Source organism: Calonectris borealis, chromosome 13, assembly GCF_964195595.1.
Source record: "Calonectris borealis chromosome 13, bCalBor7.hap1.2, whole genome shotgun sequence".
Classification (NCBI taxonomy): domain Eukaryota; kingdom Metazoa; phylum Chordata; class Aves; order Procellariiformes; family Procellariidae; genus Calonectris; species Calonectris borealis.
The window spans coordinates 22649591-22933266 of NC_134324.1; the positions used below are offsets into that span (position 1 = coordinate 22649591).

Consider the following 283676-nt stretch of genomic DNA (forward strand, 5'->3'; position numbering starts at 1 on the left):
TTCTGACCTCTGCTAATGCCGTGACGCCCGCAGTTGCAGTTGGGGCCCGATGTCGTGAAGTCCTGCAAGCACTGCATTAAAAATCCATTCCTGTCTTGGAGAGTTACTGTAAGAGACAGCGAGTTCATGAACCAAAGGTGGGGGTTAACAGAGAGAGACATAAATAATTTGCATTACTTAGTAGTGCCCCCATCTTCACCTGTCCACTACAAATGAGTGAAAAAGCAAGAGATTGATTGCCAGGCAAATGGGACAGATGCCATAAGATGCATAGCAAAGGGATCTTGTGTTCTGCTTGGAGAATCCAGGGCTACTCAGATGTGTCCTCTACAGGACACAAAGCTTTGACTGCAAGGCTATTTTCGAAAATAAATATACATATTTTCTTTTTAAGACAGATCTGCAGAGATCATGTTAATGTACCTGCTGGCAGGAGTATAAGCATTGACAGGAGAAAGTCTGCATCTCTGTTTTGTACGGCTTTCTTCACCCTGGTATTAGAGCCAAGAGAAGCCAAGTTCTGGTCCCGGATCATTTCCTAACATTTCTCAATGCTGCTGTGGGAAGTGGGACTGCAGATGCAGGTCTCTGTTCATACTTGTTTCTGGTATTGAATAAAAGCTACTGTGACTTCTTGGTGAACTTTATGAACCCAGCAGGATCTGAACATCATCTTGGACGGGTAAGCCGCGCCAAAGTTGCACCAGACTTCCAGGAAGTTCAGCTTGCCATCTCTCTGGTGTGACAAAGCTGTGTCAAGAAGAAAAAAAATGCAAGTTTGGGCCAGCCTTATTCCTCCTGAAATAGTATTTGCAGTAGGGCTTTTCTCAAATTTATGGAGGACATATGGAATATTTTTCTGATTTCTTAACAGCCTGGCAGTGCAGGGCTAATGCTCAGCGAGGCACACTTTTTCCGTAGCAGTGATAGGCATGAGCGCTCAGCTGGTTTTCTATGCAGTTATGAAACTGGATCACTTTCTGATTATGGCACTCTAGGGGACCTGGGGAATGGGAAGACTTTTTTCTTAAGAATAGGCTTGGAAGGCTTTTAAGTAGAGGAGCTGTTTGTTTCATTGACGGTTGCTAAGAGCTCGGGACAGAGCGTAGCTCTGCTCCTGGAGTGCCCGAGCGCATCGTTTCACTTGGATTGACAGTTTGCAAACGAAGCTGATCTGTGCCGTTGGGCGGCTGCCGAGTACACCGTGATATAGGTGAGACTGGAAAGGTTTTGTATCCAAATCAATAAATGCAACGCAGCCTGGGCCTGTTCTTGGCTGTCTTTCCTCCAGCTCTGGTAGGAAGCAGTCGTCCGTCTGACAGCCCCCTCTGCAGCTTACAGACCGCTGCAGCATGTTGTCGTCAGAGCAAACGGTGCCAGTTACCCAAATAGATGACTGCACACTAAGAGTCACTGTTTGATCCTATGGCTCCTATTCCTCAGCTGCTGACCAGTCCGACGTCTGCCTCGGAGCTACTGCAGGTGATCCTACAGCTCCGCTCCCGAGTCAAACTTTGTATTCCAAGGGGAAATTCTGCTATTGCCACAGTGGCTATTTTCAGTGAGCAGGTTTTTCCTCCCTGGAGCACGGGCAGGGAGCATGCATGGCTGCTGCTCTTTCTAGAGTAACGATACTGTCAGCCTGTTTCCTTTTTGCAAGCAGCACAAAAGGGTTTTCCGTAGTACTGTGAGAGCCTTGGAGCTGTGCTCAGTGGCAAGCCCAGCTACCTCGCTGGTGTTTGTCATCCCTTGGGATCCCAGACCCCCAAACACCTCCAACATAGTTCTCTCTTTAGCGCTCTGCATTACTGCCACATGCTGTTGAGGAAACCAGCACGTCCCCAGGTTGTCAAAGTGTGCTGAGAACACAGATACACATTTTTGTCTTACTTGTAGGACGCCTCTCCTCCCAGCTATCCCAGGTGCTGTGCAGGTCAATGCACAGGTATTGCTTATGCTTGCCTGGAAATTCCCATTGAAAAACAGTGCTACTTTGGGAATCTCAGTACAGGACCAGCTGTTTGGGGATCCCAAACTGCATCACAGTTGAGGTATTGCCCTCATTTTTCTATCAAGACACAGAGATGTTAAGCGGTTTGTTAGAAGTCATACAGCTGCTCTGTAGAGCTCTCAGCATGGGGGGCTCCTGGTCTTACTCTTCCAGTGAGAGGCTTAGATCTGCAGTGAGGTATTTCTGATAAGGCCCTCTGACAAATTGCTGAGAACAAGATCCAGTCAATAATATCAGTTTTAATAGTTTCCCAGGCTGCATTATTTTTTTCCTTAAGTTATCACTTTTTAAGAAGGTACTTGTTTTACGTGCACACACACCCACACAAACCCTGAGACAGTTGATGTTGTACTTGTGGTTGCCTTGTAGGAAAGACTCAACATATTCCATATTCAAGACAGATTAAATCTTTTTTAATTTTTCTTCAAAATTTTGCAGTGAGGGTTAAACTAATATTTCTCACCTCAACTTTAAAGCAAACAACCAAACCTCTCAGAGTCCATATCCCAGTGTGTACAGCTCAGCCTAACTGCAGCAATGGCAGAGCAGTTGCAAGAGTGAGGGGGCCCTTGCTTTTTCCACCAAGCCCACAAGAAATGACAGATCAAATACTTCCTCCTCCAGGTTTGCAAGGACCGAGACCTATATATGGCTATACCCTTGTGTGGAGCCTTTCCTGTATTTCACCCTGTCCGTCATAAACCACCACCCTAGGTGTTTGTACGTAAAAACCTCCCTCTGCTCTTCAGGAGAACAGCCTCACAAACCAAAACCAAGTTGCATTTCCATACTGTCCTGCAGTGCACCCTCACTGGGCACTTTCCAGGGTTGGCCATTACAATTAATAATAATTAAAAGCGGTGCGGAGCAGCAAGGGAATAAATGCTTATCTCAGTTAGCTTCAAAGCTGTTGCAGATTGCACGCTCCGAATCACAGAAGGGAGCTGATGCCACGGGTGAGGAGCAATGGTTAAAAAAAGCCCTGGCTGCTTCCCAGGGAGCTGAAGTACTAATTAGGGCCATGGACAGTCAGCTAATTCAGACCTTAATGAGCCCTAAGGGACTGCGAGATAACAACAGCTCAGATGGGTACACCACTGTGCAGCCTTGAAGCAGTGCTGTTTTATTAATAAGAGCCTTGACAATGGATGTAGCATCGTACATGCGACCGGGAGGAAACTGTGGAAAAGGAGCCTGTGAAATCTGGATGGTGGAGGCAGGTCCAGCCTTCTCTAATGGCAGATTTCGCCCGTTAAAAAGGCCAGATGCACATCAGCAAGATTTGAGGTCTCTGTAGTGAAAGCCCAGAGAGCTGCGAAATTGGGTCGTTAGTCCCTGGGTTTCAAAGAGAAATTAAACCTGTTCAAAGGCGAGGCCAAAGTCTTCCGCTTGTTTTGAGGACTTTGGAGTGGATCTTAGATTTCTTCTCTAGATGGTTATTTTTGGTTTTCTTTTGAAAAAAAGCCACGGTGCCTTTCCTATCCTTCATTTTCTTGGAAAGCACCTTTTGTACGGGCATAGCAAGGGTCTGTGTGTGTGCACAAGCAGGCCTGTGATCTGCCCTTGTCTCCTTCTCACCCGTGTGGAAACAAGGCTAACATCTAACACGGGACGCTTCCATGCCTCTAGGATATAAACCAGATGTAAGGCAAAAAAGAAAACCAAAAAAACCTCACAGCTCTCCTTGCAACCTGCTCCCAGAGGGTCCGGCGTACCTTTTTATCGTCTTCAGTTAGCTTTATCTGTGGACCCTCTGTGGTCATGGCTGTGGCCCTGTCCAGCAGAGCCTTCCTCTCGCGGATATTTGCTCTTTTGAAGCATAATTAAATTATTTTGAACATAAACAATGAAATTTCCTTTTGGGGGCTATCCTGGCAAACATGGGGCCACCCGTGCGCTCCAGCCAGCCTGCTCAGCCAAAGCAAATGTTCCCGCTTGCTCCCCGCTGGCTGCCAGGGCTGTGGGGCCCCAATCCCTGCCAGGGGTGTTTGCTCCCGAGCAGGGGCAGCCAGCATCGCTGCTGTCCTGCTCCCGCTCTGCCTGCCGGTGTGCAAAAGCAGTCCTACCCCAGTCTGCCTTCCGGGCAGTGAGGGGCAGGATCTGGCCTTTAATCACAGGTTTCCATGAGGGCTTGTGCCTGCCTGGCTGTAGCACCAATTATCTCTGCATTTAGCCTACCGAGAAGTGAGGGGTAATTGACACAATTTTGCTTCAGAGCTCATTTTTAATGAATTAAATTTAAATTTAATTAACTATTTCTCACATTTTTATACTTTTTGTCTCCTTAGTAAGCTAAAATGCTAATTGTGGAGCAGATGAGCATAATGTTAAGCTAGTTTTCACAGAGGGTAATGGAGAGGAGGAAATCTCTGCACACGCGATGGGTCCTCCCCACCAAAGGAGCATTGAATCATAGAATCATAGAATCACAGAATCATAGAATGGTTTGGGTTGGAAGGGACCTTTCAAGGCCATCCAGTCCAACCCCCCTGCCATGGGCAGAGACATCTTCAACCAGAGCAGGTTGCTCAGAGCCCCGTCCAACCTGACCTGGAATGTTTCCAGGGATGGGGCATCTACCACCTCTCTGGGCAACCTGCGCCAGTGTCTCACCACCCTCAGTGTAAAAAATTTCTTCCTTATATCTAGTCTAAATTTACCCTCTTTTAGTCACTTGTCCTGTCACAACAGGCCCTGCTAAAAATTCTGTCCCCATCTTTCTTATAAGCCCCTTTAAGTATTGAAAGGCTGCAATAAGGTCTCCCCGGAGCCTTCTGTCCTTCAGGCTGAACAACCCCAGCTCTCTCAGCCTTTCTTCATAGCAGAGACGTTCCATCCCCCTGATCATTTTGGTGGCCTCCTCTGGACCCGCACCAACAGGTCCATGTCTGTCCTGTGCTGAGGACCCAGAGCTGGAGGCAGGACTGCGGGGGGGTCTCACCGGAGCAGAGCAGAGGGGCAGAATCCCCTCCCTCGACCTGCTGGCCACGCTGCTGGTGATGCAGCCCAGGATATGGTCTTCCCTCCCCATTGGTCCTATTTTTATATACATGTATTACATTATATGCATGTGGGAATCTTCCTGAGGTTGTTGCAATTCTTTCTGTTAAAAAAAAAAGGCTTTTTTTGCAGACTGCTTCAAACCTGGTCTTTCTGGGAGCCTGGGAGCCCCTTCCCTGATGTGTAACTGTCGCGCTCTGGTCACTGCGGTGCTGAGTGCATCCCATTCATCACTAATCCTTTCAAAATACTGTATACAATTTTCTTTTTATTTCTATTACAGGTATCAGAGTAGGCCTGCGAATATCAAGAGAGAGCAAGAAGTTAGGTGTTCGCTCATCTGGAAAGGTCAGTCTGGCCAGTGGTAAGAAAGGTTAATTTGGTTTCCCTGCTAAAAGAAAGGATGGTGCCTTGCTCCTTACCCTTGTTTACACAGCTCAGGAACAGCTCCCTGCTTTGTAAGTCAGGATCACACCCTTCCTCTCATTGCCGAAGAGCGTTTCCTGAGAAAGTACAACCTGTCTCCTCCATCTGCTGCTGCGATCAAAATAGCTGGGGGGAGCTCTCCTCCCCCTTCCCCGTGCGGGAAACGTTACTCAAAAAACCAAGCTGCGTGCAGCACCTGCTAAGGGCCCCCGCGCACAGGGCTCGGCGCTTCCCAAAGAGGGTCAGGCAGTGCTGCCAGTGGGGATAATTATCTGCTGGGGCATGCAGTTGTAAAGAGCTACCCACGTTATGTTAGATGCTGCGTGGAGGTACCCAGGCAGCTTCAAAAGCTGATGCACACCGGGTGCAGGAGTCCGAAGCACTCAGCACGGTCCTGCTGTGACCGCAGGTGGTCAGCAGGTTCCCCCATCTGTACGACAGCCTTCCTATCTTTTGCAGCCTGACTGTATGATATCTTTATTTTATTATATCTATATTTTGCTATTTATGTCTGTCTTTGTAGCTATGTCCTGTCTTTTGCATCATGTCAGTATTAACAGCTTGCACCCCTTAAATATCCCAGCCAGGCAAATGCATTGTTTGCTACTCTGCTTCTGTCCTCTTCCTGTGCTGCAAAGGGCAATGTGTCCCTCCAACCCCCATCTCACCTCTAGCGTTTACCGCAGGGGCAGTTTCTTTCCGATGCTCTGGCTTTTCGTACTACTGCAAGTAGAAATGGCTGCAGCATGGACAGGAAGAAAGTGCTTATTTTTGGCCTACTGAACTTAGTACCACAAAATAATGGGATATGTTGCAAATTGTGACCTTTTGATCATTATTTCTGGCATGAAATCCTGAAGTTCTTTTTGATAATATTCTTGATATATGAACCTTTGAAATTTCATTTTGCAATCTAAGATCCTAAGAAGAACATAGTACATAGTACAAGGTTGGTAAGAGTTGGGGGACCTGCAAGACAAATGCAGGTGTTTTCCTTGTCACGTAGTGAGTCTGTGTCATTTGCAGAGCTTTTGCTTCAGGAATTATTTTTAGCCCAGATATGTGCTTGCTCACTAACCTGTTTGCTACAATAACGTAAGGGTATTTGGTTTTCTTCTTGTTATTTTGAGTGAAACCTGCTATGTCATGCAGATTTTTCAATCAAAATTCCCCAGTGACAGTTCTTCTGAGTAGGAAGAAGGAATCTTTAGGAAGTAGCTATTGGAAGTCTCTTCTCCCCCGTTCCCAGCTTCCACACCATTTAAAGAACTGTAATAGAAACTAGAAGAGTCTTAACCAGAGATGAAAAAATTAACCACCACGGAACACCACTCTCACCCGCCTTTTCCCCTCCCACAGCCACCCACACATCTTTCTGCTATACCTCCTACCTCTCCCACATCAGCTCCTGGCTCCTCTGAGTTTGCTACTCGGAAAAAATGGGGACCTAAGGGTAATGCCTGGTGGGAGAAGGAAATTCATACACTTTTATGCCTGCGTATACTCTGATCCTTGACTCTGGGCTGGGCAAAGATATTGTGTGACTGCTGTAAGAGCATTATGTGCTTATCCTGGAGGTCTCTGCAGCCGCTTGGCCATTGACTCTTGGAAGTATCAATGCCATAGAGAGAATGATACTTCTATCTGTATGATAGATACGATGCAGGTGTCCACTGAAATGAAAATAATATTATCTGGATTCTCTGCATCTTACTTCCAGCTGAAATACAACATTTGTGGGTGCTCCACTGGATGAGTTTGATCAGCGTACCTAGGTGGAAACAACTCTCTTCTAAGCATTGAAATAGTTTTTATTTATTTATTTAAAGTCATAAATATGAGAAGACAAAAAAAACCCCTCACAAGCCCCAAACCCTCATGTCTGTAAGAATCATGAAGCAATAACCTTCTGTTTAAGTCTGGTTTCCTGGCACCACTGCTCACTAGCAGTGAATACATGGAGGGCGGCTGTGGAGTCAAATGGAAAGTGAAGGGAAGTACGATTCACCAGATATTTTGCAGCCTTGTCATTAGAAAACTGAGTAGGTGGAAGAGCTGGGTTTGGATTAGGAATTCATCATCCCTCCCTGTGCTTAGCTCCCTTCTCCCTTTTCACCTCTGACTTGCTCAACGTAGAATTCATTAATACGATGATGATATATTAGGCGAGTGCTGGACAGATATTTTGCCTCTCCTCCCAGTCAATCCTCCTTCCTTTCCTCCTGCTCCTCAGCTGCTTTCTTCGGCAGCATCCTTGTTCCTACGTTTTGGGCAATAACAGGGCCCAGAAGGGCTTTGGTGTATTGGTTCCCATCCAGAACCCCCTTTCCCTGGGTTTTGCCAAGTGTCTCATACATGTGGTGATAAGCCCTACTTTGTATTTTCCCTCCTCACCACTGTTTGATGGCCATTTCCTGGGACAACAGCATAAGAAAAATAATTAGCAAAGCTCACAGCAATAACAAACCATGAAAACCTTTGCCCTCCAATTCAACTGTTTGGCATTATCAAGGAGAAGAAACGTGAAATGGTATCACTCTTTAATTCATTAATGTGTTAATTGATTTCACAAATTTTTTTTGCAGCCACTTAAAGCAGTATCTCCTCTCTGCTTTTTATGAACTGCAAGTACAAAGCATAAGTACGGAAGACAAGGCTGCCACTTGCACAAACAAATGAAAATACTGATATAGCATAAGTTGCCTGAAAGCAAAAATCAAATTCTTTCCTGTTCTGCTGAATTTGGTATGCATCAAAAAAGGAAACTTTCTGCATTTCCAGTACTCTGTGAAGAAGAAAAGGGCAATCTTTTTTCCCCATTAATAACAAGCACCTAAGGGGCAATCAGAACAGAATAAGAGGGAGCAGTCCAACTCGGTGAATTGATTTTTTTGTCAAAAAGACCCTCATCAATCTATTGTCATAGATGAATGCTAGTGAGAGAATTGGGACTTAGAAATGAAATGGAGTTGTTGTCATACAAAGCGTGTCTCCTTTCAAAAACACTTCCAATGGTATTTGTTTTTTGTATTGATTTCAAGAAGCTCTGGCTACAATACAGGTCCTCTTTTGGCATGAGTGCTTCTCTTGAGAATATTTTCCAGGTGTTTTTTTGAACACAGATGTAGAGTTGAGAAATCAAATCAGCAGTGCAGCAGTCAAAAGGAATGGCTTCAAAGGTTAACCCATTGTAATGGTTTGGCATTACTTTCTCAGTATGTTTGCCTGGACATCTTAAGCTAAAGATGCTATTGCTCTCGGGAGAGAAGAACCCTTCTTCCCCCGCTTCCTCTCTAAAAGTCTAGCGCACATCCAGAAGATAAGAATGACGCTCCTAAAGAGAGAAAAAAAAAAGTGCAGATTGCTCAATTTGAAAGAAAATACATTTTTTCTCCCATTTTACTTTAAGTGGAGATGGGCTTTAATAAAAAAGGCTTGCTGGGTGGGAAGGGATGCGTCCTCCCTTACTTCTGATGGAAACAAGGCTGGATGAGCAGGCACAGCACTGACAGGCCACGGGGGTTTCTCTCATTGAAATGAAATCTAAATTTCCTTTTCATGGGTGTTCTCCCCACCACATCCCCCCAGGTTTTCTTTGCTGGACAGCTGTCAACTAGCTGGCCAGTTTGGGTCATCTCCATGTAAAGCTTTGGTTTTGAAAAGCAGTTTGAGGCTGAAATGGGGCTGCATTCAGGGCGTTAAGGGTCTTTCTAACTGAGCACAATGGAAATGGCAACCGTGAACCCTGACCAAGGTTGTTTCTTACCGTTGCTTTTCAACATGTGTTTCTCTGAGCAGTGTCAGAGAAGAACCTGCATTGATGAAGATGGAAGGACTACGAAGTACTGACACTCGTGATTATTGCTACTGTGAAGCTTCCAACTATTTGGGGTTGAGGAAGAGGTCAGGCATCTGAAAATGCATTATCTTAACATTTGGCAAGATGAAAATCTGGAGGAGAAAGTATTAAAAATTTGCTTTTCATTAACACAAGCTAATTAAATCATTTAGCTAGCACTTTCAGTACTGAGAGCATGCAGCCACATACTATTTTGAGGTTTCACTTGTTTTTCTGCCAAGTTCTAGTCTCCAGACCAGCTTTATTTTTGAGTGGGAACTAAGGACTTTTGGACAATGTCAAGCATCATCCACTGGATCTGCTAATTTGTGGCTAGATTGTGCAACTCTTACCCAGCCAATGTGACTAATTTTCGATGTGCCTCGCAGGGCGAGTGTGGGGCGGCTTTGCTTAAGTACAGGCTAGAGGAACAGCCCCGAGCACAAGGATTAATTGTGTGAGAATTTAGTGCAATCATGAGTAAGGCTCAAATGATGTAGCCCTTTCTTTCAGTTCTGTGTTGTTAATGTGAACTTTGCTGTAGTCAAGGGTTTCCTGAGAATATTATTTATAATACACTCAGCTCCTAAAAACCTTTTATTTCTCAGTGGCAGAACCTCGCCCCTTCTGTGGTTTCAGCATACAGTCTGGGAAAAGGGACTTTCTCCTGGTTTGTTGTGGGTTCATCTCTTTGCCGTTATCCTTCTCACATCTTTGTTGGATGTAGACTTTCTTTTCCTTTAATAAACTTATTTTTAGCTCAATATGGCACACTTGAGATACCAGCCGTCCCAGGCAGCCATGCTGCTGCCTAAGCAACTGTATTCTTTCTGGAGCATTTCATGTAGGGTGGGGTAAGTAGTAAAGCTGCCCTGAAATACATGTGGTGCTTGGACTGGAGTTTTATTCCCCAAGAAAGGCTGAAATCCTGCAAGTCAACAGTAAAACCCTGGCTGACTCTAGTGAAGTGAGGGTGAAGGGGGAGTAGCCGGTATATAACCTCGATAAAACTGGGAATATGTGGGTACATCGCATCCAGAAAGAACAAAACCCTGACCCAGCTTCTCGCTCTGCAGAAGCCCAATGCACTCGCTCCCTGCTCGTCCCCCACTTTTTCGCTCCGAGTGAAGGCTGGGCTGCCCGGAGGCGAGAGGGGATCCGGCCCTCTGCATCCCCAGAGTGGCACAGGGCTTGCAGAGGCTTGCGCCTGGGGGGACTGGGCCAGCAGGACTGAAGAGAGCCTGGCGAGAGGTAAGAGGGAAATCTGCAACGAAATCTGAGAGGAGAAGATTCCTGCAGAAGAGTCAAAAAATTGAAAGCAGAGTTTATAATATGGACAAAAGTGCCGAGATTAGATCCTGATGTTTGCCTGATTAATTCAGAGGAAAATTCCCCATAGACTTCGGTAGGCGTTGAAGGGGGCCCTTCCTCTGCTGCTGATTTGGTTCAGTTCACCTTCAGTGGGGCTTCCTCTTCGGGTGAGAGTAAAGCTCCAGCACCGTTCCCGAGGGCAGCGCGAGCGCCCACGCAGTTATGGCCAGCAAGGCGTGCTGTTTAATACATGGTATTTCTCTCGGACCGTAGGACCCTAGAGCTGGCTATGCAATATTGCTAACGGAAGAAATGTGGGGGGAAACCATTGCTGCAGCCCAGGGAACGAGGAGAGATGGGCCAGGGCCATGGATTTGATCTTAAAGGTCTTTTCCAGCCTAAATGATTCTATGAGTCCGTGATTTGTGTCTGGCTGGTTCTCAGCAGCTCGTAAGAGGAGGTTTGCTCAGTCTCATCCCTTCCATTAAAACGGTTATTCTAAGGGAGTTCCTGCTTGCTATCTAGTTTGAGATACATTTTTTTCCCTCACTGCTGTCATTTTGTTGTCATAGCTCCTAACTGATTGCGCAGTGCTGGTCACTCCTAGCAGAGCTCGGGTTTTATTCCTGTGATCAGGAGCTTACAGACGTCTTTTGCGAAATGCCACGTGCATCAGCAGCTCGGTACCACCGGGTACCGCCACGTCCATCGCTCCTGGAGATGGTGCCTTTTCCCACCATCAGCAAGAGCAGTTTTAACCTCTATCCCTTGCTCACTGCTAATTTAATTTACAGCGCTCGTAACACATCTATGCCTGCCCGGGACTGCTTAATGGAAACTCGGCTACAATGAGAGGCAGAGGAAGAGTGAGAGAAAATGCTTAGGAGGAAAAGTGGGGGAGATAACAGCCTCTCTACCACATAGCAAGAGACAGTTTTTAAGGAGGGAGCTTTGCAGATGGATGGAAACCTGCCCCAGGTCTGGAAGGACGTGCACAGACAAATGCTTGAGAACTGGATGCGGGGAGGCACCATGGTCCAGTTGGAAACGGAGAACGACAATGATTAATGCAGGATACGAGATGATAGCTAGCAGGGACTGGGCTGGAGAGGAATTTGCAAGTGAAAGCCAAGAGCCCTGCAAACCAAAGGGCCCCTTATCTCACTGCTTTCTCCAGCGAGAGAAGGCGAAATGAGGAGGCTGTGGAGCGGGGCTGGCACTGCCTGGCCAGGGCGATCCCGGGCTCTGCACCTGCACTGGCTGCTGGCACGAAAATCAAAAAAATGGAAAGCACAAAGAGAAATTATTAAATGCAATGAGAAATTATTAAAACCAACAAAAGTTGAGAAAGGGCTGCTGTGCTTCTGCCTTGGCCATTGCTCCCAAGACATTTCAGAGGTGTCCTGTCCAGCTGGGATCCAGGCTCCATCAGACTAATTTTGAATTTAAAATAGCTCTAATTATGCCACTTACTGCCCTCTCAATTGCATTTGAATCAAACCACGGGACCCAAACAACTAAAGTTAGGGGTGTCCTTAACCCAGGCTTCAGGTGCAACCTTAACAGCTTGTACTCTAGCACCTGGGCAGCGGGGTACGGTGAGGAGAGGCATGGGGGAAATAAGAGGGGAAATAAGGAGGTGCAGCGTGCCCCTGTGCCGGGCGGTGTCCGGGCACCCCTCCTGTCTTGGTGCGCTGGCTTTTCTCCTTACTAAAATGAAGGGGGGGCTGTGCGTGAGCACAGCACCCAGGCACAGTGCTTTCCCAATCTGTGCTGGGCTTCTAGGCACCATTACACGAATAACAAGAAATAATGTCACTGGAAGAAATGTTGCTGTTCAAATGACTCGCTCATGGCTTTGTTTCAGCCACTCTAAATTGCAGAACTAATGGCCGATCACTAACATTACAGCAACGTCCTCGTCACAAATGCACACACTGAGCTTTATCTCTGTAATGTCATCAGACGGGCGGATAATGAGAAAGAAGAATTTTTGCCCGTAAATTGCAGCACATGTTAAAAATCACAAGTAGAAAGCAGAGGAGCTTGTGAATCACCTCACTGATCAAGGATTTACAACTCTCAGCGCTGGTCAGAGCAGGGAAACAGAAGGCGATGACAGAAGTCTATGTTTTCTGAACAAGCGGTACTAGCAAGATGTGTCCGGGAAGCGAGAAGGCAATGCATTAAACACAAAAGGAAATAAAAAAAGCAAAGAGGAAAGGAAAGAAAGGAAGAAGAGGAAGGAGAACAAGAGAGAGAAAGGGGGAAAAGAAAGGAAGAAAAAGAAAGACACAAAATAAGAAGGGAAGCAAAACATCAATTTGTAAGCCTAAAGCTACCCAGAAGGATGGGGCAGGACCCCGCCGAGCTGCTGCCAGGCCAGCCCCGGCTGAAGGCTCCGCAGGGAGGCTGGTGCCGGGGCCGGCAGTGGCTGCAGCCAGGGCTCGGCGCGGTTCGGACGGACGCGTGGCAGGTTTCCAGCCCCGCGCTGCCTTACGGCCTGCTGCGGGAAACGGGATGCGACGCGGGGCTTGGCTGGGACTATTTAGCCACACCGCACAGGGGAGCGGGTGGACGGGCTGTGGAACAAGGAAGTAAAAGAGGAAAGCAGGTGGAGAACGCGGCTTCTGGCATCTCCCCAGGGCCAGCAGGCAGCGAGCTGGCCGGCCAAGGGACGGGCTGGCCGTGGGGCCACCAAGGATGGGCTGGGGACACACGGTGCTGGGCATGGGCTGCTCTTTGGGGCCAGCTGCCTGTCAGTCTCTCCAGGACCTTCTGGCTAGAAACGCTTTTTGCTTCTTGAGTGTTACAAATGTCCGGCGCGGCCGTTCGGGCTGGCCCTGAGGCACATCCAGCGAGGGTGAGGGGCAGGTGTTAGGCACAAAGAGGCTTTCGCCTGCGCTGCGCAGGGTCCCCAGGCGTCTGCAATCTCTGCACCAGGTTTTCTTTGACCGGTATCGGCTTTGTTCATTTTGTGAGCCCTCGACCTTTCCGTTCCTTTCAAACACTGCTGAAATTTCGTACACTGGCATGCTTGAGATGGTGTCCCCTAATCCACCACTCTCTTCCCTCCACCTTAGTCGTCAGTCTAACCATTCACTAGCTTTAGCACTGAACTCTGTCCTTGGGAGCCAGATAATAATAACACTTCTTCAAGAGCAGCTTTAAGTTGATACAAGCCGTAAGTCAAGAGGAACAATTTAAAAAAAAAAAAAATCAATATATTTTACTTAGACAAGTGTTACGATGTCATTAATACTGCCTTCATTTGCTAAGTCTTTTTACAGTCCACTTAGCCTGCAATCGGCCTGCTGTTTGCTCTGAGCGCTCTGCTAGACCGGAGAGGGACAGCAACTGCAATCGGCTTTGCTAGCTGGTTTTTTTATGCTTAGTTTCACTTGAAGGGTCTCCGCCGCAATGTTTGGATAGAAACACTGCAGAGACATGGTTATTTATTTAAACCATCTGTTTCCATTGGCACAAAGATTGCCCATCACAATATTTCTGTTGGTCTTCAAACTCTTTGCACACCTGGCAGTGGCCGTACGTGTTAGCAGATCCAAGTGAACAGATCCTGCTGTTACCAACGGCTCATGCTGGTTTGGTGCAGGTATAAATAATGCCTATCACTGAAGGCAATGCCCTTTTTCTGCTGCCCTCTCCAAATTTCTCATCCTCCAGCCTGGGAATAGCACAGGAATTATAATGGGGTGGTGGAATTCAAACTGGCATTTCTACAGCAGTTTATATCAGCCTTTCTCTTCCAGCAAAAGCTTTTTGTTTGTGTTTGGAGCAGGATCAGTATGGCCTTTAACCCTCTACATGATTGGGTGTTACTAACATGCCTTTTCATGAAAAGCCAAAAGAATTACAGAGTCAGGGCAAAAACCAGCGCTGAGCAGGCTCCACATCGCTCTCCCCCAGGGTTGTCATCTCTGGCTTTTTGGGGACCTGTAAAACATCCCCATTAGCTCCTGGCCCTGCTTCTGGTCTCTAACTCAAAATGGGGAGCGTGAAGGAACACTTGAACAGTGAACGTGGGCTTTGGTGGGTGCTGCCTCTCGGGTATGCGCTCAGATTTCTTTTTCACCCCCCCAGGAGACAACATGAACACAGTCCCTGCTACCTCAAATTCCGCAGTCCGGTTTCCCATGTGTTGGTAGATCAGCGGGGTCAGCATGCCCAAGGTGCGAGAAGTGGATGGGAAAACCCAGCCGCCCGTTTCCCTTTGCCAGGTAAGTGTTGTTACCACAACTCCAGCATAAAACCACATTGTACCCGCACACAACAAACAACTTGCTTCTCCCTGTCCAGAGATGTCATTAATGGAGCCCCTGGGTAGCACTAAATTATGTGCGAGGCTGAAACCACTCATCTGTAATCAGGCAACAGAATCAAACTTGTTTAATGGTACATCCAGACAGTAAAAATAGGGCCAGTGTAACTGCGCTAGCAACACCGATAACAACAGCGTGACACATCCTTGGGCGATTTGGTGCGCGCTCGCCTCCCAGCCGGCCGGCAGCACGCACAGCCGGCGCTGCCCGCAGCGGGCAGGCCACGCGCCGTTAGTCAGCCCCTTCTCTGCGGCACACAAAAATTTCTTGGTTTTCTCCATCCGTTTCCTTTTGCCCCGGCGATCCTGCCCGCACCAGACAAGCAGGCTGCGAGCACCGCAGCCGGAATCCAGGCTGGGGCAGGTGCTGCAGGGGGTACGTACCTTGCATGTCAGAGCCCCTTAGCATCACCTTTGCAGTCACCTTTCCAAACAGCAGATGCCTTCGGGCGGCGATTCAGCAGGAGCAAAGGCGGTGGCTTTGTGGGGAGCCTGCGCACTCGCAGTCCTTAGAGAACGGGCACAAACCGTCCTGGGAGCAGAACCAGAGACCACGTCACCCGTCTCGGTTCTCACCACAGCTACGAGTATTTATTGTATTTGCTCCTATTTTCTTTTCCTGGTCCAAAGACTCTGGATTTCCTTTGTATAGCGTGAAACCACCGCAGCAGCAGGGCTGGCCAGGGACTCCTCTCTTGCTGCCCTGTATCTGTGGGGGAGTGAAACTTTGAGGAAATCAGTGCGTTGGTCACATATTCCCTCAAAAACCAGCCTGTGGGATAAGGGCTCGGTTAAGGCAGGTGGCAACGTGGTTACAGCTCCCCTTGAAGGACGAGAGGAAAACCCTCCCTGTTGCTGACCCGCCTTGTGCGTACACACAGCACCCACCCACCTAACGGGCACCAGTGCTTTTGCCTGTTGGAACAGGGCTCTTGGTGGCTGCCACAGGCTTTTGTGTCACTTGGGTGTCCCCTGGGAGTGCGAGGGCCTCCGCAGCCGGCCACGGACACCAACACGACAGAGCTTGGCTCCAGCCAAACCAAAAAATAGATTGTGACATACAAATGATGTGGTTTAGGTCAGATAAGGCAGCAAGCAACAGAATTTTTTACAATTGCACTATTAGTGCCGTTTGCCTGTCTCGTCCGTTGCTGGATGTGGGCCTGCGAGGCTCTGTAAAAACTGCACACTTTCACGTCAGCTGAGAATTGGATGGGGAGCAGAGCGTGCCGTAAGGCTGCTGGATTTTGGCACAGCAAAAGCACTGGTCTGGCTGCTGGGGAGTTAAAATACAGCAAATTCTTTGCATTTATCCAGCTTCCAAACAGAAAACAAAGAACTAGTGTGACAGCACAAATACGCGAAAAGCAATTCCACTTTAAGATTTGCTAAAATACCTTTGACTCAAAAAAACCCGCAGCCTGGGCTGCGCAGGAGTGACTGATGGTAGAACAGCTATCGGATGTGCAGGTCAGCACAGGTCAGCATCGAACTGATATTAAAACGACCTGGGCAATACGGCTCAACGAAGCTCTGCTCAGACCGTTCATCTAGACAGGCCAGCTCTGGCCCGGGCGGAAGGAATAGCCCGTGACAAAGGACTGGCTGAGAGAACGACAGCAGGGACTTCCACTTCTGTAAATGACTTATTTGTGCAGACCTGCCGCTCTTCACGCTCCTGCAGTGTTTTGCGGTGAATGTGACATAGTATCAACCCAGCCTATATAAAACCTGCCTTAAAAATCGCTGTCTTTGGGCGGAAGAGGTACTTCCTCTTCAGTGGCTGAGCTAACCTATTTCCAAGCACTTCCAGTCTGGATCAGTCCGGTCCCTAAACCCTTGGCTCAAGTACTGCTTTCAGTTACGCCTGTAGTAAGCCTGTGGTAGGTCACTGGGGTTGTTCCGATTTATAGTTCAGAAAACTGTCAGGAATGGGATTTTTTTTTTTTAACCTCAGTTACACAGTTCTAGAGAAAAAATCCCACCGATTCAAAGGCGACTCCGGACGGCTGTTGTACAGGTAAGAGGAGCCCTGGCCCTGCTGGCATGGATGACGGCTGTTACTGGTTTGGCATCACCACCCAGGGCCGCCAGCTTTCTGATCTCCTGTGAACCTGCAAAGGCGTGAATGCAGACATGCACACCCGCCGAGTATTTGCTTCATAAATAAAAGCTTCACGGCTTTTCTAAAAGTGAGCGAAAAAGGAGAAGCAGATATATTAATATATCCTCTTAATGCTTCTCCAGATGAAAAAAGGAGAATAAAACTTCTCTTAGGAAGTTAACTTCCACTGACTTCCAGGACCAGCCAGATGCCACTGAGTCTCTTGCAGCCTGAGTTCTCAAGAGGTTCTTTATAAGCCAATTTAGTACCACGGTTTATTGTGAAAAACCTAGATCCCAACAAAAACGTGTGTCTCTTCGCGCCAGCTGTACAATGGGGATAAAAGCCAGACAGGCGCTAGCTGCGTATGCTATGGCTCTCTGCCATTATAGCAAGAAAGCGCCTATGTACGAAGAGCTGTGTGTGTACAGCCCGTGTCTCTGCTCAGGATGCGGTTGCCAGCCCCTCTCCCCAGCTGCGAGCCGCAGAGGGGTAGCCAGCGGTGACACACGCTCGACAAGACGCCGCAGAGCAGAGCGCTTCTAGAAGCACCGGTGCTTTCTTTATGAGGCAAGTGTTTCTGCAAGGGTTTAACTTTTTTATGTATTCTCCTAAATGAACAATTAAAAACCCCACAGTGTTCCTGTCTTGGACATTTTTTGTTCCTGCTGTAACCTGTACTGAAAGAAGAGGACAGTGCTCCGTGTCCCTCAGACAACGCGCATGCCACCAGACTGGCTTGGCTGGTGTGAAGACCGCGGAGGTGCTGGAAGGAGGTTTGGGAACGGGCCTGGGGGAATTGGAACGGGGAAACGTTTTTGAGCCATTGCTGCTGCACGGCCCAGCCGGTGGAAAGGGCTGAGCACAGAGACCTGCCAAACCTGCAAGAGGTAACAAATTACTGTGGCTCTGAAATGAGAAGGTGCACATCTTCACCAGCATGCATTTTGCCTTGAGAGAACTGGAAAAAAAAAGGAAGTGAACATTAAAAGCATTTAAGAAATACCGTGTAACTCTTTTCCATAGCAAAAGTAAGAGATTCAGACAAATAAGCACAGCTTTACAATTTGTACCTGCAGTTTTGGGGAGATTATATTTGCAGTTAAACAGCTAGTGTCCTTCCTTAGCAGCGAAGGATTGCGAAACCCTCGGTGGACAGTGCTTAGAAACGCTCTTGAAAATGCCAGTTATTCCCGCTGCATCCCCAGCAACATGCAATTCCAGTTTGTTCTTTAATAACCCAGCACAGCTGGTGCATTGATGCTTTGGAGGACACTGACCCACTGCTGTACTTTCTGCAAAACCTGGTGCTGCTTCTTAGCTACAGAATAACAAGAAAATTTATTTTTTGGGGTAGATTGGGATCTGTAATCCCAGCACCGTCAGTCAGATTGAAAATCTGACTCCTTAAAAAGCAAAAGCTCGGCTGTAGTACCATGGATATGTACATATGGACAAACAGAGATGGCGTCGACGTACAGAGTTGTTCATACAACGTTCCTGTCATGTCACAAACGTATCAGACTAAAACCTTTACTTATTCTGTTACAGCTCCCAAGTGGAGCCGGGGCCTGACTCTGCCCGTGGAGGCTGCCAGCTCTACCCCGCGTTCCCAGGTATTTTGCACAACACCGTGCCCTCAGCCACGCAGCTCGGCAACTGCGCTGGCAGGGGAAGTACCATGACAGACCGTCAAAACAAGCAGCATCAATGCAGGTGTTCATTTTAAGGTCATCGGTCATTCTGGGGACTGAAGTCTGTGCTTTGACACGTGTGTAATAAAAGCTTTGGTGCAAAATGGTGGCCTTAGGCACGTGTTTCAGTGAATTTCTGAATCAAGGTCTCAGAGACCAGCTGGCCACGTCTGTCCCGGTGTGCCCCCACTGCTGCCTCGGAGGCTCGGTTTGGGCTGTCACCCAGAAATACGGCCTAACGACCCCAGCACCCCGCAAGACAAATGAATTTTAAACTGGGTTTCTTTGGTTTTGTTTTTTGTTTTATGCAACTGAAGTTCATAGTAGCTGGCTGAATGCTGGGTGGCTGGAGAAAGCTAAAACCAAACAAATAGTGTCACTAAATGAAAATCATACGTCAACTATCAGCTACGGGCTGCGGCGGCGTTCCCGGCCGTGGCGTGCTCTTCCCTCTGGCCACCGCCAGGAAAGCAAGCTGGGGCGGGAGCGTGTTGCAGGGGCGTGGAGGGCGTCTATTGCTTCTGAGTAAGCTTTGGGGGTGCTCCTGCTGCCAGCACACAGGCTGGGTGATTGGGTTTCTTCCCCATCCCCTCCGTCAGGGCTTTTTTTGGTACATTACACAGCTTGGGCAGTGCGTACAGCTCGTGCCCTCCCTGACGCCCCCTCCTTCCCCACAGCTCACATTTGCGAACTGGGAGGGGAGTGCAAAATTCTGGCAAACAGCATTTTTGGCCTGCAAAGATGGCGGTGCAGGTAGGAGAGGTGTTCTTCACGGGGAGGTTTTATATGTAACCGCATTTGGGGTCTGCTCTCCCCAGCAGCATCCTTCGGAATGGGCGCTGTGCCAGCCCTCCCGAGTGACCTCAGTTATGCGCTACAAGAGAAACAGGATCATTCGGACAGGTGAACCCCAGCACGGCACCAACGTCCTCTTCATTGCAAGCAATAATGTAAGCGAGAGAAAAAAAGCTTGGCTCGGGGTATTGCTGAAGCAGCAGGCAAATGTGAAGCTGTGATGTCTGAGCGCTGGGTGAGCCTGCTCCTCAACCTGCTCGACCTCTGGCCCCGCAGAAGCCTTCGTGCTCGCAGCTTTGCCTCTATCCTGTCTCTCTCCCTTTCTCCCGGAGCAGAGCTGCTTGGTTTTTTGCATTTTTTTATTCCCTTGTCTGACTGGTTTCCCAATACGTGTGTGCTGAAGACGCGGTCAGTCCGTGTGCCAGCAAACCGGCCATCGCTCCCCCAGACAGGCACCCGCAGGACGGACGGGAAAGAGCAGAAAGTCAGCGTCCTTGCTGAAAACGTAGCTCTCTGGCCGCAATTATTTACAGGAACTTGGTACGTGTACCTGTGTGTTTCTCCACGTGACGATAGGCATCGCTCCCACCCGCTACCGGCTCTGGATGCCATGGTGCGATAACCCCAGTTTTCTTGGTTGTAACTGCATTTTTGGGCTATCTAGAAATAGATGACTCAACTGTCTTACCTGCGAAATGCCACTGGGCTTCTGGAGAGAGCACTTTGCCTTTCAGGGGTAAAGCACGGGGTTCCTTCTCCCCGCGGGCACTTGCTCCCTCCCCGCCAAGGCAACGCCAGGGCAGGGCCCTGCTCACCCCCTCGGGCTCAGCAGCGCCTGGCCAGGCTCCCTCCCTCGAAACCCACCCCTGCTCTACGGCCACATGCTCCAAAAGGCTGCTTCTGTTGCTCACAACGTATTTGTGATTAGATGTCTGTTTGGAGAATTCGGCTGTCTTCAGGTCTGGGTTGGAGCTGAGCAAAGTCCAGTAACAGAAAGCATTTTAAAACCATGTTTCGCAGAAGACTTGATCCGAGCTCCGCTTAGAGCAAGCCCTGCCAGCACTTGCAAGGCGGTATTTTGTCAGCTTTGAACCTCCAGCTACTCATTAATCATTTCACTCAGGTCAGATGGAGGACACAAAGCAAGGGGAGGTGGGATATTTCCAGAACAAACCTATTTTTTGGTCACACATGAATGTCTTAGCGTCTGCGTTGCTGACAAGCTGGAGCCCCACCCCAGCGATCTGTGCTCAGCCTTTGGGAAGAGGGTGAGACCGCTCTGAGGAAAATGATTTAAAATGCCTTCAGATGCCTTTTCACTTCTTTTTATTTAATTCCATAAATATTTTCATAAGGCTCAGTGTCTTTACAACACTTTTTTAAACACTTTTTTTGTTTTATACACACAACTTTGACACTTGTTTGACAGGGTCAAACAGTCCAATATAAACAAAATAATAAAACTGGCAAGTGCGGATCAGCTGGGTTACCAAAATCCTTTTTTTTTTTTCTTTTTTTTTTTTTTTTGCTCTTACTGTTAAAACCCCAAAAGCACTAAAATATCAGTATTTGGCTTCAAACTAGAATTTTAAAAACCTTTTTTTTTTTTTACATTCTCTGCTACAAGTCCCTGTCGTCATAGTGCCTTTAAACTCCTACAGACTCTTCTTTTCTTCTTAAGGAAAAATAAGCTTGGTGATGCCATGCAGAACTTACAATAGCTACTAAATATACATGTTCCCTGAAATGTAGCTGCAATGAAAAGATGACAGAGCATAAAGAGAACAAAACCAGAAACCCAAAGCACCACAGTGTACTATCAATAACATTGCAATGGACAGCCAGCGACCATCCAGAAACTGAAACAAATTTCAAATATATTTCTCTATGTATTATTTTCTATTTACAACTGTTAGATGCACCTAGGTTGGTTCTTGTTTGATCTTTTTGGAGAGGGTGGGGAGGCGAAAGTCTTGAATTTAGATCCTCTGTTCTAGTGTCTAGGTCAAGGGGTAATGCATGTCATTTACCTAGGGAAGAGGGTATTTTTATTTTTTATATATATATATAGATTCAGCCAGAGAAATACCGTAAACATGTAAGTTTGTTACAACTCTCTTGTTTCTGCATATGGAATGGTAAGTGGGTTCCTCCTGTCTGGCATTGAAATGGAAGTCTGTATCAGATGCCCAGCCAAAATCACCCCGATCCGATTGCGTCTGCGCTGCTTCCAGCACTTTTGGCCACGAGGCAGCCCAGCCCCGCTCCCTATTGGGAAAGCCACAGTGGGCAGGAAAAGTGGGACCCAGTGCTGGTTCTTCTCTGCGATAACGCTCCATCTCTTGCAGCACCTTGGCAATTTATGGAGGGGAAGAGCTTTCTTGAATGCCATGCCTGAGAGCCAAGCCCCTCTTCCCTCTGGAACAAACGCCTGCATCTGCTTTGCCTGCCGCCTGGCTTCGGCAAGCACTAGCAACGCTAGTTTGTTTTGGCTTTCCATTTAAGAAAGAAGCTGCGAGTCCAACAAGTGGCCTTGTCAGATCAAGCGAGTCTTGATTTATGATGCAAATAATGGTGTGGCGGTGGTGTTTCTTTTTTCCTAGTGCTGAATATTTAGGAAGCATCTTCTCATAAAAATTATGGATGTCTCATTCTCACTCTCTGAGGCACAAAACAGTAAATGAACAGGCTTAACTAATGTGCTTGTTACTTTTTTCCCCTAAGCAATTAAAAAGGCAAAGGAATAAGTGAAATTTTCATCATGTTGACAACAGTTTGTAATCTCTCTCTCTTTCTCTCTCTCTCTGCATCTCTCCAGCCATTCAGAAACAGTAAAACATTTCCGTTAACTTCTGAGAACCCATCTCATTCACTTCTTTAAATACCCATTCTGTTAAAGAAACAAAATAATATTTGCTACATATTCAATATTAAAATCTGACCATAAAAATGCAAAGATACAAAAGAGCATAAAAATAAGTTCTGATATAAAATCGGGTTGCCTCCTATTTGGGATTCCCGGTGTTTCGCTGCTGCCTGTCACAGAGGGGCCACTCTTCCTCTCCAAAACACTAATCTGGCTTTGCTGTTTATTGATAGTTTCTAGATGACTAAAAAGTGCTGAGATTATTTTTGTACTTAAATAAAAAATATAGCCACTGCCTTGAAATATGCCCTGAAATAAAACAGGCTCCATGGAAATACTGAAATCACATTCTCTGCTCTTCCCATTCGCTTGTATTTCTTGGGGGCGAAAAAAAATGTATCTCCACGCTAGTTGGCCTGGGGTGCTTATGTGGTGTATCAGATTCAAAAGAAAATGATAAATACCGTGATCAATCACTTCATCCCACATTTTCAAAGGAGCTTGCAGAATAGCTCTGCAAAGTGTTTAGGCTGATCTTCTAAATCTGGTTAAACAGTCTCATTTGCCCTAGGAAAAAAAAAACATCCTAGTGCACACTGATTTGTTTTACAAGCTTAAACATAAGCTTTTGCGCTTGCAAACAAAAGTCCTTAAGGCTGAAATTGTAGGAAGCGTCTTTGAAAACAGAGCTGTGAATCTCCAGAGGGAGAAAAAGAGAGAGAAAGAGACCTGGAGAGTTTAGCTAATCGCTCCAGAGCCCCCGACACTGATACACCTCTGCTGAACCACCGATGCCATTTAGCTTAAACTGATCACTGGTTTAGATCGGGCCACGTAACCATGGTCATAGGGCTAAACTTCTCAGGTCACATCCCTGTCTTTCCTGAAAGGCAGTTCTCGACTCCTCTGCAGCCTGGGCGCATTGAGTATCAGGTAAATACTTCCAATTAGGCAATGAGCCTCCCGCTAACGGGTCCCTACCGGCAGCTCACGCCTTGCCTGGGAGGGCAGTGCCCAAGTGAAGCCGGGGATCTTATACGCAACAGAGTAGAGCGGGCAGTGGGTGCAGTCATGGCCTCGCTTTTGGGATCACTGCTCCTGCAAATGGCAATTAGTGGTTCATTAACGCAGGACTCTGCAGGCCGGAGTGTGGCCAACGGGATGGGACCTTGGTTCCCGAAGAAAGAAAACTGGCCATTCGTTGGAGCCTAATAGCCAGTTTTCCTCTAGCTGGAATGGAGGGCGTGAAGCCATCGGGTTTTAAGCTTTTATCTTTGCATGGAAAACAAAGATAGGAGTGGGCTTTTCAGAGTCGCGTCTCAGCTTAAAAAGAAAATAAATCAGATAACCCCACAGAAATAAAACTAAATGCAAAAGAAATAAAAGCCCGTGATACTCTTTTCTCAGTCTTACTCCGAGTGTGAACAAATCACACTGAATTGAGAAAAAGACAGTGCTTAAAAAAATGCAGAAAATTAACTGAGGAAAACCCATCTCTCACTTCCTAAATAGCTGCTACCCCTTCTGCTTGTTTTCGCCTGCCCACAACAAAACAGTTAAAGCCAGAGAAATACTGCGCAGCAGAGCATGGTGCACAAGGGAGCACATCCAGACAGGCACGAGTCAGACCAGAGAATGCAGGACGGGGACGGGAAAGGGTCGATGCTCTTCATTGAAATGGTAATTCCGGGGACAGCCAAGGAAGGGACGGAGAGGGAGGGAGAGGGAGCAGAGATCTCCCGGCACTCCAAAAAACAAACAACCCCCCCCATAAATAAGATCAAATAAAATATACACCAATGTAGTCCATGAGGAACTTCGATGACGACTTCACACAAGCGAGAAAGCATTCTGGGATGCCAATGACGACTTGAATGAAAATGAAGAAGAAAAGAAAAATAAAAAAGATGTCCGACCAATGGAACAAAATAAAATAGGTCACATGGTTAGAAATCATTGGTGCTTCCTAGTATCTAGTAGCAGATTGCTTCCCAAAAACAACAAAAAAAGTTTTTGGTCCTTCTATATATATACATATATGTATATATATTATTATTTTTAAAATGTGTGTGTATATATATATATATGTATATATATTTAGTTGCAACAGTGCTTCTCCGAAAAAAGGTCCATCTATAAATATAATTTTATTTATTTTTATTTTTAAATTTTAGTTCTTTTAAGTTAAAATTCTCCATCTCTCTAGGTATTATTTTTTGAATGGTGTTAACCTGCTGAAGTTTTGCCAGAATGGTGCCTGGCTGCGTCTGGGTTCGGTGAACTCGAAGACCTGGGACTGGGATATGCCATCTGTCACCATGTATTGTCCCTGATTTAATGGATCCTGGGGTGGTGGGTAGGCTGGAGGAACCGACTTGGAGTAGCTCACACCTGCATCGATGATTGGGGGGAAAAAGAAACAGATCAGTCAAAGTGCAATTGGGTCAATAGTCTTTCTTCGTCATGCTATCGCTTCTTATCGCTTAATAACCAGGGTCCCAAACAACAGGGAGATGTGCTAGAGACGGCAAATCTACGGAGGAACGCAGCAGCTGCCCGAACTCTCAGCTCAGAGGCCACCTACACTAGACCGCGAGTTGAAGATCTGGAAGAGATCCATTACTTTTGCATTGGCAGATTTTGCCTGCCCTCATGGAAAAGTCCTGTGTGACCTAACGAGGCACAAACACGGCCAGGCCGTGTATCGGTCGCAGTATCAGCCTGGTCAGACGGAGGCAGACAACCGCATCATTCGACCCTCTCGCAGACTTAACACTTGCTGTTTCCAAGCGCGTTTTCACCCTCCCGCCCAGCTACGCTTGGAAAGCGGTTTTGCCCCCACGTGCCCCGGTGACCAGCCCCGAGCAGCGCGACCCCGAGGACCACTCGGCACCGTCCTGCGCCAGGAGGGACAGAGCCGCGCTGGAGGAAGCGCTGCGCTGCAGGGGCCCGTGCCGCTTCACCGCTATTCTGCCTATACAAAGGGAACTCATTATTTTCTTCAGGAAGGTTTGTAGGACTTTTCCATAGGGTTCGTTTTAAATTTACCAGTCTGGTTTCAGCCAAAACCGGCTGCACGCAACGCAGAAAAAGCTGATTCTGCTCAATCCAAACTGGTAGCAATGGATGGACTGGCAAGGCTACACTTGCAGGTTCTAGATGCGTAATTCCCACATACGTGAGTCAGCTCCTGTGCAGGGACGGGGTGAGGGGATGCTGCCCTTACAGCTTTCCCATGGAAAGGGGCAGCTTCAGCAAGCTGGGACCTATGCAACCTCTGGTAAAGGATGGTGTAGAAAGGGCGGCTCTGGGTGAATGGAAGTGGAGCAGAAGGGAGGCAGGTCACCACCAAAGTGTAGACCACAGGGGACAGCAGTACAGCTACTTCTGTATTTCCTTCCCCGCAACACCGCTGATGAGGGATAATCCCTCCTTCAGCCTCAGGGCAGCGTGACCGGCTGGAAACCACAACTCCAGAGAAGGGCAGGAAGGAGAGAGGAGCAGGGCTCTGAAGCAGGTTGCTGTAAGCTCTGGCCATCTCTGGATCCCCTCTGCTGCACGCAGAACTGCTCTTCCTTCTGCGGGGAGGGCAGCCCCGGCCGCATGACGGGTGGCAGGCTTCGCAAGGGCCATCTCGAGGCCATTGCCTCCCCTGGTTTTAACTGCAGGAGCGAGGCGACTCTACCCAAGTAGATCAGTGTCCTCATCTGGAAAGCGGGATGGCATCACCCACCTACCTCACACGAGGGTTGTGAAGCTAAATTAATTAATGTTTGTAAAACACTTTGAGATCCTCGGCTGGGAAGGTGCTAGAGAAGGCAAAATACGGTGATTAGCACCCAGGTACCACAGCAACGTGTGTAAAAGAAATGCGACTCTTTGCATTCAGTTAGCGGTTCCTACCCACACACAAACACATGCTTTGCGGGACCAGCGCCGGCCAGCCCGGGCACAGGAAGGCTGCACACAGTCGGGTACTTACAGACAAAGGAAAAACCTCACAAAGTGCACTCATGGAGCTCATCAGACAACTTTTATACGTTGCCAGATTGTAATTCAGGACCTCTTCGAGATACAAAGCTAACGCTTTAGTATGGCTTCAGGAAAGAGAATTAATTTGCTTCTCCTTGCTATAGAATTTACCAGTCAAGGGTTGTTAAAATCCTCAAAAGGTTCAGACCAAATGGAGGTACCACCTTGACTATGTCTGACTGATTTCTCCTTCTTTACAGCAAATACCATCAAATCATGCAGCTCTCTGTCCACTGTAGGGAGTAACCACGATCCTTCCTTACGGTGGACAAAAACCGCTCCATGATTCATACTTATCAGCCTTTAACAAATTCATCACAGTTAGTATTTCAAACTTACTTGAAAAGAACAACCTGGACATGTTCTGCATTTGTATTGCATGCTGGAATCGAGTTACTCATCAACAAGTTTTCCACCCTGTCTTTCCCAAGCCCTGTCTTTCCCTGTCTCTCCCACAGAAAGCCTGCAGAGCGGAGTGCAGCCCCGAAGCCCTCGCTGTCCTGGCCCAAACCTGGACAGGGTCAGTTCTAGGATACCTGAGACAACTTCTACACCATCCTTGTTGGCAAGCATGGCCCCACCCATCAATTTGAATTTACCACACTATGTGACTTAAGCCAATGACGTCCCATAAGGGTAGAGCATGGGCTGGAGCTCATCTCTGCCCTACCTCTTCCATCCCTTCTACCACTGTCCTGCTCCGAGTTGCCTTGCTGGAAGGCAGCTGCAGAGTCTGCTCTGGAGGGCAAACTCTAGCCCACACAAGACTGGATCCTCCTGGAAGCCACCAGCCTTTAGTGCCTTGGCCACTTTTCCCAGCAGAGGCTGGTGAGGAATTTTAGGATCTGTGGGAAGGTTAGGATGTGGTACAGGTCCTTTACATGTCTAGAGTTTGGAAATATATCTTCTTCTGTCTGGTAAGTGGTTTGGATCTTCGACTGACCCAAAGGACCAGGAATTACTTCAAAGGCAAACAGTCCTTGTGCCACCAAGATTACTAACTAATGTTCTACAACACAAAAGACTGTGAATCTAAAGCTGCTACTAAGGGACATACAGCAACTGTTTCTAGCTTTGGAAGACCTTAAAACCCCATTGCTTTAATGACATGGCCCAATGTCTTTTGCATCCTGTGGCTGCAGAGCTGCAGTCAGCCTTGTGATGTATCCGGTCTGCCTTGCTGAGCTGGGCTGGGCTCTTCATTGTCTCTAAACCAATTTGTGGAGGGTGAACTAATGTATTTTAATCATGATACAGAAATGCTAAGAAATCTCCTGGATCAGCAAAACGTTATGCGCTTGGGAGGCTGAAGAAGTATAGAAAGGACAGTCTGGCTGACGTCCACTGACGTTGATGGAGTTACACTGAAAGAATGTAATCCATAGTCTGTCTTCTCCAAAAGAGAAAAAGGCAGACTCCCCTGGCCAGATCACTAGCAAACCCCATTCAGTTCTTTCCCAAAATAGCCTTTTTGGTTCAACTCCTGAAAAATGTCTATCCTTGCTTGAAACATACCCATGCACACACTGCCACTCCCTTCAGTAAAGCAGCTCAGACCCATATTCTCAAAGTTGGTCATGTGGCTCTGCTCGAGGATCTAGGCTATGGCATTAACATCTAAGCTGGATGAACGGCAAAAGACCCTGGCTGGTTCTACCTGAGCAAGCAGCCAAAGGTTTGCATATTTATCACATTTATCAAATGGCCTCCATGGCCTGAATGATCAAGACTGCGGATCTCAATGGCATGCATAATTACCGTGTGTTTGTGGACATGCAAATAAAAACATTTGTGCTCTGGCAAGTCAGGCTGATAATTCCATAAGAATACATTTTCTTGTGAAACTGTGATACAGCCCTTTGCAATAGCCTGAGGTACCCCAAGAATGGCCTTTTTTTTTTTTTTTTTGGACATACCCACGTTCTTGACAAGGTGGAACACAGGAATTGGGCAGGGAAGGAGGGAGATTCACCTAATCTGCACATCTTCAAATCCCGAGAAAGGGCAATTCTGGGAAAAAGTATGACAGGTTGGTATTTTTCTGTTCTGCTCTGAAGTGGTTTGCTCCCTCATCAGAACTCGGGGCCGTTGTGCAAAATTGTCTCTTGAGGGATTTTTTTATATGCAAAGCCATAACTCCACTGCAATTCAACAGAAAGAAATAAGCAAAGCTCTTTTCCAATGCAATTTTGGGCTGCTTGGCGAAGAGAATTCAAAGCGCAAAGGGAAAGAATTGATAGATAGGTAATGATTTTTAGACACAGCTGCTGCGCTGCCTTTCCAAGGCGTAAGAAAGCAGCTATACACCGATGCCCAGACTTGGAGCTCCTTCTGCTGGTTCATGCATAATTCTGCACTGTAGCAGAATATAAAGGCTGCAGCTGCATAGCAAGATCGTTCAGCAGGGTGGGGGTTGTGGAAATCTGTTCAGAATGAGAAAAAGAAAACTCCAGGGTTTATAATTTGGCTAGACAAAAAAAAGAGATGCTGTGCTCAGTTGAAATCATGTCTTTTTTTAGTACTGGGCAACGTCACTTGGAATCTTTTGGATTTCTCACTCAGAAGAAAACAATTAACAAGATTTAAAACTGCCTCTTTTTTCCCTTCTAGTTCTTTTTTTCCCTTCTATCTGAGGTTACAACAGGGCTTCAGTAGCACTTGAAGATTTAGGAGCATGCTGTTAACTCACAGGCAATCCACATGGACACGTGCAGACAGACCCAGTTATAATATAGCAGGACAGCTACATTAACACTGCACCTTTCCAGACCGAATACAAAACATAGACGAATACACTCAGAGTTGCCTGTATATAACCATGGAAACTTGCCTCACAAGCTGTTTATTCCATCCTCAACCTTTAAGATTTTAGCTTATACTTTTATCAGGAGCTATTTCACAGAAGAAAAGTCTACCTAGCTGTCTAGCTGTCATGCTGTTCATTAGCCAGATTTGAGTGGGAGACAATAAAATACCAACACCTGCTTTCTCTGCTGGCCGAGTGGAGGCTGCTGGTAGGAAAGGCAGCAGTGCTGCGCTGAGGAACCTTTCATCTCCCCCTGATCTCCACAGCAGCTGAGCAGACTTGCATCTTTCAGGAGCCATGCTCAGAAATCCCATGAATTCGGTTTCCTCCTGAATATTGTAACCCATACACAACAGGGGGTAGCCAGGAACATACCTCAAGAACACTAATTGTTGTACGGTTAATTACTCCTGCAACAGCAACAAGTTTAAGTTAAAGAAATGAGCAGCAACGGCTGAATGGGTACAGCCCTTTGCCCTTCTTCAGCACATTTCAACAGAGGATCTCAAAGCACTTGACCACTATTCACTTGGCTGCTGGTACGTTCAGAGCTAGCAAACTACGCTGTGTCTGATATTAGTTCTGCTCCCTGATTGCAGACCCGTTCTTACAGCAAGAGGTGTGGATGGCAGCTGTGAACAGGAAACGTCTGCCTCCGAAGGCAGTCCTGAGCCGCCGCGGACTTCGTTGGCTTACACTTCCCGGCTAAACTACCCGCCTCAAATTTTGTCATACTCGCCCAACGCAAGAGGAATTTAAGTGGTGCATTAGCCACGGCTCTTCACACTGCCGGGGATTTTACTCAACAGCCTGGCAGAGGTAGATACTACCAGGGATGGTACCAGGGAGGAGAACATGCCTCAGCTCCCTTTTCTAGCCACTAGCCTAACTTCTCTGTTTTGGAGGAAGAGGGAGGGAAAAGGGCTAACTGCAGCTTGAGAAATGCAACCAAGGAAAACAGTCATCTTGTGTCCTGGCCACTCCACAGCCAACCACCGTCTCTGCAAATACTGAGGTAACTTGACCTTCCTGAGTCTATTTAACAAGTCTGTTACTGCAACTGATGTTGTTAGACTAGACGTTAAGATCATGATTCCTCATGTGATAAGCAAAAGCTAAGTGAGGCAAGATGGAATAAATGATCCTAGAGCTTTATCAGTCAAAGCCAGGTGAAAACTAATTTATCCCATCTTGTATTTATATAGCCTCCCTCTCCTCCAGCATTCTGTACACCGATGGCAAAGATCACGCTGTCCGTTTCATTGATAGGAAGAGATCAGTTCATCCATCCAGCCCTGAAATGCAGCCTCTTCTGGGTAGCAACACTGCCCCTTACCTAAAACACCTCACCAAACCGAAAGCGCGGGAGTATCTGGGCTGACAAACTTACTTTAGTCGGAATCTCAACGTGACATTGATGGCAACATCGTGGCTCTTCAAACGAAGGCCAATGGAAAACCCAAGAGGCCCGTTTCACATCTCACCAAACAACTCCCCTGGAGAATTTGCTCAGAAGCACGTGCCCGTTGCCGAGTCACCGGTACCATCCTCAGAGATCTCCCAGCCAAGAACTTGTTCACGATTTGCCTTAGCTTGTGTATCTGACCGGATCTGAGATGATACTGCTGACTCCAGCTGGGTTACTGCTGCCTTGAGTGAGAAGCCACCTATCTATACTATCATCAACGAGACTAGTGCTTGCGGACCCAAAGCACGACGTGCTTGGGCGAGCCGCAGATGGGCACTGCGTAACGCCTGCGTTCTGCAGGTTTTGGGTAGGGTCTGTGTTTTACAAGCAATGGGGTAAGCTCTGTGATTTCTCTGAATCTGTGGGGAAATACCACCGAGAACATGATTAGCTCCATTCTTTCACCTACGCTGTGGGAAGCTCTGTGAAAAAAGGGAAGTGACCCTGATTATCTGAAAATGCAAATGTCCCTCTGTTTCAAAGGGGTTAGTCCATGTGTTGCTCAGGCTCTTCCAACCCTCCCGAGGCTATGCCTACGTGTGTGAATAGCATGGGGAAACACGTCAGGGCCTTGTCAATCTTGTTAGCAACGAAGATGCAATAAAATAGGCTTAAACACTCAGGAGAACCACAGGAGGGACCTTCGGACTCTGTTACCCGGTAAGACCTGTCCTCGCCAGCTGGGTGAAGCCAGCACAAGTATGCTAACCTGCACTCATCTGCTTTGGGCTGCAGACTTGCTGGGGCAGAGCTTGAAGTGCAGAAGTGTGAGAAGTCAGAGAAAAGCTGTTGGGTGTTTGGGTCAGGGTTTTTATGACATAGTTCGTCATGAGCTCAAGTGATCAGAAAGGAAGAAATTAGCAGGAAAATTCAGTGACTCAGGGGGTGTTTTACTGCAGGCCAAAGCAGTTCATGCTGGCTGATGATTTAACCCCTGCTGGGTTTGCATAGCTGAGATTTACGGACAGCATCCTTCTGAGCTCAGGGCTAGGGGTGACGGTGATTGACTATATGTTTCCCTCCTTCTGCAAGTCCCAGACCACCAGGTAAAGACTTGTCTGGGCTGCGGGCATCTGCTTTGGTGAAGCTGTGGCACAGTGCAGAGGAGAGTACACAGGGCGGACAGAAGGGCATGAAGGAGCTGGCTCATAGCGTGGGTCTGAAGAGCTCTTCTGGGGTGGGAAACCCTCCCACCTAGCACTAAGGTCACTTCTTTAAATTTGAGAAGACATTACATTTTCCAAAATGGAAACATTAGCGGGAAATGGTGCTTTAAGAATGGGGTCTTCTTCCCGGGCACTGGAACCTCTAATCCCCCTGACGCCCCTGGCTGACAGCTTCTAGGAACATGAGCAAAAATCCCTTACGTGTACACGCTGTCCTGCGTGGGGACAGATTTGGACAAAGCTGGGGATCGGAAAAGTAACTGAATGTTTCTGAAAGCTGCAAACGCTAATCATTGGAGGGGAGATTAAAAGTGGCCAGCAGAATAGAAGACCTTGATGGATAGAGGCACTAAAGGAGCCTTCTGTTTTCAGACACTTAGAAATGGAAAAAGTACCCTGGATAATCCTGTGTCTATGTTAAGGATGGACTGGAGATCCAGAAAGGATCCATTTTCAATGGAATTTTAGACTTGTTTCCACTGCTTTGGTCAATAACGAGCACAATTTTGGAAGTGCAACTCGATGCTATCTTAATGTTGCAGTGTCAGTGCAGGCAGTAAAGGTCCTCAGTGGTACCTGGACTTATCTGCAGAAAAGTTGCACGCTTGACTGGCTGTACCTTAAAAAGGGTTGTGGGGTTTTTTGTTGTTTTTGTAAGTCAAGACAAATAAATTGCTCTGTTACTTTACTATTTCTAGGAGACACCACACTGAATTCTATTCCCAGTTACCACACTGACATTGAAAGAGGCTAAAGGGCAGTAACCGAGAGGCAAAATCTTGAACAATCAATGCAAAAAAAAACCCCCCAAACCAGCAAACAGACCTTTTCTCTATCTGTTGGTAAGGTGCAGAGCCAACACTACCCATTTCGTTTATGTCTAATGGACTTAAAGAAGGCAAAAAATTGGTTTAATGCTGTCTTAAGGCACCTGGTCTAATATCATTACATTTTGCCCAACCAGTAAGTAGCGCAAATCCTAGTATATTGCTGAAATCTGAGCTTGCGCATCATCAAATCGGTTTGGAAGGAAGCCTGGCACTGCACGCGTGCGCGTTTCTGCGCAGACGTGAGTGTTGGGGGGGATTGCTTCCAGAGGGGGCTCATTTGGGGATCCCTCATTTTGGGATCTAAAACTTCTCAAAACACTGAGAGTTGTGTTCTCTCTTAATCACCTGGATAAAGTTTCCATTAGTTTAAAAAGCAGAGTTTTAAGGTTTCTTCTCCTGCTATCAGCTGATCTTCCAGCGTCTCTCCCTCGCCTGCTGCAGCGAGCGATAGTTTAAACGCTTCCTTTCCAAACGCAGGCCAGCCAGCTCCAGAGTAATACTTCTGGGAGGTGTGGTACAACAGTGCGTGAAATAAGCGGCAGTTTATGCTATTTGAAAAATGTTTTTCTGCTTCATCTCTAACAAAGTTGATTGCATTTTCCATGTCACCTCCTTCACGGCTTTTCTCTCTTCCTTAAGTATTCGGTGACAGGGAAATTAGCCATGGTTTCCCATTTAAGAGGTGGAGGGAACAACTGAGATAATCTAGGAGCGAGTAATGGGCATCCACTGACACGGAGTGGGGCTCTCGACATGTCAGGTCGAGCTGTTAAGCCCTGCTGTCACCACTGAGACCTGTCCTGCAAAGGCCGTAAATTTAAATCAATAAATAGTTCAGTTGAATGCAGTGGAAGTATTCCTACTCCTAAAGGGCTTCACTGCTTTCCAGGTATAACTGATGCTCCAAAACCAACTTAAAGCCCTTTCCCATGCTACTGTCGTGCTGTGGGAGGCACAGGCACACCCATCTGCCTGTTCCCAGCCCCAAGAGCTGCAGCTCAGCCTCAGCAACACAGCCCCAAGTGCCTGCCAAGGTCTTTGGCAAAAAAATTGTTGGCAATATATGAAAAACGCATATGGCAAGACTCAAAAAATCAGTCACTAAAAGCCAACTTTCAGGAATTTCCTCCTACCTCCCTCTTCTGAGCAATGCCACCAGCTCCCTGCCCCGGCAACCTCGTGCCTCTCTGTGGGTCGCGGGCACAAGACAAACCAGAGAGTAAGAAAACCAAGAGTCTTCAGCAAAATGTTCAATGCCAGTACTTAATTTAATTATTCTGAGACTGGGCTATGATTACCACAATGTGGGACAAAAGAAACAGAGCTACTAATTTAATGACCCTATTTGTTGTTTCTCAGATTTCATGTCTTAAGTAAAACAACCAGGCTTCACTTAACTTGATGCTTGGGGTCTGACTGAATTTCTGTCTGACTTGAGGACTTCATCTCATAAAAAGAACTGCCAGCGTTATAGCATAAGCTCGTTCTTCATAAAAGAAATGCTGACTGGTGTTTTAGGAGCTAATTAATTTTATAGTCAGAGAAGTCTAAGATAATAGCCCCTCCTTTTTCATCTCAGAGAGAAAGAGAGAGACAGAGAAAGAGAGAAAACAGGAGAGCAATTGCTGTGTAAGAAGTATGGTTAGGCATATTATATTTGTCAGGATGCAAGTCCAGTGATTTAAGTGGGAATACTGGTAGGCACGCTCAGGCACCTTTGAACCGTGTCACTTAATGACTGAACAGTACAATTATTAATTAATTAATACCTTAATTAATTAATAATACCATTAATTGAACAGAAAATAACAATTAAAACTGGTTTGGTCGTGGCCATCATGCAAGTCAGTTCCTCTAATTTTCCAGTGGCCGAGATCTCCGTGGTTGCTCCTGTGCTGAGGGACAAGCATGCAAGTGGTGAGGGGCCAACCGGCAAAGCCCAGCTCGCGACAGCGTCCGCGACTGCCTGAACTGCATGTGCGTTGTGTGAGATACGCGTTCCCTGGGCCCCTTTTCGGGTGGGTGCATACTTTGAGCTTAGAAAATCTGGCCAGGAGAGTTTTTAGAGAACATCTCAGAAGACAACATAGGAAGTTAGTCGAGAGGAGAAGACTAATGACAATGGAGAGACAGAGCAAACCAAGGAGTTTACAGCTGGCCCAGCGAACCACTACTGGACCAGCAAAGCCAGTAGACAACAAACAGGTGAGGCAGAAAGCGAAGAGCTCCTTCAACTTTTGCAAAAAACAACCCAATGCCTGTAGGGAGCGGGGACAAATCTGCCTGGAACTGACTATAGCCAAGAAGTGATGAGTTCTCTCAAAACCCATTTATAGGCCTAGTTGTGCCACGGTACTTTGGTAACGAATCGATACGTCTACGACTTTGTGAAGCTTTGGAAAACTTGAAAAATGACCTCTCTGACTTTCCCTCCATATTTACTATTACAAAACCTGTAGCTGCAAGAGTTATGGCGAGAGATGATTAACACTGGCTGTTTCGCCAGTTGAGACTCTCTTTAATATCTAGCATGGCATTTATTAGTTGGCTATTGCCTGCCTGGGTGGGGAAATGAATCTGACATTAGAGAGATAGAATGTCTTTACTAAGATACTTTATTTCCTACAGCTGATGCTACTGTGCTGTCCTTAAAAAGTTACAGGTAGCCCCAGGAAACATGAGTGTCCCATTCCCAAAAGCAGGAAAGGGATAGATCCCTCACCATCTCCAGTATTTCAGCCATCTTTCTTTGCTAATGGGAGACTTTGGGAATTAGCAGAAGCCCTACGCAGCTCCGCACTCACTGCCATTTCAGCCTGAGATAAACAACTGAGATAGATTTCTGCCCCCAGGGACAGCTTCTGGACATCAGACTGGAGACATGAGATCAAATTCATCTCTGGTGAAATTCCACTGCCTTCAACCACATTAGACCAGAGATTAATTTGGCCCACAGATACATTAAGAAAGGATACAAAGCACAAACGGTATTTTATAAAAAAAGAGAGAGGGGAGGGGGAAATTCAAGGGGGATGCTGGATCCTAACCCAGCAGGATTCAGCCCAGCCCGCTCCACCCTCACATCACCAGGCACAGGGCATGTTGCCGGTTACCTTTTTGCTTACTGACTTTCTTTACTGTCATTGCCGCTTGCCGCTTTTGATTTTCAGAAATTTCAAAGCCTGAAAAAGGGAACACGGCAAACACAATTCAGAAGATTGCTTACAAAACCTCTTTTTCTTTTGGGGAGGGGGGACTGTTCTGCACTGTTTGGCAAACACAGAACGCCCTAGGTGGCAAAGCGTCACCCAGTGAGCTGTGTGTATGGGCTGGTATTTTACTGAAAAGCAAATCTTCCTTGAAAGGGCAGGCCTCTCTATAATCTCACTTGTGCAGAGGCTGTATGAAACGTGAGATTAGACCCATTATTATTTATACAGCATCATAAATATGCCCAGCGCTTTACAGCTGAGCAACGCAAACGGAGCCTGAACTGACGTTGGTTACAGTCAATTTATGGGCTGATGCTGAGGGGAGGGCATGGCTGGCAAGTCATTGACTTCGCCGGCCTCCTACCCTGCGCAAGACATGCTTGACCAGAGCAGAAATGATGCAGCCAGGGGACTCTGAAGTCAGATGGCCAAAGACCTCCTTCTCCCACAATACCCACGGAGGTCCAGGCTTGAAGCTATGGGCAGAATTTGTTTATGGAGGGCCAAAAATAACAGTAACTGAATTGGAAAGAGACCTATTTATGAGACCTATGAAAGCAACCAAGGACAGCTGAACAAGGTTGAACTGCAATTCTTCTACCAAAAAAAATGCGGGCTTCTCCAACAGGTGGGGCTAAATTAAGCATTACCAACAATCTCCTTTCAGATTCATTTCATATTCCTCACCTATCTTTTCATCTTCTTTTACCATCTTCCTTTCTTCTCTGAAAGCTCTAAGCCATCGTAACTTCTCCTCCAGTTTCTTGGCAAAGAATAAGTGCATTTCCTCAGTCTCCTTGTTATGAAGTTTGAAGGCATTCTTCATGCTGACATTGAAGTCGTCATCTCTCCCGTCTTCTATATCCACCACTTCATATTTATCCATGTCTATGCGACCTTTGTAATACAGAATATCTCTTCGTATCAGATCCTACAGAGAGAAAAGGAGAGATGGGTTGATCGTAAGATACTTACAGAGCCTGAACTCAGCAGGGAATTCGTGGGAGGGCTGAAGAAAAGACAGAAGTAATGGTGAAACCTGGTCAGATTCTTCAAGCCTCATCTGCTGCGAATACATTTGTTGCTGGCTAAACAAATAGGGTAGATCATAGGCATAAAAGAACAAAATACAAATCCTCATGCTGCAAAATTTTGCTTGTAGTCATGAAGAAATGCCTTTGAGTAGGTAAGATACTTCCATTGTTTTCCATTCTGGGAAGTTCTGTTCCATAGGACGAGAAACTGGAGAATACAGGCCACTGGCCTGATGGGATTCCTATGCTGCAAACGTGGCTGTGTAGAAGCATAAATCTTGAGAAATCCGCTGGGGCATGTTTGGCAGCGCAGACTGGGTAGTGCAGATCTCGGCTTTCCAAACACATTCTCAGAGTCAGGGGAGATGGGTCTCTGCCCCTTCTTCTTGGAACCCATTTCCCATTCATACTCAACTTCTCGGCGAGAAAATCACCCCGACTCTCAGTTCAAAGAGAGAACCTATCTCTGTCCCATTACGCCCTGGTTTTAACCTCTTGATCCAGCTTAAATTTTTGCTTTTTCCCTCCTTGATGTTTATAACCTTTACAACCAAACCTGTTCATCCTCATCTCCTTTCTAAGTTGATTATTCCCGCCCCTTGTGTTTCGGCAACAGCTCATTTCTCTACATCGGGAAGGGAAAAGCAAAATAGTCTTCATCATTAATTTTTCAGAAGTCATATGAGAACGCCCACAGCTCCGTGGCTGTTTGACATGCCCAGCGCAACCTCCGCTCCGTGCCGGCAGCAGCCTGTGCAGCGGTGCTGTGTCGGCTGCCATGGTCCCCCGCGCCAAACCACGGAGGCGCGCGGTCACGGCAGCTGGGGGACAGCGGTAGGTGGAGGTGGCGCTAAAAAATAGTGTTTTGAGATCTATTGTGTCAACTGCTCAACCACAGATGTGAAATTGTGGATGCTGATAAACTCTAGTAAAAAACTAGATAACTTCCTGTTTTCCTCCGTACGCTCTTCACGCTTCTTTTGGCTTTGCCCGTCAAATTTTGTACTGCCTTTACTAGAACTATTCCTGATCTATACTGGTGTAAGAGGAGCATTGGCCCCACATCTCTATGTCTTTATAGGAACAGATAACAAAAAGAGATCATCAGAAAACAGACTGTTAATTACATAGTCATGACCACATAAGGTGATTCAAATTACAAGGCATACATATTTAAAAAGCCAAATTTAGCAACACACAATCAAGATTTCCTTCCTCTACCCACTCTCAAAAGCCAATATTTAGGTGTATTAAATTAATATAACTTAAATACTTTTTGATTTTTGAGAGATAAAGATAAATGCTATGTCAAAGGATTCATTTAAGAGGAAAAATAAAATCGATATACAGCATTTATTTACTCAAATAAGATTTAGTAGCAAGGTTTTTTAAAGATAAGCAGTAGGTATTATTTTAAACAAATCATCAATCTTGGAAAATAAATTGTACATCATAATTTTTTTAGCAAACTTGCTCATGGAGCTGCCAGACAGTATTAACTATCATGAGACAGGGCACTGTCCAGAAGCTCGTAGTCTTCAAAACCTGGCTCCTTCCTCTGGAATGCTCTAGGGGGAAAAAAAATCCATTAACTAATGTCTTGTACAAATATCTTCCTCTAGTACGTAGGCTTTGAGTAGTGATGCTGTCCAAAACGTAAGAAAAGGATATTTCAGGCTGAATATGCAATAGAAAGTCTTTCCTGTTTTGTCCTAACTTGGAAAATTGCTTTTTTCCTCTCCCTCTGCGCCCAGTGAAGTGCTGAGAAAAGGCTGTAAGCATCACTCTAAACTTGTTCAATTAAATCAATACTCTGCACTGTGTTTAAATTTGAGTCTTGGACTAGTTCTTAGAAATAGCATTTATCTTCACCACATTCTCAAAAAAACTTGATAACAAATCTCATAGGAAAAAAGATGTGCTCCTTAAATTAGCTGTACCAGCAACTATTCTTCTTCCCAGACGGGGAGAACCAACTCGCTGCTGATGAAAACTTCCAAAACACAACACTGAACAGACTGTCCTTGTGACTGAGATGGGTGAAGTGGGATCAAACGTACTTTTCTATGCAATATTCATGATTATGTAGACTTGTTCATAAAAGAATAATCACAATCCTCCTTCTCACCTGGCTCTGAAAATACAAGGCTCTGTGCATTAGCTTTTTTCTTACACATACTAAATACATTTTTTCCTCTCTTATCTCTCCAATTTTGATTTAGAAAACATTACAAGCTATTTTTAATAGCTAATGCTAAGTGGATGTTTTAACAGCTTTGTGCTGTCATTATGCTTCCAGAGGACAATACATCGGGTCTGGACACGTCTGACTGAACCGCTCCATGCGCGTCCCCTCCAAGGCTGCAGCAGGAACAACCGCTGCCCCCCGCGAGGCTCCCTCATGCGTTTTAGAGGCTCCCGTGTTTTGCAGGTGTTGCTGAGCATTGGATGTGAAGATAACGGTGTTGCCCAGGAGTTACTGAAGGAGCAATGAGGAGATAATGGAATCATACAAGTGCTTTTGGAAATAAAACGGCCCCAAAGAATATTACTGTTGGTGAGAACGCAACAGCGGGAAAGAACAAGCTCAGCTATCAAGACTTGTTTGCAGAAAACACACGAAGAAGAAACATCGTGGTTTTGTCCTTGAGCGTTAAGCAAGCACATGGGCGAACGAGGGAAAGACAATAAGCGCAAAGCTCCTGCCTGCCACTTTTACTTTCATTTTGAGAAGAAACATCAATAACGAATCTAGAAGAAATGAATCATCTTTTCTCCCATCGCCCTCCCCAGAGCTCTCAGCCTCCAGCTTGGCAGGAACCTTCTGGTGGAGAAACAGCCCCTGGAGCGGGGGAGGCCCAGAGGAGAGAAAGGTGCTGGCATGGAGGAAGATGAAGCCAGTCAAAGAGGTACAGAAGAGGTAAAGGGCTGAGAGCAAGTCCACGCCTGACGTTACCCGAGGGCAGGTCGCTGCCCTGTGCCAACAGCGCGTTTCCTTCGTACTTCCACAGAAGAAGGACCATTCCCCACTCATTGACTATAAACTCCAGCACTGATGCCCCAAGTTTTTAAGAGACCTTTTATTTTTCAGAGAGTGGTAGAGCTCATAAACGTCTCTGTGAATAGCACGTGTCTGACATGGAAGACACTTCGTACACACCTGGTCTCGAGGAAGTTCAGTCCATATAGCAGATTAATAACTGTAACTGGAAAATGTCATTTCTAATAGGTTAGGCATTTCCTACTACCACATCTCCTTTCTTCCCCTCTTCTTGCCAACGCTCAATAAACGGATATTATTTCCTAATTGACTAGATTTTAACACCCGTAGTATGGGGAACAATAATTATTTGATCTGTGGATATTTTATCTCATATGTTCCTACAGCTCTTGAGAATAACATGTATTACTTAACTCCTTAGCAAAGCCTGGGCAAATGCACTTGGTTTACACTGTAATTGATTTCAATAAAATCTAGGAATTCATCTGGGCTACGTGAGAGACGTACAGCAAATAAGGCCAAACCTGTTTTAAGGAGCTTTTTATGCACGTGCACGAGAGAATAAAAATTCAGGGAACATGCAGGCAATGAAAGCAATGCTGCTTTGTGTGATTTCTGCCAGATGCAGACAGAAAGCCTGTAGCAGCGTTGAGAAATGAACCTTGTTGCTCTCTACACCATCTTTATCAAGCACAGGACCCTCTTTCCTTTCTTCGGGCACGTAAGCTGAATCAAACAAGCACACGCAAGATAAAGGAGAGCAGATGTGTGGCTAAGGGTGAAAATGGATTGTTTAAACAGACTGGTGTAAGTACTACATGTCAGAAGGACAAAGCAAATATGTATACGCAAAACGGAGATCTATCAGCTATATAGGTAGCCACACTGTTGAAAGGAGCTCAGGCCTGGGGGGGGCAGAAACGGCAGCTGGAACAGGCTGCTGCTATCACTCCTGATTATCCCAGGGATAACGTATGAGAGAATTAGGAAGAAATTATTAAGCTATAGAATTTACCTTTGTTTATATGCTGGCTATATTAGTATAGTATTATGTATTATCCTGTCCACAGTTAAGCCAGGATGACGACTGGCTGGTTTACACTGTCCAGTTTTGAATGTCATACAAAATTATTCTTTGTAGTTAAATCAGATAAGTGCAAGAAAATATAAAAAGACAAAAAAAAAGACTCTCAAAACCTGATCAGTGGCAAAAGGCCAAAGAAATGAAGTTGTTTAATCTAGAAAGGACATAAATAACAGGGAATGTGCTATTGGTATTCCAATATGTGAAAGCTGCTTCTCTTCTAAGGAGGCTGGTGATCAATTATTCTCCATTTTGATCATGGCTTGGCTTAATTTACCATTAGATACTTGGGAAAAAGATCTTTCTAGCTGTAAGAGTAGTTAAACACTAGAACAGACAAAATAGGGAAGTCTTGGGACAGCATTCCTTGGAGATTTTCAAAAATAAGGTTAGGCAAACATCCATCAGAGATGATCTGAGTATTCTTAATCCTGCGAAGGGAATAGCTAATCTCCTGGGGTCCCTCCCCGCTCTGCATTTGATGATGTCTAAGAGAAAGGTGACAGATGGAGAAGAAAACAGGATGAGAGCAGGTAGGATTAGTTCGGACTTCAGGGGCGGTATGGGAGAAGCCCCAAGGCACAGACCAGGACAGCGAGCACGAGGAGCAGCGACATAAACCTGCAGTCTCTGCAGACAGCATCCAGCCTGCCTTGCACGGCTCTTAAGGAACCGATGCATCTAGGTCATTTGCACTTATTTGTCTAAATATGATCTTTTTTTACCCTACAGCTTCTATGATTTCCTTTTCTTTCCCTAGCTGACGTTAATTAAGCTCTGCTGAATAATGCTCTGCAGTCTGTTCACGTAACATGTACTGAGGATTCACAAGGAAAAGATAATGCCAAAAAAAGTAGTATTTGATGGGAGCACAAAACAAAGTTTTGACGCATTACGTAAACCTACCACAATTCTGCTCTCTGCGTTTGCTTTGCCGGGGGTTTACAGCTGAAGTGCTTGTGCCTGAGGTAGCGGCTGCGCGCAGGGGACGTGCCTGTCTGTCTGACCCGCTTGGGCCATTTTCTCCTGCTCTCACCCCGACTTAAATCTCCCCGTGTCACCGTCTCCTCTCTGAAGGGGGAAGGTGACTTTCTCTAGAGGCACTTGAAAGAAAAAAAATCTCATTTGTGACCATCATAAGAAAACGAAGGCTGAACTTTTATTGGAAAACCTGAAGATCTGAAGTTGGGATGTGGCTTCCACAATGAATTATGCACCTACCCCCAAATCACTGCAGTGGATATAGCTATCTATAGAAAGGATTGCACCTGTAAATCAGACTGTTCAATAACTTATGATTAAGTTGACTTCTACTTGTCTTTAGTACTGCTTTCTCCTCCTGCTCTCTAGCTTTAATCAATCCCTTTTTTTCTGCCATAGCTATGTGTGCCAGGCACTGCCTTTGCCAGCTGTGGTTGTGCAAGACCCTGTGAGAGTCAAACCCTGGCGTGATGCTGCAGAGGAGATATAATATTAATCACAAGGAGGGCAATGTCCCCGTGCAGTCGATTGCTAGTGCAAAAAGGCAGCAGAATTAAAAGCTATTCAGTGACTTGAGCAGCACAGAGCACATAAGGAGGGAATTGTCCCCTCCGTCAGAGGGCACAGGTAAGCACTTGCGAGGACCTGGCCTGGTGTGTGTCCCAGGGGATTTGCTCCCGTTAGCTTTGCGGGCAGTCATCTTCATGCATTTCAGAAACTCCTCCAATTTATTTCTTAGTGGGTGACGTGCAAGGATGGATGGGGAGGTCTTAAGCAAGGGTTATGATTTTAGGATGGCACATTTTTTTCAAGTTCTACGGTTCACTCTATGCTAGGTCACACTCTACTTCTCATGCGTAAAACAAACCATCTGTAAAACACAAGCGGAGAAGGAGCCATTTCCAGCCATGAGTCATCAGATCCCCCTTACGAGCTGACAGTGTAAAAGATGCCAACCACAGAATAATCTGTTACAAGTTTCTCATTGCACACGTAGGTTATTGGTCCTCCTGGTTACCAAAATCCTGCATGTTCCAATGGGAAAGTAGTTTCAAAATGACTTGGGGAGGAATTATGCACTCTGAGTACACGGATGCAGTCAGGTCGTCTGAGCGCCGCTCCCGAGGCTGGCAGGGGCTGGCTGCGCGCCTTCGGGTGAAATGCAATTCCTCCCTCAGTCCTTCCCCATCCCTGTAATGGGATAGCGATACTTGCTTACTTTACAGGGCAACTGGGAGCTGTAAATAAGTAATCAGTGAAGGACACATTGAAAGCCTTTGACGGTGGATCTTTAACAGCTCAGAGCCTTGTAAGAAAAGCTGAGCGCTACGCACGCTTCGGGATTCGGAGCCGGCAGACCGCAGGGAGGCAGAGGGGAGGCTCTGCGGGCGGCGGACGCAGCACGGCGCAGATCCCTCCGTCCCTCCCGCAAGGCAAAGGGCGGCCTGAGTAACATGCAACAGGGTGGCTCCTCCGCTGGGGATCGTCACTCCGTCCCCACCACAGCTTTACAGAAGATCATCCCAGGAGAGGTTTTCTGAGATATTTCCCCCTTGCGCTGCGCATGGGTGACAGCGCAATGTGGCATGAGGGGTTTCTCCCCTCGCTCCGCCCTGCCCGAGATCACGGCTGGCAGCAAGGAGTGCCGCCGGTGAAGCAACAGCCCTCGCGAGCAGCCCTGGGGCTGGAGGGCCGAGAGCATTACGCTCTGCACACACAGATAAAGCAAAGCCAGGGCTTGCCCCAAACGACTAATAATCGAAACGTAACACAGACAAAGCAGCAAGGTAGCAGCATGCTCAATCTAAAAAGCAGCAATCCCTGCAGACTATTTTTGCCCAGAAGGTGATGTGTTCTTCAGGTATCAAAGGAGAACGGGGATCCAAGGATGAGGCTGGAGAGGGACCCGCCTACCGGCACGCTCTACAACTTGGTGAATAGTTGATGTTGAAACAGTTGATGAATACCGAATAGTTGATGCTGAAATTGGGAAAAGACTAAACCAGGGTCCATAATAACTGCACCCAAACACCAACCCACGATTTGGAAAAGGCTGAGTTGCCTTTTGCACTAAGGTGTGGGTCCCAGACCCCTCTCTGATGATTCCTCATTGACCTGGGCAGTGACTGCAGAGCAGAATGGAAGAAGCAGAGGGAGCGAGCAAAGTTTTTCAATTTACTCCTGAAATTTGTCCTGATTTTCCTGCCTGCCTGCTCTCTATCTTCACTCTGCCCAGCCTGCCAAGAGCAATGAGAGCATGGCACGCTGCCACTTCGCCATGTCTTTGGGTATCTTTAGTCATAAGGGCTTTCAACGTTCTTTGGCTTTTTAAAAAAAGATTCAGAGCCTACGTTTTCAAAATCTAATTTACCTTAAAGCAACCCTTTGAAGAAAGCAGCCCAGCCTGCTTTTCATGAACACCAAGGACACAGTTTTCCGTAGCGTTTGTTCATTTAACTTAACCCTACTGCGGGCTGATTTTTAAGGCAGGACAGTTACGCACCGTTCCCATCGGCCTCCCTGGAGCCTGGCTGCACTGCAAACCTGGGCCTCTTCTGTCCAGATGAGACCCTGAAATCAATGAACCCTTTGGAATGTTTTTGTCCTAAATATTCTCGGTATCAGAAAATAAATCTAAGCCCTGCGAAGTGGCTGGATGCCAGTGGCTGTGAGCTTTGCTATCACCCTATCGGACACAGCAGTGTGGGCTGAGCCAGCCTTTCGGAGCAGGGAACTGGGGTCTGCGCAGCGCAACCTGAAAATGCGATGAGGGATGGGTCGTATTAGAAACAGGGGGATGTAACACCACCTCCCCGACACAACCTCGGCCACTCGCTTCCTACCGCAAACTTCCTAGGATGGGCCAAATTGTTTGTTAAAAGTTTCCCCAGGGGCTGCCACGGGAAGCGGGGAGCCGAAACCTCTGCGGTATCAGTTTACATAATTCCTCCTTGCACAAGGACAGCTGTGCTGGGGAGGTCGGCAGATTCCTGCCAAATTATTCAGCAGTGTCTGTCTCCTGAGTTTGGAAGGAGACGTTTGATTCATCCTTGCCAGCTCCATGAAGCTGCAGTGTGGGATCCGAGTGGGGGAGGACTGGAGCTGAAAGCATTTATGTAGAAATGCTATTTTCGTTCAATGTATTTAGTGGAACATCAGTGGCATGTTGATGCCTTGTTCCACCTCAAGCCCAGTCACATTGGCTGCGAAGCAGTGAGGCGAGGGCGAGTGCATTTCCAAAGAACTAATAACAGGAAGAGACGGGAAACCCTTCTGCAGACACGTCACTCGGCTTTTCTGGTCTCTCCACTTTGTTCCCAGAGGCTTAAAATTGTGCTGCTGAAAGGCCACAGCAGGAGGAGGGTTAGATTTTCAGCTTTTGAGGTTTTGCTTGTGGGCCAAATTTACACCCACTGCAATTACAGGAACGATAAATTAGACACACGAATGTATTGTATAGCATCTTGCATATCTGTATGGCTATATGAGTAGGCTAAACCTGTTCCCTATCCAGAAAAGAAAACACAGACTGCGAAGGACTCTAAATTCAGCCCTTTCTGAATTTTACCATTGAATTAGCAACTAACAACCTAAAGCCTTCTCCCACCCTCCTCCAGCTGGCTCCTCTGGCTGACCCTGCGTTTTTCCCCCTACACCTCCTGCGTCCCGGCTCTTCCCTCTCTGCTGTTGCCCAGCGAGCGGCCGCGGCCTCCCCAGCCAGCAGAACGGCAGCAGGTCGCTGGCGCCGGTCAGTGCAGCCCGTTAGCACGAGTCCTGCTGCAGAACTGCGCTCGGGGCACAAAACTGGCACGTGCACGTCCCTGCTAAAGGGTCACCGAGAAAACGCATTCAGGGCTATTTTGACTATTAAAAGGAACGTTTTCTTTTCGTGAATATGCTATATCTGAAAGCTAAAGTACTTTTTCACAACTGTTTTTAATATATATCCTGTCAATTGCAGGAATTCATCCTTCGTGTTCAGCTGCTGGCCAAGGAGACCTACAGGAGGATCAAACTTCCCTGCCATGCTCTACGGCCCGGACCCACAGAAACCTCGTCGGCAGACAGCACCGACCGATCAGCTGGGCCTGAACGCGGGGCTACGTCTGTGGGGCTGTGGAAACATTGTTCTCCAAAAACTTTATTTTATACTTTGCTTTGGGGCTGTGACCAAGCCCGTGGGTTTTCTTTGGTCGTCTTCATGCTCATCTTCTGTTGCCTCAATACCTCACAAGCACCTGGCCCGTCAGTGCAGCACACCACCCAGCCTCTGCCGAGCTGCTGTTTGAAAACAGTGGAACGCAGCCTGACCCATTTGCCCACCCTGCTGCAGGCTGGACCCAGGCCTGACCCAAAACGTGGCACTTCATGAGATCTGTGTTACTGGGAGGGAAAGAGAAGGGGTGGGAGGTGCTGCAGAAGTCAAACCAGTGTTCCTCATGGGTCAAAAAACCACTTGAAGTAATAAGAATTGTCCCAGTGCTGCTCTGTGTTTGCAAACAAGATTTTCGGCTAGCCCTGTGAGACCTATTTAGCCTGTAATAAAAGCAGGGCCGTTGTTTTGGTGCAAAGATTACCTCAATGTTTTTAACAAAAGCACTATGGGAACTAGACCTTCTTACACTAAAAGGGCTCAGAAATGTCTCTTTTATCTTCCCGTTTGGAAACTTGAACTGCAATGGAGTTTGACAGGATTATTTCATTTACTCTCTCTCCTACAGCACAGCTATTTCTGGCTGACTGTCTGGCTATCGCTATTAAACTGGTCTCATTTTGCTTCTCATCCAACCTGCTTTGCTCTGAGAGCTCAAGGGAAGACAGCAACAGCAATAAACCACAAGCTGGAGTTTGCATTGCCTCTTGATTACAAGAGACACATAAAAAGTGCAAATAAAAACTACATGTGTTTCATGCGGTCACTGATCTTTCTGCGCTGTCAGAAAACACTAAACATGGAGCCCCATCGAGGACTGTTTGACTATTGGTGAAAGAAAAGCATAATGTGGTGCAGAAACTCTGTTAACCCTTCATACTGTCATTTCCAGCCTAATGCCACAGCGCTCTCAAGCCTGCTGGGGAAATCCAAACTATTACCCAGAACAAAAAAAAAAATGATCCTCATCTATTACATGATAAGCACCTCGAGCATCCCCCAACATAACAAGCTATGATCATAATTAATGCTGTGTGTCAGAGTCCTGGATGTTAAGTACTATGATTTGCAAATCTAAAGCATCTCTGTGTCAAACTCTCTCAAATTCAGGGTGATAAGAAAAGTAGACCCTGTGCCTTTAAGGCAACATCTTTTAATGCTACCATCATCAAGGATTGACTTCATTTCTCAGTAATTATGGTTAGCATACTGGAATATGTATTATTCTTTCCTGATTATAGACATATAGTAAGTCAAACTGAGGCCAGTGCTTGCTTCCCTTCTTCCTTTCCAAGAGGCATTTTTGCATTAGGGTAACCAACCAACAGTCTCTCCTGAAGAAAGCACCACTTTGTCCTCACACACACTGCAATGTCCCAACCTCTGGTTCAGGAAACACAGGCAGAAAATTCATTAGGAGAGTTTGACATTAATCCAATAGCTGAAAGTTACCCAGCTTTGCAAAGAAAATCTAAATCATGAGCTCTCCCAGTGGCTCTTTATCAGGAACTGTAGACATCCAAACGAACTCAATGCTCCCTTTTCAGACAGGTTCTGGAAACGTTCTGCGGTACCTACCTACACCCACTGGTATTTCAGTATTCAGTTTATTGAACACTGACATGGTTGACATGGCCATTTCATCTGATGAAGCTTCTCACTTCCTAGCACCAGAAAATAATTCAGTGGTGATATTAGGAAGTGACCAGTGCTGTCTCTGATAGCAAAATCTAAGCCAAAGAGATTTATTTGTAAAGCTCGGAAACCAATCTTATTTGTGAAAATTTTCCCACACAAGTTGCTTTGCAAGATGTTTGCCAGAAAGGAAAGCTGGCTGCCACAGTGTCAGCTTCTCCACCTGCTGCTACTGCTCTTATTCATGCAGCCCTCGTAAATCTGAGTGCAAGTTTCCTGCTTAGAAGAAAGACTTAAATATACCCATACTGGTGGAGATAACATCTGTCAAGCACATTTGAATGCAGCCCTTTATAATTACTCATTTTCACAAACTAGGTGTCTGTCTGAAGTCCCGTCAGTTCTCCAAGACATGGTGGTCATGGAAATGCATTTGGGATGGCTGTCTGAGGCAGTGGAACTCATACGGGCAACCAGGGAAGGGCTGAGCTTTGCCACTGGATCCGACCAGTGCCATCACTCCTCTCCTGCCAGCTGAACTATATTAATGACTAGTTCATTACAGTCATATTAATATAGTCATATAGTTCAATGTTAATCAATATTAATGACTATACTAATACCTGGTTCTTTGCATGCAAACAAACCATCAATCAGGTAATCACCCAGCTGCCCACATGCCCAAAAGACAGGCCCTTGGCTTGGCTCACATTGCAAAAGCCCTTGGAAAAATCCTAGGAGATGCAGCCAGTGGGAAGACAAGAAGGACGTTCACGTTCAAGGAGCTGCTCCCACCGGCAGCTCTCAGTCCATCCCACCCATCTGCTGAGCAGCAGATCACCTTTATGAGACGAGTGGGCAATAGGATACAAGGAGGTGATTCCAACCTGCAGAGATCTGTGGACACCCACGATTTCAAAAGGCCAGGCAGATGCTGAAACCTTGCTTGAAATGTTTGGGAACAACAACTAATAAATACAGTGAATGTTGTTCGGTGAGCTCCTGTCTGTCAGATGGCTGGCCTGGCATTACTGATGACCTTCTGCAGGCGTATCAGGCAGGGGAACAAGTAGGTGACAATCTCAAGAAGAATCACCCTGAGAGTTATCCTCCCTCACAGAAGTGTCTTGGCCAGATGTTCAACAAAAAAGGGCTCCATAACCTTGAAACATTTTCAGACATCAACAGAAAGGGATGGCAAAGCTTCTGGAAAGCAGGTCATATTCAGAGCAGACAGGGGTTGATTTGGAAGTATGTTAACTGCTGCTGAAAGCAGATAGATGGATACTAGAAATGCCACCATAGCCCATAGACCTTATTCCTTAGGCACAGGCAACACTGGACGGATCAGTAAGAAAAAGCAGCTTGGTAATTCTTGGTAGCATGTGATAGGAGTCCTGCTGAAACTTGCCTAGGCCATCTGCCCGTACACCTGATGGAACAAATGGGATCCAACATATGAAAAAAAAAAAGGTTTCCTGAGATTGTGGATTGTGCCTTGTTTTTAGAGCCACACAGAGGACACAGCAGTTGAACTGGAGCAGTCCTCATTGTTTACCAGCTGATAGCAAAACTGCTATGAAGAAACCCAAACTTACATGGGGGTGGGGGACATACTACTTTCCACACAGCGCTCACCTTAAATAATGGGTACAAAATGAGTTGTCGCCTTGGGTATAGACAGAATTTTTTAATACCCTGCCTGGGTTCCGCAGCAATACAGCCTGCCCAAAGGATCAGCAGTCTGCAATAGGGACAAACACAAGGGTTGCGGGCACGTATGTAGCAGCGTGCTCTCCTGGGACTGCTATATCCAGCACATCGGTTGGCTGGAAGCAGAATGCTGCTGGAATTTTTGCAGCAAAAGAAAAACTGGCTTTCAGCAGCATTTTTCCAGATATTGCAGGAATTCACAGACCATCTTCCTGGCCCTAACATGCATCTACTGGTATCAGCGAATGCCACTAACACCTCGCCTTAGCCTACTTGGGTGAAGCTGATTCCAGCCAGTTTTGCCACACAGAAATTACTTCATCTTCCACTGCACGAACCTGCAGCGAGCAGGAATCTGACAGTCTTCGCAATGTGAGCCCACCGTGTAACAAGTTTTGCAGACAATGGAGTTCAAAGGGAATGACAGAGAATACCAACATCCAAAACTGTCACAGAGCTTACGATATCGAACTGTATCTGCTCCATCAGAAACTCATGTATCTGTATCTGTCAAACCACAGAATCCATATGCATTATCAGGGGATTCAAGAGCACAGAGCTGTTGCAGCTGCAAACATCTACGAGTGTTTGCATCTACATCTGAGACAACAGATAACAAAGGTGAGGATGATGTGCAGATAACTGAAATGAAGATCTGGAGGAGTGGGAGATCTTGCTTGAAATATATGCTTGTCTTCTAGAGCCTCTCAGGATATCTAGCATGCTTTCATCAAAGTAAAGTATCTGTGATATATTTAAATAAGGAATTGGTTTTAGTTTCTTATTTCTATTAAAAATCTCTTTTGACCAATAAAGATGTAAAATTCAACCATTATAATTCAAAAATAAATGTATTCTCAAATAGACCGTGTCAAGATTAAGGATGTATCATACCTACTGATTTATTGTATCTGAAGAAAACCCACATATGCAGAAGATTTTCTGAAGAGGAAGATTCACTGAGATGTGCCATCGTAAAAGGTACCAAAGCTGAAAATTTTGATCAGGCTCACTAATTAAACAAACCTCATGTCAAACATAGGTCAGGTTGTCCATGAATTTTCTCATTGCCTGTGTCTGGAATAAAAGGGGTGCTTTGGAAAGCTCTAAAGGACTTAATTCTCCCTTTACACACGGCAGAGGAGCTGGCAGCCCTGGACCAGCCTGAACTCCAAGACCTTCTGGAAATCTCAAACTTTCCCTTCTGGACTCAGACAACTCCAATTCCCTGAGGGTTGGATCAAGTGGGACATGAAAGCATACTGCAAGCTCAAGCCACTCTCAAGCACCTTAATTCCCGTGACTGGCACCAGGCTGTGCTGCAGATGACCCCAGACCATCGCGCTCTGCCCACTGCTGGCCCTGCGGAGCTGGGGCACCAGCACCCCCGCAGACCTGCTGTCTCCTCCCTGCTCTTGGGGATGTGTGGGTCATATTTCCTCTCCCTCAGAGAATAATTTTAAAGCATAGGGTAAAGAACACTGGCCCCAGCTTCCTGCACCTTGATATAAATGGTGCTTCACTAAGAAAGCCCCAGGATATAGCGCTCTGGCTCGACAGCAGAGGTTGTCCTGCTAGATGGTTGCCTGTTGGGATCTGTAACAGCAAAGCCTCACACAAGGGTCAGGACAACACAGGCTATAAATCATTCAGATTTATTTTACATAGGATGCATGATCCCAAAATGTGAGCTAACACTCCTCTGAATTCCATAGTCGGAAAATCTTTCTTAAAAATGTTCAAGGAAAACATTACCAAGGTGGGAGAGCTTAGCTGTAACCCTGTGTCCCCTCCTACCCCAACACTTGAAGAATAACAACTGCAGTTTGATGCTGGAAAAAGAGATGCAGACGGAGAACCTACAACAAGGAATGAACCCTGTGCCCATGATACCAGGCTCACCAGATGAGTTACCACCCTCTGCCCTGTCACCTTAAAGCTCAGTGGGGACACTGTCCCACAAGACCTCGGCTAGCGGCAGAAGAGCCTGCCAGACCCTGACATGGAGCCAATCTCTCTGCAGGAAGACCAAGACCACAGTGCTGTCTCCAAAACAGCTGAAATCTGCAGGGCGCTTTCCCATGAAGGCACCTCTTGTGCAGCGTTGCCACACAGACACCACAAAATGCCTTTTGAATACATGAGGGAAGAGGACAGTGTCACACTAACACTGTTTGCATGCTGATACAACCTTGCTGTGAACTGCAGAATGCTCTCTGCTCATACTGATGACCATGGAAATCCCAGCTCTGATTTCCCCAGGAACTAAGGGAACGCTCGATACCTCTCTGGATCAGACCCAACGCAAGCCAAACTGGATGCTACCTTATGAATCGGAAATTCAGGGTCACAATCAAAGTGTAGGAGGTCAAGATTAAAAATTAAACCCGGCTACGTACTTCCAGACTCATTTTAACAGTTCTCTGAACATCTGACTTTGTTATTGTTGCTCTGTGATTATTTTTTTTACAGAGCTGGGAAAGGAGTAAAAGGCGCAGCAACGAGGAGGGGAAAAATAAGCACAAACGTTCCAGAAGGCAAAATTTCAGTCAACCATGACTCAGGAGAAGAAAGTGCCACCCACTGAACTGCACAGGCCGCAGCTCCACGTACGCGGCAGCGGGCAGTGATGCCGCGGTGAGTCAGGAGCCACCCACGCCGCCACCCACGCCGCCACCTGCGGCGGCAGGGCACTCCTCGGAGGGCTGCCACGCGGCGCGGGTCTCGCTCAACCTTTCCTTAGCATATGAGATGTGACAGGAACACAGCCCTGGTGTGTTTGGCCGGAGACGTCTGCAGCTCGCCCTCGCTCCCACTTGAAGCCGGTCCGGGGACTCCCTCCGCACAGTTATCTGTACAGCTGCAGTGAAAATGTCAATGAATCCCCGTCTGTCAGAAGACTTACGAGCTCTGTCACTTCACTTCCAACAGCTGTGATGGTAATGAGCTGGGATCACCTTAGCGGGACTACAGCAATACAGCTGTGATGCTGCTGCTTAACACAGTTGCTCCAAAACACAGTTCACCTGCTGCTATTAATACAACACATTAGCATCAGTATTCTTCACTACCTTTCTCTACCTTCATGATGGGTTTCAGGGCAGAGATATGCCCTATAAAATCCAGCACAGCAGCTACATGAGGATGAGGCTTAAAATGCATTTCACCAAGTGACAGCACATATACCCTGCTACAGACCAGGCTGCTGCCTGATGTTTCTTTGAGAGGCAGCGATCATCATTTTAATGCAGTAATTGAGTTGTCTGCCCAAGTGCCAGGCTTCGTAGTTCATATAGAAATTCTAGGGCTATTTAATCCCAGATCATATGCTGCAGCCAAAACCCAAAAGAAGTAGTGAGGTAACGAGCCAACCAAGGGGCACATGAGAAAAAGGCGTGAAGTGAACAAGTGGAGGCTGGATTTGCTATGAGCACAAAAATCCCTCTATCACAGTATACTCACCATCCTGTAATTCAGTATTTCTAGCATGTGGATCGCCCTTCCTCAGTGCTATCCATATCCTCTTCTGCACGTGTAGCAAACAGCCACCTTGCCCTAAAAACCACTTTGGACTGGAAAGCCTGTCTGCAGCATGTCCTTAGCCGTGCTGCTTTCTCCCTGGATGTCCTTACCTTCTTGCAGAGAACCATCTGGTGATCAAAGAGAAAGAAAACACGCTGCTGGTTCCGTCCATAAGGCTGGTAAATCCAGGACATCTCTCCTGTGTAGATCAACTCTGAGCTGCGGTCCAAGATATCGTCTCCCTAGAGGGCACAGAGAACGAGGCCGAGTGAACCGCCGCTCCCAGCCAGGGCAGTGGATACGCTTCTCTTTGCAGGATGGGGAGAAGCAATAATTAAATAAGATTTTGGCCCTTCTGCAGCTCTCAAAGCCACCCCATCTGACTTCAGACCAGAAACTGGAGATAGGGGATAATTCCGAAGGAAGGGAAAGAAATGAAGTAAGTGTGGACACTCCAAGCACGGTCATTACGGTTCACGTGGCAATGAGGAAAGAGCTGCTCCAGGCACTGTCCCCGTTGCCCCCTCTCCAGGTAACCCCAGACCCTGGATCTCGCTGCAGGTGCCGGTGGCATCCTGAGAGCGAAGCCCCTTCCTCCTGCCCACGACAGAGCCACTTTGTATTCAGGGTAACAAACGCCCTGGCACCCCCTCCCTTTAGAACAGCATCCCAAAGCACATCCCCTCCTGAAATCTCAGGCCAGCTACCAAAGTCATGTACACCAGGATATCAATCCCCCACCCGTGAGGCTGCCAAAACTCACCCCTCCAGATTGTTGCCTCTCTTCCCACTCATTCAGGCAATTACAGTCCCTTCTCCCATAGCTCGTTAGAGCTCCCCATCTCCAAAAAACTGTCAGGACCACCCCGGCTCCTCTGGCAGCCTCCGGCCCCCTGGCTGGCAAGGCCTCCCCGGCCGGCTGCCAGAATGCCCTCACCCTTTCTCTGCCTCCGGCTAACGCTTGTTTTCCTCTCCAATTTTTTTTAAGGATTCCTGAGCAGATGGTCTTGAAAAAACAGCACTCTCTCTCCCACTCTCCGAGAGAACAAATGCAGTCACCCTCCACTAATTGGGATGAGCTGGACTTTTTAAAAAGTTAATTAAAATGTATTTATTAAAAATGGGTGAATTCACCACCGCCTGCCCTGTGGGCATCTCGGTGCATCTCTCACTCTGCAACACCACAGAAGGAATCAGGACGACTTCAGCTAAAAGGTAGGGAGCAGGATTCAGGAGCAAGTGAGAGAAAAGCTTTTTTTTTTTTTTTTCTTTTTGGCTCTAAAACTAGTGCAGGTCTGGCTTTGATGCCAAACTAGAACCAATTTCTGGGACAAGACCATCACAAAATCTCAGCAAACAGCTTGCAAAGGTTCAGCCAGCTATGGGGGGCATCTAGATAGACACGCTTTTCTGGTACTGCTTACACTCATAGGTGCCAAAGCAACGAAGAGTCATCCCCACTCCTAATTTCTTGGTGAGGATTTCAGACTGTTGTTCAGGTAAATGTGTAATTAACCTCTCAGCATTGATTGGAAGCGACTGCCTGAGTCCCTGGGCCCTGTGACAACAGCAACTTCATTAAGTCACTGCATCATCATGCTGCAGCACAGACTTTCAAATCGCCTTAGCGAGGTATTTATCCACCTCTCTATCTCACTTCTCTGGCTGTGGTATCTGAAGGCCTAATTAGGGATAACTTCCCGGGACCACAGAGGGTCATTCCCCGAAGGGATGGGCCGTGCATCATGCCATGTCTCAAGAGTGTGGTGTCAGGGTCTGATTTCAGCCACGGTTCCTCCCGGCCAGAAACCTGCTGCGACAGCTCAGGTATACGCAAGCCCTTGGACAAGAAGCCTCTGAAGAAAACACACCGGCTCCAGAAACTGTGGGCTCTCCTGGCTAAACATCAGCTTATACGAAGAAGATTCACACAAGCCTATGGATGGGAGCTTTTATGAGAGGGGGCGAGTCTAGAAGAGGCTGGCTGCTAAAAATAGAAAGCCAGTTTTGTCTTTTACTCCTGTGGTAGCATCTCAAGCCTGAGGACACACAGAGGACTCTGTAAACACTTCTACTTGATTAGCTGAATCCAAACTGTGTAGTCCCTGCAAGCAATATAAACCAAAAAAATTTAGATCTGAAATGATAGGATTTGTATTGCATTTTTTATGTTGGGGAAACAATTCATACACACAGTCTATAGGCTAGAAATAGATGATTTCCAGTGCTGGGTTAGCAGATTTGGAAATACATATTGCCAACAGGTTTGGACTAGCACACAACAGCCAGCCTTCAGCCCCCAAGAGCAGCATCTCCATGGCCCTCCTCAAGCCCTCGGCTGCTACAGCAATACACCAGTGCGGTTGTGCTGCCAGACCTCCTAGAGCAGATGCAATGAACCTCGAAAGGCATTTTTTTTCCGACACAGTTATACCACCTCTCTGAACAGCATGAGCCGTCTTCTGCTGGTGGAGCGTCCCTGCTGGGGAGGCTCATGGGGTCAGTTGCAGGCGGGCAAGAAGGGAAGCATTTGCTTTTCTGCTCCACTGCTAGCATGGCTACCCCAGCATGCCTCGATACTTGGTCCTGGCTTGAGGCAGGCTTTCCACAATGCCTCTCCCAGTCCTTTTCTAAAGCCAGTCCTAGGCCTGGATCCCTCCAATCCTATACAAAACTAGGAAAAAATCCTCTTTTCCTTTTCCATTTTTTCCCAAGCAACTCCTTGAGAGGGTCATCCAAAACCTTCTGTAAATTAAGAGAAATACTGCTAAAAAAGGAAGAATCTGAACTTTTAGTTATTCTGAACTGGCAGATGTCCTACTGAGTTCAGCAAAGCACAGCAGCAAAATGGCCGAGAGAAGACTAGATGACCTCCTGAGGTCTCTTCCGACCCGAGTTATCCTATAAGCCTATAATAAAAAACCCCAGCCCTCCCGAGCCTGCATCAAGGGTTTGCACTGTGCATCCTGCTACATACAAAGGGCAGGAAGAAGAAAGCCGACTTCTCTTTTCTTCACGCAGTCACCGGCAGAGTCCAACTACTCAGTGTGCAGTAATGGGAGCAGAAGGTCACCCAAACCTAGGTAGGACGTGTGCTTTATGCTCCCTCGAGCTTGCCAGCACTAGAATGACATATAAAGCCCTGGGGCTAATCCCGACTGTTGCAGCAGAGGGTCAGCTCTCCTGCTGCTGCTACAGAAAGAAGTCAATCATCAGCTCCCCAGCTATGCTGTAGGTGACCACCACTTTCTATAGCGAGGAACTGGGAGGAACCAAAGGGTTTTTACTAGTGTCATGAAAGAAATGCTGTTGGGAGCACCCACGTTACAAGGAAGGGCAAAGCACTGCGAGCTGTAGCACGTTACACCTCCCAGGCTGCCCCGCTCCTTCTGCCCATGAGCAATCCCTGAGCGGACGCTGTCCCAGGCTCAGAAACGCTCATCAGCCCATCGGACCCGCTCCCTGCGCCCGAGCCCACCTCCCGACACGGCTCTTTGCTGTCACTGCTGGGCACAAAATCCCCTTTACTAGTTAACATTCAGCGAGCAGGGCTGTCTTCTGCCTGACACTGCTGTTCTTTAATTAGAGATTGACAGGCTGATTAGCACTCTGGGCTACAGAAAGATCAGAAAAAGGAAAGAGAGAGAAATGTTGTCCTTTTCATCAGGCTCATTTTTTGATACCTTCTGTGCTGGGGGGGGGAAAAAGAAGAAGAAGAAAAAAAAGAAGGATCTGTTTCAGTCCCTGATGCAATTTTTTTCCCCGGAGGATTTCTCGTCAGGCTGTCCTCACTTTGAAAACAGTACGTTGGTTGCATGCATCTTTTTTTTCATGTCATTCTTGGATTCAATAACGTAATATTAGGCTGAGGCCAACTATTACATATTACATAATTAAGGGCACCAAGTCTCCATTTAAAGGACCCGTAAATAACAAGAATGGGAAGAAATTTAAAAGGACAGTGTTCATTATATTTCTCAATTATATATATTTTTCCCTTCATGTAAATTTAATACTCTTAAAACCTGCCAAAGTGGCAACCCATGGGAATCTTTGGTAGAAATATCTAGATATCTACAGAAACCAAAGTAATCTGTTTAAATAGCAAGTTAAAACTAATCCAGGCTGATGAGCAAGGCTCTCTCCCATGCCAAACATCCCGCCACTGGCTCAGGGACCTCCACAGATCCCCTCCCAGGGAATGGGTGCCACATCACCTCCCTCCTCTGCGAAAAACCTGGGCTGAAAGGGAGGAAGGCATTGCTGGCAGCTGCCATGAGGGCCGGAGAGGGAGCCTGAAATGCTGCAGGGATCGCTGCTTCATTTTGTTTTGACGTGGTTCAAGAGCTGTATGAAAAGGCATAAAATAGAGCAATCCTGAGGTGTGCCAAAGCGCAGATCTGTCTTCCATCCCCGCATCACCTGTACCGGGCACTCAGCAAGGGTGCAGTTGCGCTCGAGGCTGCGGTGGGCAGCGCAGTCATGCCCAAGCAAATGGCAAATCCTGCCCAGGAGCGGCGCCGCAGCGAGCTGGGCACTGCAGCACGCTCGCCTGCATGCCTCCCTGGGCTCGCAGGAGCCATAAGGAGGGCAGGAGAGCGGTGAGCATGCTCCTCCGATGGCTGTCCAGCAGACATAGAGCAGGGACGTACCGCTCCTTCACTCCCGCTGCCTCATTTGTGTGCCTGTAAATACAGCACTGCCCAAACTGGGGCTTGCAAGGACTTAGAAATGATGATGGGCTTTGTGGAAATAATCTCTTTATAGTAGTTGTGTGTGTATATATCTAGGTATTACCCACTAACCTTTGAGATCTGTAACTCTCTCAGAGGACAGGAGCACAAGAAGGGACTGAGCACGTAAAGGCTGCCCAGGGTGGGCTCTCTCTGGCCTGTTTGAAGTCTGATCCAGAGGAGACTTCGCAGGCTCTTCTGAACCCACTCCAGCTAACTTTGTGTGCCCGTTTTGCCTGCCTGCCTTTAAATGTCACTGTTTTGATCTGAGGGTATTTAACTACAAGTAAGGCGATGATGCTGAGCGAAGGGAAATAGAGGTTGAACATCAGGAAACACTTCATAACAAGGAGAGCTCTCAGACATTGAAAGCCTCGGCAGGAGGTGGTGGAAGCCCTACATTCTGCGCCATTAACAACTGAAAGGACGAAAGGCACTAGAGAATTTGGTGTAGGCAGGGGCAGCACCACTCTAGGTCTGTTTGTATATTGGAAATTCAGGTTACAAAATAAAGAAGTGAGTCATACATGGCAACAGTCCAATCCAGGCTTTTCGGTCAAGACCGCGTTCCTACAAATTACAGAGGAACACATTTCAAAGTGATTGGGATTATTTCTAATTTATAGCAGTCAGTGAGATCAGAATCTTCCCTTAAGATTCTGCTCAGTCATTACTTGTATAAAGCTGCCAAAGCTGCCAATAATTCCTTAAGACTTCATGCCCTGGCTGCCACAGCACAGCTATCAGCTGCCACTACAGTCAGGCCACCTTTCTTGGTCCCATTTGCAATTTTAACCATCAGATCCTGCTTACGTGACTTCTTGGAAAAAAAAATCTGGCCTCAGTTAACTCAAGGACATTTGCATTTTTCAAACGCTGATCCTGAAATTCACCTTCACAGGGCCATGCAGAAAATCTTGAGGGATAAAAATGATTCCTGAAACACACAGGCACAACTCCATGGGATTCAGTAAAATCCCTTCTGCTTAAATTAGCCAGGACATGCCCCCTACTTTTTCTATTTGTTTTAGGATCAGCAACATGCATACATTCCCAATAACACCCTCTCCTTGCAAGAAATTGTGTACATACACTTTGTATACAAGGACATTTCAAATATTCACTCACTAAATATTTTTTGTTTGGTTTGGATTTTTTCTTCTTCTTTAAAAATCTTTTTCCAACATCTCATCATAAAACATGGGTAAATTTAGAAATGAAAATGCAATTTCAAATCAGAGAGTCAACATCGTTAGCCTAGAGATGTTGAGGAAAACCAGACTTTCTCCAAATGAAAGATTCCAATGTGCTTAAACATTTAGCTGTGGTTGCTGCTGAAATAATTCACCAAGTGCGACATACAGCGGGAATTAGGGATTATCTCTATTTTGTGCCCTGGCTGGACTTCTGGTGAAAAAAAGCCTGAACTGATAATTTTTTCTCCTAGTTCCTGCTTTCTTGTACTTAGTGGTTTTTTCAGATCTTCTCAAGGAAGACTGTGCTGTACACCCCGGGTCCCCGAGCTGCTATTGCTCGTTTGCACTGCCGTGCCGGCTGGAGAGATCAGGAAGCCGCTGTGACACAGAGAGGGACAAAAAGGGAGCGCTTTTGGGTACAGACTCTAATTAGAGTTAGAAATAGGGCCACAGAAAGATAGGAGAGTAATGCTGTGGTTCCTATCTGTCTCAGTGAGCACTTGTTATAAACTGGATAAGCACTTGTAGAAGCACAAAGTTGATATCAGGTCACTCTCTCAGCTGAGTGTCCTCCACCAAAGACGAACTGAGAGTCGTGGTCTTCTACTCCCTGACCCAAATAATAAATGCATGTTCCCCACAGATTGGAAGAGGCTCGGGAGATGTACCAGGAAATCCCTCTTCTACTCCATAACTGCCTCTGCGTAGAAGATGAGAGCTTGAACCCCTGCAGGCTGGGTCAGAAATCAACCCCTGATGGCCTGTGTCCTGGGAGGCATGTCCTATAGATAGAGATCAGCTGAGTGGGAGGTTAGCAGCTTGGGTCTGCAATGTCTACAGAGAGTATCTGCACAGATCTAGCACAGATCTAAACATCTGGCAGTGCTTTTGATTTCTCCCGCTCTCTTCCTGCATTATACTATAGTTAACTTCTGAGTATTTTGGGTTTTTTGTGCATCTTTCTGGCCATTACATGGACATCTGTGAAGTGGGGGCTGGACCTGATGATTCAGAAGTTACTTTGGAGGAAAGAATCAAGCAGTGAAGTCCTCTGCTGGATCTAGCTCTCATCCTCTAGTGTTCTTATCACAACTCTATGACTCTTCTTGATCCAAAATACAGAATAAAAATGGCAAGAAGGGTGTTTTCCTTTGAATGGGGGCAGTAGCTGTATTCCCACCAGATCTCTGAGCGGTGGCAACAGCAGGTCCTGCTATATTATGAGAAGCTGAAGAATGTTGCTGCAATATTGTGCTTAAAATTTGGAATAGTTAAAAAAAGCCTGGAAGAATGATTTGGCAAGTTCCTGAGGATAGAATTGAGATGAAGAAGGGGTACTGCTAAGCAGGAATGAATTATAAAGGATACGGCTAAATAAAAATGAATTAACAACTAGGCTAATGGAAGAGAAAAAGAAACTGCTATTCCATAGATCCTATGTAGAGGTTCACCTTGGCTTTCCACTCACACATGAATATCCACTAATTTGGAACTGAAATGTCCTTAATCTAGATTTATTTACAATGAGGGTCTGTGCTGGTTTTGGCTGGGATAGAGATACTTTTCTTCACAGTAGCTAGTATGGGGCTGTGTTTTGGATTTGTGCTGGAAACAGTGTTGATAACACAGGGATGTTTCGTTCCTGCTGAGCAGTGCTTACACAGAGTCAAGGCCTTTTCTGCTCCTCACCCCACCCCACCAGTGAGGAGGCTGGGGGTGCAGAAGAAGCTGGGAGGGGACATGGCTGGGACAGCTGACCCCAACTCACCAAAGGGGTATCCCATACCATATGGTGTCATGCTCAGCACATAAAGCTGGGGGAAGAAGGAATGGAGGACGTTCGGAGTGATGGCGTTTGTCTTCCCAAGTCACCGTTAGGCGGGATGGAGCCCTGCTTTCCTGGGGATGGCTGAACACCTGCCTGCCGGTGGGAAGCAGTGAATGAATTCCTTGTTTTGCTTTGCTGGCGTGCACGGCTTTTGCTTTACCTATTAAACTGTCTTTATCTCAACCCATGAGTTTTCTCACTTCTACCCTTCTGATTCTCTCCCCCATCCCACCGGGGGGAGTGAGCGAGCGGCTGGGTGGGGCTCAGTTGCCGGCTGGGGTTAAACCACGACAGGGGCTCGGCATTTCTTACAAATGCCACACATTAGCTCATCACATGGAATATACTGAAGGCTGAAGATATAACTAATGGTCCTGTACCTCCTTGAGAGCAGTTTTCCAATTCTGAAAATGAGTCTGTGTGTCAGTGAGAGAGAGGTTTCTTCACAGTAAACAACAATAAAACAATCAAGCAAATCATCTGCATTCTCTGCTCTCACAGCCAGTCATAATTTAAGAACCAGCTATGATTGCTGCCTTTATATGTTTTATCAAGAGATCCAGGGTTGAATCCAACTTTCATTATAGCAATGAAACTAATTCAGTCAAGGAGGATACACAATCAGAAGGTGATGCACCTGTATTTCTCTCCCTCTCCTCCCAGCCTTCCTAAATCTTTTCTGGAAAAAAAATAATTAAAGGATTAGTGCCTCTTTCCCAATTTACATAGTATGATCCCATTGACTTGAATGTGGAGTTATTCCAGATCTTCATGACTGTAAGGAAGAAGAAAGGCTGTGCCATCACTCTAAGTATCTACTTGCTAAACACATGGACCAATGACAACATAGAGAGGGATTTACAAAAACATTTGTCCTCAGTCTGCTTCAAAAATTAGATTTTTACATTCATAACAATGATTTTAAAAAAATCAGGGACGAAAAGAAAAGGAGAAAATAATTTTAGTATGGCCTTTTTTTTTAAACACGTGGCAAAAACGTAGGAGACTGAAGACCTGCTAGCGAGGATTCCCTCTGCTGACTTTGCCTTGCCTGTGTTTCTCAGCTCCTTAATTATACCATCACTACACAGAGAAACATCTTTAAGTGGGTACTCATTTTAAATGTGCATCTCTAACTTCAGCTTAACGTTTTGGTTTCTAATCATAAAGAAGAGTTTTCTCCATTTTCTTAACCTGTCACAATTTCTAGGGCTTTTTGCTATTTCTTTCCCTACTTCGTCCCCAATGACAAAGCACAGAGCCAGAACGCACATAGAGTTTGATCCAAATCTCACTTACTCCCAGGACAACAGCATTGCAATCGCAAAAGTTACTCCAGATTTCTATTGATGAAATTGGAACTGGACCCCAGATTTTCTTCAGAGTACATTGATGTTTTACATCTTAAGTACCATCTCCGAAGTCTGTAAATATATCTTCTCTGTCCCAAGCTTAATCCTAAGACTAGGTTATGTGAAATGAACTATATGGTCTTGGATAATTCAACAACTGCATGGAATTTACTTTTTCCAGTTTATAGCACCTAAATCAGGGCCGAGTGTTTACTGTACCTCCCAGTCCAGAACGGAGGCCTGCCACTGAGCTATCTTGTCAATGTTCTCCAACCTCCGCTTCCGCTCGTTGATCTGTAGAGTCACATTCCTCATGACGGCGAGAGCAGCAGCCACATACCTGTAGTCACTGTCGAACACAAAAGAAAAGCCCATGAAACGCAGCCTGATGTGCAGTGGAAATGCACGGGAGTCTATCACTAGCAGCAGCATAATCTCACCATCCTTTTGGAAAGGTAGGTTTTGCCACTCATTTCTACGATACCATTTTTTCCATCAGCAATGTCTTTCTGGATCATCACAAAAGAGCAGCTTGCTTGAAATGGAAACTGCGCGTGTACAGGACAGCGAAGCCAGCCAGCTCCTCACCTTGTTTGCATCAGGGTAGCCCCAATGAGTACAGACTAGCCTCTACCAACACACAACAGCTGTGAATATTGCTCTTTAAAGTCTTAAGGTGCTCAGCTGAAGAGCATCCTAAAAGAAAGTCTGAACATTTTTACAGCCTTTGTCTCTGGGCCTGGATGTTTCCATTTTTAAAATGAACATTAGAAAATATTTTTCGATTAGACACAAGGCCGGAGCACCTTCCAAGCCAGAAGGTGACTCCAAGAGTGCCACAGAGCATTTATCCCATGGCATTCACTCTTACTGCAGACTTCAGGTGAGCAAATCAAAGCAATTCTTTTTTTTCTTCCTGGACAGGCCTGTGAGTGTAATAACAAAGAGTGAAAATAGCCTCCCGCCAGGGCCAGCAAAGATGATGATCAGTCTTTTCAGAAAGTGATGCTGAAATCAATGCTATTGATTTCCGCCCTGTGCCTTCTTTTCCATTCCAAGGAACTTTAATGTTCATTTCAATCGGAAAGACAGACAAGGCCAGCTGCCATAATGCCACCATAATATATTATTAACTTAAGGGCTGATATTGATTGCTGACTAATGAGAAAAACTGCGATCTTGGGCAGCTGCAGGGGGAACAGCTTTATTGATTATTGCCAAGAATTGCACTGGTGACTGCTAAAATATGGGTAAATGCTGTGAATTAGATCCATTTCCCCATCCAAACAGGATAAATATTAAGAAACAATCACAATATGATATACAATGGAATATTATTTGCTATTTTGCCATCCTTTCTTGGATGAAATCTTGAGATGCATTTTCCATTTTCATTCAATTCTTATGTCAAAATTCTAGCTGACGTTAAAAAATGTCCTACAAATTCCAGAACATCAGGGCTGGTCCTTCAACAGAGTAAAGGAGAATAGAGGATGGGCTGTCTGACATATCCGTCACGATACACAATGAAGAATTTCTTGTGCCTTCCTTTGGGAGGCCATCTGTATGAAGTGAGCGCCTGGTTGTGTAAGGGAGAAACGGAGCTATGCCAGAGAGACATTAGTCTGGTCTTCAAAATGTCCCGGAGTTTTTGTAGGGGAATAGGTAAGTCACTATGGCCAGAAAGGATCTGTAGAGGTAGGGAGAGGTGTAGGGTTTAGAGACAGTCACTAATAATCTCCTAGCAATTATGCTCGTGCAAAGAAGGGAGGCTAATGTCAGTCCACCCATTAGCAGAGTCTCCTCTTTCTCACGTAACGTGTTCATACAGTTTTACCTCCAGCTCAGTTCTGCAGCAGGAAGGCTCAGGACACCAGCAAGCTGCACTTAGGACCTTCATATATTTAATTCATATTAAGCTGGAGTAAATCTTTAAGAGGTGAACAGATGTGGCTTTGTGAAAATTCAAATGAACCATTCAAATGAATAAGCAATTGAAGGGAGCCAGGCTCTGAAAACACCCCCATGCCTGCCTCCACGCGGAGTGGGCCAGTGCCAATCAAGCTGGGTTTTATCGTGGTAATGCTAATTCACTAATTCTAATGTTCTGTTTGAAGAGAAAACCCCATGCACATTTTTCCTTCACGCAGTAATGAAGAAAGAGTCATGACTGAACTTTTTGGGCTCCTAGCCCATGTCTGTGGCAGAGCTGGCAAAAACTTAGAATTAAAAATAACAGAAGCAAAGCATTTGGCCAGTGAAATAATAATAGGATAGCATTAACTATGAAATTAATTGCTTGTCAATTATATTGGGGCTGCGATGACCTCTTTCCAGTGCTCAATCAGAATGCAAGTCTAGACTCTTGCCAAATATCACATGCTAACTTGGGGGAGAGGGGTCAGGTTTCTGGTTTCAGCTCTGTTGTCCTGACCTGGTACAGGGAAGATCCGTAGCTCTACAAGTACGATAGTAGTGAAGAGGAAGGAAAAAAAAAAAAAAAAAGAATACAACGTCCTACTGTTAGATGAAGCTAACATATTTGCTTTCATTGGGACCCCTGGTCCTTTCTAAGTTTTGCCTTACTCCGTGAATGGTTCCATTGATTTAAACAGTATTTTCTACGTATTAAATCCTAATCAGACTGCCTAACAGACTCCTAATCCAGCTGATGATGAGCCTGATTTCATTGTGAGTATTAGCCCACTCTAATTCTCTAGCTTCTGTTGCAGACTTGCAATCTAATTGCGAGCACTGTCAAACTGCAAGTGCATGAGGACAACTCGCTGTCTGATTAATGGGCCCAGCTGAAGCTCCCCAGTTGGCTTCTCGGTTTCTCTTGTTCATAGCTGGCCCTGACGGTATCCCAGCCTGCAGGCATCTGGCTTTTCCCTGTGTCCGATATTGTCACAACATGACACTCCCCAAGGATTATTTGCTTTTCCAATCTCAGGCTTTGCTCATCTCAGCCCCAATCCCAAAGCCGGAATTACAGGAGCAGAAAATATTTGTATTTCAAGCAGGCAACCACAGCAGCCCGGGTTTTCTGCACAGCCCCAGTGCAGAATCATCTGGTGGCGAGCAAGACACACTCTCTGTGCCTCACTTTCCCCATTCGTGGTATTAAGCTTGTCTGGGATGCGACCTGGGTTGCCTGGAGGCTCTTTGAACACTTGAATCGGAGGAGCTAGACCACAGGGAAGTGTGGCATAACCCACCCCACTTCTGCGTTATGACACCATTCCTCCGTGAGTCAATAAACTCTCCAGGGCATGCCCGCACTAACGGCTGAGATAAGGCACAGGCCTTTTGCTGGCTCTCCGTGCAGGCATGAGTTTCACATATGCACTGTGTTACAGCTTCAGGGGGCTTACGCTTTACTAATGCAAGGCAAACAAATATAATCCTGCTTTCCCTTTTCAGAAAATGAAGAAACAAGAGACATGAAGTGTCCATGGCTGTGTGTCCACTGACACAAGCCGGTAAAAAAGAGCTCTCAGTCTGAATCAACTAATTGTTGCTTAACCACAGGAAAGGTCTGAGTCTCCTCGGAATACGACTGTATCTGATTACTTAACAACATGTTAAGTAATGTTGATTTTAAAACACCCCAAAGAAAAAAGGAATGTACTCCCAAAATAATTCAACCCTTGTGTAATCACACTGTCCACATCCCCTTTGGTATTGCTACCAAATAACTCGGAGAAGGTCACTTTAAACACAGACCTCTTCTCTCTGAGGCTGCTTATGTCTTCCCATTGTAAAGCCGCATCTGAATTCACACTGTAAGTAGTGTGGGGACATCACATGGCTGGTAAGGAAAAAAAGCCACAACATTTGGGATCCTAGAGCTGGTTTCTGATACCCTAATGTTCCCATGAGTCCACTCCAAGTTTGATTTGGTCTCGTTATGAAGGGAAAACCAGAAATTGGATCTGAAGCCAAATGCATGTCCAAATTGGTGATTTTGAACTGGGCATTCAGCTAGTACGAATCAAACTCGTGAAGCAGGTCAAAGCAAATTAATGCTGTTCATATCACGTGTCTCTGCACTTTTAGAACTGGGTTTGGGGAAAAACAAAAAAAACCAAACACTTGCAGAAGTTTCTGAAACATTTGTGGTCTTTTTTGTTCTCTGAAGCACTTCCTTTTAAATGGGTTTTGGAAAAAGAAGGAAAATTGGCCAGGCAGCAGAAAATCTACTCTTATGGAGCCTGATTCTTCTTTCACCTTGTTTTTATAGCAGTATTATCACAAGTGGTGTCATAGGTACTGTTTTTGATTTGCATTAGGTCAGGGAGTCAGGTTGATTGCCCTCAGCAGCAGCAAAAGAGATCCTGGAAATTTTGGGAAGTAATCAAACTGCTGGGTGCTCCTCTGAACTTAAAACCAATGGCAAAATCAGAGATGGAATCAGGCTGAAAAGCAGAGCAGGTTCTGAATTCTCCCCAAATCTGAGCTTATTCAGGTTTGAGTTGCAGATCCTGGCTATGGATCTACTTGCTATGTGCTGAGGTCCTCTTCAGGATAAAGGAATGAGCCTTTCTGACCACTGAATGCTAATTAGGTAATTTTTCTACTGTAACCGGTAGCATCAGAAAGTACATCCATGGGTAATTAGTTCACAAGTCTGATTATAACAGAGATGAGTTTGGCTCCATTGAGAATCAGTGCTTTGAGAAGCTTTCTAACTGTCTGCTGAACCTTTGCCCTGCTTCAATTTATACAAGATGTCATGAAGACAAGAGCTGGACAGAAAAAACCCCAACCCCTGTGTGTGTGCAGAGGCCATGCAAAGAAGCAGCGAGCAAAATCCTTCCATGGGGTAAGAGATGGGCGTACCTGTGATCCTGCGCGGTGTACTTCAGTAGCTCTGCGAGCTGCAGGGGGTATTTGCAGATCTTCTGCACTGGCGTCAGAAGGAAACCGTCTATGGCAATATCAATCATCTGCTGCAATAAACGACACGCTTCGAAGAAATGCTGGTACCTGCTATCTTTCATCAGCTTGGAAAGCTCCATGCATGCATCCAAATGATTGTTACAGTACTCCGAATAGATCCAGAAGCCATCTTGCTGTGAGAGGCAGGAGAAAAGGGACGCACGTCAGACAAGTGCTGCAAGCAGTCAACCACCCGACTTGCCAACAAGAACACGTTACAACTAAAGAAGAATAGCCCAAGCAGGAGGAAGAAGGACTGATCCTAGAGTACTTTTCCTGCTTGCAGGAGGTGCTGCATGGTCGCCCTGGGGGAAAAGGGAGGCAGGGACCCGCACACTGACGCACCGCTGAGGGCTCTGGAGGTACAGGGTGTGTTAAAGTGAACGCCTGCGCAGCGTTGGGGGTGTTCTCAGTTCCAAATTGTGCAGTGGGATCTTCTTTCTAAAAGGTAAAGGTAGAACCAAGCAGAGCTCTGACCTTTGGTAATACAAGACGACAACCTTGTTATTCCTAGAGCTCTTTCCCTGAAAGATCATGAAGCACCTGGCAAGTGTTTAGGAGCTGGGTGTATTTGAAATTCCTTTTACCAACAGGGAACACAAGGCACCAACCACTGTGTGGATTTCCCCAGGACCAGAGAGCCAGAAAATAGCAAAGACTGGAAAAACAAACAAAGGAAAAAAACCACGCCTGCGCCCACCCACCCTTTGCACTGGTCTAACAAGTCTTTTTGTGCTAATTTTGTTGGAATCTCCTTTTTCTGCCTTCACTGACCACAGATGGGGCCACGGCAGTTCATCACCCTTAACCCAGGATTGATTCGTCTGGGCCACACGGACAAGGCAGATGAAAGGTCAAAGAAAGATTACACGGGAAGGGAGGGACAGACACAAACTGACTGCCCCGTATCACGTATTAAGACTGTAGTTGAGACAGTCCAGACATAAGCCCGTATAAGATAGAAGGTCAACAGCCTGAGGTGCTACATCAGGTTGATGCCAATGCCTTACAAACTATAGAAAGGACAGATTCTTTTTTTAAAAATACACTTGATCAGCAATTCTTATTTCTCAGTCTCAAAGGGCCCAAATAACCTGCCTTTCTGGGAATAGCGGAGCCTCGTTTCTTTCCCATCCCCATCTTGACCAAGAGCCAAGCGCTGACATCTCTCTCTTCTTGAAGCAGATGAGGAACAAGATGCTTTGCAGATCCATATAACAGGATCTTAATGTCCTCATCCCTCAGTTTTCCCAAATGGCGGTACAGGGATAATTTATCAGGAGTTTATTAGCCAGCTTTCAGCCCCTATCTGATGACAGATGAGTGTCAGATATTCCTCCAAATAACAGTAGTAATTCTTACTGTTTCCACTATAAATGAATTGACAGCACAGCTTCAAGACATGAAGTTTTAGCTACTGATTCTCACCAAGATTTCTTACATCTTTTTAGCACAGAGGTGGAATATGATGCTGCTTTGGAAGCAAGTGGCAGAGATTGCAGGCTCTGATAAAAATGAGCAATGTTAACGCCACCATGCAACTTCTCAAAAAGAAACCTGCTTTTCAATTAGAAGACCAATGATGCTTAAGATGCTGTGAACCTCTTTAGGGATGCCATGCTGAAGTTTCACGGAATTTCTCTAGTAAGAAGTAAACCGTTGCCAGCTCAGCCCTGACTGTAAGTAACGAGGTAACGCAGTCCAGGATCTGCATCCCGGGTTGGAGCACCTCCTACGTCAGCTCTCATACAGCGCTTCATTCTCCCTAAAGGAAAGCCTAGAACTGCAGGACTATCATTTTCTTGACATTTCCTGACATATTTACAACACTGGCCAATTTATCAGCTCCCGTAGTACGTGGCTTATGTAACAGTACGATGGGCTGGGCAAAAGCCTCCAGGACTGTATCGTCAGCTAAAACGTTCTGTTCAGCGTGCACTCAGTGTGAGTGAGTATCTGCTGTCCTGCTGCCACCCGGGCAGCAAGAAGCACGAGCTGGCACCTCCCCACCCGGCCCAACAGCTCCGCAGGGGAAGGCAACTGAAGCTGCGTGGGTTTTTCGTCCCTTGCAAGTGCATCTCGGCGCCACAGCGAACAGCCCAGGCATTTGCTCTCCTCCGCTTTTTTTGTGTAACACACAGCTAAGGCCTCTTTTTACTTCTCTGGACTCTCTTACCTCTTCCAACCTTCTGGTCATCCATGACCTGATTAGGACGGCCTGTGAGTGGGTTTAAGACATATTCTGAAGAGCAAAAGAAGGTGGGGAGTAGGTGAGGGACTTCGCGCCTACATAACGTGATTAAGGCTGGATGCGAAAAGGTGTTGCGATTCAAATGTGCCGGGGGGTTACCCAACTATATGCTTCACTTCAAATTCTCCCTTCTCTATATCTCATGAAGTAAATGGAGGGCCATGGAGTAGTCCCTGATATGTAACTAGAACAGTATTGATGCACAAAAGTTTTCTGAGTGGTTCCTGCCTCCTGACTTTTTCTGCTACTCCTCTCCCCCCACCCCCCGTCCCCCAAAACCAACCCCAAAACTCCCAAACAAAAATACCAAATTAACTTACGTGTTCAAGGAAACACGGTCCAATTTCACTGAGATGGGGGTCCTCGTTGTTGTACTGTTTCTCCAAGTCCCGGACAAAACCCATCTGAAATCTGTAGATATCTTCAATGTTACCAAAGATGATTTTTAGCTGTTCATCACTGAACATATCCCTCCTCTTCCGGCACTGCTTTAAGTAACCCTGTAAGGAGCAAGAAAGAACAATCCATAAAATAACCCAAACACTTATACTGAGGCTGCTCCCAGATTATTCTCGAGGAAGGAGCAAGTAAAAACAAAATCAGAAAATGGCTCTGAAAACAAAATCCATGACAGTCTCCATCAACTCCTGTCTATGAGTAAGCACGCAATATGTAAAACATGCCTTGAAACACTACGAGTCCTTTTTTTGATAGACAACATCTCATTCGCAACTGTTGTTCCCGCTGCAACCTACAGCAGACCCACAGCACTACTCTTGCTAAGGACGTGCCAGACCCAGTATGCACAGGAGACACTGGAGACAACGTGTCCAGTGCGCTGGGAGGACGCGCTGGGTTCTGCCTCAATGTCCCTCAGCATTTTGCATGAAGCAGTTTTGCAAAGGGAAGGTTTCTCAGAGATCTCAACCAGCACAGCCTGAAATGGCTCTGTCCCTACCTGTGCTGCCGAGAACAGCAAAATTTGGCTGATAGCTTCAAAGAGGTGTGTTACAGTATTGTATGCCCGTTCCTTCAAAAATCACTGCCTTGCAATACCCGATATCCAGGGTAGCTCCTGCAAACATTGCTGTTCCCATGTCCTCTTCAATGGCACATGGTATTACAGAGAAAGCTGCGAGGGGCTGTTTGATCATCTGCCCACTCTGATTTCTCCTTTTAGCCACGGTAATCAGGACAAGGAAGCTGATAATCATGCTGAGAAATACACTATTAATGTGTGGTTGCGTGCCCTTGGTCTAGGAAGAGGGTATGGAGGGTGTAACCACCCTAGTTGTTTCAGCACCAAGTGAAATGTTGACGGAAGACACTCTTCAAGCATTCCCTGACTTGGGAGGCAACATGGCTTATCCCCCCACATTATTCATCTTCCTGAGTCTGAGACAAAAGCGGGGGGCTGTTGTCCTGTGAGTGCCATGGCGGGGAAGCCCAAAGGCGATGCAGTAGGTTGGGGAGGTGTTTTGGCTTGCCTGAGCAAGGGAGCCACAGTGGGAGCAGCCCGAGTTGCTAATCAATGCCATCTAGAGGAAAGCAGCATTATTTTAATTTTGTTTTCTATACCCTCCATTCCATTAGCACAAATATGCTATTCCAAACAGAGTAAAATGAAAGAGAATTTTTCTCCTGTCTTCTCAACTATTCTTTCATTTCTTTTCTTCCTTTTCTAAGTGGGACCAGAGGAAAAGGCTTTGCACCCTTCTCCGTACAAATATCAGGCTCCTTTACCGAGTAAAGGACATTAGACATTAAAGTCAAATGAAGAAAGAGAGAGGAAGAAGCAGGATGTAGAGAGTTTAAGGAAATTCTCCAAAATCACAGAATGAATTTGCAGTAGATTTGGAAACAATTCAGGTCTCCTGCATCTTGGTCCAGTGCAACAATAAAAAGATCGTCCCTGCTTATTCTTCATCTGCCCATGATACCCACTGGTACTGAGCCTGAGCTTAGCTGGACATCATACGAACACAAATCAGTAGGCAAGCACTGCTCTGAAGACCTCCTGACCTAAGAAGACCGAGTGGATCAATATTTTGGCAAAAAGCGTAGCACACCAAGTTCTGTCTGCCTCCCTGTTTTGCTGACCCTGCCTTATCCATGAACTCGCCATCCTGGTTTCAGCTGAATCATGAGGACTTCTTCAAACACGCTTGCCTGAAGCACGTGTGGTCCAGGGGATGGGGTGACACGTGGAGGGTTGGGATGCCTGGGCTGAATTTCTGGCTCTGCCGCTGACCTGCGTGACATTGAGCAAATCACTTCATCCCCCCCGTGCTTTGCCCGTCTGGACAATTTAGACTAGAAACTTTGCAAGGCCATATATCAGATGCTATGCTGGCCTGGTCTGGACTGCAGCCTCTTGACTGAAAAGAAATAACACGGGGGTCATCATGAGATGACTTTGCCTGCCTTTATTATACATGAAGAGAAAAAAAAAGAAGGGAAAAAAATGCCAGCAGCTCCAGTTGAAGGGCTATATTTGGGAACTCTAGATGCTTAGTCACACAGACGAACCGCCAGCTGGTGACACGCAGCTGCTGGTCCACAATGTGAACTATTGGAACGCTATAATAAACTGTCCTTCAGCCTCACCATGTGGTTCCTGAGAGGGAGAACTTCAAACAGATGAATGATAAATGCAACTTTGGCCGACCTGGCAAAGAACCAACGTCTATGATGTCCAGCTTAGCTAGAAGGATGCCGTTACCCTGAATTTGCTGGCTTTTTCAGCTGGGAAGCTTGGGTTATGGAATACTTTCTGCATTTACTAAATCTAGGTCTCTCTTCTTCCAGGAGCTCCTTGATGACTCATTTCCCTGGGTTTCCCCCTCTCATTTTTCAAGGCCAGGAGGAATGGGAGCAGGCTGGTTCCCACACTGCAGGACAGTTGCAGGGTAAATAAAAATTCAAAGTAACAAGGAATAATGCAGAATATCTTTCCATGCTGCTTTTCATGTTTACCTGCTTATCTCAGAACAGCTTTCAAAAAAAAAAAAAAAAAAGAAAAAAGATGTGCAGCTGCCCACGAGGCCAGGCTCTTTTTGACACCGGCTTCAGGGCTAGCAGAGCTGAATGACTGCCGCAAGCCGTTTGTGTTAGGACCTTTGCCCTGCTGCACGCTGCAGGCTGCCTGCAAGCCAGCCTCCCTTCTCGCATACTGTTCTGTGCAATCCGTCACTGGATGCTTTATGTGGACGTCTTTCAGCCCTGGGGTTGCTATTGGCTGCGACTGACGTCTTGAATATTCCCTGTCCTCCCTGTGCTGGTTCATCATTTTGCCCAAGTCACGTGTTTCAGAGAAGCTGAAGCAGCACATTTCTGCACAGGCACCTATAAAACCACAGGGAAAATAAAAGAACACACCGAGTTCCCAAGCCTCATCCTCTATCCAGCTTGTGCGTTTGGAGGATTGGTTTCCAGCACAAGCCAGCAAAGGGGAGACCGAAGATTTATATATAATACGCAGCAAGAGCCAGCTAGAAGGCTGCTGCATAGTTTTTCCAGTAAACTTATTCTGTTACATAAAACAATGCCATCTTCCTTCTGCTCATCCCGTCAGGTTTGCTCAGCGAAGGGATAGCTGACTGATGAGCAGATGTTGGAGAGTGTTTTGCTCAATTAATACCTAAAAATAGCTGCCAAACTGTCTCTTTTTAAAGTACTTTTCCATGTAGTCCCTGAAGTATAGGCCAAAGTTGGGAAGTATTTGCAGGAGGTTAAGTGCTAAGTTTTCTCCCCCCCAGAGCAGGTTTAGAGACAACCAGGAGAGGTGGCCAATCCATCCATCCTTCTTCTTGTCCGGCTGAGAGCAAGGTGAAGGAGAGAATGAGGAGATGATAGCCACTGCAGGCTGTAACTTCAAAGGCAGTTCTGATGATATTCCAGCTTCTTTCCATCCCTGAGCCAGTCTGGGGGCTGTCTACACTGTCCTGTAGACCATCCCTCGGTTTGGACCAGCACCATTTGGGCTATAAAAATACTCTTCTCTAGAGCAGCGCTCGCAGCATCCAGGTGAGCATTTGCCGATAGGCACACACCAAGAATAAGCATAGGAACAAAGCTGAGACTGTTTGAATTGAAAAGGCAAACCGCCCATGTCTGGACTAGGCAGTCAGGACTCTAAAGCACTTGTTCAAATACCGGCCTACAGCAAGTGCTGAATGTCAGGCACTGTGATAGCACTGGGGCCCACCTACAATATAAAATAAAGTCCTGCAGGAACACAAGCCTGTTCCTCAAAAGGGCAAGCAGCAGCCAGCTCTAAAACAGAAAAATGAGGTGTGCACAGGCAGGCTGTGAAAGACAGCTACAAGTCGCACATTGGGAAACACATATACGTAGTATATATATCCCCATCGATCCAAAGAGCTTTCTGCAGAGTTGCCCTCCAGTCTGGTATCCATGGATGAGAAACTGGTCATACAATGGGGCCAGCAGCTCCTCAGATGTGGTCCTCTGAAGGACAGTGCTGCCAAGAAATGGCAGCTGCTTCGCTCTAAGGCAGCACAAAAAAGTGGGTTTTATCCCTTTCTGAGAATGAGTCAGGCTAATGCCATCCAGACCACGTGAAAACTTGTCCCATCAGCTCTGCACAACAGACCCAGCTTGACAGCTAAGATGCAATGAGATGTTTTCCACGCGGCATTCAGAGCTGTCCTGGCACTAAAGCAAAGCTTAGGTGGAATCCAGTCAACATTGTTAAAAAATAAATTCAAAGTGAAATTACTTGGAAAAGAGCAAAACGCAGCACTGGAAGTTGGCTGGCCTTTCTAACCTCCTACCCCCAAATTACTCATAATACGGAGGTTTCCTTTGATCTCCCAATTGCCTCACTGTTCCCATCCAAGCTCTGTCACTTCTCCCTCTAACACCTCCTTAAATTTAGCCTTGTCTTCCTGATCCATGTGCTGGTCCAAATCCTGCTCATTTCTCAGAGCACAGCACCCTGCTCTTTGTAGCCCTCCCGCGTCTCGTTCTTCCACCTGCGCTCCTCACCGCACGCTGCAGCTGAAACCACCTTCCTGGCCCTCTGCTCTCATGGAGGTACCCGTCCTGACCGAGCACCTCGGCTGCGCTGCCGGTCACGGACAGACCCCGCATCCTCCCAGGACCAAACCCCCGGTGCAGGGGGACACCTTTTCAAGCCTGGAGATGGCCATGCGTATATGTGGTGCTTTACAGCACTGCCTGCCAGTAAGGCTGCCTACTGCTACCCGTTATAAAAGCCTAGTTTTCAGTAGCTTATTATTTTTCTAAGCTCTAACCGCTAAGCCTGAAATTCCTATTGCAGGATACTTCCTTAAGGCTAAATTCCTTTTTCTTTCTTTTCCCCTTGGTGATATTTCAGAATAATGATCCATCCACTCCTGATAATGCAGTCCAGGGAAAAATCCATATTTTACCTCTAATAAAAATCTTCACAACAGTGTTTCACCAAGCAGCAGTCAGTCCTTCATACTCTAAGCAAGGGCACAACAGCAGCAATATGGCTTTGCTGTGGTGGGGAATTCCCCTCCAAGCCAGCTGCTTCACGCAGGTCTTGGCTTGCGCAGGTAATTTTCATTCTGGTGCTGGCTAGCTTGCGAGCTCCTGACTTGGCAGGACTAGTGTCATGGGTATTATGAATAATAACATGGTGTATAATAATATAGTAGCAGGTAGTGAAATGCATCCTGAAGCAGAAAAGAGCAATTGGAGGGATCTTAATCACCTAGCAGGGGCTACGGTCCTCTGATAACAACCACACATCTTAAGGTGCCTCGCTGGTATTAGGAATTGTTATTCATTATAGCTCAGCAACAAGAGTATAACTACACACTGCTAAACTCAGTACTAAATCAGGCTCAGCCTTCGCCACCCAGCCAGAACTCCTCTCTTATCCCCTCCAATACGTCATATCGCTGCTGTTTGTCCTGACACCTTAAAATAAAGAGCAAAGGGAAGAAGGGAATTTGCCGCTGTCAACAGCACTTCTGCATCTCATCAGCGGTTGTCTGGATCTACTCGTTCTTCGGCACAAATAACACCTCTGTACAAATTCATCCAGTAGCGCTGGGAGGAGCTCAAGCCAGCCCGCGTCTCTCCATCTCCAGTCCCCCTCCTCTTATGCACAAATAGAAACAGTCACGTCATGCTATACGAAATGCCTGGGATCACTGAGCTGTCTCCGAGCCTTCTCGAGGCAAATGGATTGCTCTGATTAAACTGAGCACAATGAGGCTCTCTCCAGCAAGGGACAGCCCATTATTTTGCAGATGAGAATGCCCATTTCAGTCCTCCTCCTTCTTTAAGAAAGGCAGCTGAATAATTTCCTGGTGCTGTACCTAGATTTATCCCCTCAATACTATTTTGCATCATACAGAGCAAGGCAAGAGCCTTAGAGATATCTTTCATATCTGGGACATATCGTTAGGTGCTGTAAATCAGCGTTACTCCACAGATGTCACTGAAGCTATACTTATCTGTACCTCCTGAGAATCTGATTTGGAAAAAGCATGGTGACATGGCTGGGAAATGCAAGTTAAGGTTTATTTAGTTTTTCAACAGAAAAGTGCAAATGCAGGAAAAGAAACAATATGTAGAAAAGTTCCTGCAGTTCTTCCCTTCTTCAATGCAAAGCTCTCTGACTGAAATAGCACAGCGAAATTAAGCTCATTTGTTTCCAAATTGAAATCCCACGACTCTTCTGTATTTGAAAAGTGTCATAGATGCTTTTTGGATGGCTGCTTTGCCTTGTCAATAGAAAAGTAGCAAGTATGAAGGGAGGAAGACATTCTTCTAAGCAGAATTCACAAGGGGCTTTAGCACATTGACTCTGCAAAGACTGGGCACAGGCTCGCTAAATCCTAAACACTCAGAGGGATGAGCTGAAAGCCACGGACTTTGATTTTAGTGCTAACAAACTGTCTGCCTCTTAGCGATAAGTATATGCTCTACACAACGCCCAAGGTGTCCTGCAACACTCTCCAGCGCAGCCGTGCATTCTCCTCCCCAAACACCCAGCACCGCATGCACTGCACTTTGGGCTTAGCTTGCGGCACTAATTCTGGATGCTGCAGGACAGTAAGGGGCTGTAGGGGTTAATTGTAACATAATGAAGGAGAATCAAGTTGGGGATGTGAGGGGTCAGTCACCAAAGTTCATTTGCTTGCCGGTTTCCTTACAGTGGATAAATGTAATGTACTTCATTTCCCATGGTGAAGACACTTTGCTCTCAGTCTCGCTGTAAGAAAAGGCAAGTGGGGGCCATCCTGAGCCAGGGGAAATTGTGAACCCAATGTGAAAGACAGAGATGAAATGGGTAACTGATTGGTCTAATTACAACCTAATTTCCTCAATCACAAGTTCAAAAGGGGATGGCATCGGGTTTTAATTAAGAGGACTGCTTGAAGGATCTCAACCTCATCATTTTTTAGACAAAGAGGTATGGAAAAAAGGTCACAAAATTGTACTTTCAGTTAATACAAACTAAAGGTAATTATCAGACCCAGCAGAAAATCCTCAGAAGTATCAATACTTATTGACAGATGCTGCTCCTCTATTAGACACCGTACTCAAACACACTGCATCTTTTTCCCCCATCACCCAAGGACAAACCCAGTCCTTGGCTCTCAACAGCCCATCCCAGGTCCTGCTGCAGTACCCCAGCATCACAACTCCCATGTACCTCGCAAATGTCCTTGAGGTGCTTGATGTAGTGGCGCTCCGTGCTCATGATTTCATTGATGACGTTGGCTCTCATCTGGTCTCGGTTCTGAACGGTCCTGCCGAGACAGAGGCAGTCGGCGCTTGGATCCAAATGGCCATTCTGCACATCGCTGGTTCCCTCCTCCACTCCATCTTCTTGGTTTACCCATAGCTGCGAGGAGAAGAGGGGAGAGCAACAGGCTTATTCATAAAAGCATCAGGAAGCCAACGCGTGGAAGTAGGCTGGGTCTTGGGTTGCATGACTCTGGGAGACACTGGATCGACTCCCTCCTTACAGCAACGGCGATGCTCTTGCCAGCGATGCACAGCTTACAGCCCAGACAGTCCATTTTTATACTGGTGCAACCAGCCCCAAATGGTTCCCCGCACACTGCCAAGTTCCTCTCGTAAACAAAGGGATTTCAAGTGTTGACAGCTTTGATCCCAAATATAAAATAATCACGTGAAAGGGAACTGGACCGCTGGACGCTGTCAAGTGCTCTGAACCAAGAGGTACATACGTAGAACAGACCAACCTAAAGGAAACTGCAGTTACTGGTGGAAAGCACTGCTTGTCCCAGTTCCCGCACACCATCGGCTGGGGTCTGTCCGAACAGGAAGAAACCTCTGGGAGGAGGGATAAGCCCTTCACAGGTGACTGATTTAAGAAGGTCAAGATACGTCTGGTTCAGAAATCTGAATGAATGTGAACATCAGCCCAGGCTCCCCGGGTTGTGGCACTGAGTTTTCTGTAAACTTCCCAGGCCAGGATTTGTGAATGAGCATTGATTTTCATTTCACAGCAGCTTTCCTCATCATTTCACATGAAAAGCCTTTCTCGCTCAGGCAAATGCCCTATCTCAGCATCCTGAGACGGTGACCCCTAAACCGCACTGAGATCAGACCAGCTGCGTAAGTCTCCTGAAACCTGGAGGGGCTGAGGGCACCTTTGGACGGGGCGCCAAGCACCCCTGGGCACTGAATACTCTAAATTGGAACAAATTGCAAAAAGCAATTAAAAAGGATCACTGCATGTTCAGCACACTGAATTTTCTTTCCATCATCAAATAAAAAACATACACTGAACTTGTAAACTAAAAAATAACGCTGCCTCCCGGTTTCTGTGTCTTTGAAGACCACTGTGCTCTGCACACAACACACGGATCAAGTGCCTCCTTTGGTTACCTTTTCCCCCAAATAAAACCTGCTTAAAATAACTCTGATCAACTCCAATTTGGCTCAGCATAGTTTCTAAACAAACATTAAATAAAGCTTAAAACAGACAGAAATACTGCTCTATTACATAGATCACCAAAGTTGTTATGTAAATGAAGCAACTTTTCTCCTCAGCATTTAAAGCCCCAAATACTGGAGACTTTCAAACATAAAAATACATTGTCCTTTGTGTCCACGCAAACAGAAAACAAACTGTATCGTTAACCTGATCTTTCAGTCTTCTTTCAGTGTTAATAGTTTTTAATACTTTCCCATTATTCAGCTTAAATTCAGTTTTCAACAGATTGTAAAGGACTGTGTTCCTATAAATTAGTAAAGTAAAAAAACCTAAACCTGCCCATGCTCCTTCCCTGCTTTCCCAACTTCCCTGCTTTTTAGCATGTTTTTCTAAACCACTTCTTACAGCTCCCACGTTTTGTCATCCTACAGTGAGTTATAAAGGCCAAGAAGCCGAGATGTTTGAAGAAAACCCATGTCTTCTCTAGCAGAATGTTAATGATGCCGCAAACTTAGGGGATAAAAAACCCCAAAGCAATAACAAGCCGGACTTTTCACCCTGCTCACGCCTGTCCCTGTGTCCGGGAGCTATCAGGGACTTTACAGGAGGGTGTGTGGGGCAGCGATGCCAGTTTAAATGACCAGATGCCCTCTTTGCCGGCAGTGGGGCAGGACCCGCTGGGGGCATCAGCCCTATGCTGCGGACCCCGGGCTGTGCTCACGCCAGGTCCTGGCAGCGCCGGGCACTTTCCAGGGCAAGGAAACCCAGTGCAGACCATTTGCCTGGATGAGCGACTGGCAGAGCCAGGATGGATCCGGGCATCCTGACTGCTCTGCCCACGCGATCTCCTACCTGCTCCCCACCCTGCATTGCCACCATGGGACCTCCTTTTGCACCTCAGGGGACCAGAGGGACACGCTGAAGCCTGCCAAGGAGGTGAAATAACCCCTCCTGCCACCTCGGCGCTGCTCCCGCTGCATGAAGGAGCCATCCTCAAAGTACAAAGGCTTCATACCTTTCCCCAAGATAACGCAGCCGAGAGTCAATTTAACGTCTTGTGTGACAGAGCAGAAGCGAGACCCAGCAAATACGGCTGTCAGCTCTCGTTTCTTATGTCACGGTGCACTCCAGGGGGAAGCGGTGCGTCCGGGCACAGAATGGCCGTGCGGTCCTGCGGCACTGGCAGCACCCAGGGTGGCTCGGTGCAGTCAAAGTGGGGCTGGTCCTAAGGGGGAGCAGCCCTGGGTGCTGCAGAAGGGCATTTCAGTGACCCCAGCCAGGTCTGGCTATGCAAGTTTGGACACAGGAAACCCCTGGGAGATGCAGCATGCGTGGGAGCAGCTCCGCATGCCTGTCCCCAGGTCCTTCCCACAGGATGGGGTTCTCCATCGCGGCATCTGCTGCAAAGATGGACTGGGTCAGGTTGTCTCCCAGTTGTGGGGCTGCACATGGATCTCTGAAAGGGCTTTCTGTAGGATTTCCATCAGCACTGGGAGGCCTGGTTGAGCCCTGGGTCACTGCGAGGGAAGGCAGCGAGCTAGTGATCTAATCACACCCAAAGATACGGGGATCCAGCATGCAAAACCTCTCCTGGCATACTGAAACAAATCTCCAAAGAATGTCACTTGTTCAGAGAACAACCCAAAAGCCAGTTAGAAAACATGCCTCTTCCCAGCAAACCCCACTCTGCTCTGGAAGAGGTTTCAGTTACACTGAGATAGAGCAACGCTTCACGTACATAAGCAGTGTTTTATGATGTTTTATGATGAAACATAAACACCCAATGCTGCTTCTGAGTAACTGCCATGCTGGCGTATGACTGCCAAAGCGACCTTGGGGGCCAATTTACTTACATCAGTGACGCTGATTTTAACGGGGGCTCTGCTGTGAAAACCTGGGGGCCATCCTCCGAAGAGAAACTGGGCTAGACCTGGGAAGGACAGAACTGCATGGGGAGTCCTTTGAGGAATATATCCTCATGACAGCTTTACTGGCACTCCAAACCAAATATATGTTGAAAATCAAGCAGGACCAATGTAGGTATTAAAACCTGTTGGTTGAAGTTTAAAATAACATTTCATCCTACCTTCCTGCTACCATGAAAAGGTATTTCGCAGCTCTCCCAAACCCACTGGAACAGCTTGTTACCGAGTTTCATGACACTCCTGCCAGTTTGGCCACAGAGGATATTTTTAAAGCTCTACCTCCTGGAGTCAAGTGACCATGAGAAAAATTTCAATTTTCATTTAAAAAATAAAGCAGGAAAGATCTAATCATAATAGTAGTGGGAGGAAACATGAACTCTAAAGGCTTTGAAACTCTAAGGCAAATAGCAAGCCTGCAAACTCTCATGATTTCTGAAAACCTCAGAATTTGGTCTGTCTTTTGTGCACTGCAGGAACACTCCCTGCTTCCACATCTGGGAATCTCAGGAGTTCTGCTTTTTTTCTTAATGAAATTTTTGCTCCTTCCTGCTAGGATTCATGTTCCCAAAAGGAAAAAATTACAGTTCTAGTCTAGATGACTTCTGCTTTAGATTAAAAACAAATGCAACAATTTTATAGGTAACAGAGGAAGCCGAACTGCCTTCCACCCCACGCTCTCCAGCCTCAGCTGCTGAAAGGATTAATCCCACTGTGCTGTTCAAACACTCCGGCTTTCTGTCTTAACCTCTAAAGTTCTCCATAACTCAAGGAAGGATCATTCTTCCAGGGGATCATTTGAAGTTTGGGCTATGACTCACAAAAGGTGAGGTACACTGGCAGCTCTGCTGCTGACCTTGGGCCAATCATTTCAACTGGTGGAGGCCTTCCCCATCTATAAACGGGGATAATCTACCTTACCAATGACATTTTTCATGACTATTTTTGAGGTTGACAGACTTTACGTTGAAGCGGAGGGCCTAGAAAAGCTCATGCATGCTTTGAAATATGGACTTAAATGCATCACTCTGGGCTTGCTGCACTCTTGTACTCATCCATGAGCAACAATTTGGCTGGACAGACCTCTGGTCTGACGCAGTACAGCTGGTTTTGCAATTTCACCTCTCAAATCCTCTTGTGCCTGTGCTGAGAAAGAGCTGGGCTACGTTGGGGCAAGGGAAGGCTGCACCTAAAGTGTTAATTGTGTCCTCTGACCCACCACCACCACCCCAAGCCAGATCCTCTCTGCTTCACTGACCTGCTCGCTCAAACCGCAGCGATGGTGTGCTGCCGGCGACAGCCAGGTGGAAGAGGCAAACTGGGGGTGACATTGTTTTTTCCCCAGTAACTTATTAAATGTCATATTTAGTTGATTTAGACAATGCTGCAAAGGTTCCTATTTTAGCCCAGTCCACAGTCACCTGTAAGTAGGGTGTTCGCTACGTTTCAGACACACGTGACTCTCCCAAAAACACTGTCCTGCCTGAAATGCTCGACCTCCGTTGCTGCGGATAACGATGAGATACCACTAATGGAAAAAGGGCTCTCTCTTCCCCAGCTTTTCCAACGTGCACTGGACACAAATGCACAGATGTACCTCCCTCCCAGTGCAAATATCTCTTTTTTTATAAACGAAACTTCAAAATTCTAGTTTTCTCCCAGTTTCACCTCATCTCCCCAGTCTTCCCTGCTCAGGATGGGTGGCTGCCACCCCTATGAAGCTCCTGTGGGGCTTTCCACAAAGCAGAGATGGGACTTCAGTTCCCTGGCAGCTTGTCAGTTCTGCCGCTCACTTGGATTTCAAGAAGTCTCTCTAGGCTCCTGTCCTGTCCTCCTCAGCAATTTGGGGCTGTGGTTTGGCACAGACGGGGCGTTTGGGATACCAGCCTGAATTACTGCACCCAATGCCAATTTTTTTTTTTTAAGAATAAATAAATAACAGCTGTTCAGTAATCCTCAACAACCCTACAATAACAAATCAGCCTTCAGTGCCTTTTTAAATACCTCTGCAATGCAAAAAAGCATGGGTTCTGAAATAATACGGCACTGTGTGTGTCTCCCCCACACCATTAAAAAGGTCCAGCGTGCCAAACAATGAAGCCTGCCCCAAGAACCATTTCAAACGCTTTGTATTAAGAATTAATTAAAAGAAACCAAGAAAAACTACAGGGAGAAAAAATTCAAGTTGCATAATGCTAGTCCTAAGTGATGTTTCGCACTGGAAGGCCACCCTACATGTGGAGAAGAACAGGCTTATCATGAGGCTCACAGTCCTATTTCAAAATTCAACCTAATTAGGAAGTCAGGACCAGCTCCTGCCTAACATAATAATTTGCAGAGACAGATAAAAGTAAAATAGTCAAATAAAAAAGCCCCTCTTGCCTAAGGATCCAGTTCTGGGAGCCAGAGAGAGCTGATCATTTCATTGTGCTAGTTAATATTATCTGTGATTTATATAAAATCTGTAGAAACGTGATGTATCAATTTGCAGCTATACCCAAATGGTGCATAAAATCACCAAATGGCACCTTTCCAACATTAGCTGACCTGTAATTATTATATATTTAGACTGCTGAATGCATACACTGTATATAGAGGACATTTTACTTGAATAGGCACTGAGGGCTCATAGTCTCATAATAATCAGAAAGCATGATAAAACAAACATTTTACCAGCCATCTGGATTATTAATCTCCTTCCACTGGATATTCACAAGGACAAAACTAGCAGATAATGTGCCATCCTGGATTCTAGCTCACAATTAAATAATGTTGCAGATTAATGATACGGGCAGATCCTTCCAGAGAGCTGTTGCCGTTCCACCGAATCTCCGCTCACTGGTGACTTTATAACAATACCAGTGTGAGCAGCCCAGCCTTCACCAAAACCTGGTACCGGTGGTATTACAGCGTCATTAGCCCTGCAACAACTGCAAGGGCGTGTAGGACAGAAACACGCTGCAGCACAGAGCCTCAGGACTATTTGACCCACCTTGCCACGCTGCCCTGCTCAGCGGAACCGCTCCGAGAGCCGCAGGGTTTGCCCCCTCTCCCTTCTGGTGGTTAGCTAGCGCCGTGCCCGTGTTTTCAGCCACATGTGCTGTATCATATGCACGCTCTGTTGGACTCTACTGGACTAAAAAGATCACCTGCTTATTTGCAATAAAGTAGGGCTCATGGTGCAGAGCTTTGCGTAAGTAAAACAACATCAGTCTCTGCGTGTCAAGCCAGTGATCCGGGCACAGCCTCTCTCTGCCCCCAGGAGGAAGCACAGCCTGTCCTGGGCTCTACAAATGCCCAGGAGCAGATGCTTCTCCCTTCCCTGCCCTCAGAGAGGAGGTGAGGACTGGCAGGCGGCCAGAGGCGCAGGGATGCTGCCTGTCCTCCCAGAGCTGCCCCGGCCAGCCCCAGCCTCGCTGCCCTTCTGTGGGCAGGCTGCAGGCTTGGGGAAGTGCGGGACTGTGGTTGGGATGCTGTTTGCTGGGAAACACAGACCATATTCTCCCTGTATCCTCCTCCAGGATGAGGACTAGGACATTTGGCAGTAGAAGGAAAGGCAGGTGAAGCAAGTTGGTTTTCCCTCCTGTGGTCCTACCACTATTTTCTCCCAGAGCCTGAATTGTTCCTTCTGTAATCTGGCTCCAGCCTCATCGTCCTTCGCTTCCCTCCAGTTCACAGGCTCTTCGATACCTTCTCCTTCCTTCCTGCAACTCCCCAGCTTCAGCAAACCCACTTTCAGCTCTTCCTCCCCCTCTAAAACTCGCCGTTCCCAGCCTCAGAAGTTCCCTTTACCCAAGGTGAGAAATACTCTTCACTCGTTTCTGGAAAAGGAGAAAACAGCGTACTCTACAAGGACAGCTTCAGACTCCGTACCCATGAAAGGTGAACAAAAATGGCTCCAAAGAACCTGCCCTGGGCTTCCTTCCTCTGTTTCCTGCAGCCTAAATGCACAGACTCCCATGGGCTGCAGCTCCACCACGTAGCAAAAGTTGCGTGGACGCTGCAATAAACTGTGCTACACTATATTCACCAAAATACTGCAAGTTATGGCAGTTTCCTAAAAACCAAAAGCCCCTGCTGCGTGATGCTACATGTGACGCACAACAGGGAAGAGCGAAACCTCAGCTGCTCCAGCAGCTCATTGCAGAAACCCTGCCAGGCCAGGCAATCCACTGCTTCGGGCTGTGAAGACTTGTGCCTAGTTTGCCTGATTCAAAGAAAGGCCTCAAAACACTGTTTTTGCACCTTGTACGAGGAAGGGCCCAAGTGCCGGGGCATCTGAACCTTTGGAGATCTGAGGGATGCTGAGCTATCTGAGTGGCAAGAGTTGTCACGTTGATGGCAGCTGCAATTAGCACAGGCAGCATTTGGATGCTAAAACACTGCCTGACTAAAAAAAAAAAACCCACAATTTGTCTGCAGTGCATCCTGTCGCTGTGGAGTGCTGCTCGCGCTGTGTGTGATACCTCTACCAGAAGCTATTTTTAAGCTGGATTTGCCACGGGAGAATAAAGTCTCCTTTACGAGGCACGGCCTGCAGCAGACACTGCAGCACATACCATTTTGTTTGTCCAACAGGTGAGGGCTACTTCAGCACCATCCTCTTCCCTGGAAAACCTCACCTAGGTGTCACTGCGGTTGGCGCCCAGTAAACGCTAATGCAGTGACTGCGGCGGATGGAAAAGCAGGTGAGTGACGTGCTGCTGTATCAAGAACCCTACACAGACAATGAGATTTTAAAGGGGGGAAAAAAGCAGACAGGGCAGCAAGATGTGGCTGGCTCTCGGAACAACACCTGCAACAGAGAGCACAGTCACAACTCCTGCGCACAGGAGTTAAACCCACCTACCCAATACAGTGTACGAGCTGTAGGCACTCAGACAGGACTCGGGTTTAGAGTCTCCTACTAAACACTGCCTTAAAAGCTTACACCAATTTATCTAGCACTTCTCCCTTAGCAGCAGAAAATAAAGTGGGTCAAAGGCAGCTTTTCAGCAGGAAAATCAATCTAAAATTACAACACGTGGGGAAACCTAGGCGACGATGAGAGAGAACAAGGAGCACTGCTGCACTGATCCACCCCTGCATTTTCTCCTGTGTAAGAGGTACAGACCACAAAGCATTTATACACCATCTTTGCTCAAGCCTTTGGAGGACCGTTACCCTTCATTTCTGCACAACAACCCAACAGTCACCAGGCACTACAAGAAGTTGTAGTAAAAGCTCCTCAACCCCAGACTTGCCCTTTAGCTTAGCTTAATAAAAACATGGAAGGAAGAGTCACTGCCGCTGAGGTGAGAAGAAATGTATTCTGGAAACTCAGTCTGCCTCTTGGTATCCAAAGAGATTAAGGAGAGCTTTATAACAAAATAAATCCCCTTCTCTGCCCAGGATGGGTGCAGTCTGCTGTATCTCGACAGAAAGATTTCACAGCGCTAAACATCCCTCCATTTTTTAATTTCTTTTTCAGTGGAGCCCAAACACGGTGCCGTTTGATTTCCTGTGTTTGGAGTGTTTGAATCTCACCCGGGCGATTTTGGAGACTTGACGTTGGGCTCTGCAATCAAAACTTTGTTTTGAGACTTACTGTATTTTCTGAAGGAGACCTTAACGTACGACAACTGACCCATTTGCAGTACTGGAGTATAATTCTGTGCTATAAATTCCTTCCTACAAACACTAAGCCTATTTTTTTGAGCAGATGTGGACGGTGGATGTGCTGGTATGCAAAAACTCATTTGTACCACATCACGTAAAGACAGTCCGAGGCTATGCCATCCACAAAGGAGAGGAGAGCAACAAGTAGCCTCACCACTACAAGTATATGAAATTCTGTTTAAAATTCCTGCTGTTTTTTTCCAATCGTACCTCCCACCCTTTCAGACCCCTAAAAGTTGACAGGACATTCAAAGACACAGTGCAGCTAATGACAAGATTGGTGGTTGCACCCTGTGGTTGTCCAGCGTGCTCACTTGATAACACGCGCTAAAATACAACATAGATACCTTCATCTGTCGTAAACCCAGCTCATTATTCAGCTTTAAACCTAGTTCTGGCGTTCTCCTCTGCCTCTCTAATGACTTACGGGTTTTCATAACTTTCTCCCTGAGCGCAGCAGCTTCCTGCGGGAAACCATTCACCATTGCTTACTAGCTCCAAATTTTATTTCTCCTCTGTTGCGCTTTTTCTTTTTCTCAAAAAGCATCGCTTTATCATCCAGTTTCTCCTTGAAAGTTCCTGTGCTCCCAAAACTCCATGGCTTTCCTCTCTCCCCCTTTCTTCTAGCCAAGTCTCAAGCTACTAAGAGGATAACTGCAGGTGTAATGCATGGAGACAACAGTTCCTGTACATGCAGGCAATTCAAGTGCAGTTTTTGTTTGCAACCCCCCCAACTATATGTGTAAAAGAGGCCAGGGGAATCAGCAGGTTGCTGTTTTCCTCTGCACTTGCAAATGTGAATTTTTCCTGCTATGAGATTTTGTGAGTGCCAAATGCTTTGCCAAAGATTTTCATATGATCTGGCTGGAGAGCAAGAAGCGTCAGACGCCTCATTGCAAACTAGGTTTCCAGCCCAGTTTTGTCCTCAGAAGCGATCCAAATGACACTGAGAGGAATCTGACTTTGCAGTGATCTTCTGCTGCACCCCCTGTTAGTACCTACAAGAGTCCTGCAGTCTAAAATATCCTGAAATTAATCCTATTTGGTTTTACACCTGTCTGGTCTGTCCTGTCATCCCTTACCTGAACTGCTTTTCATCCTCTGCTATGCAACATGTTGTTCCCTTTTCCTCCTGTACTTGCATAAGAGAAATACAGATATAAAGGAAAGCAATTATTTTGCAAGTAAAACTAGAACCACCCAGGCTAAATCAGGCAGTTTTCTGGCGTCGTCTTAAAAATGCAGGGCTCAAAGTACAACAGAGAAAAAACCCAGCCTCCTCATTATGAAAGAGCAATCAGCCGAATAAGAAATACAATAAAAAAGATGGAGAGAAGAGCAAAGTGAAAAGTGTTCAGGTTAAACGGTCCTTGCCAGGACCCAGAAGGAGCATAAACCTGCCGCAATGGTCCTGCAAGCAAAAGAGGGGTTACAGGCGCCTTCCCGAAAGGCCCCGAAGGCTTTGCAGGCATCTGGTTCAAATTACTTACCAAGAAAGACAGAGAGTGAAGGGGGCGGGGGGGAATATGCAAGAATAGAAATGAAGAGGCAAGCAAGCGACCTCAGCCAACAGAGGAGAGGAGAACATGACAGCCCAAATGGCAGTTGTTTTCTCAGCACAGGACAACCAGCGAGTGGGCTGCCTCGTGGCAGCACACCGAGAAGTGCTGCGTGGAGAAGGCAGCTCTGTTTTGTAAACCCGAGTGGCGAATTTTCCCCTTCAGCCTCCCTTGCAGAGCTGCGGACAAACTGTGCCAGAACTCCGCTTGCATATTTTTTGAAATGGCTGGTACTTATTTTTAAATATTAATTATCATTCATGGCAGCAAACCCATGCAGCTTCCCCTTTTGGGAGCGCATCATTTGGTCCCAGGGCAGGTGTCTGGTCCCAGCCCAGGCTGAACAAGTGTCTCACAGATGGAACAATCGAGCCAGCCTCTTGCAGAGCTGATGGAAAGATTGATTTTGTTGGAGTAAAGTCAAGCCGCGGGGTTGTGACATTAGACAGAATGAGCAAGAAACTTGCCTGGTAAGGCCATCATGATCCTAAGCACCAAGGGTTGTTCAGGATGTTGTTCAGACATTTGTGTACAACAGTCTGAGATTCATTGATTCCTCTTCTTTGTTTTTACTGGTTTCTAAAATCATCCTCCCAGCCTTTGAAAGTGTAGGGAGAGATGGAAAGTTCAGCCACGTCAAATGATCCAAGGTTTTGAGCCTTAGAGTAAATGGGCTTGTTTGTTTAGTTGTTTGGTGTGGTTTTTTAGAGAACAGGGTAACACAAAACAAGATTGTTATTAAACCTACCGTGAACAGTATGTTTACAACATCATACAAAAAAGGATATTAAATCTTTTCCCCTCAATCACGAAACAAAACAGCACTGGTCAATACACTGAAAAGTTAAACCGGCCCAGAATATTTCAGTCTCCAAATTAAGCAAAAATAATCAGACAGACAGATTTTTCTAATTCAGCCTTTCCGGCCAGCAACACAGATGAGATGGGCTAGCGACACAGGTGGGAGTATTTTCTGCAATAAGATTATCATCTTGCTCACACCTGATGCAAATTCATTTTCCAAACTCGCTATCTCCACTGGCTGCAGGGGTCAGCTCAGCTGTCCTATTCAACAAAATACTAAACACTACTTGTTATTTCGGGCCAGAATAACAACATAAGCTCTTTCACGCAGGCAGCCCAGGCTCCAGCTCCAGTCCCTGATCTCTTGCTCTTAGCACTGGCCAGACCTAGGAGAGACAGACGAGCTGCATCATGTGTCCCACAGGGGGAGAAAAATCGTGCACTGGGGAGGCAGAAGCGAGCAAAGGTCTGGGTTCCCTTATCGGTGGTCATTGTACCTCAGTAGGAAACACCAGGTCATACATTTTAACCCAATTTTCCTAATCCATATTTCCCAGATGAAGCGATATAATCAAACGGGGGTGTTGATGATGCAGGGTTGCCCCAAAGAGGGAGGGCTCAGAGGGAGGGTAAGGCAGGCAGAGAACCAAAGCAAACACGGCGTCTCCTTGGGATGCGGCATGTCCTCAGTGTGCGCTGCAGAGAGAACTGTCTTCCCCTCGACTGCCACGGAGCTTGTCAAATTGCCTGGGAGGCTCAAAGGAAAGAGTCATCTTTCACACAATTTTACAAGGCAAAAGAAATCTTCATTTTTTGAACCATATCCCCTAGGCTTCTAAAGGAATTAAGTCTCTGATCCCGCCTCTTGAACCCTGTGCAGAAGGGAGAGGAGAAGGAAGTGCACAAGGTCAAAGCCAACGTCTTGACTCCCCGAGGAAGGCTCGAGAGTGCCCAAATAATGTGGCAGGAGCTGACAATAGCAAAAAGGGCATCTTCTTGTCCCTTTGCTTTCTTAACACATACTGAGTAAAAAAAATTAAGTGCTGAAATCCTTCTTATTTGTGAAAGGCCAGATCGCCACTGGCTGGGTATAGCAAAACCTGCTTCAGCAGAAAAACAGAGACAAGCAAAATGGTTTCTTGTCTCCTCAAAAAAAATAACCAGAGCTGGTCAGGGACTAATTAGTGAAGTAATTTTACATTCAAAACTGCTGAAGAGTCAAAACGCAGCACTGCTTTGGAAAGGGGAGGGCTGACACCTCTCTGTGCGACACGCAGACCAGAAAGCTCTTCCCAATGCGGGTCGCTTGTAGCCGGCGTGAACTTTTAGGCCCCACCAAATCACCTACACCTGACAGCCCACACAACTCTTAACTGGTTTTCCAAAGAACTGCTTAAGGAGGGAGGCTACATCATGTCGAAACACACAGCAAAGGCCACTCCATATCCCAAGAGCCAATACCTACTCCAGCCTCCCTCTACTCCACTCTCACTTCTTTTGAAACCTTTGCTCCCCATTTTTCGGACAGAAAACAGGAAATAAGCATCAAAGATAACAAACACAGTAACGGTTCAGTTCATTGACCATTCTGAACAGCATCAGCAGTGATTCATTGTAGCGGTAAAAAGAAGAAAGACACTCACCCTCACGAAGCTGGCGGGAAACCATCCTTCTTCATCATCGATCTGACCCCACCACCAGTCCTTGTTGGAAGCATCCAGGACCTTGATAACGTCTCCTGCTTTAAACGCCAACTCCCGGTTGGCCATGGTGACGTGATCCCATACTGCCTCAGCACTTACAATAGAACCACCACTGATCAGCTTTGAAAACAGAAAACCAGCAGTCAATAAAAGCTCGGTTCCCCGACGCAAGCACATGCACAGCAGCAGCACAGAAAAAAGCGCTCAGCCAAAGTAAAACAGTTTTCCTCCATCCCAACCCGTAACAATTTCACCCTCACGTGATGTAATCCAGTCTGCGACCGTTTCTACAGACCGCTGTTCTGCTCCTAACCATGCCACGCAAGCGAGCACGGCGTGCGGATGCTCAGCACCTCTCAGGTCCTGGCCCTACGCATGGGAAAAGCAACACCTCCCCTGCCACCGCCGTATTTATGAGCATGCACATCTATCAAGGTACATGGCTTTCAGGTCCAGTTGGTTAGCATAATGTATAGCTGGGAGTTCCCAAAAATGGCAAAACCAAGCGAGCGATGGTGTCCTGCAAAGGAATTTTTGTTTCAGAGCAAGTTTGCTCAGTTAAAGGATCGAATGTCAGCTCGAGGCTCAGAAGGCTTTCCATGCAAATCCAAGCAAAGTTGGCAAACGTATTTAGAAGAACGCTTTTTTTTTAAATTGAGACTTCAGTATTTGTTTGGTGCTGGTGATGTACTGACATCCCTTGCTTTTGAAATCTTCAAGCTACACAGCAGCTAAGAAGGGCACCGCGGCACCCTGCTGACCTGTTTCAGACCTGACCTGGGGTCTGCATTGGGGTCTGCACTGCCCAGCTCCTCAGCACGTTCAAACCTCGCTCTGCCCACAAGAAACCTGCCGGCGCTGCCTGCTGGGACAGCCTTCAGGGTGCAGATACCTGCCCACTAGAAACTGGACTGAGGCCAGGCTTGTGTCCGACAGGACTACTGAACGTCTCTCCACGTGGAGCACACAGCTGCCTTAGAGCTGGACCAGCACCATGGCAAGGACTTAACCGGTTCTCATTTTCATTGCGAGCCACCTAGTTTTATATATATAAAACTCCTGCTTAATGCTTGTGGTAAGGACTCATCCAAACACTGATACTTGTGCATCCACAAGACATCCATCCATGCCTGGGACACCCGCTGCTCCTCAGAACGGTAGTCATGTATTTTTTAACAGAATAATAAATCGTGTTTACGTTTCGTCCACTGCAGGAATTCTGCACTGAACAGTAAGACTGCCCGACAAATACAGACTTTACCCATGTGCTTATTAGCTTGTCAGAGCCATCCCGAACCTCGTTCATTAATTCTGTCGCCTGAGACGCACTGAATACGCACTTGGGCTCACCTCCAAATCAGAATTTCAGCTCACAAAATGCTCAGCGCTGCAACCATTACAGACCTTCCACATGGCAAGACTTTAACAGCCACAGATATCCTTTCAGTTTCGGCAAGCAATACAAAGCATAAAGACAATAACCCGTCGCAGCGGTTATGTAAGTGCAGAAGCACTGGGAATGGTTAGAGTGCTCTTAACGGCTCTTTTATAACTTTGGCTTACCAAAATGCCTGCTAATAACTACCTGCACAGTAAGAACTTGCAGTAAACCTTCTAGCACTGCTGCAGGGTTCTCAGCATAAACATGTAAGAGCATTCAAGTCCCTACAGGCAATTCAGTCAGATTAAAGGCCCTCATTTACCGTTTTCCTTGAACTGCCTTTCCTTTAAGAAATCAAGCTCCTTAGGTTTGTGACAATTACAGTTGCAGTTTCAGCTCTTCAATTATTAGTCAGTTGTACATGAAGCAGCAAGATCTAAGAGAGCCTAACTTGACACTTAGGGCCTTTCATCCTCAAAGCCAAGATGTATCTAGTCAGTGGACCTCTTGTTCCTGCAGTAGATAAAGTAAAGCAATGTTCGTCCTACTTCCACTTTGATAAATTGTCCTTTATAATTCAAAATCAGCTGTAAAAGAAACACGGCTTCTTCGTGTATCATGTAGGGGATTTCTACACACAAGCCTCACAAGATCACCTGACAGCAGGCAGAAAAGCACGGGTTAATAACAAGGTGTCATCGAAGATCAAGCAATGCACCTAATTGATGTGCTGAACTTATCGCAGAGGGCATCTACTGTATTAGTGTGGATTTACCTCATGTTTGGGCTTTCGATACAGAGCTGCGAGGAGCTAGGCACGAGCTAGGCACCATCCAAACTAGTGGCAGCTGAAGCCAGGTGGTGCAGGACCCTCAGTTCACCCCAGCTTTGGGCCCTCACTTAGCAAAGTAGGGTAGCTACATCTGGAAAAATAACAGTTATAAAGATTGATTTCTGTTTCCAGTGCAACAACTGAATGGTCAACGCAGGTAGTGATATGTTTCAGTGCTTCCTCACCACACCTCGCGTTGCTCTAAATCAAGGTTTCCAGATGCTTTCGTAAATATGAATCAGTTTAAACCACAAAGAACCCCAAGACAGATCTGGAAGGGATGAAGACTTCACAGCTGAAGAAAACCCCTTTAATACATTCAAGTTAACAGTCATCTGTTCTTCTGCCAGGACTGAGCTCTTCTCCTTCGCTAGTGTTTCCCCTTTGCCGTATTTATGGACACTGTCCCTCTCGCCCCAGCCTGTGCTTTCCCAGCTCTGCTCTTTCAGCCTTGTCTGGCTCTTCCTTTCCCTGAGCATTTCACCAGCCCTTTTAGGCTGGTGATATTTTGCTGCATCTTTCTTGAACATAGATGAACAGAACTGTAAATACGATTTCCAAAGAGACCTTAGCAGAGATTTGTGAAACAGCGTGAAGTATTTATTAGAGTCACAGAAATCTTGCAGTACTACATAACATCTCCCCCTTTTTCCCATGGCTACCTCCCACCAGTGGCTCATTGTGATCTTGCGTTTAGCTTATCTAAATAAACAAAGTCGAGTGCATTCTCTTTGTCTAGAAAATCAGTTTTCTTGTCACAAAATAAATCAGGTTGGCCTGACACTTGTTCCTTTTTTTAATGCCATTGGGTATTTTAGTCCATTTTTCACTGATGATGAACCAGGAACGGAGCTATTACGCAGAAGCTGTGCTTCTGCTTTTTCTGCTTCAGCTGACATAGACTTTGCTGTCATTTCACACACAGGCGGTTCTGGGCACAAACTGCCACAGAAACGTCACTGAAACCAAACTTCAGAGGGATTGTGTTTTAGAGCCTCCTAGCCTACTTTGCAAAAGTGCATTTCCGAGCCCGAGGCACAAAATCCCAGCTCCAAGGAGAACGGCTTGGCCAGCGGCAAGGGCTGGCAGGGACTTGCAGGGGCCAGAAAAGCCGGGGGGGTGCTCGGCCTATTTCTGCTGCTAACGCAGAGATCTGGAAGATGTTTTTGGTGGATGTCAGAAGCTGAGGTGGCTTTGTAAGGTGTTTCTTGATACTCAAGGAGAAAGGCTGTAAGTTCTTCGTTTTCACTGCCCAGTGCCAGCAGATAGAAGAAAGGCCCCTTTAGCTGGGCCTTTCCAGCCCCTGGTCCATATCGTTAGCCCAAGAAAGGGATCCACATGCCAGGAAGCCTGCAAGCAAACCTTAGCCTTCCAAAATACAAATACAGTTCAGCCTGTGAAAAAAGGACAGCAGCGGGATGGCAGAATTCAAGTTCCAGCCATCGCACGTGCTGGGTCCATTGAGAGAACATCAGCCTAAAACTAAAAGATCCAGTTTAATTTATTTTGCAAGACATCTTGCTGCATCTGTGGAGCCGTCTGACTCTTTCAGGACAGGGTTACAGAGACAGAACCTGACACCTGCAGCAGCAAGAGATGATGAACTAGAGAAAGGCCAGGATAAAATATTATTTTCTGAGAGAATTCAACGTAAGAGCTCTTCATTCCAGAAAGTTCACGTCTCTTGGTTTCAAACCTGGGTCTTAGCACTGTGGTCAGACATACTCAGCCAAAGACCTTGAGAGAGACTTATCTCCCGTAATTTTAGATGTCTACCACACAGCATCCGAGACAGTTATCTGGACTCCTTTATAATCAGTGAAGAGAAGGAGACACATCTGGAGTGTGATTCATCTCGGCTATTTCAGTTGTCTATCTTCGAGTGAGGTGAATCATGCCCTAGAAAATACTATTTCTCTGTGTTTAACTGCGTGATGCAGAAGTTTACATTTCCAACATCTTACGTTCATCCCATCTACAATTTGGCTATCACTAAAAAGGGGTAACAAAGAACTGGATTTAACAATAATAATCACAACAGGAATAGTCAAATATTAAATCACACTCTCCCAGTAATAGCAGGTGGTTGTAAATAAAATTATGTTCTCCGTGCCCATCAGAAGAATTCACAAAATCCCAGCCTTGTAAATTTACAATAACAAGGACTTAGATATTTGGGAAAAGTGTCCTACTCATAAGAAGAGGGAGGTAGCTAGAAGAAATGCAACAGGTACATTTGGTTTTGACATACCCTGGATACTGCTTGTCTTCCAGGTGAAAGTCCTAGTTTCCACTAAAATAAAATATTCTTGTCAGTTGGTTGTTCAAACTAAAGAGCCCAAAGAGAAAAGTTCCTCCATGCTTTTACCATGTAACATCAGTGCAGGAGAAATGCCCACGAGCATTTCTTAACAACAGACCTGAGAATAATTTTTCCTGTTTTACAGGAGACTTCAGAGCACTGCCAACCGCTTTCTGTCTGGAGTGAAGAAAAAACTTTCTCAGTGTGCAGAAGACCAGATTTAACTATTGGAATGTTGGGCATGGTCTAGGGACCAGAGTCACTATTCATCATGGATCCTTCTTCACCTCCTAGCAAACACCTGGTCATGGCCAAAGATAAGTACCAGGCTAGACAGGTGAGGGGCCACTTCTATGTCCCAGCACCACAAATAAATATACTTAATGAGGAAAAGAAAAAGGAAATAAAGACAATGCTCTCTCTAATTATATACACAGCTGACACATTTCTGGAATACACACTAAGAACAAGAACATGGGTATCATCACTGTATCGCCAGGATCAGCCTTTCCAGGGATTTTCACTACAGGTTTCCAAAGCGCTCTGTAAACCTCCAATAGTTCAGTCACAAACCCTCATTCTAAAGACACTTATTTAAGACATTCCTAACACCCATGTACAACAGGTGAATGCTTTCACAATAGCAAGTAAAGTCAGTGGAAAGGAATTAAATCAGTCCTACTTAAGGTCCATGTGGATTTTCCTTTCTCTTCTAGTCTGGTGTTATTTCCAGGATGGAACATGGCCACTGGAAATACTGAATTACATCAGAAGTGCTGCCAAAATAAAATGGCAACAACAACAAACAGTAAAAAAGGGTTTCAGAGGACTCTGCAAATCATAACCTCCGGGATGCAGTGCCATCAGTGCGTGCCAGCTGAGAGCTCCTGCCCGTGGCACACCATGGGCTGCCACGGCAGGGATGCTGAAGGCTGAACCACAGCAAACACGTCGTGGTACATCGTTGCAAAACCTCTGCTGAGCTCACCTAGCTGTGATTGTCCTCACTGGTGTTGGGAAAGCTCAGAAATGCCCATCTGGTGAATGATCCCGACTGTCTCCTTCCCTCGTGCTTTTCAAAGGCCTCAGCCAAAGGGGAGAGAGCGTCATTAATGGCATGGGGGCAGCTTGCAAGGAAAATAAGAGAGGAGCTCAATTGTGGTAGTTCAACTCTGGAATTTGCAAGTTTTTTTTCTGGCCATGGCTTTGTGGCACTGCTATCAAGACAAAATAACTCTCCCTGCCAAAGTAAGCAGGAAAATAAAAATAGAAGGAATAACAGGAACAGCACCTTCTTACATGACAGGGTGGAATCACTCAGCCTAACCCGGTTACTAGCGCAAGTCTGGAGCAAACCCGTATGACCCAAAGGAGAGGAGGGGAAGGGGGGTGCCATGGAAGACCCTCCTGCAGCAGCAGGTCCCACACACCTTGTCACTCCCTATCTCGCGGTCTGTATCTATAGCACATCCTGATCAAAAAAGCCCAGGATCACCGTCCAGGATGTTTTTCTAAAGTACATTTCAGAAAGTGACCTCTAACCCAAGGTTTACAACTTCTTCCAGGCTACTGCAGGGTTTAAATCTACCAGCCATGAACCGGCTGTGTCACTGCAAAGGGACTTTGCTCCAGCTCTACAAGATGCCACAGCTTGGAAGAAGAGTTTGGGGAATGGGTGAGCCTCTGCCTCTGATCCATCTGGTGCATTTTCCCTGACTTTGCTCACTTCCAAAGCCACGACGCACAGTTGGAGACCAACATCTGCTCCTCCTCAGCAACTGCCCGCAGTGAGGCAGCCGAGTATGAAACACGTTTTAGTGAAATCAGCCACTATTGCAAAATTTTGCTAAATATTCCCAACTGATCAACATTTACTGGCTTCTTATGGGCCAACTTGAAAAAGAAATCAGGGACTTACTGGTCCCTGGAGACTGAAATGGGCACAAAATAGCAGAAATCTTTTCAGGGGGGTGATCTGGTTTGAGGCTAGGCCACACAAATCACTATTAGCTATCCATACCTCTTCCAAGGATAATCATCATTAGTTCACGAGATTCTGCATTGAGTTTCCAGCATAGAGTTTCTCACTAGTCCAAAATGCACTTAATGAAGAGCCACCTTCCCAAAAAAACCCAAAGAAATCTACTATAGATCACCATCTCCTTAGAAAATTCTAAGTACCTACAAAGTTTCTAGGACCATGGCCTAATATGAATAATCTTAAGGCAGGGATATATTTCTCTATTAGATCCTTTCTTAATGCATCAATAGAGTTATAATAGTAAAAAAAAAAGAAGCTCTGGGTAGTTCCCTTTCAAAGCAGCATTACATAAACCAGGTACTCCTCCACGGGAGCGGGACGGCAGGAACAGGGAGCAGGCTGTGAAGGGAGATGGAGAAACGCGGTGACACTATGCCATTTGTTCAAATTGTTCTTGTACAGACATGCCCTTTATTCAGACAACATAAAAGCACTGTAAAATAACAATAGCATCTCCCATTGTATTCAACAGGCCCTTCCATAACGGTAGCAGCCAAAACATCTTCAAACAAGAATGTAGAGAGAGCTGGCATTCAGAGTAAAGAAATCAATGCTCAAAGTAACCCCAGCAGAACAGGAGACACAAACGATCTGCAAACCCCCAGCCAAATGAGAATACCACTTTGCTTCCCATGTTCCCAGAAGAAAGGCACCTTATGCTGCTTTATCCTCTTGTGTTTCAATTGCATTGCTCCTTCACGAGCAGTAACTCTTGCAACACAGATTGACAGGGCTGTTAATCATGGGGCCATTTATTGCAACAGCAATGCCATCATCTTAAAGATTCCCCAAGGAGGGCATTTATAGCTCTGCTGAGATCCACTCGTAGGTCTCCCCCACGAAAACCACCCATACGGTACGAGCACGGGAGCGGTTTGATGGGGTGCTCACCTGAGCTGCGCAGGGAACAGACGCTGCAGCCCATGTTTCGGTCCAACATTTCGCTGCTTTTCACAACTAGGGCAGGTTCACTCAGTTGACAGAGCAGACAAAAAGGAAGCATACAAGAAAATGTCACCCCACCCATCATGTTGTACTTTTGATCATGTATCATCTCCCAATAGTCCCTTTGATTGTGTATTTATTTTTAAACCTCTCGTCAGAAATTATAGAAACTGAATAATGCCAAATCATAGTGAATTCGCCGCGGCTCATTCACAAAACAAATGGGAGGGCATTTCCACTTGATTTGCTTATTCTCTGAAGAGGTGCAATCACACAAAGGTTGAGCACGAGGCAAAGAATATCCCTTTCTGCCTTCAAGCCCTTTGATGAATTTGACTAATGGCTGGATTTCAGCTGAAAGAGGCTGATTGGAGTGAGAGAGCCTCTGATATCCCCATATTCTGGAAAGACTATCACACTTGGTGGGAAGCTTTATATATATATATCTCTAAAGTGGAGAATCAGTACAGACTTAAAGGTTCATTAGGACTGGGTTATTATATTTTTCATTGATTTACATTTTCTTGAAAAGATATCGCCTGGCACATGACATCACCTGACCTCATACAGGGTACAGTAGCAGACTGCAGGGTATGGTATTAGTCTTATTCTCCACCTTATTATAGTTATTGTCCATGTCATTCCTATTAATAATTATAGCTGCAACACAGAGCTGCGTACGGTAACTGGAGAGCCAAGTGCATATAAAACCAAGGCAGCAATGAGGAAAAGGCCTAGTAACAAGACAGAGTTACCCCAATAAAGCACTGCCCATGCGGTGTTTAATTGGCTCTGGAGCACCGGCGAGCCCTCCGCTTTGATGGTGCATATGTCACCGTAATTGCTTTCCAATCCCTTTTGCGTACTGGGCACATTAAGTCTCCCCTTGCCTGATGACATATCTTTCATGTAGAGTAATTACAAATAACCACTAACCATAATCTTTTAACTCAGATAAATTATGAGATCGGTTCTGGGACTGAGTTTAAACTGCTCCAGGGAAAACAGCACCTTTCGTCAAACACAGCCAGAGCAGCTCACGGCACCTTACTGACTCGGGGCCAACAGAGGCTGTCAGCATGAATCCCTCGTTACAGCACACGGAAAACAAATGTCTAAATACTCCTCAAGATCTAAACCCAAAATACCCATGCAAATCCCAGTCTTCTGACCCCAGAAGGGACTCCTCACATTCCTAAACGAAGGCCGTAACTGCCTCAAAGACCTAGAGTTGTACTGGAAATCCTTCCTGTGATCAGAGGGCCAAAGCTGTACTTTGATTTATGTCCAGTTTAATCTTACTGGGCTGAGCCTGCAATACGCTGCATGGGTGGGGAACAGTTGGGATTACCAAGCAATGTTTCCAGCGTTAATAAAGCATCAGCCCAGCCCCGCTGCTCGCTGCGGCAGCAAACACTGTGCCAGATAACATCGAAGCATTGTGTACAGACCCGCACAGGACTCAGGAAAAGATTGATACAGTTATCTCTCAATTACCAAGGTGTAGAATAACGCAGATAAGCAAAACGGATATTACAAAATATATATAAATTAGGCTCTGGGAATGTACAGTGAGGGGCAAGAGGCTGCTGTGGAGCACTGAGCTCTGAGGTGAGGGACCCAGCGAGGAGGCGCAGCACTCAGCTGCACCGAGATCGCCCTGAGCATCCCTATGCCCGTGGGGTAGCTAATCCGCAACCCATTCGTGGATAACCAAGACCTGAATGGAAATGTCAGGAATGCCAAATCTAGACTCATTTTACCCAAGAAGCCTGTCCTTACTGAAACTGGAAAGCAGAAGACTTCTCTCCCAGAGCAGACTGGCTGACTCTAGGCAAACTGCGTTCATCTGAGCAACTGAACAGTTTTTGCAGGGAGGGAAGATAAAATTGTAATTGCTCTGAGGAAGGCAAGACCGCTTGATGGTTTAGAGATTATTTACTTTAAAACATACATCACCTGTTACTCTGGGGCATGGGAGTTTCCAAAGCAAAAAGGAATTAAGGAACAAATTACACAAATTACTCCCAGTGGATTGCATTATTCAACGCAACACAGCTACTCACAAAGGCAACAGGCACACAGATGCGCTCAGCCCAGACGTGGGGTCTTTACCCCTGAAGCTGCAGGAGAACTGCCATCAGCCGCCACAAAGCTGGGGACGCACAGCTAAGCCATCCCAGCTCTACTTAGCAGGGGGCAACGACACCCAGACACACACCTCACCCGCACAGGCACACGCGCCAGGACCACCGAGTGCAGCAACTTCACTTATCTAGAATCAGGCATTCATAGCGAAATGAATAAAGTGACAGGACTAGAACTAATGAAAGCATAAGTAGATACTTTGTCCTATAAAAGCTGACACAGTTGGCCAGGGTCTAAAAATCATGAAAGGAAATTAATTCAAATGTAGGGCTGTTAATACAAAACAGAAACATTATTCCTGGATGGCCAAGTACGAGGAACAAGCAGCAAGAGCCCATTCGTGATATCAATCACTGCAATGTGTTTTAAAATACCTTTAAAAATGAAGCAGATGCCTGGATTATGTCACGTTAGACCACAATGTATTAAAACACATCTTCAGTAACAGACTTAATGCATAATTCCCATATATTGGTTTTGTAGTATGATGCCAAAATGATAACATTAAAAAAAAGACAGAGATTTTTAGTAGGTGATGAGAACTTGAAACTTAAAAAGTAGTGCAAATCAGTGGATTAAGGTCCAGATGACTGTATTACACTGATTACACTCACTGCTCAGGCTCCTTATTCGCTGTTCTGATCTCTTGATTTCTTAGTGTAAGTCACTGCAGCTCACGTCTAATACAGCCAAGGAGCGGCTTGTTGGCAGATGAGCACAAAGAGGGGAATGCCATCTACAAATTGTTTTGCAGACCTGAGCTTACAGAAAAGTTTAATTAATGCAAGCTCAAAGCGAGCGATGGCTAGAAAACAACACATGACCCCCAGAAACCACCCCTGGCTTCAGGTGACTTTGCAGGGGCAGTAACAGCCCTGGGTCGGCCAGCTGACTGCCAGCCAAGCCAGTGGCAAGCGAAGCCCGTCCAGCTGCTCTTGTGCAAACCAAGAGTCATCTGGTGAAAATCCCATTGCTTCTGTCTCAGGCAGCAAGGGGAAAAAACAGGATGAGCACCCGGAATAAGAAATGGCCAGACAGAGCCTCTGGCACCTAAATTATGATCTTCAAGGGAATTATTCCAGCAAAAACGCAAGTCTTCCTCTCGTCTTTCAGTATTACAGCACCTGGACCAAAAAGCAGCAAGAGGCATCCTGAGTTCAAAGGAAACGCCCAGGCAACCAGCCTCTGCTAGCCACCACCCCACGCGTGCCATCAATAACACAACACAACAAACGCAGCAAGACAGAGCTCGAGTCGTTATAGTGAACACATCTTGCATTTACATCTCACCTTTCATCCGTGTCAACTCCCGAGAGGGCAAACAGGCAGGACTTAAAAGTAAGCGATGTAAAGGAGCTTCTCCCCTTGAGACGCTTGTTGAGCCAAACCCCGCGGTGTCCTCTGGCTCTCCAAGCCCCGAGCTGGCAGCCCGGGGTCGGCACAGCACCCTGCCTTGGCCTCGCCTCCGCAGGCCGAGAGTCTCTTGCTATATGTACTGCATCACTCACAGATTCCGAAAGCATTTAACGTACTTAGTGCAAACCCTGCCGTTTGGGGAAATAGCACTCGGGGCAATGGAAAGAAGAGGGGTGGCACAGTGGGGTGACGTCGCAGCACGTACCCTTGCTCCCTTGGTTTCAACAGAGAGATACCAGGTATCTGGCCAGATATTCTTATTCCCATCTAATTGACTTTGCATTACCATGATTTTTTTCCTACTAAAAGCTCAATGGACAATCCTGGATGTAAAAGGCTGTCTCGTCAGTAAGGTAATAAATTGATGCTAGTTAAACGCGCATAACTCTCTTGCAGATTATCATCAGACCCTGTAAGCCTATTACATGGATTGGCCAGATCAGTAAGGGGATACGCAGCCTTCCACCTCTAAGCTGCTCTTCTCAATTCAGGTTAGGAATGAATGAAAGTCACTGTCTGATGGCTTCTCAGATTTTATGGAAAATTGCCACAGCCAAAATGTCCTCTTTAACGGAGTAATTCAAAGCAGACACTTGCCAGCACCCTCTCGCTCAACTGGACTGCATCTTGGATCTACACTTTTCAGCCCCTAATTAAAACAGGGTGGAAAGCCCCTAATACCAGGTCTTGAATTTTCAAGTCATCAACACCCGTTCTGAAACACGAGTTATCACCACAGCCTCCGGGGCTGCTCAGGGAGACAGCAGCTATCTCCGAGGCACAGCGTGCTCCTGTGCCCCCTCGCTGCCCACCTCCCGTCCCCGTAGCTGCCGGCAGCCACGCAAGCCCGAAGCACCCCTGTGCAGGTCAGAGGCTTGGCCGGAGCTACGAAAGCCTCGGAGCAGGTAACATGAGCTTTGCCCAAGCACCTGCTAAGAGTGAGTCAAGCCATTGCCATGTTGTTTCTTTCTTTAGTTTGTGCAAAACGCTGCTGCCAAAGCACAGCAGAGAGCAAGGCACGATGTGCGGTCGGCTCCACCATGCCACACTGCCGTCATCTCTCCGTGGTTGTATAACCGGCCCCTTCCCCGCTCGCCAGGTCACGCCGCACAAGACACATGCAAGTCCCGTCCCTCTCTGTTCCACCTATCCTATTTATAAAAGGCCACATTTGCTGTCTAGTATAACAAAATTATTACCTGGATGGTGCTGAAGAAAACGGTTACGTATCAAGATAATTCTATTCAAAGTCTAGAGGGCAAAGTTGTCACAGATGAAGTATCATTGTCTATTGTCTGTTGGCAAACGCAGTACATAATGGCAGCCACTCAACTTAATGGCTTACATTCCAGCTCCTTCAAATGAGCCCATCACCGCTGTATGTAATCACAGTATATATTTAAAAGTATAATTTCCATCCAAAAAGACCATAGCTGGAGCAATATGACTCATCCAGTTCCCTCTGCATCAGAAAGCATGTCATGAAGACTGGGAATTTGTGAGCCAGTTACCATCTGTGTACAAACTAGGCCATGGACATGATTCTTCAAACCGGTCAATGGCAAACTCCCTCTGAATAAATGGCAGTTTTGAGGCTGCTGAGACCCAAAAGCCAGGCCCTTTGCCTCTGCACCCAAGAGAACAGAAACGTTCTCCAAAGCTGTATGTGAAGTAAAAGGATACAAATATTAAAGAGAAATGCAATAGAATTAAAAGGCATCTCTCCCCATATACCTATTCCAGCACTTCATAGCTGAATAGTTATAGCTGCAAACTTGGTTTCATTTCTGCCATAACAAAATCATCTCCACAGCATAATTAGTGTGTTCATGTTAAAATGGGTCCAAATGCATGGAAAGAGGCATCCAAATATGATTTGTTTTTCAAGACAACGTGATGTTTTCCCTGGCTAATAGATTCGATTCATTAAGGAACAACAAGAGCCAAGCAAACTATTTGTAGCAGACGCTTGCTGATTTTAGCAGCCTTCCCTCCTTAGTGAATTATCCGTGAACAGACTGGTTTTCACATTATTATTTTTCACCTGCTATGATTTGACAACCTTTTTTAGTCTAACTTGGCTATTCATTGCTTACAAACTATCTGTCCTGTAACTACTGCTTAAAATAGTGATTATTCCTGATTTCCTTAATGGATCAATTAAGTTACCTGGCACTATTCTGTTCCTGGACTGGATGACTATCACATTCACACACAATTTTCAAAATAGCTGGATTGAACATTCATGTAAGCAGATATTTGCACTAGGATTTGCAACACTATCTTAAGGCAAACATCTGAGTTGTCTGAAGGGGTTTTGAATGAATAATTTTCTGCATTATTCACCCACCTCTAGAAATAACACTCCATCTGTTCATGGAACAGTTCCTTTTTCTTACTTAGGTAAAATGAAGGTCACGCAAGTGAAAGAAAAATTTGCACATCCCCAACGCCCTACAACCACACACATCTACAAAAACGCACGCGTACCTGGTCAAGGTCATTAACCAGTCAAAGAAAGAAATACAGCTGTCAGGTTAAGGGGAGTGAGTAATAACCTAGTGCATCATTGCTGCGACAAGCACCCCAGGACACAGGCTGGAGTCAGAACATGTCCTTCGCAATTAATCATTAATCAGGACGTGTTACGACAACGAAGTCAAACGGCAACTCTGAAGGTGAACCAAAACGTTACTTTTAAAACACCTACGCTTTAAATAAAAAAAAAAGTCAACTCAAATCAGAGGGGAAAGGCAAATGGAGTGTATATAAAATCCATACCAGCCTCTGGGTGGAAAACTTCCAACTCATACTGGGACATGATTCACCCCAGAAGAACTGGCAGCAGTACAGCTCATGCGAAGCCAATCCCTGGCTGTGGGGGCTTTGCTGGTATGGAAGATCTTTCCTTCCCCTGGCCTGTCCCATTGCATTGACCTACAGAGGACTGGAGCGAGCCCTGGTTGCTTCGTATGAAAATAACAGGGCACTGCTTGTGCCGGTCCTCCCTGGTTCCCCGCACAGAGCTCCTGCTTGGCCGTGACTCGTGTCCCCTGCGCGCTTGGGATAACCGTTAGAAATACAGTCATTTATAGTAGTCAGTGAACCCTCAACCCACGTGCTGAGCACTTACAGTCATGGTTAGTACTTGAAGCAGCATGTTAAATGCAAGTCCTGCTCTGGCTTCAGAGTTCAGAAATGGTTCAGAGCGCAGGAGGATCACGGACACCTAGGCTCATACTCTGAAGAAAAGCGAACAACTTCACAGTGCAGATCTTCAGAGCAATCTAAACTTTTCTTTTTTCCCCGTAATACTACTCTGCCTAATTCTGTGTTGAGCACAGCCAGCCTCATTTGTACTGCAAGGCTCTGTCCTTACTCAAGCGAATGGTGACACTGAAGTCAATGGGAACATCTGCAAGCCTACGTTCATTAGATACATTGGGTTCTTGCTTCAAGGAATATATAACTCCAGTGTCTGATGTCTCGGCCAATTTCAATGCTGCTTTCAATTTTTAGAGGAAAATTTTTAGAGTAAAACTAGTGTAAAATATGAATGACAGTCCAGGGAGGTTGCTACACACAGGTACAGGCAGATTTGAGGGTGCATGACGACAGCCCAACTTGGATTTCGATTGAAACTTGCCCAAATGCAGCTCTCGTGGTTGGGCTTGTGGGAGTCCGTTAACCCAGATGAATTCTCATCCAAGGATCTGCTCAGGCTCAGCTTCAGCTATACTATATATTGTTTGCCTGGTAAGCAATCTACACTCAATTATATCCAGTATATAATTATTATTCATTTCAGAAATAGGTTTTCCTGACTCACAACGCTTAAAGGATGCCTTAAAGGATTGTTACTTCTAGAATAAAAATTTTGACAAAAGAGACCTTATAATGAAGTTGGGAGATTCTGACCTAATGGAAAATCTCCAACCCTCCTCACAGTGATTTTTTTTCAGCTAAAGAAACAGAAGTCAAGTGTGTGGACTTCCCCCAGACACACTGCGTGCTGGGCAGCTCACATCGATTGCATCACAGATCAGGCAAGCATGGCAAAGTGATAGCAGTGATGGGGAACGATAGGGAAGATGTGTTGTCTAAATCTATGCCAACTGCGATGACACTGCTCCTAGAAAGGTGGTGAGCAAATAGAGGCAAAATGTACAGGCGCTGGCTACAAGGGCTCTGGGATCCCTTGGGAATTCACACCCAGGGAATTCACAGGGTATTTGCAATGAACAGTGCCACGTGAGAACATCAATTGACAGTGAAATATGCTCAAATCTCTGAAATAAAAAACTTTAGCTAGAGCTATTTTGACTAATTGCTGAAACAAAGAGCATGTACCCCTCACTGCTCTGCAGCCCATTTAATTTCTCTTTCCATCACTGAAGCAACTTCCAAATATTCCCAAGGCTTTAAAAAATGCTATGGCAAGCCCTGTCCGCGCTATCTAATCTAGCATCATTAAGAATTGATAACATTTGTGGAAAGCATCCAAGATGCTCTCTTTCAGAAAGTACTTGGTGAGTACCCTCTTGAAGACATCTGGAAAGGAATTTTTACTACTGGCCTAGATAGGTACTAGAAAAATTAAGTGGCTTTAAGGAGCTTTTAGTCTAAGTAAATCCTCATTTAAACAATGAAAATGGATAAGAGCTCCAATTGCCTGATTTGTTTTTATTTTATGGTCCACTTAGAGAAAAAGAAACAGGAAAGATGTAATGTGATCTGTCTCTCTCAGGTTTCCATTGCTACTGCGTACCTCACATCTCATTGCTTTTCCCTCCTCTAGCATTGGCATGGAAATAATAAATTATCCTACTCTCACAAATATTCACATTATTTTTTATGGCCAGTGTTGCTCAGTTTTATTCAAAACTGCACAGCTGAACAAAACTACACACGAAGTGTATCCAAAGGGAAGACGTATGGAAAAGAGCTGACGCAGCACAGAAATTTGGCCATGGTGGCAGTACACATGGCTAAAGGGTCCAATGTGCATCAGTGAAGTGGCACAGCGGTCAAGTACGATGGGGAAAAAAAAAACCTTCTCCTTGTTATTTCCTCCATAATAGGTGGAATCAGGGAGAATCTGAACATCTCAAAACCATGGAGAGATTTTACCTTGGGTTTATGTTTGGACAAGGAGAGGCTCTGAGACAAAGTTCAGCTCCAGCTCAGAGGAGTTTGGCTTTGAGGCTGTGGTTCAGGTCCTCTCTCATCAACTCCCCAGTCAAGGGACTTTGCCATTTCCTTGCCTGTGAAGCACCTCAGCTGGTGGGCGCCCAAACAGGAACAGTACCAACGTAGGACGATGAATTCAGGCTGAGAGACTTACAAATGGGCAGGAGGTGGCTGGTTCAAACCCAACTCTAGGGAAGGTCAGAAATCTCAAAGGTGTCGTGGATGGTTTCACAGCTCAAGTCCTGCTTCTTTCAGACCTAATACTTGGTAGAAGAGGCTGTCCGAAGTCCGCTTCTGCCTCATAAGAAAGTGCATCATTTCTACAGTGACATGATCGAAAAAAAAGATAATTTCCCCTCCAGTTCAGTCACAGCCTTTGATAACCTGGATCACAGATTGAGTTTGCTGTCACAGAGGCTTAGGGATCCTGCAATGTAGCGCAAAGCAAGAAAAAACAAGTGCGGAAAGTAGAAACGGGACCCAACATTTGTTGCAGTCTTTGATACCTTTACATCTTCCTTGCAATGTGGAAGAGGTGATACTATTCACTAACATTCCCTGATGATATCAAACAGGAAAACCTTGCGAATATATCCGAGAACCAAGAAATAAAGCTAATAAACAGGAGGGAAACTCATTCCAAACCCATATTCAATGGGAGAGATGCTCACAGGGCAAGGAAGCACAGAAGCAACAGTGGCAGGAAATCAGAGAGGAGTTTGGAATGCACTGAAATGAGAGCAAGATCTGTAAGAAGCTGTAACAGTCCCTCCTCCCATGGCTTGTTCTGCACGAAGCAACTCCTTTCAGACAGATATTGACAGCGTAGGAGGGATTCAGAGAAAAGCAACAAATTTTATCAGAGATTCTGGAAGGATTAATACCCAGAAAGAGCTTAAATGTGTTAAAAGCTCAGCTAAACTACCATTTCAGAGACTGTGCTAACACAGTTTAAATAGTTCCATGAGAGGTATTTTTTATGTATAATGGGGAGAGCTAGGAGTTTGAAATGGAGAAAGGCTCCATTTTAACTATCTAAAATCAAAACACCAACAAAGGATTTAAAACAAAGGATCTCCAAGGTGAAGAAGCCTTTGAACAAAAAATAAATTAAACAACTTTACCCCAGAGGAGGAAGCAGCACAAGAGCTGTAGCAGCCCAGGAAAGGCAGGAGGGCAGCGCAGAAGGCCAAGCACAAGCAGAGCAGTGCGAGCGTGCAGCTGTAGCCAAAGAGCCCAGCAGGGTGGAAGAAAGCCCCTCTCTGTGCTGTTGCCTCTACAGCAGGTAGGAGACCCGAACCTCTCCAAACCATGAAGAGCTTTGGGTGTGGATGTCTAACTATCTAGAAACAGTTTCGCAAATGCAAGATTCGCAGAAGGAGACTGTGGACGTAGCCCGACGGTGCCAGCAGCTATGCCCAGGTGAGAGCTATTGCACAATGGGCTGAGCAGATTAACGGCTCTTTTATGACTTTGCAGTCCAAGGATAGACCACTGAAAGTTTCCTTGGTGATGTAAGGCAAGGACCAAAACCATCCCCGATGTCTACAGTGGGTCCCATGATGGCCTAAATAATACACTGATATACTTGATACTGTCCCTGTTGCACAGGCGCTGTCATTAACTGGGCTGTGTCAGTAAGAGGATAGTGTTATTACAGCACAACAGCAGCGCTGTCAGAGCAGTAATATTTGTTCACGTATTTCAAATAAGAAAACACTCTCAGAGTGCCTAGTTCTCCAGATCCTCTCTCAAATACATTGATTTTGGAGAACCCAAATGTTCTTCCCTTCTAAACTGCAGCACACGGATCAAGGCAGGGGTCTCACTCCTCTGATCCCAGCACCTGCCACTGACTCCCCAAGGCAAAGTCTGCTTCGCTGCAGTGGCAGTGGAGATGCCACCATTCCGGAGACCTCTCCCACAGCAGCCCCGGCCTCCTTGCTGGAAGTAACATGGTGCTGCTGAAAGCTCGAGGCAATTTGCCACAGTAAATCCCTCGAATTCTTCCACCTTGCTGTGCTGAAGGGCCTGTGGCTTTTTGGGTGTGCAGCCTCACCTCTTCCACCCTTCTGAGAACTTACTGATCCTAAAAGGTATGTAAGTACTTAGACACATTCTCTTTCCTTAAGACGGCAAAAATAATCCCATCTCCATTATTATTTATATTCCTTGGAAATGCAGCTCCTCAAGCAGCTTTTAACAACTCAAGTCAGCAGCCAATTAAGTCCAGAGGAGATTTGTGAAGGTTTCGAAGCAGGTCATTTCAGTGCCCAGAACAGCCTTAATTAAATAAGAATATATATAAATACTACAGAATATCTCAATAAAGGTGTTTGCACTATCATTAGTGGCAACTTACAGTGTTGTTTACACCGTATAAAGCCCCCCAAGCCCTTCCTCCTTGGGTTACTCGGCGTTAGAGGGGGAACTGTGAATATTTTTTGCACTTAAATTGAGCCGGGGGAATTAAAACACAGATCGTATGCTGGTATCAGCTTTTGGCACGTTTGTTTTCAGATAGCAGTAGCTATCCAGGGGGAAAGGAAGGTGTTCCTTGATGCAACATGCCTGTTTCACAGGGGCAATCATGTAAAGAGAAAACAAATGCGCTTACTTTTCTGCGAGCTTTGGACACTGGGAACACGTTTTCAAGAAGCTCACGTGTCCACGCAAAGCCCTTGGCACAGCTGCGCACGGGCTTGGGGGACCTGTGGGTACCGAACATAGACTCGTGCACGTTGTCATCTGTGCAAACGTATGGAAAGACAGTTTTCCCAGAGGAGCACAGGTATGTCACCAAGAAAGGTACAACCCTGTAGTGACCTGGCGCTGCCAGAGATCAGGAGAGGCCGAAATCTCTGACAGGATCTCTTCCATCCTTTCATCCTCTCTGCCCTTCTGCAAAACGAGGGGAAAGGCAAATGCCTCGGGGCTGCTCGGGATGGCAGGATTCCACGGCACCCCGGCCGCTGTCCCAGCTCAGTCCCCTGCTCTCCAGCCAGGGGTATGCACCACAGCAGCCAAGGCCCCAGTTACCCCCAAAACTGCACCCCCGAAAACCCCAGCAGCTGAGCGACCCCCCAAGTGCTCCTGCCGATAGTCCCGGCTGCGCTGGCTCAGCCAGACCACTGCTTTGTCCTGAAGCCGTGCGCTCCGCACAAGCCTGGCTGCTGCTGGCCACGGGAAAAACCCCTCGTTCCCCAGCTGTCAATGGTTTAAAACCCCCAAGTGGCAGCAGTCAGAGACCCCAGGACCTCTCGGTGATGAAGGTGGATGGGGCTGGGCAGAGGACAAGCCCAGCAGTGCCACACAGCAGATGAATCCTCCAGACCTCGCACCCGCTTCCATCCCAGGGCTGCTCCCGAGCGGCCACAGAGAGCAAGAGCAGCAAGACTGTGCAACCTTCTACCTCTCTACGCCCTTCTCCACCAACTCACAGCCACCTCGGCAGCTTTTAGCCGCTCCTCCAGCCCTGCAGGATCCTGGGAGATGGATCCAGCAACCTCAAGACCCTGCCAGTTTGCAGGCTCTGGCTAGGGGTACAGCGGATTCACAGGGCACTTGCTGGCAGTTTTGCAAAGAGCCCGTTAGCAGCACAGTGCCCTCACTTCCAAAAGTGAAATCTCATTAAACAGCAGCTAAAATACTCCCATTATTTCCCTAACACTACTTTTCCGTGTAAGTAATTGCTGCAGTCACAACAGGATGGGAGGTAGTCGCAAGATTGCTAGCAGGGTGACAAGTCTCTACCAAACTCCCTATTAGACTGTGGTCCACACAACGCAGAAGTTCGTGAGCCACAGCTCCATCTAATTAAAACTGCAGGAGGGGAGGATTCAGGAAGGCTGAGTACAATTATCCAAGTAAGAATTTAGCCAGGACACTGTGACTTAGCCCATTGCCCTGTGCTCAAAGTGCTAAAGGAATTTAATTGCTGCCAGTGATGGGAATCTACATTCGTGACTCATCTCCAACACACATCAGAAAGTTGCTGTTTTTCTCACTCTTGATTTACTTCTGCTAATGTGCTTCCAAGGCCACCGCTTCGGTGGTCAGGACCACGCTGTGAAGTTGCATTTGGGTCTCTTTCGAAATTCAAAACAACAGGCTCAATCTATGGTTTCATTTGGGCCAGTCTCTTAACAGCTACTGCCGATTTCCCACGTGCGCTGCTGGGGGAATTAGAGCAAGAAAGAGCAGAGTGGGTTGAAATTCGGGAGGAGTCATGAGGAATTGAGGTTTTTTCTGACATAAAATAACGCTGTTTTTAAATGTGAATTTTCTGATTCTTCCATGCATTTAACTTCTTAAATTCACTTAGCTTTTATTTAATCTTTTAAACACCAAAAAATGAATTAAAATGTCTTACCAAAAAAAAAAGGAACAAAAAAGCATAATCATTTGAGTTATGCTCTTAGACATTTTTCAGGATAATTTTTTTCCTTCTGAAATGCAAACCCTTTCCAAATTATGAGAAAGATTTCAGTTTGAATGCTGCAAGGTCAGAATAACATAGACACATTTTTCTTTTTCCCAGTTATTCTCCTTACAAGCAACGAGCGTGCTCACCTCCCCACTATACACCTTCGGAGTGTCTATTCAGAACTCTTCTTACCATAACAATCTTGTCAAATTAATTCATCATTAAGGACAGGTTTTTTTCCCTCACTACTGTGCGTTAATTAGCGAAAGGGTTGCCGTGGAAACCCAGCAACACAAGTTAACTCCACATAATTTACCATGTTGGTAAAACGTGGACTAGAGCCCTGCAACAGGTGCCACAAACCGGCACCAATGCCTGGGGTACATGTTGAAGCCAGCTTTTCTCCTTTGATGGAGGCTTTGACATCTCTTTACTCAATAAAAGTTGGAGAAACTTCTAAAGGCCTGGACATTAGGACTAGTTATTCTGTGTACAAGTTTGAAGGCAGGCTCCCACTTTCCTGATGTTTTAGCAAATACAATTTTAAGACACCGGTAGGAATCCAAGTGAAGCAAAAGAGGTTGAGCTGAGCGTGTATGAAAAAGTTAAGGCATGTGATCAGATCCAGGCACTCATTTTCAATAATTATCAATAAGCCATGGCCAGCTTAAAGCCTGCGGCCACTAACTGCCCACAACAGCAGTGTGAGCCGTGGCGGTGGCGAGGCTGCACTGGAGGGGTGCCGAACGCCCCCCAGCTGCCATGACTATACCTGGAGGGATCTCTGCTCTCGAGCCTCCATCCTTCCGGGTTTTTGCCCCTGTGACACCCTAAGGGAGGGTGCTCCACCACCACACTCCTGCCTGATGATCAGAAACCACTTCTAACTAAGAGCCTATATTCTGCTGTGCTCACCCAATACCTACTCATTCTTCCATCCTTCATCTTCAGCAGTTCTTCTGCCCAGCTAGTGTTTGTCATCAGAGCATTTGTAGAGACCAGCTACGCTCCTGCTCAGTCGCCGCTTTGCCAGGTGAGACAAGGCACTCTGCAGCTTCCCCTTCACAGACAGATCCTCCATTCCCCCGACCGCCCTTGTCCCTGTTCCAGTTCAAATTCATTGTTGTTGAATATTGGCAATCAAACAGTCTACTCTAGTCCAAGTGAGGTTGCACCACTGTCTGGTACAGCGGCATTAATCTCTACTGGAAATTCATCTTCTAATACATCCTTGGATCATACCTTGCTTTTTTATGGCCATATCACACTGTCAGCTCATCGCCAGTCTTTGATCACCCTGATACAGCTCAGTCTCCTTCCTCCATGCACGACAGAAGGCTGCAGCAGGCACTGCTCTCCCTGTGAGCCACATACTGCTCTCTGCTGTTGTGTGCTGCTAGTAACCTCAAATCTGCTGTCTGGTTATTTGGTTACCCTGGTAATATTCCATATCCTTCTCTGCTAATATAAGAAGCAGAAAAATTCAAGGCTTAAAGCATCTCTTTAAATAGTCAGTTTTCACTATCTGGGTAAAATTAGATCCACATCTCAGCACCAGACTAATGAAGGTACTTCAGAGCAGAGCAAAATCACAGCTTTCCCCAGCAAACAAAACCTGAAATACAAGCAGGGATTTGTCCGCACCTTGCTGAGCCAGCTCCTGAGGAATGCAAGACCAGGCACTTACCAGCAGGTCACCTCAGTGTGCCAAACCAAGGCAAATTCCCCCCTCCCACACTTATTGGAAGAGAAACAAATTTGGCTATTCCAACCTCTAAAATACCAGAGACCAGGCAGAGCCCAACCGCTCAGAGCCACCCCGCTGAAGGCACCGTGCTGAGCACAGCCACCTTCCCACTGCACATACAAGCGTTTCACTAGGAAGGAGGAGGCCAGAGAGGGCTTTTTTTTAACCCTTTTCACCTTTTGCTCCAGAGGGATGCGCATGGCTCAGGTCAAAGCTGCCTGAACAGGGAACTGGCCCTGAACCTGCTTCTACAGAAAGTCCTCTTGCTTCACACAGAAGCAGTAAGAGGTGTACGGGAGCGGTGGTTTCCCACTAGCGATGCGCAACAATCCCACCTCAAAACACCTCCTCCTACTCCAGGACAGGATTTGTTCCCACACCAGCAGACCCTTTTCTACTCACACCTCAGCTTCAACAGTTGCTACAGCTCGGCACATCTGTGCAACAAGTACTAACCTGCAACATCTCTGTATTTTAAAAAAAGAAAGGGACATTCGGGTTCACAAGCGCAGGATATGTGAGGAAGTTCAGCGTCTTCCTGAGTATCTACATAGGAAAACTGAATTTGACAAAACCATTGAAGAAATCAAGCTGAAAAAGATACCCGCTGCCAAGTTTCTCCACCCCTCCCCATCATTTTAGCAATCCACCCGCAGAATTTTTTTCTCATCTTGAATAAATAGTTCTTTTTGCACTTAAGGAAAGACGGAAACATTTTCCATACTTGCAAACTTTCTCTGGCATCCCCATCAAGCTCAAATCCCTCCTCAAAATACCCTTCAAGCTCCGGGGAAAAACGTTTGTGGCTTGTGCTAAAAGCTCCAGAAACTTTCTTTCACAGGCTGATGTTTCTTCAGCGACTGACTTTCCTGTGAAATAATTCAAGAGCCCTGTAAAGGCATAAACATAGCAAGGAACAGAAATGCTAAACCAAGGCTGGTCTCCAAAGCCCAGGTGAATGGACAACCTGAAATGAGAGAGACTCAGCTTCTGGAAAGACAATCTTTTGTCAGTCAGCCAACGGGATCTCCCAAGCCCCAGTGCCACTGCACGTTGGTCTACCTTAGGTCAGAAGAACACGAAGCTTTCATGTCACGTAGTCAAAGTGGAGAGAGCTTTCCTCCAACCAAGGGCACTAAGCTGATTTCATATTAAGGAAGGCTTAAGGTCAATACATCCCCATCAAGCTCGTGTTGCTGTTTCCTGAATTAATAGTTCTCAGTCCAGTTTCAAGCAGACAGGAATCCAGAAACCACCAGCAGAAATCAATGTCAATATGCTAGATTTCCCAATTTCCAGTAGATTTTATTTTTGGTTTATATGAGTGTGAGTGAGATCAGGGTTGAGTCTTCTTGTCCCAGGGTAGGATTGGGTTACCTACTCCTGCAAGATTTCTGGTAAAGGGAAGAATATTAGGGGGAGACCAAGAATTAAGGGAAACGAAGATGGTAGAGAGATCATCCAAATTTGAGAAAAGGTAAGATTATACCTGGATAATTCCCAGACATTTCTGAGAGTATCCAAGCCAAATTTTATTCTTCCCTTACCGGTAATAAAAGAATAAAAGCCATGTGCAGTATTCCACACTGAAAAAAATAGCAATAAATAATAAACATGCACACACACCAAGGTAAACATACATGCACTACAAATCCTATACACTTCCATGCAAACATATAGGTACACACCCACACACATAGACACACACTTATGCAATCGGCTGTATCCAGATGTTTCAGACTATATGATTTCCTTAAACAAAGTAGTGCTTAGGACTTTCTAATACGTCTTTTCTACAGAGAGTACCAACAAACTTTTATAACTTTGCAGGTTCGTGCAGGTGCGTGGTTCTGCCTCTCAAATCCAACACTGGATTAACCCAGGGGCTGACAGTATCCACCAGCAAAACTTTGCTCTAGACATACTCCACTGTCTTCTTTGGAGCCAGTTCTCTGTCTCATCCACAGAGCAGTTACCCGAGATTTAACTGCTGCGATTGAGGCCAGGACCTGGCCCAAAGGAAGGGACAGGGAAAGACAGGCAAAGGTTAAAGCAGAGAAACAAAATGTGAAGAGGAAAGCAGAAGCTGGAGGGGCCTTCAACGGCAATTCAACAGTCGTTCGGATCAAGTGACCTGACACAGCACAGCTGTTTTGTTTTCTCAGCAGGGATTTGAGGATCTGCATCCAAAGAGAAATCTCTTCCCTTGTGTAACCAATGAAACGCTGGTTAGTTGATGAATCGCCTGTTTTCAGACCAGCCTGGGCTACTGCAGCGCTGGAACACATTTAAATGGGGGAAAGACCTATGGCCTGTCGTTCTCTTCTAGAGGAGTGATTTTTGTTCATGTGTCTAATCTGAGAACATTAAATACCACCCCCAAAACTAACCAGCCCTAGGAGACAAAGAACATGCCTGGGGAGAGAGTACCAAAACACAGATGAAGGCAACGCAGTGCAGCAAAACCAGCCATGTGCCCAAATAACTTCCTTCGGCCTCCTCAGCACTGCCTTAACGATTACCTCTGCTTCTGTGTCTTTTTTAGATTTACTGAGTGCGTCTATCAACCTCCAGGTGCCTGCGCCGCAAACCTCCTGGATAAGAGATGAAAAACCCTCCTGATCCTTCCTCCAGGATTTAATCCCTCTTTATTTTGGCCAAATTGGATGCTCTGCCAGTTTATTCTCCCCCCAAGCCCCCCAGTCTCAGGCAGGCACAGGCAGAGCGTGATACCACCCAAGCTTGGAGCTGCAGATCAGCTGCGTGCCAACAGTTCTGCAGCTCAGACACTCTCCTTATCTCCCCTCTCCGCTTAGTGCTCTTCCTACGAGCCTTTTCTCTAGCAGCTTTAATTTAAGCACTGCCTTGCACCAGAAGATGTGGTACTCTTATTGACAGAGCTTTATTGGGAAATGCAGATTCATACTTATGCATGCAAATGATTCAAGCGTGCAGAAACTTGCTTCGGACATAGCTGGGAGTTCGCTTTGCGAGGCTGCTCTGAAAATGTCATTGTAGAGGATCTAAACTGGCTAACTCCACCAGCTCCTCACTCCCTAACGCTACCAAGGTTTGGGCAATGCTACTTTCATCTTGATGAAAACACTCGCAAAATAGTACATCCTTCCCAAAGATCTTACAGTCTCAAGGCGAACGCCCGGCGCTAAGCCGTGAGGCAGCAGCACCGTGGCTGCATCTGGCCTCCCTGGCGCAGCTCAGAGCCGAGCTGCAAAGCATCACTCGGCATCACTTGTCTATGGTTTTCCCCCAAAAAAAAACCCCCAGATTTCTCTGTGGCGCCTAAAAGGGGTCCATACACAGCTCATTAGGTCTCAGACATATGAACTGCTACTGACCTTGCATTTTAAGCTTCTAAGCACTTTACAGCATCTCATTCGAAATTTCTTGCTTCAACCAGCACAGAAACTCCTTCTCTCTAACAGCATGGATTTTTAATAGAAATTAAGCTCAACACAATATAACCTCCCACACATACCCCCTAACTTGCTCTTCTCATACTGTAAATCCAGTACAGCACAGGCTTAGGAGCACAGGACAATCCTAAGAATGCTAAAAAAAAATAAAGAAACTGAAGAAAACTAAAGAAAAATGAAAATGAAAACTGGATTCCCCCAGCTGGACAATAAGGAAAGCACCTGCTGTCCACGGGGAAAACTGCTGTGCACGTGCAATTCCTTCCACTGCAGCACCTGAGGCAGTAACAGGAGTTTTTAAATTACTGTTATCTCAACCATCCTCTTTTTATTTGTGCCTTGTACAAGGGAGATTTCTTTCGTTATTTTTAAACTCTGCTGCTCGATACTTTAAAGATTACAACCTTTGCAAACAAGCTGGCAGCTCCCCCCCAGCTGGATGGTGCTCACTGGGAAGGCACAGGAGCTGTGCCTGACGCCAGCTCCCAGCGCTGCCGGGCCGCTGTCCTCCTGCAGCAGGCTCCTGCTGAAAAGGTGCCTTATTTGCTGCATCTCCACTTCCCATCCTCAGTGCTGGAAATAATACCAGACTGAGAGGGACCCAAGGGATGTTTTGCAGAGAAAACCGTGGGCAGCTGATACATCAGGGTAATTCTTGAACTGAAACCTGGAGGGAGTTTCTTTCTTCATTGCTTTTTTTGGTTTGGTTTTTTTTGGTGTCCTGCATGAAATTCTCTTTCTTTCAGTGGTGTTTCTGGAAAATTAGCAAGAGAGCTTTGCTCTGAGCTTTTAAACTTCTGTTGATTTCATTAATTTCCAAACACTGATACTAAGAACTTTTTTGCGTGTGTGTGTGTACACAAGCACAAGTGTACGTGCTTTGTTTCTGAAAGACAGCAAGCGGGATGAAGGTACCATGACTGTAATTACTCAGTCGTCATCCATTCTCCATTTAAGAGTTTTACGTAGAATATAGTGAAGGCCCCAAAGAAACAGTGCACACACCTCCAAAACCTCTCTGCCACCAAGATCAAACACCTCAGTTGCTTTCTTTCGCTGTGTTAATGACACAGAAAGGCAATTACCTTTTTTCTGCAGCAACTGCAGATATTAGCCACAAGCCTGGCGAGCAGGGACTAGTGCCGCCTGGCAGGAGGATTAGCATATTAATGAACCCAGAGCAAACCAAGCTCAAACTCAGCTGGGGGAGGAGGAAGGACAAGGAGACAGTTGGGGTGGACAGTCGGCTTGGTTGCCTGCCAAAAACGTTAGTATTGCGGTGGCTGTGGCGAGTGACATGCCAGCCTGCGAGCACACATCCTCCGTGAGAGAGGAACAGAAAGCATCTTGGTTAGGGCTAACTGCCATTTAAGATTGACCGTTCCCATTCTCCACCACCCACAGGATCTCACGGTGTGGTTTGCTACACTCTGACGGGAAGAGCAACTCTCCTGGCTGCTCGGTCCCCTTTACCCCCCAAAACAACCCGGCCAGTAGATTTTGCTTGGTTGTTTGGGTTTTTTAAAAATGTAATTTAATCCCTGCTTTCAAACAAAGATAATCGTGCAGGACCACAGCTCCCTGAGACCATCTGGGATCATGCCACTGACTCCAGAGCACGCAGATAAATCCCACGGCCAGTGCAGACGAGTTAACCTGTCGGTACGGAAAGACATGGGGATTTGCAACAGTGCCAGCATCCCCTCCTAGCCTGACAGATCCTTTTCTCTCAGGGAAGCATTTCTGCCCTGAACAAGCTTCCGACCAAGCCACTTCTTTTGACGCTATCTTCCAAACACCTTGACATAAAGGATCACGGATGTCACGAGAGGATGTTATCTTAACTTACAGGTAGCGTGAGCAGTGCCACTGCATTCCCTACCAATGTCCTTCTGCGGGCGGCCTCACGGTGTTACTGAGAATACCACTACTCGTCCAAGCAGCTGCGGCTTCAAGATAACCACACGCCAGACCTGAGGTGGAAATCACTCTCCCTTCTCATGTATATCAAGATACCTCTTGAATTTCTTTGGTTTAAACATGCACCAGTCCTGAGCAGTCATTACTAAAGGTTGAAGGCTGCCCACTCTCTGGCTTTGCAAGGGACCAGCCTCAGGGATGGAGAGTTTAGAGGAAGAAAGTATTATAGTAATTAATTCTCAGTTCAGACTCAATTCATCAGTAAGGCAATATTAAAAAAAGGGAGGTGCTTTGTAACCCCTAAAGAAACTCACTGTTCTGCATTGAACAGCAAAGAATTATTCGTCAATTAGAGAAAGGTTAAAAGACTGAAAACTCCTGTAGCACACTATTCTCCAGCCTCTCTAAAAGCTCACTTGAGCTTTTTGCAGGAGAAAGGCAGCCACATTCTTATTTCATCTTAGGAAATACTACGTATTAAAGAAATGCAATAATATTTATTCTAATATTCCATTTATTCTGGCTGCTCTTCCAAAGTGCCACTGACATACGTACATACAAGGACTGGTGCTCATCCTGCAAAAACACAGAGCTTTAGCAGCGAAGTTCATAAACCAGGAAAGAGTGCAGGGAAAGGAGTATTCCACTTGCAGATGCCATAGTACCAGCATCCTCTGCCTCGTGCAGCAAATTGGGCAAATTTAATTTAGAAACAAAGAGAAAACAAGCTAAAAGACAAATCTGGCATCCTGGAGGAGGAAAAATCACAATGCCACAGATTTCTGATGTGTACCATTTCTTATCTTAAACAAATTGGTTCTTCTGATTTTCAGACATATAGCATTCAAAATTCCAGCTACAGAAAAACATCTCTGTTGCTGGGTTTCAGGCTTGCAGCTGACATGCTTTGGACTTGTGCCTTCACTTTAGGTCTGGTGCAAACACACTGCTACCCCCCGAGATGTCAGGTAACATCAGCTGCCAAACGACTGCTATGCCCTCTTTATCCACAGGGTTTTGTATTCCCTGAAACTCCCAAATAACAGTATATTTTGTTATAGTGGTCAAAAATAACCTTGAAAATATGCAAAGACTTACAATTTCTGACCTTCTTCAAAATGTTGTAGTTACGACATTTCACTTTGTTATTCCAGCCATGGATAAATGGTTCTGATAAAATACCTGTCACAAATTAGTCCCCTATGCCCAGACCACAGCAATCTCTTTTTTAGCAACTAAAAGGTTCAGTTAGACCATTATGAACTTAACTCTAGCCAGAAAAGAAATGGAAGAGCTGGGGTACCAAGGCAGCAGCTATTCTTGTTAAATTGGTCTCAGTTTTTCAAGTATCCTGTTGAACATTACAGAGGTCATACCCCTACACTGCTATGAAAATGTAAGAAGTCTCTAAAAACCCATAGAGTTTAATAAGGAATGCTAAATTCCCAAATCACCTCAAATGTATTACGACTTTCAGTTTTATAGGTCCAAAACACTAACCAAATAAAAAGTCTATTTTGTCCAGATTTTCAAGCTTCTCTTTTAAAAAGGCCAGAAGCACAAACACAGTTCTTGTGAACCGGGGAAGCCTCAGCCATTAGCTTTTATCAAAGATCCCGCCGTCTTTCCCAGCTGTCAGGTTTTGTGCTTCTTATGCGCAAGAGTTCATCATTTCCCGTATTAACTTGGTGCCATTTACTTTTTTCTGCTTTCCTCACGTTCTAAGCTCTTTGCATTCTTGAGATAAAACTTTTCCTGAAAAGCTAAAATAACCCATCACAGGACCCTTCAGGCTTCACACCATCAGGTGACAAACCTTAGCGTCATGCGTGATCATGCTGCCCAATTTCCCTTGTCTTTACATTTTCCATAAATCTCCTACGTGCACGTAAGTTCGTATTTCCCGTAAAGCATGCTCTGAATTGATCAAAGTCGTTCATCCTTTCCTTTTTCTCCCTCTTCCTGCCCTTACGGACACGCTGTTGTTTCGCTGACGGGTTGAAGTCCCGTGACAGGCACTCAACACACCGCAGCCACGGCAGCCCGAGCTTGCGCCACCCCAATTCACTGATAGATACAACAGGCAATCTCTTGGGCTCAAGGCAGTTCAGTCTTTGGCCTTGACAGCTCTGTCTTCAAAGAGGGACATGAATTATGGTAATGGTGGTGGTGGTGTGGGTATCTGTCCAGTTGGACTGAAGCTGCAGCATTACTTGGGGTCAAACAGTAATGCTTTCCAGACACTACCAGCCAGGGCTGGATTTACACTTTTCATCTACTGTATGTTAGGGCTGTAAAATTTCATCTTTCTTTCCGTGCTGCCCTTCCCTTCCAGATTAATTTTATTAACAGCTCTTTTTACGGGCACTATAAAACACCGTTCCACATTTGGGCCCCTTTTAAGAGGACAAATTTCTACACAGATCTACTGTTATCTGAGGGCGACTCTTCAAGCACGCTCCTCATTTCCCTTGGTTTTTCTCACTGGGTGTGCACCATCTCTTTGTCCCCTTCAAAGGAGGTCAAACCAAGGACACAACTAGTCAAGTATTGAAATACCGCAGCTGGTTTCTCTGGGGTGCATATATTGCACATTATTATTCCCAAAATGTAAGCAAGGACGCTGAGGACCCGTGGCCTTCAGGTCCCTTGGGTTAGCTCAAATCAGCTGCTGGAAAATCTAAGCACATGCTGCTTTTTTGTGATGTAGACTTTACTTTCCCCACTCGTGTTTCACAAATAAAACCCAATATCTTATTTTCCACTGACAGCACCGCAGTTCAGCAAATTAATAAAATCACTCACTGGCTCTGTACATCGATTACTCCCTCTCTTTTAATATGAAAGAAAATGTCAAATCCTCAGACCTTTAATTTGAATCTTTCAGAAGCATTTGAGCAGTTTAGGAGCAGTTTCTCACCTCTGAAACAACCGGCTCACATGGGCTGCTCCATACACAATGCCAGATCTGATTTCTGATTCCATCAGAACTGCAAACCAAATCCTACCAGGCTGACTCCCAGCGCAGCCCCGTTTCAAGCAGCGAGGCCGAATCTCCACTGTCTGGGACTGAAATTGCTGGAGAACATGCTATCAGGTACAGAGACTTTAGGCTTGATTTTCATCTTGATGTTGAGCCGCAAACACCAGCCTTAGCTAAGCCTGAGTACCGAGCCCTCAGCTCGCACAGTGCTATCTAGCAGCATCCAGCTAAGGTGCTTAGGCGGTATCAATCACTTGCAGTGCCTTCGGTGCCAAATACTGCAGTTAAGATTAACATGTCAACGCAGGTCAGCCCTAAGCCCCCGCACCGCTACCTCTGCTCTCCTCTGCAGCTATTTCTCCACTAATAGTAAAGGCACTATACATTTTTTGCTCTCTTTGATCTAGTCCGGTCCATTATGTTCCTCTCCCTGGTGTTTGCCAGCAGGCTGTATGCAGCCCTGTGTCTCTAACTGAACATATTAATGAACTTTTGATGGAGTGCTTGACTCCTGCCAAGTCAAAGAGGATGCTTTACAGAAAGCAAGCGATATCGCGCTGTGGCTAGGGGCTGTGCACCACAGTCCTGGTGCACAGCCCCGCCGCTCAGCAGCGGTGCCAAGAAATCAGAGCCAGCAGCACAGTCCTGACAACACCGCTGCCTCGATCCACCCTGTGCCACAGCTCCTCCCAGAGAAGCCCATCCTCTAGTGATAATTTTATATGAATAAAATGCCTCTCTTCTTGCTTTCCAAGCGCTCTGTTTCGCTAAGGCATTGCACATTTTTTCCAAAACGCATACATGCACACTGCTAAATGTTTAGCATCTTGCTCCCTCCTCCTCTCCCTCTGAATTTTTCCTACCTTGTTTTAGCCAATCATACAGGGGAAAATTCGAGCCTGAGCCTCATTAGTATAAGATATAAAAATAGAAGTACATTATCTTTTGTAGTTTTCTCAGTTGATTCATCAGTGGCATGAAGGTAAAATAATTAAATGTTTGTCTAGTGAACAAAAAAAATCCATGAGAGAGGCTGATTTTGTGCTTTTCTTGAACCCGAGCACGGAGATTTAGGGTCTCTTGTGGTACACAGACTTTGCCCTCCCCACTCTCCATAGCTATAAAAATGCATGATGATGATACCTCCCTCCTTCCCTCCTCCTCAGTTCAAAAATAAACACATGATGGAGACTTCAATTCAGAAGAAGCTGGCAAAATGTCTCTGCTGCAAAGCACAAACCTCCAGCAAATCCCCTTCAAAACTTTTACCCAAATCTCCCCCAATCCTGCCTGGCAATTCTCCCAGCACCTCCAAAAGCTCTCCCAGAGACAAGAGAGCCGGAGAAGCAGGCATGAGTCTGCGTGGACCAAGGTCAACACAGGAGATGTTCAGAAAACATTAGTGAGTTGACTTGATCCTTCATCGAAATACTCTTTGCTTTTCCTTCCTAACACTTCACTGCCCACGACATGGCAGGCTGAGCCGATGTGACAAACTGTCGAAACACATTTTTTTTAACAGAAAAAATTAAACCTAGACTTTAAAGGTAAAACTGGTCCCTTTGAGTCTCTCTATCATACGTGACATTCCTGCTGGAAAAACCAAAGGCTCTGAAAGCAACTTGCTGGGAAAAGGCTCCAACGAGCTGGTTAGAGCTCCAGTCTGCTGCAACAGGACTAACAGCAGCGATCTCCTGGGTTTCACCTTGCTTTAAGCTCACATTAGTTAATAAAAGTAACCACAGAGGTACAAAAGCACCTGAGCATTTGTCAATCCCCAGACACAAACCTACTGTAAGATGCTGTTCATTCATTCCATAAAGTAACAAGGAAATATTACCTAAATCATTTTGCTGGCACTAGAAATAATATCTGCTCCCAAAGAAAAAGGACCACAAACACCATCATTCCTAACTCTCTAAATTCATACATTGTGGTTTATTACTGCTATTGTATTAGTAATGACCTATTTACCACAAGGCTATTGAGAGTGTCAAATCCAAAATGCCTTTGTGTTCCCTGCTGGAGTCTGAGATTGCTATTGATGAGCTTCGCGATTTGATGTAAAGGAAATGAGTTGAGTTTAAGGCTATTGGCGCTCTTTTTGGATAAATGCCAGGGCATTTTTAGAGAGTCTTTAAAGCAACAATAAAATACCATGGATCTGAGTCAGAGTGGGCAGGCATCTCCATGTAAATCTGCGAGCAGCAGAGGTCTGTCTCTGTACATGCAATAACCGTACACATAAGAAACTACATAAGAATCCCATGTGTCCAAACTCATAGGCTGTAATGTGTATATATTTGGTTCTCTGAAGCTGCACATACCTCAAGATTTCTTGCATGCACAGAGGGTCACCTTTACGTTGCTCTGTAGATGTGTGATAACACGTCCACACACACCACACTTGTGGAGGTGTGCGCAGGTAATTCTGATGTGTGTGGCTGCAAATCAACGTCTTGCTGCACACTATGTGTGTTTGTCAGTGTGCAACAGCAACAAGCACTTTATATTCTTTGCTTTTAATGACATCACGTAGTAAAAAATAGCCTTTTCTTGGGGTTGGATGGGTAGCGAGTATGTGTAGAAAGCACCTTTTAAATGGGGGATAGGCAAATGCCTGGCCATATTCATTAATACAAACTCCAAAGAGACTAAACCTGTATGTTTTTCTCCAGAAACTGGTTCCATATTTACTATTATTTCAAAATAATTCTCCTGAAAGTGGAGTGGATAAGTTTAAATTATTGATATCTTTTTTCAATACCCGATAGTCCAAGATGAAAAATTAAAATCTGACACCTACAAGAATCTTGTGACTTCCTAAGAAATTAGGAAAGGTCAGAGCCTTAGCCGACCAAGAATCTGGTTCATGGTTTCGAACGTCTTGGGCTCATTTTCAGCCTCCCAGAATTCCTTCCCAGGGTTCTCCCCCATTAGGCCCATCAGGATTTGCAAGAACCCTGGAGTTTCAGCTCACAGTTTTAAAATAGCTGGTGCTACTGCAGGTAAAGAAAATGGGGAAGAAAAGTCTGTTCTGTATTTTTGCATCAGCGTAAAGTAGGGACAATTAAGAATTAAGGCTTTTTTTGTGTTAGAAGAAGAACCCGATTCTCTTGGAAATGAATATAGGAGCCTTTTTAAAACTAAGATATTGAGGCTGCTGGACACAGATAAGACTCTATAACCCTGTCTCTCTAGCACCCTGGCTGACCAAATACTGCCTGTGCTTTCTAAGGTCATCCATAAATCCAGGGGACTTCTGACTACACTATAGAGATCAGGAAGGTTTGGAATAGGCTATTGAACTGCCAAGATAAATCCTTTTCTTGCAGCCAAATCCACCTCTATCAATCTTTCAAAAGCAGTAATCAAAACACTGATTCCAGTGTATGAAATATCTCTCTTATTTGTTTCTCCTTCTTTAGGACCGGTGCCAAAACCAAGACTTACTCACAGCATAAGCTCCTAGCACCTATAACCACAGTTTACACCAGCAGCATCACCAAACCAAACCTTGACCTTTTACTTAACCAGTCTTTTCAGGTTCACAAAGCACTGGTGGACATAGGACCCCATAGCCCGAGTGATGGGTGGGACTGACTGGCTTGTGAGTCTCCAACGCCCAGCTTTCTAGCACAGCCAAACTGGCAAACCCTACCATCTGTTTAAGGCTTGAATCCACTCCAGGTAATAATAATAAAATATTCCCTTCCTCTCTGCTCCAGTGTTACCAATGGCCCATTTCCAGAGCCCTTCTACTCGCGAATCCATCTGTCCTTGGGAGGTCTGCTGCTCCTCTCTGCAGTTATCATTAGAATAAACTCTGTTTTGTGCAAATCCTGCTGGTGCTGCCCCTTCATTAAGCTGTGCTGCCCAGAGCTGCCTGTACGTGAGGAAACGCAGTGCTCCTCGCAATTCAGGGGGCTCCGTGCTCGAAAAAACATATTTGAATCATCTGTTCTGCTCAAAGCCAAAGGAAGACTGTCCCCTTGAGTACCTGTTCTGGTATTTTCTCCAATCTCATCAGAACTGTCCCAAGTGAAGGTACTTCGGTCATTTTCCAGAAACACAAATGCATGGCCTAGTGGATTACAATTTCTGCATGTTCTAATTTGTCCTGATCTCCAGCCCCAGTTTTCCCTTTACAACACCACTCCTCTATACTTAGTTTTACCTTCTCCCTCTTTCATCTGCACTCTCTTGATTGGGAAATGCCTGCATCTCCCCTTTCCTTGCCTCCTTCTCAGACTACGGACAGTTTCTCTGCAATGCAATCTCTTCAGATTCATCCCAACTTGGTAAACCTACTGCAAACCCTCTTTCCATTTCTCTCTGTTGCTCTAAGCCAGTAATTTAAACGTGAATGCATTTAATACCCTGTCAGCCGAAGTAAGGACTAGAGAATGGATCTATCACTAATGTGAAAAGACTCATCGACCAAACTGCGCTGTGCTGTCCCACGAGGGAAATTTCCTGCTTGCCCGAGCAGGGAGGTCAGCGTAGCTCCCACTAAGTAACAGCGTGTAGCACCATCATTCCCCGGATGGGATGGAGTGGTGACAGATACGTTTCCGCTGGGCATGTAAGGACAGTCCCAGAGAGACGAGGTGAGAGGGACACACTTGGAAGCAAGGAGGGAGGTCAGAGGAGATATTGTATATCTGGAGTCGATTGCTTATGTTTTGGGTCATTCTGCTAGGAAATCTTTCTAAGTGTCTGGCTGTCAGGAAAGTCTCTCGTTTCCTTGGATTCCTGTCTCAAACACTCACCTGTCTGTAAACCTGATTTCCAAACAGATGTTTGAGGAGCCTGGTTTGCCTCCTAGGTTGCCTGCTTCTTGCCCCACTGCTTGAGTCCAGCTCCCAGGACTGCACCCCAGGCAGTACAAGAGGCAGAAGGAGACCAAGTCTAAAGGGACATTCTGGGAGCAGCCAGCGAGCGGTTAGCTCCTCGAGTCCCCGATGCACCACGCAGAGGCACTCAGGCAGCAATCTGCACAACGCAGAGCCAAACTGTGAGCTTGGGTAAGCAACAGCTCATAAAAGCCCATGACAGGCAGAGTGAAGCAGAGCCCAGGAGGAGAGGAATGCTTGTCCCATGCGACAGGGTGGCTTGGCAGCAGAGCTGAGCTCTGCCCGGACACATTGCTGCTTTAGTCTCTGCGTGGCACTTGCCAAGAACTGGATTCAATGCACATCACCGTCAGCAGCCCTAAACACTCAAGATGGACAAGAAACAAGGTAAAACCTCCTTCACAAATGCCACCAAATACAAGAGAAATGTCAGGTGCACCACACTGGCCTTTCAGAAGACTGCTGGGAATGACACTGATGACATCTGTTAGATCCAGGACTTATTTCTGCCAAGACAAACGGACCATACCCTGCCAGACACCAGAAGCCTTTAACATTGATGGACTTCAACCAGTCTCTTAAGGAGGCTGAGAATATATATGGTAAAAGATAAACACCAGATGATTAAGCAGCTATAATGCCAATGATGCATGATCTGATCTAATGTATTTAAAAGAGGTGATCAGAGTAAATAGCACAGTATGGCCCCAGCTCTATCACTCATACAGAAATATTGTCTAGAGAAAACAGGAGCACCCTGCGTGTGGGCAACAGTCCATCCTGACCACCTCAATCTAGCCTGGAAGACATAGTGTGGTCCTCTCCAAAGCAGGGTTATCCTATAGAAACCCTGGGGCTCACCAGTACAACCACCTCATGGTGTCTCTCAAAGACGACAAGAGGGAAAGTTCAGAGCAGAAAGCCCCAGGACACTCCACGTACTGCCCCACCTGCAACACAACCAGGGGGGAATCTTTCCATGGCCACTGCAAGGAAGAAGGAATTCAAATAAACTGTGGAAGGAAGCTGAAAATAACAATCCAGAAAGCTGCAAACATCTGGAAGACCAATGCTTTGCTCTACAATTCTGAATTGATTTCTTGCCTCAAATAGATTTCTAGATGGATTGCAATTAAAATGAGTTATACAATGCTGTAAAAATGTTACTCGTTTCCGTTTCAGATTTTATTTTTGCATCTTTGCTTTCTAGATCCTTTTGCATTTCTACAGCCGCTCCCTGGATTTTAACTATCTTTTTCTTTCCACTCTTCTTCTGGCCAAATCGCTCTGCTCCATTTTTCTGTTTTATTACTACAAGGATTATGCTGTTGGTGGCTTACACAACCTTGTAACATTTCCCAATGAATAGCTGGTCAGTGGTGAAAATACCCACTGTGAGCATTGACTATAGCTGCTGAGAAAACTCACAGAAACCTCTGAGCATTTATCAGAGGCAACTGTTTTGTGAGCTGCCCTGAACCCTCAGGATACCCTTGTCGCATGCCTCCAGGACATAGATTTCCATCTATTGTCCGGATTCCTGCTCATAAGCCACAGGGAGGGAAGAAAATGGTGAGGAAGGATGGACGATGGGAAAACAGCTTTGCTTTTCTGAAAAGCTTGTGAAGCAAGTCCAGTGCTACCATTAGCCCCACTCCAGCCATTTGCTCGCCATTGTCGCACAGGATGGACGTGAAAACAAGATGATAAAACATGGGATTTCCAGCCAGGCCAGCAGTAGGAATGTCAGACACCAAGCGCAGCCCTCAATAGCATCAGGGTTGAGTTTTACAGATGCATTGGGCTCTTCTCAGCATAGAAGTCCCTTTGTACTTATCCTATACAACCTTACTCTCGAGCTCCTGTGGATAATAGAAAAAACTGCTAGTAGTTCCAAGCCTTTGATCTTCATTTGACTTTTGAGGGTTTTCAGGCACCCATTTCCATTTTAAAATAGAAAAAGTACTCGAGTATTTATATAGCACAAAGGCTTTTAAGTAACCCAACTTCAGAAAACATTTTTAAGATGCTGGAATGAGGAATATCAAGTATTATTATTGCTTGAATTTCAACCTGATTTGGAAAAAAATCCACAAAGGTAAAACTGTCTGCAGTAGAAACAGAAGGGGAAAAAGGGACAGAAAAGAAACCTAAAACCACTGCTAGTGATGGTGAGATGTTTTCAGCTGTGGGAGAACTGTTCAGAGGAACGAGTGGAAGTCTTTCATGACCATCTGAGATTAACCACTACAGACAAACCTGCCAGGTTTGACAAAACAGGAGGGAACATGCCCCAGGGAACAACCTTCCTTTTTGGGAGAGGATGGCCAAACACAGAAGCTCTAAAAGGTAAGATTTGGGAAGTAGGACGTGAGCTCAGGTCACTCAGAGAGGCAGCATGTCTCCAGGAGACAGCACTTCCAGGGAGATCCCACCATCCAGAGCAGGGCTGGGCTGCCTTGGGTGTCTTTTGGGCCACTCCTCCGTGCGCCGTGAGCCTCTCCTATATCTTATTACTGGCTACCAGGCGAGGATTATTGGTTACCCTGAATGGTTCTGCCCTAGAGCTTACGCCATGAAAGACTGAAAAGCTCCTACTGCAAAGCTACTATTTTTACTTATGTATTTCTGCTTAATGCAGATTAATTTCTTAACTGCACAGAAATACCACGAAAGGCTTAGAGAAACAAAAAAGCCTAATTTGGATCAATTAATAACAGAGAGCAACTGTATTATTAATGAATAACAGTTGAAGGCTCTAAAGAGGTATAGAGACCTTATCTAGCTGAACGCTGTTTAAAACAGTCAAAATAATAAGGATGCAATCTAATGTTGCATATGCAAAATATCTGAGGCCAAATTAATCTTTGGTGGAACCCTGCTGACATCTTTTGGCATCTCATCTCTGTTAGGATCTCAGGTGGAATTCAAGACGTTGCTTTTAACTAAAGGAGGGAGCAGCCGGGGTGGGAGCTCTGGTCTGCCAGAGGTCCCCTGCAAAACCTATCTCCCTCTCTCCTCTTTGCCTGCGAAGGGCAGAGTGGCATTTTCCAGCAATCCTCGGTCTGCTATAATCCCACCTGCCTTGAATACAGGACTTCTCATCCTCAGCTGTCGAACCATTTAACAGGAAAGAGCAATTTCCTTCTGCACGTTTTACAGAAAGAGAAACAAAGGTGTAGGAAAGATGAAACGGCCTCTGCAGCATCACCCACGGGGCTGCAGAGAAGCTGGAAACGGGGGGCAGTTCCCCCAAACCCCAGCCCTAGGAGCACCCTATCATTCTCCAATGGCTCCAAACACTGGGCAGACACACATAGCCCAAACCAGGCTTCTGAATAAAATATGGAGAGCCCTGATGGATGGAGGACTGAAGAGCACATCCCCTCTGCTGAGCTCACGAGAATTTCCTGGTTATAGCAGCGATTTTTGTGGTTTTAAAAATACAGAAGATTTAAACTCTCTTGTCTCCAAGCATCAGAAACCCACGAGCTAATGGGGGTGAAGACAGAGTGCTCTGGATAAACAGGTTATTCCGTCACCATCAATTATTGTGTCTCTCTCAATTTTCTCTACAGCGCGTCTCTCAGACACTGTCCCAGACAGGGCACAGAGCTACTTGCACTCCTGGTTTCAGCCAGCATGGCAATTCACTGCCTCCTTGGGAAGGCTTTGATCTTTTAAAACCACAACAGAGCTTTCTCTTTGCTTGAAAGGCAACCACTAGCTTAGCCACAGCGGAAGTATTTGCAGTGCCCTGGGAGATGAAAGCAGCTCAAAACCTTTCGTTTTTATTGGACAAATTAAAAATAAACAAACAAGTCTTTTTCTTTATTTCCTTTGACTCTGCTAGTGCCCATTCCCATCCTAGGCTTTCGAAGCATCCTTCAGAAATGCAGGGATTGGACTGAACAGCCTGGAATTAAGCCTGGCATTAAGCCTGGCGTTAGAAATGGAGAAACTGAGATATGGCACTGTCGAGAGGATAAGAGCACCCAACGACCGCGCTCTGCTCAGTGCCCCACTGCTTCCCATCCCCCTGCGCGTGCCGCGACTCACAACACCCGTTGTAGCCCAGGATGTAGGATTCAAACCCCTGACGTTACTGCTGTCTCACTTGAGCCAGATCCATCTTACTTAGTTTTTCGTGCTCCTCCGTCTCTCCATAATTCATGATGCTCCCTCCTCCCTGCGATGCTTAGTGAACAAGAAGAAAACTGCGTGTCCTCTCTCGTCCCCTTATGTTAAGGCATATGATAGCACAACTGCCGATGGGACCAGACAAGTGCTCTTATGGCTGCAGAAGCCGTTAAAATGGTGTTCAACCCCCTTCAAATTTCACCCTCTGCGGTTACAGCACAGCCACCACAGTGCTCTGCAAGGCGTTGGAAATAAGCTCGCGGTGAGAGCCGTGCAAGAGCAGGAGGCGAGGGCTAAAAGTGGATGTTGACTTCACTCTCCCATTTGGGTGTAGGCGGTGGAGGTGGGTGGCCATGAGCAGAGGGGAGGCGGAGGGGGCAACATTTATTTCCAGCTGCACTCATGTATGATTTCTCTCAGCACTGAGATTTTACAGAAAACAGCAGGAGGTGGGGAGTGGGGGGAACCAAAAAGGAAAATCGCAGAGTCTTTGCAGGAAAACATGTTAAGGAAGAGGAGAAAAGTCGTTATCATCATCACAGCCCTGAGACTCTGCTATTGTTACTGTGGGGTTTAAAAATACAACAAATCCCAAGGCCACTGGGACTACATTTCTGTATCGGACAAACTGTGTACGACGGAAATAAGGCCATTTGACCGAGAGGCACACACCAATGTGCGGTAACAAAATGATGTTAAAAAATGCTGCTTGCAGAAAGTCTGCCTCCTAATAAATTGCAAGGTTTTCTTCACTCCCAGGGATTATGTAATATGTTCTTGCCTGCTGCTGACTCACATTTTCCAAAATATATCTGGGAAGGAAAACATATGCACATGTGTCTTAATCTATATGTTTCCCTGTATATGTAAAAAGAAATATATACAAAGATGCACAAATGCCTGCACACGTATGCACACATACGCACACCGCTGTGTGCGAGGACGAGAGAGAGGGACAGCCTGGCATCTGTTCTAAAAACACACGCTGGAGATAGATTAAACATCACCATTTTCTGGGGCAAAACACAGCAACTGTTTAACACAGGGAGTGTAGGAGGAGAACAAGAAACCGGGAACTACGGGGGGAGATGGCAAAATAAAAAAGCACCGGGAACGCGCTGCCTACAACCTCCAGCCAAACCTGGGCTCTGGGGACTAGACACAGTCTCATACCGAGCTTAAAACTGAGCTGCAAAAATGGCTTTTGTGACAGTTGGGGGCACTGCGATAATTTGCAAATGGCAGCGGGCTGAGAGTGCCATCCCGACTGATGCACCAGCACCTGGCTCGTCAGCACCCACTCCTGCAGCGGGGTGCTGGGTGCAGCGGGGGGAGCGAGGCCAGTGCTTTCTATATTCCATAAATCTGGGGTCTCAATCCTGTTAATGCCTGTGAATACACTTCCCAGGCTCCAGGTATGCACCGAAGAAGCCAGGCTCCTCCTGGTTGAAGATGTGTAATTATAAGGCAGCCGCTTAGTCTTAAGCATATTTGCTCTCACCCTGCAGGTTTGTGAGGTTTAGTTTCTTTGCTCTGCGCGTGTGTGTACTTTTAATTCTCTAGGAAAGACTTTTAGACGCTTCTGCAAAACCCTCAGTGTCCAGGAGATAGGATCGATCTGCTGCTGGGCATCGGATGAGAGATTCATCTACCTTGGACCAGAGGAGACTGAAAATCTATCCAGATGTCAACTCCTGATCACGAAATCAAGGCAGACGCTCTCCACTGATCACAGCCAAGTTTCCTCACCACCCCAGCACGGGTGCCCCTGCTTGCAGCGCAGCAGGGGTGGGAGCTGCCCGCAACGACACCGCGGCCCCGGCAAGCCCCCTCCTCGCCGAGAGCGAAATGGCTGCACCGAACAGACACCATCGTCTTCCTTGCACCGTCTCCTCCTCTTGCCTGCGCATTTCGGCAAAAGCAGGAGCAGGTTCCCCAGGACAGCACCCTGTGCCCCCACAGCCCTTCTCGATGGTGTAAGGCAGAGATATGTGAAGGTGCCCCTGACCCTCCTTTACCTTATATATACCTATGGAGAGGGAATAGTCCCTCTCCTTCATTCCTGTATCGGATAGGTACACACATATACACATTCCTATATATGGGCACCATTAGTACGCTGTTTTATGCATCCAACTTTGCATATGTACAACACTAGAGTAATAAAATTCTAATTTAATACCTAAAACTACATCAGAGTCATCTGCCATTTAAAGGATGCTCTTTCTCATTCTACAGAAACTTTAAAATGTTTCATCTGGATTCCAAACCTGTTCTATAATTGCTACTTTTTAACTTAATTCTCACAGAACTTCACAAAAGATCAAACATCCACACGCCTAAAAGGTTTGGAATAAACCTTAAAAACAAACATTAAAGATTGATCGCACTTTTCCAAGATTACACTAAAACTGACTGAAGCTTAACTAGACAAAGAGAGAGTTTTGCATAAAATTAATCAGCACCTTATCAAGCCAGGAAGAAAGAATTTTAGATAACAAGCCTTCCCTAAATTTGGTATCAGAACAGAAACGTCAGTGCACAACCTATTAAGAAAACCTTGCCAGATATACTGAATACAATACAGGAGAGTGGAAGCATCAGAAATACACAGGGAATGTGGACCATAGAAATCCTTTGAAAAAACTGTTTTCTGATAATGCCAGCAAGAGCCTGATGTTTTTTTTTCAAATGGAACAATTTTACATAACAAAACTTTTCTACAGGTATGCCCAGCCAATTAGCCCACTGCTTATCAGGGTAAAAGATTGATCCCTAGGGTATTTCTCTGATTTTGTATTTGTGTAGCTGAGGCCATATTGCACTTTTTCCATTATAAGAAACACCCCCCACACAGTCAGGATCTTTGCTACTTTCAAAATCCTCGTAGTTCGGCTGATTCCTCTGCCGGCATCTTTCGAGTGTAAGCGTGAGCTGCAACCGCTGTCACAGCCATGAGCTCTGAGCTCCCTCATAGCAGCTTACAGACCCAAGAACTGGCACCAGGAGAAGCTTAACCCTTTAGAAACAGACACACTCGGGGCAAACGTCCCGAGTATCGAGAGGGAACTGATGCAAACAAACCCTATCAGCAACACCCAGGGAATTCTACTCGATGACCGGTGAGGCTGAGCCAGCTCTCTGGTGGCACAGGGCACATCCAGGGTGCTCAGGTACATCCCTGACCATGTTGCAAACCCGATGACCATTATCCTCATGTTCCAGGCAGGACATGCTCCACAAAGGTCACCACAGGAGGCAGGCGGGGAAGCAGATCTGGGGACAGAGGGCACGGTCTTGAGAGGCACCAGGATAGTCGGGCACGCTGCTTTCCTCACTGGACACAAAGCGGGAAGGACCACTCCATCTACAGTCCCCACTGCCCCGCGGCAAAAACGCAGACCTCCCCGGGGCGCGCCGTGGCACGGCAGCAACGCGGCACGGCAGCTTAGCTCGAGAAGGAAAGGATGCCGGAGCACACAGCTGCTCGTGCTTGTGGTGGGGCAGTAAGATAATCTAGTAACAAGAAATGACCTAGAAATTAACTTTGGGTTTTATCAAATTAAAAAAAAAAGGAAAAAAAGGGAAAAAAAAGGGACAGGCTACCGGGTCGGGCTGCCTTACCCCATGCTGTGGCAATGGGGTGATGCCATCTACTGAGACCGCTTTACCTCTGCGGCCGTAGCTCCGCCACAGCAGGGCTGCCTGCTCTCACCCGAGCACCCATCGGGGCTATGACTGTCCGCCTTCCAAGTCCTGGTCCGGTCCTAGAGGAAGGCAACAGGGCTAGAGAAACAGTTCATCCCTCAGAGACTTAAACAAGATTGCAGAGCAAAGTGGCTCGCAGTGTACCCCTGCTTTACTTAGCCGGAGATGCTGCCTAAAATAGAAACACAATCATTGCCAGCAGTCTGTACGTTATGTTATATATGTCTCAGCTGATGCAAAAGAAGGGGCAGGCACTAAACCACATGGGACCTTCCACAGGGGCATGGACAGACTTGTCTGCTACGCTGGGAGCTCCGAAATCCCCTAAAAGAGATCCTTCACCAGACTGCAAGCAGCTCACTCCACGGCTCCCCAGCACAAGCCTGTCCCTCTGATGCTTCCGAACGGCAAGGTTCAGATAAAAACGTACGAGCCAGAAAGCAAGCGGCATGCCTGCCCACCCTGCTTCACTGAGGATTAAGAGGAGGTAGCACAGCCACGCGGGCAGAGTGACCGACAGGCCCCCGAGCTCTGCTCCTGCTCCCAGCTCCGCCACTAACCCCCACCCCACCACACGCTGCTCTCTGACTGCCACGTGCCTCAGTTTCCCTGGCTCTGTGATGGGAGCAGGGGTAGCTCCCCAAACTAGCACACTCCTATGAAATTTTCTGTGTAAATAAACCAGAGTCAGCTGAAATCCAGACCTAACTTTAAATACCTTCATGCCGGTGCCCCTTCACCCCCTAAGGCCCTCTTTAATTCAGGTGGTAAAGCTTTCAGGCCTGCCCAACCCGTTCATCAACAGGAGAGCTCTGAGGGCTTCTTGCCCTGAGCTCAGATGTCCTAGTGAACACGCCGTCAGTGTGGTGCTTCTGACGGCGCAGGAGTAATACTCTACAAAAATTGGAAATAAGCAGCTGAGGCTGCATGGTCCTTTGCTGGTGAGGAGGACAGCAGGGTTAGAAACAACCTGGCCACCTGCGGGCTTTTGTAGATTAAGACTCATTTCCACTCAGGAAAGAAATTCAACCATAACCAATAAAATAAAAAAAAATAAATCATGGTTCCTCCAGCAGCTCTTCCTCCAGGAGCATCTATTTTTAGTGAGAAGCATAAATCACTACAGCTTGCTGTCTACAACAGTTCCAACAGGCAAAATCCAGCTATGCATAGTTGGGCCAACATGGGCACACACATGTTGTCCACCCATACCACCATACCCCTGCCGCCTGACCAGAACAACAACACTTTGCAGCTACAGGACACTGCAGAAAGGGAAGAAATAGGAGTCGATCGGACTTGGCTACGCCTCGGTAATGGGTGATGTTCCTCTTCTACAACTGGGAAAGAGGACTCATCAAGGTGGCGAAGGAACGTGCCCGAGGCCATACAGTAAATCAGTGGCAAAACCAGGACCTGGCAGAACTATCCTCTGCCACCGCTGTAGCCCCTGAACAAACATCCTCTTCACAAAAGGACAATTATTACACAATTATTAACATTAGGGAGTTTTCCTCAAGCTTCCTAACTTCTGGTCATTGGCCATTCCACATTATAAGAGACAAATCCCAGCATTTTATCAGAATAGCTCTCATAACATTTCACTGAGAGATACACATCGAACACGATTATCACACCCAGTTGAGAAAGATACACATTGCGAATGCAAAATACAGAACACACCCCCCCCGACACAGATGCATTATTAACAACATATAGCACATACAGATACAATACAGGCATAATACATACATACATGCAAGCAAGCAAGCACTGTACACAAAGAGCACCGGATCTCTCACCACAACCAGCATTCATTAAATACAGAAATCAAAGAACGACCACAACATGAAGTGAACAACACAGAAGAGGGGTTCTATTCACAAATTAAAACAAAACCAAAAAAAAACTTACATGGATTTTTGGCAATTTTCCTTCAGACATTATACACAGCAGTTGGGCTGTGTACAGAATACCTGATCCAAAAAGAAATATAACCACATTATGCAAACAGATGGGGGCAGGAGTCAGGTGAACATGCAGCTCTTAACAGCATTCATCTGCGGGATGAGAAAGCACCTCTGCATTCCCACAGAAGGGCTCGAATCTGGGCAGATCTTCATTCACTACAAAGCATAAGCAAGCGCTGTGCTGCTGCCATCCCGGGGGAAAATCCAAATGGCAGGACAGAACAGAGCCATCACGTCAGAGACCTCTGAGCTGTCCCGTCCCCCTTTTAACTTGTCATGTGAGGTTTAAAACAGAGGTGGGAAATATCCAGGGTGGGGGAAGAAACCTTTAAAAAAACGAAAGGAAGCCCTCTTATTAGCCTTAAAGAAAGAGCACTAAAATCACAGTGAATGCAGTACTAGTGGGGATCATCCTGACACATACACTTTTTCTGAAGCATCCGAAGAGGGAGGAATGCACCCTTTCCCCACGGCGAGAAGGGTGCCTGAATCTTTAAGGCGGCGGACTGCCGCTCAGGAGGAATGGACTTTTTATGGACTGTGTGAAACAGGGTTGCTATGATACAGTCAGAGGCATTTTCATGAATCCTGTGGCAAATAACATTGAATCCTGCTTAAGCAGACAAACAGCAAGGCAGGCCTCCCATCACCCAGCCTTAGCAAATACACAGGAGCAATCACCGAAAGAGATTTTATGCGTTATAAATATGCTATTTGCATACAAATTTTTTTTTTTTTCTTCGGGGCCATATTTTCCAGAGGGTCAGTGCTTTGGTATATTTAAAGGAATGATCCCTCTTCCCTGTCCCTGGGCTTCAGCATCCCCACAAACGTGAAGAACTCAACGTCCAGGAACCCGACCGCGACCAGCCACACGTGTGACCCCAGTCGTCCCACGGAGCTTAGGGAGAAGGAAAGCTCCACTACACGTAGATATTTTACAGCGTGCAAATTACACCCCGAATTTTGCAAGCACCGTCACTTACGAGTACAGGGGATCTACGGCAAGCAACTAGGAACGCTGTCGCCCCAAAAAGCTGCTAATTGCAGACTGCCATGGATTGAGCCGCTCCTGAAAAGTATGGCAAGAACGGAGTTGTTTAACTACCTAATTGCTCCTGCAAACCAGGCAGTTTGAGGCTCCACTGCAGGCTTGGAAAATGCAAAATTGCAGGTGCAAAACTACAAAAATGGGGTTGGGGCAGGTGGCTCAAGGCCTGTTTGAGAAGGTGGCCACTGAGGACGGGGAGTGAGGAAGCAGGGATAGAACTAAACAAGCAGAAACCCAAGCCCTTGCTCACTTTTCAGGCTTATTTCCTCTCTTTCCCCCAAAAGTCCAGCAGGATGCCCAATATAACAAGATCGGTGTTGCTACAATAACAAAGTTCTCTGCTCCCAACTTTCACTCTCATATTGCTCTGCATAAACTTGCTTTTTTTGACTCCACTAGCCTTTGGGAGAATAAAAAGTTGGAATAAAATTACATTAATTCTCTCAAGCACGTTCCATGATGGAAAAAAAATAAGCTCCCAGCGATCACTCCCCCAGTAGCTGAGCGTGCATGACACCCTCGTCCTCCCCATGCACCCCACGAGCCGGAGATCCCCCAGCAACACACGACTCCACCGATGGAACCAGAAGGGGCTTGCAGGAATTAGCAATCGGACACGGCAGCTCCCAACACATGCGATAATATACGCCGTCACGTACATGCACGCCTCCCAAATATCACCCGAGAAGTACAAGCTCCAGATCAAGGAATGCACTTTGGACGCACTAAAAAACCACATTAGGTACCAAGCATTCCTCATAGAAATCTTATTGAAAGGTAAACCTTCGTGCCAGAGAGCTAACCTACAGAAAATAAACATTCAGACACAGTTGCATCCCATTTTTAACTCGCTGATTTGTTTGGGGTTTTTTTCTCATTTTTCCACCCTTACTCCTCCAAATCACTATGTCGCTTAAAACTGTTTCACTGACAGGATTTATTTTGGCTGCTGTTTGATTGATTCCCTTTCCACGGTGATCTTTGCTCATTTATTATATTTCCAGGAGATTCTGCAACCTATAAAACTAATGACATATGATAGCTAAAAGGAAAATAAAGCAAATTTGAGCTGTTTAACAACCCAAACCATCCTCAGCATCATTTTTTTTTTTTTAATAAAAAGAAGAGCCACTCAGTCTCTTATGAAGTGAAGCCGACACCTCTTGCACAGAGAGCTACAAGTGAAGAGGGGGAAACCGAGCCAGCAGGCACCGGAGCATCTTCGCTGGGCTCGTAGCTCTGGGTCTTGGCTTTTCTACCCATTAAAATGGGCTACTGCCACTAAACACTTGTTCTCAGCTTTGGGGACCGACTGTTACCACCCTGGGACTCAAGGAATTTTTTTTTTCTCTTTTATTTACAGCTAAAGCCACTTTGAAAGTGCCAGATTTGCAGCATTTAACTCAATTTCCAATCATGCCAGCAGCCAAAAAGAAATCAGCTCCTAAGCCCAGCTATGCATTTAACTTGCAGCAGGCAGACTCTCACATGCAAATAACTATACGTCTCCATCTATAAGCTCCAGCTATGTCTTTATGAATCAGTTACATGACTTTTTTTTTTTTCTTCCCGATTAGTAGAGGACATCAGATAAATAACAGAGAGCTGGAATTAGCACGAACTAGTTAAATTATCAAGGCAACGTAATTCCAGTGAACATTAGCAAGAGATGTAAACCTTTTCAAACTCTGATTTTTTTTTTTTGTTTTGAGCAATTCTGATTTTTCCAGAGGGGAAAATAATATATAAAAAATCCTTATGATTTCTAACAGAAACACAGTACAGAGACATATTTTGAAGAGGAAAAGACATTACTCTTTTCAGACATTCCCTTCATATTCTCTCTAAACTTCATGCACTGCCACTTGAACCCCCCAGCCAGCTCTGCTTCCAAGCTGTAAACATTGCAATTTTGGTCTAGACATCTTTCAGCAGAAGGACCTCTAACTAGTGGACACCTTTTCAGCAAGCCTATAATATACAACTTACCACTTCATTTTCAAGAAAATCAATGTAAATAAAGTCATGCAAAACAACCCATTTCAAAATCTTGTTATCCTTGAGGTGGGCAAAGATTTTTCTTACATACATTACCAAAAATTTTATATATATATATACACACACACACGCACATGAAAGAAAAGAAAGCCAAAATAAAATTTCTAGAGAAATCAAAGCAAAACCCAACCCCTCCGTATCTGTTGCTTTAGCAAAGAAAAACAAAGCATGCATTCCCCTTTTTCTCTTTGATCCCTCCTTCCCAATTTGCAGAGATATAAACCACATACAAACAGAAAAAAAGCCCAGCAGGTTATGTTTCGGTCCCTCTCACATCTTTAAAGAAAGGAGCTAGGCTACATCAGTGTGGACGTAGAATTTGGAGGCTTTTGGGCTGAATATTGAGAAATCAAGTCAGATCATCAAGGCAACACAGATAAATAAAGAAAGTAGAATTTCTCTCCCTTTTTTGTGGCTGAATGTTATTTTAGCAAAGATTTAATCCTTTAATAGGATTTCTCATACCCCCTTAAAAATGTCCAGAGCTCGATTCAATTGCACACACCACCACCTCTCACCTGGCAGCTACATGGTTACTCTCACAGACATTGCACATTAACTGCTTGCTAGAAATTTCACACAAAATGACTTCTTATTAACTTGAATCTCTATTTTAAAAGAAGCAAAACAACACAGCCAGTGCCTACCACAGAAAGATATTTTCACTCGGCTTCTAACTAAATATGTATAGCTCTATCTCGCTAGCACAGAACGATATATGAATGGATTACTATTATTTATCACATTTAAAACCCAGGCAAAAGCAGCTACACTTACAGGCATACTTAAAAGACAAGACATGACAAAAGATTTAGGGAGAGATAATATACCAACGTCATACATATCACAGCGAGGCCATGTTGAAGCTCAACGCGTTTCCCCCCTCAGTAAGAAATCTCTCTCTCTCTCTCTCTTTCTCTCTCTCTCGCCTTTCTCTCTCTCTCTCGCCCGCTCTTGCTCTCTTGTTGAATTGCTAGTGGTAGTAGTAGCCCCCAACAGCTCAGGAGAAAAAATCCATTTAACGAGTGCCCAGGAAGAACATGAGTATGACATTCACAAGCAATAGCACCACAATCACTGCAAAAACGACCACCGTTTGAACATCCAAGGTCATGGTGCAATGCAGAACACTGTAGTGTTCAAGATGTGGGGCTGGTAGATTTGGAGAAGTCAACCTCTGCTCTGTAAGACTGTCCATACATCCACCATGCTAGAATAGAGGAGAAAACTGTTCCTGGTTTTGGTTTTGTTCGTAATGCTTTGTGGTCTGCTTTTAGTTTATCCCCCTATCTGCTGTCTCTAGCTCATTCTGGAGCCCGCTAAGTGAAGCATCATCACAACCAGTGAGCACTTAAGATGCAAAATCCTTCCTTTAGGAAAAGAAAGCGAGCGCTGTCTGCAAGCTTCTCTCTCTCTCTCTTCCCCCCTCTCTCTCCCGGTCTCTCTCTTGCTGGCTGGCTTGCTTTTTAATTCGTCAAGCCAGTGCAGATAAGAAGCCTGTGTGAGTGTGACAGCTCTGCAAGCTGCTGCGGCTGCATCTCTCGGTGCGAGGCGGACCCTTTCGCATACTAATCAGCTCCAGTGACCAGGCAGCGAAGGGATCCTGGCTGTCAGTCAAACGCAAAAGGAAGCGCTGGCTCCATAAATACGCGAGTCTTCCGCCCGCCGTGACAGGGAGCACCATGCAGGCATGTTTTTCCCCTTGACTTTTGCGGCAGTTCGGAAAACAGAGCTGTGCGGGGGGCCGGGAAGCAGCGTCGCGGTCGGATGCCAATGCTGAGCTTCAGGAAGGCGTCTCCGGGCTTTCTGTGCAACGCAGATCCCGTTCCTCACTGCCTTTGTACGGCGGGGACACGTCTGCCCCGTCTGTACCGCCTGCGCTAAGCTTCGGATGGAAAATATTAAATGCCAGCAAAAAGAGCCAGTGCTGCTAGGAGCCTGCTCAGACCAGGTAGGGGAGCAGGAGAAAGAGCGGGGAAGAAAAGCAGCCGAAATAACAAAAAGGCAACCCCTGGTAACTTGGAAATTCACTGTGAGCCTGTAACGTGGGAATTTTGTAGGGGGAATCACTTTCTAGCTCTGTACAATACTATGTACCTCAGCCCATCATAAATTCATTGCATAGCCTCTCTCTTCAGCACTGCACTGGGCTTCTTCATGCAAAGAGTTAAATTGAACTCTGATTCTACAGATAGAGATATATAAAAGGGGGGTGGGGAAGCAGGGGGGACGACAGGATGGGGGATCTTTATTCCTTCTACAGCAGCCAGAAAGGCTCATTCCTACATTAAATTCATATACACACTCAGGGTTTATGGCCCAGGTGCCAGCTTCTATCCCAAACCTCATTCTCAAACCCCAGAACCAGCAGTTACCTTAGAAAGGCACCGCACACATACACAAAAAGATGTGCTCAGCTGGAAAAAGCAAATGATTTTACAGGCAAAGACAAATATAGACATGTTGCCAATGCATATGCATTACACACTAAAATGTGCGTATGGGGGGCTGATCATCAGCACCTTCCAGGAAACCCGCTCCTTCGAACGTACCTGGGACATTCGCACACGGACACAAGGCCAACATGCACCAAACAAGCACTTATTTTCTTCTCCAGTAGCAAACAACAAGAGTTCAGGAGGACTTTAATGTTTTAAACTCGAACGGACAGGGCCCGGAGTTAGCTCGCCCCAACAAGGGGCGGCCTTTCCTCCCGTCGCAGCATCCTTCCAGGGCAGGAATTTTTTGTCACCGGCATTTAGGGGAGGGAGAGGTTGGATTATGCTCCTACCCCACCTTATCATTCAAACCAATACTAAACCCAGCAGTTTAATGCAAGGCTTATTTTATTTTTCTTCCTTTGCTATTGGGGTTGCCGGAGGGCTCCCTCAAAAGGAGCAGGCTTTTTCCACATCCGCCCCCAAACACCATCAAAGGAGAGACCGCGTCGGGTGGGCGAGGACTGAGACCCAGTGGTTTGTGCGAGACCAACGCTCGTACAACACATCGTCCTCCTCGCTTCTGACCAGCTTTGTAGCACGTGTGGGCCGTGATGTGTTCGCAGACGCAGAGGGTGGGTTGTGTTGAGCAGTGTTAGAAATAAGAATGGTTTGGGTTAATCAGGTGGTTTCTTTTTCTCTCTTTTTTTTTTTGTGTGATAACTAAAAGCCAGAGGCTGTCTCCAGCAACTGAGACCCCCTGCTCTGTTCAAGCAGAGAATTTCTCATTCAGGAGGACAGCAAAAGGTGATTTTTCACCTGCATATTTACAAGAAGCTGCTTTAAACCTGCCCCAGGCAGGCAGCCCCGCTGCCCCATTAGCACATGTGCCCGGCTGTGCCCAGGTGATGGATGTGCTGCATCACCAGCTTCCAGACCTCCATTTCCCATCAAGTATGCATTTTTAGGATAGTCAGTCTGCCTGATGCAATTTTAGACTAATGAGAATAGCAAACGTATAATAGATGTGGAGTATTTATTATTGTTACCACCCTTTCCCAAAACAATACAGGCAATTTTCCAAAGCCCAAGCCTGAACTCCCACAAACGTCCAGGAAATTCCAGTTTTGGTCTCAGTAATAACAGTGACCTCTCCAAAGCCTACAACAGGCCCAAATTTAGAGGCATCTTTACAGCCAGTTAATCTTTTCCTCTAAACTGGAACGAGCACAGAGGGAGCCTGGGTCTAGACCCCAACCTCAGATTCAGCCTTACTTCTACAGAAAGCACAGCGGAGATGTTCTACCTGTCCACAGCAGCCCCGAGGGCCTGCAGACACCTCCGCAGACACAGCCCGTCCCTCGCCTTGTCCTGCGCTGTTTGTGTCCTCTCAACGCCAAGAACGGGAAGCGACCGGCAGGGTTTCAAGGCAGACTCCTCTCTGCCTTTGCATATAGACGGGGGGAGCAAAAATTGGGCAGGTAAAAGCAGCAGAGGCCTAAGAAATATCCAGAAAAAAAGGTGCAGTAGCTATCACACATGCTCAATAGCCACTTCCGTAGCTGAAAAAGAGGATTTCATTACGAGCAATGTGCCTGGCAGGTCTCAGGCAGTCATTCTGCAAGAGCGGAGCCAGTCACAGCACAGGGGAGGGCAGAGATTATAAATAGAGGCAATGAAGCCGGCCCCCTGCCTGTAACTGCCTGCCAGCTGCAGGCAGGAGGTCCCCCACTATCCCGCTCCCCACGTACAGCTTGTGCGTCACGAGCCACTGCAGACCGCAGGGCGATAGCTGCGGAGACCCCGCCGCCGTCCTCCCCGGCTGGAGGGGCTGGGAGAGAGGCGCGCGGTGCTGTGCAGCCCGGGAGGCTCCGGCCGCAGCATCCGTCCTCCCCAGGTCACGCTCCAGAGCAAACGCCCCAAAATATCAGGCAGGAAAGCAGCGGGTGCCTCACCGCATACAGATGCAAATATTGGGCTGCAGTGAAAGTTGCGTGTGTAACAGCTACCAAGGGTGATCAGCACAAACAGAATTATTACATAGAAGCTTCTATTTAAATTACATTCACAGTATTCCTAATAGTACCTGCTGCTTTATATAACTTCCCATGCCTTCTGCATGCACTAAATGTTAATTTTACTACGAAAATGGATGATACTTTCCCTTAGAAGCCTTACTGAAAAAGAACACCTACACATCAGGGGTTTATATAAAACCACTGCAAAGTTTAACTTCATGTAATGCTTTCTGGGAAGTTTAGTCTAACCTTCTGTACAGAGCTAAACTGAGGAACAAGAAGAAAAGATTTGTAACGGTTTTATAAAATACCACCTCTCCTTACAGCACAGCACATGCCTTGGCACCACAGTGGCTTGCAGGAGCACAGTTTGTAATGCAAAATCAGCGATGGCTTCTGCATGAGAACGCAGTTTTGAGCTTCAGCCAGGGTTTCCACTAATACATCATATAAATATATCTATATGTATACAAAAATTTGTATATATGTGTATATATAAAGAGAGAGTGTACTCTGGACTCCCAAATAACAGACAAATCAGAAGGGCCGCTACAATAACACTAATTACAATATGGTAATTTTGAGGCAAGCCTCTGAAGGAGATGATGCCAAGTCTTGATTCCTGATGTGCGTAATACATTGGGCTCAGCCATGTGACCACGACTCCCTCCAATGGATGTCTCTAGTAATTAGCACAACCCACTACTTCCAGCTATACAAATACGGCTCTAACTCAGGAGCGAGGATTTATGATTTGAATGCTTAAAGGACCTATATTGCACTCCCACTGACAGGTACGCTGCCTCCGCATGAGCTGGCAGGCCAGGCCAGGGGCACGTGGCAGTACAGGGTTTCAGCTCCAATTCCCAGTTCTGCCACAGATCCCCTGTGCAGATTAACAATCTCCACTGCAGCAATCTCTTGGACATGCAGAAGCATCTATGTTCCTAACACATCAGCTCCATCTTCCATTAATTGCAAAAATGAAGCACTCAAACTCATAACCCCAATGCAGACCCAGTGAACTCTGTTCATGCCGTTGCAGGAAGCGGTGCGGCTGGGCTCTGGGATTTGGCAGGAGGACCCCACCTCTGCCAGGCCAGGAAAACCTGCTCATCAGTCAGCCAAAGGAAAGAAATCTTTTGGTGATTTTGGGAAGGTTTCAAACAAATCCCACGGTGGCTTGTGATTCTGAGTGGGAATAAAACTACGGTCATGTTGGCCTGACTGGATGAAGCCCATGGCCTAGGGGAAAACGGCTGCCGGCCATCAAATACATCCCTGGTGATGTATTTGAGGGAATACCACAGAACTGCTTCGGTTCTTTTGTATTCCCCCTTTGAGCACAAGCCCCATCTCAGACCTATGTGGCACCATGAGAGAAGTTTAAACTTTTCATTTGAATTAATACTGCCCCCAAAGAGGAAAGAACAGCAACGGTACCCAGGGACGTGTGGGCAGGAGACGGGCAACTGCTCTTCCATTCCCAGTCTCATCTGCTGGGCACGTACTGAGTGCTGCTTGCTACGTCAGGCACTGACGTGGGGTTTGAGTCATGGACTCTATTAGAGGTTATGAGAAGACCATCAAATGCATTATTTTTTTCTAAATCTAGTTAGAAATGAAGCTCAGAGTTTCAGAGATTAAAGGCCAGTGGGATTATGATTTGCAAAGTTTCCAAAAAGGAGGATTTTCCTAAACTGGGAGTTGCCTTTTTCCTTTCTCTTCACAGTAAGACTGACACAGAGTCCTCTTCTCCCATTCTTCGGCCAGAGGGGAGGTGCCAGCCTACGAGCTGCTCAGCTGCTGCAAAAGGCAGTTTTTTCCTCGAGAACCTCCGTAATCTTGTATGTCAATGACTGGCTTCATGGGAAGCTTTGAAAATCCCCAAATGCCTAAAATTCCTTGCCCAAACTGAGGAGCATGCAAAATGGAGGAGTATCTGTAAAGACAGATCAGGGCACTGATTTTGGCAGTTAAAAGTTATCCTTCCACTCACCCACTGTTCCTTGCCTCTCCACTCCATCCTTCAAATGCAAAAGTTCCTCACTGTCCATGTGAATTTAGGACTTTCTTCCAGTAACTTCCTCTACTTCTTTCTTTTGTCCTTCTTCCTTTTCCTTGCTCTCCACATCTCCCTCAGAAGCTTTTATTTCACCTCAGCCTCTGCCCCAGCCCTCCCTCCCACGGCAGCTCGAGTGTCCTCTACCAGAGAGACAAACAAGAAAACAAAGTGGTGGGGTGGCTGGAACAAGCGCAGCTTCCTCCAGCATCTTCCACATTAACTGCGCAACACGCTTTAGCAAATTCACAGCACAGCTAGACAAGCAAATGATTCAATTTACAGAACTAATATACAACACAATTACAGAAAGACAAAGGGGAAAGGAGAGGTGGGCAAGGATAAGATGATGTCAAAAGCTGGTGAGGCATAAATAGACTTCAGAGGAAGAACTGCGTAAGAAAAGGCTGAGTTGAGAGCCTGCAAAGCAGTGAAATGGGAGAGAAAGTGGATGGGGAAGAGCGCAGAGCAAGACCTGTGAAGCAAGCTGCTCTTGCAGCAAGGCTAAGAGTACTGGAAAGTGGAAAAGAGACTAAGTTAAGTTTTTAAGCCCATTTTTGCAATGTTTAGAGAACACAGGGCACTGCCAGAGGTTGAGTTTGCCACGCTGCTTAACCTGCATGACCATCTGGACAAGGCATTATACAAAGCTCCGAGGCCATGGGGACGGAGGACGGACCTGAGCATCTCTGGGTCACTGCTCTAAGTATTCCATGAAAAAGAAAAACGAGAATTTCACCAAAAGATGGGAAGCATCACATTGACCTCCACAGCTTGACCCTTGGTATACATATTGTATACAAAGACACACAGAGCTCAGGCAAGCTGTAGTAGGTGAACTCTTTCCCATTCTTCACCAGTTCTAATTTTATCTCAGAAAGCAAGAAGTGATATACAACAGAATTATTCCCCAGTGTAGAGATTGATTTATTTACAACCATTTCATTTAATACTAACAGCCAGACAACAATCAAAGGTAGGCCAGGGAGGTTGCGATGTACTTGTGCACCAGCCCTGGATAACCACCCTGTTGAAAACCACCAGATAAACAGGTCTTAACCCCTTGAGCAAAGGGCAGTAGTGACATGTCAGATACTAACCAAGGTTGGCCTTGGACCACATCTGGAGACCTCAATTAATCCTGGTTCCTTCTACAAACAGAGCCAGCATCTCAGCAGATGGTGCTCTTTCCTCTGTTGAAGAATTAAAGCACTTACATGATGCTGTGAGGGGGGAAATAAAGCCAAAGCTTTGTCACTGTTGTCCTATAATGTGCCCAGATATTTCTTCCAGAGCACCCTGACCAGGTGCCATCTGCATCCTAGCACGGCTTAGTGTGTCCCTGCTAATGTCCTGCCCTCAGCTGCTGTGCTGTGCCACACATATGCAACTGCAAGGCTCTACCCAGCACTGGCTGCGCTACAACAAGGAGTGATGTACTCATATAATCAGTTTTCATAGCTCTTGTAACACTGTACAAATCATGCTGAAATGGCATGGAGAGAGAGCCTGTCTGGGGGGTTGATTCCATTGTGCTTGTCTGGATCGCAGTGAGAAAAACAAAACTTCTATTTTTAAGTTTATTTGAACTTAAAGCATTAAGACAGACTAAAATCCCTTGCCCCTGGCAATCAATGTTGCAAGTGTTTTCTCTTCTCCCTGCATCTGCTCCACACCCCAGCCTGTACTCTAGAAGCATCCTTAGACTCCCAATTTTGAAAAAGAAAAGAAAAAAAACCCTCAAATCCAGCAGAAATCAGATGTGGTAACACCAATCACCCTGGTCACAGAGCAAGACTTCAGGGACCGACAAAGTGCAGTTTAGAAGATGACCCATCAAATTCAGATATTCATTCTAACCTTACGTAAGCTCTCTTTTGTCTGAAAAAAAACGGCCTAAAAAATAGAGAGACATTTACTACTTAAAATTTACTTCTCAAGCTTCCAGGCTTGCAGTTGAGCCTGAAAACAAAGCTAAAAAACCCAAAGCCCAAACTTCAGAAAAATCCAAGACAAGTCCCCTCCTTCCACTGCTCCCTCCACGCACTCTTACAGGAACTCCAGCACTTCTGCTCTCATTTCCGAAATTAAATCGCAGAGATCTTCACATCAATGCATGCCTGGACAAAGTGGTAAGTGAAAAAAAACCTCATCACCCACTAGAAACTACCTTACTAAACCCAGGGTCAGTGTGGTCCCTGAGAAATACAGCTGCACAGACACAGAGAAGAGAAAGCTCTTCGCCGTGAAAATCAAAGGGTGTATTTCAGCTTTGCCACAACACAGGAAGGTCCTTTGAAATCCAATGCATCACATTTCCTATGCTGTTGAGCAGCAGATCTAATAGAGTATTTTCATCTGCCTAAGCCTGCCGAGGTCCAGCAATTAGCAGTGCAAGAGTGAGATGCCAGGCAGAATGGAAACAGTGTGATCTTAGCACACACTAAACAGCAACGTCAGACACTACACAGAGGAAAAGGCAGAAAAGAAGAAAAAGTTTCTGGTTCTGCTTTGTGCCTTTATTGACTGACCTTGTAGAAAGCGTGGGGTTAATGAGCAGCTCTCCTGCACGAGGACTCTCCCCTCTCCACCGAACAGATTATAATCAGCTCTGCTTATGGGCATGGCCAAATCAAGCCCTGCCCCAGTGCACCATGAGAAATACAAAGGCATATGAATTTGAAAGTCCTGATGCAGTACACTCCTTGGGACTTGTTATCCAACTTTTTACTGCTGCTGTGTCAGCCTGAGCTTACTCTGAGGGAAATAGGAAATTATCCACCATGTATATATTAGGAAAGCTGAGCCCAGGCACAGTTCCATGACTTACTGAGAGTCATGACACAACGCTGTGGCAGATGGGAGCAGAAGCCACGGCCCTGCTTCACGCAAGAAGGTTGAGGATGGAAAGAAATCACCTGCAGCTCATTGCAGCCCTCCTCATACTCCTTCTGCGACGCTGTTGACTTTGGCTTCGCTGGATTTCTTCTTGTCAAGATAGTGAGTAAAGAAAAAAACCATCTTATTAAGAAGCTGACCCATGGGTCTCATGTTCTTCACACAAATTAACCTAGAGAATTAGATGTATTTCATATAAATAATTTTCTCCCCCTCTCTCTGCCTCCCAAAAAAAGGAGTGGGAACAGCCTATTAAATCTGGCACTCTTCTAATGAAGAAAGTGATGCAAAGCAACCTAATGAAGTAGGAATTCCAGCTGGATATCAGTAGATGTATGAATAGAACATAAAACACTCATTTTTATCAGCAATAATTTCAGCATTAAAAAGGAAAAAAAAACTTTATAGCTTTTTTTGTTCTTTCTTTTTCTCCAAAAGAGGCAAATGAATGCCAATAGGCTTTCATTTCCTATTCCACCGCGACGCAGTGGGATCGCTTGCAGTGAGAGCTAGCACAGGCTGCGGTCCCCGTCTGATGCTATACAACAGCCTTCCAGGAACGACCAGTGCTGCCCTCCTGCCGACTGCTCGTGACAATGTGCGACCGCAGGGAACCAAAGGGACCCTCGCTGTGCGGGATCACACGGATAAACCTGCCTGCTGGAGGACACGGGTTAAACACAACGGGCACAGAAAAGAACCTGGCGTTGCTCTGGCTTCTTCAAGAAGCACAAATTGCACTTCTGCATCGTTAATGAACACCGCCAACATAGAGATGCACTGTTCTAGTGAGCACCAGCGCAGTGAGCCGAGGTTCACTGCGCTATCCGAAACATGGCATTTCAGGAGCGCTGAGCGCTTCAGTCTGCAACCTGAAAACAACTACAGCAGAGAAGGTGCAGTGTAATTTACTGCATGCGCAACATTATCTTGGGTTAAATCCAAGGAATTCTATAGCATGGCAGAGCTGGGGAGACAGAAGTTGGGATCCCCTCTGAACAAAGCACTTGTGCATATAAATACACCTCTTTGGGTTCAGTGGGAGTTCACCAGAGCTCTGGACCAGCAACTGGACTTGACTTCTCACCCACACCCTCCTACTAGACCAAGTTAGAGATTTCACAGCCTGAAATTGGCTCCCAGATATGACACTCCTGCCATTCTCTAACAATACTTGTCTTTCCTTTCCCTGCCCACATTACATAATAGGCAACTTTATTTTTTTTTCATAAGACGTCTTTTCATAACAATAGAAACTATTGGAGACCGAGATAACTTGATGAATTTTTCCTATTATCTAAGAGCTTAGTCACTCAGGGAATTAGTCATGTTCAAAATAACAGCCAGGCTCAAAGAGATTCAGAGCAACCGTTCTGGAGCAGGAGCAGCTAATGTCATAAATACATTAAGATGTTAGCTTGAAGCATTTCAGAGATTTTTCAAAAAAGAAAAACCCTTTGACTAGACACAAGGAAATCAGGTTCTTAGCAGTTAAAAAACCACTGCAGTTTACAAAGCCTGCTGTGCTCAAACACCGAAACCGTGAACACAGGAGGGACAGATGGACTTTGTGACCACACGGTGCGTGTGGTTTCCCTGCGAGTGCATCCTGCTCGATGCTCTACCAAATACTGCTTCCTATTTCTATGGCACCCTCCAAGCAATGGTCTCAAAGGGCCTCCCAGACATCCCCGATGAATCATCGGGACATATCTCAGGAGATAGACAAGTTATCAGCATGTCCGTTATCCAGCAGGTAGGAACTGGGGCACAGAGCCATGGTTTGCACATGGGACTAGAGCCAGGCCTCCTCCTACCCACTCTTGGGATTGACACAAGGGCAATCGTCAGCATATAGCAGGTATTTATCCAAATATTTTTATTTACCATCACATCCACTCTTTCTTAACCTGGATGTTTTCTTGGTACTCTTATAGCAACGCTAGTAGGAGGCTATAATTGAAAGATTAAAGAAGCCCCAAACTGGGAGTGAAATGGAAAACAGAGCAGAAACTATGGGGGTGAGAAAAATCCCACAAAGAAATGCATTTGGTAGCACCGACTTAAGGCTTTGGGAGCTCTATGGCATTGCAGCACACACAAAATTCTCCAGTGCACGCAGAGCTCGTTCAACTCAAGTATCAACCTCCAGTGACAACAGATCCCAGGATGAAGAGGAACAAACTTGCAATAAGCCACTGTTTTGTGGAAAAAGGCCCCCCTTGCTGAGGCTGCAGGGTACGGAGGTGACAGACCAGCATCTTCTGCGGGACACCCAAACCGTTCGGGAGGTCACTGCGGCTTCCCCGGGTGCTTCATTGCAACGTGCTCGATCAGCTGTGAGCTGAGTGCTCTCTGTTGCCTTTGATCTCTGTGGGAGTTCAGGGTGCTCTGAGCCTCTTAAGTCCCATTTTTCCCTAATGCCTGGATACTGCAAGATTCTTTTTCCATCCCATCCTGGCCTGGCTTCTCCCCACCGACTGCATTTGCTTATCCAAACTTTCAAAAATGAAAATCAGACCAAAACCGCTTTCTTCCACTTCTCTCTTTCTGACTTCACATTGAGCTTTTTAGGATTATGGAGCACAAAGAGTCTTTGTACTTTAAATATCCCATGATTTGCAGACTGACAAGCGGAGAAGAATCAGTAAGGAAAAATGTAAGAAAGTTTTCTGGCTGCTGAACTGCCCTGCTCATGAACATCTCCACCACTTGCAGTATTCAGCCCTTTTATTCACTGAATTCCTTTTCAACATATTCTAAGTTGTGATGATTTACAATACTCACTTTTTGTTTATGACAGCAATGTAAAATATCAACAGATTGATTTTTAAATATTTGAAACAACATGCACTGTAAAAATATGTCTAGATATACCTTTAAAAAAACAAAAATACTGAGACTCTCTATCTGTTGAAGCTAGTGGCTGCACTCACTTTGACTTTCACAGGCGCAGCATTAAGCCCAGAATTAGACCCTATGTGAGGAAATACCAAGGAAGATGCATGCTTGTCTTTCCTGTAATATAGCCAAAGGCTTGGGGAAAAACTCTGCCCTTGTCAGATAAAAAACTATTCCAGAAAAGGCTGTATTATGGCATGAGTTAAGCCAACTCATTTGATTATCATGCCAGATCAATATTCTCTGTGAAGAATGCCTAACCAAATAATCATCGTACTTACAATGCCAATCAGCTGTGTAGATTTATTCTCATCACTACCAGTGACAATTAGTTTCATCTTTCTGGATTAGAAACAGATACTAGCAGAGTTTAGCAACTTAGTACCAACGAAGCATATAAAATACCCTCATGGGATGCTAGCATAATTGGCAAAAGATTAATTGTTTAAAAAACAGAAAACAGCACATGCAAAGCAGAAAAAAAAAGAAGCCCTGACAGCTCAATATTATGGAATAATAGCTAGGTTTAAGGGGCTGATTTAGAAATAAAGAGCCACCTGCCACGAGAACAGAAGGTACTATCACTTGTAAAATATTAGTGACATGCTTCTTAGAGATTACTAACTCTAAAAGGGAGCGGGTCTGATTCTTTAATCCAACCCAGCGCTGAGAATGATAGAAAACAGCACTTTCAATAAATCAGTGCTGTGTAGAACTTCTGAGAGATCAGTCTAAAATCCAGGTTTAGACCAATGTGCCTGAGCAGAACAAAATCTAGGGATGCTATCCAAAATAAACTTCTATCGCTGTTCTTTAGTAGATACACAGAAAATAGTATCAGAGTAAAAAAAGACAGCTGAAAATTCATAATAGAGGCTCAGTGCTCATGAAAATTGGTCCAGTGTTGCTCTAGATGAAAGACTAAGGTTCTTCACCGTATGGTAGGCAACTTAATGTGTGTGAATGGATCAGCCAACCTTCGCTTAGAAGTAAACTGAGCCATTTTATATTTCTGTTACACATTTTAGCCAGTAGACTGAGATGATAATATTCACGCTGACTTGCTGTAATGCAGCTACTTCTGGTGTGGAATAACTCATTTCTTTAGCAGAGTACACCAATATGATCCAGCATTTTAAGTACTAAAAATTAAAGTAACTTACCAATGGGAACAGCAGGCAAAATCTGCAGTAGATGGAATATAGCTATCTGCATTGGCATTCGGCCAGGACATCTGGACCAATATGCCTTATCTTGCAAAAAGAGAGCAGAATTTGTACAGACCAAGCATCACCAGGACTTGGCTGCGCAGCGGCCGTAAGAGCGCTCCCAGCAGCCCAGTAGCGCTGCTCGCCTGTCAAATCCCTTGGACCACAGCCACCCGTCCCCGGGGAACCAGGCTCCTCGCTCGCAAGCGACTGCAAAGATCTCTGCTGGATCTATCTTATTTGCTTCAGTTTTGCTTTGCTGTTTTGTAATCATTTTTTACCTTATTTTCAGATGATCTAGAGATACATGGAGTATCTTCAAATACTGCTGAGGTTGTTAAACTGCTGTATAAAATACAGAAACCACAGCCCTCTCTCTCATTTTTCCCTTACTAGAAGGAGCAATGTTGGGCAATTCCTGGGTAGAACCTGCTTCAAAATCAATCGCTGAAGTTTCACTTTCCCCCCCAAAATATTTTAAATTACAGGCTATTCAGAAACCACTACAATTTCTCTCTAAGAGAAGGCAAAGATTAGACTAATCAGAACACAATAACAAAGCATCCCTTATTGCCAGCAGCAAGAAAGGAAGCTGGAAAGATAAGAGGGCGAGAAAGTGTCAAGTCTTGCACTATGTCCATTAGAAAAGCAGTTTGCCCTGCACCACACATCCCCTCCCCTAACCTCAGCAGTCACCCGGGAGGAAAGGAAAAAGGATGAAAAAGCCACATCCAGCTTTCCATCACCACTTCTCTTTCAGCGTAGTCTCTGAAAAGGTAAATCGGCAAATGGGTGAAAGGTGGTTTGTGTTGCTTAGACACCGGCGGAGAGGGGAAAAGTGCTATGCTGGCGTGCATGCGGGGAGGTGCGGGGACAGGCAGAGGGGAAGGAAACCCCTGGGTGCTCAGAGGGTGGGAGGAGGCAGCAAAACCCCCAAACTGTTGCTGGGTGGTAGACAAGCCTTAAACAGGACCCTGAACAAATTTGCTATCTGCCGCAGGCTGCTGTCTACACCCCCACACTACGCTTCCAGCGCCGGTTTCAGAGTCTTTCAGAAGCATAAACCGTTAAGCTCCTGTTTTTCTAAGTATCTTAGAGGAGATGGAGGGCAGGAGCAAGGGTGTCCCCTTGCACACGGTGTCACGGAGCTGGCGGCCAGGCATCAGGAAAGAACGGGCAGTGATTTCCGCGCTGGCTCCAAAATCATCCCCGCTGCCAGTAACATCTGCCGGGTGCCCCCAACGGAGCCGAACGCAGGGGCTGAGCCAGGTGACGCCAGCAGCCCGCGCGGCCCGATGCTGCCAGCCACCCGGAGCGGGTCCCTGCCATGGGACCAGCCCGCAGGGATGCCCCGAGGCTCCCCGCAGGACGGAAAACGCCCAGGGAAGGGCAAAGCAAAAAACCCCTGCAAAACCCAGCCCAGCGCAGAGAGGGGAAAGCAGAGGGAAATGCCATTGCAAAGCAAAGCTGTACAAGCAGGGAGAGCTGCGGAGGAGGAGGAGTATCTCAATAACAACCACATCTCTTCACGGGGAAGTTTCTGAACGAGAAACAGAGACCCTTTCTGAGATAGGGAAACTTCCCTGCTCTCCCTCCTGGCAGATACAGCCCCTCAGAGCTGCACTCCAGGCATAGTGAGGGCATCTGCAAATTAGCACTTGTGGTTTGTTTTTTTTTTTTATTAAGCAGAGCTGTCACTGTTTAAACCGCTTTTCTGAAGCCTCTACACTTCAGAGGAGTGTTTTACAGTCTGATGCAAGCAAAGGCAGGGATGCTCTGGCTCAGCAGCAAATTCAGACTCCCCCTGCACCGCAACTCATCATCCACAGAAGGGGCAATTCTGACAGGTCCCAGTGGCGGTAACGCTGCTGACAGCCAGCATCCCCGTTCCAGTACTCCTCTCCTTCCAGCCCTCTCCCCTAGCTGTTACACCACACACCCACATGCGAGCATCTGGAAAATCTTTTGCTTTCCCCCCCAAATCCCCCAGCTCGCCCTACCGAAACCCACCTCCCCAGCCCCTGCCAAGCACCGCTCCCCCCCTCCCACGCCCCAACGCATGCACACCCTCCTCCCTTTCTTTTAATTTCTTCTTTTCCTCAGCAGTTTAGGAATGCAGAGTCCATAAAATGGCTACAGAGTGATCAATGGTTTCAAGGACAGGGAGTAAAGGAGGAGTCAGGAGATAGGACGGAGGCTTATTTCCCCATCAGAGTACTGCAAAAAGAGGAAAAGAGAAAGACATAGCTACCTGAACTCACCATTCCTGATCCATCCCTTAGCCACTGCATCTTGCTTCTGATGATGTCCTTATTATCAGGGAGGGGAAAAAAAAAAATCCCTACTGCCTGGCGAGAGCTGGCAGGAAAAAAAAGAAGCCCCCCACCCCCACCCTAGCCTGGAGCTTTCAGTCAGACATCCCTCAGCCCGGCAATCCCGTGCCTGCCAAGAGCACGTTATTAGCAGCCTCCTCACTACCTGGGATCGTAGTTATTTATTTCAGTCACAGACCAAGGGCTTTGAGGGGAGGGGGATGTCCTTTTTTTCCCTTGCCACGCTGTGAAACTCTGCAGGAGGGGAGCGGAGGGGAGGGAGGGGGGACCGACGAGAACTTCAGGAGGGTCCCCGCAGGCGCTCAGCACCCCTGCCCTCCTGCCGGTGGCCGGTCACCCTCGCCCCCGGCACTACGGGACTCCCAAATCTGCAGAGCCAGCACATGCCTCTGTGCTCAGCAAGGGGCTGGGGATTTTGCTGACGTTTGAAGGGCAGTAAGTACTCACTCTGCTCTCCGCATACAGAATAAGTCCCCCTCCCACCAAAACAAAACCTCCCAGCCTGGAAAAGTGCTGCCCCTGCCTAGGGTTATTCCCCCCCGGCACCTGCACTCTGCTCCCTGCTGATGGTTTTAAATCCCCTGCCCACTCCCCTTGCTTTTTCCTGACTTTCTGGTCAGAGCAAGGAGACGACAGCCCCCCACACAGTTAGGAAAGACAAGACACTCATTAAAGCGTTCATCATCAATACGGCCACCCACCAAGCCGGGGTAGATGAGATCAGTCTGTCTGGCGCTGGTTAGGAGAGGCGGCGATAGCATATGGGATGTGCACAGCCAACTGGAAAGAGGATTGAATCCTCCCGATTCCTCCAGCTGGGACAGGTATGTCGATACGGTTCTCCCCATTTTACAGAGGAGACGTGGAGATCGAAAGGAGTTGGCCAAGGCCGTTCGAAGAGGCTGCTGCGCTGCCGCCAAAGCCCTCTGCCCATGCTCCTGGAGCTGACTGCCCGCAGGAAGAGGCAGCTCGTCGCAAGGACTGACACACACCTGAATTCAGTCACCAATATTCCCGATATCCCCTCTTTGGCAGCTGACAAAATCTGCAGCTAGCTTCAGAGGCAGGAGAGGGCAGGTACAAATCGTGGAGACAATGTGGGAAATGGCTGACATCCTGCTTTAGGTACAGAAGCCCACATCCAGGATATACATACACTGCGTATGCTGGATATACTGGATCCATATAGAGGATATACTGCAAAACCTGTAGAGAAGCTACAGTCTCCTCTATTACTTTTGCAGAGGATTTAGAGTTATGTTTGAATGGGGTTTTTTTCCACGCACTCCTGCCTCAAGGGCAGAAGGGCATTTGAATCTCCTGCTCCTAACCTCCAGAGGAGTCAACATTTTTCCTGCAGCTGGAGATTTTGAGTCAGGAAACCACACGCAGCTCCTCGTGACTGCCACTTTCTGCTAGTCCTGCGCCATTCAGCAGGATGCACGAGGGATCAGAGCCTAGGTGTCTTCACTTATTTATTTAAATAGGACAGAACAAAAGTACAGGCAAGAGCGAAGAGATGCTGCCCAGCATCTTTGCATTGCTTGGACCCCACGTAGCCTTCTTTAGTTATATCAAGCCATATTCCATCACCTTTTATATAGGCACTGACAGCCATTATTATTCCCAGAGATGGCTGACAAAAGAAAGAGTCAGGAGGCAAATGCTTATAGACATCCAAACTCCGGAATTCTGCCTAAGTTTCCTATGTTAAGTGACAGAAACCCCAGGTAAGTTACTTACATCCAAAGAAGGACTCTGGTCTGAAAACCCCATCTCTGAAAACCGTTCTGGAATGTATGTGTTGTCAGTCTGGGTCTGCTCCTCACCTTCTCCCTCGGGAGAGCCCAATCTCCTACTGCATGTGATGGCCATGTCTTTGTGCAGCCCTGGTTTTCACAGAACTCATAGGTACATCGTCTGTTTGGGATGTCAGTCAGATCCAGTGCAACTTCACCAACTGATTCAAAAGCTGTAGCAGTTGGGGAGAGCTGGGACAGAAGAACTGACAGACAGACATCCTGAATGCATGGGCATTGTTTCCTTCAGAAAATTAGAGTAAAAATAAAATCAATTATTAGGTTATCTGTAATCGAAGGGTAAATGTTTTTTCTACAAGGAAATATTAAATGAGAGATCTGCATTATTGTCAAGCACACACAAATAATACAAGAAAGACCCTCTTAAGCACAAGATCACCTTTAAAACACGCACTGCATCATCCCAGTAATGCCACTAACTTCAGTCAAAGTTACATCCATCTTAACCCTGGCAGTGTAAATGGAGGGAGAAGTTGTCTGGCACATCCCACCCTGTTGCTCTAATTGGTAAAGTGGATCTGGAGGAGGAGGAGGACAATTTTTGTTGAGGCTTGTTATGCACAAGCAGAAATTATACCGATTTCTCTCCTCCTGCTGTCAGCTGTTGATTAGGCCTGTCAATAAGGTTAATATTCCACTGTTTTACTTCCTATCCCTTGTTTACGCTAAGCTGATTTGAGAAGTAAACCAAAGATTGCCAGGTTAATTCTTGCTCCCTGCGAAGGTGGCAAAAGGCAACAAAGACCAGAGATTAGCCAAATCCCCGAATCGGCATCAGCGTGTACACAAATCCAATCTTGCCCAGATCAGTGGGGCTGCGATCCTCTCTGGCACATGCAATCTCAGAAAGAACCCGGCTGCGTTTCTCCTGCCAAGAAAACGCACCTCTGTTGCCTCACTCTCCATGCAAAGCATTTTGCAGCCAGCCAGCGGGCAGGGGACCAAACCCAGAGCCCCTGCCAGAGCAGAGGGCAGAATAGGAAGAGCCACCTGCGAGCTTCTCCACTGCAGCAACCTCACAACAGAGGAAAGTACCTGCCTTTCAGGAAAGGGCACTGTCTCTTGGCTCCTCTGCCGGACGTTTGAATGGGATGTTGGAACCGAGCGCACATGAATGCACAGTGGGTAGTACCAGCGCACACCAAACCTGTAGTATTTCAAACAACATACCAGAGCTGTGAGTCACGCAGAGCACTATGGAGTAGTGCTACGGGTACTGCACTGGTAGTAAAATCCACATTGCCTAAGGGAAAACGAGGCAACTTTAAGTGCGTAGTATTTGGGCACAGAGTTTGCACTGCAGGCTCCTGCCCTCTGATTTAGCTTACAGAAAAAGTGATTTCTACTACCAATGGTAGTGAATAATTCAATATTGCTCGAAATAATTTGAGGAAATCCCTCTCTTTCTAGAAAGGCACTGAAGACGCAGGCAGTAGAAGAGGTCCTTTTAGCTTGGCCATGGAAGGCAGGGATGTGTCACAGCCGCACGTCAGCCCATTCGGAGTACTTCTGCAGAGGTTCACATCAGCTGGAGGTCTGCCAGCGCTGCCACGGAGTCCCCAGGGGTAACTCGCACACCTGAGACAACACAAAGCAGCACCAAGTCCCGCTGGGGAGGCAAAGAGTAGATTTTGCTTAGGTGAGCAGAGCGGGTCCTTGGTTTGTCTGGGGATCGCTCCAGAATAAGTCCCCTGTTAGAACACATACGTTTCTCGTTGATAATACGTCCCATTCATTCTCAGCAGAACTGTGGTCTGGTAACATTTTACCTGTCACAGACTCTAAAAGTCTCTTTCCCTACAGAATAAGGACCAAAACCAGCTGGTGCGTTTCAGCCTCTGATGGCTGCCTCTGGATGCCCGTTGCCTGCACAACTCCTTTTACCACACTCTTGGTCTGGATCAACTTACTTTTGGGATAATCCAGCCACTTGGTCTAAATCTGTACAAACAAAACTTCTTGCAGTGTGGAGCATCCTTCCAACCCCACCAAGGGCTGGGGGAAACTGCTCCCAGCCCACTGCTGGATCATGCTTTCCCACTCATCCCTGAAATTCTCCACAGCCAAGCACTTGACCTGCATTTGTACTGCAGCAGCAGGCAGAGCGCAGCCCCAGACCGCACGCCCTGTGCCTCCAGCCCGAGTGGACCATCCCAGGCATCTTCATATACAGTGGGTGCCTACAGGCAAGGTAATGCCCGATCGCAGGTACATCTTCCCTGTGACAGTCCACTCCAGTTTGGGGTCTACTGCTGACTGCCAAGTGACTGATATTCATAACGTGTAATAACCTCACAGGTGAGTAGGGATGTGAAGGCAGGGAAGGCAGGGACAAGGTTTACCTGGAAACTGCTCTGTAGTAGCAGTTGTGACTGACATAAGGACTATAATTATTATATTAATGCCACTTTTCCATGTGTAACTTTTTTCTCCTAATTACTTGCAGCTGGAGAGTGATTCAAAAGCAAAGCAAATGGGTATGAGCAAAAGGACACTTACTATCACGTCGCACTGCTGAAAAAGCACATAGTAATCTCCATCCTTGTACCTCATCCAACATTTGGAGTCATATAACTGACACATGTGAGACTTTAATGACATTCCCACTGCAATCCGCTGTCCGATCCAATATATGCAGACACCCACCCTGCTCTCTCACCATTATATACTATCATGCTGCTGTATCGCAGGGCAGCTTTTGGGTGCAGATCCCTAGTTTGAGACGTATCCAAAACACAACACTGGGATCCCAAACTTGATGGTTAATTTTCCTGCAACCTGCGAGAGCAGTAAAGGAAGCACAGCAAGATTATAGGATTTTACCCGCCTCTAATCTCTTTTCTTCACTATATTATATTACCACATCACCACTGAAATCTCCTTTAGACCTTCAAGGCCTCCTTTCTTTAATCCCATCGTAAGAATACTGCTATAAACCACTCTCTCGATGTGAAAACTTTTTCCAAGATGCTTCTCTCCCTCCCCTGCTGCTGCCTTCACAAGGGCATTTCCCTTCCTTTGCTTTTCCCCCACTGTCTCCTTCCTCCCCAACTACAATGTTCACTGGAGGCGTCGGAGAACATCCCCCAGAGAACGCCCCCCATCGAAATTCCAGCCCTGAATTGCCTCATTCAAGTGGCAGCCTGACAGTGCTCTGTCACACAATGCTTATTTCATTGCTGCAAAAGGCAGATGTTCTTCATTACATATTAGAGAGCACAAATATGTTCTTGCAGCCACTGTCTCTATTGAACTGCAAAGAAAAGGCACCAAAACCTACAGGTTAATTAATGAGAAAGGAGGGGAATTTGTCTAACCTCCACTAGGAATTATCCAGCCTGGCTTTAGAAACCAATCAGCCACGCTACACAGCTATGAAATACGTACCTTCCTTCAAACCCTATGGAATACTTTCATAATGGCCCAGTGCCTCTCAGATTAGCAGAGCAATAACGCAGTGCTTCGGGCTCTTGCAAAGTATTATTATTATTTATGGTACATTACAAGATAGTTTGTTTGTTCTTTAATAGGAGATGACATATTCAGAAGCTCCAGATACAAGTGTCCTCCTGAACTAACTCTGACACAAAGATAGTTTTAGTCATAAATTATAGGACTTGAACAAGTGCATAAAAATCATTTGCTCTGATGTAAGCCATCGGGATCTTGCTGTTTACCACAGAAAGGGAAAAAGATTATTATCTCCTCTTGCAGCTGCAAACCAGGGGCATAAGGTCTTCTCCTGACTCTGCCCAGGGACAGACAGGGCAGCCCAAACTTGTCTCTCTCTGCTCCAAACCACCTCTCCAGTCCAGATCAGCTACGTATATGTACATTCTATATGCTGGCACAAACTAGAGTTATTTCTAATTTAATTATGCATATTTGGCATTATTAATTATTCAGTATATTTATATTTAGCAGTCACAGCGCAAACAGACACCAGTCTAGCTCCAGGCAGAGGTGCGTATCACACACAGCTTGCTCCTACGGTAAAGGCGGTAAATGATGGAATGGGTCACAGCCACGCTGTCCACAGACTCTCCTTAAAGGACTTTTTGTTTGATTTTACTAACAAAATGACAGCTTCAATTTTTGAGAGGACGAAAACAAACTATAACTTTTATGAAAGCCCTAATGGAAAACCACAGTTTGGAAACCTGTTTTTAAAAAGCAATTTTTTAATAAAGTAAACTATTCAGTTCACAGCACAAGATCTCCCAAACACACAGATGTTCCTCCCACCCCTCTCCACGCTGTCCTGTGGGATGGCTGGGGCGAGCCACAGCCCGGCCCCCGGGAAGGCAGCAAAACATGCAAGTCCCATACCTGCCTCCCTTCCAGAACCGCTCCTTTGCCAAGTTGCCTCCACGGTTTGCATCTTGTTTACTATTCCTTTTTCCTTGTCACCCCCAGCTGACTGACAAGACGACTCATGCCTCAGCCCATTTGATTTGCTAATATCTTTCAACTTTTTCCAACAGTGGCATTTTTAAAACTCCCACACCTGCTTTAATTAAAGCATGGCAGTCTGTTGCCAAGGAACACGCTCTGTTGCTAAGACCTCTGCTTTAGAGGCGAAAATTAATAACCTGCAGTCAAATTAAACTCTTAGGGTGATGAGGAAAGCACCCCAGTCCAGATCCCCAAGCCCGTTAAAAGTCTCTCCAGCATCCAAGTCTTCTTTATGTCCATCTGTTACTAGCACTGCCCTAGTTTTGCTTATTCAGGGAAAATCCTATGGAGATTAAAAAAAGGAATAAAACTAAATTTGAAAAAGAAAGGGCTTTACAAGTAGCACAATGCTCGTATATAAATTCATTTCGTCTGTGTACTTAGAGAGAGATCTGCAGCCAAAATGAATTTTTTAAAGAAAACTAGAGCTTAGTATTACTATTCACAAGAAGATCTACAGGGAAACAATAGATGCTCCCCTGGGGCATGCATTTTAAGGTCAGAGGGACTGGCAAAGCCATATACCCTGCAACTGTGCTCCTCCCTCTTGCCTGGAGGGATGTCCCCTTGCAGGACCCAGGGACAGAGCCTCAGGGCCCACAGCACGGCCATGCCTCATGGCTTGGGGGCTCTTACAGCCCTGTCACAACGTCAAAAGCTAGATTCACACCCGAGCTCCTGTCTGGCCCCTCTCCCCCACCCAAAGCCAGTGGGAATCCGACTGGAGCTGGGTGCCTTCAGACAAGGCATCCCAACCTGGTCCTACACCCACAAATACATACTAAACCCTGGAACAGAAATGTTTTTCCTCCCGTTGCGATATCTGCACCTGCAGAAACCACAGCGGCGAGATGGCACAGTGTGATCCAGCCGAGGCAGAGCTCCCACTGAAGTCCATGGGATTACTACTTGAATAACAATTTTACAGCTTGGCTTTCAATAAACAAAGCTATTGCACAGAAAGCAAGCAGATTGGTCTCCCAAGACCTCACATCTCCATCAGGCAGGTGAAGGCTTAACGAGGTCATATTTATAAGGTTATCAGTTCATCAAAATGCACAGAGTGATGCGGAGAAGTCTTTCATATTCATTCGTCGCTCTTCTAGCTCTATTATTTAATACAAGCTGTGACCTGTGGCCCTGGATGCTGAGCTTAAGGAACTCAGTTCGCAGCCACGTTTTCATGCTTCAGTTGGTCTGAGGTACAAGTACATGGCAGGAGACCCTTCGCCAAGCAAGGTGCGCAGAGAGGAGCGCACACCAGAGTAGGGAGGGCTCTCGGGGCAGCCGAACCTCAGCCCTACAAGTATGGCATGTCCAGTGATGGACACCCAGGACAACGAGGAGTGTTTTGACCGTCTTCTCTAGGATGATGTGTATTTAGTCCTTACATGCATGTTTTTCTAACGTGCCTGGGTCAGGTCAGTCTCAAGGTTTCTAGTGCCTTCCTGCACATTTCCCTCCCTGCTTTCTTGTGCCTGCCATCAGCTGCGCCAGCCAGGGTGCAGCTGGGCAAGTGAAACAGGCAGGGAAAGGAGCAGCTGGGACCAGCCTCAACCTCACCAGGAGAACTTCTTGTGCTGGAGCATCAGCTGCAGCTCCGATCAGCGTAAGGAAACCTCTTTGCTGAGTCCCTCAATTAACTAGAACTACTGACTTTGAGAGTCAGGAAAATTATCCAGAGAGATGCTCTCCTTCAATACTTCAGGCTGCTAAACACCATGAGGTTTCCCTTCTGAGAGAGCACTGCCTTGAGTCACCCACTGGAGTTAAAAGAAAGGCAGAGACACTCTCTCTTCCCCACCCACCATCCACAGAGGGATGTAAATTCCCCTGATAAATAGTACTGCAGACCGAAGGTTGCAGCTCTTCAAATCCACTGAGCATGCTGCTTTCATCCCAGGCTACTTTTCAAGACCCCTCCAAGTCCCACAGTCCCCTCATCAGACTTTCATTGACACAGCCAGTCCACGGGTCTTCCCCACTGAGCTCAATCTGCGAAAGAAAGTTTTAATCTTGTTTCATTTTGAAAAATATACAAAATTTACTTTCTGACTCTGCCTTTATTAAAACTTTCATCCTCGTTCCCCTCCCTAAACCTACAACTCCTTGCTAGTGTCCTTTGAAATTGTTAAAACTCATCTGCCTACAATAATTACTAACTCAATGGTTTAATTCCAAATGAAATGAGATCCCTCTTGGGCTTGTTTTATTATTGCAGAGGAAACAGGCCATAGGCTCAAAGAGTCTCTGGCTTGCCAGGAAGAAAGCAGTAGGAAGGGGTATTGCTCTCCCGCTGTTCCCACGTCTTTCATTTCTGCATTGCCACACTGTACGTTACGCTGTATCAGTGCAGCAGGGTGTGCAGTAACATGAGGAGACAGGCAGATCCAGGAGGAGCCAAAGGTTTCCCCATAGAAGCCATTTCACAGCAGGGATGCTCAACAGCAAATACAGGGTGTAAAACGTGGACAAGGATCATCTAACATCTTCTAGAGCATTTACAATTTTAGATCATAAACCAACAGAAGTCTACAGAGGTCAAATCTCAGGAGCAGTTAGAAAACTGAAGTCAAATAAATAAAGGGGTTAAAACCAGCTATAGTACTGCCTGGAAAGCCTTTCTGTAGAAAAGCAACTCCTTTTACTAAACGCACATTCCCACATGCATACAAAGCCATAAATATGTAGCATTCTCTCCCTCTAGTGGCTGGAGGCTTGGAAATTAAGAGGATGGAAAATGACCCTGCAACTCCTGGAAACAAATGGAGTTGTCCCAGTGTGTCTGTCCCCCAAAACCCCCAGGGAGCCAGCAATCACCCCAGCAGGTACTATGCCCAGAAAAGGTATTAAATCCTTTGCAACAGTCACCCCCCATCAGCACTATGAAAATAGGATGCAACAAGCTGGTATCTAAAATTCAGCCTGCGTTCACTAGATGCCTACGGGTTATTGCACCAGTCACTTACCTACATGCTTTGCCTGCGTGCGTTTGTTTTTCTTCTCCACAGCGTTCCACTTTGCGAGACTAGTACTTGTTAATGCACCACTGCCGAGAACATACAAGAACCGCTCCATACTTATTCTCGCTGTATCATCCCACACCAGTCAGTCTGCCAGGTCTGCTCACACCTTACAATGTCAGCGTGCTTACAGTAAAGCACGAGGCATAAAAAAAAGTCACCCTGAGATGGTCTGACCGCACAAAGAGAGAACTAGTGAGACAAACCAAGTGTATAACTTGAGACGATGTAATACAAAAAGCTCCACAATAAACTGTTTCTGAATATACTTATCTCAGTGTTAGTATTGCTCAATGATTTTAAAGATTACAAAATACTGAGCTCTATACCACACTTTAGGTTCCCAGAGTTGGTTACATGGCTTCTCTATTTATAGGAGTGCTGGGACTTTTTTTCACATAAGCCTTCTGCCACTCAACCCATCCTCTGAGGATAACTAGCATGGTACATGACCTTCATTTTAAATAAATGTAGCATTGTTTAAAAGAACAGCATTCTTGGAAGGAAGACAACACAGCAATACCAGTTCAAGACAGCTCCTTTCCACTAATTGCAGTACAACTCTACCATTTTATTTATTTTAACTAAAAAAAAAAATTCACACTCAATAACAGACTTCATTACATCAGCACAAAATAAATGTGTGTGGGTATGAATGCTGGATGAATATTCTCAACAACAGCAAAAATGTTCTTATAAAAGGCTAGGGGAAAGGAAGAAAGAAGTGAGGGATGCTATCCAAGTGAGTTGGTGGTTTTGATTCAAAGATAACACTTGCAAATTTTCTTTGCAGTTTTTCCAGGCTTGCATGCCAATCAGAAGTATATCCGAGTCTTTTCAACAGCCTTGGGAAAAGAGGGTGAGTTTGAAGTGGGAAGGTCTCAAGCTTTGCACAGATTTGCACAACCAGGAAAAAAACATCCAGAAGGAAAACCTGTTTTGAACTGGCTTGGGGAAGGTTAATAGAGGCCTCCGCAGGCACAACCCCCCTGGCTCTCCGGCCGTTATCTCAGCCACTTCTCTCCCATGGACCCTAAGGAGATGTACTGTGACAAGCCTGGCAGGGGCTTTTGCGAGATCAGTCTCGTTGCATGACCATAATCATTTAAGTGTTGATTTTTGAAGTGGATGCAAACCAGAATACATTCACCCAAGCAGATGCCTGTAAGAACCAATGAGGCAGGCAGATGTCAAAAACCACATTTATGCCAAAATCCCATTAAACCATATTTAATCCAAATCCCATTAAACTGCCCCAGCCTTTTCCTGCATCCCCTTCCCAGCTACTCATGATTCAAGAGACTCAGGTCCACCCTTTGCCTTCCAAAACTGTCCTTTGCCATTTGGTACTTTGATTGGCAGTGAAGCTTATAATTAGGTCCCAAACGTGCCACAACATCACTGCTGAGTACAAGGGATTACACAGAGGTAAAGACTTTGAGAGCCCATGTGATGTGAAGTCAGAACACCGTCTATCGCCTTCTGGAGTGCTAAATATACCCATATTTTACTATATACTTGTCTACTTAGCTATCTCCAGAGCAGTCTGTATCAGTCCCTAAAGAAGGCAGTTTGCTATTTATATATAATGTGCTTAGCAATTTTTGTCACTGAAGTTCCATAGATATATTCTACATGGGGCTTTTCATCCTTATAAACTTCAACATGGGAAAAGTCTACGCTACAAACTAATCTTCACAGGTTCTTAGAAAGGGATATTGTCAGGCGGGATAAGTGTCCTAATGCCTCCGAGAGTGTAATTCTTGTAAACTGACAATTTTAACAATGTTTAGAATATGGCATGAGAAATAAGTTATACAGGCAGCCATTGAAAATTTTACTGTATTCCATCTACAAGAATGGTAGATTTTTGTGTTTTACCTTAGATTTTCACAAAATAAAGATGTACATAAAGTCCCTCAAAAAAGAAATATGCAAGATTACTTGCATAAGCCAGGTAAGACTGGCAAGATCATCTTTTCAAATTTTTCCCCAAATTGAAAGCTTCTGGAAACACAACAAGCACTCACATGGCTAAAGACAATCACTGAGACTCCTTAAAATCTCAACTGTGAAAAAACAAGATAGAATCAAAGGCACAGAGCAAAATAAATGCCGGGTGTGTGGCCTTTGCTTGCTTAAACTCTCTGCCAGACGGGACCAAATAACTCTATTTGAAATACATGAAATGCACAAGATGGTTCAACCAAGCTGCACTGGAGGCTATAAATGCAGCCAGAAAACTCCTCTTGAGTGTGCTGAACCAAGCAGTCTGCTTGCCATTTACCACCTGGATCTTGCTGGGGTATTTTTTTTGAAGGGGGTGGGTTTGAAATGTACAGGATTGTTTATAAAACACAATTTTTCTTAATTAAGCCATGTTGTGAAAATATAAAAATAGCCTTTTGGGAATAGCAGACTAACTGTAGAGACATCACAAAAATATTCCTGTGTGAAGTGAAAAAGTGTGAAATACATGTTCTTAAAAAGAAGTGTGTGGCTTATGCTTTACTCTGCTTCCACTATGCAGCCATATGTTGGCTGCTGTGTTCTATTAATAAACTCAGTACTCTGCCATTATCCCACTTTGCGTCTCGATAAGCACGACTGGTGCACAATTTTGGATACATAAATACTTAATGCTGATACCTTCAGTGGATAGTGATGCTCAGGTGTCAGCTCTGCCATAAAAAGAATTTGATTAAGTCTCCTGCAAACCGCTCTATTAAGAACACACCGATCCCATGCCATTCACCAATAGGAAGAATGGGGGGTGCTTCCTCTGAATGACTCGGTAATCTCTCACTGATATATGGGTCTTTTCATTATAAAGACACATAAAACCATACAGAATTTCCTCCAGCTTTGAATCGCAGCCACATCTTGGGTAGAATGTCCCAGCTCCCAGTCAGCACAAAGCAACACAAACAGAGAAAGTAACAGCGTACCTGAGAGACGCATCTCATTGGCAAACAGCAGCTAATGACTCACATATTAAGCACTGCATAATTACTTCAGCAATTTCTTCTTTCAAAGTAAAATGTCCATGTTACATGGTAGCTCACTGCTAAAGTTTCTGGCACAAAGATGCTTTCACTTACAGCTGCGTAACCTTAGTTACTTAGGTCGTACATCAAAAATGTCAGCCAGTGGATCACTATGACACATGAAGTCAGTAGGCAAATAGGTTTTGCAAAATTTTCGTTATCTTCTTTGGGACTAACTTTTATTTAAAAGGTGTCTTCTAAAAGAGCACTCAGTGACATACCCAGGCCAGCTATAAACTCACCAAATGGGAAGCGGAGATGCATCAGCAAGGAGCTCTTTGTTGCCTGCCCGCAGATATGAAGTGGATTTTCACGCGGGAACTGCTCGAAAACACGGACCACACACCTGGTTTAAAGCTCATTCGAGCACATGCTGTACTCCCGGCGAATGTGTTCTCCCAAGGATGGCAAAACCTTGTGTCACTAGGAGTAGTATTATCTATTCACACAAAGTCTGGGGCTGTGACCTAGTTTTACCTAAATATATGTATACTCTTTACATGGAGATAAAATGCATATTGCTTGAAGTCATTACAGGATGATACAAATTGCTAGTTATTGGTTGATAATTTTTCCTTGGTGGTAAAACCACCAGCCTCTTCTTCATGTCCAGCCACTACACGTTGGAGAGAATATGACTTACTACAAAAGGTGGGGAATTTAACAGAGATATTGATATGCCATGTGCACGCTTGGTTTCTGGGGGGCACAAGAGATGTTTGATCCTTTCTTGGATGAAGAATTTGGATAAAGATTTCCCTCCTGTTCTCTCTGAAAATGACAGCACATTTGTCCAACAGCCAGCACGAGCAAGGGCAGAATGCTGTCATAGCATCCTTCTAATCACATTTCTCATGACCAAGTGATATGACTTTTTCCTAGACTAGAAACAAAAGTTATCTTCCACTGTTCTCCACAGGAGAGAAATTTTGTTTAATCCAAAGAGGAAAGAGTGAGTTAACTTTTCCAACTCAAAATAAAGTAGATCGTTCTTTAGCCTCGTTCTGATTATACTGGCAACTCTAATGATGCTCAGGTTTATTTGGTTACATTTCCTCCAAAACATTTCCCCAAGTTTTTTGAGCTTGCAAAACTTTACTGGAAACCAAAGAAAAACTGGATTTTGGCAAAGATTCCCAGAATTGCTGCTCATTATAAAACATTTTTGTTAAATGATTTGCTTTGATACCTACAGTTCCAGCTGGAAACCAGAAAACCATTTTGCTGAGTACTTCAGCAACAGGAAGGCCACATTTTCAGGAGGGACCCAGCACTGAGTGATTATTCATCAGGAGTCTTACCTTTTCTCCAAAGTCCCCAGCAGTAATCTAGACTTTCCCCTCCAACTTTGAGGTTTTAAAAGAAAAACAATGGGAAACCTCTTTCGAAAATCAATTAACTCCACAAAAAAATGGAAGAAGCACTTCTTGCCCTGTATGCATCACATTCAGAATAGCAAGCCTGGATTTGACATATTTAGGCACCACAGTATATCTGCTCAATCTTTCTGTCTGCCAGTTGTGGTTCCATTCATACCTTGTACTCCTTCATTTCTTACATGATGCTCAGGTTCTATTTTCTGATGCTACATAAACCTCCTAGTATCATTTTGGCCCTGGTGGCTATGAAAACTGCGTGAAGGGAGAAAATAGCTCATTATAATCTCTCCCCTCCCAAGCCTTTTCTTTTCTTGCCCCGCCCCCCCATATTTCTTGTATTTCAATGTTATTTTTAACATTTAATAACAGCTCTGGTCTCCCATACCGGATGGGGCCAACTCCTGCGATACCCCAGGTGTTCTCTGCTCCCACTGACTTCAAGCCTACATAAACCAGACCGAGCAATAGGCCTGAGCTTTCGCGGCTCTTAAGTATTCACTTTTTTGTAATATTCTTAATGCTGACTCTTGTAAGACCTCAAATCATTTTACTCTCATTTACAGGAATTATATTCAATATTCACTTTTTCTTTCACTGAAATGCAGCTAGTTGTTGAAGGCAGCCATTCTTTGACAGCCCACAGAAATACTGTACAATAGATTAAGCCCCAAAGTAAAGAACACTTAAATGCACATTGTACCACAGCTATCATGGAGCTGATAAGAAAATTGTGGCTTCTGCACAAAATGCTCACAGATATTAAATCAGGTTTAGGTTGTGGAGGGGTTTTGGTTTGGGGTTTTGGGGTTTTCTTAAACAAGCTTTCTGAAGAAAATTTCAGTTTCAGCTAAAATGTAAAAGCTAAGTGTGTAGACAGAGACACTTGATTATTGTTCAGAGCCTTAAAACTTTCTGATTTTTCTTATTTGAGCCTTCACCCTCAGAAAGAAGAGTAGCAGAACGAACACAACAATTGGTTGTAAATCTAGTTTTCTGACCAAAAACCACAATCTCAATGGAAAATATTCAAGCAGCCCTTAACGAAACTGTTCAGCATAATCCTGGGTGCACACTGATCCATCCCTGCTGTGTTAGTCATGATGAATAAACAGGAGAAAAGGAAGACGGGAAATGTCTTCTCGGACATTGCAGTCCTACAGGCTCCAACAGGAGTTTTACATTGGACTTACTGCAAAACCCCAAAACGTTTTGTTGCTGTTGTGCTCATTCAGTGACTCTCGGTTTAACGATACAGGATGGGCAATGGTGCCAGGAGGGACATTCCCCAGGGGAACACGCATGAGCAGAACTCAAAAATCCCTGGCAATCTCACACAGCTCTGCAGTTAGCATGTGGGAGCTTCATGCTGGCCCCGTTTCTCCTGGAGGTCTCAACTCGACCAAGCCTAGAGGTATCACGGGAGTGCAAGGGAAATTGGAAACCAGTCCCTTCTCAACCATCCTGGATGTGATGAGCAATCCTGCTCCGTTCCTGTCTACTGCCCTGCCAGGGACAAGGCAGTGCCCCGCAGCGCTCCCACCAGAGAGCTGCTATTCGCTGCAAACACCCTTAATTTCAAAACCTTTCCCCGAACATGAGGATGAGAGTGCGCCAGGCTGAGAAACAACAAAATGCAGCAAGCTTTGGCAGCCCTGCAGTTTCCTCTCCGGGAAGCGGCTCCTCCTGCAAGCTTTCCCTATAAAGCGTACAGGTTTTAGTAATACCTTCAAGTATCTACGGAGCTCATTGACAAGCAGTTATCCTTGGTGATCACGGGAGGATTGTGGGTCTGACCTGCCCGGGGAAGCCAAGGTACACTGCAAAAGCTCCGTAAGAAACAGCTCATGCTCTATGACTAGACTGTTTGTGAGCACATTGGTAGGAACAACAGGGCAATTTATCCTTGATGAAATGACTTTTTCTTTTTTGGCCACTTGCTTTATTTGTTCCCTCAAGGAGCTTAGTGCTTTCTTGAGTTTAGGAAGACTACTGAACTCTGAAAAATCAGTGTACATGAAGCTTGCTGGAAAGCCACCTCTGGTATGTTCATACAGTACACTACATTGATTATGTTGCATACACAGTCTCTCAGCACATTAAATTGCTTCTCCCTGAAAGCTCTTCTCCCACTGAGTCTGCTAATTGTCTCTGCTTTTAAAAGTTATTAGTGAATTTAGAGTTGGGTATAGATGCTGGTTTAATAATCCTCGAGAGTCCAAAACAGGTATCAGATAAGCACTAGCAACAAAAGCCTCACTGCACCATTCATTAAACATGACTTAGAGAGCCCACCCCCCCAGAAAGAGGAAAGCATCGGTCCGTTCCTCATCCTCCCATTACACTGCCATAACAAGGCCAACTTCTGCCCCAAGGTAGGACCTCATCCAGCTCCTCCCAAGAGCAAACCAGTTCCTCACTGACACGAGGACATCGTGTACAGTACTCCTAGACGTGGAGATGGACAAGTCTGTGCTCTCAAAGCACTTTCAGTTACCACCTGCACACAGGTATTGGTACCTGGGCAATTGGACAGGAGGCACTAACAATCCCCATCACAGAGGAGTTGCCAAAAAGGCACAGCTCCCCATCGGCTTTCCCTCCCCACCAGCAAGTTGGGCAGGACAGACAGTAATTTAGAATGAATCCGTTTCTCAGCACAAGCCCCCTCCGCCATCTATCCCACCCCGTGCCACTCCCACTTATCTTTTCCAAGAACAAATCACCATTTCTTTACCCTTTTAGAAGCACATTTTTCTTTAGCAGTGTGGTGATTAACACACCCCATTCCCCACCTGCCCAAGCTGCAGTAATCGTGTGACACCGAGCTGGAAGCCGCTGTTTCCTTTTCTTTATAGTGTACAGTGGGAAGACCTGACCTCGTCTAGATCCCTTGCTCTCTCTCCAAAGCCATTCAGCAAAAGCTGAACATTTAGTGTCAAGCTTCAATCTTACAGAAGTGCTTTCAGGCTGAAAACACGTCCTACAATATCACTTCCAGACTCTGAGCCAAGCTTTGGGAATCCCAAATCATCCCTGGGCTCTCCCTGCTTCTCCCACTCTTATCTGTCTTCTCAAGCTGCTCTTCCAGAGACAAGAGATGCTGTTCCCTTTAACAAGGCACATTCTAACAAATCAACAAATACTTTTCTTTTAGCAAGGCTCTTGCTCTTATTCCCAGATGTGCATCTCCCACCTGCTTTGGAAATCCCATTTGAAATTGCACACCAGAACATTTTTAAGACTCATGAACTGATACGGTAGGAGGGAGAGAATTAAAAAGAAAGCTGTCTGAATGTCTCTCAGATGATGAAACAGCAGGACAAATACCCCCAAATGCAAAAATTTCTCCAGTTCAAACAATAATTGAAGAATATTTAATAGTTCCTTCATGCCTGGTCTAAAATAAGGAGTGCCCTGGGAAGGCATGACCATGCAAAATGTTCCTCCCCCCACTCTCTGAAGCATCCTCTCTAAAAAACTAACACCATGCGAATCTGAATGCAGCCTCTGTGCCATGGGCGATGCCAACTGCTACTGGGGACCAGAGCGGGCTGTCCCCACACAGTGACTAAAGTAGTGGTCCTCAGCTGGGTTAGCTGAGAAACCCCAGGCAGATGAGCAAAGAGGGACTCCAACCATCCAGACCTCTGGAGAGTCAGCAGCAAGGTCAGGAGCCAGAGAAGGAATATGAACTCTCACGCTTCCGTGCCAACCTTCAGCTCTTCTGTATAAGGATGTAAGTCAAAGTGAAAAGCGTTTCATCCCACACGTGCCATCCTGCAAGCACCCGGCACAGGGCACTGTCAGCAAAAGGGAAAAGCTGGCTGTGGTTTGCCTGTTTCACTCACACAATAAATGACAGCATTTCTGAGAAGGAAGGCTTTAACTTTTAAAACCAGCCTCCACTTTTTATAGCAGTAATTTCATTTAAATACAGCCACAGTGTCCTTCTATTCCAGAAAGCCAAACGTAGGCCAAGCTCAGCCTGAAATGCCGTGTCAACATGATGAAAACCTATGCAAGTTTGAAGCAGCAGCAGCAGCTGTGGTTTAGCTCTCAGGCAAGCATGGGGAGGACGAGAAAGGCTATCCACAGTTTTCTGCTGAGTACAAGGCTCAGACACCCCTTGAAGGAGAATCCCACATTGCAAAGAAACCACCTTAATTTCAAACCAAAGGGGCTCTAAAAAGTGTCGCATCTTCCACGTCAAATTATTTTCCCAGACATCAGTGATTTCTGAAGATCTGCACTGCTGAAGAGTGAACTCATTTCAATTTTAACCCCAAAACTGGAGCACTGGCTATCGGCACGTTGTGCTCCCTCCAAGCGGTGCCTTAGGACAGGGCACAGGCACCCTCCTGCAGTGCTGAGCACCCAAAGCAACGGCAGCAAACAGCAGGTTTCTTGGCAAGACCAGGTGCATGCCAGAGAAAGGAGTCTCCAACTGGCAAACATTAGCAAACCTCCCAATATGTGCAGTAAGAGGTGAAGAATGATTCTCAGATGTTTGCACCCCCCTGCCCCCAGGATGATTACAAATGTGTAACATACAAATGTGTAAAATACAAATGTGTAAAATACAAACGTGTAAAAAGGAGGGGAAAAGCAAGAGAAGAAGGGTTTACCGAATCAGACCCTTGGGGGTGTATTGTACTGACATTTCCTTCATGCATAATATTAGCAGCCATCTTCCTAAAAATCAAGGCACTGATACATTCTTACATAGAAAGGAAAGCAGGTAAAAAAAGGAACACGTGGGCATTTTCCTCTGCTAGTCATGTCTTCCATGTGCCCTCCCTGAGCTAAGTTCAATTAGTTTTTTTTTTTAATATCAAATAATTAATTCAACCAAACTGACTAAAAGTTAAAATGACATACAAAACATGAAAGCCATAAAATGCTTTCCAAATATACTTTTGCCCTCTCATTTTGCTTTTCATTATCAATTAAGCCCATCTCACTGTGTTCGCTATTGAAATTAGACTGCCAGATCCTTGGAGCAAGCGCAGGGGCTCTTTTAAACGGCCAAAGATTTTGTGGCATTTAGCTAGATGGTTTTGGTATTCACAGCATTACGGCCAATCCAGTAAAGCAGACTTCAAAGTATTCAACACTTAAAATCAAACACACGCTTTAGAGCTTTTGGGGTTTGGGGCCTGTGTAGTAAATGTAATACTAATGCTGACAATACACTTCAATTACTGATATGTGAAGATATATTGCTAACATCAAGAGAACCGATGCCAGCACAAGTGCAAGGAAATAATTAGCATTTAGTATTTCATCAAAATGTTTAATTTTTTAACATTGAAGTTGTCAGGTTTTTTTATTTATTATTAGTTTTAATTATTTAGCTGGTTTTACAGCATCTTTGAGAATTTCTCTCAGTGCCTCAGATGGCTCTGATGCCAACTGCTCACCAAATGATGCCACACATGTTCTTCAAGATGGCTGCTATCAGCGAGCTACTCAGAAAAGGCTTTTTAATTAAAAACTTGGGTCCTCCCTGCCACTCATTTTTTTATTCTTGAGGAGAAGCATCTTCCCCTGAGCTTACACACTCCTGGGAGAGACCAAGCCCTTCTTCCACGTGTCTCAAGGTAGTGATGAGGGGGACGTGGCTCTTCCACGCCTGACCTGGCTTGCACTGACACTTGGGGTTTGACGCCTCTTCTCAAACGGGCAGCGGTTACCTAAACATTCAAGCACTGTTGCAGCAAAGCAGCATCCTGATGGACCACACAGCCAGCCCGGGTGGAGAGACATGCCCAGCCCGTCTCCCTCCCCGCCCTGGTGCTCCAGTGCGACCAAGGGCAGCCCCAGCCTCACCCCATCAGCTCTAGAGAAAGTAAGTCCGACACCATGCCTTGCTTTCCTTCCCTTAACCCAAGGACAACCCATCCCTCCTTCCACACAGAGGTTGCCGTGTCCTCCTCCACCTCACCAATGGCCAGAGGAAGGCAGAGGCAAAGCACTGCTTACTCCTCTCGCTCCCCAGAGACATCACAGCTTTGGGAGTACGAAGCAGAGTTGGTTTTGACCTGTGCCTCACTGACAAAATCACCAGCTAAAGGCTTTTTTTAACTGGTGACGTTAAAATGTAGAAGGAGCATGCTTGTCTGCCAGGTCCCCGGTGGAGTTGCAGAGTGGCAGTTAGAAGGATCATCCTTTCCCAGTAATTGGAGCAACATTGCTATGGATGTCACTCAGGGAATAAACATGAACCTCTGCAATGCATTTTTTACGCTCGCTTTCCCGTCTCTAATCTAGTCTTAAGCATCCTGAATACGATGGGACGTAAAGCGTTAGGACAAGACACACTGTCAAATCCTGGATAAATATCTTGCCAAAATTCTGACTTTTAGAATCGAGCCTCTACTGAAACCATCTCAGCACCTGCTTTTTTTACAGAAAAACAAGGCAAGTGTGTTCCATGACTATCTGTATCATGCCTGGGGAAGGCACGGAAAGTAACTCCCAAACAGTCTGTCGCTAAGATTAAATACATTGCTGAATATTTTTAATCCCTCTCATGCTGTCACTTCTATAACCACCTATTTCAATGCCTCCCCACACCAAGGGCTGGTGATGTAAGAGCTCATCAGGTTTTCAGAGCCAACTGTACAGATCAATCACCAGTTCACCTGGAAGCAAGGACATTCAATCAGATTTTTGTTTTCCCAGCTTCTAAGAAATAGATGGAGGGAGCTAATATTAGCTCTTCCAGGAATAGTTAGGGTGGCCAAAAAGAGAACAAAGGTGATAAAATAGACTGTCTGCAGCAGCTGCAGGAGAGGTTTTATTCCTCCAGCCTGTCTGTTGTTATCCCCAACAGCCTCTGCCTTTTGTTGTCACTTGATGGAAGACCTGGATAAAACCCTTGGGTCAGCTCTGCGACACCCACCGTCAAAGGGGAATAGGATTAAATGCACATCAGCTAAAACTGATCATGCTGGTAGGTTTGGGCCTTCTGCAAATATATGTAAGTTGAAGAACCTCTGGCCACCTCAAGCGGCTCTTCCTATCCGCTTTATTAAAGACCATACCTCACTGCACACCCAGGTAGTGAACAAGAACGTGAAACACTTTGCATTCTCATGAAAGCCCTCACTGCAAAACCCCAAGGTGCTTTAGAGAACTGCACATGTATTTTGCAGATTCCCTGCTGGGGAGATGCTCCCCAAAGAGACAAAAGTGGTTTTGACCCAAATCACAGCAGCCCACACATTGCTCCTGTGTCACCCCTGTGCAACCAGGGTGTGTTTACCACACACGTTCACGCTCCTGCCATCCCTTTTCCTCACTTCTGATCCCACCACACAGTACTGAACATGGGATCCCTGGGATCAAATGAATGCTACCCTTTCTGTGCATCAATATTCCCCATCTCTTTCAAATAAAGCTTTTTAAATGATAAATCACCTGATCGCCCAATGTTCACTCTTTGTTCACCCTGGCCAGGAGAGAGAAAGACCCTACTCCGCAACAAATGGAAATGAAGTGGGTTAACTCCTGCCTTGCAAAAGACCTGCTACAACTAAGTTAGAGCATCAAAAGCCATGCCTTAAAATTCCTCCTGGATGTTTCACTTTCAGTGAGCTGGATAACAGCGGGAAACTGCATAATTTGTTTCCATTTTCATGACTGCATTCTGCCTTTTTGGGCCACCACCAGGCCTGGCTTTAATGGCTTGCAAATTATACACAGAAACAGTCATAAACTGTACTGAAGTACTAAAGGACTTTTTTTCCCCCTTCTCAGAAACAAAGACTTGACATGTTGCTGCCTTATTAAGCCTATCGTGAATGTGCCTGCTTGGATGACTATAATTACAGGAATTTAGCGGGGTCTTTTGTTTTGTTGTATAAGCTAAAAAAAATAGGGAGCTGGAGGAAATGGAAAATAAAAGACCACTGGACACAAAAAAGTTTTCCAGGAACCACATGAGAGAGTGTGAAGAATTACTGTTTGCAGAAACATGCATTCTGGATGGGGTTAACAGTGCTTGACAGTCGTTAAGCAAAGAGCATCCAACAAGCAACAGGGCTACAAGGAAGATGCCTGGGAACCACATTACATCCCATAGCCTCTTCAGTGGTGCAACTCAATTTGAGCTCAGGGGAAGGAATGGCTCCCAGAATCAGACCCAGACCACCGTGCTCTGGGCTCTAACATACCTAGAGCACGATTTTCCCAGCAATTTCCTCCAGAGTCATCTTTGACTCTCACCAAGTAACATCCTTCCAGTGCTCTGTGAGCCAAGAACACACCTACTGAATCCATGCTGGTGAAGGTGGAGGCTGAATCAAATCTTGCCTTTAGAAGAGCTCCACTAACTGCTGTGCAAATCTCAGCTTGGAGGTGTGCTCTGGGGGCTGTGCATCTCAGCCAGGGCAGAATCTGCTTGCAAAGGCAGTAATTCGGCTCAGCGGTGGACACACTCTACCATATATACGTGCTCACAGAGGGTACCATGAGAGGAAGGTCTGCATTCACTCCTGCAGCATGAAAGGGAACCAGTAAAACAAGCATTGGCAGCACTGTGAACAAGGTGGATTTACTCCATAGCATAGACTGAATTACTGAAGGTCCTCAACAGGAGACCTCAATGCTATGTCCTGCATTCCCCCAAACACAACCAAGGAAGGCAACACCCCAGAGCAGAACGGGGATACCACCTTCCAAAAAACATACCAACCACAGAAGCAGCTTCCAGTGCCTCGCCAGTGCAACCACAACCTCAGCTATGTGATGCAGTCCTGACATCAGCCGTAAGAACAGCAGAGGCTATGGCAGCCAGTCCTGACATTTGGGGAAAGGCAGATTTGTTACATGAACAGAAGCTTGGTTTCACTCATTTTCGTATTCCTGCAAACTGCACAATTCTGTAATAGAAGGACACAGATTTTTCCCAGATGAGCCCCGAAACTCAAAAGCTAGCTCCTGTCCCCATTTCTGCATAATCATCACATGCAGACAGGGAATGTCTGCCTGCACAGGTATAAAAGCTAATAGCTATTACAGAATAAAACAGCTTCTTGAGCTGTACTTTTTCCTTGCCAATTTGGACAGCTGAGAGCAAATAACGGCTTGTCACTGCTGTATTTTCCCTGCAATGGGAGCAGGCCTGGGAATCCCACAAGGAATGTGTGGATCTGATCCTGTGATGAGTGTCTGTTTTAGATCAGCAACCAGCAAGGTACCTTGGTGCCCTGTGTGCACACCGCTCCTCCAGACAACCCCCTGCATCTATTAGCAGCATCTGCTGCTAATAAACAAGGAGAAGCCAAGCTACCAGCTCGCTGCTATTTTTAGATTTGGAGCCTGTTTTGAAAGCAAAGGAAATTTCCAGCTTTCACAAAGGCCTTTAACCTTCTTTATGTGGGAAACTACCTGGTGTATATTCCCACCAGGCATATACTCACATACAGATTCTTTAAATTACCTGGAATGCTATTAGCTTAATTTCCAAATCAGAAGCTAAAGCACGCTGTCAGAAGAGAGAACACAGGTTATAAATTAACATTAGCCACAAGTGTAACATAAACCCAACTCTATGCTGCTGAGCGGTGAGAGACAGATGAGCCATCAGTTGTTCATACAAAAGAGCTCTGAGCAGTGAAGGAAAATCCCTTTTCCCGTGCCACTGGAAGCTCTCAGAGCTAAGCCACACACTCTCGAGATCATGCCATGACAGTCGTATGGAAGCAATAAGCTGAGAAAAGAAGCAGTGCTAAGGGTCAAAAAATCTGACATCTTACGTCATCACAGACAGATTTGCAAGAAAACAGTGAGCTCTCTTTCCACTGCAAGGTATCACATAGCATAACACCAAAATAAGCACTTCTGCCACAATCCTCAGGATCAAAAAAAAAAAAAGTCATTGCAGATTTAAGTGGAAGGAAGGCAGTGGGACTATTCCTGTGACGAATACAGCACCTTGTCTTGTATTGCAACTAGCCCTGACACTTTTCTCTGACTAATATGTATAATAGATATAAATGGGCCTCAAGCAAAACCACAGATCCTTAGTAACTCTTTGCTTCAAAATCAAGATCTCTGTTTGATTTCTCAAGCCCTTTATTAGCGCTGGGTGTTCCCGGCAGAATTCTGCCAGCACTCAAATCTCTGCATGAGGATCTCAAGGTATGAAGGATTTTGCAGCCTGGATCAAGTCACAGATCACCTAAAAGTCACAGATTCATCAAATGCTAGTTTTTAATTCCTTTGTATCAAGTGCCAGCAGTCTTCATGTGCCCAATGCGAGCAAACTGGAGGCAGAGGAGCACGGGACTGAGACACGAGCCAAACGCAACACAAAAGCTCCACCTCAAAGGCCAGTTTAAAGAAAGAACCCAAAACTAACATGTTTCTTTTATTTCTATTCAAAACAAAGATGCAATTTTTTCAGCAGTGTTATAATTTGGGGGTAGGTGGCGAGGACTGACTCAGGACTTGTGAATGCTTCGGGCTGGCAGTGCCGCAGGGATGGGGGAAACCACCATTAAATGTCTTTTCTTCTCAACCCTGGAGAAAATTACTGCAACCAGAGAATCAAAGGGCTGCAACAGCAGCAAGGGACCAACCTAGAGGGGTTTTCCAGTACCATTTTGCTGCTTCCCCTCACACACACAAGCCCAAACTCTCCTGCCTGCTCCAATGCCCCCCTTGCCCTCCCTCCCCCCCGCGTCTTTGCCATGTTGCGTACAATCTGGAGCTCTGAATATTCACTCTATTCCAAAACTATCCGGACTCTGATTAGGGAATGAAACATGCGTCACTGTATCTGCACATCAAAGACCTCACAACCACAGCATCTGCAGGGATGGGAAAGGGAAGGAGCAGAACAGAGGTGACAGTAGGGACTGATTTTGTGTAGGGGGAGCTCCCCATTGACATTTTTGTCAGAGTGTATTTAAAGATCTGGGAGGCTGCAGTTCCTCTAAGCTTTCATAATTCCAGCACAAACCCGGCTTCACCAACCCTCCTCCCTCCCCTTGCAACCCTTCTCAGTATCCAAACAAAGTGTCAGCAAGAGACTGATGTCAGACTGAAATCTGCTGGCGGAAAGTTGTTGGTTTCGCATTTTTGTTTCTTCCACTTAAGTCTGCATTGTCTACAGCGACTCGAATATTCAGATAGCTCAGATAACAGAAACCCATGTCTCCAGTACGTGCTAAAAGGAGACTGTCAGAAGAGAGAAGCCAGTCTCTTTCAAATGCCCTGAAATACTCAAATCTTTTTTGCTTTTCCTGAACAGCCAAGTCCCTTTTTTTCCCTCTTCGATATAATTACCAAAAAAAAATGGGTCTTCAGATACTAATTTCACCACCAGACCCCCTCAGTCTGAACACATCCTTGCAGTCACTTAAGCAATTTATGCACCACCCCCAGAAAAGGTGCTGGAGTTGTCTCTTTCCTGATCCTGGTGAAAATCTCAAAGCTCAACATTGCCAGAGGAGTGCAGTTGTTCATTTAATTTTGTCCAGATCTTTACAGCTGATGGACTGCTCCATAATGGCCACGCCTGAGAGGTCAGCTCAATTATACATGTCTAACCTTGTGGTATCCAGCCGAACTGGCTTGTAGAGCACTAACAAATTTCCAGGGAGAGAAGCACAGGGAAATAGATGACTCAAAGATTAATTAAAACTGCCCGTTATCTAGACTCACTTTTCTTGGTTATTGTTTAGAGATCCTTTCAAAGCAGCACATGGAGCACAGCTCGGAAACCACTGCTTTAACTAATACACCTGAGACACCAGTTGTTGGAGCTCGGCAAGTTTCCGCAGCTTGAGGACTGCCCAGAAATCCTCAAATTCACTAGAGACAGAGAATGCCTGGATGACAGAGAAGGATAAGTTTTAGGCTCTGACCTCTCTTTGAGATGATACCCTAATTCTCAAATCAGTTATCTAGTACTGCTCCGAACATGTAAGTGAAGAATCCACTTCCTTCAGATGTACACGAAGAAGCCCATCTTCCTTCTGTGCAAACCAGCGCAGAATTTGCAAATACTGAGATGCTGCAACTCCGTGATGAACAACCAATCCCACCTCCTTCATACTTCTGCACAAAACTTTCAACCCCTCATCTCAGCAGATCTGACGGCACACAGATTTCTGCAGAAGCAGTACTGAAGGTAGGGTGCAGAGAGGTGACGGGACTACCTCTGCCCTGCCCAAGCAGCCAGCAGCATGTCTCTAGCCCCCTAATTCCATGCCAAAGCCTTCAGACCATGTCACAAGAGTGTGCTCTCTAATTAGATGACTTACATGACTAACCAACACAGTGTGAATTGTACATGTCAGCTAGTGCGGTCTAAACCACAGTTCAGATTTCCCTTTGGGAGAATCCTCCTGCTTTAGAGATTGATACTTATTTTTTAATGAACACGACTATGGGTATTCATGTGGATACAGGAACAGATCAGAGAAGGGATGTGCACACACCTTAATCATCACTTCAATCTAGTTTCTAATATTTTGTAGATTTTTCCTATCCTTTTCATAGCTCCAACAAAGAATAACCCGTTAGCTGAACTCAAAAATAAACCCCAACAGCTTCAGGCTATAAATAACCAAGTCAGATATGCAGGATTCTGTAAACTCCTATTTTCACCGTGCAAGGGCAAGAAAACAGGAAAGGCAAGGAGAAAGGGTGGAGTTAGATCCATCTTGGTTTTTTTTGTTTACAGCGTATTGCTGTAACAAAAGATAATGCTTATATACAAATGCTGTGCAGATTGGCAGAGCCGAAGAGACACGTGCATGGACTGCAGAATCATAAAACAACACACTGGCTGAGTCTGTAAAGATGTCTCTGACCAACCCGCAGCCATGGGACAGAGAAAGGTACGAACTCAAGGCTTACAGCAGGAAAGCCACAGCACATGTGGAGCTGTGTGATAGGAAGCTTGACCCTGCCAGCTCCTTTCTTGCATTAGAAAGGCCTGATTTCCTCCAACCACCTTTTTCAGGACTTGAAGAGGGTTGTGGAAGTGCAAAGTGCTGTGACTGGAGCAATGGCAGAGAGGGGAGGAAAGAGGGGAAATTTAAAAATAAAATCCATGCACTGCAACACTGACATGATCACCTGTTTCCGAAAACCCCAGAATTATGTCCCCCACTAAGTTTGCCATGTCTGCAAAAACAGGGGATTACTTCCTGTCTATCTAAGCTCTTCCCACAATTTCTAACAGGCTGGCAAACACCATAAGCCAGTGACTGCAGCCACCGCACCGCTGCACCACTCCATCCCCTCGGAACGAGGTCATGGAAGCCCCTTGAGTATGTTTAGGTGTTCCCATCACAGGAAAACACCTTCATGACCACTCTGGATGGATCCATTTGGATGGGAGGGATTTGGTCAACCCCAGCACCATTGAGGCATCGAGATGAAGCGAGCTGCTAGATGCTGAGGATGCCCCAGAGGTCAGTGATGCTCAGCACCTCTCTTTGGCCAAGAGGGCTAATAAGCTTTCTGTCCTGGCATCTTAGCAGTAGTTCTCTGTGCTCAAATACCCTGTAGGATACCTTAAAAAACTCAGTACCTTTCTCCCAATTCACTCCTATCCCTGTTTTTTTAATAAGAGCTTGCAAACCTCATTTTTATGATGGTTCTCATCATATTCAGGCAAAACTATATTTGTTTAGGGATGGAGCAAAGAAATGGTATAAATTATGCTTAAGAAAACCCTTTGGCATTTTAACAGGCATTGGAAAGAACCAATTTCAGAACAGTGTCTTATAATGGATGTCTCCATGGATACCTCTTTGTCAGCACCTCATTCGATAAGACCCGAGACACGTAAGAGTATCTTCTCCTGCATTTCAGAAGGTACCTCAAAAACACTGATTATGCAAATCTCCATCCTCTAACTGATGGATACTTGTAAGTTCAGGTGACAAAATGGATAAGCTGAGCCGCGCTAGGAAAGGAAGGCAAGATACTTAATTTGGACTCTCTTCTTACGATTGCTGACACTTCAACAATTACCAGAGACCGGGGAACCCCTTTAGGCCACAAAACTGCTTTTCCCCCCTGCCCCTTTTCTTTTTAACAGCAAGAAGACAGACAGGAAGAGACAAATGGAGAGGCAGAATTCAGAGAGCAGCAGCTGGGACACCTGCGGTGTTTGAAAGAAAGCAGAAGTGTCTGCGTGGCAGAATCATCACCAGGACTAGCCAGGACCTGGTAGCTGGAGAGACATAGCCCAGAAGAGTTAAGACGAGCACTCTTTCTAGATACGCTACAGATTAGTGACTAATTAGTCTCCATAAGGACAAATACTTCAATTAAAATAAAAATCCAGCTCTGGTAGAAACACAGGAACCAAAAAGCTAGCTTGACTTTCAGAACAGTATCAAAGGCACTAGAAAGACAAAGACAGCATTGAGAGACCCATGTTACCTGTAAGCTAGACACAGTTAACAAAAACCTCAGAAATAAGGTGAATCGTGGGAGATGGGTCCCATCGGGACCTCCAATTTGTTCTTCCATTGCTGAGCAATGCAGAGGTTATAAATGCTGCAATCTCCTACTCCTGAAGCAGCTGGGAGCCCACTCAGATCCTAGCATGGCTTAGAGCTGCCGCAGGGAAAGGTTTTTCTCTATCCCTGAGCAGTCACTGTAAGTCAGTCTAATTCACAGGAGAAATCCTTTGGACTGCTCTCAATTATGCTGATGTGCAACAGCCCCATGGGGCTATCTACCTGCTGGGAATTGCTAGCATGCTGCTTCTTGGCTGCACTGCCTTCCTTGCTTCGCAGGTGGGAGCAGAGAAACAGGGAGCTCCACAACAGGGGAAAATCTCCTACCTCCAGCCAGCTGGGTGTTTGAGCCCCTTCCCATGGCACCATGACAAGGCTTAGGACTGAACCTGCAGGAATGACCTCCAAGTGGAATAAAATCTTACTGAATCCTCCTATCCCTCCTAGGGGGATAATCCAAGATGAGAGTTGCCTATTGGAAGTAATTTTTACTGGAGACTCTCCTGTGCGGTGCTTCTATTTCAGGCACGCTACTTTGAAAGCTCAGGAACAAAGTGGAGCCCTGCAGGTTTCTCACATCCAGAACAAAGATAGCTCACCTGAGAAGCTGCCACTGCAATGCTTTAAACAGAAATCGGGGTTTAGTCTTAGGACTGGGAAGTTTGGATAAGGCAGAAAGTTGGATCTGCACAGCAGGTTTGTACAGGTAAAAAGTCAGAGCCTGGGAGCGCTGCTGTGTCCCCAGCACAGTTCTGACTGGCACCGGCTCAGACCCAGCATAAAACTGGGTTCAGACTAAGAGAGGTGGGTAGGAACATCGAGAACTGTCCAGGAAGTACAAAACGCTGTCTGCAATTAAACCTGAGGGATACGCAGAGATATGGTTTATTGGAAAGGGTAGCTGAGTTAGAAATAGTTACCCTGCAAGCATCATCCTGCTGGCAACTCACACTCAGACAAACGGCTTGCTCACACCCTTCTCCAAAGTTCACACAAAGTCCAGCTCACATGTCTCAACTTAAAAATTAAAGGTCAATTCTGAGTGTCCCCATTATCCATGACTACGATGAGGATATCGGCACTTCACCATTCCCACAGGAAAGGTGCGGCAGCCTGTACCAGGCAGACACAACACCAGGAGACACTGCATGCACATTACATCACCAACTTACCACGCTTTGTTCCTTGAGGGCTCTTTCATCAAAATTCCTCTGCTGCTCATTTGCAAAAACCTTCTTCGATCCCTGGGAAATTGAGAGTGTTGATGGGAGAGATGCACCAAAGCAGGTCAGTCTCCCTGTTTTCTCTAATCAGTCAACACCAGTGCTCTCCACCACCGAGATCGCTGCGGCTGCCTGATCCACGGCCCTCCTGCCTTCCACACCTGCCTGAAGCCATCCTCAGCTCCCACTGCACCGTCCTTTCACCCTAAGGCAGGCCAACACTGGGCATAGAAATTGCAAACCCTTCTTTCTCTTCCTGCCACATGATTTATGACTGAGCAGCGACTGTACCCCCACTGAAGAGACCAAATATTTCTGTTTCACCTGTCATACAAACACCAGTGGATTTAATTATACAAGAATTGGCTCCCCTGTGGCCCATCTTCATTATTAGTCCTTTACCTGAGGCTATGTGAGCAGAAATATTTTGAGTTTTTTTCTAATGACAATTACTTGTGTTTATATAGTGCCTGTCATCCCAAAGAATCCCCCAGCACTGTAAAAGCAGGGAAGCACTTTACTTATCCCTGAACCATAACTACCTCAACAGTGCAACGCGGCAGCTCTTTAACGCACACAGTGATCTGGGCGTGAAGGAAGGAAAGCTTCCCTCACCTGTGAAAACAAGGTGAAAGAAAAAACTTTACACAGCGAGTTTCTCAGCACTGAGACCTTTAGCAGTCCTACCAAATCAGTCAGTCCCTTCGGGACACTGCCATGCAGATACAGGGGCAGCTCTTCAGGTGCACAAAGAGTACAGAAGCTTTCGTGCTCTGATCACGTTGAAAACAGATTTTTTTTTGATAGACCTTCAGACTGGAGACAGGGCTGCGAGACACACGTAATGCCGTTGAGTCAGGTACCCTAAAGTAAACGTCGACATTCTGCAGCTTGTGGAGAGCTCAGAGGAGGTTCAGGCACTTCTCAAACACAGGAAGGAAACGGTGCAATTTACAGAGAGCACAAGAGCACTTCAGAGTCCCAAATGCCACGAATTTTTTAAAGGGCAGACTTATGCAAACCTGAATTTTGAGTGTTTTTTCTCCCATTTTTTCTCTAGGAATCCCTCTCATAGAACAAAGCCTTGTTGTGCTTAAGAAAGAAGATACATCCATTCCTGACAAAAACCTTCCTTATGTAAGGAAAATTCACTAAAAGATTCCTGGCTCCCACCTCCGCTCCACTCTCCCAAGAGTGGCAAGCCAGGGCTTCCAGCTACCAACCAAGCACCATTAAACCGTGATTTCCTGAAGATTCGATCAGAACAATTATTATGCTTGTGATAGATGTGGTAGCAATTTTCATCTAAACATCTCCTTTACAGCAGATGTGAATAAAGCGAATGGCTAAGATTAACCAAAACTAGGTTCTCGATATTGAATACGACACTAGAAAGTTCGGCAGCTGAATAAAAAGGATCGTAGCCTATACAGAGGTCAGGGAGTCAAGAGCAGTTAATTCATTTCTATCACAGCCGTCCTTCATGACCTACAGGAAATCACATGGCTTTTATGAGTTTCATTTGCCTATTCAGCTGCACGTGAACGATAGCTCAGAGTCGTCAGGGTGATTGGAGGAAAGCACTCTGATAGCAGACGTGCCAGCTACCCTCCATGTATACTTCTGTGTATGACATCCTTTTTGTCAGAGGACTTCTTTTTATTCTTCATGAATTTCCTCAATAACTACAGCTTTCAGAATACATTTTAAGACAAAAACATGCTTGAATATTAATGCTATTGAAAAATAATGGGAGCTGAAAGTATGTCCTTGATCATGTCTAGACAGAACCAGATATAATGGATTTCTAGTATCTAGGTAGTAGATATAAATAGATTAAAATTACTCAAAGACCTCGAACATCTCTATGCATTATCCAGAGAGGAGTGATCCTATAGCACAAGCCCTTATCGAATATCTGTTGTCTAATGAAGAGTGCACCATTCAGCTCTGGAATCGCTACCTGCAAAGTACCTGGAGGAAAACAGTCAAGGGGTGCTGGGGAGTCGCTCAGAGTCCACTTCACAATCTCTTCTCTTCTGGTAAAGGGATTGACAAACACCATCAGAACGGACAACAAAACTGAAGCTCAGTAAACTTTAAAGATCAGGAAACTGCATCCAAAGACTGCAGGCAAAGTGCCCTACCAAACTCAGAGTTCAGACAGGAATGTCAGTATTCAAGTCAAACAACTGGCCAAGAAAACATGAATGGCAGATAGATGTGAGGTCAAACCTGGGTCTGAACTCCATGACTGTGTTTCAGAACCCTCAAAGACAGCAGATGAATTCCCAGCTCTGAGCTCCTGAGAAATTCATACTCCCATCCCGTTACAGCCAGCAGCCCAGAAAAGGCATGAACTGAATTCCTCCAGCATCTTACACGGTCGTAGAGGAGGCTATTGTGATCAGAAGCCCAGGCCCCTCTGACTGTTCGGCATAGGTCCATTGACAGCACAGTGCCAAAGGGGGATTTGGCCTCAGATGCATCAAAACTAGTAAGGGCAGAGACAGTATCAAAACGTTGTCTGATCGCTGGGTCTTGCGCTCTTTCGCAGATAGGTATATTTTTGATTGCAAGACTTGTATAGCACAGTGTGACCCTAATGCTATCCCTGCAGACTATCCCTACTACTTCCTTTTGGAAGGGACAATGTGACTCCCATGAATGTGCCCCAAATTTCTCCTGCATCCACTCCTCACCAGCAGTTAGCTGTGATCCTTGGCAGCCTTGCATCAAGCTCACTATGCTAAGCTTCCAATTTCTTCTTTCACTGAGAAAAAAAACACCATCAGGAACTGGCAGACTTTTCTGGGGAGGCTTAGCTGACTTTAAGCCATGGGCCAAAGCAGCACTTGCTCCCCACCAAGGCTTGAGTCTTGGTACTGTTCAGTACCCCAAATATTAACGTTTGCAGCAGCAAACAGGGAATCTCACATAGACCTTGCTGTTGAGGAGAAAAAACATGCAGGAGTCCAGGATCCCTGCCTGTGTTTCAGACAAGCAATTCCCATTGCTTATGTCCACAAATTTGTTTCCCGAAGGGTGGCACAGAAATGCTTATTTGGACCCAGAGCTGGTTTGGTAAAAGCAGCAGAGTGTTGGCATAAGAAGCATTCACACTTAGCCAGGAGTTCAGCAACGTGAAGACCTTTGTCAAGAAAGGGGAAAAAATGAGAAAGGAAAAAAAAAAAAAAAGAGAGCAGGAATGGGTTCATCTATGAGTTAAGGCTGTTTTAGGTGTAAGCCTGGGGGAATTAACTTTAACACTCCATTTCAGCTTCTTTTTCCCTTTCTCTTTTGCACAAACTTGCATCTCTCTCCTGTCAGACTTTGATGGCTTTATGTAACTGTTTAAAAATTGAACAAGCTTCTTAACTTAGGTTTAGCAGAACGCACTTTTTTGCCTCTCTCTCTCGAATGCACATTAAGAATAAAGATTTCCGGAGAAAACAAGACCTTTTCCATCCTCTGACATCAGCCACTGTGGTACACAAAGCCATGTCCTTGACGACTGTATTTTTTGTACATTCTGTTCCAGTACAAGCTGACACATCTGCAGCCCCAGTGGGCTTTCCAACGGGTAGCTGGAAAGAAAGACTCACCCCAGAAAATACACAGGTTAACCACCACAGCAGCACCCACAGTGTAATGCTTCAACAGAGGGGAGAATCCTAGAAAGCAGTAATGAGGAAAGAAACCCTTGGCAGTAAGGTATGGCAGCGAAATCCCCGAGTGGCAGGCAGTGGTTTGCCCCATATTACGGCCCGAGAAACAATCTGTGACCTGCTGCTACCATGAGAATAATTTTTCTTTCTTTTTTTTTTTTAAATACAAGCTGAAAAAGTTTCTGATCTATGTGACTAGATGAAAAAGCTTGAGAAGAGACTCCCTCAAGGCTCAAAAAACAGAGGCAAATAACCCCCACCCTTTTCTGTGTGTTTGTATTTCTTAATTACATCAGTTTCTAAGCCAGAACCGTATTTGTTGATGCTTTAGGTTGGCAATGCTGGTGGAAGAGGCTTTCAGGAAACCCAGTAAAAATATTCAACAGCAAGATTTGTAATTAAAGCCCTTCTCTTCTTTAGTTTTTTCTATTAGAAAGTGTCTGTCTGTGTTTGCCTTGTGGGCTCTTCGGGGCAAACACTGCTTCTTACTGTTTGCACAAGCTCAGAACAACACACTCAGTCCCGACCGAGGGCCACGAGCTATATTCAACAAACACAGCACAGGCATCTCTCGCTCAAGCTGTTCTGCTCCCACCTTGGAGCTAAACCACGGGCTCACGGCAGCGGGCTAGACCTGCGAAAGGCACCAGCCGTGGACTTTGCCCAGCTCCAGTTTTGGGGACAATAAGCAAAGTGCACCCAGTTCTGCTCCTGGTCACCATTGCACCACCCTGGGCAGCCCGCTGCCGTCTGGCAGACGGTGTTCATCCTCTCCTCCCAGGCGCTGGGCAACTCCACAGGCCATCCTGCGGCAGTCTCTTTCTGTTCATTAACCCTGAGCATTCCTGGACACAGCGATGCCAGCCAGGAAATCCAGAGTTCGTGCTGCACACCAACACCACTGGCCTTCCCCCAACGCAACGGTGCTGTACTTTCCCCAAGTTGCAAAAAAATCCCAAGGGACACAACTGCATCGAGCATTGCAATCCCAGCAGCATAAAACCAAATTAAACATTTTGATACCCAGCGTCTCTTGCACCCAAAAAAAGGGGATGTGGTAGTCTCACAATACTGCTGGCACGGAGGCCAGCACTACGCTACCCCTTCTAGGGACGGGGGTGCTAAAGCACAGCAAAGCTATGAGTTTTCCAGTATCCCACACTGAGTCAGGAAGATGATATTAAAGAACAGGACAATTTACTATGATTATCTCTGTTTATCTCATGGCTGTATGGAAGAGCTAACCCCCTCCTGCCCACACCACCCTGGCAGCACATGGTTGTTAAAGACCGCAAATGAGCTACTAAAGAGACTGGCAGTCATGAGCACTGTGATTTTTCTCTCTACTGCTTTTGCCTGCCACATCCTCACACCACGTTTTGCTTGTCCCCAGCCTGATGCTGTCCCCGCAGGAGGTACCCTCGACACCCACGTAACCCCATGTGCTGCTGGCTACGAGGTGTCATATCCATGCATCCCAAGTCAGTGCTTGGTGTATGTGGACAGTAATGCTGGTGTGTCAGCGTCCCACAGCGGGCAGGAATCTGCTTCAGAGGTCCGGATCGTTTTTAGATCCCTGACCAAAAGATTGCAGCTTTACAAGGTTTTTGAACGTGGTGTGCTTACGCATCTGTGTTGTGCATCCAGAGTTTAGCATAAAAGGCATGTGGATTTAACCAGACAGCAGAAGTGTCATCAGCAAAAGAATGCCTAATGCACATTTGCAGAACAGTGCCACGTGTTGCAGCCACATCAGGCGAAAAGCAAACAATGAAATAATAATTGGAAGAAGATCCTGACCCTTCCTCAGAGGCTGCAGAGGCGTTGCTGCCGGCACAACAGCCGTGGCTCTACGGCACAAGTGGAGGGGCTGACAGCGCGCAAAGGGAGTACACATTCCCTGCAGGCCCAGGGCTCATCCTTGCAAGGACGCTGCTCCCAACATGCCACAGGCGGCCGCAAAGTGGAGCACGACATCTGCCTTTCTGACTAGAGCTTACAACTGCACAAAGCCTGCCCCTAAACCAGGCTGAACTGCGCTCAGCCATCCCCATCTCCTTACCCATTCTGTACAAAGCCACAAGGGATCACCGCCCGCCCTCGCGACTCCCGCAGAGGGGGCTGCACCACGCTCCGTGCCACGGAGGTGACTGGACCTGCACCGGCCTATATGAGGCACATTATATAAGCCATAAGGGAGGCAATTCGTTTCGCACCACCACCAATTACCTGGTTAATCCCAAAATCGCAGCAGACCCACGGCTGCCTACAACAGCACCGCTCAGCTCAGTTGCTCAGTGTCAAGCAAGAGTTATCCACCACCAAACTTCTGACCTACTTCTGTGTTGTGTTTCTCCCCCTCCCTGCTCCTGCCCTCAGTCCCCAATTAAGTCTGTGTGAGATTTCCTCAATTATCCTCTTCCTGCTAATAGATGTGGAAAGAGGATGCCATAACAATGTATTCCCCTGGCAATGGTTCAAAATAAATCTCAGAATTAATGTGGAAGAGTGCAGGATGTAGGAATATTTTAATTAAACATAAATGTATAGAAACGAGCAGTTACATTTAAGGAAGCTGATCTTTTGCTGTCACCAAAATACTTAACCTCTCAGCCATGCAGTGAGAATCCTAGTACTCTTATTTAATTGACAGGCCAATAAATCAGCACTAATCTCCTCTTTCTGTGTAGCTGTGCATACTGATGTTCAGCTGAGGTCAGCTATTTCAGAATACAGCAATACGCAACCAGCACAACCTAAACAGCAACAGGCACAGGAATCCTGTTTGGAAAACACTCAAGTTTGGAAATGGCAAAGCATCCTAATGCTTGAAACAGACAAATACACATAACAAAACTGGGAGGGGACATAAACAATAAAAATCTGTGTTTGGAAATTTTTGCAGGAGAAAAACTTTATACGTACCTTTGGAAAGAGGAGGAGCAGAAATAGATAACTCCTATTTGAACACATTAAGTAAGATATTCTGATAGGCACTCGCAATTCTAGAGGAATATAGAGATAATTTGAATAAGATTTCTAATTGAGACAAAAAAACGTCTGTGAGGAATAGGTAATGAACAGTCCCTGGGAATCGCTTTGCCCATTACAGAAGACGTCAAGCCTTTGTTCAGCTTTATAGGCCCCTTTCGACTCATCCCAGAAAAGTATTGTGAGATAAGAAATTGCAAGTCTTCATAAAAAGGAGGCTTTAATCCAATGGAAACTACATTAGCACACCTACAAGCTGCATTTTCCATACCTGGGTTCCTGCTTTATCTCCTCTATATACCCAAAACTGTATCTTGGCCCAGAAACACTATACGATCTCCTAACAGCTAGATAACAAACTGCAATTAAACACATCACTGCAAAGGGAGCTCAGTGTAGCAATATTACAGAAGAAAGAAAAAAGTTTATTTTAAGCCTAGTAGAGGGTAACACACAGCATATTAAAGGAAGCTGGACCACATCCCTGCTGCAAATATCCAGCAAACTTAACAGGCAGCATGTCATAAGCACACAGCAAATAGGTAGTAGGGTGATCTCAAAATTATTTAGGGCACTGCAGTGCTGGATGAAGCTGAAATGAAAACAGATGAAGCCAAGGTAGCAAAGGAAACATCTCTACAATGAGATGTGAAACCATCTCCCACAGTAAGGAACCAATGCGCTGTCCAAGAATCACTCGAGACTGCAAAAACAAACAGGCTTTCACTGTGCTAGAGATGGACTGAGTAGAGGAAGAAAAGGAAAGAAAACATTTTTAAACCATTCTCCAGCTTCATGCTCTGTGTGGGACCTGGATGTTAAGAATTATTAACACCCCTGGGAACAGAGTGCCATCTCTCAAAACCTTAGTCCCCTTTTTGTATAAGAAAGGCAGTAACTCCTATCCCACTGAAATTATAAGCAGCAATACCCTGCTCGTCTCTGGAAAACACACTTTCTCTAAATATCTCTTGAGAGGCTCTAAACAAAAAGCTGCAGCTTCCCCTCTCACCTCCCTCCCATTGCTGTTTGCTGTATGTACACCAAAGGCCTTCGTTTCCACCTTAATGCACATGTACTGAAGCTATTTTTGGCCAAGAGTGACGTGGCTTTGTTTGCATAACTGGGTTCCCACCTCACGATCTGCCGCTCTAATAGTTTGCAAAATAATAGCTGGAAAATGCCCAATTCCTAAAGAAGTGCCTGTAAAATTCGGTTTGCCTTTACCTTAAAGCCAAAATTGAAAAGGAGGAAAAAAGTCTTTCTGCAGAAGCACTGATAAAATGCTTCAGCAAGATGTAAACCAAATTATTTAGTGATGACCAGCTGGGATGCAGGGATTTAGTTCTGCTCTGTTTTGGGTGAAAGAGTATCAAAACAGAAAAGACAAAACAAAACTCACACCAGAAGACAGGCATTTTACACAGTGGAGTTTTAAACACTACAGCCAGATCCACTGCAGACCTGATTTGTAACAACTCATGTCAACCCAAAATATCATCCATAGGAAATGCAAACTGATCACTGATGTTTAAAAACAACAGCAGGGCTCAAAATAGCAGCATTTCAGATGAAGCGAATATGTCAGTTGGACGATTCTCAACTGTCAAAACTGAGCTGCAATCACAGATCTCTCTTGAGGAATATTTGATATTTGTCCAGTGTTAAAAATAAAAGTGAGATAGCTTAGAAGAGAAAGAGATGGCCCTAATAAAGAATGTAGGGAAATAAATCATTTGTACAAAAAGATCCAACCATTGGTTCTTCTCATCCAGTCCCCAACTACTAGCAAAAGACGGGACAAAATCCATTTCTATAACAACTTTGTCACTGCAAAATGCCGTAGAGATGGGACTGAACATTTTCCTAATCTGCGCAGCTAACTGGGCCAAGAGAATTGACCGGTTTTGTTTTAGCACATCCTTGTTTTGAAAGTACCGGTGCTTCAGGTTCTTTCTTCATTCCCAGCCAAAGCTTTGCCTCCCAGGACGGTGCTGCGTGAGCAAGAACTTCACATTTGGGCAGGATTATTGCTCAGTTTATGCTTGAGACATCTCCCTTCACTATCTTCCTCCCTCAGCCATCACCCTTATCCACCTCTGCACCCAACATTAAAAGGGCTTGAGGCTTTTCACTTTACATACTCATTGGCTCCAGAGCAGTCACACAGATAAATGAATAACACAAGACCATGAGCAGCTCAATCCCTTACAAATCCTGGCCGCAGTAAAGAGAAGGGACAGAAACTGTGATGGGGAATAGCTCTCCCTCCTCATCTCTAGGAAGAAATTTCTCACCTGCACAAATCACTGAGCTGCCAGAGAGGGGAAGAGAGTCTAGAAACATCTTTCTTACCCTTCACTGAAACACCACATCCTGGGAGCTTCACTCACGGCTCACAGCTGGCCAATTCTGCTGTGTTATATTTCAGCAAGCACCACACAGTGCAATTACAGAGAAAACACCTGACAGTACACTGTTCAGCAGCCCTGATGGAGACAAAATAACACACCCATTTGCAAAAGACTGCATTAGCTTCTTAACCATTTCATGAGTCGCTGTGGAGCTGAAAGCCTCACAGTGCAGAGCCCAGGTCTGTCGTACTGCAAAGACAGTGGAAATCTCCCAGAGGTGCTCAAGCCAGCAGCTGAGTCCCAGCTGAACATCTGGGAGTCGACACTCACAAGACACAGGCAATCCCACAAGACAGCTTCTGTCAGCATCGCCCTGTGCAATTCCAGGAACGCAGTCATTGCCAAGACACCTGAGTGCATCACTGCTATGGTGAAGCCTTGAAAAGCTTTAATTTACCTTTTTCTCTTTGTTTTCCTGCTTTCTAGAGGGTATCACCTGACTGCAGCCCATTTAAGTGCCCGAAACACAACTGCAGCAAGGCAGCCCTGTCACTGCTTGGCAACATGCCGCTCGCTGTTCAGCTCAGTCCCTTCCCCAGCATTATGCTGACACTGATTTGACCTATCCGCTTCCACATTTAAATATCTCAGAGACACCAAGTACCCCTACAGCATAGCAAGTCCCCTTTAAAAGACTGTCACAAATCACTGCCTGGCTGCAGTAGGACCTGCTTGTTTCTCCAGGCAAGGCTGAACTCACCTAAAAATTTGGAAGCATGTCAAGAGATAGAGAGCTGAGGAGCACCCATCGTACAAAGGGCAGTGGTGGACTTATTTCTGCTTTTAGATATGCAAGTTCTTGCATGAGGAGGAGTGTAAAGGGGAATCATTCAGTACTGACTCATCTCTCTTGGAGGAATCTGCTTCTTGGGCATCCCACTCCAGGTGTGCTTGACATGAGGCCTTTTCTGGCTTGCAGCAATTATTTTGCTTTCCTTTCTCTCACTTACTAAAGCATATATAGCATCACTGGGGAGAAACCCTACATTTGACACCACCACACAAAGCAACAGCAGACAAGCAGAACTGCAAAAGACATCACACTTTGTTAGCATGTAGATTTGCAGGAAAATACGTCTTGACCTGGGAAGCAACCAGTGCCCCAGCAGCTCTCCACCTTCAGCATAAGTTAAATCCACTGCTGAGGGCAAGAGTGGTTCAAGGCCAGTGGCCAAAGACCCCTCTGAAGGTGGTCCCAAGGGCGACAGGCTTTGTGCTGCGTCCCTGACACGGGGGTGGTTTCTCTGATCCTGGCTCATGGTGGTTCAGGCTCTGCAGCCTCGCCCACTCTTCAAAGGATGCTGCAATGCATCCTGCTGATGCAGTCTGTCTTGGTATTGTGATGGCAAACAGTGTTTAATACTGGTAAGAGCAGTACTGCAACCAGCTATTACTCCACCTTTTTTCCAGCTGCACAGGAGTGCAACTGCTGACCCTATCACACCAGACAGAGCTAACATGAAATTTGTATTCTTGTTCAGGTAAGACTGATCTCTCAAGGTTTCTGGACAACAGGATAATATATTTCCCTAGATATTAGAAACTGAAAGAGATTTATTAGGGGAATTATTCTCTATATTCTGTGCAGTCCATTAAGAGATGAAGTTTTCCCTGATTCATCGAGGAGCTCATTGCAGGCCATGCGATTTCACTAATATAATACCTAAGTTCCCTTTGCAGCTTCTCATCCTGTTAATTTTATACTCCTCATTCTCCAAGTACAAGCACACTGTTAGGTTAATGTCCCAAGTTTAATTCAGGTATGAAAATCACTATAATTCTGTAGGACAAAACCAGGGACAAAATTAGACCTACCTGTGGTACTAGGTAGTGGCAGCTTGTTACTCAAACCATACGTCAGCTTCTTGATTTCAAAACTACAGCAAAATCCAGCCAAAGCAACTACACCTTCCCTGCAAGCCCCAGGTTTTCACATGCCAGTCAAAGCATCACAGCACTGTGGCTAGGTGCATTGTATTTGTTTTTTTATAAATGTATCCCCTCTACATTACACAAGTATCATCAGATTAGAAGAGACGAGGAAAAGGAGAAGAGAGGATAGTGTCAGATCTTCCTTCCAGGGCATCAACGGAAACAAATCAACAGCTTTGGACACAGCATGGTATTGCACAGAGCTCACACCACCACAGAAGTAGAAGGACAGCCCTCCCACTCCACACTGCAGCTCTCCGTCGCAGGAGCCGAAGGGGAATTGCCCGTGGCCGTGTCAGTCTGATGATGCAGTGAAGCACTTCGGACTTCATCGCTGAGGGTACAGGGAGCCACACGCATGGTAACCGCTTCCCCTTCATTCCTTGATGAGTTTCTGGATGTATTCACCTAGCCAGTGACCAGTGGCTTCAGTAGGATTTTTATATGGAAGACAAATCTCAGAATCACATCTCAGCAGCTACAGAAGAAATTTTGAAGCTATGACCTGTGCTTTCACCTTTCCCTCCCAAATTTAGTTCCTTTTGAGCTAAATACTGGTGACACTGCAGTGGCCTTGAATCACAAATGCAGCCAGAGCTTAGGAAGCACTACAAAAGCATTTGTTCCAATATTTACTCAGAGATTTTTCATGCTACACCTACCGTGGACTTTAGTTTATTGAGAACATAGCGCACTGGGGAAGGGCAAACCACACAGAGTATATACTGCTGCCAAGCAAAATGTCATTAAGGTTTTAGCAATACAACACAAATTGAGTTTACATTAAAGCTTCTTTTGTATAAACCATATCCCAGAGTGAAACACAGTGACAGAGCTGAGTAATCGAGTTGAAGCAGAGTAATCAAGGTGGAACTACTGAGCAATAGGGAAAAGAATCCATTCCACGCTGAAATTTAAGATGAGGATAGAGAGCTTAATTTGAACCATAGAAGAGTTGATTATGTACAGTCACTGTTATACACGCATTTAATACTATGTAGGATGCAGTACCTACCACCTGCAGTTGCACAGAGAACATCCCAAGGTCCAATTGCACTATAAAGACCATCACGAACTGGAAGCTGAGATTCTTCTTGATATAGGCTTACACGTAACCTCTAAACATCTTTTAAGTCTGGAACTTCAAATCTCTCTCTTGTGCTATCCAGAAGAGAAACCCACAACTCAAAGTTCACCATTTTGTCATTTCAAGCTTCTCCTCCCTGTAAGGATTCACGCTCACTGAAGCCCTGTCTGTCCTCAGATGTGGTGGAGAAACACCTGGCTATGGCACTGTTGGTGTAACACCAACGTAATTAAGGCTTATGTCCCCACAGCACTGCTCTATACAGAAACACAGCACTCAAATGTTATTTCTAAGCAAGACAAAATAATCAGAGCATGGTAAGTTTGTAAGTACTGCTCACTTCTGGTACTAGGAATCCTAAAGTGTATTTTGCACTAATATTCATCAGAGTCACTGGGGAGCAAGTTCAAAGCACGATCCATCCATGCAAAATGGATGCAAATGGGTTTAGGGATGACCTAGAGTTCACCGGAGACTATACATATTCATTCAATGTTATCTGCGCTCTGACCAGTTCATAAACTAAATTGGATTAGACACATCAGACCTCAGGTGCTTAAAAGGCTGCCCACTGCTGCAAACCCCACTAATTCAGAGATTCTTGCTGAGCACTCTTCACACAGACAGATGGGGACCATATAACAGCATTAGAGAGTTATGAGGCTGTGAGACAGGGGCATCAGGGTCTGTCAGCCTGGACTGAATTGCTGTTTCCTCCTTGAATGAGCAAGCCAATTTTTTTTTTTTTAAAAACAATACTGCACAGACAGAGTTTTTCAGAACTTGCAAAAAACATTTATAAATGCCTAAGAGTGGCTTCACGGAGGAAAGCAATGGAAAAAACTATATAAAGATTTCAGAGCACTGCTAAGTAGAGCATTGTAATAGGTTTATCAAGATATAAAACGATCCCCCCCCTCTCCCCCCCCCAAAATATACAGCTCAGACATACCCTGCCAGCAGAAGTACTGAATGTTTAAAATGAGGGAAGAGAGATTAAAAGAGGATGTATTTTCCTGGCAGCCCTCCGTATGTACATATAAACCTCTCATAACCAGCGCATTGATATTTAAACTAATTAGCACCAGGAAAGCCACGGGACTATGCTTTTCTATCAGCCTATTCACATGGACAGAAGGACTGAAAAATGACTATGATTACATACAGCTCACGTAACAGAATGCAGCAGTCCACAATCCCTGCCACACCCCCTTCCTCCCCTAAGTAGCAAGGCAAGAGAAACATGGTGCAGGACACATTTCAAATAGAAAAAAAATAACCCCACTAAACAAAATGCTCACTCAGCATTATGACAGAAGGTAAAAATAGAAAGGAGGAGAGCTGGTACTGAATATCAAGCAGCATCCCCTATTCATTGCAGCACCGTGTGGGCAAGAGAGAACCCAAATCAACTTTCCCTTCACTCTGTTCTCTTGGAGACTGGATGTTGTTTGAATTTCCTATTCCTCATAAACATGCCAGAAGGGAATCAGCTTTGGGGAGCTGTGGGTTCGCACATCCACCATCATTGCAATGGCAACCCCCCACCAGCCTCTCAAAATAGCTCATGACTTAGCGAGGAGAAAGGACAGGCTGGGTTGGTGGTTTTTTTGTGAATATTCAACACCTCTGCACAGCAGGCCTGCCTATTATTACTACAGGGGATGTCAAAGAAGCTGACTCTCACGCAAAGTTTCCATTCCTACTAATTAGATGGTGGCTTCCTCCAGCATATAAATTTGGGCTTTAATCCCTTGTACAAGAGCACACAGGACAGGAAGGGGGAAAAGGAGCAGAAAATAGGAATGTTTGCAGTCATCTTTGCTAAGTTAAAGGCTAAAAATTAAATCTCTAGTCACAGGTAAGAGAGAGAGAACCAACACACACATGCCTCCACACATTGAGATGGTTCCAATTTTAGGATGGACTGAATCTCCTTCTGGAGTACGTCCCCACAGCACTTGTCTATGGAAAGAGCTGAGATGACTTAGACTGGACAGCTAACTAGAAGAAACAAGTCCCTTCATAAACAGCAGCAGAGGCCAGTGATTTGGGTCAGAATGAAGCCAGTCCAGGATGGGACTGTCATCCTCCGCTTCTGCCGTCCATAAAACACCTCCCAGAATTGCTCTGGGGCTGGAGAAAGTAACTCATTTCTCCCCTTCTCCATTCTCCCCAGGGATCAGCCATGTCCCAGCTGGCAGGACCTGCCTGAGGGTAAATCACAGAGGCGTGATAGATGCCAAGGGCCCCGACAGAGCTAGGGCAGCCTTTCAGGTTACTCTTTGGCATTTCAGCTGTCTGCTGCAGCAAAACCTGCAGTTTTGGGCACCTTGAGGTCCCATGCAAGTTGATCTTGATTGTGCCAAACTGCTCCCATAAAAGCAAAGGTTCTAAGTGACCTAAGTGCTAAAATGAAATGCTTTGCACATAACCTGTTTCAATTCAGAGTTTTCTCCAGGCTGAGAGGTATTCTTCTGAAGAAAAAAAAATACTGAAAGCTTTTAAAAGTTGACTCAGTTTGACCCTATTTACTTTTTTCCTGTTTCTTGAAATTAGGAGAGAAATAAAAAACTATCGCATGGCTCTACATGTACCACCCTCTGGTGCTTCCGTTTTCTTATCCCCACCTACGAAGTGGGAACAATAAACCTTACCTACTCCACAGAAAATTACTAAAGCTTGTGCCCAGACTTGCAGACGCTCACTTGTTAGGACAGCTTGGGCATGACTGATAGGAGAAGAGAGCCACGAGCAGTAAGAAAAAACACAGGTTTGTGCATGCACGTGAGCACTCCTAGGATGAAGATGAGATGCAGCACAGGATTAGACAATTGCCCTTCTCTCCTTTCCTGCTACCACCACTTACTTCTGCAACTGCATTTTGCCATCCCTGCTGTCTGGTGGATTAAGATGCAGCCAGCTGCAAAATGGTGCACACTGTTACCAGATGTGACAAACAGTGGTCTTGACAAGGGGGATTCCTCCTTGGGCTTAGGATCGGCCTCTCATCCCAGACTTCTGGGTTAGCAGGTAGTTAAGAGATGCCATTTCTAAATCACACCTACAACTCTACCCAAAAAAAAAAAAAAAGGGGGGGGAAGGGAATGTTTTTTGCCAAAATCTGCACATTGCAGAGAGCAAAGAATAAGCAGCCTCTGAGGGTTCACAAGGCAGCTGCTCATCAACAGCTCCACATTTTTGCATGACATGCAGTGATACCAATGCTCTTTTTGCATAACCACCCAGATCTCTCCAAGGGCCCAGATGGCACCAATGCCGCTAAGACAAGCCCGATGCTTTGTCAGTCTCCTCTTCCTCTCTCTCTCCACCTCACACATTCCCATTCAAGATGAAAATCAGGCACAGTTTCTGCAGAAGCCTGGCCTCTGGTTTGGAAGTATCACTCCCTCCTTTCTGTGCTAGCTCTGCCACCTGACTGGTCGTCAACTGTCAATGAATGCACCTGATGAGATACCCAAGCCCACAAATTTTATCTCAAATTTATAAATCTTGCCAAAGAAGAAATTTCTTTCTAGCAAAGAGGTGATTTACAAACCCGTAGATCTTCACTCAGCTTGGGGCAGAGGCAACAGATGAATTTTCCAGCACTGCTATTGTGAGCCACATTTATATATCCTACTCTTGCAGCACTTAACACAGTACCTCTGATTTATAAACCCCAGCACAGGTTTCACACCTGCCTGTCTGCCGTAATTCAGGCTGAGCAACAAGCTGCCTAATGGCAGTGCTGAACAAGTCTCCGAGGGCATCTTGATCAGCACCCAAAACCAATTCTCTGTCCCAGTGATGCACAGCTCTTTGGAACGCCCGTGTCTGAGCTGAACAACACATACAGGTCTCTGTGCTCATGAGAAGCTCATTGCCTTTTCCAGTTCCACATCATTCCTAGATATCACTACTGGAGAAGCAAAGTTTCTTAGCTAACTCCTCCCAAACTTCAGCAGTATTTTTGGTTTGCTGAAGTTTCAATTTTCCACTGCCTTTGTAAGGGTGCTCTATGTCAGGCTCTATTTGCAATCAGAAACAGGATGGTTTTATTGAGATGACTCAGGACTCAGACCATCTTGCTTCTCATGCATTCAATAGTGTGTCAAAACAGAATAGCACCTTGGTTTCCAAGCAGGGTCTGAAGGACAGCTATGAAGACTGCAAAACATATGGCTTCTCTTAAGAGACTGAGAAAGTGTTTCGTTAATTAAGGTAGACCAAACGTATCCATGCACTGGTCTGCACCAGATGCTGAACATGGAAATGGTTTATTTGAATAACACACCTCATGATACTCCCAGGTGGGGCTTGCATACTGTACAAGAGAATACTTCATTGCTATAACAGCAACTCTGCAAGTTGCCTGCCTTTATTCTGGCCTTGAATAAACAGCTCTACTGGATTTGGAATCATTTTATCTTCCAGGAGCTTAGATGTTCAGCATACCTATAACCAAAACAGCTTTCCTGAGTTGAAAGAAGCAGTTTATGTCTGGGAAGCAAGGTAGGACCCAAAGGGAAGGGACAGAAAAGAAAGGGCTGAACTCCTTGTCTATCTATCCTCTGGCTTGTACCTCAGTCCAGGAAAAATCAGGAAAGAAAAAAGAAGTGATGGAAGATGGCATTCCAGAAAGTCACAAGTGCCTGAAATACCAGTGGTCCATCCCTGCACGTGTTCCCTGGAAGCCAACACCCAACGCAAGCAGGCTGGAGAAGTCAGTCTCACTCACTGGCAACTTACTGCTTCTATGATAGAGAAACAGACACAGAGGCCTGCCTGGAAATCACATTTCAGGAAGGCAGTTCATCAGATATCAAAGGGAAAATGAATACAATAAAGGACTGGTAAGGAAGAACAGTAAAGGGGAGGGGAACAGCCACACAGACACAACCGCAGAAGGTCAGTTCCCCCTCTTGATTCCAGCAGGGAAATTCCTGGCTCCCAGAACATCTTTTGTTTGTCTGCCCTACAGGAATAACAAGGGCTAAACCTCTTCTGCCCTATTCACTAGAAAACTCTCATTGCATCACGTTAGTTGCCAGTTAGCAAATCTATTGGGTTTTCAACAATCCAGAGTCTCATATGTCGGGTACCAGTGAAACCAGACTCACAAATAATACAAATCCAAAACAGGACCATGGAATAACCACGGTCTCCAGACTTCAAACGCACGGCACAGCATAGATGAAAAACAACCCCACACACAAGCAAGGAAACATATCAGACAAACGGTACAATTTTTGCCATCTTTTCTGAATTTTTCCCAGAGAAAGACATGGACATCCCCAGGCCCACAACAGCTTTTACTTTCTCCACTAGAAGCATCATTCACAAAAAAAAGAACAAAGTGGATTGTGCCTATATTTGCAAAACACTTTGGGAAAGAATCAGTGACATGAATTTGTCACCAAGACAGTGCTGGTAGCAGTACCAAACCCAAAGGACACATGCTTAAAAAGGAAAAAAAAAAACCAACATCAAAACCACAGAGGAAATCTATAGGCGACCTGAAACGTCACAGTTCTCTCCACTTGCAGGGAACACTCAGCCAAAGAAATGGGAGGCCCAATGCCTCCGTTAGACCATAAAGCCTCCGATATACATTGAAGGGAAACTAATCCAGAGGAAAAAGGATAATGCACCTATTCTTTTACTGCTATAAAATAATCCTAATAACAAAAAAAATCCCCATCTGTAGCTGAAGGAACCACAGATTCAGGAGGCTGTTAGTAAAGCATATTGTTAGTTTCCGAGGCTAAACATGCGGCAGGTAAACACTACCCCTGAAGCAGGCAGACGCATATTTCAAACACCACCTTACCCTACTGATTTGCAGCTTCTCAGCTCCAGGCTTGAAGAGGTTCCATCGACGTCCACCGTTCCTGCAGTTCCCGCGCACCTTCAGAGTCTTTGAAGCCTGTTCGTTCTCAGCTGCCAGGATAAAATCCACAGGAAAAAAAAAAAGGAATGACAAAAGATAAATGCTGTGCTTTAGCTCAGGCTGGGGGCGGAGGCTGTTCTTTTAAATGAAAGAAACAAAATTGTTTGCAAGAGACTCATTCAACCTCTTCTTTAGAAAAAGAGAGCAGAGAGTATATTTAGGTGCTTTATTCAGTGCTCTTGGGATACAAGAAAAATAATGCAGCTCGGATACTACAAAAACGCAGGCACAAACTAAGAGCCAAGAGCCAAATTCAGAGGTGGTGTAAGCAGGTGGGGTCAGACAAGCTGGGTGTGAAGCCAGAATGCTCTCCTAGGAGCACCAGGCAACACAAGAGCCTCATCTGCATGCACCGGTATTAAAAGTGCAGTAACTCCTTGGGTCATAACTGCTAACAGCACCTCTGCAGTTTGGACTTGCAGAAATCCCAGTTTTATAGTCGTTGTGGTCCATATGATGCAATGCCTTGAAAAAGAAACAGCTCCTCGAATTTATGCAGGAAACAAAAATGGGAAAGTCCATAAAAGCTGTTTTTCAAAGAAACTGGGCTATTTCTCACCCCAAGCATTTCAGGCCAATCCCTCACAGATGCAATTCTGATCTAGCTTTAAGCGAGCTATACCATTTACACCAAATCTTAGCCTGGCCTTACAAATAGTACATACCCAAGCACAAAACAGCTTGTAAAGAAGAGGCAAATGGTGGAGGAGGGCTGGCAACTCACCTTTCAAAATTAAGTTCTGCTTTTCTAATCAACCCTAATTTTCAGCTCCCCATCCTACCCCTCTCTTTTTGGGGTGAAACTGCCATTCTGTGCGACACCGGGGTTTTTCCCTCCCACATTTAGCATGGTTAGATTTTAATCCCTTCCTCTGTCAGACTCTTCACATCTCCTAGCCTGGAGTGACAGCCACTGGGAGGAAGGAAACAGAGCTGAGCACCGCTCGTGCTCCCACGGCAGCTGCCAACACGGGCTCCTGTCAGCAGGTGCATGTGGTCTGGGCAGCGTACATATACGTGCCTGTGTATGCATACACACACCCAGGGGTGTTCCCATCCCCTGGAGGCTTGTCATCCTGTTCATGAAGAAAGGCATCCACAGAAAACAGCCAAGTTCTGGAATTCTTCCCTGAAAGATGCATAACACTAATTTTCTTATTCCTGATGCACCTCTAACCCAGGCAGAGGTTTCAGACCGTGTCAGTCCCGAGGGGTTTGAAACCAGATAACACAGGGTAAATGGTCCCAGGCTTTGGCAGAATGGAGATCCACACCCCCGCTCCTGGGGTGCGGGTCACCTTTACCTTACAGGGGCAAAACACACACACACACTACATACTCCCTGCCCCCAAATCAAATAAGTGGTGACTCTGCTCTGCCCAGGACAGCAGCACAGAGTGCAGCAGAGCTGGGACCCTGCTGTAGCCCTGGCATGGCTGGGTGGGCAGCAATCCTGATTTTCTTCCAGCGTTGCTGGGAGAGAGATTGCACTGAGACCTATTTCCTAAATGCGATGCTGACGCAGGCAGCCTGCTGTTATTTTTAGCAACACGCGTTTCACTTTCTAGACTCGCAGAAAATCAAGCTGCAGTGCAAGTGCCGATTATAGCAAGAGGCTGCTACCAGGCTCCAGAGGCAATGTGCCGACATAGTAGCACTCGGAGCAACGTGCAAACACAGTAACGCTCACATTTTGAGAGACGCGTGTGTTACTCCCCACATGCTAGAAACGTGTGCACCCCGACAGAAGAGCCATCAATTAAAGAGGCAGCCACTTTGCCTTCTCCTTCCTAGTTCTTCTTAACCCTGATGTGCTGCCACCATCCATCAACTGCTTGGATCCCTCGTGTGCTCCCGAGCAATGCCAGCACAGTCTGCCAGCACTCCCCTACTTGCCCATTGCTAAATCACAGGATTCTTGGTGTTAGCAGTACCCCTTCAGGAAATAATTTCCTTACTCTAATTACCAATCTTTTTAATTAAAGGTTCAAAAAATGATGTCATCTAATCAAACATCAGCCTATTTTCCTGCCAACACAAGACCCTTCCAGCAAATACATTCTGTAGTGCTTTCTCTAACATCGTTTTGAGCAGGAAAAATGCAGAGGATAGATCATCATGGTCTTTGGCTCATGAGATTCTCTTCTTGATCAGGGAGAGAGAAAAAAAGACAGAGGAGAAAAAAAAACTCACTTCTTGCTGTGTTTCCAAACAAACATCAGACTTGAGTTGTGATCTCAGTATCCATCACCACTTGCCACCTCCAAATGGCAAGTACTCTCCACAGAGGCTGGTAAGAGGACAGAAAGCCAAGAGAAAACTCGCACAGAAGTTGCTGAACAGCTTTTACACATTATGCGCCTATCTGTTCACCATCTTGCAACCAAATTACAGGGACTTTATAGGGACTGTATTCAGAGATATTAAAGACAGAAAATAGCCTTATTTCATAAATACACTGTACACAAAAAGATCGTATTAGTTACCAAGAAACTCCGTAGCGTGTGGCTATCAGAGCTCCCTCACCTGGCTCCAGGGTTGTAACAAGATGGATGCAAGCCACCTTTCTGACTTTTCAACCCATACTGCCCGTGTCTTGCTCTGCAGGATGGGCGAGACCAAAAAACAAACCTGGGAGAAAAATGCCGCAAAGCTACTCACCGCGTCTTCTGAGCAAGTGCTGCATGCGCCCTCCCACCTGGTCCAGCCCCATCGGGGTGCTCTGGGAGAGGGGTTCGGAGCGACATCTCTCCACAAGGACTTTGAAGGGTGGTGCTTGTGGGGATGGTTGAGAAGGATGAGACATCGGCTGGCAAGAAAAGGGTCAGAGAAGAATTTTACTAGTACGTGTCAAACCTCAGACAAAGTAATCACAGAACATACAATAATACATATAACTTTCAAGACAGTGCAACACACCTTAAACTTCCTCACCACAATCGGCACCCGCTTCATTTTTTCGACTGAAAGATTAAGACTTGCTGGCTCCGATGTTGGAGTGCCCTAACTCCCACTGCATGGGGCTCATACCTTGAGCACAGCTCACGGTGTTTAAGTCCAACAACTTCCAGTGGCACGTAGCCTCCAAGGCACTTCTGAGAGCAACACATGATGAAGATGCCTGCTTTCTGCACAGCATTTTGGCTACTCTCACATTACCAAGTCCCAGCAGGAGCACACACAGGGAGCAAATTAGCTGGTGCCAAGGACCCAGTACTAGCTAAAACATTTCGGGTTGGCTTCATGACATGCAGTGAGGGCTGGCTGCTTTCTAAGGGACAGCAAACCAGCAGCCAAAGACATAACCTGGTTGGCAGGATGGGGCCTCACCCATCAGCCCCATGCCACAGCACCCAAACAAGGGACCAGGCCAGGTCTGGAGATGGTGACCAGGGTCAGCTAGGCTTCAGATCATTAGGCACATTCATGGTGATGAAGCAGGTCCAAGGTAAAGCAGGTGAGTCAGTTACAGATCAAGGTCAGACAAAGCCCCATGACCATCGGGCAGGTCCATGGTGGTGAGCCAGCTCCAAGGTCAAGCCAGGAAACCAGGCCCCAGGTTGGCATCTAGCCCAGCAGGCCTCGTAGCCAGGCAAAGGCACAGCTGTAGCTGAGCTGGAGACCAGCCCTCCTCCCATGTTGCTCAAGGAAGGACTGAGCACCCAGGGCAGAGCTTAAATGGGCTGCCAGGCCCATGGGTATGGTGTGGAGGCCCCAGGTGAGACTGCTTAGGGTCATTAAGAGCAATTAGTGCATTCAAAGCACCGGGAGGGTGGACAACTGGGAGGTCTGCTTCAACAGGCACTCCTGAACTGAACTAGGAGATGCATCCTTTGGTGGTCTACAGGAGACTTGATTTCTGGATTTTTTGCCAGGTTACAGCTATCAGTCACCATTGATCTCCATGTACGGCTGTGCTCAAGAGACATGTGAGTAAGAAGTGGAAAATGGAACACGAGGATTTTTCAGAAAGGTCTCCAGGACTTGAAAGACATAGTCATGGAGTAGAGCAATGAGTTTGCAATGGTGAGGTTTAGGAAACAGTCTGTTTATGTGTGTGCTCATCCAGCAGCGTAATAATAGGATCTGCCCATACTGTTATAAAAATAAAAGTTAAAAGTTCTTAGAATAAAGCTCAGATACCCATCAAGAACAATTCCTGCAAAACTTAAGAGTCTTCCTGATAATAAGATCCATGTAAAAGTGAATTAAATTAGTAACAGGATGTCATTTTCCTCATTCCCAAAAATATTAACAAAACACTCCCTTCCAGGTATTTCCAGAGGTCATATAAGGTCTTTTCCAATTCCATAAACAGAAGCTTACAGATGGTCTACGAAGAGGACAGGAGGTGAATAAACATAACAGCATTGCTATTATTGCCATGCTGCTGGAGTCATCGGGAGGGTACAGAGCACCTTCTGGGGAGGGAGAGGATTCTTCACACGTAGATGGATTTGAATCACTTTGGTGGAATACGTAACTGCAAAAAAACATATCAGACCCACTGACTGTCCTCCTTCAAAAGCCGAGTCTTACATCACTTCGCTGCTAACAAAGGTCTCACACAAACGCACCGACTCTCCTGCAACCTAGTATTTGTAAAATCAAGCCTCTTTATAAGCACAGTTGCCTTTCTTTCAAGATACTTCCTACCCACCCTACCTCTTCTTCTGGTGGCTTCTGGTGTGACTGGGGAGATGTACCTCGCTGCTTGCAGATGGCCTAGCCTTGCTCTGTACCAAATCCACCAAGGACCATCGGCTTCGGACCATGCTTCAGCCCTTTGTGTTACCCTTATGAATTTTTCTACATCTTTTCCCAAAATATTGGGTTTTAACTTATTGTAGGACATGAAACACAGGTAATATTCCCCGCTGACCAAAACAGGTCCAAAGTCCTGCTACTGTTGTAAAAGGTTAGCTCCTAATCCCATTGCCCAGCATTTCTAATGCTTGCTCTTTACAGCATCACTGTTTGGACCAGAACAGTGTCCCGAAGCACCCAGTGCACACACACACCCAGCTGGGCACAACGCACCGAACAGGGTTGGTCTGCACCTTCCATCTGTCACAGGGGGCCACCGACAACACGCCCCTCTACACCATTTTCTCTCTAATGTATGTAGCACCTACCACCACAGCTGAGTTTTCTTTTCAGTTATTACAGTGTGCCTCAGCTCCAGGGAGAACACAAGTTACAGCCCTTGCCAGCTTTCAGACGGTCCAAATGCAAGGATGGGGCAAACCACAGCACTTAAAAGTAAACTGGGACCTCTTTCTCATTCTCTGAAAATGCCCAGGTATGTTTTTAGCAAAACTAGAACAATTATTTTTCCTGAAAGATTCACAGAGGAAAGCAGAAATTATCACGGTAGTTTCTCTGGAAGCTGACTGATTACAACTGCTAACAAGACACGTCCTCTATATCAATATTAGTTGAAACAGTAAGATACTTGCAATTGATTGAAGCACCCATAAAGTGGCCAAATACCCCAGTTGTACCTTAACATTTGCTAACATTAATCCAAAGAATGAATTAGCATTTATAGCTAACTGGAGAAAAACGTTGGAGTGTCCCTCATTTTTGGGTGACTCCAACTTTATCCTATTTCAGGAGGAAAAGATCCCGAAAGAGACAACTTGTACAGCGATATTTTGCAGAATGGAATTTTCTTTTAAAAAAAAAAATCACAATTCAGACTCCTACTTCTCATTTTATTTTCTGTGACACCATGGAAGTCTTGTGTATAATCTTAAGAGTCAAGAAATCAGCAGAAAAATCAGTTTACAAAGGTCAGGAGGAGAAAACAGGAGGGGTTCCTCACTGGGAGGCTTCTAGCCTCAATTAGAGACGGATTTGTCATACTTCCATGGCCCTGCTAATAAGTGGGTGCCTCATATGGTTTAGTGTATCTGTCCTCAAGACTCCAGCAGCCCCAGTTTTCACTGATGTGCTATTATCTTCATTTACAGATGAAGAACGAAGCAGACAGGCTACAATTACGCCAAAGGCACAGTGGGAGTCTGTGGATGCATTAAGGCTTCATCTCCCATTCCCTGCTCCCAGCACCAGCACCATGTCCAAGGACCCAATAGGCTTCTCTTGACTGGGTAACAGCTGGGAGGAGGTAAAAGCCAAAGAAAACCTTCCACCCAGAGAAGTTTTGGACACATAGTCCCTTCAGCATAGAGGCCAGCAATGCCCAGAGGTCCCCATTTGTATCCTACTCTGATGGCACCAAGGATGGCAGGAGGTGGCCTGTTGTACCTTTGAGGCTGGGAACTAGATGAAGGCAAGACCTAACAAGTACTTTAAGAAAACGTGGAAATCTGAATTATCCATGTGTTCAGTGGCTGGTTATATATACATGTAAAGCCTATCAGCTTTGCAAACTCAACCTGCCTTTCCCTGACAATGATAAAAATATGTTTCCCCAAAAAATCCTACCCCATTATAGATAGCACTAAATACAGGCTTTAATTCAAGATTTTGCTAGCACCTCATGGTTATTAAAAATATGAAAATCTGAACAGCTTGGAGATAGGCTTTAGAGGTTTTGTCTCCTCTAAAAATAAGATGATTGTCAGACATAACCATATTAAAAGCCATAAATACACAGAATCTTCATTCTGCAACTAAATTGTACCTTGCTACAGACAGGAGCATAGTGCTCTTTTGGCAACGGCAGGATTTAGAAAGTAAAGTACTGTTTCTTAATTTGGAAGGATTATGAAGTCTTTTGTAAGCACAACTACCAGCAGTAGGCTGAGACAACACCTAGTTTACTGCCAACAACCAGGAGATGAAGAGAGCGCTGAAGATCAACTCTCAGAAATACTCATTTCCTGGTTAGTCATTCAACAGGGAGGGAAAAGACAAATCGACTCAGCAGTCCCATTTCTGCAGCTGCTCCCAAATGGTCTGTAACGGAGAGACAATAAAACAATCTCAAGCTAAAGGTCACTGTGAGAACTTGTTGCACATCACTTGCAATTTCTCATCAAACACAGAAAAAGAAAGTTGCTGTATCTTCCTCTCATGAAAAGGCACTTGCAGCTGCTGCACAAAAGTAAAACTCCAAACCTGTGGGAGGATCTGAGATGTGCCCCAGCTATCAGATCGCAAATCTGCAAACGCATCCCCTGGCATGCGCACACACAGGCAAATCAGTAATCCTGTGCTTCCAGTTAGACCCACCGCACAGGCAGAGTCTCTGATTTTCCCACACAGAGCAACACAGTGTGCAGCTATTGCACAGAAATCACAAAATCTAGTAAAGCCGTGAAAGCGCCGAACCTGTACCATCAGTACGGGCCACTCCGCATCAGGAAGCGCCTTTATGGCCCCTGGACAGGCTGGCTCCTAAGTACAGGACTCAGAGGAACAAACTCGACGGCTGCTCAAGAGAAACATCTGCAACCATCTGCTGTGATGCTGAGAAGCGGGTTTGATCAGACAGCCCCTTACAGGGCTCTGAATCCAAACTGGCTGGAAAACCCTGGCATCCTGGTTTGGCCTAGCACCTCATCCTATGGGATGGACACCTTTTGCCCAGGTTGAAATCTCAGCCTGTAGAAATCTCACTTTCACACTTCTGGCAATCATAATTCCCCCAGAAAATGGCATCCCAAAACTAACTGGTGTCTATGTGCAGCGACAACAGCCAGCAGCAAGCTGCAGTCTGTAAACCTTTTGGAGACAAAATTCAAAATCCTAAGGAAAAAGAGAAGGTTTTCTGTTCCGTAAAAATAAACACTTATTTCACAAATAAGCCAGCAGAGGGCACAGAAAGACTGCAGTGAAAACCCTCTGCTCCTTCACTGCGAGAGTGACACAAGCCAAAATGCTCTGCAGTGCCTGGTCCCTGTGCATGCCCCTAAGCCGAGCAGGGAGGATCTCTCTGCCAGCAATAAGCCTGAATCAAGTTTCTGGGTCCTAAAAACTCTAAACTGATGCCTGAAATATGAAGTCAGATGCATATTTTGCAACCTTTCCTCACGTCATTCCCAAAGGAGGTATCAAATCCTCCACAAACCCCATCCAAGGACACATCAGGTGGTTTGAAACCCCGATGGAAAAGCCAGAACCACAAAGTAGTCTATATGGTATCAAATCTTCCTTTCACCTAAGCATCATCTCAAGCTACTGGGAATGCGCAAATACAACTTCTGGGGCTATGTCTGACTCCTTGCAGCAGCATGCTCCCTGTTGGGATGCTGTGGTGTTTTTAGAGGTGGGATGAGGATAATTCACTTCAGTGGGGATTTGGAAAATGGAAACTTCTATAGTTTGCAACTGTCCAAAATCTAGTAAAACCTCCATATCATCTTTCAGTTCATTTCTCATATCTATCTCTCAAAATAAGGAAAGCACTTTCATTCCAGAGTTGCAGCAGTGTGAATGGTGAAATCAGTAATTCATTTCCCATTGACAATCTATTTTGACCTTTAGTGTTCTTTCAATTCTTCAAAATGTTTTTATCTCCACTGTTTCACAAGTTCCCAGAACAAACAAGAATTTGGGATGCGGTCTGAAAGCAACTAGGCAGGGGGACAGTTTGAGAAGTCAGTGGTTTTCTATCTTTCTACAGCTACTCTTAAAATGCTGCTGCAATGCCATTTCCTTTACAGTATTAAGATCAATTCCTATTGAGCTGTTATTTGCCTATAACATCACTCAGCTGCTGCCCAAAGACATTAAAATTTTAAAAGGCAAGACTAGGAAAGCAACTGCTCTACACTGCTAGCACACTTGAAAACTGCCGAAGCGGTTGTTTACAGCAGCTGACCAAGCCAAGCCAACGTCCTGGCAGCACCTTCTCCCTACTTGTGGTTGAGCATCTCACTTGAAATACAAACCCTTCAATTAATGCAGAGCAGCCTGGAATGCAGGCAGGAGGGTCAACAACTGTCCTGGGGAACAGGTGCCAGCAAAGAGCTGGATTTAGCCCTAAAACAATAAGAGGCTCGAGTTTGCTGCTACTGTCATGCTCAGGCTGAAGTTATTCCTCTTGCATGTTTATTTTTGGTAAAACGTTTCCGAGTGCCACTCCCTGATGAGAGATAGGCAAGCAAATCCCTGGGGTATCTCAGGACATTTATTACTGGAGCTGCTGGCGGACTCTCTAGATCCATTCCTATCCAAGAGTATCCCTCCTTTAGCCACAATCTTGACTTCTCTGGGTTTGATGCTGCCACCGGATCACCGTGCATCGAGTTTCTGGGATGCAGAAGGTGTTTACAAACCAGGGCAGGCTGTATGCTTTCCCTTCCATCCCGCTGCTGCTTCTGCCTGGCGAGGCAGCAGGCCTTCCGTGAAGCCGGAAGCCACAGCAGTCTGGAGGTCGTACTGCTATCGCCACACTCGACGGGAACTCGGGGGAGGTTTCCTGTCCGGTTATCTCAAGCACCATATTTAAGTTTCTTGGTAATGTTTGTAAGCTGCAACAGCTGAGCTGGGGCTTACCACATCTCCTGTTCACACAGCTGACCTGGGAAATCGCTCAGATTTTGCCCTAAGAGCTCTGTGATTAGGCATGCAGCCATTGCCCTCAGCTAGCAGAGATGTGGCTGCTCTGGGAAAAAGAGTGCCAATACTTTCCTCTGCTTCACTCAATCCTTTCGTGCCTCAGTTATCTTGCTCCTGCCCAGAATACTTTCAGCTTGGTCCCTGTGAAGGGATATCAAACCACAGCCCTTTCATTCAAGCTCCTCCTAAAAACGTTTCTTCCAGGGACCACAAGAAGTGACTAACCACTATTCACCCCACTTCATAAGTGCCTGGAATTACACAGTGAGCTGTCTTTATTTTTTTGTATTACACAAAACGGAGCAGAAAAACAAATCCAGAAATAACTAACAATGGTACTGCCCATTTTAGCTGGGAGTCAGAAGTTCAGATTTTTTTCCCCCAGCATTTCTAATCTGCTGCCAATTTTCAAACACTTCCCCTCTTGGCTCAGAAGTTACAGTGACCCCTTTTCCAACAGGGAACAATGTCATCACCTCTGTAACATCTCTGGTCTCTCCAAGCCCAAGAGGAAAGGAGAAAGTTTCTTCACTAATTGACCCAATTTCCCTACCTGGCACCTGAAAAAAAAGTAATCATTTCAACCTCAGCTAATCAGCAGGGACCCAAAAGAAAAGAGCTGGGCTTCACACTGGGTCCTACCATGGTTTGTCCACAAACCTCTATCGATTCCACAACTGGCACAGAGCGACGTGAGCCTCAGTGGCTGCGCAGGGCACAAAACCACCTCTCCTGAGAGACACAAGGCTGGGGCATGCTGGCAAGTGAGCTGGCACAGCTGATAGGACTGCTACCGCTCACAGATTTCTGCTCCACACACAGATACGTGCGCAGGTGCTACAGCGATGGGCTGAGAGTTAATGGGGGGAGTCTATCGGCTTCAGGAGGCCTTTTCCCATCCTGTATCTGTGACTCCTTACCCATGGGACTTCTGAGGTTTCCTGGCATTAAGCTGGACAATACAGATTTGTAACACCCGGAACTTAGTCCAAAACGCAATGTCCACTTAAAGGTTTTGACAATTTTAAGGGCTTTGAAAGACTTGTTTATAACAAACAGGAATGCACTGCCATTAGAGCCACCACCATTGCCCACCTTTCACTTAGGGCTGGGTATTTAACATCCCAAAAGGCTATGTCATTTTGTGTAGAGAGAGATGCGAGGCAGCTGTGACCAGGTCCCTACTCAGCACGCAGTCACATTAGGAAGGCATTTTGCTCACATTATGCACCCAAGCCCTTAGCAAGGCTTTCTGCTACAGGCTCAGCACCAAACTATTGAGGCCACACAATTTCTGACAGGTTTGGAGCAGGGAGAGAGCTCATTTAGATCTGCCAGAGAAATGATCTGATGAGCTCTACAAGACCTGGGCCTTCTTTTTATTTTTTTCTGTTCTTGCACTGTATGCCAGGACTCTGGTATTCCAGATGCTGTGTTGTAACCAGCATCACCTAATAAACATCAGCGACCACAACCCCTACTGCTTTTTTAGGTAAGAAAACACAAGGGCCACAGTGCAATTGCTGAATGCCATTTGTCTACGGCACACTTCAGAACTCTAAATTTGTCGAAAGCACTCTTCTTACAAGTTTCTACTTCAAATGAACTAAATGCAGAGAGGAAAAAAATTAAAGATAGTGCCTAGAAATACATAAACTTCTGCTACGGCCCTCTTCTAGAGGCACTGATACAAACAAATGGCCAAAGGGTTGTAGGAGGAGCAGCTCTGGAGTTTTACGCTAATAGCTCAGGGATATGTCAGTTAACTGACTTCTCTCGGACTGATATAAAAGCTGTGTCTACTGCCACCATTCATACGACAGCCTACTTAACTGAAAATCCCAATGAGGAATATATAAAAATACTTTCAAGTGCAACCCATCTTCATAAGATGTAAAACAGTATGGTCTTATCGAAAACATTATAGTAAAAGTTACTCATACCTTTCCGTTTTTGAGCCGTCCGGAGGAGACAATTCTAGAGATGTGCACTTGGAACGGACGGCACTCGTCGTTACAGTTAAACGGTTCCCCTCCGTCAGTTACCTCCACAGAGTTTTGTTCCACAAATGCAGTGGTTCCGCGCTTTTTAATGCGGCAGTCAGTCTGCTCTAAAACCTGTCCTTTAACTGTTGCACATTTTAAAAAAGTCACTACAGAAAAGTCAACATCAGCAACTGGAGAACAGCCCAGGTCCACAGCATCCAGATTATTCACAGGAAGATCTTGAGAACGTGGCAGGTCCTTGCCCACGACCTGTGTCTTCTCTGGAGTACTGCCCAAGTCCTGAATCCCCAGCTCACCTCTAGACAAGTCTTGCAAAGACAGCTCAGGATTTCTCGAGTCCTGCATATCCAGTTCTGTCTTTGAAAGCTCCTGAGCCACTGCTGGAGACAGATCTGTGTCTTTAGCAAGCACTGGGGCACAGGCAACATCCTCCGTATCAAGTTTAGTCAGGGTTGTCTGTGGAAGGTGGATCAGAGCCTCAGTCACTGCAGAAAAGTCACCACCTGCAGCGGGAGAACAGCCCAGGTCCACAGCATCCAGATTATTCACAGGAAGACCTTGAGAACGTGGCAGGTCCTTGCCCACGACCTGTGTCTTCTCTGGAGTACTGCCCAAGTCCTGAATCCCCAGCTCACCTCTAGACAAGTCTTGCAAAGACAGCTCAGGATTTCTCGAGTCCTGCATATCCAGTTCTGTCTTTGAAAGCTCCTGAGCCACTGCTGGAGACAGATCTGTGTCTTTAGCAACCACTGGAGCACAAGCCACGTCCTCAGTATCAAGTTTAGTCAGGGTTGTCTGTGGAAGGTGGATCAGAGCCTCAGTCACTGCAGAAAAGTCACCACCTGCAGCGGGAGAACAGCCCAGGTCCACAGCATCCAGATTATTCACAGGAAGACCTTGAGAACGTGGCAGGTCCCTGCCCATAACCTGTGTCTTCTCTGGAGTACTGCCCGAATCCTGAATCTGTTTAGCCAGAGTCGTCTGTGGAAAGTCAATCAGATCCTCAGAGGAGCCTTTAGTATTTAGCTCAGTGAAAGAGTCATCTGCGAGCTCTGGCAGGTGGGAGATGGATGGTTCTGGCCCAAAGGGAGAAAGTGATGTTTCATTAAATCTATCATTCTCATTGCCCAGGGCAGAGGAGCCAATGTCTTGCGACACTTCTGTGGTTTTGCAATGCTGCACGGGCTCCTTCCCCACCAAACTCTCAAAGCTCAGATTGTCCCATGTACCTGAATCTGGGGACTGCAGACACACTCCCACCGCGCAGAAGGCCCTTGCACTCTCGTTCTCGATAACCAAGCCCTCCTTGTGGGAGGTAACATCCTGCCTCCAGCTTCGGAAACTCCGCTGAGGCCTTTTCTCATCAGGTGAAAATGCCCTTGAGGAGCCTCGCAGCCTCCGAGCTGCCTCGGCCACACTGGTGAAGAACCTCACAACACCCCCAAAGTGAGTGGCTTTGGTTGCACTGTTTGATTTTTTCCGCTGGCTGAGATTCTCCTCACATCTCGTATCAAAGTCAAAATAAGAAGAAGAATGATCAGTTATATTTTCTAAGTTCTGGAAATTGGTTTCAGCCCTTTGATCTGGAAACTTTGAATTATCTTTGCTAGTTAATGAAATTCCTTTCAGATAGCTCCAGACATCAGAGCTTCTTCCTCTTCTGCTCTCCTGTGGGAGCACAGTACACCTCTTTTGATTGTCCCCTTCTGTAATTGCAGGACTCTTAAAGTTTTCGAAATTCAAAGACTCGCTCTTTCTAGCTGGTATTCTATGGCAGTTACTATCATTATCTTCACTGTGTAATCTGACACTAATATCCCTGAGACATTTACTTTCATTGGCATCAATTTCAGGAATGCTGATATTCAGCTCTATGTCTTCAAAAGAAGAATCCAAATCATCAACGTACCCCGCATACGAGTGGCGGGAGGGCCTCCGACTGTCACCCAGTTTCTTAACCCTGTAGACAGCTCTTTGCCCGCTGGCATGATGGTCCTCCTCAGGGTCACAAGCAACCTGGACTCTGGATGCTCTCAAATCCACATCCTTAGGCATCCTGGGGGTTCTTCCCTTTTTTAACGGCCTTACCCTGTCCATGAAGGATGGTTTTTTTAATTCTGAGACCTCAGAGGTAACTCCCAGTAGGATCATGGACTGGGGTCGTCCTTTATTCGCAGAGAGTCCTTTCCTTCGTCTAACAAAATTCCAGATCCGGTTGCCCTTGGTCGTCTTCTTATACCTGGGTGCTTCCTCCCGTTCATTCGGGATTGCATCGCTGGAGGTGCAGTGCTCAGCACCACAGACCTCCAAGGCGTCAGTACTCCCTTCCTCCATGTTTGCTTGGAAAATCCTGTTTGCATATCCATTTGGAGCTATCACGGGACCAGTATGCCGGCAGCCCTCTATAACTTCCATCGCCCCGGCTTGCAAGCGGGTATCAGGTGTCACAGATGCATTGTCTTCAGATTGTTTTCTTCACAAGACTTAAGGAAAAAAGAACAAAGGAATGCAATTAGGAGCAGAAAGTTTTTTTAGAAGACACATTTGTTAAAGCATCACAGGTTAAATCTTATCCCAGTGGCAGTGGTGGTTTTGCCATTGATTTCAGTGAGGCTGAAATTTTGCTCCCAAACATATAAATTTTAAAGCAACTTAAATTTGATTTAAATGACTGAAGATTTAGTGACCGCAAATAAACTTCCTGCATTAATAAAGTTACCACAAGGTTTAAGCAGAATACCATAAATCACATCTTCGTTTTGCAAATCGCTAGGACACTAAATACGTCAGAGTACATGACAGAGAGGAAAAGAGGAAATTACAGTAAAGCGTCCCTGCGCATGTCACTGTCATCTTCACCAGCCCCCTCCGCCAGGAACCAGCAATGCACTCCCGACGAGTTCAGTCTCTTCAGGCAGGCATTCAAAGGAAAGTCAGGATGAGCCTTTTCCTGGAACCAAAGCAATTCTGAAAGACTACAGTATCTGAAAACTCATGGAATATCCAAGCCAGCTATGGCTTCCTACTATAGCTATGGCACCAGCGTGGGAATCACTAGAATTGGACTGCTAAATGAAAGCTGCTTGGCCACCACTCACCACTTCTCAGGAGGAAGAAGGAAGCAAGAGCAGGAACAAGAAGGGGTACAGCCCCAGAGACACGGGTTTGACAATGGAAAAACTCTCCCTTTTCCCCGGAGCAGAGGGAGAACAGGCAGTCACACTGCAGCGCTCCGACACAAAGGTATAAAGCTCACTCCCGCTCTCATCCATTTTATTCTTACTGCTCTATGAACAGTCTCCATATCTATAAAAAAACTCCATTACACCCAGTGTTTCTATTAAAACAAAGGTTATTAATGCAGCAGGTTATTAATGCCCTGGACACATCATGGGCAAGGAAAGGCTTGCCCTTGCATTCAGTCAAATAAGCCTCTGTTTCTACCTTGCCACCACGTCAATCTTCAATATGCGATAACCCCCGAGACCTCCACAGATGGCACCAAGGAACCAGAGCACAGCCAAGGTTGAAAACCTTAACAGAAACAACTACTATCCTGCTTTTTTGTGAACAGTCATCTGGCTTTTGCTACAGCCATGACACAGGGGTTGTGCCAAGCACTTTTGGCACCAACAGTACTTAGGGTAGCAAAAAATGAACGTTTGATACTGTGGTGGGTTGACGGTGCCCAGCTGCCAGATGTCCACCCCGTTGCGCCTATCACTCCCCCTCCCCAACAGGAGAGGCGGAAAAAGTAAGATGAAAAAGCTCATGGGTTGATATAAAGATATGAAGATCCCTTACCAATTACTGTCACAGGCAAAACAGACATGACTTGGGGAAAATTAACTTGATTTACTGCCAATTAAAATTGATTTGGATAACGAGAAATAAAGACAAAACTAACACAACACCTTACCCCCACCCACCCTCTTTTTCCCATGGCTCAACCTCCCTCCTTCACTCCCGATGGCTCTACCTCCTCCCCGAGGGGTGCAGGGGGACGGGGAATTGAGAGAGGTTTGGTCAGGACATAAGAGTTCCTCTCTGCCGCTCCCTCCTCCTCACGCTTTTCCCGTGCTCCTGCGCGGGGCCTCCACAGGCCGCCATTCCTGTCAGGGAACGTCCCCCTGCTCCAGCACCTCCTCCCCGCCATCTTCACTGACCTCGGGGTTCACAGCGCTGTTTCTCACTTTTTTTTTAATCCCCCCTCGCTCCTCTCTGGCGTTTTTGCCCTTTCTTAAACATGTTTCCAGAGAGGCGCTGCCAGCGTCGCAGACGGGCTCCGCTCTGGGCCGCGGTGCGGCCTCTGTGGAGCCGGCCATGCCGGGCACGGCGCAGCCCTGCCTCTCCTCACAGCGGCCCCCGGTGCCAACACCTCGCCAAATACACCCCATACAGTTACACAGCCTAACTGAATATTGCCAAATACACCCCATACAGTTACACAGCCTGACTGTATAGTGATTATCTTCCAGGCACGCCGCCTCGCTCTGCTTTGGCCATCTATTTACTCAGCCCGCTGCCTTTTGTACTCGCCACGATGGAGATTTTAAAAGAGAACCTCCTTCCCCAGGCAAAGGCCTGTTTTGGGGCCTCGGCACTGCCTGCCACCACTTAAACCCTCTAGCACAAATTCACGCAGGAGTTGTGTTGCTCTGGGTCCGTACGGAGACCACAGAAGCTTTTGTTCCCAAAAAAACAAGGGTTTAGCGGGACTGTTCCTCCATCTGGTGCTCGAGGAGGAGACCAGCTCCTCATTCCCCGGGCTGTCGCTCTGGGTCTGCGAGTTATTCACAGACATCCCTGCTGCAATTTAAGGAGTAACACATTTGAATGGATTTGAAGGAGTGAAGAAAAAAAAAAAAGAGCATTTGAGTAGTTTCAAGTTGTGCAGCCAACTGGCAACAAAAGACAAAAATCACAAAAGGTCCCTATTTTTTTTGTTTCCTCTTTCCAGTTTTATGTTTTATTGTTTTTGGCTGGGTGGGTCCTGCATGAGGAAAGAAGATTCAAAGGGAACAGGCTGGTCTGCGAAGTCTTTGAGGGATGCTAGCACAGAGGAGAGAGCGGCTGTTTCTCATGTGTCGGGCAAAAAAGCGCCTGTAACAGGAGACAGATCCTGCGCAGCCCTCCCCAGAGAAGCAGCACAACCCAGAAACGCAGGGCACAAGGGTGGCTTTAAAATTAAAAAAAAAGGTATTTAATTTTTTTAAAAGCAGCTTTAAACCAGACGCAAATTAGAGCTGCCACCAGGAAGCCAGACCCGAGCGCCCTAGGCAGGCGGGGGAGCAGTGCTTGGCGGCTCCTCTCAGCCTCCCCTTCCACCGCAGCCTCACCTGAACCTCTCCTAATCTTTGAAACCATCGTCCTTGCTTTGACAAAGCCCTCCCTGAGGGATAAATGGAACAGCAGGACACAGGCGTGGTGCTCAAAAGGCCCTTTGACCGGCTGCTAGCAAATACGCAGCGTGAGAAAAGCACCTTGTTGTTGTCTAATTCACACCAATTAAGCCTGCAGGACTGCACGCACTGGACTCACTGGCTAACCTTGGCAGGAGCCAACTCACAGCAGCGCAGCTTCCTTAGCGCCCGCGGTCCCAGCCCTGTCACCTGAACCAGATCCAGCCCGAGGACTGGCATTGCCTCACCCAGAGCAAAGCCTCCCAACACCGAGGTAAATTCTCTGCATTTGAACAAATTTCAGCCAGCTTCGCTCGGTCTTCCCCGAGCGGGTGCCAAAATCTGCTACGCTCCGTCAACTGATAGCGTCCACCACTGTGCAAACACACAGCAGCAGCATGCTTGTGGGAAACCCGTGCTTTAAATAAGCCAGACAGAGAAAAGGTGCCCTTATCAACCAAACCACACAGGCTCAGGGGCATTAAGGCCCATAATGATTAAAAAAAAATTGAGTATGGAGAACAACAGCCGCAAGAGTATCTGATGAACCATTGCTCATCTTTCTGGGGCGCAGGAGAAGCATTTTGAAGAAATGCTTTGAACACGTTTTTGAGATCACCTATTAGCCAGAAAACTGCAACAGTTAGTCAACCGTCTTTTTATTTTTCCCCTCCTTGGGCTGCAGGCGCAGTTGCAGATGTCAAGTCGTAGCAAGTTATCACCTAGCAGCTAAGTTGCCACTACCATCTCTGTGTGCCGGACTTCGCCCACAGAAGACATAAGGTAATGCTATTACCTTACACCTCTTCCACTACCCCCTGAATTACCTCGAGCCCAAAGAGGGGCTCAGCCCGGTGGCTGTGGCTGGTGTGTTTGGTCTACAAAACACACATCATCTCGCCTGGTGAGGAAAACGGTTTCATAAGCCACAGCTATCAATCAAACACTGAAAACTGCTCCAACTCACAGGAGCTACGCGGGTCCCTACCCTGCCCTCTGCACAAGACCCGGGCGTTCTTCTCGCCACGCAAGCAGCCGCCCTTCATTCTGAAAATTCACTTTCCTTTTCCAGGTCACTGGAAAAGTAAGTTAGGATTGCACAAAATCCCAAGCAAATGGCACCAGGTGTGTTACACAAACATCTATATCTATGGCCACGATTCCCCCTCCAAATTCTTTCCATTTTTTTTGCATTACCCAAATCTTTAAGAAAGAACTAGGTACTCTGTATCTCATTCATGATTGCATAACATTTCCTTGGCACAAGGCTCTTCTTGCATGATACAGGTGGGAGTAATAGCAACCTTGCTCCTTTTAAGTGTGATTTAGCAGACGGATACAAGAGCAGAAATAACACCGCAGGCCCAGGTAACACCCGCTGAAGTTAACAGTTCTCGTAGACTTGAAGGACACCGAATCCGGCCCAAGCAACCAGGGCTGTCACAAGGCACCATTCAGGGACTGACACTTTTCTTGGGCAATCTTCTTCTTCTGCGCTGCCCCTTAGTAAATTTACAGGAGTTATCCCCAGCCATAGCAAAATAAGGGTGTCCACGTGCCTACCAAAGGCAACAGGGTAGCGAGACCAGCTAGCAAGGGAGCATCAATTAGCAAAGGTCTGATCCAGGCTGAGCTGAGTTTTCTCAAGAGATCCCAGTAATGGAAAGAAACTGCTCATTTAACACTGCGCAGTTCAGGCTGTTTGCAAGGCTGGCAGCACACAATTCCTGAAATCTACTTCAGATCACTGCAGTTTTTGGGCAGCTAGCAGAAGTTTTTTTGTTTTTTTGTTTTTTTTTTTTAAATATTTAGTGCTGTAAAGCTGTCCCCTACCTAGAAAAAACACCAAAAATGCAGGACAGTTGGGATCTCTGTCAGTAAAGGGGACCTACAACGGGGTTTCAGGCTTTAATATTTTGGAAGGACTCTCTCAGCCATAACAACATTAAAACTCAACTGAACCACAACCTCTCCGAGGAAAATGTAAGGGAACACAGCAGATGTTGGGGGAAACATCTTTGCACTGGATTAATTTCACCCGCACTCGGACCCGGCGCACGACTGTAAATCCGAGCTTGTGTTCCGCTGCCTCGGCATCAGGCCTCTGAGCAGGAGGCAATTTCATTTAGCAGAGCAGACGGGTAAGGGAGCGCTCGAGCCTCCACCCAGGCAGGCAGCGAGGTCGGGGAGACGCCGTGTCCCAACCCAGCGCAGCTCCCCGCTGCCACCGGCCGCTCCGTCACTGTAGCTGGAGGTTTGCTCGCCTGCCCTTGCACCAAGGGGAGCATTTATGGGTGCGAGCAGAGCTAGATGGGGAAACAACCAAACAGAAGATAGGTTGACTTTGGTTTGCACTCAAAGAGCCCCAGGAACACGCAAGCCACGTGGCAGGAGGAAAGGGCTTCGGTGGGCAGAACTACCTCCTTCCCAGTGTACTGGGTCTGGCTGGGATGGAGTGAATTCTCTTCACAGCAGCTTGTATGGTGCTGTGTTTTCAATTTGTGACCAAAACAGTGCTTGATCCCTTTTTTGCTGCACAATAAACTCCACAAATTGTTAATGACTGTTTTCAGTTTTTGTTGTTTGCTGTGCTGTCTATCACTTTGTTTTGCTTTGACTGGGAGAGCTATGAAAAAGCACTGGCCTTAAGCCTATTTAGTATTTGGGGCCTACCTTGCTGCTGTCCCAGTGCTCTGAGAACCATCTCATGGAGAAAATCAACAATTACCCCCTTTTCTCCCGAGACATGCTTTGTGGAGAGAGGAAAGAATGGCACCTACCCCTTCCTCTCCTCCAGGACAGGTCTTTATAGCCTTGTTGTAATGGCCTTTCAGCTCCTTGCATATCCTTGTGTAATCAGGCTGTTTGTACCGGTGCGTGCGTGAGCCTGATTTTGATGATTGTTTGTACGGTTAAACAACTAATTGGGAATGCCACACGGGAACATGCTCCAAGGCGATCGATCTCTGGGTGGAAGGATGTACATCCCAATAGATGCGCTCAATAAGATAACACCCACGTCCCCACCAGTCAACAAAAGGAAGCCCAGGCATCCCTAGGCGTTGTGGGATTCTGGAGAATGCATATTCCAGCTTACAGTCAACTTGTAAATCTCCTCTATCAAGTGATCCGAAAGAAGAACTACTTCAACTGGGGCCTCTAGGAGCAACAAGCCTTTGAAGAGATCAAAGAGGAAATTGGTGGTGCGGTAGCCCTTGGGCCAGTCCGGACAGGATCACACGTGAGAAATGCGCTCTCCACCGCAGAGCCTCTGGCAGAAACCACCTGGAGAGACCCCAGGGCGACCTCGAGGGTTTTGGAGCCGGGGGCATAGAGGGCCTGAGGCTCACTACACCCCGACTGCAAAGGAGATACTAGCAGCACACAAAGGGGTTCAAGGCACGTTAAAAATAGTTGGTACAAACGCCCAGCTCCTCTAGGCACCGTGACTACCTGTGCTGCGCTGGATGTTGGAAGGACGGGATCTGCTCTTGCTGCGGAGCAACGACTCGAGACACCCCTCCGAGGCTCTCCATCTCCCTCTCTCACCTTTCAGCAGCGCTAAATTTGCTTCGAAACCCACTGGCCGCCCCCCGCGTCGCCCAGCGCTGCCGATCTGCACTGAAGGCCTGGGGACGGCACAGCGAAGGCGCCGGCAGCCTTGCAAGGCGGCAGCCGGAGCTGGAATGCACCGAGGGCCCCCGGGGACACGATCTTCCACTCGGCTCTTCCTCTGCGGGATACAAAACAACAAACAAGAAGGAGCCTTTGGCCATTGTTTTTCGGTGAAGGGGGGTGACGGGGAGAGGGCACGCGGCACAGCCTGCCAGAAGGCATGGCTGAGCTAAGGAAGTCCTGCCTGGGCTTCGGTGTATCCGCTCCTTTCCAGGAGGGGCGGGGGGAGGCAGGAAGGAGAGAAAATAGAGAACAAATGATCATATAACCCTTGAGAGAAACCTGTCTGCTCTCGGAGAGCGTATTTAGCCCAAGCATGCAGCGCCTCTTGCTATACAAAAGAAAAAGAGGAAAGAAAACCCCGCCAGTTCTTCCGTTACCATGTTCTACCACCGAAAAAAAATGGGAGGAAACAGATGTTAAGCTCTCCAGCACCAGGAAATTATCTCTTTCATGAGGGTACAGTTACTTCAGTGTATTTAGGTCAAATAAATAGGGAGAGAATCGTGACTTCTCCCCCTTTCTGTTTATGTCTCCGCAGACATTTCAGCCTCTCTCGGTGCCGCTCTGAAGGACCAGATGATGCAGGCAGGGCCAGCCACACTCGAGCAGATCCCCGCACAGCAGATCCCCGCCAGCAGATCCCCAGCTCACAGCTGCCCGCACCACGAATCGCTGCAGCCCCTACAAAAATTCAGCATCTCTTGTTTACAGGACAAGAAGGACAGTTTGCTGCTGAGCTTCGGCCAGGCATGGCAGTACTGCAGCTTGCATATTAATTTTTTTATAGAGAGGTGGAAGGAGCATGGAGAAGATGCTCACTTGGGTGAAACATCTGCAAAAGGGATCTCCAGGCCATTAGCAAGCGCAGTTACGGCTTTCCGGTGCTGGGCTCCCTGAGGAGCGCTGAGCAAGTGCCCATAGGAAGCGACCATAGAATTTAACCAGCATTTTACATGCTCTGCAAAATAAGTTACACAGGAAGTTAAACCCCCTCATTAGGAGCAGGAGGCAGACAGGAGAGCGGTTTGAATCCCTTTCCAGTTGGGAGTGGACAGACCTTACTGAAACACTGAGTTTTCAGAGGCAGAAGGGAATCTGCAGCAATGGTCTCACTCCATCACTGAGGGCAACCTACCAGACAAGCTAACCCTAGGCAAACACCCCGCTTTCCCTGTGGCAGCATGCATCTGCCCCGCACGGTTTTCACTGGTTTAAGCCAAAGCTTTTACAGTACTGGAACTGTGTTTGTGTTTCTGTTAAATCAATATTCACCGGGCAGACGGATGGATGCACAGACAGACAGCTCCATCCCTGTATTCACAGGGACGGAACTCAAAACTTCGGTTTGAGTAAATCAGTTCACTCGTGTATAATTTAAACATTACTTCCTTCCCATTTCAGGAAGCTTTAGAGTTTGTGCGATGGCTAAACACAATGAAGTTAGAGCAGGAGACTCATTTTGCCTGCGGCCGAGGGAGAGACAGAGTTGCTCAACTGCATCTGTCAGATAAACTGGACTTGTGCTGGTGCTGCCAGGGGAGGAACCAGCTCACCACAAACACAAACAGCTCCACGCTTGGGGCTTGGTGGGCCTGATGAAACGGTGTGACAGTGCAGAGAGGTGCCAGGCAGCTTACCAGGGTACCAGCACTTGGCTCTGCATCACGCTGAGCCCTAAAAGCTTCCACCAAGCTAGCAACGGCTTTGCATCTGCAGTGCCTGCACAGAAAAGTGGAGAGAGCCATCATCTAACTCCTCATGCAAAGCTGAGCGGGAGAAACTCGAGAAGAAAACACAGAGTTATGAAAGCCCACATTCATTGGAATCAAAAGATGAAGGTGTAACAGATTAGTTCCTACTGAAGCTGAATTTCAGAGCAAGGCTCTGCACAGAGGCTTTGGCATTGTACCTGTTGCTATATGTTTCTCCAGACTCGCACGGCTGACCCATGAATTGCAGATGAGAATACACCCTTTGCCATTTAACCGGCATTGTGTTTGCGGTAGCATTATCCCTTGCATGCTCCTTCACATTTTCATAAACCCTTTTTTGCAATTCTAAATTCTTTTGCTATACAGAAAATAAAATTAAGGCGAGTACCAAATAGATCCAAAAGGATACTTTTGCTATTGTCACCCAGGATGCATAGGGACCGACAACAAAATAAAGGGGCCTGAAAAAGTAGTCATCTTCCAGAACAAGGTTATGTTTTGATGCACAATAGCTGTTTCTCCAAACTTCTCACGTATTTGGCACCGACTGTTGCCATTATAATATAGAAATATCTGCTGTTACATGTAGATTATTTAAGCTGTTCAGTAGTCAGTTGAAAGTAGTTAATTATATATAAGAACGTTTAATTACTATCCAGTAGCAGATTAGCTACTCTAATACCACAGTGATGAGCTGAAACGCAACAGTACAGGCAGATTCAGGGGTCTACACCTATACACGCCCCATTAATGTCAGTGGAACAACATCAAGCCGCTGGCTGCCATCCTTCGTGAGGATGCTGGGAGGCAACGACTTCATGATGCTTGTGACATTACTTTGCATTCCCAATTAGTCGATTTAGTAGAGATGCCTCAGGAACTTTACAGCTATGACATTCCTCTGCAATGAACCCCTTAAAAATCCCTTCCTTCTCCAAAAATCCTTAAGTAAAAAAGCATGGCTGCCCGTAGTCTGAACATAAGAACAGAAATCAGCATTTAATTGTTTATATCTTGAGACAAAGATAGCGTCTAAATAATTGTCTATTGTATCCCAGAGACAGTACAGGAAAGCTCTTCCCCTAGCAGGGAGCCTACAGGTCACACATGCTTCTGCCATAACATTTGCTATAAATAATCTTTGGTTGAGCAAAGGTTTGTGCTAGTTACAAAGCAGAGTAAGGCAGGCACTGTGCTCCTATCGGTTTCAGCCATTAGCTTTCCCCAGAGAGTGCATATCCTACCCTATTGTTCCTGCTCAAATGTTTGAAAGAATTATTTTTTCCTTGCTTCTTTTGTTTGGGGAGTTTATTTATATTTCCTCTTTGACATGGAATTATTACTAGAAAAAATAAGTGCCATCTTACAAGGCAGCTCACCAATGCCAATATTGAAATTAGGGGCCGAGGGTCACACTTGTAGATATATTGCCATAGTTACAGACCTTGCAATCTGTGTTTTGTGTTAATGTATGTTCACCGCATTCAGCTCAGGATCAGAAACAAAGAGCTGAGTGCCAACGACGGCCCCAAATTCACATGCAAAGATTGGGAGCCCATGCAGCAACCGGTTCTGCTCAAACGTTTCCAAGAATTATTTCAGCATATTACTCAGCAACTCCCTTACACTGCCCTGGCGATGTCAAAGGGCGTCTGCGTGTACTTAACTGGCTCCCTCCAAGCCCTATTTCTATCTCCAGACAGATATCAAGTGACCTATTCTTTTTAGGCAGCTATATGGGTGGGATTTCCCCTGTACTTCTTTCCCCCATGCCCTTTTTCCTTACAGCAGCTGGAAGAGGAACCATCACTTCTTTCAGATTTCTCCATCAAACAGGCCAAACACATCGCGGTGTCAAGGGAGGGAAATGGCAAGGCAACGATGCAGGCTGGAGGGCTGCTCCCACCTCTCACGAACAGGCTGCCAGGAACAAACCTGCCGCACAGCCTTGCTTTATAGCACAGCAAACGACCAACACCTCCCTTGGACACAAACACAAATAGGACTGAACAGTCGGTTGCTGGTTTGCTCTCAATTCCCCAAGCACCACGTTATAGAAAACCTAATTCATTAAGCAAAGCCTTTTGACCAAAAGGTGAGGTATAGCCTTACCGTGCTCTGAAATTGGTGGCAATTCTCAGACTGGAGCCCAGTGTACACGTCTTTACCTTCAACAGCGAACGATTGCTTTAGGAGTCTTCTGCACTGCTTTTGAGTAAAATCAACCCAATTTCTGGGTATTTGGAGGTCGGATGTTCCAAACAGGCCAAAGACACCTGCTGGGCATTTGGCCACTGTCGCACTCCGGGATATCCAACCTGGGAGGCAGGTGGCCTTGCACAAAATTGCTTTCAGAGATGTGCAAAACCTAATCTTGTGTTTCTAGAGAAGCACCATGACTGCTAGGTGCCCAGCCCGCTCTCTGGCTGGGCCTTTTCACCCCAGAGAGGCACAGAGCTTTTAGGGGTCTGACACCCACCTTAGCCTTACTTTTCTCTCACAAGGTGGGCGTACCATCAAATCCAGGCATGCCCACCTCATGCCCAAACACTCAAAAGTCACAAGGTGCCTCCTAGACATCCAGACGCCTTTCTCCTACCTCCCCCCCTCAATAGCAACAATGAAAAATAATCCGTATTTGCATCCAGAGCCATTACACACTGGCTGTGACACACGGTTAGTCCAGGCTGCCGCACACGGTGGTGGCTTTGCAGGAATTATCAGTGGGTGGGTGATGTTTGGAGCCCAGTTTTGGTGGCAATGCTGCCATTGCTGTAGGTGTTATCCTGCATTTCTGCAGTCCAGCTCGGCCAGAGCTGGTCCCCCCATGCACATCTTACAACCCAAGACTTCAAAACCTTAGTTTGTCGATGCAAGCCTGCCCTGCCGACCCGATACGGATACTAAACCAAACAAGCAGCTTTTAAGCAGGCACCGCGAGCGCATCCCCTGTCTGGTCCGCTGCACGGTCTCACCGACGTGGCTTTTCCCTGCAAAAGAGGCTGTCAGCTCGCATTCCTCACGCACCAGGGCCCCGCTCGAGCCAGCCACACTCCGCTGGGCGACGGTGGCAGCAGCCGGCTCTGAACATAGGGAAGCAACATCGGATCCAATTAGCATCATTACCGATGAGCTTTTTCATCTTCCGGCTGTGCCCCCGCCATGCACCCCGGCCGCCGGGATGGGGCTGTGCACGCACAGGTGGGCACCCGGCCGTGTCTCCTCTGCCTTCCCACCCTGCCCTCCTCAAGGGTACACTTTTTTAGAGTGAAAAACCCAGCTGAGCAGGAGCAGCTAAACGCTCCCTTTATCACCATTTATGGAACAAAGCCTGAATCTTTTCTACGAGGAGCTGGGGATTTTGTTCCAACTATTAGGCATCTTTTCATTTCACCCTCTTCTATATTCTGTTAAGTCTCTCCAATAACTCCATTTCAACAGCAAATTAATTTATTGCTACATGTGGCAAGGGACTAAACAAAAAGGAGGAAAGGACAGGACCCGTCACCCTGAAGTGCCCGTCGCATCCCCTCTGAAGGTGCATCTCCCCATCTCCAACGATGAGCCCAGCGCACTTACATCTTCACCCCTGCTTTAAAAGCACCAATGATTTGGGAACACGTGCAGAAAACATCTAGTTTTTGCAGGAAATTGCATGGCATGGATACACAAACATTGCTATCATGCAAAACACCAACATGCTGATTTGCCAGCTCATGTCACACACAAAAAATTCTTTATACGTTACAGCGTTTAGCTAACAGCGAGCAGCGGTGCTACCCTTGCCACAGCTCTGGACCTTCACAGCAGCAGGCCACAGGCAAGCCGGGCATCAGACCACAAATGCAGTAGCACACCTTGGAAAAGACAAGCATATATGTTTCTGCAAGGACATGCACCCTCTTGGAGGCACAGGACCAGCCCACAGCGAGTCGAGGCGCACGAGCTCGTGTTTTCTCCGTGACTAGGTTCGAACCCTGCTCAGCTGGTGCAAGAGCTGCAGAAACTCCCACGCTGGCGCTCGACCTGCCCGCACAGGCAGGGCAGGGCCGGCCCCGGCTCCAGCTCACCGGGCTGCCAGGGTTTGCAAAAATCTGCTGAGTTTTCTGGATGTTATTCCAGCGTCGTCTCTTTTATTTGGCTGGAGCCAGCACTCAGTACCGAGGCAAAACCACCTTGGCTTACAGGCCATTTGCTACGTGCCGACACGTTTCCTTCCTGTAGTAAAACGAACGGGCTCTCCCATACATAGGCTATAGCATTCCCTCGAAATAAAAATTCTTTAAGGAGTCAATCCTTCCTGTCCATCCCACTTGAGAAGCATCAAAAGAGCACTCTGAACTGTGCTCATACCCAACTACTTGGCACACGGGCTGCAAAACGCCTGAGGACATCGGGATGAAGATGGCAAATAATTTGACAGGTTACTGGTCCCAGCACCTTCCCACAACAGTTGTGATTCACCGTTCACGTCAGCAGCATGGAAAAAGTGACCCCTTCTTCCTTCAGAGGAGACAAAAGAAGTGCTTAAGAAAAAGTGTTTAAGAACATGGGCTTGTCCAGCAGAAAACCCGAGCAAAACTCAATTCCCGCAGAAGCCAGAGGGATCTGCCATTGACTGTAGTCGCTCTTGGGCTTTTTCTTGTCTGTCTTTAAATACGTGCTCCCCCCTCCCCGTAGCAGGCTGCAAACGAGAGCCGACAGGGAAGCCAGCGCTGGCATTAGCAGAGCAGCCGCTATTTCACAACCACTCGCAGCAAGAAAATCGAGAAACCCGGCACAGTCAGCGTGCCAAAAATAATCTCCCTGAAAGAGGCGGCAATTGGGAAGGGTGGCAAAGAGCTACCCCCGGCACACGGGCAGGCAGCTGCTTCGGTCCCGACAGCGTCGGCTGAGGGCGTGGATACAGAAACGCACGTCGAGCAGCGACGAAAACAGGTCCAGGGAAGGCAGGAATGAGGCGGCAAGGGAAGCGCCCGTGTACCCAATTAAACCCAATCTTTTTGATCCTCACGTCAAAGGTATACGCCCATGTTCAGTTTGTTTTCAACCCCGAAAGAAGACAGCGTGGAACCTTCCTCCCAAGCCGCACCTCCCCCGACTCCCTGCTTCCCGGCCTCAATGGCGGTTGGATGCAATAGCAGAGAAGGGGCAAAGGAAGAGATAAATGAATTAAGCAACTAATTTGGGAGCTGGGTTATATGCTGAATATGAAGTTCTGACGCATCACTACAGCAATGGGGCTCCATAGTCTCCAGGCCAAACCTGGCTGTCGTTTATCCAGCTCAGAACATGGTCTCCCCACATCCTCACAGCTAGAAATCACAATTTCAGTCGCATGAGGCTGAACCCCAGCTTGTTACCACCAGCAGATCAACACAGGGCTCCAAAGGGTACTTCGCCGGACTCTTTGCAGAAGATCTCGTCCCTCCTGCACACTCAGGAAATGCGTTTAGTGCCTAAACTAAACTCAAATTCGGGATCTCAATATTCATTCTTGCAACGTATTTATCCTCACGCAGCAGGGGGTATATAAAGAACCAGGGAAACGCAGCACAGAGGGGTTTCTCCAACACCAGCATTCAGACAGACGTGGTCTCCAAAGACAACTTTATACCTAAATCAGTGACTCTTCCCTGCTCCCAGCAAAAGTTGTACCTCCTTTCGTGAGTGTGTTTGGCGGAAGACAGGCAATGTTTTTGCTTTTCTGAAGTGCCCCAAGGAGTATCTAGCAGTCAGGTCCACGTCCCCTGGCTATAGCACTGCTCGGATCCGTGGAGTTGTCCTGCAGCATCCTGCAGTAAAGCTCTTCCCCCAAAACAACTTTGTTTTTTCAACTCTAGCTGTAAATAAACGTGAAACTTTCCAGGAATCAAAGCAAGGTGCCTGGAAAGATTAGAGAGTAATTATCACTCAGAAAGTTCAAGCCTGAAACCATATGAACAGACTCCCTATATTTATTATAGACAGTTTACATGGCATTGCCCTAATTCTTTATGGGTGCAAAACCCACTGATTACAATCAGAGGAGCATTAAGGAGTGCAAACACGCCAGCCTGGATCACACAAGGCTTCCATATAACCCACTGTTTCATCCTATGCTCTGGACAAGGGCAAAAGCTTCAGAGGAAGGAGGCAAGAACTTCATTAATGAGCAATTATGGAATAACCTGTGCCTTGGAGAAAATTGCTTCTAGCTGTATCAAACATGGGTTGGCTTATGCCCTGAAATGCGTTTATTTATTTCCCTTTTATACAAATATTTCTACCTAATGCATCTCATTATCTTCATAGAAGTTTATTAAAACACTTGGCTTTAACTTATTAGGGCAAGAAGTCGCAGGGACCAATTATAGACTAGAGAGAGGCCAGAAAGGCAATGCCTGCTCTTGGGGGTTATCACAGGCACCGCTGCAGAATCCCCGAGTGAGAAAACATCAACCACTGAAGAGTCAGAAGCAAAGATTTGGCTATTGCTCCAGCAGATCCCTTCTGCAGGATCCCCGTTTGCAGGCACCAACTTACTTTACGCAGTTCACAGCATTAGACCTGGGCAGAAGGTCCCGACAGGTAGCCTAGCTGAGGAATTCAGCTCCCTTCCTGCTTGCAAATCAACCCGCACGCTCAGATGTTTGCTCATTTATATCAGGCTTTCGGGGCCCCTTTTCTCTCCGCCTTGGTGCCCGCAGCAAGAAGCGCTCTGCGTGATCTGAGCACCGCCGGGCACGAAGCATCGCTCACGGCAGAAGTTGCGGCTGGGCTAACGAGATGATGGAAAGAGCAGGAGACTGGTAACGTCGTCGCCGTGGACTGTAATTAGCCAACAAAGCCGCTCTGCAGCCAAACGCTTCTGACACAAGCCCCAAACGCGGGGCGGTTGGCAGCACCGCCTTTTTGCTCTCCTTGCAGCCACATCGTGGGATAACCGCGCCGTCCCAGGCACACGTCCACCCCAAACCTCGCTCTCCATAGGTGAAGCAGTGACCTGCAGTGCCACGGGACTGCCCCGCCGCCCTCATTCACAAGGGCATCACCTCACCCTAGCGACTAACTGACTTTTTTCCTGTTTTTCCTTCCTGTCAGCAGCCCGCGCTTAGGAACAGGAGCGGAGCCTATTCACTTCAGTTGAATTGTTCAGCGGTGGCGAGAGCCCTCCCAGCTCCGGCGCTGTGTCTGCAATCGGGAAACCCGAAACGATTTCTTTATCGTAAGCAATTGCAGCTGATCCAGCACCGCCTGCCACGGGCCCGCGCTGGAACCCAGCAAACCTTCCTGTGGCTCTGCTTTAGGTTCAGTTCGTTCTCTCAAAATGAATTAAAAACCAAGCAGAAGGGGTTTTAAAATCCATCTTCATTCCCATTTAAGGCTTGGCCTTAAAAATCTTCCTTTGCAGGAGCGGAAACCCACATACGGCAGCATTTCTCTAGCAAGGGTGTTTCCTTGCTATGAAGCTGAGAAAGCTTGCCGTGCAAATCGCTCCCCCAGCCTGCAGAGCTTTCCAACTGTTCAAACTCCATGCCATTTTCCCAATTCTGCCAGAATTAGGTGGGAAAAGGAAGGTACTTTACTTTCCAGGGAGCATGAGGTATCCATGCAGCCCTCCGGTCGGAAGTAAAACCTACCACCACCGCCGCAGCGTGCAGCAGCCCTGCGAGCTGGGCACCGCTGGATCCCATTCAGCATCAGGAAAAAAAGTAGTGTGGCACCACGAAACGTCAGCTGAAGCCACCAGATCTGAGCTGGGGAAGTGGCGAGACTTGCGGCGCTCTCCCAGCTCCAGTCCAGGTCCAAGCAAAGCCCCACATTGTCTCAGCTTCCACTTCAATACAGCACTTGTCTTCAAGGCCAAGGTCTTTGCCACCCTGTAACCATCTCCTTTGTAACTGAAGAGATAATTCATGGGAAACACAGCCTAAAAATGAAGCCGATCCATTTGGTTGCAGAGAGACCCTACACAGACTATACTCAGATGTTCCTTTTATCGTTTAACCCAATGTAACTTTTAAATTTAGCTAAAGGACTATGGAAAAGTCACCCTGGGAATTGCTGCTCAAAGCTCCCGGCTCGGAGCAGGAGAGCCCCTGGGAGAAACCAGCTCCCTGCAAAAGGCTCTTATCGCTCCGCTAAGACTGGAGGAGCAATAACAGGAAGAAATTGTTTTGGCAGGACTTACACCATATAAAGTAAACTCACCGGCTGCTGTTGTATAAAATCTCACTGGAAAACACATGCAGCCATCATCCGCCGGGCTGCGGTGGGCTCCCAGGCATCGCCCCGGCCGCACTCAGCCTGCCGGCATTGCCCGCCCCGTGGAGCCGCACGGCACGGTGTGAAAATGCTTAAAGGCCACCACCTTGAGCCCTACTTCTTCTCCTGGCTTTCCCCGTTATCTATAAGCAGACGCTCCAAGCATGATCGCAGAGGGTCACTGAGGGACACGGCGTGTATTGCTCGCCTGCTGCCGCTGCTGCCGGTGTCTTTTTCAGCGCCAGTCTACAGCGTGGAAATCGGAGAGCAGACAGAAGTTCAGGATGTGCTCCGCACCCAGGAACACTGTCAAACTCCCTGTGGCAGAAGGGAGGAATGGGAAGATGGTAACGGGCTCTGGGGCTGGTGCCTTTTCTTGCCAGGAAGCGCCCTTCCCGTGCAAACCCAACTCCTTGCACTGCTCAGAAACCCGGGGGATGCTCTCTTCTTCCTCCTCCTCCTCGCCCGCCGCTGCGCTACCTGAGCTCAGGCAGGACCCTGGTGCCACCCTCCAGCCACCCAGCCGACAGCATCCCCTACACCAGTGTGGCAGAGGAGGCCAGGCACTGCCGCGGAGCCGCGGTGAAGCCCAACACCAACCGCTTGGCCGAAGCTGAGAGTCTGGACCTCTGCGACCGCGCTGCTCCGGCTAGACGTGCGACTTCATGCCACTTCAGCTGAACAATTCCAGCGCTGAGGGCAGATGCTCACATCGGTGGCATTGTTTTTACACACAATAGCCATTTTTCACATCCACGAGCGAAACGGAGCAGTTTTAAACTGATTAGTAGTTCTCTCAAACAAGTCTCTGAGTGTACGGGAGGCCTCTGGCAGACAATGTCAACCCAGTTTCAGTGGGATGGCATCAGCTGCTACCCCACGCCAGCCCGGCGTAAAAGGAGCAGCAAGAGCAAACGAGCTACAACCGCTCCCAGCGTGGCTTGTTCAGACGAGGGACACAGGACCGCTACCGCCAGGCTCCCCATCCCTCTGCCAGGCACGCGCTTTGCTCCGCTCGTCACCATCAGAGAAGCATCAGAGAAGCCTTTTGGTTTGCTTTTCCATGCCAGCGCACAGTTGTGGAAACCCCGTTTCCACAAATCCAGCAGAGCCCTCGAACTGCAGCCGGGGTCTACTGAAGTGAAGATACCGGCAGTTTGCTACGGCAGCGAAGGAGCCAGCGCGCACCTCCCGCTGCCTGGCCAGCCGGGTGATAACACCCTCACCGGCCGGAGCTGGGTCCAAGGGGACTCTTCTCCTCACCAACGCACACTGAAGCGCGGCATCTGGACCAAGACCAGCCTCCAGCAGCAAATTCACTCCCAGCGCAGGGCAGGCTGCTGGCAGCTCCGTGCAGCCCGCGCGCAGAGGGGCTGGCTGCCTGCGCAGGCTCTCCGGGGCTTTTTTGGGGCAGCAAATCTCAGCTCTTGGGATGCAGAGTTTGCAAAAGCCCTGGGAACTTCCATGCTTAATTCTGCTCCAGCGTGCGGCAGCCGAGGAATGTCACGCATGCGGCTTCACTCTTTACACCTGCCGCGGTTTGGTGTTTTCCCTCTTTTGGGATGGCAGCCAAAAACAAACGAAAAACCCAGCAAGGGAGAGCTGAGAGCCTGGGCAGGCAACTGGAGGGGTGAGCAAGCATCCCCGCAGCGAGGGGGAGCGCAATTCGGACAGCAAAGCTTTGGGCAAGTTGTACCCAAAACATTACATGCAGCCCTGCGCGAGAGGACCTGCGGTTCGCACGGGTGAAGAACGCTGTTTTGCAACTTGGATAGCGCAGCCTGGGAAATACGGGCTATCGCTGCCAACCATCTAAGCCACAAAGATTAGTTAAGGAAAAAAAACCAAAGTGAAAGCAAACACAGGCAGCGCGGCGTTCGCTCCAGCACGGACAGGTTAACAGGCGTCCTCAGTCACGCCGTGGGACTGCGGCAGATGAAAACAGAGCCTGCCACGTGCTGTACCTGCCTATTTACGCCTGTGCGATCCAGGCCGCATTCTTTGGCACCTCAAAGGCAGGGTTTTGATGGGTTTCTGTATCCCCCGCACACGCTGACTTTGCATCCCTCGATGCGTCTGCCACACATCACCTGCAAGCAGGAGCTGCAAACTGTGATGAGGGACCATGCCCTGACTCCGGTTTCACTCCACGTTTTCCTTAACCCTGAGGATTCCTGTGAAAAACCCGAGCGGCGAGTTTGAGCAGAAACGCAGGGATCTAGGCGAAGTGTGAACTCTGTGCAAAACCAGCTTTGAGCTTTGCCGCTCCGCCGGCAGCCCTGGATACTCCGCAACATCCTTTGAACGCAGTGAGACATTTTAGGATGTGAGCAAGACCGAATCCTGCTCTTGCCCCAAACAATAGGCTCTGCAATAATGGTGCAACCAGAATTTCCTGTGTGGCGGCGCGCGCCAGCTCCCGGGAGAAAATACCATGGGAAAGGGCTGCCACGAGAAAAGCCGCTTCGCAGGGCACCGGGGCAACTCCTCGAGGCTCCCGGGGACACTGTTTTTGCAACAAGCAAAGCACCGCAACCAAGTCCAGGCCGGGAAGCAGGCAAAACCGCACCAGCGGCTCGAAACAGAAGCCTCCAGCCTGGGAATGGCTGTGGATAATTAATTATCGCACCAAGCCTTTTGTAACATCTGGACGCGGCTTTCTCTCACGGATATTTCACTACCCCGCACAGCCCTTGTGAAAACATCACGTCGGAGCAGGCTATGATTTGGAAGGCTTCAATCTCAGCTCGGCTGGGGTGAACCTCGCCGCTCTAGTGGTGCAAGAAGCTCGGGAGCGGGGCTGGCCCCGTGCATCTCTCACAGTAAGGCAACCAGTCCACAGATTGCATAGGTCCCGGCAAGAAAAGAGCAACCGTTGGCACTGCATCAGACACCAAGAGGTAGCAATTGCGTTCAAAATGTGTTGACCTGTTGGGGCTTCTACCAAGAACGAGGGATCAAAATGGATTGCAAACCCAAAGAAAAGCAAATGAAAAACTACAGCAAAACAGGAACTGGGTATCCACAGCTCTGCTGGGCTCAAGGATTTGAGGAGAGATGGGGAGAATTATTAGTGAAACAGGAAAGGACTAAACCAGCGTGCTCACCACAGATACCACCAGCGCCCTGCTCCAAGCTCAAGAGCTTTTTGCCTTCCCACCTGACAGCACGACACGAGAGCTATGGGCTTGAAGCTGCAAATGTCGCGCGCCTGGGCTCTGCTGCCATCCCCTCCCCGGTCCAGGGACCTCTGACCCTTCTCAGCTGCAGGAGATGCAGTGTTCAGCATGCAACGCGGGGTGGAGGACCACCCTCACACATTCAACATCTTTCTAACATCTCATCGTTACCATCTCTCTAGCTCTACTTGCGACACTTGTCATCAAATGTTGGTGTCGCTCATTTTTCTATAACCTTTTTCAAAGAGGGGCAGAAACCACTTCTACGAGGTTTTTCTGGCCCTAAAGTTACTTACTTGCTTAAAAGCATCCACAGTAAAATTTGGAAAATACAAGCATCTTCTTTTACGTCCAGCAGCACCTGCTCTTACGCTGCACGGCAGTCCCTTCCCCATCAGCCCAGGAACCCCCTCGCCATGGTCGTGCAGAAGGCTCAGCATTTATTTCAAGAGGAAAAAGGTCAGAAAACAGGAGATGGCACCCCAGCCTGGCTTCGCAGCGATCCCAGACAATTCAGGATGCTTCAGGAGACCTCTTGGAACTAACACAACTGGCCAAATTTAGTCCCTTACTGCTGGATTTAGCACGTGTACAGCACAAATTGTTGCAAAGCACATGGGTACGGGCTGTTTGGAGACCCAGCGCTCGGGGCCTTTGCTCCAGAGGCACGCCGATACTCAACAAAAAGACCAGTTTTCAAGGAAAAACCGTACACCCAGCAGTTGGCAGTTTGAACAAGGGACCAGTAAAGTGGAATCAAGAGGTTTCCACCCTATTTCTTCCATCAGCTCCCCTAACTTGTCTCTGTCTTGCTCTCCCTGGCTATGAAGAGGGGGTCGCACCCCCGCGCAGCACCTCCCACCAGCCGAAGTTGCGGCCGAGCGCCCCGAAGGGCAGGACTGCCCCCGCCAGCCTCTTGCAAATAGTCAGCTGCACCTACAGCAGGCAAATGTTTAAAGGCAAAGAAAGCAAAGCCTCGATCCCAAGGTTAAGGAGGACCGCTGGGTTTGGGATGGGGAACAGAAGAGATGAGGACAGAGACGGTGTGGCCGCAGAACACGTGCTGGCTGGGACCCCAAATCCAACACCCACCCCATGCAAGAAAACCAACCCCCAGAGCCCCAGCAAAGCTCCTCGGCCTTTCCCCAGTGAAGGACTGGCTTTACTGGCCGTGCATGTCTGGCTTGGGTCAGGACGAGCAACTGGCAGCTCAGCAACGTGTTCAAATGAAGGGAGACACAGAGCTGGGGGCTCCAGACAGGGCGATGCCCTCTTTCCAGAGAGGAAGAGTGGACAAACCACGTGCAAGAACATCAGAGCAGCCTGAAGCTCTCAGAGCTCAACCTACAGCAAAAAAGCCATTTACTGGGAGATAGTTGGAAAAATGCATTTTTAAGTGGCTTCATTGAAAAAAAAAAAAATCCAATGCTACTCCACAATTTCTTATTTCAATGACCACCCAGTGCCCTGAGCGAGACAGGTAGCCGGTCTCGCTGCACTCAGCCCTCCTCACGCAACGCTCCAAAAGTCATTCTCTAGCGTGTAGGTGCACAATAATTTTGTTATACCATTTAAGCACCGCGGAACCCTTCCCCCAGAGGCTGTGGTTTCCAAACGTGCGCCGCTGCCTGCTGAATTATCAAGCCGAGCTCACCCTGCCCATCTCCCGTATGACTGAAATCCTTTACCATGTTTGCAAAATGCCCCCTTCTGGCAAATGATAACTCAGGTTTTCGGGTCATATTGCGTAGATGAAGAAAACTCCAATAAATCTGTCATTTAACGGAAAATTAATGCTGCGTCCTAATGTCAGCACCGAGCACAGAAATAACCTCTTTTCCACAGACAGCTATTGCGTGTTTGATGTAAAAAGGCCAAATACAACAAACCTTAAATAAAAAAAAAAAAAGCCCCACAAAGTGGGCAATGCTTATGCCCTGAAACACGGCTGGCAGGAGGCCCCTAGGCAGGACACGTGTTCAGATCCCCGGCTCGCGGTGCTGGCAGGAACCTGGTCCACGGAGGAGGCCAGGGTGGGAGCAGCACCCGCCCCTCCCAGGGCAGCGGCGGCGGCTGAGCGGCAGCAGCGCTCCTTTGGCTTTTTTTTTTGCTCCTTCTGTTTCTCCTCTTTTTAACCCATGTTACTTATGGCAGGTTTGTTTTTTTTTTTTTAAAGCAAGGCAGAGTTATTTTATTAAATCAGCTAATATTATTGCAAAAATCGGGGAAGTCTTTGAGATCACAAGACACAAACAAACAGCCAGGTAAAAACAAGCAGAAATAATTGCTCCAAGCATAACCGGGTTGCAGTAATTAGCTGGGTGGTTTTCAGCTCCTGGCCTCAGATCCTCGGGATTCCCGAGACTATTTCTGAGAGGTCGTAATAAGGTAAGTCCAAAAGCAAACCCATTCTCACACTTCATCTGGAGGTTTCGCAGGAGCCTGCAAGCTGAAAAGAATAGAAAACCCCCAAACGGGACAGTTGAGAGCAATTAGCGCTCAGGAAAACGAGTGGTGGGAGAGGGCAGGAGACTCCAGTGCTTGGGGAACCAGGATGGAAAGAAGTAACGTTTGCAACGGGTATGGGATGAACCAAAAATGGAGCAAAGGGCCAGAAAAGTCAACCTATTGCACTCGTGACTTTTAGCACCCAGGATCAGGAACTGTAGTTTCCAGACTCATCTTCTCAAGGCAGACCTCTCCCCCGTGCTTCATCAGGAGGCTCCCCCGAAGAAGACGATGTGTTTTCCCTTCCCTTCTTTGCCCGTGCGATGCACCTGCTTCTTCCTCCTCCCATGAGCAGCTTCTCCCCTCGGACCACCAGCTCCTCGGTGCCAAAGGCTCACGTCCCACCTGCGCAAGCGATGGCCATCACCCGGAGGTCCAGTTTGAGAGCCCCACCAGCAGCCAGTCAAGCTCCTGGGCTCTGGGACGGGTCTTCTTTTGCCGGAGGAGAGCATGGCAGCGAGCTCGCTGCAACCTCTCTGAACGACGGAGCCCATCTGAGGCCGCAGAGCCGCCCGCCCTGCCCCACGTCCCCCCCCACAGCAGGCACCTGGGCCACCAGTGACACAGGAGGACACGAGGTTTTGTGCCGAGCGGCTCTCTTCACATAACCTCCCTGGGTAACGCGGACCCCGGGCAGCACAGCACACCCCTCTCCCGCCCCGACACGACCACTCAGTGGGTTCTCCCTACAGGAATGTGTAGAAATCAAATTAATTAATTCCAGCTGTGCACAAGGGCACGAACAGCATTCATAGAGCAGCAGGGAAATGAGATGGCACAGCAGGAATTCGGCATTCCCAGTCCCTGTCTGGTCACTTGTTCAATCAGGGACCGAATGCTGCTCGCGTGAGCCATCCCGCTAGCACCGGGCACACGAGCAGGGCAGCCCAAATGGTCTCCAGCAAAGCATCCACCTGGACTGGGACAAGTTAATTGACTTTAACAGACATAAATTTGGCACTTTTATTTTCCCCAAAGCCAATCAGTGAAGATACCACGGAGGGAGTGAGCAGCATTCCATAAATATTTGATTTAAACAGTTACAGTACGTTTAGATCCAGCTCGCTGCATCACAGACAGAGGTTTTAATAACCTGTAACCAGTGCAACCGCTAAGCCCCGTGCAATGACTTCTGCACCGCAGCCCGGCCCGATTTAAAAATGGAGCCGGCGCTGGCTTTGCCACAAGCTGTCGTCACTTGGGGGAAAGCGTCGTCCCTTGTCTTATAATAAAACGCGAGGGAGGCGCAGGGAGGTTATATCAGCTATTAATCCCTGTATTTTGAAATATCTCATCTAATAAATGTTCAGGTGTAAAACAAAACCGCAGAGGTGGAGATCTGAACACGGCATCTAACAGGAACCCTCCAGCCAGGCTCTGTAAACACATGACTAAGACTTTCTCACTGAGGTTGCCCCATCAGCTTCCCTGGGACTACTAAAACCGGTAAGGACTGAACCCTCCCAGCCAAAAAACATTCACTAACGCCAACAGAAATACTCTCCTGGATTCAAACATACTTTGAATCAGCCTGGGTGAGTAATGACCCAGTTCTTAGGCAGTTCACGCGAGCGTAAACCAGGCATAAACTACTGAAATCTGACACATAGAGTGGAAAATAAAGCCAGGCTGCGATCAGAATTGGGCCCACAGCAGAAACTGCCCCGCTCAACTTCAAGTCGGTACTTCCTCAGTAGCTCAAAAAAACCAAAAAACAAAACCAACAACAAAAAAAAGGATTTCCATTTTACATTATACGGATTTTTTTTCAAAAGTAATCTGGACTTGGCGGCTTTGTGCTCATATTGGGGGGCCGGGGGGAGTGTCTGCCCCGCAGGTACCTGCGCAGGGGGGTGACACCTACTTATCGGGTCAGAACACAGAGAGAACTGACGCGACCCCCTCCCCCGGGAGTCCCGCTCCGCGGGCGCCGCTGCCCGCCCCGGGGCCGCCCGCAGTGGTCCCGCTCCCGGCCCCGCTCTTACCTCACCGCATGGCCTCGGCGCCGCACGCTAACACGGTCCCGGGAAATAACTGCAACTCTCCGCCGGCGTCTTGAAGTTAAAATGTTAAAAAAAAAAAAAAAAAATTTTTTTTTAAAAAAGCGACTACGGGTGCGCGCTCCTCCGAGAAAAATAAAATTTAAAAAAAAAAAAAGCTGGAAAAGGGGGTGCCAGTGCCATGCACGGCCCCGTCCGCCGGGCCGCCCCCGGGACCTGCCTCCCGCCGCCGTGCCCGGGGAGGGCTCCCCGCCGGCCCCGGGACCGGCCCGGGACCCCCGGCCCCGGCACCGGCCCCGGCAGAGCGCTCAGAGGGCGGCGGCGAGGGCCGCCCCGGGCCGGGCGAGGGCTGCCCCGGGGGCCGGCGGCCGCCCGCGGGCAGCGGGGCGCGGGGGGCGCCCGCCGAGGCCCGGCGCGGGCCGCGCTGCTCCTCCGCCGCCGCCGCGCATCCCCCGCAGCCCCGTCCCGTCGGGGCCCGCCCGGCGCCGGCCGGTGCTCGCCGCGCCCGGGCGCTGCCCGAAAAGAGTAATAATAATAATTAGAAGAAAATTAAAAAAAAAAAAAACGACCACTATTATTTTTTAAGAAGATCCCAGGCCTGGATGCGAGCGGGAGCCCGGAGGGAAACTTTCTGCAGCCGGTGCGGCGAGGAGCCGTCCGTCCCCCCCCGCCGCCGGCAGCCTGCGCGGCACCGCCCGCCGCCCCACGGGGGAAGCGCGGGGGAGGCTCCGCGCCCGCCGGCAGCGCCCGGGGGTGACGGGGGCTGCGTCCGGGTGGCGGTGCCCAGAGGGGAAATTTTGGGGGGGGGGGGAAGATGCTGACCCCGCTCACCGCAGCCCTCGGGGGTTGTTTCCCGCCCCCCGTCCCCCCCCGCGATAAGAACAATCAGAGGAAGCGCGGCCGCGGCTGCTCCCGCCACCGGCATGGTGGGGCCACGGGCTACAGCCCCATCCCGCCCCGCAGCAGCCCCCCAGCACCCGCCAGCCCTCGTGCACGGGGAAACCGAGGCAGGGGAACTCGGCATTGAGGACCTGCTGGGTGCAGCAGGCCTGGGCACAAGCCCGGACACGGCACTGCGGTGTGAAAGGTGCCCCTCTGGTCTCTTCTGCGGGTGGCCCAAGGGCCCCCGACACCCCGGCCTTGCAGGTGCCGATGGCAACAAGGCACTTTGCCGCAGGGCCAAGGCAGACCACCAAACACCAGGTTTCACCACCGCTTCTCCACCACTACTGAACAGCCTGTACAGTGAGAATTAAAGAACTACCTCAATTTTATCCAGGCTCCTTATTCCTGAATGAAGTTGCCATCGTGGACTGGGCTCACAGTTAACTTCTTTCCAGCTTCTTTTGCCTCTCTCCCTGGGAGGAAGGCCACTTCTTTCTCCACCATCCTCCTCCTGCACGGAGAGAAGACCTTTTACACAGCCACAAGCCCACCTGGGCAAAACCAGATCGTTTGGGTTTGGCCAGGTGCTTCAAACTACTCATTTGACAACCCACAGACACCTGAGGAAACAGCACTAAGCTTTACCAGCCTGCTCCCCAGCCCCGACACGACACAAGTAGAAGTTCGGCTTCCTATTTCCACCCCAGAAAAACACCCCCGGAGAAAATTAACTTCCGAGCAGCACTGCCTGAAAGCTTACAACGACGAGGCAGGGCTCTCCCGCCCCAGCCACGCATCCCCACCAGCTCTCTGGAGAGCCCCTGCAAACCCAACGGTGCTTTCCATCAGCGCCCAGCCTGGAGGTCTTCCTGCACAGATAAATAGGAGATCACACAAATAAAAGAATTGCTTTTAAGAAACAGCCTTTATAATGTTAAAAATATTGGAGGGAAATGAAATCATTATTTAGGCAAGGCTTAGTGGATTTAATTGCTGCTTTTCTATTGCATGTAATTGGTGTTTTAAGTTATATTAGTAGTGTTACCCATAGAGAGGCAGGTGTGTGCTACAGAGAGAGGGTGTTATTAATAGGATAACCACAATTAAGTGCAATTGGGATCATCATATCAATCACTCCATGGAGCAGCACAAACTCAGAGTTTTCCAGCTGGTTTTCTGATTGTTTCAGTGATGCATCGAATTGCAAATGCTCTCTTTGGCTATGGGCACAGGCAGCAAAGAACCCCTTAACTTTTTACACTGTCAACCCATTCATAGAGAATTAACCTGAGGGCTAAAAATCCACTCCAGTTGCTCCAGTGCTTCTCCAAACATTCAGATCCATCCCTACCTGGCTTGGGGTAGAGCTGAGATGCCTCCGTGCCACAGAGCTCGTACAGGCTGGTGGTTTATTTTATTTTGTACTGCAGAGATTTATCAATATACCCAAGACCAGGATGGATCCACCAGGAAAAAAGATCAGTAGGCAAAGCTGTGGCCACCCATGTAGTCTCAGAGAGGCAGAGAATAACACCTTTTCCATAGGAAGAGTGAGATTTCGAGAGCGTTCATTAAGCTACAGGGGAGGACGAGCGATGGGGGGCTCTCGATGGCCTGGGAGGATGCTGCGGTGGGTACGATAGGCAATACCTTGCAGCAGTCATCCTGGTACCCTTCAGTCCCAACCTGCAAAGTCACACCGATACTGCAACAGGCAGCAACGCCCTCGTGCAAAGCCATCCCCACAGGCCATCCATTCCTCCGTATCACCGGGCCTGGGTAGCTCATGGTCCTTCCACGCTGCGGGGGATTTAAGCTCACGCTTAAGTGCGCGGTGTAACCCAGAGCCGTTGCAGCCGGCGGTATTTGGCTGCGTCACCGGCAGCTTGCGCTGCTGGCAGCACTTGCTTCCAGAGTGCCACCGCACCGGGCAAGGACCGCCTTGCCTTCTGCTCCGAGAAGGAGGAGATGGGTCATCCCTGACATTTGACGGAGCAAACGGCATCATGGCACAGCGGCGTTTGAGGCTGTTTTCATCTTGCTGGCGGTTGATGCTTCTCCCAAGGAAAAAGCTCAGCCCTGCTGGTGCCACACACAGGGGTCACGTCCAGCCCCCTCCCCATCCCGTAAACACCCGGCACAAAGGGGAGCACCCATGGGCAGCCCCTGCGCACGCAGCACTGCCTGTCTGGGGCGGTCAGACACACGGGACCGGGGGGGGTGGCTGTGGGAACAAGGGCTCTTCCCCGGACTGCGTTTTCTATTTGCACTCAGAGCATTAAGCCATGACGTCTCCTGTTCTCTTGCTTATGAGAAGCAGCTAAAAGCTCGCTTTTCCAGAAAAGAGAAGTGAAAGTCTGGGGAAATCATAGAACTTCATAAGCTGGGCTTGAAGAAAACCTTCAGATGCGTAAAAAAAAAAAAACAACCCACAAACACAATAACCCCAAAATGCAGAGGCAGCAACGCTGGCATACCTGTACGTGCATCTCCCAGGGACGAGGGTAACACTTCGCAACCCTCAGCCCTTTTTCCCCCCAAAACCCAGCTTTTACGACATATCATCCCTTAAATCTTAACAAACAGCCCACCAGCCAGGGCTTTTTCTTCCCTCCACTAAATCAGCACCTGCCAACAGCCACCTTCGCTAGCCAAAGGCGCATGGCATGAAGTAATTAGTTTCCCCTCTTTCCCCTCCCTCCCAACACTATTATTTCCATTTTCTTCAGCTAAAGCTGATTGGGGGCCAAAAGTCTGGAGCAGGCCCTGAATTTGTGACTGAGCAGAAACACCTCGTGCACTTACCTGCAAGTGCTCCAGACCTCCTTGGCTGCTTCTGTAGAGATGACTATGCTGCAAGAAAACCAGTAAGCCATGAACTATTAAATGACCTGTAGAGAACATGGGGCCACTTCTACTTTCCCTAAAGATACTGCGATTTTTTTTTTTCCCCTATAGACTAGAATGAAACTAGACCAGGGCCACCCATCACCAGCTGACCAAGAGTGGTCACTAAGACAGCATCTGTCGTCAGGACGGTATATAGCTCTGGCCCTCTCTGACCAACTGACTTTTGAAACTGGATTTTGGTGTTTGATTGTCAATGGTGTCATCATGGAGCCCTGAGCAGCGATGGTCCCAGGAGGTTGGTTGCATGCCCACAAGAGAAGAAACATATAGCTTTATGGACACAGCAGCTGTTTCACCACCCGTCCTTCCAGAGATATTCTCAGCTTCAGCATCCCAGCATCTCCCTACGTTGCCTGGGGGTGAGGAGGCCAAGCCACACCATCTCTCCAGCCCCCCAGGACCATCACCCTAGCAGCTCTAGGCTCCCCTTTGCAAAGGCCCTCCAAAAAAACCCTCTTACCCAGCACAGAAGTGCCACCACTGCTCATCCCCAAGTCAGAGCTGCCATCCTTCATCTCCCTCTGGGCCTCATTAATATCCCTTCCCCTAATCAGGCACAGGAGCAGCCCATCTCTTCCAGCTCAGGTGCAGGAGGAGACCTTCACCGCCCCTGTTAACTACGGGGAATGGCACCGATTCCCACACCTGAGCAAGGTTTGCAGGATCAGACCTCAGGAGCACCCGGTCCCTCGAGCTACTGCTTTTTTTGCAGGAACCGCAGTCGCTGAGCTCCGGGCAGCCCTTGGCCGTGCTCCCCGCTGGCTCCTGCTCCCGGGCTTTGCTCAGAGGCAGAAGGAGCAGAACCATAACTGGGTTCATTTGAGTAGAAACCTAAAACCTGCAGAAAACACTGAGGATGCTAAAATCAGCAGAAAGACCTTAAATCCTGCTTATACCAGGGAAATTCCTGGGTACTTACTTCCAGTGCTCTGCAGAGAACTAAATGACTGAAATTGCAGGCACGCTCGCGGTGAAGATGGGCAATTCTTGTCTCAAATAGGAGGTGATGGAGCCCAGGCGAGAAATAAATGACAGGAGCGAATGGACTTTCCTTTGAATATTATCTTAGGTCCATCAACAGGTTAACAAACTTAAGGGACCACAAGGACCGATGAAGGGGAAGGCAAGCCCGGAAAATGCTGAGCTGACTTCTTATTGATTTCTTTTTCCTGGTCTAGCAAAAATTGGCAGCTTAAGGCAGCTCAGCTGGGGCCATAGGCGACGTGGCAGCCTCCCCAGTCGCTGTCCCTTCCCTCCCTCCTCACCTCTCTCCCAACAGATGCCTCGCTTCAAATACCATCAAGGATGTAACTGCCCTGGGTCGCCTAAACACGACTCCTTCTATATCCCTCAAGTGAGAAAAAAAAAAAAAACAAAACAAAAGTGATAGGGAATTAGCAGCTTCTTGGAAACCCCAACAAAGTTTCTGTGGCGACACAGGCATCAGAAATGGTGCTTCTATAATTAAGACAGCCCAACTGCCTCCTGCTGGGATGCCTATAGGGAGCTCAGCCCTATAGCAATGCAAAAGCAGCTCAGGAACCGCTGCAGCTGCTTTGTAGGGGAGACCTCAAGTGTCTGCAGGGGTTCGCATTTACGGCTGGGTCTTACGGACTGGGTTGGGTCGGGACTGGGTTGCAAAAGCCCCTGTTTGAAAAGAAATGGGTCATATCAGCAGTCTCCCCTGGTAGCTGCCCCATGGAGGGATGCCCAGTCACCACGGTGTTACCCCATCCCATAGCCTAAAGTCCTTTCCGCTCTCCGTAGCCAACCCGCTGTCGGTCTCATACCTCTTCGTACGCGATGTGTGCTCTGAAATCAATGAAAACACAAAGTCATAGAATCATAGATCCTCATTTTTTAATTCAAACACCTTGACCAGGTGATACAGGCTTCTTCCCCCCTCCCAGAAGGGTTAAGTGCTTCCATACTCCTAATTTATTCCTCATCTTTTATCTTTATAAAGGTCCAGCAGCGTCTGGTTCGCTGTCTCCTTTCATTTTCTGTTACATTTAGCTCAAATCCTTTCAGCTGAGATAGGACGCCTGGCCCCATCATCCTTCCACCAAAGCCAGGCATCAGATGAGACTGCTCACAGGCAGGGTTGCAGTTTTGCCTGGGTACCACCTTGCGCCAGGTACTGACCCAGCACGGGGAACCCCAGCACGGGGAACCCCAGCACTGCCCACCTACCCAAAACTCCCCCGAGCCCCCCGCCACGGCACGCGGGGCTGCTCGGCCGCGCCAGCTTCTCCTCCGCTCTTTTTTCCCTGCTCTGTACTGCAGCCAGATATACCCACCTGCTTGTCTGGGGGGAGAAACACCCACCCACCCCACACTTGGGAGTCAAATCCGAATACAGAGCCTCTGAAAAACAGGCAACGTCCCCACCCTCTCGTTTTTCTGGTGCTCCCTCTGGCTTCCAGGTTAGACCTGGCGTGGGGTCGCCCGTAACAAGGCAGGGGGAGGACTGAACTCCCGTGATCTTCGTTTGTGGTCTCACAGGAGACAGGCACTGGGTGGCTTAGTCCAACACCCAATTTTATAGGCTACAATTAATTCATTTAAGTGACCTGGAGGCCAGGCGAGATGGCCCTGATGAGCTCGGGGGCATGGATGGGGACAGCTTCCACTTGGCCACCACCAGCACGATGCTGAGTTAAGGACGGTGGGCTGCATTTATTCTACCTTTTAAATAAAGCACAGCCCTGCGGCTTCGGCCACACCAGCGTGCGGTGCAGCAGCAGGAGGGGGATGAGTGCCCTCACGCTGCGGTTAGCACCCCAGCGCCGGAGGGTTTGGTTTTCTTTCAAGTTCCATCCGAGATAAGGCAGTCCACCTAGAGCAGATCAGAGACCTTTTCTTTTTTTCTCATTTAAAGTTTTAATGGCTGGAGGATGGGGCAGAGAAATGTTCTGCTCTTGAGCACATAACAAACCACACTCATTAGCTCCGGATTCCTGCTGTAATGAGGGTTCATTTCTGCTCCTTGTCCCCCTTTCACCAACCCAGGCAACGTGCTGGGTTTATTCACGAGTGACTCCTATTCTTGCTTATTCCTCGTCTGCAAGTGTAATTTTTTAGGGAGGGGAAAGAGAGCCTGGGAGTACGTTCCTGGATCAACCCAGGAGCCCTCACAGCATCGCCCGCACCCCAAGAGCCCGGGGGTGGCAAACCACAGCGGGAAACAAATTAAGGATTGGAAACTTGGAGGAAAGGATGAAATCCCCAAGGTGAGAGCTGAGCACGGGGCACATCACTGGAGCGGCTCCGCTTCCGCCGGAGCTCAGACGGTTTTCACAAATTCTTCCCTGCTGCAATCCCCGGCTGATGCTCCGTAACTCAGCAGAAAGTTTGCAAGACATATTTCCTGCTGTCTCCACTCCACTGGCCGGTGCTTTGTGGGGAAGGTCTTGCTGTCTTGCAACACCGCTGATTTGCTGCTCTGTTTGTAGAGGTTTGTGTGTACGGTGCTTGCTCACGCATTTGCCGTACGGGTCTCCTTGCACCCCCGTTTGTGCCCCCACAAGCATGGCGTAGACTTCAGCTCCATACGTTACGGCTCTGCCCCGCAGCAGGCTCGGCTCCACCCAGGAACACGTTAAGGAGGATCTTGTCTTAACGAGAAGCCAACCGGCAGAGGAGCAAACAACAAAAAGCAACAAGAGTTAGCACGTACCCCAGCCGCCGCTGCTCAGCACCCCAAAGCCGCCCCACGGAGAAGGTGCCGTTTCCCTCCCCCTCTCGTGAAGGCAGACGGGCGCTTTTGACCGCGGCCCGCGATGTGCACTGTGGCAGGGTTTGGGATTTGCAGGCGAAGCTGCTCTGTGCTGAGCTCAAGTGTTGTGCTCGGGCTCAGAGCCCCCGGGAAAGCATCCCCACCAGCAGCCTCCCCGGCTAGCAGCGGCCATGGGGCCGGCTGGAGAGGGCAGGACTGCTCAGAAATAACGCAGACGAGGTGGGAAAGGGAGGCTGGGGGTTTTTTGCTGTTGCACCTGAGGACCACACGTGCCCAAAGCGGGCAGAGCAGGGCAGAGCCTGCCTCGGCGGCTGCAGGAAGGGACTTGCCGGCAGAGCCGCGGCATGGGAAGCGCAGCCGGGCTGAGTCACGCCGTGTCGCCCCGGCCCCGCAGAGCCCGTCCTCTGGCACCAGCTGGTTTTCCAGTCTCCAGCTACCGCAGAGCTCTCACACGGGACTGGCAAGGAACAACGCTGCCCCAAAATCCACAAGTGAAGGTGTGCTTTCTCCCCTTCACCCCAAAGGAACAGCCCCCTAAGCCCCTCTCCCTCTTTCTGAGCAGCTCAGACATGCCTTAACAGCTCTCTGCTTGCCAGCCCCAGAATCCCTATTCCTCAACACTTTTCCCCAAACTGGGCTCTCCCAGAGCTACCGTCCAGCCCCTGAGCCCAGCCGCAGCCTGGGCTGGGCGAGGGGCAGGGAGCATCGGGCAGGCCCCCGAGCACCAAGTGGGAAAACAAGGAAACATTTCCACGTATTAACTTCATTTCCTTCGTTTCCTCCAGCCCGGCAGCCTCGCCGGTGGGTTATTAATAGCACGCTCCAGACGAGTGCCGCAGCCGGGGCTGGCCCGGGCTCCAGCTGCCCAGCACCCGCCCCGACGGCCACCGCTCCCAGCACCCCTCCGTGCCCAGGAGGGGACAATGCCAGTGGGATCCACTCACAAAACACGCAGAAAAACCATGTCCCTTGCAGCTGCACTGCAAATATCTCGCAGGAAAATAGCATTGAGAAAAGATCTGGGAAATACCCAAGCTTTTGCTGCTTCTCCAGCTTGGGGTGCTGGAAACCATGTTTTTAACATCAAACCTACTGCAGTCTCATTATTTTCTATTTGTGGAGGAGGAAACTATGGTCTCCTGCATTTGCAAAGCAAATGCCGCTGGGATCCAGTGCAGCAGAAGGGAGGCAGCCAAAGGCAAAGCTGCTGCCCAAGCTGGGAGCACGCCCCGGCAGCACCCACAAAAGCAGAAGCCCCGATAGCTCCATCACTCCCAGCACAGACACGAGCATTTGCAGGTTTCTTAAAGCACATGAGTTTCTTTTAACCGGAGAGGCGGCCTTTTGAGCGAGCAGTGGACGAGATGAACAAAGCTGGATGCTTGCAAGTCAGGCAGGGAGGTTTTGGGTCCCGTCTGACGGGTGCTTCACCCCGGCAGCACCTTTGGGATCGATCTGCTTTGATGTGCTGCCCAGGATGTGCCAGCAAGGGGAGGGGGGACCCCCCCGGGACCCCTCGGTGTCATGGCTGGGGCCAAAAGCCCCATTTCCCCACCAGCTCCCGGCCGAACTGCCTTGTTGTCCATCCTTTGCTGTTCCCATGCAATGGCTTGCGAGGAGATGTTTCTTCAGCAACATCCCGCTCCCGGTCCCGACGCTCAGCCCACGCGCCTCTAGTGAGGGGGAAGGCGTTTGTGAGACCACGGCCTCAGGCAGCCTGGGGATTAGAGCCGAAACCAGGAGGGAGAGCCCGAGCGGGCAGGGGGGAGGTGGGCAGGAGCCTCCGGGTCTCTCCCCGGGGAGAGGAGTGATGCTCCCGCCCCAGCCCGGCTCCCCCCATCACAGAGGTGCCAAGCCATTAACCCAGTTAAGCAGCTCTGCGTGAACCAGTCCAAACGTGCACATTGGAGATGGGCACGATCTCCAAACGCAGGAGCCAGGAGCAGCCCCGGGGAGATTTCTGCAGCGTGAGTCACGCTTGCCCAGCCCCGGAGCAGCTCGGGGACCTGGGCAAAGCCACCTGCAGCCCGGGACGGCTCCTGCTCGGCAGCGGTCACGCCGGTAGGCTCGGGACAAGGGCATGGCCAAACTTGAGCAAAGTTGCAGAAGAGGTGGAAAACGGAGGAGTGCTGGCAGAGACCCTTTTCTTCTCCAGATCCTCCCGAAATAACCCCCAAGGACCCGTCTCCCTGGTGGGCTCTGCAGTGCTGCTGCTTCAGCAGGGACAAGTGAATGAGCACAAGTGGAGGAGAATCGAGGGCCCCAACACCCGGCCAAAATACTGCAGTTGATTTTAAGCCTGGAATAAATAATTTTATTTATCCAGCCTGTCCTGAGTCCCCTGGGCCATGGAGCTTCACCTACTGATGGCTGCTGACCTGGAGATGCTGCTGGAGGGAAAACCCCCATCGGAGAAAACGCCTAATTTGAAACAAAAGCCTTCAGAGCCATGGAGAGTTTGCCGCCTGCCTTGCAAAGTTCCCCCAGATGCCAGATACCCTCTGAAAATCCCGACCTCATGTTTTGTGGGAGGTTACCGACCCGCAGCTTCCAGCCCTGGCTCTCCCCGGAGCACGCTTTTGAACGTGGGAGGATCCCCAGCCCACCCGTTCTGACCCCAGCACTGACTCCACCACCTCGTCTACATCGTACATGGCGCTGGCCTCCTCTGACCCTGCGTCCCCACTCGTTTCTACAAACCAGCATTAAACGGTTGAATACAACCGCAGCGGCAGCATGCCAGCAGACAGACCTTGGGAGGGATTTCTGGAGACCTGCCAGCTCCTCCTGGGATGCGAAGACGGAGCTGGCGTTCCCCGGGGAAGCCTTGTTAAGGAAGCGAAGTGCTGAGCTGCCGCCTGGGACCCCGCGGGGCGGCTGGAGGAGGTGACAGGAGCCACTTCGCCCCGCGCCGCCGGCCGAATGCCGAGGCAGCGTCACGGCGGGATGGTTTCTGCCGTCCCACCCCTCCAGCTCCTCTCTCAGACCCCGGCCAGAGGGGATGTCCAGCACCTCCAGCGCGGAGCTTCGGTGACTAATGCCCTCCAGCCGCTGCAGCACAAATAACACCCTCGGAAACGCTGGCTTCATGATTCACCGTTTGGGTGTAGCATCACTTCTAATAGTAAATTGGGAGGAGGAACGTGCGGGGCAGATCAATACAGGATTAAAATGACAGGCAGCGTAGAAGTATGGGGGTCTGCTGCCAGCATAGCTCAGTGGGTGGAAAAAATAAAAGTATTATTTTGGCTTATGTTTTATTATTTATATGTATTTGTCCAGGTACACCCTTCTGTAAATGAACCCGGTGTGTCGTCCCCCCACCTGCATACCCTGGGGTGTATTCGAGCCAACTGAAAGCCCTTGTTCCTGACTGTTCATAAGGGAGCTTTCAATACGGTGCTGATCACTTTCCCCACACCTTGCTCCGGCGCTCACCCAGCCGTGCCTTATCCCGACAGCCTTTCAAAGCCACCGCTGCTGTCCCTTGCTGTTCAGACCGATGTTCGGTTTTGCCCTGGCTTCAGGCACCTGAGCAAAACCACCTGCAATAATGTAAAAGCATGTGTGCCCAAGTGCATTTTGCACCAGCAAACGGGAAAAAATTCCTTTGTATCCTTGGCACCAGAGGTGCAGGCAGGATTGACCCCAGCGGGCTCTTTGCATCCCTTGCAAGCAGCTCCCACGGGCGCTGTGCCCCTGGCTGGGATGGCACAGGCAGGGAGATGACATTGTGCATCATTCGTGGCACCACTGCTCTCCTGGTCACCCGTCGGGAAAAGATTTCAGAAGAGAGGGGCTGGAGAAAGTCAAGGTGTGGAGAGCCAGCCGTGCCGCGGGAGAAGGACATGCAGAGCTGCGCCGTTGTCCCGGCGAAGGCTAAGACGTACCTTGGTTGCAGGCAAGTACTTATGCAGGGAGAGCAGCCAGCGAAGGATCCTGCAGGAAAAGTGCTCCAGGGCTGTTAGTCCTTGTCCCGGAAAAGCAGGACTTGAATTCCTGGGAGGGTCAGTAAAATGGTGTTACAGCTCCCGGGAGCGCTGCCCTCCTCCCCACCCAGCTGGAGACCATCCTAGCCCAAAACCAGCCGGCTGTTGACTCTGAAAAGCTGCATATGTAACCAGGCAAGTCGTACGCAATGATACCAGTCTCGCTTCAAACGAGCATTCATTCCGGGGCCAAAAACTGGTGATTTATTTGTCAGGCTGTGTTAATTTACCTGTCTCACCACAGAAGCACTCAGCCAGCTCTGTTTGCAACAGGCTCCTGCTCAGCTGCCAAATCCGTTGCCTCTGATAAAATCGCTATTATTTGCTTTTTAAAAAAATTTAAACAATCCTTCCATACACCTGATTGCACCCGCAAGCGGGTCGCACTCCTTTCTGGGGGAAGTTGGGCGATGCCCGGAGCGGCTGCCGCAGAGCAGCATCCCTGCGCACCCGCCCAGCACCGACAAGGTCGGCTCAGCTCTGCGTGAGAAACGGCTCCAGCTGCGGAAAAACCAGAAGCTGCTTCGGTGGTTTCAACCAGAAAAAATTCCCTGCCGATTCCTCCGTGGGGAAGAAGCAACGGCTTTGCACAAGCCCCTCTGGGGTGAGCTGCCAAGTGGGCGACGCTGTGGCCGTGGTACGGATCCTGAGGTCGCTTTAGCCCGGGTTTAAAGCCAGTCCCAAAAACCACCTCTTCGTGGCCAGTTTTGCCTCCGTTACGTGGTGCCTTGGTCACCGCAGCTCTCCTACTTCGGGGAGCTAAGTGTCTCTCCTAGATCCAGATGCCAGAAAATTGTAGGACTGGTTTTGTTCTGTTTAATGGAAAAATAAAGGTGAACCTCCCCCGGGCGAGCCTCAGCTAACAAATCTACCGGATCCTCCCATTCTGGGGGTCTCATTGCATCCCCCTTTCCTCCTTGGCACAGGTCTCTCATTAGCCTCCAAACCCCCAAAACAAGGAGCTGAGGATGCTCTGCGGCAACCAAAAATATTCCTGGGTGGGGTCAATGTTATAAGAGGATTCAAGAAGAGGAAAAAAGGCCCTAAATAAGGGCTGACAGTTGACATGTTGCAATAAAACACCAAGTGCACGGTGCCCGAACCCGCCCCGCTCGCTAATGCTTCGTTACTCACCGCTCGTCACCGAAGGGAGGTCGCCTGCAGACCAGCAGCTTGCTCCAGCGTTAAGAAGCACCTGAGCTCATGCTGCTTTGGGTCAATATTGGGGGATTTTCTAAAACAGAGCACAGCAAAATGGAACAACCATGTCCCCGAAGGGGACTCTGAGCTGCGACGGGGGGGAGCCTGGAGAAGCCGTGCTGTGCCACCCTCCCCGAGGCACCCGAGCAGGAGCCACCGAGCAAAAATAACATGCCGCGAGGCCAGGAGAGACATTTCGGGTGTAGAATAGGAGCAGCAAGACCCGGCTTCGCTCCGGGCACTCCAACCTCGGCGCTTCCCCGCAGCCGGTAGTGTCATGCTAATGAACAATCTATAGGCACACGCCAGGGAGTTTTCTTTTTTAGCCTGGTTCATCGGTTTTTTTGGAAGAAACAATAGCAGAAAACAGCACTCCTCCCTCCCCGGGTTTGGCTTAGTTCCAGATTTCACTTTTTTTTCCTCCTAGTTTCACACCACGAGGCACTTTATTCTTGCAAACAGATGATTTATCCAAAAAGGAATAGGAGCCCGTAGAAGATAACAGCACATCCCTGGCGTGATGTTAATACGCACATGGAATTTGACTTCCCCACATTGCAGAAAAGCACAGGGAAAAACATAGCAGAGCGCAGCGGGGAGGTGGGGGATCAGATCAAACGGATCAGATCAAACAGAGCAAACCTCCCGATCAAAGCCAACACGACTTTGCGTGTCGCCCTCCAACGGCAACGGCCCGGGGCGGAGGAGGAAGGTCCTCAGACATGCTGGAAACGCACGCGGGCACCGACATGCGAGTTCCTGCCTTCTCCGCCGGGCCTTGTGCTAGAAAGCGCCATTTCTTCCCACCGCCGAGCCCTCTGCACGGACGTGCAGGCGGATTCGCCCCGGGAGGAAGGCAGGGCGCGGCGCCGGGGGGCTGGGAAGGCATCTCGCAGGGCTCGCAGGAGGAGGTGTCCTTACAAAGCCCCCTTGTGCTGGGTGGGGTATTCCCGAGGGGGTGGGGGGGGGAAATTCAGGGTGGAGCCAAACACATGAAAATTGAATGAAGGAGAAATCGCCCAGGGAACAGAGGCGAGCAGCAGCGAATTCCCACCTCATGCATCGCTGGAAGGGGATTAACCAAGGAGCAAGCAGAAGATAGAGCACAAACCGCAGCACCCCGGGCTGGAGCCTGCCCAGGCTGTGTTACGTGGTGGGCAGCACCCAGCCCGGGTGGTCGAGGTGGAGCCGAGCTCACCACCAGCACCCCAGCAGCAGGAGAAACCTTCTCTGCAGGTCCAGTTGAAGCAGCACGACCTCGCTGCCCCGTCTGCACCCACCCTTTGGAGACGCCAAGTAATGCCCTGGAAACCTTCCCGTGCGTTTCCGAAGCGCGGGGAAGAGAAGGGAGTCTTCCTCAGCCAGCTCTTGGCGCAAGAACAAACACAGCCCGCCTCGTGTGGCTTTATAAAGGATTGGTTTATTTATACGTTGGCGGGGCTCTGGCATCCCGCCCTTTTGACATCCCTTCTCCAAACACGGCAGCTCTTGCCTGGCCCCAGAGCACCTTTTAGGGGTCTTTAGGGACATTTGAGGTCAGCAGTGATGACACCAACTGCACTGGCCAAGGGCCAGGAGCAATAGCCCAGCTGGCAGGGCAGGGGCTGGCCCCGTGGTACCTGAGCAAGGTGAGCAGGACGAGGGTGGTGGCCAAGGCCAACCAAGGCACGTTCATGGTGATGAGGCAGCTCCACGGTCAGGCTGGGAAGTCAACCCCTGTGTCAGGGTCTGGATCAATGGGGTCCATGACCAGGGATGGGCTGGGACTGAGCTGGAGCCCTGCAAGACAGCCCAGGGAGGGCTGGAGAGCCAGGGCTGAGCTTAAACGGGCTCCTGGGCCCATGGGTGGGGGTGGGGGTCCCAGGTGAGGCTGCTCAGGGCCATTAGGGGCTATTAGTGCCCTCAGGCTCCAAAGCTGTCTTGTGGGAAAGCAGGAGGAAAGAGATGCCATGGCCAAAAAGGGTGAGTTGATGCAACGGGAGTTGGGGCTCAGGGAGAGCCCAGCCATCGTTGGGGCCCCCGTGGCTCTGGGCAGCCCCCATGGGGACCATACAAGGGGAACACAAGCCATCGCCACCTCTGCTCCGCCCTGTTGGGCCAAATCTGTGCACAGCACCCAGGGAGCGGCAGGCAAAGCCCAGGCACAGCGAGAAACAAAAGATCTGACCCAGAAGGTCCAAATGTGTCCCATCCAACATGAGCGCAAATCACGGAGAAATCCTCCTCGCGGGTCCTCGGGCTGGGAGAAACCAGAGCGTTTCAGTCCCAGCTTCGCAGCTTTCAGCAGGCTCCGGTCACTGCGACAAATAGAAAACACACGTACAAAAACCAGATACAAAACCTCACAAAATTCATAAACAACGTCTGTGAGGTCTGAGCTGTCTCAGACGGGCTCGGGCTCTGTGGCTCGAGGGGACAGTCCATTTGTGCTGAAGAACAAGAAGCGAGTGCCATGAAGACCACGAGCGACCGCTTGCTCCTGACGCTTTCCAGACAGCCGATGAGCGGAGCGGTAACGCAGCGGCAGCAGCCGTGGCCGCTCACAAACCCCCGGGAGGGAGGAGTGAGCTTGGTGAGGGTGGGTAGGGGGGAGCAGGGCAGGGAGGTGTCCCCCCAGGAGGCCTTGTCTAACTGACCCCCCAAACCCTCTGGGGAGCAGCTCTGCTGCCCTCAGCGAGGGCTCTCCTGCCCAGGACCTGGCAGTTTCCACCACCATTTTGATGCTAGTGATGGGCAGATCCATGGCTTCCCAACCACAACTCCGCTTCCCAGCCAGACCTGGGTCAAACCGCGCTGCCCCGGGTTCATCGGGACCTTCATGGTGGCTGCTTCTGGCTCCCTCTCCTTTGAGCTCGGCTGGAGAGCAGAGCCACGCTTGGGGCATTACTCATAAGGGGACAACGAAGGGGCAGTTCGGTCTCCTCCATCTCCCCGAGATCCCCCCCAGGAGGGGACAAGGTGCCGTCACAGAGGATGGAGACATCCCTGTCCCCAAGCGCTCCCCCCTGCGCCCCGCATGCGGGCTGAGCCCTCTGCCTCCCAGCCCTCCCCGCTTCCGAAGAGACACTTTTTTTTTTTTTTTTTTGGCAACACGGAAACAGGAGGAAATACATGAAAAGCTGGTGCCTGGGAGATGGCAACCTCTGTCCTCCTTCCGCTCCGCTTGCCGCTTCCAGCTCCGGTGGGAGAGGCGTCCCGGCAGCCAGCGTCTCCCGCTTCCCCGGCTATCCAGGGGCAACCACGCGCTCCTGGGTGAAAGTTGTTTTATTCCCCCGTTTTGCCCAGTTAGGAGCTGGTGGGACCGGCAGGAGGGAAGTGGGGTTCAGCGCTGCCGCAGCCGGTCCCCAGGGCTGTGGCCGGGCTTGGGCTCGTCGGTCCCTCTGCCAAAAACACCTCCTAGGAAGGAGGAGGATGCGGGGAGGGAGGAAATCCGGCTGCTTGGCACTGGCAGCTCCCGGCGAGCGAAACGAGGCGATAACTGGGTTTATAACACGATCCCTCCGGCTTCACTTTGCGGTCTCCAGGAAGCCCTTACTCACGCCCACCCTCCGAAAGCGCGGCCGGGGAGGCAGTTTGCGGAGCTGTGGCCTGCGGGTACCCGGACCGGGGGATCGGAGCAGAGGGGGATGGCATCCCGCGTCCTCGGACCCCGCGCTCGCCGGCGGGCGATGCGACCAGCTCCGCCAAGTGCAGCGCGTAGGAGGTCCTCTGCTTCTCACCTTGAGTGTAAAACTCAAAAAAAGAAAAAAAAGAATAAACCAACTGTTATACAGAGCAGATAGCTAAAATAATAATGCTGTGCGCATCTTGCTGTCGTCAAGCTGGCTTTTAAAAATAGGACATGTTTTGAGGCTCTCCGACCACAGGGGACGACCAAAAGCCACCGCCTGCCCAGTCCCTGGGGCAGAGCCCACTGGTCTCACTGGTGGGGCTGGGCTGAGAGGGTCCCTGATGCCCTCAGGTGCCCGAGCACGCTGCGGCGGTGGCTTTGCCCGCCTGGTTCTGCTCAGCTGCGAAGCCACAAAGATTTGGCACCCGGGACCCCCCGCACGGTGCGACCGTGCAAACCCTCTGCTGCTCCCAGCGCCTGTAGCCACCTCGCACACAGACGGCCTGCAAATTTGGGTGACACCGACGCCACCAAACCCCTCCGGGGTCCCCGGTGCCCTCCCCAGCCCTCCTTCAAAGCAAGGCATAAACAGCCGATAAGCTCCCAGGGCCCTTGGGGGGGTTTCTCCTCTTTTTTTTGTGGCTTTGGTGAGGGACAGTGAAAATGCCGATGTGGGTGGCTTTGAGGTGACAACGGCTTTTCAGCAGCAGCGCGCGGCACTGGCGCGGTCATCCCACGTGTGCGGCGCACAGCCACCGCCGCGTCCCCACGAGAGCAGCGCTCGTGATCTAAACCAGACATCTTGCTGCCCGAAACCAGCCCCTGCTCTCTCGTCTGTTCACTCGGTGGAAAAATAGGGGGAAATAAAATAGGGAAAAATGGAGAAAGCCATAAGGAAGCCCAGGTGGGGTGGAGTGACCCACGCAGAGGTGGGCATCCAGCCGACAGCGCCGCAAAGCCGGCAGGTTCGTGTCCTTCCAGCGCGACGGAGCCTGGCTATAATATTTTATAGCACTGCGGACCTCGCCGAGGGGTTATGGCTCGGAGCTGCTGATGCTGAAGGCTCAGCCCCGCGGAAGCGCGAAGCTGCGGCTCGTCTCCGGGTTGCCCCCGGTGCGTCCCCAGAAAGCCCCCCGAGCCCCCGGGGTTGCCTTTGCGGCTTTCGGGAGGACTTCGGGGGAGACCCGGCTCGGCATCGCTCCAGCCCAACAACTGCAATAACTGCGCTCTCCCTTAGAGGTCAGCCCAGCATCAAAACTGGTCCAAAAATCCCCACAGACGGATGTAATTCCTCCAAAGAGCGGGAATTTGGTTAAAAAGGCCGTTCGGGGAGGGCAGGGGATGGTCCCCAACACCTGCAGCCTCTCGCCTTGCTGTTGCCGAAGAGTATTCCCAAAAGCTGAGCTCTCCCGCCCGCTCTCCGGCTCCTTCCCACGCGCTGGCTGCTCCGAACCCCGTGTCTACCCCCGGTCAGGGGAGCCCCTGCTAGGGGAGAGTCTGCCCGGCTCCTGGGTGGGTTTTGGGGAGCAGGAGGACCAGAGCCTGGTCTCGCTGCTGCTGTTGCAGCATATTGATATTGATATTTTCCATGCCCAAAGCAGCCGGGACATCTGCTCGGCAGCCTTTCCTTTTGGCTTAATTCTCCCTTCCCTTCTCCTTTCTAACAGACAAATACAATTCAACAAAAATACTCCCCCCCCCAAAAAAAAAGCCTTCCCTGACAGCTCATGTGTCAGAAAGAAAATAACTCTTTTTTTCTTTTTCTTTCCCCACATCCCTCCAGCATAAAACAGATTTCAGCATTGTACTAAAAATAGAGAGATTACAAATAAACCTCCGGCATGGAGCCCCCGCCAGCGAGCGGCACCCGGGGCCAGTGGCCACCCTGGAGATGGCCGCCGGACCTCGGGGCTGAGCCACAGGGGGACCCAGAGCCCCATGGCGAGGCCAGAGACCCCCAAACCCGGTCGCTGCGGCGATGCTGGGGCATCGCTCGGTATCCAGGACGGGTCCCCCCAGGCCGACCCCGGCTGTGCTGACCCAGCGGCAGCCACCGGCTGGGAGCTGCGGGCTCATGGCCCCGTAACGTCAGGCAGGACGGGACGGGGTGTGAAAAGCTCCGCTTGAGCTGGATGGGGGAAGAGGCCATGGGCGTGGGGAAGAAATTACATCAGCTGTCCCAGGAACGCTAGCAAACCGCTTGCAGGACCTTAGGTGGAGTGGAAGATGGAGACGGGTGCTGCCACCGAGCTGCAGGTGACACGAAGGCCACCCCACCGCTCCCCTGCGGACCAGAGGGATGCGGAGCATCGCTGTATCGCTCGTGGGCTGCTGCAAGGAACTTGCAGGCTTCCCGGGGCATCCGCAGCCCCGTGCTGGGGAAGGAGGCGGCAGCCCCGCACCGTGGCCCTTCTGCCCATGGGCAAACCAGCGCCGCGTCCCTCCGGCCCACCTGCAGCTTGTCCCCCCCTTTTTCTTACTTACGGGAGCTCAAGTAAAGCTTGAAAATGCAAAACGAGGGTGACCCAGTAGAAAGTAAATAGAACCAACCCCACTTTTTCCCTCATTTAAAAAAAAAGACAACCAAACAACAGAACGCGCAGGGCACCGGGGGGTTTGAGGGTTCGGCGGCTCAGTTTTGGATCCCTCACTTGGCAGCGCCCAACTCCGGCGCGGGCTGGTGGCGAACGGGGAAGGGAAGGGGATTTACAAAGAAAGCAAACGCGTTGCCACTGCTGCTGCCCGCTGCTCAGCCCAGGATTATCCCGGCGGGATGCCCGAGGAGCGGGCGGGGGGAAGCGGATGCTCATCCCGGCCGGCAGAGACTCGCGCAGGAGAGGACCCATAGGCTGATGCTAAAGCTCGGCCTTACGGTCTCTGGAGGGAGGCGAGAGCCGGTCAGAGGCTCGGGACCTTTCCCCAGCCCTCGGGCCAGCGGCTCTGCCCGACGCCTTTACAAACCGGGGCAGTTTCAGGAAGAAAAGCCCGGTCGAAGGGAGCGATGCGCGAGCGGCTCCGCACGACGCCAAGCGATGCTCAGGGGTGTGGTCCAGCCCTCCGCGAAGAGGCGGCGATTAAACAGCAACCACTCATTCCCTGCAACGAGCCTGAAACGGCCCGAAGAGCCCAGCCCCACTTCTCTTCGGCATTGCCTGTTTCCAAAGCGAAACGTTATTTTCAATTATTTTTTTTCCATCTCTGCAGGCTTCAGGGAGGCACAAAGGGTTTTGCCTGCCTGAAGTATTTTCTCCCATGATACTAATCACGTTAAGCAGGTCCTGCCCGAGCCGCAGATCCCTCCTCTGCCTGACCCCATCGGCTTTGTACACCTCTGAAAAGGGATTTTCCTCGACCGGCGCTCGTCTGTGCTTTCGCACCCCGGAGAGCAGAGAGTTCTGCTTAAAGCGAGGATTTAGAGAGAGAAAGATGAAATTAAATATACAGCGGAGCTTGCAGGGCCGGGTTGCGCAGCAGAAGCGGAGTCAGAAGAGCTTCATGGCCACAAATCCCCGACAACTGCATCGATTAATGGGCTGGCTGCTAATTATTCCACCCGGCTTAAGAAGCAGGGCCAGGCTGTGCTTTGCCTGGCAGCCTGGTCCTAATCGGGATCGCAGCGGGATCAAGGGATGCCAGACCCCGGGGAGATCCCCGGCGCTGCCGTGTCCCCACGGGTCCCCCCAGCACCCACGTTATTGCCGAGCTGCGTCCCCGAGCTCAAAGCCCCCACAGCGGCCCTACCCATCCCACCCCCTCCTCCGCCAAGGTGAAGTTCACAATCTCTTTGTTGGGTTTTTTTTCAATTAGCATCCTCAGCTGAGGCTACATCAGAGCCAGGTTCAGCCCCAGAAAGATCTGTTTTGCTCCAGCCTCTGGGAAACAAGAGTCGTGAGGAAGCCTGCAAGTGTTCCCGCGTCTTCCTTCGTGGAGCAGTGTTGTTGTCTCGGGGCTTTTTAAATTACTTTGGAGAAAAAAGGGAAAAGAAACGCTTTATGCTCGCTGCCGTCTGCCGGCTCGCCTGCGGCCCCTGGCACCTCGCGAGGACGGACCCCACCAGCGAGGCTTCATTGCCCCAGAGCCACGCGCCCTCTGCTCCCCGTCACCCACGTCAGCCCGGGCCACCGCTCGCGCCCAGCGACAGCAGAGAGGAGAAAGCAAGAAGAAAAATTTGGCGCTGGGGGCTGGTGCCTTAACGATGGATAATTTGCAGGGTTCGTTTAATGGCACGAGCAGCGTGTGTTACGGACCAGCAGCGCGCTGTGCTCTCCAAAGCATCTCTTCTGCTGCCTTCTCCCATTTCACTTGCAAATAATCAAGAAATAGGAAGGGAGGGAAAAGAAAAAGATTAAATCAAGCATCAAATAAGCAGGAAAAAAACAAGCCACAAGTGAAATCCAATGTTCTCTAAAAATCTGAAGTTTATTCATTAGAATTCCGTGAAAGGAACATTCATTTTAAAACACAATCAATACCTTAAAAAGTTTCAAGGACTAGTAGCAATGAGACCAGAAAGAAAACGAAAAAACCCAAAAATTCAGAGAAGTCGGTCACCCGGGAGGAGCCGCCTCCGCCCCCGGAGCAGCTCTGCAGCCTGCCCGCGCGGGACGGCAGCGGGGAGGCACGGGGCGGCCTGGGACAAGGGCCAATTTACTTCTTTTTCTTTAGAATTGGGAGGCTTTTCGAGATTTTAATTTATCACTTCACCCAAGGGCAGCTTCTAGGACGACTCAATACCGGCGAGAAGCGCAGGTAGCCCCAGCCGGAGAGGAGGGAGCCGCAAAATCCCGGGGCAGAGGGAACGTGAAACGCGGCGCAGGTCCGAGCGCCCCAGCGAGCGACCTGCCCATCCAGTCCCCGTGCCGGCAACGGCGGCAAACCCGTTTAAGAAAAATTTTAAGAAGCACCATTAGGTGAAGAGCTATTTAATTAAAAGACACAAAAATCTATGCAGAGCCAAATGTCTCAGCGGCAATTGCCATCTCTGCTGGCGTTGGCGGGGGGGGGGGGGAAAGAAGGGGAAAGATTTGCTTTTGGCTGTAATCTTTTAGCTTTTCAGCACTTAATTTTCTTTTTGCACGTCACTGTTTGACATTGTTCTTGTCTGCTCAATTAATCACCGTGGCCTTCTGCAGAGAAGCTATTTCAGCCCTTACACCCCGCGCAGGGTTGCAAACTCTGCAGGGGCACAACTCCTACAGAGTCAAGCAAACAAAGCAGCACATTCATTCAACTAACTAAAAAAACAAAAGCAAGAAGAGCCACATGAACTAGCGTTGGGTCTTAGCTTACCAGAAGCTCTCCTTGCCTTTCTGGTCCCAAAATTCAAGGCAGTATTATTCCAGGAAGATGCTTTACCGGCGCTGGCAATGCAGGCGGCAGGAGAGGAGGAGAAGGTGGAAAACCCGGTAATCCCTGCGGACCCCAGGAGTATTTGAAGAGCAATCCTCAGACCCGGGGCAGGCGACGCTGCCTGCGCGAGGGCGAAAGCCGAGCTCCCAGCCCGGCCGGGGAGCACCAAGGGGAGAGGAAATCTGTCACCGGTTTCAAGAGCATCGCCACGCACCAACCGACAGCATCTCCTGCCCGGGGATTTAAGAAAAGCCCCAATTTCGGATATAATAATTTATGCACACAGAAGGGAAAGCCCCAACTGAAATCTGCGGTTTTCTAGGTTAAAGACGGTCAACGATACTTTCAGGGAGAAATCACCAAAGTCCACAAATTCAGATTAAAAACAAAGCTTAAAAACAAAGAAGTAACAGTTGACGAGTGTGACACAGCAGTACTAAACCAAAGACGTCTCAGCGGTGTGTGCAAAGAGAGAGCGTGTGTGTCGGGACCGGCCGCTGCTGGGTTTCAGGGCTGGCCCTGGGCACGACGCGGAACAGAGGTTACAGGAGGAGACGCGAGCGAGGTTTCCTTGCATTGCACGGGCAGTGGCGGCAGCAGCAGTAATTGCCTTTTCTCCATCGGAACGGTAAACCACACCACTTTAAAAGACAACGCACACGAGTAAAAGAACAGTCCATAAAATTTCCCCATGAATATAAAATGCAAAACTATACAAAAATAGATAAAATCGACCATTTTCTTATGTGTATAAAAACAAACAAAAAAAACCCAAAATCCCCCAAACGCAATACAGAATTACTTGGTAGGCTGACCCGAACGTCAGTGGTTTAAGCGCAAGTTAACAGCCATAATTCATCACTCGGAGGCAAAACCTTCCCTGGAAGGGACGTACTCGGGCGAGTTCCTCGAGGGGAGTTTTTCCTTAACATCTTGGCAAGACAATCTGCTATTCCTGACCTCTATGACTTATTTCTGGTTCGGAAGTCCTTTTTCATAAAAGTGCCTCAATTACCACTCTCAAATTTGAGTTCCTCAGGTAAGGCGTTTGACTAATGCCCTGACCCAGATCAAGACCAGAAGACCTGTTCCTGGTCATCCCGGGGCAGAGGGGTATTTTCGGAAGAGCAGTACATTAGGCAGTGAAATCCAACCTCTTACGGCAGTGATAATTTACAGGCTGGGTTAGCGCATTGAAAATTCTTATTTCTTTGGGTTAATGGGGCAGAATACACCAATAATCCAGCAAATTAGCTCCAAGAATGCTTTTAGAAAACTCATTTTAAAATCAATAGATATTTGCTTCATTTAGTTCACATCAAATTAAGAGGAGAAACCTTTGGTGTAAAGTCAGATTATCGAGCCTTGGCTGTATCGCCTTCGCTCATTCGAGTCTAGAAGCTGTTTTCACTAAGCCTTTCCATCACGTACCTACAACCGACAGGATTATTCCTAGAGACGTGCATTTGCAACTGAACATTCATTTTAGCACCGAGACACTTTCATACCTCACCAAGACTTTGGCAAAGGCTGCACCATGTCTAAACAAAACGCTACGTAAAAGCCCCTTAACCCGCGAGAAGCCTTTGGTGACACGCTAAAAATAAAAGTCATTAAAAAAACCCAGTAAGCGGCTGCTGCTCAGGCCAAGCGATGACTGTGAACGCCTGCCTGCGTGACAACGCCTCCGGGGTCGCCAGCAGTATTTGCTCGTGGGTTTTAATTTGAGTGGCGGTGAGATGTGCAGTGCCGAGACCTGACCCTGTCCGAGCAAGAGGGGAGCCTGTTCCAATTAGGCGATATTCGTTAGCAGACGCTCACGCGCCGTGCTAATGAGGAGAGGCTGCACTCACGACCTCGGAGGCGAGGGGACCTTTCGCCGGCCGACCGCGTCCTCCTCTCCAGGCGGGGGATGCGGATGCGGAGCGGGAGCGGCATCAAGAGCCGGGTTTGTCCCACGAAATCCTCTCCGGTTGCGTGGAGGGATGGGAGGAGAAACCGTGGCGCGGTGGGCTCCTGCGGGAACTCCCTGCGGCAGTGCTGGTAGGAAAATACTGAAAAATTAAGGTGTAAGCCCGTGGATCACAGACAGGTCTACTCTGGCCTCAGCAGTCTCTTCAGGAAAGGAAAAAACCACATCAACAAGTCGAACCGTGGGCAAGCAAAGCCTGGCTTTGCCTGTCCCTGCTCCCTCGCAGATATACAAGGACGGGGCAGTAAGGAGTCTCTTCTCCAAAAGAAATATCGGGACCTCATTTTGCTTGGGGGGTCAAAAAAAAAAACCAAACCCAAACCAGCTCCTTGTGCCTGCAAACACAGCGACGCAGGGAGCTGCTGACGTTTCCACCCGGAGCCACAGCCGAACGGTGGGGAGAGCAGCAGGGGCTTTCCTCGCCGCGGGCAGGAGTCGGCAGGAAAGCGGGGTTAGGGCTGGGCAGAGCCGCCCCGCGCCCCGCTCCGGAGATGGGAGAAACCTCTGGTATTTCCAGTTCGTGGTTATTTTTTTTAATGCTACAAACTCTGCTGCAAAGAAAAGCAGAAAAGGGGCAACTCGGGGGAGAAAACAAAAATCATCACCGGTAACCGAATGAAGATCAGAATACAGAGCTTGGACAGAAGGAGGAAGAAGCTTTGTAAGTCACGGACAGGGAGGTTTGGTTTAGAGACAAGGTGTTGGAGATCACGGGGACATGGGAGACGCCTCGAGGACCAACAGCCTGAAACAGATGTTTCCAGGAGCTTGGACGACCTCCTCGGACAAGGTCTGTCTCCTTAGCTCGCGTCACTCCTCCACGCTCCTTCAAAGAGGAAAAAGAAATCCAAAACCTGCAGCAACCTCCAGCTTTTTTGTTCCCTCCAGTTAGGAGGATGAAGTCGTGAAGCCTAATTTAGGCTGCGTTACATTCTGTATTCCAATTAACAGAATACTTTCCTCATATGAGTTTATGCAAAGAAATCAACCGTAAAATAATTAAAAAAAAACAAAACACAACCCACAAAACTTCCTTTTGAAGAAAGTAACAGCATCTGCAACTTCGCAGCTACAGGCATGATGCAAATTTAGCTTATTTCAAAGGCCTCGTCCGTGCGCCCGTGGCCCGGGAGAGGCGAGGAGCGTGGGACGAAGCACGGGAAGGGTTTCCACCGGGAATTACGCACCGTGAAGACAGACCACGACAAAGAAGGGACCGACACTTGGTTCTTAAAAGGGACACCATCGACAGCACATCTCTCCGAGAGCGGCATCTTTGAGCAAATTAAAACTAGACCTGGAAAACGTTATCGGCATGCACACAAAAGCTCCTGCTTCCCTTTGGGGCAAGGGGAAAAAAACCAATAAATAAAAATGTTACTGCAAAGTTCCCCTTTCAGCTGACTCGCCTCCCGTCCTCGCTCTGGGAATAACCGCCGTCCTTCCTCCCAGCCTCCCCAAACCCAGACCGAGACGGAAAACATTCAAAGTCAGTCTGAACCAAAACATTTCACCGAGAAGAGGCAGAAAAATACCCAATTTCTCTCAGAAGTTTCCCCAAGGCTCGCTCCCCCAGCTCCAACCCTGCAGAAGAAACCCAACCCTCCACGCTAGCGATGGGTCCGTGCCCAGCTTTTATTCTAGCAGCAAGGCGAGCGCGCGCCGGGGGCTGCTGCCGCGCTTGGCGTTGGAGAGCGAGGCGGCTCGCGCTGGAGAACAGGAAAGTGCCTCAGCGTTAACGTACGAATCCCGGAGGCGGCTCCGAACCCCGCCAGAGCAGCCGCAGCGGCGAGACCACGTACCACGGCTGCGGGAGAGGAGCTCATCCTTATCAGCCCAGGTCTAAATTAAAGTCACTCGCAAATTACTCGTTAATGTTCATTTTCTCCCTCCCCGCTCTTCGCGACCCTTTTCACACCCCCCCTATTCGGCTTCGGTGAGGCTCGCTGCGGTGCTCCGGCAGCCGGCGGGCAGCGCGTGGCCGGGGACGGCTCTGCCTTTCAGGGGCTCTCCGCAGCACTCCGGGCTTTTTATGGCGTCGGTGCTGCCGGCGGGGTGCTGAGGCACGCCCTGGGCGATGCCGACGGGTTTGCACTTGGCGCGTTTCTCCGGGGAGCAAGCGAAACTCAAGCTTGGGGGCAGCTCGGGCTCCGCGTCTCCCGAGGGTAACAAGCGGGCCAGCTTTTTGGCGGCGACTTCTGCGTGGTACCTGTAGGAACCGGCCGCCTCCCGGGACCGCCTGGCCTCGGGCTGCAGAGGTAAATTGGAGGGCCGGAGCGGGTGCCTGTTCAGCTCCGGCTCTTGGGGCCGCCTGTCCGGAGCCTCTCCGGCGACGCTCCGGGAAAGAGACAGGAAAGGGGACACGGCGCCCGGCTGCTCCGGCGGCTCCCAGGCACTCTCCATCGCGGCGGCCGGAGGGAAAGCCCAGTGCTTCATCCCCCCGGCAGCCGCGTCGGTGTCGTGCTGGAGGTGCCGCGAGCCCGGCCAGCTCAACCCGCCGTCAGGAGCCACCAGCTCGCCCTCCTCCTTGCTCCTGCTCCTCCTCGCCCCGCCCGAGTCCTTGTTGCCACCCTCCCGCTTCGACCAGAGCCGGCACGGCTGAGGGCCGCTCTTGGCAACCTGCGAGTCGGCAAGCTCAAACTCCAGGCTCTCCGTGTCAAGCGACCGGCTCCTCCGGTTGACGGAGAGCGGTGCTGGCATGGAGGGGCTCAGCCCGTGGAGGCGCAGGTGGCGGGGCAGGCTGGCAACACCCCAGTTGCAGCTCTGGAAGGAGCCCGGGGGGTACCCCGGGGACATTCTCTCGTCACATTCAGCCAACGACTCTTTCTGTCCGTAGCCGTCGTCGAAGGCCTCGGCAATGTCCTCGCCGGCGTTCATCTCGGGATGCTGCTCGCACTCCCCTTCCCCTTCCTGCTCCACGTCGACGACGTCGAAGGTGACCATGGTGGGGAGGGCAGGGAGGTTCTGGGTGAAGGAAGAGCCAGAGTTGGAGCTCCCCAGGCTTTCGGAGAGGCTGGAGAAGAGGGTCCCGCTGCTGGCGAACTCCACCAGCGCTTGCGAGAAGCTCACAGCATGCTCGGGCTCGCGTTCGCTGCCCACCGGGGGCTTGCCGGTGGTGGTCTCCGCTCCGCCGCCACGCTCGTGCTCGGGGAGTCTGTAGCCGGGGAACATCCCTGCTTTGGCTGGGGCTACGCCGCCGTGGATGGAGCCCCCAAACAACCCACAATCCGGGTCCGAATCAAACCCCGGGTTGTTCTTTGTGAGCTGAATAAGGCAACTTCCTTGGGCTTTTTGGCTGTTGTAACAGTTTTCCGGACACAGAGTCCCTGGAAAATCCCTCCACTCTGGATTTTCAGCTCTAGCCACCGAAACCCCACTATTCACACCCCTGTTTGGGGCGTGCGAGGCCACCTGCTCGCTACCAAGGCCGCTCTGATTCTTGCCAATCGAGCTGGCTGCTCTCGTTTTACATTCAACGCACTGCTTCTCCCGGGGACACTTCTCCTTGCTGGGAACATCGAGTCGTTTCAGGACCGGTTCCCTCTGCAGCTCCCAGTACAGCAGCTCTTTCTGAATGGCCGCTAGCCGCTCTTCTTCCGTTTCCATCACCCCTCTTTTCTGATCCATCATCTGGTTCAGGCTCTTCTCAGCAGGGGGGCAGATGTCCAAGAAGTAGCTGAAGATCCCCGGGCGTGAGACTTTGCTCTCGAACAGGGATTCCTCCCCGTGCGGGGGACTCATCAGCGCGTCATCAGGCTCGTAAAACTCATAAAGTGCATCGCCGCTGTAACTGTCTCTGGGAAGACGGTCCTTCTTCATCTCACCGAGCCCATCTCCGGCTTCGTCCTCCGGCCCCGGCGTGGTGGAGTCATAATAACCCTCGTCGCTATTAGGGGCGGACTCTTGCTGGTCACTCTGTGGCGTCAGCAGGTCAACGCCGTCCATCGCGTCCCCCATGTAGGGGTGGGCTTCCGCCTCGTGCGAGGCATGTGTCTCCAAACTGCTACTCGACACCTGGGCTCCGTAGCTCCTGTCCCCTGCCACGCTGCTGTTCCATAACTGGTGGAGGTACTCCTCCGCCTCCTCAGGTATGGCCATCTCCTCCCCACCGCCCTGGTAGGTGACCAGGCAGGAGCTCCGTTTAGCAGCGTCTCTGCTGCGCTCCACAGAGATGGTGCTCTCGGCGATGTCGGGCTCAGCAATGTCGTCTCCGCACCCCGTCAGGGAATCGAAGCTCTTCAGGGACGTGACGTCTCCTAAGATGAGGCTTAGCAGGTCCCCGGAGTGTAGGCAGGGAGAGTCGTTGTCCATGAAGTCCGGATGAAAGGCCAGCAGCAGATTGCCGTGGTCAAACTCTGCGCAGACAACAGCGTCGGCCTCTGATTTCGTGTCCAGAACGTCCCCTTTCCCTGGCATCGCCACCGCATCGCCCTCAGAGCTGCCCTCATCAGCCGCGAGACAGCCGGGCTCGGCAGCCTCGCCACAGCTGGCAGCTGCGCCTGCCGGGCGGTCGTCCTCCAGGCCGGCTGCGGCCAGAGGGACGGGTCCCAGTCCCCTCCCCTCCGCGGCCCCTCGGCTCTCCGCTCCCACCCCAGGAGCCTTGCCGGCCTCCTCCGACTCCCCGGTCCACTCGGGGAGCTCTGCTTTCTCACACTCGGCAACCTTGCTCTTCCGGTGACGCCGGATGCTGTTAAAAAACCCTTTCAGGCCTTTTTTGGGTCTGGGCAAGGAGGACTTATCTCCGTTGGGCTTTTTCTCACAGCCCTCGATACTCCCGGGCGGAGAGCTGTCCCGCTGGCCGAAATCAAACTTGGCGCCGGCGTCTACGGCCACGTGAGCGCTTTGGGAGCTCGGCAAAGGGCACGGGCGCGAGTCCCTGCTCCCCTCCGAAGGGCTTTCCAGCTGCGCCCCGCCGCCCTTGTCGTACGCAGCGCCGCTGAGCCCGTCGTGGGTCTTACATTTACTGAGGCCCTTTTTAGAGGCTGCTTTCCCCTGGCCTTTGCTTCTGCCTCCAAAGAAACTGGGCAGCGTACAGATGCTCCTCTTCCCTCCGAAGAGTTTGAAAGCCGTTTTCTTCAGCTTGCCGGGGGGCGGCTGAGGCTGCTGCGGCTCCGCAGCCGCGACGGAGGCATCGCCCCACTCGGGCAGCCGGTCCCCGTTCTCCTCCCGCCGCTGGTCGCTTCCCTCCCGCTGCCCGCAGACCACCGACTGCGACCTGATGCGGGCAGGCTCCTCCGTGCAGCCCGTTTCCATGGCAGCCGGTCGGTTCGGGTGCATCTAGCTGGAAACGATGACTTTGGTAGCGGAGTCCTCTTCTGGGGACAGAGGTGGAAGCATCACAGCTGACCTAAAGCAAAGAGAAAGGGGAGAGGGGTGAGGGGATGGCAGCGGGCGGTGCAAAGGCATAGGTGTCACGAGGCGAAGAGCTTCGTCACCAGCTGGAACTGGAGCTGCAAAAGCCTCCGACAGCCGCTCGGCTCCCTCCACTCCTTAAAGCCGGGCACAAAAACGTCACGATGCTTAAATTTACCAGTTTGCAAGTGCAGGAAAACCACGCGTCTCTGCTCGGCAGCATCCCCCTGCCCGGGAACAGGCAGCTCTGACCCCTGAGCCACCTCGCTCCAGCCCCTTCGGATTCCCGTCTTTTTGCCACCGGGGCGATGGGGGTCGGTTACCAGCCACCTTTGGGCAGGGAAACACAGGCTGCTCCGGCAGGGAGAGGGACCGACGCCTGCCAAACCCCGCTTCCAGCTCCCCCAGACCTAACGCCAAGCTCCGGGGAGCATTTTGATGGAGAGCCAAACCAGGACGCAGCCCTTACACTAAGCACGTGTCCAGGAAGAAAGCCGTTTACTATACTTTTTTTTTCCTAAGGTGATTTCAGTTGTTTTAAAAATCATTTGTCCAGCGAGAATTCCATTAAAACCATCCACTACGAACCACCCTGATCAGATTATCTCAGAAGCAGAGAGGTAGGTTTTAAGTTTGATCCTGGATTGATGTGGGTAACAGGAGAACTAAAATAATGTTTCTTTTGCCGAGGTGAGGTTGGAGAAAGTATAAGCCATAAAAATCGTAACGCGCTGCCGAGCTGTAACGCCTGAGGCTTAGCTCTTACTGCTGCGAGGCCGGTGAAGCTTTCTGTAGTGTTTAGCCAGAGACCCCAAATTAAAAATACACCCAAACAACAGCCTCTAGCTCCTGCAACCCGAGAGCGAACCTGCAATTTAAGATGCATTTTTTTTTTTCCTCAAGTCTGGGGAATATCGCAGCATCGCTTTGCCTCTATAATTAATGATAACCCCTGGCGTTCACCCGCCCCGCTCACATCAGCAGCCGGGGCGTAGCTGGCAGGCAAACCCTCCTTCCCACCAACAAACTGGGCTTTTCTGGGTCTGCCCGAGCGCCCTTCTGGAGTCCTCGATGCCTCCAAATCCCCTCCGCAGCACCGCCGGGCTCCGCTGGAGAGGCAGTCACCCGCCGGCGTCCCTGCGCGCAGGCTGCTTCAAAAGTAGGGGGGGGGTGTGAAATGAAACAGAAACAAGATTTCAAACAATCAATTTGGAAATTGTTTCGCTCTGGCTCCACGTCAGCACCATCAATAGGCACCGCTGCCACCACGCAGCTGGCCAGAGACGCTCGGAAATTAAAGCCACCGGGGGCGAACCATCAATAAAATAGGAAAAGAGGGTTTTTTTTAAAAAAACCAAACAATAACACCATAATAAAAGGCAGGGTTTCACCTACGCCCAGCCCCCCGGGGAGGCCCGGGGGGGTCGGGGGGTACGGGGGGAGGAGGGCGGCTGAGTTTTCGGCCCTAGAGCTGGGTACGAGCGGGGTCCAGCGCGCGCAGCCGGTGGCCCGGGCAGGGGACTCCATCGCCCGGGCCCCGGGAGCCCCCGCGCCAGGGGCGGCAGCGGGGACCCCAGCCCCCCCCCGCGGCACTCGCCTTTAACTCGCCCGGGCCCCCCAAACTTTTGGGGGCTCAAGGCGCGGCCCCCCCGCCCCGAGGGAGGGAGGGGAAGGCCCCCCGCCCGCCGCCCCGCCTCGGCAGCAGAGCCGGCCCGCCGGGGCCGGGGCCCGCTCGCCGGCCGCAGGGACGCCGCTCGCCGGCCGCCCTTCCCCGGCCCCCGCTCCCCAGCACTCACCGGTGGGCGCCGGGCCGGGGAGGGGGCCGGGGGGCCGGTGTGCGCGGCCCGGGCCAGCCCAGGCCGCCGGCAAGTGGCCGCCGGGTCAGCGGGTCCGCCCGGCGCGGCGAGGAAGGGCGGGGTCTCGGTGACGGAGGGGGCGTGGCCGCGGCGGGGTCTCAGTGACGGGAGGGGGCGTGGCCTCCGCGGCGGGAGCGCGGCCGCTGTGACGTCAGGCGAGGGGCTGTGTGACGCGGGGCAGGCGCGCGGCGGGGACCCCGGTGGCGGGCGGCCGCGGGACGCTGAGGAGCGCGGGGGACTCGTGGCAGTGCGCGTGGCGTGCTGACACACACACACACGGGAGGGGCGTGCCGCCGTCACGGCGCGAGTGTCTGTGACGGTGTGTGACGCCGGGGGGGGGCGCTGCCGTGACGTGTGCGCCCCCGCGTGACAGCGCGAGCGCACGTGTGCGCCGTGATAGTGAGTGTGGCACCGTGACGCTGCCACAGCCACGTGGGCATCGCTGTCACTGCGCGCCAGCCACGCCCAGCTCCCACCCACCTACCTCCCACCCACCATTGCACCCCCAGCTCCCACCCACCCACCTCCCACCCACCATTGCACCCCCACCTCCCACCCACCCACCTCCCACCCACCATTGCACCCCCACCTCCCACCCACCCACCTCCCACCCACCATTGCACCCCCAGCTCCCACCCACCCACCTCCCACCCACCATTGCACCCCCACCTCCCACCCACCCACCTCCCACCCACCATTGCACCCCCAGCTCCCACTCACCCATTGCACCCACCTACCTCCCACCCACCCATTGCACACCCCCAGCAGAGCCACCCGGCAGCAAAGACTCCTCCCCATTTCGGGGAGCCCCGATCCCGAAAGCCCCACGGGTCCCCACGGTCCCCAGGCGGGTGTGACAGCAGGGACTCCCCGAGCGGAGGAGACCCCTCGGCTCCCGCAGCCTGTGGAAATTCACCCCTGTTGGCTGGGCACCCTAGGACCTTGGTGGTGGCTGGATGGGGAGAGAAGCCCGGATGCCAGCACGAGTGCTGCCCCGCCGGGTCACACAACCACAGACCGAGGTGGGAAGGGACCTCTGGAGGTCACCTGGTCCAACCCCTGCCCGAGCAGGGCCACCTAGAGCCAGTTGCCCAGGACCACATCCAGGCAGCTTTTGAGTAGTTCCAAGGATGGAGACTCCACCACCTCCCTGGCCAAGCTGTGCTTGGTCACCCTCATAGTAAAAATGTGTTTCCTGGTGTTCAGAGGGAAACTCCTGGGGTGACCCTGTGCCTGTTGCCTCTGGTCCTGGCACTGGGCACCACTGGGAAGAGCTTGGTTCCACCCTCTTCCCCTTGAGGTTTTTACGTACGCTGATGAGATCTCCCCGAGCCTTCTCCAGGCTGCGCCACCCCAGCTCCCTCAGCCTTTCCTCCTGGAAAAGGTGCTCCAGCCCCTTCCTCATCTTCATGGACTGTCTCTAGTATGTCCATCTCGCTCTTCTACAGAGGAGCCCAGAACTGAACCCAGCACTTCTCCTTGTTGAACTTCAAGAGGGGCATCAAGCCTGGGCTTCAGGGCCAGGCGTTAACGTGGGGTCCTGCACCTCCTGCCTTTGCCGCGCTGGTTGGTGGCACCTGAGGACAAACAGAGGCCACTATACCACAGCGTGTTGGGTTTTTAATGATCTGCCACGCGGATTAGAAACATGCGTGCCAGGGCAGGAGCTGGGCTGGCCGGCGGCTCCCCGGCCACGTCTCGGGTCAGGTCCACACTCCAATGAGCGAGCTGAGCCGGCCATTTTCGGGGGCTTAACGAAACATGCGGCCGCGGAGCCGAGCATCGCTCCTGGGCGCTCGCACCAGGCGGAGCCTCCCGCAGCCGCTTGTAGGTAAAACACGGTGCACGTGGAGCCCCCACGAGCCAGAAGTTGAAGGAACCCAATGAGGTTGGTTCAAGAAATTCACCACCAGTGAGGGTGGTGAGACACTGGACCAGCTTGCCCAGAGAGGTGGTAGATGCCCCATCTCTGGAGACATTCCAGGTCAAGTTGGACGGGGCTTGAGCAACCTGCTCTGGTTGAAGAAGTGGGCATGGTGGTGTTGGGTTGAGGGTTGGACTCGATGATCTTAGAGGACTTTTCCAACTGTAATGATTCTGTGATTCTATGATTCAAACCATGCTGGCTGGGCTGCCGGGCTCCTCCGGTTAACGGATATGTCACCAAACAGGTCACGATAGTTTAATGAGAATAGTAGCAACATTTTTAATTAAAAAAAAAACCCAAACTGCTCAATCGCAAAAGATTCCTCGGCCATAACATGAACCACTTCCAAGGCGAGCAAGGTGATGTTTAAAGACAGAGCTGGGGCGGGGAGCCGGGGGACCCCGGCCTCTGGACGCGTATCCCAGCCCTGGGAGCCCTTGGCACCGACGTGTCCTCGGGGTGGGGAGCGCCCCAGGCACGGTGACGACGGGCTGGGCAGGCACGGCCGGGCCCAGGCTCCCTTCTGCCCTCGCCGGGCGGCCGAAGGGAGGAGGCGCTTCGGAACCTCCCTGGGAAAGGGGGTTTAGAGGCAGCTGAGGCCGCGCTGCGGGGGAGACCCGCAGGCACGAGCCTGGTCGTGCCTCCCTCCTTCCCGCTCTTCCCGGGGGGAGCAGGTAAAAGCAGCCTTTGCTCCTCGCCCTCCGCCCTCCACGCCTTTTCCCAGCCCCTTCTCCAACCAGTATCGATTAAAGGTGTAAAATCCGTCAGTAAAGGGGGTTTAAAGCCAAACCCAGCTAAACCTGGTCCTGCTCTACCATCACCCTGATGCGGAGCCGGAGCTGAGGTCTCCTCTGTTTTCTCCCCCCCTTCCCTTACCATCTTTTCGCACGGGCACCGCATTTTGGAGACGCTTCGTAAGCAAAAATTACTTTGCGACCACAAATTCACGGCGGTTTCACACGGCGCCGATGTCAGAGCGGCTTTTAATTGGGGCGCTCGGCACGCGTCGGGGCAGGCGTCTCTGGCGGTGGGCTGCGCTCAGGGCTGGTGTCGGAGGTAGCTCGCCAGGACCGTGGGGATCTCCAGCTCGGCGAGGGCGTGCGGGCGGCCGGCGCGCTTCAGGAGACGTCTCATCGCCAGCCTGGACTGAGACATCAAGGACTTGGGATGAGCTGCGTGAGGAGAGGGAGGAAAAAAATGAGATGGTCACCTTCAAGACACACAACCCCGCTGCCCTCCAACGCGGGCGTTATCCTAAGCAAAGGGACATCGAGAGACCAAAACGAAACGTCTTTGCTGGGGCTGGTTACGCCGCGTATTCAGCCGCGGGCTTTGCAGCATGAGCTTCCCGGGAGCTGGGCATACAGAGATGAAATCTTCCAGCGTCATACGGAAATAAGTGCAGTTCTCCTGGGCACAGGCAGTACAGGAGAGCCGAAGTTGAGCAGCAGAAAGGAGAGGAATGGCGAAAAGCAGCCTTGAAACCCAACCGATTTATATGAAGTGGGAAAACCAGGCTGCGGAAATCCCTGCGTGCTCCAGACCAGCAGTTGAGGACCCTCATTGAGAGCAGCTTCTTCAGCAAGGTCTAGAAATATTCATGGAAAGCAGAGGCTGCGGTGAGCCAAGAGGGAAGATAACCACGTAAATGTTCGTGGTGGCTGCACCGAGTCACACCCCGGACCCAAAAGAAGGTAGCCTGCCTCCAGCCGCAGCCAGTGGGAATTGGGGATATTTGGTGGATATTTATTAGGAACAAGGCCTCCCGTGACACTCTCCCCCAAATCCCAGCAATGTTTTAGGAGTTTCCTGCAGTAGCATGTGTATTCAAGCCATCAGATTTAATCACCGGGGTGGACCTATTCTCCATAACCTTGTGATGTCCTTCTCTTGCCGTGTTCAGTGCTGGAGACTTGGGTTTTTGGCCTGAACACAGCAATCATTGCGGGAAAGGGAGGAATAAGAGTTCAGAGTAAAATAGTGATGATACTCAAGAGTTTAGGACTAGAGATACCCATGCACCCAAGTGATGCTGCAAAGGGAGTCAAAGCTTGCGGGAAAGCCTGGGTGAGGCTATTGGGAAGCAGAGGTAAAGGAAAGGGGAATCTGAAGCAACTTGCACCCAAATGAACAAAATTAGTGCTGGTTTCCAGCCCTGGGGCCACGCACACAGCTTACCTCTCGCCTGCAGCAGCAGCTCCAGGCCCTGGCTGTGGGATGCCATCTCGTCTACCGTGACGTTGGGCAAGTACACGTTGGCTCCAAAGTCAATGAGCAGCTCAATGAACTCGCTCCTGCAGCCGTGCCTCAGGCAGGTTTCCAGCAGAGTCTTGGGCTCCTTGATCTGGGCAATCACTCTCTCCTCAGTGCAGTTATAGTTGGGGTCGGCACCATAAAGCAACAGCATCTTAAAGCACTCCAGATGCCCATACACGGCGGCCAGGTAGAGGGGGCCAGAACAAGCCACCGACTTGGCAGCCCACTCGGGCAGCCTCGCCTGAACGTTGGTTTCCGCGCCGTGGTCCAGGAGCTGCCGTAGGATGTCCACGTCCCCGTCCCTCGCGGCGATGAGCAGCGGTGAGCAGTTGTTGTAGATGCTGCCGGCGGGACTGGCCCCCGCGTCCAGGAGGACCTTCACGCATTCCCGGTGGCCGTTGCTGACCGCCGTGAAGAGCGGGGTTTGAGCTTTCACGTCCAGGCTGTCCACCTCCGCCCCGTGGGCCAAGAGGACCTTCATGCTCCTGACTCGGCCCCACGTGGCGGCCAGGCGCAGTGGGGTGCTGGGTACGCCCCAGCCGCTCCTGCGGTTGATGAACCTCTTGTACCTCTCTTGGGACAAGAGGTTATCTAGGGCTTGGTAATCGTCCTCGGATACCGCTCGGTTCAGCTCCTCGCTTTCTCCGTTGTCGTCTTCATCTTCTCTGGGCTGGAGCATGGAGAACATTTTAGTGATATCCATTAGGCTCATTTTTTTTGGTCCGTCTCCCATGTACCGCTTTCATCGTAAATGGTAAAGCCAAAGATCTACAGGACAACAAACCCAACACCACCACAGGGTTAGAACCAGCCCCCTGACACCAACACCATCTTTTTATTATTTCTTTTTTATACACAATTTAATCGTAGGATCGCTTAGGTTGGAAAAGACCTTTAAGATCATCAAGTCCAACCATTACCCTAGGAGTCTCAAAAAAAAAAAAAAAAAGAGACAAATAAGGTTGAATTACGATGCTGCTGACGTGCCTATCGCCCTGCCCCGCGGTGGGGAAACCCACACTGGTGAAGGGCTAAGGCAAAGACGGAGCTCGTTGCTGTAGCGCGTACGTGGGCCACCTCCCCTTAAAGTGTTGTGATCAAGAACGCGCTGAGATAATTGAATCTGGTGTTGGAGTTCAAACGCCACATGGGGCAGCTCACGGGCTTTTACTTTATTTTTTGAAATTATTTAATGCTGTACTGCTAGCCCCTGAGGCGGTAAAGGGTACGAGACTACTGATGGGGTACTCACACCTTGGGCTCAGGAAGGGTCCTGGGTGGCCACAGGCTCTTGCAGGGACTCCGCACCCCACTGGTGGGTGAAGCCACCCATTTTCCCAAAACCCTCAGAAGTCACCCCATCCAGCTGCCGAGTCAAGGGCACGTTGGAAAATGGCAGGAATCGACTTCGCTTCGTATCGGCCAAGGCTTCTGCCTCAGCAGCACCTGCACTTCCAAGTATTTTGGGACCCACGGCAAACTCGGAGGAGGTTTCATTTAGGAGCCGGCAGCACTGCAAGGTTTTTACGCCCCGTCACGTTACACAGGGAGTGGATTTCGAAGTAGGAGATGAAGTGAACGTGAAGGTGGCCGGTTTGATTAAGGACTTTCAGCATCGCCCTTCCCGAAACGACGTCGGCGTTTGAATTCAGCAAACCCGCTCCTCTCTCCTGCCTACTCGAGCCCGAGGAGCACGGATGTGAGAAGGATCTGGGATTTTTATAGCGGGGGGTGCGGGGCGGTGGGAGGAAGGCGAGGGGATGCTGAGCTGATCACACCGGAGCTGGGGCTGAACCCCGAGAGGTTTGCCAGGCGCTTGGTGCAGGATCTGGCCCCGCCGTGGCCGAGCGGCAGCAGGGGAGAGGAACGCGATGTCCCAGCCGGCACCGGGAAGGGCAGAGGAATTTCTCGCCACGTCACCCGGAGCATCTCGGATTTCCTGGGGAGAGGCGGCAGTGGCAGAGCTTGGTCTCCCCACGCGGCTCCTCTGAGCCTCCCTTGGAGGAGGCAAGGAGCTGCACCGAGCAATTAACCTCTTTCTGCGCACGAGCCTGGCGGTAACGAGGCAGTCACGGGAGGCTCGTCCCACATCCGCAGACCTGCAGGCTCGGAGGAATCCCCCGCGCAAGGCCACGCGCGCAGCTTCGCCTCTTGGTTAAGTAGAGCAAGTTTGACGGCACCGAGCGATGGCAAAGCTCTGCTGCGCTTCCACCGGTTACGCGAACCCAGACAATTTATATAGAAATATGTGAAATTATAACATTACTGCTACTCGTTAGACATGCTGATAACAAGCTCTGGAGCTTTGGAAACCCCCCACCTACGTGGCTAATGGGGCGGGGGGTTCATTGCAGATTCAATTCAAAAAGGAGGCCCAGTTATATTCCCAAGGGAAATAATCTGGAAAAGTGAAAAAACCAGCTGCAACATTTCCTGAACGCACAAATAAGCCTCTCGGAAGGGCCGTGACTTTGCCAGCGTAAGCACTCACGTGGGGAGCTCACAGATGGTCCTCAGCCAGAAGAGCCCAAACCAGAGGTGTCACCTCTTGAGCTGAAGGAAGCTGCCCGTGCATCTGCAGACCCCAAAAAAGGGAGGTTGTGGCTGGAGCTAAAGCATGGAGAATACGCTCACGCTTTTCCAGCTGGTTACCAAGTTACCTTCGATTGCCGGACGCTGCCTAGGCGGCATTATGCTGCTGCCTTACCTTTGGGAGGTGGGCGATGCTCACAGCCAGGGCGGGCGAGGCAGCGGGGGTCCCATGGCGAGTTCTCCCTCGGTTTAAACAAAAAAAAAGAAAAAAAGGAGAGAAAGAGAGAGGATCTTGCCGTGTCGGGGATGGACGTCCGCTCTGTGCGACCGGAACGACGCAGGCTGTCAAGCTCACAGCTGAAATGGCACCGCGGGGAGACGGGCCAGGGCGCTGGGGCTAATTTTAGCCCCTCAGGGGTTTTATCTTACCACTTCCATTCTTGGAAAGTTCCCCCTGGGTAAATATAGAGAGGGGCGGCGAGGGGAGGAGGCCGGGACAGGTGCTGGAGGCTGCTTGACCCATCCGAGCAGACGCAAGGCGTTTGCTTCGCCGCTTCCTTGCAGAAGTCGCAGGGCACCCGGCGGTTCGGGTCCCCTGCCAGGGCAGCGCGCGCCCCGCTGCCGCACCGGCTCTGCCTGGGCGCGGTTGCTGCCAATCACCCGAATGGATTCCCTCTCAGCCCCTCTCCCGACCGCCTTTTCCACTTTCAGAGCAATACAAACGACCATCCGCACCACCCAGAATTGTTTATTAAACACAAGAAGGACAAGAGGCACTGAAGATGGTCCAGATTTCTCCCCTGAGCTGCTCCCTAGGCTTCCCTCCCAGCTAGACCCGCCAGAACAAACCACTTCTTCGGCTTCACAAAATTAAGCAGCACATCGCAAGGCAGAAAACGTGACAGGGGCAAACAAAACAAGTGGGAAGCCGTGTTTGGGCTGTCTTATCAAAAGCTGTCAGCTGGTAAGTGTAATCGTATTTTATCCAGTTCCCTTTAAACCTTTTCCAAACTTTTTGGCGGTGGAGCAGGAACGGTCTGACAGTTTGAGGCAGCGTTATCAGCGGTAATAGATAACGAGAGGGGAACCAAATTATCCAGCAGAAAAATCTCCTCTGCTGCAAGAAGTAAAATCGGGGGGCTCTGCAAAACATTTACGATGTCCCCGCCATCGGCACCGCGCTCGCAGTCCGTGGTCACGCTGTGAAGAGCATGGAGAGCGAGAAAATGTCCAATATTGAGAGGTTTTAGACTTCTGGCTCCCTCATAGTTTCACTCTCTCCAAATTCATTCAAAAATAGATTGTTACTTCAGAAAGATCAATATTCCAAAGTCAACACTATGAATGGAATTCTCGAGTAGGAGAAATGTGGATAAACATGGGAGCAAAAGCGGGGAGTGCAGGGTTTATTAAGTGTCAAGAAGCTGCAACCACGGCAGGGATGCTCAGTCAGAAAAGCCAAGCCTGGCTGGAAACCGCTTCAACAAAATGCAGAAATAAAAGCAGCAATTAGAAAGGGAGTGCATTATAATGTGAAAAAAAGGGTATACAGACAACAAAATGAATGCACGTTAGAAAATATGAAATGTAGGAAACTGTAAGGGAACTTAAAGATGAAAGGAAAATCCGTCAATGGAAAATTTAATGATAAACTGTGTATTCTTCTGTTGTTGCTGCTGCTGTTTAGTTGTTAACCCAGAAAAGAAATCTTAGAAACAAGACCAGCTCTTTGTTGAGGAACAGAGATTAAACTGAATGCTAAGGAAGCAAAAAGTACGAAGTGCTTGCTGATAAATCCACCCTTAACTGGAAGGACACAAACCGAAATACTCATTGTGCTCCCTTAACAGCCGAAGAAACATGTTAAATAGCATCCTGCAATGAATATTTAAATCGGCAGATTCAGATAAACCCCAAACGGGAGCCCAAGGAGAGGCGACGGGTAAGTCTGACCCATTTCGGATAAGCTTCCCAACGTTCAGACACCGGGGCAGGCCGAGGACTGGGGGAAGCCTTCACCTTCTGCCCCAGCTCCCAGCGCGCGCGGGCTGCCCCCGACACGTGCTCCGGGCAAAGCAACTCCTTATCAGCTCTCCATTAATTGGGGAAGAATTAAAGGGCAGAAGTATATTTAATGCCAGTCAAAAAGGTTTTTTTAAATCCGGTCCAACGAAGTTGCTTCCAATAAAGAGATTGTAGTTAGTAATGCAGCTGAAAAGAGGTAATGAGCTTTCTGATCTAACACCGCTAAGCATTCTGATTTAAAAGTTTAGTGCTAAACAGTACCAAATAAATCATTTTGCAGGGATTAAGGGTTTACTAACAGTCCTCAAGGTGGGAAACGCAGAGTTACTGCGTGGGGCTCCTTCTGGCTCCTGCCTTTGAACCAAGTCACTGCCGAACCGCAGCAAAGCCTTTGAACGTGGGAGTTCCCCTCCGTGCCGATGGAAACATCTGCTGGCAGCTTTCGGGCGCCCACATCTGGCTCCTCCGCTGGCACCTTCTCACCAGCCAGCTTGGAGGTGGCCGCGGCAGCAGCCCGATTCGGGCATTAACCACGAGAGGGCACGACCACCCGCGGGCCATCCCTCGCCTACACGGTACGCACCCGCACAGCGACAGCTCCCAGGGCCCCTTCTCAGCACTTCACAATTTAATGGGTCATTAACACACAAAACATGTAGTAGAACAGAAGGAAGAACTCAGACTGTTTCTTCTCCTCCACGAGCTGTAATTTCTTGAGGAATTTTGGCAGCGCCGGAGCCCCAGAAGTTCAGCGGCGTTGCAAGACGGCTCCCTGCTTCCAGGAGCCCCTTTCCTTTTAGATCCGAGGATGCACTGGAGCCAGCAGCTGTAAAAGGATGCGAGAAGATGGTCGTTAAGGACCTGAAATACAGAACCCAAAGCCAGCACCTGCCCGCTCTTCGTTACGCGAGTTGTCTGCGTGACATGGATCGCTCACATAAATCTGCCCGTTTGCCCCAGAACGCTCTTCTAAGTGTGCTCCAGGGCTGGCGACGCTTAGAAGTTATTCCTGGAAGAACTAGGGGGTCTTCTCTGCTTTTACTTTACAATACTAAAATGTGCCAGTTTTCATTCCAAAGATTTGAGGAGGAAGTAAAACTCTCATAATCAGCTCTGAGTCATGCCGCCCCCAAAAGCATCTTTGCCCTGAGATCACAAACCATATATTCAGTGAGTGGAGGGTTTTTTGATTATTCAAAATACCAGGCAATAGGAGCGGGCATGGGAGAGCTACCTGCTCTTAAAGGATCCTCCAACAGCAGGTAAGACTGCAACAACCACCTTTCAGAAACAGAACTTCTGATCCCTGTGAATTGCCAGGTTTATCCCGAACACTTTCTCCAGCCACACACACACTGGATCACTGCGCAACAAAAATCATTGCTTTTGGTCATCCAAAAAGAAAAAAAAAAACCAACCCAACCAAAAATGGGAAAAGGAAAGTATCAAGTCCTAAAATGCTGAATGAAGGGACGTATGAATAGGATAACACACAAGAATTGGACCAGATTTCCTCAAAATGGCCAGTGGACTCCCCGTACCTTTATCCTCTCCCTGGTTTCCCCTTCGTCTGGTAAGATCTGTAAAAGTCTCTGTGTTGCTTAAGTCCCCTTTAGTACCTCACCAGGGAGGGGACTGCCCTTCGTGACCGGACAAAAACTGGAACGCTTGCAGAATACTCAAGTTTTGCAGCGTCGAGTCAGCCTCAGCCCTTGGTCCGTACGTCTGCGCGGCCCCCGCTGCGTTGGCCTGCAAAGCCATCGGCCGAGAGCAGCGCCTGCTAATTCTGCAGATCCAGACGTGGGTTTTTTTGCAAGGGGGCTTATGCATATATTTTTATTGATTCCCACTCACATTGGATTCCTTGCTTCTCTCCCACAGCTGAGCCGGCTCCGAGATCCGTTCTTTGTTGAAAAAGAGGGAAAAATCAGATTCAGGAAGTAGTGTTCACTTTTCCCAAAACCACTGCAACGGAGCCACGGGAAACAGGGCTCTGCTCAGACCGACAGAAGCGTTATTACTCTTAAGGCTACTGGGTTTTGTATCCCACCCCCATCCCCTCCACTCCCCCCACGTGAAGGAAAATACAAGTTACAGGAGAACACTTGAATTTAGAAGCTGATCGCATGCGAGAAAAATTAAAATTAAGACACCTTCTGCCTATCCGTAAAGAAATACTATTCAGGACAAAACGTCACTTTATTTAGGGATTTGAGCTCAGGAGGACCTGCAGCGGCCCCGCACGCCGACCCAGGCCAAGGACCCAGTGCATCTCCCCTCTCGGCAGTGAACGGCCTCGGTGAAGGTCCAGTCCTGTTCCTGCGCCGTACTGAGGGCAAGGAGAGCATCTCATGGCCTTGCCTGTGCAAACAGATTAAAAAATGCTCTTTCTGCTGCTAGTCTGGGTTGGCTTTTTTTTTTCCCTCTCTTTTAAAAGTCATCAACCCAAAAATTTGTAGTCTGCCTTCAGTATCAGAGGAGTTTATCCATTTTACATATATGTATGACGCCCTAACACCAATATATCTCTAGCAAATCATCACCGGCATCTTTAACCGCTGGGTAACTGAAATGAATAAAACTTGAGTACAGTGTTACATTGCTACCAAAAAAAAATTGAGTATTATTGCTCTACTGCAACAAAGAATGCACCGATGCAGAATGAAAATGAATCAACGTTTTAAGGTATCCTTGGCACATACGAACCTGAACCTCAACAAGAAAGCAGGTTAACTGCGCTGCTTTTTCTACCTGAACGTAGAACAGCGGGCTTGACCTTAACACAGTGATTTTTCAGTACAGACCTCCAATTAAGTTTACTGATCAGTATTATTACTCAGCATAAGGGATTTCTTGAAAGCTGTTAAAAACGTAAGTCTTTAGCAATACTCCTACAACGACTCTAATCGGAACCTGCCCCCTGAAAGCTAAAGTTAGCTTCAATAGGGAAGTTTTAAGTCATCCTCAGCAAAGACGCTGTCAAACAGACAGTAAGTTTTCCCCAAATGTGAATTACAGCTTTATCAATTCTAGTCAGTGTTAATGCTAATAATCCAATTAAATGCAAGGCAAGTCTAATTTAGGTAAATGAAGGATTTTACTGCCAACATTAAGAACATTTAAAATTAGCAAGAAGGAAAAAAAGACTTTGAAACATCTGGGGACTGAGTATACCCAAGCGTCAGGTATATTTTTTGCCTTAATACACAGAAAAGAAATACTCGTTTTTTGGATGCACAGCGCAGTGGAAAATATTCATCGGAGGCTGGGTGACAGGTATTGGTCTTGGCTCTCTTCCTTGCGTTCCCCCCGACTGACGATGGGTAGTTCAGGGCTATTCGTATTTAGAATTAAAGGCTGGACGGTCTGGTGCTAAACTGACCAGGGAAAAATGGTTCCTCCGTCTCTCCTGCTGATCTTCAGCATGTTCTTCTGCAAGCCACATCCCTGTCACTCAGTTCCCCCATCTCCCACACCGAGTATTAAAAACCTCCAAACGCTTATTTAAAAACGAATTACTAAAATAGCCTCCATTGCTTTGCCAGGCACAGATTTAAACCATTTACATGAATTCACCCATCCAAACGGCATCCTGAAGCATTTTGTAAAGCCTTATAAACACCAAATGAACTCCTATCACCTAATTTCTCTCTGCTTTGCAGATCTATATTTAATTGTAGGATTTGACTGCTACTGCACAGCTCTAAGTTATTAAAGCACCAATTCCAATCTTGGTTATAAACATGAGGTGAGTTTTGCCCCTGGAATCTCCCTCTTCCTCGAGCATTCTCCCACCTCACTCGAGTTTGTCTGCACTCAAAAAACACCCCACCTTGACTCACTACTGAAGTTATGATTAAAAAGAATTGGATAAAAGAGCATTTTTAAATTATACCATCAGCAGATGGACTGCAGACTCTTCAAAGCTATCAGAAAAAAATCTCTTCACCTGGTACCACGCAACACCCACAAAGGTCAGACTCAATTCCTTACAGCAGGCCAGAAGAAAGGTCTAGCT

The 283676-nt window shown here is 47.9% G+C and overlaps 4 protein-coding genes across 19 annotated transcripts; all 4 read right to left on the reverse strand.

Moving 5' to 3' along the window:
* Positions 1 to 20827: 20827 nt before the first annotated feature.
* ARHGEF9 (Cdc42 guanine nucleotide exchange factor 9) lies at positions 20828 to 213705 on the reverse strand. 16 transcript variants are annotated; one of them, XM_075162513.1, is made up of 13 exons: positions 213268 to 213705; positions 204455 to 204602; positions 201674 to 201783; positions 89844 to 90023; positions 77004 to 77195; positions 69643 to 69822; positions 66973 to 67205; positions 62350 to 62479; positions 53132 to 53263; positions 36586 to 36829; positions 35800 to 35868; positions 24616 to 24775; positions 21014 to 22179 (listed from the first exon to the last, which is right to left on the reverse strand). In XM_075162513.1, the coding sequence occupies exons 1-13, from the start codon at positions 213673 to 213675 to the stop codon at positions 22173 to 22175; spliced, it is 2193 nt and encodes a 730-aa protein (XP_075018614.1). In that variant the 5' UTR covers positions 213676 to 213705; the 3' UTR covers positions 21014 to 22172. The 16 variants fall into 16 exon arrangements, with proteins under 16 accessions (XP_075018628.1, XP_075018614.1, XP_075018618.1 ...); XM_075162517.1 differs by lacking the exons at positions 201674 to 201783; positions 204455 to 204602; positions 213268 to 213705 and adding exons at positions 135287 to 135348; positions 139293 to 140282; XM_075162518.1 differs by lacking the exons at positions 201674 to 201783; positions 204455 to 204602; positions 213268 to 213705 and adding exons at positions 135287 to 135348; positions 139286 to 140011.
* On the reverse strand, positions 136329 to 139649 carry LOC142087832 (uncharacterized). The gene is made up of 2 exons (XM_075162530.1): positions 139293 to 139649; positions 136329 to 136414 (listed from the first exon to the last, which is right to left on the reverse strand). Exon 1 carries the CDS (start codon positions 139647 to 139649, stop codon positions 139470 to 139472), a length of 180 nt encoding a protein of 59 aa, XP_075018631.1. The 3' UTR covers positions 136329 to 136414; positions 139293 to 139469.
* A 47077-nt stretch (positions 213706 to 260782) lies between the features above and the next one.
* Positions 260783 to 269145, reverse strand: AMER1 (APC membrane recruitment protein 1). The gene has a single exon (XM_075162531.1). The coding sequence runs from the start codon at positions 268985 to 268987 to the stop codon at positions 265634 to 265636; it is 3354 nt and encodes a 1117-aa protein (XP_075018632.1). The 5' UTR covers positions 268988 to 269145; the 3' UTR covers positions 260783 to 265633.
* A 4545-nt stretch (positions 269146 to 273690) lies between these two features.
* Positions 273691 to 276022, reverse strand: ASB12 (ankyrin repeat and SOCS box containing 12). The gene is made up of 2 exons (XM_075162532.1): positions 275024 to 276022; positions 273691 to 274017 (listed from the first exon to the last, which is right to left on the reverse strand). The coding sequence occupies exons 1-2, from the start codon at positions 275832 to 275834 to the stop codon at positions 273884 to 273886; spliced, it is 945 nt and encodes a 314-aa protein (XP_075018633.1). The 5' UTR covers positions 275835 to 276022; the 3' UTR covers positions 273691 to 273883.
* Between the last annotated feature and the right edge of the window lie 7654 nt (positions 276023 to 283676).

Excerpts from the sequence above, each read along its gene's own strand:
- ARHGEF9 (XM_075162513.1), bottom strand. The coding sequence starts at position 213,675 with ATGCAGGACTCGAGAAATCCTGAGCTGTCTTTGCAAGACTTGTCTAGA. Across the intron at positions 69,823-77,003 it reads ACCTCAAGGACATTTGCGAG|GGTTACTTAAAGCAGTGCCG; the intron begins GTACATGGGAGT and ends TGCTCCTTACAG. Across the intron at positions 62,480-66,972 it reads TACACCGCGCAGGATCACAG|TGACTACAGGTATGTGGCTG; the intron begins GTACGCCCATCT and ends TGTGTTCGACAG.
- LOC142087832 (XM_075162530.1), bottom strand. The coding sequence starts at position 139,649 with ATGGACAGTCTTACAGAGCAGAGGTTGACTTCTCCAAATCTACCAGCC.
- AMER1 (XM_075162531.1), bottom strand. The coding sequence starts at position 268,987 with ATGCACCCGAACCGACCGGCTGCCATGGAAACGGGCTGCACGGAGGAG.
- ASB12 (XM_075162532.1), bottom strand. The coding sequence starts at position 275,834 with ATGGGAGACGGACCAAAAAAAATGAGCCTAATGGATATCACTAAAATG. Across the intron at positions 274,018-275,023 it reads GCTGCTGCTGCAGGCGAGAG|CTCATCCCAAGTCCTTGATG; the intron begins GTAAGCTGTGTG and ends CTCCTCACGCAG.